General features: G+C 44.9%; 4 protein-coding genes and 1 long non-coding RNA gene across 8 annotated transcripts; 3 read left to right on the top strand and 2 right to left on the bottom strand.

The window, feature by feature from the left end:
* Window positions 1–4,156: 4,156 nt before the first annotated feature.
* On the bottom strand, window positions 4,157–14,512 carry ENGASE (endo-beta-N-acetylglucosaminidase). The gene is made up of 14 exons (XM_033960264.1): window positions 14,298–14,512; window positions 14,140–14,207; window positions 13,831–14,032; window positions 13,537–13,685; window positions 13,166–13,320; window positions 12,610–12,758; window positions 11,773–11,938; window positions 11,565–11,668; window positions 7,547–7,655; window positions 7,180–7,370; window positions 6,765–6,913; window positions 6,117–6,288; window positions 5,445–5,559; window positions 4,157–5,039 (listed from the first exon to the last, which is right to left on the bottom strand). The coding sequence occupies exons 1-14, from the start codon at window positions 14,495–14,497 to the stop codon at window positions 4,617–4,619; spliced, it is 2,352 nt and encodes a 783-aa protein (XP_033816155.1). The 5' UTR covers window positions 14,498–14,512; the 3' UTR covers window positions 4,157–4,616.
* LOC117367584 lies at window positions 14,443–17,944 on the top strand. Its single transcript, XR_004540801.1, has 2 exons — window positions 14,443–14,579; window positions 17,716–17,944. It is a non-coding gene; the product is annotated as an uncharacterized LOC117367584 (long non-coding RNA).
* Window positions 17,945–18,222: 278 nt separating this feature from the next.
* On the bottom strand, window positions 18,223–65,694 carry C1QTNF1 (C1q and TNF related 1). Of its 2 annotated transcripts, none has more exons than XM_033960265.1 (5): window positions 65,129–65,694; window positions 48,386–48,606; window positions 44,780–44,928; window positions 23,300–24,102; window positions 18,223–19,057 (listed from the first exon to the last, which is right to left on the bottom strand). In XM_033960265.1, exons 2-4 carry the CDS (start codon window positions 48,592–48,594, stop codon window positions 23,552–23,554), a joined length of 909 nt encoding a protein of 302 aa, XP_033816156.1. In that variant the 5' UTR covers window positions 48,595–48,606; window positions 65,129–65,694; the 3' UTR covers window positions 18,223–19,057; window positions 23,300–23,551. The 2 variants fall into 2 exon arrangements, with proteins under 2 accessions (XP_033816156.1, XP_033816157.1); XM_033960266.1 differs by lacking the exon at window positions 65,129–65,694 and adding an exon at window positions 55,514–55,622.
* Window positions 65,695–73,659: 7,965 nt separating this feature from the next.
* On the top strand, window positions 73,660–136,347 carry CANT1 (calcium activated nucleotidase 1). 3 transcript variants are annotated; one of them, XM_033962464.1, is made up of 5 exons: window positions 73,660–73,803; window positions 99,492–99,932; window positions 132,861–133,506; window positions 135,029–135,232; window positions 135,876–136,347. In XM_033962464.1, the coding sequence occupies exons 3-5, from the start codon at window positions 132,879–132,881 to the stop codon at window positions 136,244–136,246; spliced, it is 1,203 nt and encodes a 400-aa protein (XP_033818355.1). In that variant the 5' UTR covers window positions 73,660–73,803; window positions 99,492–99,932; window positions 132,861–132,878; the 3' UTR covers window positions 136,247–136,347. The 3 variants fall into 3 exon arrangements, with proteins under 3 accessions (XP_033818355.1, XP_033818354.1, XP_033818356.1); XM_033962463.1 differs by having other exon boundaries at window positions 73,719–73,999; XM_033962465.1 differs by lacking the exon at window positions 73,660–73,803 and adding an exon at window positions 77,713–77,853.
* Window positions 136,348–155,691: 19,344 nt separating this feature from the next.
* Window positions 155,692–221,589, top strand: TIMP2 (TIMP metallopeptidase inhibitor 2). The gene is made up of 5 exons (XM_033962466.1): window positions 155,692–156,093; window positions 191,222–191,322; window positions 210,696–210,801; window positions 210,893–211,017; window positions 219,298–221,589. The coding sequence occupies exons 1-5, from the start codon at window positions 155,970–155,972 to the stop codon at window positions 219,493–219,495; spliced, it is 654 nt and encodes a 217-aa protein (XP_033818357.1). The 5' UTR covers window positions 155,692–155,969; the 3' UTR covers window positions 219,496–221,589.
* Window positions 221,590–231,427: the final 9,838 nt, after the last annotated feature.

Below are 231,427 nucleotides of genomic sequence, written 5' to 3'. Positions count from 1 at the left end.
ATTCGACAGCGTACCTCATCGCAGGTTGTTGAGCAAGATGAGCTCTATAGGTTTGGGTGATACATTGACTACATGGGTGGGGGACTGGCTTGGAGGTAGACTTCAGAGGGTGGTGGTGAATGGCACCCCCTCCGAAACGACAGAGGTGATCAGTGGAGTGCTGCAGGGCTCGGTCTTGGGCCCGATCTTATTCAACATCTTCATAAGGGACTTGGCTGAGGGGCTTCAAGGTAAATTAACGTTATTTGCCGATAAGCCAAACTATGCAATAAAGTAGGCAAGAGCACAACAGGTCCTGACATTAAATCAATGCCCGACAGTATGACGCACGACCTTCTCCTACTGGAGCATTGGTCCAGGACCTGGCAACTAAGTTTCAATGCCAAAAAATGCAAGGTCATGCACCTTGGCAGCAAAAATCCATGCAAGACTTACACTCTTAATGGTGAGATCCTAGAGAGAACTGTAGCGGAACGAGACTTAGGGGTTATCATCAGTGAGGACATGAAGACTGCTAATCAAGTGGAGAAAGCTTCATCTAAGGCCAGACAAATCATAGTTGCATACGCAGGAGTTTCGTTAGCCGTAAGCCCGAAGTCATAATGCCATTATATAGGTCCATGGTGAGACCCCATCTGGAATACTGTGTACAATTCTGGAGGCCACATTACCGCAAAGATGTGCTGAGACTTGAGTCGGTCCAGCAAATAATAATAATAATAATAATTTTATTCTTATATACCGCCATACCCAACGAGTTCTAGGTTAGGATCCGCATTGACATACAGATTTACAACAATATATCAGGTTTACAACATAATTAGCCGAGTTTGGCAGATGAAGAAGGAGGAGGGTAGAAGAGAGGGGGGAAAGAAGTGATCAAGAAGGAGGAGCTGAGCCGGGCAAAGGTCAGGCGATTACCGGGAGGGGGCGGTTAGGGGTCTTGTTTGCTGAATAGGTGGATTTTGAGTAGTTTTCTAAAGCTGAGGTAAGTGGGGGCCTCCAGTATCATTTGGGCTAGCCATGGGTTCAGCTTGGCTGCTTGGAAGGTGAAGGTTTTGTCTAGGAATCTTTTGAGGTGACACAGATTTAGCGAAGGGAAGGCGAACAGCTGAATTCTGCGGGATTTCTTGTAGGAGCAGTAGAGGTTAAAGTGGGGATTGATGTATCTTGGTGAATAGCCATTTACCGATTTGTAACAGAAGCATGCGAACTTGAAGAGCACTCTGGATTCGAAAGGCAGCCAGTGGAGTTGGTGGTAGAACGGGGTGATATGTTCCCATTTCTTTAGGCCATAGATGAGGCGAACGGCGGTGTTCTGGATCATTTTTAGTCTCCTGGTAATTTTCTTCGTGGAGTTCAGGTAGATAATATTGCAGTAGTCTAGGATGCTTAGAATGGAGGCTTGCACTAGAAGGCGGAACGAGGTGTCATCGAAGTATTTTTTTATAGTGCGGAGTTTCCAGAGTGCCGAGAAGCATTTCTTGACTATGAGGTCGGTGTGATATTCTAGGGATAAATTTTTGTCAAACGTGACTCCCAGGATTTTTAAGGTATGTTCGAGGGGGAAAGTCATTCCTTTCAAATGGCCACCCGGATGGTCTCAGGACTCAGGGATCTCCCGTATGAGGAACGGCTGAATAAATTGCAGCTCTACACACTAGAGGAACGCAGGGAGAGGGGAGACATGATCGAGACGTTCAAATACCTCACGCGCCGTATCGAGGTGGAGGAGGATATCTTCTTTTTCAAGGAACCCACGACAATACGAGGGCATCCGTGGAAAATCAGGGGAGGGAAATTGCATAGCGACACCAGGAAATACTTCTTCACCGAGAGGGTGGTGGATTGATGGAATGGTCTTCCGATACAGGTAATTGAGGCCAGCAGTGTGCCTGATTTTAAGACTAAATGGGATCAACACGTGGGATCTCTTCACAGAGAGAGGTAAGGGAGGGTCATTGGTGTGGGCAGACTGGATGGGCCTTGGCCCTTATCTGCCGTCATTTTCTATGTTTCTATGTTACAGCAGCTGCCAGGCTCTCTCTCTCCTCTCAAGAGTCCTCTAAGCCCATTACATCCTCACTCCTGGGTTCCCCTCTGGGCCTCTCCCCTCTCTCAGCACCTCCAGTCCTTTGTCCCTCTATTCTCCATCCCCTGCCCCAGGGCACTCAAATCTTTCATGGCCTTCCTACTCTTTCTTCCCACGCACGTGGTCTTTGGCATATGCTAGCTGCCAACCTCATGCTCTTCCTGCCAGTGGTGGTGAGGTTCCCAGGTACAAAGTGGGTAAGTTTAGAAGTGGCTTCAGAAGTCCCCGAGGGTGCACACATGCAAACATAACTAGTCAGAAATCTCAGCACCTACTTTAATACCAGATAAATGCTGTTCAGATGTTTCTGGAGACTGGATCAGTTATGTTCAACAGCTAGTCCTACTGGCACATACCTTCCTCACAGCAGATGCAAGTGTGTGGCAGCTTCCAGCCTTATTTTCCAAAATGCATTAAAGAGAAAGAACGTAGCCAAAATCCAATTCTCCTGGATCCAAAGGCTCAGCTACACACAGTTTCTTAATAATGGCATCACAAACCAGTGTAAATGCCCTGAGCTGATGAAGGGTCCCACCTGGGACTTACTTCCTAGGTATTCAAGGGTGCTTTGCTCAGTCGTTTCTGAAACATGAATCCTCTTTTCTCGTTTTGTAAATACATCATAGACTTGCATCATTGAAGAAAAATTTGCAACATATTCAATTATTACAACATCCGGCAGGGTGTTTAATTTTTGGCCATTTTATCGGCAATTACATTGGTTGCCTTTTGAAGCACGTATTCTTTTTAAATTTGGTTGTCTTTGTTGTAAATCTATTTTTTGGTTTGGCTCCGGGATATCTAGCCTCTCAATTTAATTTTTATACTTCATTAAAAAACACTCATAATAAGTTAATGTTTATGTATCCTTCAGCTAAGAACTGTTGTTACAAGAAATTTTTGTATAGGACATTTGTCTTTCAACTAGGCAAACTGAACTCTTGGTTAAGCCTGCTTATTTGTCAGATTCTTACAACGTTTTAGAAAATTTTTAAAAACACACTTGTTTGAAAAGTTTGTTAAATAACTATGTCATTTTCTTCTTCTCACTCATTTTTATTAACCTGATGTATCTTTCACCGATTGTGATTCTTTGTTGTTAACCGCCTGGAATTTTGTGATTGGACGTTATACAAGAATAAAGTTATTATTATTATTATTATTCTCAGACTTTCCCATTAGCATCAGCCGATGATTGAATGGAACTGCAGAGCAGATCCCTGGGCACCAACTCGCATCTACCGCTGCATGTCAGTTCCATGCGCACCGGCAGACTTGAGAGAGCAGATTCCCTCATTTCATTGCTTGATCCGTCTCTGCTTTATGCATTTAGGATTATCAGGACCAAATGTCAAGAAAGCACAGCAGCGACACTTCTATGTTAGACCAACTGCATTTTATTTCTTGATAGATTTGTTGCAGATACAATATACACTGCTTACACCTAGAGTCACATTTGTCAACTCTCAGGAAAAAGCCCTCATCTAGGCTGTCCAGGGGTTCCAAATTCAAAGCCACAACCATCAGGACCAGCCAACCCTAATGCACAGGAGAGATGGCAAGTCAGAGCAAAAGGCTACGCTGGATCAAGTGCCTCAAGTAATGATTCTCATCGCGACCTGGCTAATGGGTGCTTTATGTACGCATTGTCCAGATCTCTTTTGAATCCTGCTATGGGAGTCACCTTGGCCGTTAAGAGATGCCACAGTAGGGGCAGTTTCCATGATTCATTTTCGGTCTAGGGAACATCATCAGCTTTTGTGTTTTGATAACTTAAACAACTTCCACCTCCCTCTTGACTTTATAAACCTCTCTCGTATCCCCTAACCTGTTTTGCTTCTCTCTAGTGCAGCTGGTTCTCCCTCCCTCCCCTTTCTCATTTCCGTTGCCCTCCTTGGAATCTTTTCTAGTCCCACGCTGTACTTTTGGAGATCAACTACTCTCAGTGCCCAAAGTTTTGTTTTAGCGGGGCCTTAGCGAGGCATCTCCATCCCTCAGACACAACTAACAGACTAAAGTGAGAAACAGGACAAAAGTTGGGTGTTTTTTTTTTTAAGTCAACTCCCCCCCCCCCATTATTGCTAAGAATTGGTGAGATTAATGGAGCAGTCCAGCGACTCAGCTACGACACTTTGCAGAAAGGCTGCTCCAGCCTGGGGAGACTTCTAGCCCCAGCTGGAGAGACAGAAGAATCCTGGCAAGGGTTGTATGGGAGCAGCTGATGGCAGGGTTTAAGAGCCCAAAATTCAGGGAAGCGGAGAGAGCACTGGTACACAGCTCCCGGCCTCAGGAAGACGATCACTGCAGGGAGAGGGTGGAACAAAATCCCCCAACAGTTACAAAGAAAAGGCTCTTGACCCCAGAATCCTAGTACTAGTTCTGAAGGAGGCAGGAGAAGAAGAGAAAAGAGTGTGCCATCAGTTTTTACCTCTTGGTTCCTGGATTCTATTAATCAGACAACCCAAGAACCAATATTCAAAGTATCCTCGAGGTGGCTCCAGTTCACACCAGAATGTCAGAGCTCTCAGACCTGTGTCTGAGTCTCATCTATATACTCCAGTACCAGCCTCCCCCAGTCCGACCGGTCTGTGACAAACCCTTCCTTTGTGACCGGCTGCACTAAGAACTCTAAGCGACCATGTTTGCTGGTGCAGATCGGTGGGACTGCGAGGTCCACCACGCGGTAAATAGTGGCATGTGCCAAGCCAATGAGATGTGGCTGTTCGGTGTGAGATGGCATAGTAGTACGATGGCACACAACCCCCTGGCCGTAGACACGGAACTGTCGAACACACTCCATCGGGTAGGACCACTGCAGTGTGACGCTCAGATAGAGCTGCGAGGCCTGTAAGCTAGGATCATAGGAGCCTCGCCGCCACAGGAAGTGATGAGCCCGGAGACTGCGCACACACTGCAAGGGAGCACTTAGGTTACCAGCATCCAGCACCTATAGAGGGGAGACATATGTTAGTCAAAGCACCGGAAGGGGGAAGTGTAAAAGATCTCTAGAGGAAGGCCAAAGCCTACCTTCCCCTGACAACAATCAACTCCATTTCATTTGGTTTCTCTGCTGCTACACAGAAAAGTTTCTTGTCTTAACTATTCCCAACTTTACAGAGCTCACAAGAACAACGTCTGCTGCAGCTGGAAAGTAACTCTATAAGTGACAGGCCCAAAGGTGCCCTTGCTCTGAGGCAAGACTTCCTTTCTGCAGAACCTGTCCATATAAAGGAAAGAATACGGTCCAAGTGCTCCAACATGTGCACAGTCAGCGGAGCCTACGTGCCCCCGTTAATTCCTATCTGAGACTTCCATGGAAATAGAGGTACTAAAGGACTTTGTGGTTCCTCACCCTGAGCTCTCCCAAGCGGCAGATAAAGTTCTCCTTCTGCAGGCTGGATGGCAGCCGTGAGACTTTAATAGAGAGATCCTGGAGGAGGCATTCCTGGAGCTGCAACTCATAACAACTAGGGAAAAGAAGAAACACCATCACTCTTCTAAGTTTGATCACGACACACCACATCCTGCCAGTGTCGTATCGCTTTCCTTTTAACTATAAGATTCTCAAGCGTGGTCTTCCCTCCACTCTTCACAATCACAGTTATTAGTCGCTCTCTCATTTCGACAACTCTTCCTCGATTTTCATGGCTCCCACTCTCTGCCTTTTTATCTCCGTTCAGAAAAATCATTCGTGACTCGTATTTCTCTTTGGCTTAATTCTCTCTCAACCTTTCCTTAAACTTTCCTTCTTGGCTTTATCTCAATTCGTGTGGGCAGAACAAATTTCAGTTTCCTCCTCTACCATATTGTTCATTCCTTCCCTTTTTATTGTAACCTACTGATTCCCTCCTTTCCTCGTGGTTTTGAAGGTATTAAATTTTTGTTCCCCACCCTCTTTTACATTTATTTATTTAAACTTTTTTATTGTAAACCTCTTGGTCTTATATTTGCGGTATATTAAATAAATTGAAGAGGAACAATGCTGCATCATGAAATCCTGAAACTGTTCCAAGGAGTGACTCACTGCTGGGTCCAGCCGCCGGCACTCTGCTGCCCACATCCAGCAAGCAGTCTGGCAGGGAACGCATGGGATCCTGGCACCGGATGGTGTCGCTGCATCTGGGGCCCTAGCCCAAGCTCTGGAGGGTCACACTGGGGGCCCAACCCAGGCTCCAGTTGATGGGTGGTACCCTGATCTGGAAAAAAGCAGCTTACAACAACAGAGCAGAGCAATAAAGAGAAAATCGAACATCAGTACAAAAAGGGAGAGAGAGCAGAGTGAAGACAATCGTCAACAAGAGAGGAAGCAGGAGAGACCCAGACGGAGAAAGCAAAGCGTGAAAAGGCGGCCCTGTGCAGACACAGGGGACAAATGCGCCAATCCACCGTTGGCATGGTCTGGGGCACAGCCGAGGATTCAGCCTGTGCAGACACAGGAGCCACACTGCAAGGGGCAGGCGTGATGACCTCCCAGAACACCCCCCCCCCTTCCAAAAACATGGACAGTACTGTACTAAGACAGCGCATGCAAGAAGATATAAGATGTAGAGGGATAAGGAGAGACAAGAATAAAGAAACCAAGGGAAAAACCCCCCACCCCCACAGAGAGATCAGAACAAAATAAGGCAGCTGTAGAAAGCACAAGGGACAGACAAACTTTGCCCACTCTCACCTGTGAGGTCAGAGATGTTACCAATTTGACAGGTCCGGCGGTCCCGGGTGGTCAGTTCTAGAGCAACGCTGACATTGCTGAGACCCTCCAACTTATACACCATGGAAAGGAGGATTTTGGGAGGAGAAGGCACCTGAAGTGAGAAAAGCCTAGACCCACCCACCATCACCCCAAAAAGGAGACAATTAGTTCAAATTTTGCACAGTCTGCAGTACCCCAAACCACCTTCCTGACAGCACTAGCCTCTCCCCCTCCCCCTCTTTCCACAGAAAGAAACCTCTCTGCAATCGGGCGCATCTCTGACAAATACCAACCTCGTCCCTTTCCCTCTCTCCCCTTTCATACATACATCACCAATCTAACCATCCTCCCACAAGAACCACCTCCACCGAAGCCCTTCAGAGGTAGTACTGACCTTATAGTAACAGCTTTTGCATCTGAGGGGATTGATCCCTCCACTAACAATGAGCTGCCTCCATGCCAAGCATCTTTAGGGCAGATTTGGGTTCTCACCCACCCACCGGCCCCCGCATCCTGTGTATGGTTCACAAAGAGAGGCTGCAACTCCTGTGCAATCAGATTACACCAGCTCTCCATGTCCTCTTCCTGCAGAGGGAGAGAGAGAGGCAAAGCATGCTCAACCCAAGAGACAGAGTGTGGAGAATCAGCTCTTCCAGAGTAAGGGAGGAGACTCCTTCTTAGACACGACATAAGAGCGAGCGCTGCTGTCACCTCTAAGGCTTCTCGTTCCAGGACGTGCAGGGAAAGTACCGAAGACCCACCTTTCCGTAGGAGAAGCGCTTGTTTCCACAGCCGATACAGAAAGATGTGACCAAGGGCAGCGTGCAGATGCTATGACTAGGTAAATATTTCTCTAGTAGGCTCCAGAATCTAAGGGGGGAGAAGATATATTAAAGGAGAAATAGTTTAACATGCATCGCTGGTTCCGTCTTCTCAGAGCTCTCTTTAGAAATAATGCAACAATTTCTCACAATTATCGTGAAGTACCTCCACTCTGTACAGGACAGCAAAGACTGCAGAGTCCTCAGACAGATACAACAAAGCCTCAAATCTGATGCAGTGGAAACTATGTCAGCACTAACACTGCAGATCCAGATCTAAAGAGCCTAAAGCAATCTGGCTTCACTTAGAATATATGTAACATCATAAGAGCGGTTCGTAGACAATTGCGCGGACAAAATCGCACGCTGTACGTGCGCGTGTCCTTGGATCGGCAAGCAGCCTCTAGTGGCGCGCTGAATGCGCTGAATTGTCATTGCGCTGAGTTATCTTGCGCTAAATTGTCTCACGCTGAGTTGTCGCTGCGCTCAATTGTCTTGCGCGGAGATATAGTGGCACGCAATTGTCTTTGAGCGCCGTTGTCTGCGCGATTGTCTTGCGCACTTTTGACCTGTCACCAATAAGAGCTGCCAAACTGGGACAGACTGAAGGTCAGTGGCCAACCCAAGTACCTGGTAAAAACCCAAAGAGTAGCAACATTGTGATGTCATAATGCCTCATTCCACCAATGCCTATGAGCCAACCTCAGCAGTGATGTCACAATGGCTTGATTGTCCTAGACTTGGCTCACATAAGAACTGAAGGTCCATCAAGCTCAGTAGCCTGTTTCCAACAGTGGCCAACCCAGGTCACAAGTACCTAGTTAGATCCCAAGTAGAACAGATTTTATGCTGCTTTTCCTAGGAATAAGCAGTGGATTTCCCCAGGCCATCTCAAGAATGGCCTATGGACTTCTCTTTTAAGAAATTATCCAAACTTTTTTTAAACCCTGCTAAGCTAACTGATTTCACCACATTCTCCGGCAACGAATTCCAGAGTTTAATTACACGTTGTGTGACGAAATATTTTCTACTACTGAGTAGCTTTATCGCCTGCCCCTAGTCCTAGTATTTTTGGAGAGAGAGAACAAGCGATTCACATCTACCCTTTCCACTCCACTCGGTATTTTATAGACCTCTATCATATCACCCTGATCCATCTTTTCTCCAAGCTGAAGAGCCCTAGAAGCCCCTTTAGCCTCTCCTTATAGGGAAGTTGACCCAACCCTTTTATCATTTTAGTTGCCCTTCTCTCTGTACCTTCTCTGCCTTTGCACTTGTGCCATGTGTAAATGCAGCCCTTTGATCACCACCACCAATTGTGTCGCATCAATCTATTTGCGGACGATATTCTGTTATATTTGGAAAACGCACCATCACACTTACCGGAGGCTCTTTCTCTTGTTCAAGATTTTGGGAAAGTCTCGGGACTTAGGGTTAATTGTGCCAAATCGGAACTCCTGCCTCTGGCTTCTCATAGACATGAGCAATGGCATGACGCTTTACCGATTCTGCTGGTTCGGAAACCCATGCGATACCTTGGGGTTTATTTGAGCACCCAATCTCATCTTCTTTACCAATACAATGTTCTCCATCATATTGAGGCTATCCGTGCTCTATGCAAGAAGTGGAAGGATTTACCCCTCTCCCTGTGGGGCCGCACGGCGTTATTCAAAATGGTACTCCTGCCGAAGCTTTTATATCCGCTTCAAATGATTCAGCTTTGGATCCTGAACAAGGATGTCCAAGTCTTTCGGTCTATTCTTCTTTCTTTCCTGTGGCGCAAAAGACGGGCTCGCATCAGTTTTGCTACTTTATCCCTAGACTCTGGGCAAGGAGGCCTAAATCTTCCTGATATTCGCAGGTACAACGTTGCTTCCCTAAAGCGCTTTGTCCATGAGGGTATCTCTGGCCACTATAGGTATTCACCATCGGGATGGATCCAGGCGTGGTGCGCTCCTCATTCCTTTGTATCTTTATTGCATTTGTCCCCCCGGTCTCTCCCGGGGGTGGATTCCTGATTCCCTCTCCTGAAACCGCTGCGCCGGGCGTGGTGGTGGTGGCGGAAGGAGCAGGGGCGGGCCCCACAGGCTTCTCCTTTCTTGCCCCTGGTGGGTAACGTAGACTTCCTCCCGGGGATGGGTACCACGGGGTTTCAATTGTGGGACTCCCGGGGCTGTGTCAGCTTGCGACATCTCTCTGATGAAACCTCGGGGACTTTCCCCGCGTTTTCACTCCTCCAGACCCGATGGGATCTCCCGGCTTCGCATTTCTGGGCATACTTGCAAGTCAGACATTACTATTTTTCCCTCAATCGACAGTGGGGAGAGACCTGGGCACTGGGAAAATTGGACTCTTACTTGGCACTCTTACCTTCTCAGACAAATACTTTATCCACTTGGTACAGGCTACTCAAAAATGCGCTTCCCCCCTCTTATCTGCCTAGGATTGTGGCCCAGTGGTCTTGAGATTTAGCTCTTGATTACACCGAGACTCAATTTCTGGAACTTTTTACTAACCTTATTCAATTCACGGGATCAATGGACCTTAGGGAAATGCAATTTAAGATATTACATCGGACTTACATCTCTAGGGCTCGGGGACATGCCATGGGTTTATGGGATGATGACATTTGCTCTCATTGTAAGAGAGTGAGGGGCACCCTACTGCACATGTTTTTGGAGTGCCCTCATGCAGCCCTATGGCTCCAGGTTCTCCCTTTTCTTGAGGGCCTCATCGGCCGGACCATTCCCCGGTCTTATGGCCTCTTATTGTTGGGTGACATGGAGGACGTATCCGCCGCAGGCTTTACCAAACCGTATCAGAAGTTTTTGTACACTGCACTCTTAATGGTGAAGAAGCTGTTGCTTTTACATTGGGTGGGGCCTGAGTCCACATCCTTCACCCAATGGCTCCACCGCATGCGGGAGCTCGCTGCTTTTGAAGTTCAATCCCATACGGCATCTATTGGACGTGATAGGGTAGTATATGTTTCCCTGTGGAGAGCATTTCAAGTTGCGGCTGACTCCGCAGCTCCCAGAGCCCTGCCTTAAATATGATCCCCTTTTTAGGTATGGGCGGCTCCTTGATTGGGGCCTGCTTTGGCCTACTTGCCCGCGACTCTCGAGATCGGTTGATTGTGGTATGTCTGTGGAGTGCTAGGAGGGTGGCTGTTGTGAAATGTGTGGGTTGTTTGTGCTGGATAGTTATATCTGTTGGATGGCTGGGTGAGTGAGGGGTTTCTAATAATGACAAAACTGTTTTTGCAGTCTTTATTATCTTGAGGAGGGTCCTTTCGGAGGCGCCTTTTGAGACTCATTTTGACGAGATTCTTCCTTTTCATTCCATCGATTGTATGTTCCTTCATGACGGACGTTATGAATACACCTCCTCTGCTATGAAGCTTCTGTATTTCCTACTGTTTTGCTTTGTTGTTATATCTGTTATGTGGTCGTCTGCCAGACCACGGTTGTGTATATTTGACTGCTTTTACAATAAAAATTATATTTAAAAAAAAAAAAAAAACCACCACCAATTGTGGAGATCTGGGACATGAACAGTTCCACTTATACATCGCTCAGTGAAAAAAAAATAAAACCTCAGAACATTTTAATACAAGTGTCAGTACTTAGTATTCTCTACTACATATGTAGAAAGATTCTCAAGAACCAAATTCAAGCAGAGACCAAGAAAAGGTGTACCGAGTGTCACTGGCATGATTAAAAACTTCCAAAATCATCCTGAGATATAATACACCCTCTGAAGTCCAGAAAGAGGCGCTCTTTGGCACAATGCAAATAATAAAATAAGCATTAGCAGGAAATCAGAGGCCCACAACATAGCCTTCAAAGCATTCATTCTCATCATGGTATGCGCAAAATGAACTCACTTGGAGACCCTAGTCTGAGCAATAACCATCACAGCGCTCCCCCTCCCCCCAAATCTGCAAAAAGCTTCTCACTTGTTCTGATTCTGTAGAAAGTTCTTCTTGTCCAAACATTCATAGACCCAACCAGGTGCGAAAATTGCAGCAGAGAAACCGTACTTGCGGATGAGCTGCAGAGACTGAGAGAGAGAAAAGGATGCAAATGAATCTCCTTGATCGTTTCCTGCATTTCACTCCATCTTTCTAGGGTTCTCAGGCTACAGAGTGCCCTTTTCTGACCCACCTTACTAGTGTCAAATTGGCCCCCAACAACACTGCCTCGCGCAAACACGTCCACACCAACATACACATCTGCTTGCCGCTCTGCGGCCTGTGCTGACATCCGGTCCAGATGTTGCTCCGTCCAGTTGTAGTTGGTGAAAATTCCATCACAAGAGTCGAAAAATGTTCTGGGGGAGAAGGAGCCAACAAAAGAGAAGAGCTGACAACCAGCAAAATGACGGTTTTCCCTGGAAGTTCTTGTTGCTGTTTGTGTGTCATTGGATTTTGCTAAACTAAACTAAAGCTTAACTTTGTCTACCGAGTCATCATTCTGAGAAGGCTCGACTCGGTTCACAGCAATTAAATAAACAGGGAATGATTTACAAATGATAAGTAGAAGATAATAGCAAAATTTCAAAAGAATTCATTTTCAAAATGTTTGGCAAATGGAGTCGTTTTTAAAGATTTACAGAAAAATTGAAACAAACTGGAACTCCTTAAAAAAAGGGGAGATCATTCCAGAGTTGAGAGAGTTTAAAGACTAAAGAGTGACTGAAGATCTTGACTCCTTTAATCCCTTTTTTAGAAGGAAGGGAGAGTTTAAATTGTTGGATACCTCTTGCAAAGGAGAATCGGTAAACGTTCCAAAATAAAGGAATAAGAGGATTAAAAGAAATACAAGCGCATTTCAATTGAATTCTAAAATAAACCGGGAGCCAAGGAAGACTCATTACGTACCAGGGATTTCAAAAAGCTCTTCCACAAATCATAGTGAAGTCAGCAGTTTATAATGGACATCCTCCCCTCCCCCCTCAATTGCACAGCTATCTTTCCATGAGCACACGCCTAGGCCTCTCACCTGTTCTTCTCATTCAGTTCATTCTGCCATTTCAGCTTGCCATTCTCGACAACGCTGTCATACCACAGTACCAGACCACCTGGCACATGCTTTTTCAGCTGCTCTGTTAGGTAGTGCAGGAAGCGTGGAGTATTTTTCACTGCCACAACCTGTAGTCAAGAAGAAAAGAGAAACATTCATCCACTTTACATATAAGAATGCAGACAGACAGCAAAGATCAACTCCAGCGCCTTTTTCATACAGACACACACATATACAATCCATATGACAGGGAAGTTCAATAGGAGAGAGATGTGACAATTCGGAAGGAGGCTCAGAGAGAAAACCTAAATCACAGCAACGGACTACTAACCTGGAGAAGTATACCAGTATGTTAGTTCGTTATATTGTTCGTGTTCTCCAGATTTTACTTTTTAATGTAAATTTACTTGTACTCCGCTTAGAAATTCGATAAGAAAACTTGAAACTTGAGAGTAAGGCAAGTGACCTGCTTCCTAATGGTGACCATAAACCTGACTGACCACATGAGCAACAGGCCTTGGAGAAATATACTCACGCTCAGCAGGTTCTCTATATTGATCAACCAACCATCAAAGCGATAAAACTGCGCCACTCGCACCATCTGATCTGCCACGGCACGAAATGACTCTTCGCCAGCAAGAAAGGCCTCGCACACTTTTGCGCCTGTGTCCCGTTCTGTGATGAATGTCCCTGGGACCCAACACAGACGAGACGATGAAGCAATGCAAGAAATACATATAAAGCTCAATTTAGAAACCTAAAGAGGTTATAAATAAAACTACATACAGTACACACACAAGAGACAAGAATGCTTTAGGAAGACTGTGAAGCTGTCATGGAAATAAGCCCATTGAGAGCACAAATGCTGCCTTCACAGGACTATTCTGAAAGACATGACATTCTTACCGAGGACAGAGACCCCATGTTTATGAGCAGTGTTGGTCCAACAGACGGGGGGCAGGGTGAACATATGATGCGTGAAGTAGACAAAGATGTCAATGTACTGCCAGTGATAAAAGGTGTAGAAGTCTTGCCCATCAGAGCCCTGGATAAATCTGAAGCATGGAAAGGGGTTGGGGGGAAAGAGGAGCAGGTTATCAGGCACCACATTTAAGCAGTGACTGGCATCTACCGATGAGATGCAAAGAGCGAATCAACTGTATGCATTGGGCTGGGTGGGGGTCCTGCCGCCGCCCTCACCTGTCCTGCAGGTAGCCCCCCATCATGTCGTGGCAGACGAGGCTCCTGGGCCTTGGGCTTTGCAGGGGGGGCCGACGCTCGGCCAGAGGCACTGCAGCCGTGTTGAAGGCGTCCTGGTCGCTGGGCTTCCAAGAGAGCAGCTCCTCCAGGCTGGACAGGTAGAAGCTGACGGGCTCGCTGCTGTCTCGGTCGTAATGCCTGGCTGGGGGAGAAGAGGGGGCACATGATGCATTGGGGGAGGGGATTCATCCGAGGACGGATTGAGACATCCGGGTTTTACATGGGAGTAAAACCCGGATGCCGACTTACCCGACAGCGGCACCTGATGCTCGAAGCGGATCCTTTGCACGACTGTGGCTTCGGCGTCGGCCTCGGAGCTGCAAGAGAGAAAGGCGGGTCAGGTGGGGTGGGGTGGGCTCCCCCTCCCCGTGAGGCGCCCCCTCCTCTCCTCTCCCCTCCCCCTTCACCTCCGTCCTCCTCGCTGCGCTCCCTCGACCGCCTCCATCGCTGCTCCCCTTCGCTGCTGCTTCCGGCTTCCGGCTTCCGGGCTTCGGCTCTGTCCAATGGGAGCGCCGGCCGAGCATGCTGGGAGTTGGAGTCCCGGCGCGCGCCCGGCCTTTTCTCCCCAGCTCGCAACCCAGGACCCCGGTGCATCACGGTTGGGCATCTTGGCAGCATCCCCGGGGCTCTGCCCTACATCCCACTGGTGGCAAATGCTAGGAGAGGGCAAAGCAGCTCTGAATCACTTGGTAAGAGCTGGGTTTGTTTTTTTTAAAAAAAGGTTTGGACAAGTTCCTGGAGGGAAAATGGGGGAAAGGCTCTCCTTGCCCTGGATCAGTAGCTTGGAATGTTGCTACTCTTTGGGATTCTAGAATCTTGTTACTCTCCGGTAGAGAATGACACGGGGAAAAAATCTGTCCCCGTCACCGCCCCGTCACCGGCCCACCATCCTCTGCACCGCCCCGTCACCGCCGATCCCTTCACCGCCCCGTCACCGTCACCGCCATCCCTTTCACCGCCCCGTCACCGCCACTGCCATCCCATTCACCGCTCCGTCACCGTTCCCGCTGCATCCATATAAGCCTTTTTCCTTTCACTCCCTCCTTCCAATTTGAGCCGGGAACACTAGCGATCGCACGGTCCCCGCGGCCACTACCTGCCTGCCCGGTCGATCCTGGTGTTTGGCCGGCTCTCTCCCTTCTCCTCACCTTGGTTTGTGGGTTTTCTTTTTCGGCAACCTGCGCGCTTTCCCAGGGAGCCGCACACGCGCGGCTGCTCAGTGTTCGATCTTCTGCTCTGCTGCAACTTCCTGTTTCCGGTTGCGTCAGAGCAGAAGATCGAGGCTGAGCAGCGGCGGGTGTGCGCGGCTCTCTGGTAGCGTGCGGGTCGCCGAGGAGGAGGATCTGCGGACTGGGGTGAGGAGAGGGGAGAGAGCTGGCTGGACACTGGAATCGATTGGGCGGGCGGGTGTGAGCTGCGGGGACCGCGCGATCCTTCATGCCTCACTGCGGGGGACAAGACCATTCACCGCCCCGCGGGCGGTGAATGGCCTTGTCCCCGTCGCCGCAGCGACTGCTAGTTTTCTTCCCCGTTTTCGGCGGGTGACCCGCGGCTAAAATGCGGTGGCCGCGGGTAAACCGCCACCATGTCATTCTCTACTCTCCGGGATTCTGGAATCTTGCTATTCTTTGAGATTCTGCATGGAATGTTGCTATTCTTTGGGATTCCGGAATCTTGTTACTCTTTGGCATTCCGGAATCTTGTTACTCTTTGGGATTCCGGAATCTTGCTAATCTTTGAAATTCTGTATGGAATGTTGCTACTCCTTGGGATTCTAGAATCTTGTTACTCTCTGAGATTCTGTATGGTATGTTGCTGCTCTCTGGGATTCCGGAATCTTGTTACTTCTGAGATTCTATATGGAATGTTGCTACTCTCTGGGATTCCGGAATCTTGCTATTCTTTGAGATTCTGCATGGAATGTTGCTACCCTCTGGGATTCTGGAATCTTGTTACTCTTTGGGATTCTGGAATCTTGCTATTCTTTGAGATTCTGTATGAAATGTTGCTACTCTTTGGGATTCTAGAATCTTGTTACTCTCTGAGATTCTGTATGGAATGTTGCTACTCTTTGGGATTCTAGAATCTTGTTACTCTCCGGGATTCTGGAATCTTGCTATTCTTTGAGATTCTGCATGGAATGTTGCTATTCTTTGGGATTCCGGAATCTTGTTACTCTTTGGCATTCCGGAATCTTGTTACTCTTTGGGATTCCGGAATCTTGCTATTCTTTGAGATTCTGCATGGAATGTTGCTATTCTTTGGGATTCCGGAATCTTGTTACTCTTTGGCATTCCGGAATCTTGTTACTCTTTGGCATTCCGGAATCTTGTTACTCTTTGGGATTCCGGAATCTTGCTATTCTTTGAAATTCTGTATGAAATGTTGCTACTCCTTGGGATTCTAGAATCTTGTTACTCTCTGAGATTCTGTATGGTATGTTGCTGCTCTCTGGGATTCCGGAATCTTGTTACTTCTGAGATTCTATATGGAATGTTGCTACTCTCTGGGATTCCGGAATCTTGCTATTCTTTGAGATTCTGCATGGAATGTTGCTACCCTCTGGGATTCTGGAATCTTGTTACTCTCTGGGATTCTGGAATCTTGCTATTCTTTGAGATTCTGTATGAAATGTTGCTACTCTTTGGGATTCTAGAATCTTGTTACTCTCTGAGATTCTATATGGAATGTTGCTACTCTTTGGGATTCTAGAATCTTGTTACTCTCCGGGATTCTGGAATCTTGCTATTCTTTGAGATTCTGCATGGAATGTTGCTATTCTTTGGGATTCCGGAATCTTGTTACTCTTTGGCATTCCGGAATCTTGTTACTCTTTGGGATTCCGGAATCTTGCTATTCTTTGAAATTCTGTATGGAATGTTGCTACTCCTTGGGATTCTAGAATCTTGTTACTCTCTGAGATTCTGTATGGTATGTTGCTACTCTCTGGGATTCCGGAATCTTGTTACTTCTGAGATTCTATATGGAATGTTGCTACTCTCTGGGATTCCGGAATCTTGCTATTCTTTGAGATTCTGCATGGAATGTTGCTACCCTCTGGGATTCTGGAATCTTGTTACTCTCTGGGATTCTGGAATCTTGCTATTCTTTGAGATTCTGTATGAAATGTTGCTACTCTCTGGGATTCCGGAATCTTGCTATTCTTTGAGATTCTGCATGGAATGTTGCTACCCTCTGGGATTCTGGAATCTTGTTACTCTCTGGGATTCTGGAATCTTGCTATTCTTTGAGATTCTGTATGAAATGTTGCTACTCTTTGGGATTCTAGAATCTTGTTACTCTGAGGATTCCGGAATCCTGCTATTCTTTGAGATTCTGTATGGAATGTTGCTACTCCTTGGGTTTTGGCCAGGTACTAGTGACCTGGATTGGCCACCGTGAGAACGTGCTACTGGGCTTGATGGATCGTTGGTCTGACCCAGTAAGGCTATTCTTATGTTCTTAAAGGTAGGCACTGGAAATGTAGGCCTTGAAAACCCTGGCCTACGTTTCCTTCGCTTGCCTTTCCTGAAGGCTTGATCCTCAACAACGGCATTGTCGCATGATTAACACACAATCAGTGGCTTCTTTTAAGGTGGCAGCCAATAACAGTGCCATTTAGAGAATCCAGGCCTAAATGCTAAGAAGCTTTTAGGTATAATATGGGCTTCTTAGCATGTAGGGTGTGTTAATTTAGTTAGCTCAAATTAGGCTTTAGTGAAAGGGCCCCTTAGAGAATTAAAACGTGTTCGGTGTCTGGTTGTCCACACAGTTGCTCATTCCAGCATTGCGTTTGCTTTGCTTTATCTGCTTCTCCCTCTGCAGCAAATTAAAGGCTAGAGACACCACTTCAGAGCGCAGACCGCTGTGTTGCAACTGTTTCCTTTGGCTCCTGGAGCTACAGATCCTGTTTCCTCAGCCCTGATGATCCTGATTTCGATTTCTGCCTTCACAAAGAAAAAGGGCCTCTTCCGATCCAGCTCTGCCAAATCCTCACATGGTTGGCCAAGAAAAATTTCTGTCATCTTCCCATAATAAAGACCTTGAGACTGTTCCTGTAACTCCAAATGGTTTTCTTTGTACTCAACACACCGCAGTCATCCCCACTGCACTCCACTTGGTCTGTCCACGCCTGCTTAGTGATAGGAGGGCCAGGGAAAAACATAAGAGCTGCCCTACAGGGACAGACCAAAGGTCCATCCTGTTTTCAATAGTGGCCAACACAGGTCACAAGAACCTGGCAAGATCCCAAGGAGAAAAACAGATTTTATACTGTTTATTCTAGGATGAAGGAATCAGTATCAAAGGCCTTAAGTGATGTAATAAATAGAGCAGACTTTTGAGATGGCTCAATATGCAACGAAGATGTTCACTTCAGAGCAGGAGGGAATATGAGGAGGAAGAACTAGGAAAGCAAGAGAAAAAGTCTCTCTCTCTCACACACACAGGTACAGATAGAAAAAGTGAAATTCACTCCAACATGAGATCAGTAATTGAATTTAGAAAAAGTTCCATGGTATTTTTTTTTATTTTAATAACTGGTGAGATAGAGACAGAACATACAATAAGTAGTATATTATACCCTACAATATTTTACTCCCATAAGTAAAAAAAAAAAGCAGGTCAATACATATCTAGATAAGAGCACCTGCTAGCTGGAGAAGCATCCTGACTAGGATATTGAGGGGTGCCATGGTATATCCTTAGCGACCCCCCTCTGTACTATCTGGATAGGGCCTCTGAATATCCTTACAGACCTCATCTGTATTATGTAGATAATAGCAGGGTAATCCTTGAACCTATCTAGATAGAGCAGATAGGATGTTCTCTTCATTTATCCGGAAAGTGAACTAAATATTGCCACTGGATAAGTCTCCTTGTCAGGTCGACCTCTATCCAGATAGTGGCGCTGAATATTTAGATATTTCTTGAGCACCACGGTTGGTGTTTAAAAGAAACAGTGACCTTGGCAGCTTTTAAGCCTCCTTCCAGCAAATGACACCAGACAGCCTAATGGCAAAGAGAAGGAGGTGGGGGTTCCCAGGCTAGTCCCATCTCTGTGCCTGGAAAGTAGCTGAATTTCCTGAAGCAGGATCATTCTGGAAGCTGCAGTGGCTTTTCCCTTGATTTGAAAAGAACGGGCGAGGCATCAGGCTATCCTTGCTACCTACAATATTGAAACGGGTAAAATTATCGAGGTTGGCATTTATTTTCAGTAGTGAAGCAGAAGCAAATCTATGGAAATTAAAGCAAGAGAGAATTTGCCACAACTTAATAGGAAGTGATTTTCTGGGATGGGCCTCTCTCCCTGTTGGCTTCACTCCTGCTGCAGCATAAGAGAATTAAAATAAACTGAGATTTATGAGTGGCAGAACATAGCTAAAGTCCTTTTGTTACATAGACAACATTTAAAATTAATTTTCAGAGCATTGTATTAAAATATAAAACTTCTGCAATCACAGGGACACGTGTAACTGAAGATCAGCAGGTTTTCTGTCCTTTCCACACAGGTTTAAGGGTGATGTATAGAGAATCGACATCAAAAACAGCAAAACAAACTCACCAGCATCTCAGTAAGGGAGAAAGCAGGGACTAAGCTGACTTGAAGGTCTGCTTCTCCCCTTCAGCCCTTCCTCTGCTCTCCTGCAGAATTCAGAGGGATGCTCTCGTCTCTTCTGCATTTTATTTAGATCAGGGTTCTGAACTCAGCCCTCGGGACACACCTAGCCAGTCAGGTTTTCAGATATGCTTGAGATAAATTTGCATACAACGGAGATAGAAGATGCACATTTCTCTCATGCATATTCATGAAAACCTGATTGGCTAGGTGTGTCCCAAGAGTTAGCTTGAGAACCACTGAAATAGATTCTCCATTATTCACTCAGCCAGGCCGCATCACCCACTGTCTGGTTCCTGGTAGCTTTTACTCTGCCTTATCTCCTGTGTGTGAGGACTAAATGCTTAGCAAGTGAGTCTGCGTGCACAGCAATAAGAGAAGAAGCCTTACCGATGGCATCACTGCTGAGTCAAATTATCCATCCTTTATGCAGCCTGACCACATAAAGCTCATCTGCATTCCTATAAGCTCAGTACTACCAGTGATGGACAATAAACTCTGGCCTGTAACCATCATAATACATTTTCCCAATTAAAAGGAACAACAAATGCTCCTGGTGTGTTCGTACCTTGAGTACTCTGTGCAGTTCTGGATATAGCAGAACCAGAAAAGGTTTGGAGAAGGGTGACAAACGGATCAATGAGATGGAGTACCCTCCCTCAAAAGAAAAGATAGAATCTGAAGCCAAATCCTATAAATGATGATTTCATGCAGAGCGTAATTAAGATATGGAATCTTTGGCCAGCCCATAGTGGGGTTCAAAAGAGATTTGAACAGGTTCTTGGAGGAAAAGTCAAAGAAAAGGTTTAGCCAGGTAGAGTTAGAAGAGCCATGCTCATCCCTAGAAATGAGCCCTTTTTTATTCTACCTGTGCTTTCACCAACTATATTCTCTCTTTGCTTCTCCAAGTTTCATGCCGTTTTCTGTGTTCCTCTCTACTTCTTGAATGCCGCCTTTCTGGGGAATCATTTCACCAAAAGAAATAAAGGCAAAAGAGGTGACATTCAAGGAATCCAGAACTCAAGAAGAGAAATGCAGAAATAAACACTGGATGGTGTGGATAACATGAGGATGAATGGAGCAAAGATGGAGGAATGGTCCAGTATTTGGCAGCACAGTTTAGGGGGGGCAGTGAAGAACCTTTGTGCACTATTTGACAATCCTAATGTGAAATAAGAATTATTGGGTTCAGAGGGAGAGAAATGGTCACCGGAAAGAAAGAGGTGAAAATCCCTCTCTTTCAAGTTTTAATAAAATTTGATGGATCACTTAATTGTAATACAAAGTGATGAACACTCTTTCAAAAAGATATAAACAGGATGGAGTCAGTGCAGTGGACAGTGGTCTTCATACAGTGTATGGGTACAGGCTTAAATATCTCAATATGTATGCTTTGGGAAAAAAGGAAGGAATAAAGGGATATAGAAAAATTATGGCAGATAAAGCATGGGACGTCTAGTGTGTGCCCATTCACAGCATCCACTATCTCTTCCTCTCCCTAAGAGATCCCACGTTCCTATCCCAGGCTTTCTTGAATTCAGACATAGTCTTTGTCTTCACTACCAGGAGACTATTCTACGCATCTATGATAGAGCATTTAAATACTGAAATGAGGGGGCATAAGATGAAGATGAAAGGGAAGAAGGAGTATCCTGAGGAAATACTTCATGGAAAGGGTGGTGAATGTGTGGGACAGCCTCCCGGTGGAGGTGGTGGAGACCAAAACTGTATCAATTCAAGAAAGCTTGGAACAAGGACATAGGATCTCTAAAGGAGAACAAGGAAGAATAGAAGGGTAGACTGGATAAGCCATATGGTCTTTATCCAACTTAATTTTCTCTGCTTCTAATTGAGGAAGGTAGAAATGTAATTGTGAGACTGAAAGATGCTGAGAAAAATGAGGAAAAATCAGATGAGTTAACCCAATAATTCAGTATTCATGGAAGAAATTCCTGAAGAAGGACCTCAGTTCACTGACAAAGATATAAATGAAAATGGAATAAATATTGCACTGTTCACGGGAAAAAAGTATTTCTGAATAACTTGAAAAACTAAAGTGAACAATTCCATAGAACCAGGCAAGAACCATCCCAAAATATTGTCCAAGGTTTGGCAGTTCAAATTTAATACAAAGAAGTGCAGAGTGATGCACTTGGGGAGCAGACCAGAGAGGGATCTTGGGATGATAGTATCTGAGGAGCTCAAGGTGGCAAAACAATGTGATGAGACAGTGGCTGAAGCCAGAAGGATGTTAGGTTGCACAGAGAGATGTAACTGAACCCAACAATCCAATGGATCCTCACCAGTGGCCTATACCAGTGAACCCCCTAAGTTGTTGTTAGGTGCCATCAACTCGTGTTTAAGTCCTAACAACTTGATGAACAACATCAAGGTGACCTGTGAAACAGAAGCAAATCTATATGCAGTATATCAATTCCATGTTGTTGCTGTTGCATGAAAAGCGATCCTCCGCACCCAACACTGCCCACCTGGTACATCATTAGTCTGACATCTCTGCTGAAACCTGTCTGCCTTGGGAGGCCCTGCTGGGCGTGAAATTTGGGGATTCTTCATTGATGAGGAACAATTGAACAGGGTAGGAAAAGAGAGCCCGGATATCTGCATAACGTCACGAGGGGGTGGAATGGTCAAAGTCAATTTGGGGATTCTTCATTGATGAGGAACGATTGAACAGGGTAGGAAAAGAGAGCCCAGATATCTGCATAACGTCACGAGAGGGTGGAATGGTCAAAGTCAATTTGGGGATTCTTCACTGATGAGGAACGATTGAACAGGGTAGGAAAAGAGAGCCCGGATATCTGCATAACGTCACGAGGGGGTGGAATGTCAAAGTCAATTTGGGGATTCTTCATTGATGAGGAATGATTGAACAGGGTAGGAAAAGAGAGCCTGGATATCTGCATAACGTCACGAGGGGGTGGAATGTCAAAGTCAATTTGGGGATTCTTCATTGATGAGGAATGATTGAACAGGGTAGGAAAAGAGAGCCCGGATATCTGCATAACATCACGAGGGGGTGGAATGTTCAAAGTCAATTTGGGGATTCTTCATTGATGAGGAACGATTGAACAGGGTAGGAAAAGAGAGCCCGGATATCTGCATAACGTCACGAGGGGGTGGAATGGTCAAAGTCAATTTGGGGATTCTTCATTGATGAGGAACGATTGAACAGGGTAGGAAAAGAGAGCCCGGATATCTGCATAACATCACGAGGGGGTGGAATGGTCAAAGTCAATTTGGGGTTTACCCTTCCTCATAGTGGAGAAAATATTTCTCATTCTCAAGCTGTGGAATTTGTATCGTACATGAATGACAAGTCCCTAGAGCAGTAATAATGATTTTCCTCAAGGATGGCAAATGGGCCACTCTTCATCACATCCCTAATAAATATGCATGGACTGGATTTACATGCAGTTCTATCTCATACATAATAATTAGGAGCATCCATCTGTGTCCTAGAGGAAAAGTTCATAAACAATTATTAGTTACATGTTTTGGGGGAATCATTTGCATATCCCTGGATCTACTCTTCAGGATCTTCCACTGTCTCAGCTGATGGACCTTTGGCATGGCAAATCCACTGTTCTTAAGCCACTCTGTAGCTCTATTGTGCAACCACACTTGTCATCGTTTCTCAAAACAAACAGAGAGCAAAACTAGAAAAGATAAGAGAAAGGGATTAGAATGGCTCCCTAGTGAGGAAAGACAAAGAGTTAAGGTATTTCAGCCTGGAGGAGATATGAAAGAGACATCACAAGCGGTGCTATTTACCCTTGCAGATAGTACGAGGATTACAAGACACTCCAGGAACAGATAGCACCTTTCAAATGCAATTGTTCAAGTAACACAAAAACACTGGATTTTTTTTTTTAACTAGAATATGTGTTCAAGGCTTGTAATATAAGCTGAGTTTATACATTTCGAGAGGGACCGGCCCATCAAGAACTATACTGTTGGAGGCAGGATGCTGAGCTCAGTAGACCACTGGTTTGATACAGCAGGAAGCAGTGGAAGCACCAGCAGCTACAGTTCTGTGCTTGCTTTGATCAGGTACCCGTTAAAGGTAACGTAGGTATCAAAGTCATCACTGAACACAGCATTTTCACGTTCACCCTTGAAGAGGCGAACCCAGACTTCATCCTGTTCTTTGAGCTGCAGCATCAAACTTTGGCTTTGCATGATGCTACGGTCACTGGGCTGGGCATACAGGATCACCACCTCTTCCTCGTTCTTCATCACATGCATGTAGGTCTCTTTCTGGTTCCAGGTGTGCACATTCAGGTTGAAAAAGTAGATGCCAGGCACATAGCAGATGAACTTCCCAGAGAACATGTTAAAATGTCCATAAAGGTTCACCAGCTCAGTGTCAAAGATCAGCGGCTGGTAATAGTCGTTGCTATGCAGAGACTTCTTCCGTCCCACTGAAAATGCAGAGTGCTGGTTCTTGCATGGATCTCCCGGGGCTCCAGTACTCCCTTTCTGTCCTTTGGCTCCGATATGGCCTCTAGCACCTGCTGTGCCCGCTTTTCCAGACTTTCCAGGGAGCCCTCGGTCTCCACTGTCCCCTTTCTCCCCTAGAAGGACAAATGGTTATTAATATTTATATTCTGCTCTTTGTTAAAACGTCAGTGCAGTTTACAACAGTTTAAAAAGGAAAAGAATGCCAATATTTAACGAACAGATAATCATAAGAGAAAACAAAAAATGAATAGTCTATTAGATGCAGCGTAGTCTGTTACCCCAAGATTAAGAAATGTAAGATTTTATTTAAATCACTGAAATGAAGAACAATCCAAAAAGGTAAGCCCGCTCTTCATTCTGCTCCTCTGTGCCAGCAGAAAGATCTCCAGTGCCCCCAGGACAATCATCAAATGTCAGGAGGCTGGCAAGCTTTGACCAGAGAACATTCTGTGAGAACAACCCACTGCCTGGTGCTAACAATGAAACTTACACATTAAGGGGGAAATTCAATGCAGGTTTCACTATTCTGGTCTGTAGCTACGCACAGGCTTTAAGCACAACCCCTTACGCCAGCAGAAACAGTGGCACCTGCCGACGTAAATGCGGCATTCTGTAAAGTGCGCACAAGAACAATCGGAATGCCCTGCCACACCCAGGTCCCTCCTGTGTCAATTGCCTGCGCTCCTTAAGGAACAAGGGAGTAAGTCTATTTCATGCACAACTTCAAGTTTCAACTTTATTTTGTCTTGAGATACTGCTTTAATTACCAAAGTGGTTCGCATTGGACAAAATTTAAAATATAAATAAAAAGGGAGAAATGAAAACACAAACTTCAAGATATTACTGAGAAGACATGTTATAAAAGGGAAACGGGTGGGATACATTATAGAAAAAGAAGAAGAAAGGGGAATGTTTGGGTTTAAAAACTCAGATTTTCCCAAATTTTTCACATGAGACTCAAAAGCAAAGACGACAATTCTTGAAATTAAAACCTGGAATTTTGCTTATAGGGGGGACCTTTTATTTAAGAATCCCTTGTAAATGTGTAGTTTGTTTATTTATTTAAAAAAATTTCTATACCATTTTTACCTAAACGGTTTACAAAACTGTTACATACAACTTTTAGATACACACAGAAGAATTCAATTCTTTCTAGAAATCAGCAGACAAGGAGAATCAGTTATTTAAATATTAATCCCTGAAATACCGCTATGTATTTTTTTGAATCCTCACACTTAACTGCATTTCTGTCCTTAAAGCACCTCAAAGGGGTCTGAAGTTTTTGCACTCTTAGAAATTAGATTCTTCTTTCTAGTAATCAAGGATTTCAACCGTGGATTAGCTGAAGTCATTTCTTTTGATATAGATTATGTATTACTCGCTCTTAGATAATATTTGCTTTTCTCTACAAGATTAATTCTTGATACTGTATGTTTAAAATTGATAAATAAATACATTTTTTAAGAAAGAAAGAAAGAAAGGGGATGTCTGATACGTGGCCTTTGTCTAAGTCTCATGCTCATTTAATCCTGGATATAGATCTCGTAAGCATCTTTAAAGAGAGAGGATTTGAAGTTATTGGAGTTAGTTTCCTGTCTCAGGGCTAAAGGGAGGACGTTCCATAATGTGGGAGCAACTATTGAATTGTCTTGCGTGTTGTGTCGTAAAATAATTGTCGGACAGAAGGGACTGTTAGAAGACGTTGCTGTGAGGGCGAAGATTCATATGGGTCAAAAGCCTGTGATTAAATTGAACTTTGAAGGCAAGGAAAATCATTTTGAATGTAATTCTATGCTGGCGAATGACAATTGGGATTCATTGGCAATTGAAAAGCAATTAGTGAATTCTAGAACTGCTCTAATTCAGCTCTTCCGTTCCTCAAGTTTCAAGGGATGTAAGTGTAACTGGGGCCCAACTCAGTGCGTTACCACGAAGAAGGTTCTCCATTTAATCCCTGAGCTGGATCTTCACTCCCTAGACTGACTGAGGCTGAGGACATTATTTTTAATTTATTTCAGTATTTATATACCACTTATCGCCTAAGAGGTTTACATTCCGGTACTTACCGGTAAGCATTTTTCCCTATCTGAATCGGTGGGCTCACACTATACCTAATGTACCTGGGGCAATGGGGGGGATGAAGTGACTTGCCCAGGGTCACAAGGAGCAGCGTGGGTTTGAACCCACAACCTCAGGGTGCTGAGGGAGAAAGGGTTGAGTCCTGCTGTATGGGACCCCCCTTCAAGCCAGGAGAGTTTCTGCAATGACCAGACAAGGATTCTTAGGTTTGTTGGGGTTGGTTTTTTTTTTTTTTTTTAGGGGGGGGACGATGTAAATAAGAGGAAACATTCCCAGGTAGTTATACATAAAGAGGGTCATGGAATCAGATGCTGGGACTGGTTCCTACTGTGAAGAAATAGTGGCAAAAGTCTGAGCCCAAAGAAAACTGCATCACACAAACATCCAAATAAATTGGACCAAACCTGATACTGCAAAAAAAACAGAAGTGACAAAAGGAAAGTAAACAAAGAAGCTGCAAATAGTCTGCAGAAACAAGAGAAGAGTAAAAAAAACAGAGCAAAAGAAATCCAATAGGCAGCAAAGGGTCTGCAGCCAGTCCAATGAGTCAGCATGGGATGGGGGGGGGGTGGATCTTCGTGCAAGATCCCAGCGCTGGCTCCCAAAGGGGCAAAAGCAATCATGATGGAAGAATCCTAAAGACAGAACCGTCATTTCTTGAAGGATCCATTTGTTCCCGTGGCTACAGGGCTTCCACACTTTGCTAGTAACGGGAGGAGAAGAGGTCCAGGACTTGGGATGGAGTCTGGACTGTGGTGGAGCTCGAGAGGTCGGGAACGTAGCACAGGGCATTTCAGCGGCACGGGGGATAATTCTGGAAGCCTTTTTTATGTGCCCTGATACAAAATGTCCACAAATCTCCCTGAATGGACTCATGTCTCTGAGGGGCTAAAACTCACCTAACACAACAGCGGCCCATGTTCGTTTTTTCAACTGTGCGCTAACCGCATGGCAATGGCTTTTTTCAATATTTTGGGAAGGTGTGTGTCAGGGTGGGAGAATGGGCATGGACGCACTAATCAATGCAAGAGCCCTTACTGCCTCCTACGTAAGGGCCCCTTTTACAAAGCCACGATAGGAAGTCCAGGCACAGCAAGTGAATGGGCTGCTTCGCATTTACCTGGCAGGAGTTGCTACTGCGGCTTTGAGAGATGGAAAGAGCTCCTATGTTCATTTGTTTTTTAATGGCCATGCACTAATGGTAACAAGAAGTGACATCACAAGGAGAGCAAGCAGGAGATGCTGCTCGCTGTCAGCAAAGATTTGAAGAGGTGGGTGGGTGATGAGGAGGAGAGGTCCAGCTGCTGGGTCAGACCAGTGGTCCATCGTGCCCAGCAGTCCACTCACGCTTCGGCCCTCTGGTCAAAGACCAGCACCCTAACTGAGACTAGCCCTACCTGCATACATTCTGGTTCAGCAGGAACTTGTCTAACTTTGTCTGGAGGGTGTTTTCCCCTATGACAGACTCCGGAAGAGCATTCCAGTTTTCTACCATTCTCTGGGTGAAGAAGAACTTCCTTACGTTTGCACGGAATCTATCCCCTTTCAACTTTAAAGTGTGTCCTCTCATTCTCTCTACCTTGGAGAGGGTGAACAACCTGTCTTTATCTACTTTGTCTTGAATCCCTGAGGGTGTTTTCCCCTACAACAGCCTCCGGAAGAGCGTTCCAGTTTTCTACCACTCTCTGGGTGAAGAAGAACTTCCTTACGTTCGCACGGAATCTATCCCCTTTCAACTTTAGAGCGTGCCCTCTCGTTCTCCCTACCTCAATTTTCTGTAATTGAAGAGTACTGTGTACATATCCTTGAAACCCATTTGGGCTCCTGGGGAGGATGGGATAAAAAAAAACATTAAATAAATAAAGGGAAGCTTTGTAGAGGCCCTGCCTAGGGTTACCAGATGTCTGGATTTCCCTGGTTATGTCCTCCTTTTCGAGGACACGTCCGGGGTCTGGATGGCTTTTCAAAACCCAGCACTTTGTCCGGGTTTTGAAAAGCTTCCTCGAAATCGTGTCGGGCAGGAGGGCATCCGTGCGTACGTGGATGCCCTCCTGCCCAATGAGAGCAGGCAGCAGGGGGTGGGGCTAAGGTGGAATTGGGGGGCAGGGATGGGTGGAACTGGGCAGGCCTGGGGCGGGCCTAGGGGGGTCTGGATTTTACTAAAGTAACCCTAGCCCTACCACACAAGGAATTAGGAGGGAGGAGGCCAATTCTTTTTTAGGTAGACAAACAAAATGATGGCATTCTGGAGTCTGCATGACCCTGGGTCCTGTGTGACATCCGTCCGGCTCTATCTTGTTTAGAGCTCTGCTTGGTGAGTGTTAGGTTGGGAGCATTGGCAGAGTTACTAAGCGAAATCAAACGTTGGCTTAGTAAGTTATTGGCTTAGAAGTTCAATAAGAAGGGAGTAGAAGTAGCATAATAATCATTTCATTTAGGACTTAGAACCTGTCTTTCCAGTTGATGCACAAGAGTCAGCTTACTGTATAGCGCTATCTGTACCTGAGGCGTGAGTTGCCCATGGTCAAAGGAAGGTCAGTGGGGAATGTGAGGTTTGAATGTTGACTTCCTTGCCACTTAGCCCATTGCTCCAAACCAGTTGGGTTTTCAGGATGTCCCCAGTGGATAGGCATGGGATCTATTTGCCTATAACAGAGGCAGTGCATGGAAATAGATCTCGTGCATATTCATTGAGGACATCCTGAAAACCCAAATGGATTGCGGCCCTCGAATATCAAAGCTAGATACCCCTCTACAGCTGAAGGAATAGACTAACCCAGTCCTTATTTTACTGTGTTGCAGACATGGGAATTTTTTTTAGTCCTGCTTTCTGTAGAAACTCAATGGATTTGATTAACTTGTTGTTCTTATAAGATGGTATCAAGTTGACAACGTGTCTGTCCTGTTCTTTCCCCGTTACCTTCCTGAAATTCTACTTCTGATTTTAGACAAGTAAAAGCAGGATTAGATCAGCCTGATAGTGAACTGGCAGACGGAGCTGGGCTGGGAGCAGGAGCAAAGGCCTTGAAAAGGTAGAGGGAGGGCCCTGAAGAGGGACTCTGAACCTAATCTTCAGAACCTCTGAAGTCCCCAGACTTGCTAATATTTATTGAGCCCATAGAGAGAGGTGCAAACAATGATTTTCTTTCTACCCTGGGCCCCCTTCAGTTTGGTGTGAAAGAAATCCTTTAATAATAATAATAACAACTGTTTATATACTGCAGGAATATGAAGTTCTATGCGGTTTACATTGATTAAAAATGTTACAGATTGAGTAGAACTAACAGAGTTAAAGTCTAGAGATCACTTATTTTGGGAAAGGTTGTGCAAATCAGCTACCTAAGTAAGAACATAAGAAGTTGCCTCCGCTGAGGCAGACCAGAGGTTCATCTCGCCCAGCGGTCCGCTCACGCGGCGGCCCATCAGGCCCACTGCCTGAGCAGTGGTCCCTGACTAGCTCTATAACCTATCTCTACTCCTATTCCTATACTTACCTCTACTCCTATCCCTACAACCCATATCTACACCTATCTATACCCCTCAATCCCTTTGTCCTCTAGGAACCTATCCAAACCTTCTTTGAAGCCCTGTTCAGTGCTCCTGTCTACCACAGCCTCTGGAAGCACATTCCATGTATCCACCACCCTCTGGGTGAAAAAGAACTTCCTAGCGTTTGTTCTAAACCTTCCCCCTTTCAATTTCTCCGAGTGCCCCCTTGTACTTGTGGTTCCCCTTAGTTTGAAAAATCTGTCCCTGTCTACTTTCTCTATGCCTTTCAGGATCTTGAAGGTTTCTATCATGTCTCCCCTAAGTCTCCGCTTCTCCAGGGAGAACAGCACCAACTTTCTCAGTCTGTCAGTTTATGAGAGGTTTTCCATACCCTTTATCAGCTTTGTTGCTCTTCTCTGGACTCTCTCCTTCTTGAGGTACGGCGACCAGTACTTGACACAGTATTCAAGATGCGGCCGCACCATTGCACGATACAGTGGCAGGATGACTTCCTTCGTCCTGGTCGTGATACCCTTTTTAATGATACCCAACATTTTGTTTGCTTTCCTTGAGGCTGTGGCGCACTGCGCCGACGCCTTCAGTGTTGTGTCTACCATCACTCCCAGGTCTCTTTCCAGGTTGCTCACCCCTAGTAGTGCTCCCCCCATTTTGTAGCTGAACATCGGGTTCTTTTTCCCCACATGCATGACCTTGCATTTCCCTATGTTGAAGCTCATTTGCCACTTTTTGGCCCACTCTTCCAGTGTCGTTAGATCCTTTTGGAGATCTTCGCAGTCTTCCATGGTTTTAACCCTGCTGTATAGTTTGGTGTCATCCGCAAATTTAATGACCTCACATTTTGTTCCCACCTCTAGGTCATTTATGTAGATATTGAACAGGAGCGGTCCCAGCACTGACCCCTGTGGTACTCCGCTTGTGACCCATTTCCAGTCTGAGTAATGTCCCTTTATTCCAACCCTCTGCTTCCTGTCCGCCAGCCAATTTTTCATCCATCGGTGGACCTCCCCTTGCACCCCATGGTTGCATATCTTCTTAAGCAGTCTTTTGTGTGGTACCTTGTCGAAGGCTTTCTGGAAGTCTAGGTAAATGATGTCTATAGATTCCCCTTTATCTACCTGGCTGTTTACCCCCTCAAAGAAGTACAATAAGTTTGTAAGGCATGACCTACCCTTACAGAAGCCATGCTGACTCGACTCTAGCTGCCCATTGTTTTCAATGTGTTCACAGATGCTGTCCTTAACCAGCGTTTCCATTATCTTTCCCGGGACCGAGGTCAAGCTCACCGGCCTGTAGTTTCCTGGGTCACCCCTTGAACCCTTCTTGAAGATGGGCGTGACATTCGCTATTTTCCAGTCCTCCGGGATCTCTCCAGTTTTTAAGGATAGGTTGCATATTTGTCGAAGTGGCTCTGCTATTTCGTTCCGTAGTTCCTTGAGTACCCTTGGGTGAATGCTGTCTGGACCCGGCGATTTGTCACTCTTTAGCCTGTCTATCTGCCTGAGGACATCCTCTTGGCTTACCTCTAAATTGACCAGCTTAACGTCTTGGTCTCCATTTACGATCTCCTCAGGTTCCGGAATGTTGGTTGTGTCTTCTCTCGTGAAGACTGACGTGAAGAACTCATTTAACTTGTCCGCTATCTCTTTTTCATCTTTTACCACTCCCTTTCTGTCTCCATCATCTAAGGGTCCCACTTCCTCCCTTGCCGGTTACTTTCCCTTAATGTACCTGAAGAATGATTTGAAGTTTTTTGCTTCCCTCGCCAGTCTCTCTTCGTATTCTCTTTTTGCTTTTCTAACCACTCGGTGACACTCTCTTTGGTGTTCTTTGTGCTCCTTTTGGTTTTCCTTTGTTCGGTCTCTTTTCCATTTGTTGAACGATGTTTTCTTGTCACTTATCGCCTTCTTCACTGCATATGTTATCCACACTGGGTTTTTAGTTCTATTTTTTTTTCACCCTTTCCTGAACTTGGGGACGCACAGGTTTTGTGCTTCGTGCACAGTGTCCTTGAGTAGGTTCCAGGCTTTTTCTACGGACTGCATTTTCCTTGCATTGCCGTTGAGTTTCTTTCCCACCATTTTCCTCATGGCATCGTAATTCCCTTTTTTGAAGTTGAGTGCTGTCGTTGTAGTTCTTTTCACCTTTGGTGATCCAATTTCTAGCCTGTACTGGATCGTGTTGTGATCGCTGTTTCCTAGGGGGGCTAATACCGCCACCTCCTTTGCGGGTCCCCCTAGTCCGTTGAAGATTAGGTCAAGAGTGGCATCTCCCCGTGTTGGCTCCGTGACCAGCTGTTCCATGAAACAGTCCCTCGTGACCTCCAGGAATTTGGTCTCCCTCGTGCAGTTTGAGTGCCCAATATTCCAGTCTATCCCGGGGTAGTTGAAGTCCCCCATCACCACCACACTTCCGCTTTTGTATACCTGCCTTAGTTCGGCCTCCAGGTCCTGGTCGATTTCCTCCGGTTATCCAGGTGGGCGGTAGTACAGACCCAATTTTATGTCAGCTCCAGTTCCTCCAGGCAGCTTAACCCATAGTGATTCCAAGCCATCCACCCTTACTTTTGTTTCCATCCTGGTTGAGGGTATGGAGTCTTTTATGTATAGCGCTAATCCTCCCCCCTTTTTATGCATCCTGTCTCTCCTGTATAGTTTATACCCTGGTATGGCCACATCCCATTTATTGTCATCAGTCCACCACGTACCAAGTACTTTAGGCAGTGGCGTACCTAGCATATGTGACAACCCCCCATCTGTACAAAAAACATGATTTTTAGTAATAATCCACAAGTCACACATGAGTACCTAGGAAAAGGCTTCAACCTATTATATATGCACTAGTGTTTAAGCCCGTTACATTAACGGGTGCTAGAATATATGGCTGGCTGTCTTTCTTTCTTTATGTCTCTCTCCCTGCTCCTGTTTCTTTCTTCCTTTCTTTCTGTCTTTCTCCCTCCTGCAATTTTTTTCTCTCTCTCCCTGGCACCCTTTGCCTGTCTGTCTTTATTTCTGTGTCTCTCTGGTCCCCTGTCTGTCTTTATTTCTGTCTGTCTCTCTCCCTAGCCTCCTTTGTCTGTCTGTATTTCTTTCTGTGTCTCCCCCCCCCCCCCCACTTTCCTTTGCAGAAGCAGCAGTGCTATTTCCCTTCCCCTCCAGATCCCTGTGAAGTAGTAGCAGCATTTCCCCCCACCCACCCCCCATTCCCTTCTCTCGCCCCCCCCACTTTCCTTTGCAGAAGCAGCAGTGCTATTTCCCTTCCCCTCCAGATCCCTGTGAAGTAGTAGCAGCATTTCCCCCCACCCCACCCCCATTCCCTTCTCTCCCCCCCCCCCCCCACTTTCCTTTGCAGAAGCAGCAGCGGTATTTCTCTTTCCCTCCAGGTCCTTGCTGAAGCAGTAGCAGCATTTTCCCCCACCCCCCATTCCCTTCTCTCCCCCCCCCCACTTTATTTTGCAGAAGCAGCTGTGATATTTCCCTTCCCCTCCAGATCTCTGAGAAGTAGTAGCAGCATTTTCCCCCACCCACCCCCCCTTCCCTTCTCTCCCCTACCACCACTTTCCTTTGCAGAAGCAGCAGCGGTTTTCCCTTCCCCTCCAGGTCCCTGCTGAGTAGTAGAAACATTTTCCCCCACCCCCCATTCCCTTCTTACCTTGAGCTGCCCTGCTCCGTTTGGCCTCTCCCCCTTCCCTTCCCGTGTGCTGGCCTGCTGCGGTTGAAGGTTTTTTTCGGCGACTCCTCCTGTTAAAACTCCCCCCCCCCCTCCCGCAACCGCTCCTGTTCAAAGCGGCCTGCTGAGGTTCGCGGCCGCTGTAACGAACCTCGCAGGCCGCTCTCCAACTCGGTAGCATGTTCCCTCTGACGCGATTGCGTCAGAGGGAACGTGCTACCATGTGGAGAGCGGCCTGCGAGGTTCGTTACAGCGGCCGCGAACCTCAGCAGGCCGCTTTGAACAGGAGCGGTAGCGGCTGTTGCAGGAGGATTGGGGGGGGGGAATTCGTGAGCGGCGGCAGGACCATGAGGCGGGATTGAGTTTTTCGGCTTCCCCTATCTGGGGAAACCGCCGTGCCGAACTGAGCTGCGCGTGGGGCCGTAGTAAGCGCGGGGCATGCTGCAGTCTTGGCGGCCACGGACATACGGATCATGGAAGCACGCCGATAAGACTGCGCATGCGCCGCCTACGGTTTTATTATATAGATAAACATACCACTTTTTAGGGACAGTGCATCCACTGAGAATATGTTTTAATGTTTTTAAATAATTTTTATAAATATTTTTAAATAATTTTTAATAAATATTTTTAAATACTCTAAATGACTAAATCTTCTACAAGTAGATGCAACTGTTCCTTAGTATTGAAAAACACCAGCAACTGAGCACTTATCTCAATCTCTTTTCATGTGCTTCAATATTGCCTTAGCTTCAGATGTTACATTGTTTGCTGTTACATTGTTGCCACTGCCGTTGTTCACAGCCGCCAGAAGTTTTCAATAAAGTTTTCAACTTCTGGCGGCTGTGAACAATGCTTAATGCTCTTGCCGTTGGCCCTGAAGCAGTGGAATAAAACATTGTATCCATGAAACGGCAGTGGCAACAATGTAACAGCAAACAATGTAACATCTGAAGCTGAGGCAATATTGAAGCACATGAAAAGAGATTGAGATAAGTGCTCAGTTGCTGGTGTTTTTCAATTCTAAGGAACAGTTGCATCTACTTGTAGAAGATTTAGTCATTTAGAGTATTTAAAAATATTTATTAAAAATTATTTAAAAACATTAAAACCTATTCTCAGGTTTTTCTGGCCAATGACTGGAGCTAAGGAGCTAAATCTCAGTCTGTGATCAGGACTGTGCGTAGGCTCCGATTCGGAGGCCTTTTCCTGAGTCCATTTCTTATAAGACATTATAGAAAGCGATGTCAGTGGATGCACTGTCCCTAAAAAGTGGTATGTTTATGCATATATAATAGGTTGAAGCCTTTGAGCCACTTTGGGTGATATCTCTTGAGTAATTTTTACCTAGGAAAAGGCAGCATCTTACATATTGCAGTGAGCAGTACATCAATACACCCATTGTAAAACTAAACAAGCCAGACCAGCACAGATCAATCCTACACCGTCAATCCTAACAGAAAACCATGTCTTTCGAACACACAGATCACAGAAAACACCTTCGCCTAGTATGGAATATGTCATCACAAACTAACCCCTCCCCCTTTTACAAAACTGTAGTGTGGATTTTAGCCACGGTGGTAACAGCCCTGACGCTCATAGAATTCTGAGCATCAGAGCTGCTACCACCACGGCTGGCGCTAAAAAACGCTCCACAGTTTTGTAAAAGAGGGGATAAAATAGAAATACATAGACAAAGGTTAAATTGAACCATCAAGAAGCTGGACTCTGCATACAATGCAACACCACAGAAACAGTGACACATGTCTCCTAAAGCAATAAATAAATTTAAAATTTTTGTTCTACCTTTGTCTTCTCTGGTTTCTGCTTTCCTCATCTTCTTGTTACTCTCTTCCTTACATCCACTCTCTGCTGTCTCTCTGCCCCTATATGGCATCTTCTCTCCTTCTAATGCCCCTTCCAGAAACTGTATACCTCCCCCTTCCATCTCTCCTTTCACCCCCATTGGTCTGGCATCTCTCTCCTCTCCTTCCCTCTCCCATATCTCTCTTCTGCAATCCCTTTCTTCCCTCATTTTCCTTTTCAATTAATTTTCTGCAGCCATCTAGATTAAGTTCTTACTACCCTCTCATCAATTTCCTTTTTTACTGTCTACCTACAGCTCGCCACCTCTTTCCCTCACCCCCTCCAGTATTTCACTAACTCAATCCTTTTCCCCCCATCATGTGCCCTCTTTTTAATTATCCCCTCCTTCCATCATGTGCACTCTTTCTCTACCCCTTCCATCTAGCTAAAGAAGCACTGCCTGGGCTTTGCAGTCCCCAGTTATGTCTCTAGCAGGATATATATTTCAAATCTGTTATATTCTAATGACAAAATAGAAATAAAATGATTTTTTTCTACCTTTTGTTGTCTCTGGTTTCTGCTTTTATCTTCTTTTCACTCTTTTCCTTTCAGCATCTGCCCTGTCTCTTCAATCCAGCATCTGCCCATTCCATCCATTGTCTGCCCCTTACAGAAACTGTCTGTCTCACCCTGCCATCTCTCCTCTAGACCTCCCCTTTGGTCTGGCATCCATCATCATCCCTCTGTTCCCTCATGGTATGGCATCTTTCTCCTTTCATCTCTCTTTCCCTCCCCCCTGTGGTATTTAGCATCTCTCTCTTCTCATTTCCTCTGCTCAGATTTGATATCTCTGTCTCCTTCCCCGTTCTCTGACATCTCTCTCTCCTCTCTCTCTTCCCTTTCCTTCTCTGGTCTTCCTTCTTCTGTCTCCGTCTAAATTAAATTCTTTCTTACTATGCAGTCCTCAGTTTCCCTCTTTTCACTGTGTCTACCCACAACATGCCACCCCTTTCCTTCACCCCTCCACTATCTCACTATCTTCTTCCCCCATCCAGCATATGTCCTTTTTCTTTATCCCTCCTTCCATCCAGTATGTGTTCTCTTTCTCCACTTCCATTCAGCATTTGCTCTCCCTTCTCCCCACTTCCATCATCAGCCCTCTTCTCTCTCCCCACTTCCATCATCTGCCCTCTTCTCTCTCCCCACTTCCATCATCTGCCCCTTCTCCCCACTTCCATCACCTGCTCTCTTCTCTTTCCCCCTTCTCTCCACTTCCATCATCTACCCTCTTCTCTCTCCCACTTCTCCCAACTTCCATCATCTGCCCTCTTCTCTCTCCCCCTTCTCTCCACTTCCATCATCTGCCCTCTTCTCTCTCCCACTTCTCCCAACTTCCATCATCTGCCCTCTTCTGTCTCCCCCTTCTCTCCACTTACATCATCTGCTCTCTTCTCTCTCCCCCTTCTCTCCACTTCCATCATCTGCCCTCTTCTCTCTCCCCCTTCTCCCCACTTCCATCATCTGCCCCCTTCTCTCAGTCTCTCCATCCACCACAGGCCCATCTCTCTCCCTTCCTCTCACCTTTCTGATTTTGGCAACAAGATTGGCAACGCCCCACGCCCCCGCAATGACACTTAAGATCGGCAACAGGCCTCCTTCTACCCCCGGCATCAACAAAACTTCAGATCGGCAATGCGGTGCTCAGTCCAAAGCTTCCCTCTGACTCAGCTTCCTATTTCTGCCCAGACAGTTCAGTCAGAGGGAAGCTTTTGACTGAGCACCGCGTTGCCGATCTGAAGTTTTGTTGACGCCGGGGGTAGAAGGAGGCCTGTTGCCTCTCCTCAAAATTGAATTATGTAACCAGCTCCACTAATTGTAACCTTCTTCCTGGAAATGTCCAGTTATCTTCTGATGTAATCCACTTAGAACTGCAAGATACAGGCAGAATAGAAGTCAGTAATGTAATGTAATGTAATGTTGATGCTGGGGGTAGAAGGAGGCCCGTTGCTGATCTTAAGTGTCATTGCGGGGGGGGGGGGGCACATTGCCGATCATGAATTGTGTCGTGGGGGGAGGGTGCCGATGCCGCTCATCGCCATTGCAGCCCAGACACTGCTGATGGCCCCAATGTGATCTTGCCTGCCCTGCGCAGACCGACATCGGACGACCCGGACCTGGCTGGCTGTGCACCCCTCTAAGGTGTGCACCTGGGGTGGACCGCTACCCCCCCCCCCCCCCTTGGTACGCCACTGACTTTCGGAACAGATGTTTTTAGGTGTCTCCTAAAATCCTCATAAGTATTAGCAAGCATAAGTAATTGTTCCAGATCTTTATCCCATAATACTGCTTGATATGAGAAAAGATGTTGATGATGACTTTTAAATTTATATCCTCTAACCGATGGAGAAACAAAATTCAAGTTTGAGCTTCTCTTATGTCTATTGGTTGAAAAAGAGAAAAGGTCAGTAAGAGTCCACCTGGTCTTTCATGGTTAGGCCCTGGTCTAGTATTACACCCAATACCTTCATAGTTGATTGGATAGGGTAACTAAGTTTATTGATGCACAGTGGTGTTTTAGTATCAAGTGGGTGTGATGAAGCTACGAAGAATTTTTTTTTTAATGAATTAAGCTTCAGTTTAAATTCAGTCATCCATTGTTCCATCAGATTTAGTACTTTTGTTGCCATAGGAGTGACTTCAGAGAGAGAGGTAGCGAATGGGATAATGATCATAGGGTCATCTGCATAACTAAATAATTGTATTCCCAGTTGGGACAGTTGCGCACCTAATGATGACATGTAAACATTGAAAAGCAATGGGGATAATGGTGACCCCTGCAGAACACCAGATGGATTACTCCAGGTATCAGAGAGATTGTAATGAAAACGTACTTGATAAGGAAACCTCGGAACCAGTCTAACACCTCTCCTCTGATACCAATTGCATCTAAGCATTGTAACAATTTCCCATGGTCTTCTAAGTCGAAGGCAAAGCTTATGTCGAATTGCATGATCAGGGCATTAAGGCCCCTACTAAACAAGGAACATAAATTATCCAAGATGGCCGCAATTACTGTCTCAGTGCTAAACAGAGGTTTGAAACCAGATTGAGTTTCATGTAAAAGAGAGAACTGATCAAGATATTCCATCAATTAGGTATGTACCAATCCTTCCATGATTTTTACAAAAAATGGAATGGATGCTACTTAATGATTCTTTACGATTTTTTGGAATTGGGGTTATTATAATGTGACCTTATTAGTAAGAAATTTTCCATTTTTTAAATTATCGGTCAAATAATTCAACAAAGTTAGTTTAAAGTCTATTGGGGCTGCTTTCATAATTTCTGGGGGATAGGGGTCCAAAACGCAGTATGATTTAGTGCAGTGTTTTTCAACCTTTTTACATCTATGGACCGGCAGAAATAAAATAATTATTCTGTGGACCGGCATCAGTCCGTGGACCGACAGTTGAAGAACACTGGGCTTAGTCGTGGGCCAGACTCCGCCCATCTCTACCCAATCTCCACCCCAGACCCTGCCCCCATAATAATACTAATTGTAACACTATTTTTTCCATTCATTTTTCACAGATACACAATATAATCTTATTAACAACACATAATGGTTAACCACAACATTAATTACACAAAGCACACTGACAGCAGATGTAAATTCTCAAAATTGGCATAATTCAATCACTAAATTCAAAAATAAAATCATTCCCCCCTACCTTTGTTGTCTCCCTCCCTCTATGTTATGCCTTACCTTCTGGCCTGCTCCCGCCTGGCCATTTTATGTCCCCCCTCCCCCCGGTATTATCTTCAGGCCGGCTCCCTCTTCCTCACTGATGCAGTGCACAAAGCTGCGGGCAGTGGCTCCTTGCACGTCCCATGCCTCATCTGGAAGCCTTCCCTCTGATGTTGCAACGTCAGAGAGAAGGCTTCCTGTTCAGGCGCAGAACACGTGTAGGAGCCACTGCCCGTGGCTTTGTGCACTGAATCAGTGAGGAAGAGGGAGCTGGCTCGAAGATAACGCCACATCGATCGCACCGTAGACCGGCAGTTAAAGAACACTGTTTAGGGCCTGATGCAAATGCTGGCCCTGTGGATTGGCAGGAAATTTCTGTGGACCAAAACCGGTCCATGGACCGGTGGTTGAAGAACTCTGATTTAGTGTACTTGTTATATAATTTGATATAATTATTCCATTCTAAATCTTGAAAGGAGTTCCAGATCATATCAGCTAGTATTTCATTTCTTTGTACGTTAACTATTTGCTGTTCATATATGTCGTTTGTCAAACAATTATTTCTTAAGTTTTTAATTTTTGAATCAAAATGCTGTGCTAGATCATTTGCATGAATCGAGTGTAGTAGTGTGTGGTGTCAAATAAATTCGTAACCAAGTTGAACAGTTCTTTTGTATTGATTCCTTTCCAGTTTGTATTGGATGAGACAATTTTGGATGAGTACAATGCTTTATGTTTTTCTTTTATCAATTGTTTGTAGATTTTTATGTTGGATCTTCAGTTGTTCCAGTCTGACAATTTTCTCATTTTTTTCCAGATTCTTTCCAATCGTCTTATTGCTTGTTTCATTTTTAAAAGTTAATTTTCATCCTCCTAGAAGCAATGTTAAAGAACCGGTTTTGTTTCAAAGGCAGAGCTAGCAATAATACACTGGTGCCAGTTAACTATCCTGTTTGCTAAGGAAGGATCTTCCAACCAGGCCACCTACCTCTCCGAATCCTGTTTAATTTCCTGAAGGCATCAGCTGCCCTAGAGAAAGATCTTATCAGGTTCTGCTTATCTCTTTTTGAAGGAGGATCATAAGTAGGGTTACCAGATGTCTGGTTTCTCTGCATATGTCCTCTTTTTGAGGTCTCTATCTGGCATTTGGGTAGCTTTTAATTTTACTACTTTTGTCTGGGAAAATCTGGACATCTGCCATCATTGGTTTAAACACAGTGTATTGCTGAGGGCCTGTTAATGAATAGTTGTAACAGTGGTTAGCAGACCTGGGTTTAAAGAAGGTTTTGTACAAGTTCCTGGAGGCAAAGTCCATAGTTTTCTATTGAGATAGGGGATCGGTAGCATGGAATGTTGCTACTCTTTGGGTTTCTGTCAGGTACTTGTGACCTGGATTGGCCACTGTTGGAAGCAGGAGACTGGGCTAGATTGACCATTGTCAGACCCAGTATGGCTACTCTTATTACATTACATTACAGATTTATATTCCGCCATTATCTTTCGGTTCAAAGCGGATTACAAAAAGAGTTATGGAAGAAGGGTTACAACGTTAGATCAGAGAAGGTTTCCAAGAGAGGGAAAAGTAGGATCTGGGGTTAGGGAGGGGATGGTAAGCTTTATCATGGTATTAAGCTTTATTAAGGGATTTCTTGAAGAGTATAGTTTTTATTTCCTTTCTGAACATCTTGTAGTCTGGGGTTGTTGTCAACAGGTTGGAGACTTGGTTGTCTATCTTCACTGCCTGAGTGGCCAGTAGTCCGTTGTATAGTTTTTTCCGTTTTACTTCTTTGATTGGGGGGTAAGTGAATGGGGTGTGTGTTTTTCTATGCCTGGTAGAGGTGGTTTGGATGAGGCAGTCATTTAAGTAGGTTGGGATATTTATAATAAAAAATCTCAATATTATCGGCAATCAATCATCAATACGAAGAAACAATATTATACGAAAAAAATTTCTAGTACCAAAAATTCATCAGCTCTGTTCAAAATTCTTAAACAACTAACTTCCTTTAAAAATAAAAAATTAGTCTTAACCGAGGACACTCCAACAGCTCAAGCTTTAGCAAACTATTTCCAAGAAAAAATTAACTTAATCAGAACAAAAATTTCCAATAATAAATCTACTGTCACTAATTTACCAAGCCTGACCAATAATGATAACATTTTAACTAATACACAATCATTTCATACTACTCTATCTAATTTTCGCCTTCCAACTCTGAAAGCTTTGGAAAACTTACTACACAGCATTAACATTAAAGGCTCCAAATTCGAACCTATCCCTCCATTTTTCCTTAAACGTCATTTTAATGTTTTTGGACCATATTTACTTCAAATTATTCACACTAGTTTGTCCACAGCTAAAATCCCTCCCGATTGGAAACATTCTACTATATTTCCAATTATCAAAGATCCAAAGAATAATCTGGACAACTGTTCTAATTACAGACCAATAGCAAACCTCCCTTTTTTATGCAAATTAACGGAAAAAATTGTATTTCAACAACTATCAGATTACGTAGATAAAACACGTGTTCTTCACCCAAATCAAACCGGTTTTCGCATAAACCATTCCACAGAGTACTCATTACTCGGCCTCATTACATCCATAAATTATTATCTTGACCATCATAAATCTGTTCTTCTAATTTCATTAGATCTCGCTGCAGCATTTGACACTATCGACCATCACCTTTTATTGAATCGTCTTTTTTCTATAGGTGTGGATGATCACGTCCTTGAATGGTTCCAATCATACTTTTCTGAGCGAGCCGCGACAGTTCAATTTAATAATTCAAAATCAAAATCTATTCATTCAAACTTTGGTATTCCTCAAGGCTCCATTTTATCGCCTCTATTGTTTAATATCTACCTGTCCCCTCTCCTGACTCTCTGCCAATCAATAGGGTTCACAGTATATGCTTACGCGGACGATTTCCAACTATTGCACCCCATAGAATCAACTGACCAATCTGAGATTCAGTCAATTAACCATAAACTCAGTATAGTTTATGACTGGTTAAATTCTAATAAGCTCTCTTTAAGCATTTCAAAATCTAATACTCTTTTATTCCCTGAAAAAGAGGGGGCGCAACTAATCTCCCCAGTTACTATCGATAACACCCCACTTGCACCGACTACAACTATAAAAATTTTAGGGGTCCTCATAGACAGCAGGCTTACTTTCCGTCCGCAAATAAGCGCCTTAGTCAAAAACTGCTTTTACAAACTAAGAATGATTCGAACACTGGCTCCTCTTCTCGACACCAGTTCCCTTAACGTACTGATTCATTCACTTGTAATCTCAAAAATAGACTATTGCAATTCACTTTTAAAAGGAATATATCATAAGGATTTGAAACGTTTACAGTTAATTCAAAATACGGCCATTAAGTTAATTTCAAAAGCATCAAAGTACGATCATGTTACCCCTCTGCTAAAAGACGCCCACTGGTTGCCAATTTCACATCGGATAACTTATAAAATAGCTCTTTTAACATTTAAAACCATGCAAACTAATTCTCCAGCTTTCATTGATAGATTATTGATCCCTTATGACCCACCAAGATCTTTGAGATCCATAACCCAATCTAACCTTAATATCCCTTCATTGAAGATGATTGGCACACGTCGTACTACCATTTTTTCGGTAACAGCCCCAACGATTTGGAATTCTCTTCCGTTGTATTTAAAAATGGAAAATAATCTAACATCATTCAAAAGCAAATTAAAATGCTTCCTATTTAAAGATGCTTTTAACTGAAGTTTTACTTTATCTTAAATTTAATTTTAACTGACGTCTTAATTTTAATCTCTTTTTTACTTTTTTTAATTAATCTCCCTGCCCTTTTGTTTTTTCCAATAATGTCTCTTCCATTTACTATAACTATTGTATTTCTCCCCTCTTTACCTTGTGTGTCTTTTGTTCGTTCGTCCACAACAACTTTGTATGTATTATAGTTCGTCTGTATGTATTAATTGTAATATTGTTTGTCTAAAGGAAAAATTTTTTTTACTCTGTACAACGCTTTGTAGAATCGATAAGGCGTTTAATCAAATAATTAAAATAAACAATAAACAATAAACAATTTATAGTTTTAAATAGGAATCAGTAGCATTTAAATTGTATTCTTTCCTGGATTGGAAGCCAACGTGAATCGATGTATGCCTCAGTAATGTGATCTTGTTTTTTTCAATGAATAGACGAGTCTCAGAGCTGTATTCTGAATTGTCTGTAGTTGTTTAATCATTATTGCAGGTGAGGTAGAGGATGTTGCAATAGTCTAGGATACTTAGGATTAGAGATTGTACTAGGAGCTGAAATTGTGTTTTTTTGAAGAATTTTCGGACTTGTCTAAGGTTTCTCATAACTGCGAAAGATTTCTGTATTGTTTTGTTAATTTGTGGTTGCATGGTGCAGCCTCTGTCAATAGTCATACCTAGAAGTTTTAGGGTGGTTTGCAAAGGGTAGTTGATAGAGTTGATTTCTAAGTTGGTTATGGTTGGGATTTTGTTATTTTCTAGGAGGATGAATTTAGTTTTGTCTGGGTTGAGTTTCAATTTGTGGTCTTCCATCCAAGTCGTAAATGTTGCTAGAGTTCTGTGTAGTGTGTCTGACATTAAGAGCATTGGTTGGTCGAAAGGAATGAGGATGGTGATGTCATCAGCATAGCTATAAGAGGATAGGCCTTGTTTGTTCAGGTAAACGCCAAGAGAGGCCGTATATAGGTTGAAGAGAGTGGGGGACAGTGGGGACCCTTGTGGAACGCCACAGGGGTTGGACCAAGGTTTGGATTTTTCTTTGTCTGATTTTACTTTGTATGTTCTGGATTTTAAGAAACCTTCAAACCATGAGTATACTTTATCTGAGATGCCTATTGAGTCCAAGATTTGCAGTAGGATGTTATGGTCTACCAGGTCAAATGCCGCCGTCAGGTCGAACTGTATGAGCAGCATTTTTTTTTCCAATGCTAAGGTGTTGTCTTGCTGTGTCGATAAGGGAGCCTAGTAGTGTCTCTGTGCTGAAGTTAGTTCTGAAGCTGGATTGCATGGGATGGAGTAAGTTATGGTCCTTGAGACAGTTGGTGAGGAATTTGGCCACTAATCCTTCTGTTAGTTTGATATATAGAGGTATTGAGGCTATTGGTCTGTAGTTGGATGAGAGGTCTGTTGGTCCTTTTGGGTCTTTTAAGATTGGGGTGATGATGATTTCGCTGACGTCATTCGGGAAAATGCTATCTGTGAGCATGGTTTGTATCCAGTGTAGGAGTAAGGTACGGAACTTAGTGCTCGCTGATGACAGGAGATATGGCGGGCAGTGGTTGAGTTCACATGATGCGTGGCTGTACTTATTGTAGAGTTTGTTGAATTCGGTCCAATGTATCTTAGGGAATTGGGACCAAGATCTGTCTGCAGCACAAGATTCATTTTCTGTGAGGAGTATTGTGACTTCGAGTAGGTGGGTTGGGTTACTAATGAGAGTAGCTCTGGTGTTTGTAATTTTATTCTTGAAGTGTTCAGCTAGGAGGGAGGCTGAAGGGGAGGAGTTATGTTAGTGGTCAAATAGGGTATGGTGTTAGTTAGATCTTTTAATATTTGGAATAGTTTTTTGGTGTCTTGGGATTCCGTGCCTATTAGGTTGGTGTAATGTTTTTTTCTCTTTTCTTTTATTAGAAGTTTGTATTGTTTGTTAATTTTTTTCCAGGTGGTTTTCGTGTGTTTTCGGTTTTCTTATGTTCTTATATAGATTTTAGCATAAACCCTCTGATGCTTATGGAAAAGACCAGCACATGAGATAACAAATGGAAATGTTACTGTCTGTCTTCTCTGAATATATCTACAAGGGGTTCTTGCTTTAGTTAACTGTTCCAGCTCAGTCCTGATCCTCTGAACTTCAACTCTATCTCTTTAGCCGTTCTCAGAACTAGATAGTTACAGAGCTCAGGAGAGGCACCGCCATGTCTTATCAAATAAGTCCATCTTACCTTTCAACAGAGTAATATTAATTTGGGGAACTGGTTGGTATACAGGATACACAGGTACGTGAGCAAGGGGATCACAGCAGCGCACACACTGGGAGGGGGGAGATGAAGAATGTGAATTTGCAGTTGTCCCAGCTTGCTCTTCTTCAACCCTGTAAGACAGAAATCAAGGAGAAATATTAATGGGAGAGTATTATTCTCTACCACTCCTAAAAAGAAAACGCTGTCATTTAACCCCTCAAACACCATGCTGGATCCCACTCCTTTGCTAGTATCCACTCTCCTATCCAGGGCCATGTTGTATCCACCTCTCTACTCCCACCCTGACAGCGCTACATATGCTGTATCTACTAGAGTGGTGCATGGAAATGGGGATTGAGGGAATGGAAGAAGGTATGGAAAAAGTTCCATGGGATTAAGAAGTTGCTGTAGGATTTCCACAAGAGTTTAGTCAAAATCTCTGGTGACTCCAGATTGAAGCTTGGAATGCACTGAGAAGCAATTGGAGCACCAGAATGAGGCTTGGAACATATGGAGAGAGGCAGCTGAAGCATCAGAATGAGGCTTGGATCACTCATTGGTTGAATAATGAAGTCCATCTTAAAAAAAAAAAAAAACCACCATGGGAGGCTGTTGGGGTTGGGAGGAAACAGAGGGCTGCATGCAAGTAAATTACATAGAAACATAGAAGATGACGGCAGAAAAGGGCTACAGTCCATCAAGTCTGCCCACTCTGCTTACCCACCCCCTAATGACCCAATTTTCTTATCTTGACCCTCGTAGGGATCCCACATGGGTATCCCATTTATTCTTAAAGTCTGGCACGCTGTCTGCCTCGATCACCTGCACTGGAAGCTTGTTCCAATGATCAACCACTCTCTCTGTGAAGAAATACTTTCTGGTGTCGCCATGAAATTTTCAGCCCCTGAGTTTGAGCGGGTGCCCTCTTGTGGCCAAGGGTCCCTTGAGAAAGAAAATATCATCTTCCACTTCAACATGTCCCGTGAGGTACTTAAATGTTTCGATCATGTCTCCCCTCTCCCTACGTTCCTCAAGAGTGTAGAGCTGCAATTTGTTCAGTCTCTCTTCATACGAGAGACCCTTGAGCTCCGAGATCATCCTGGTGGCTGTCCGCTGAACCAATTCAATTCTGCGCACATCTTTACTGTAATGTGGCCTCCAGAATTGCACACAGTACTCCAGATGAGGTCTCACCATGGCCCTGTACAACGGCATTATGACTTCAGGTTTTCGGCTGACGAAACTTCTATTGATACAACCCAATATCTGCCTTGCCTTAGATGAAGCCTTCTCCACTTGATTGGCAGTTTTCATGTCTGCACTGATGATTACTCCTAAATCTCGTTCTGCTGAAGTCCTAGTTAAAGTTTCTCCGTTCAAGAAGTACGTCCTGCATGGATTTCCGCTTCCGAGGTGCATGACCTTACATTTCTTAGCATTAAAGCCTAGCTGCCAGGTTGAGGACCAACTTTCCAATGTAAACAGGTCCTGCGCCATATAATTCTGTAAACTGCATTCACTTACTATATTACATAGTTTGGCGTCATCGGTGAATAGTGTTATTTTACCTTGAAGCCCTTGAGTCAGATCCCCTATGAATATGTTGACTCCTGCAAGTACGGGTGGGGGTGGAATGGATCTTAGGTAGTGGGTATGAGTCTCCCACCCTGTAGTCCTCTCCCCCACTACTGTGCTAGATCACCTCTCTACTTCCACCCTGCTAGTGCTACATATACTATATCCACTTCCTCACCCACCAGCATTGCCTAGCCCCCTTCCCCACTGGTATGCTGTATCACCTCTCTACTCCCATCCTACCAGTGCTACATACACTGTGAGTGGAGGAATAGCCTAGCGGTTTGTATAATAACATGAGAACCAGGGGAACTGGGTTACCAGATTTTCCATTTGGAAAATCCGGACACCTAGTCCCACCCCCAGGCCTGCCCAGTTCTACCCATCCCCGCCTCAGCCCTCATGTGTGGATGCCCTCCTGCCCAATGGCGATTTCATAGAAGCTTTTCAAAACCCGGACAAAGTATATAATTGTATGTAAACTGCTTTGATTATAATTACAGAAAGGCAGACTATCAAAATTCATACTCTATCCTGTATCCACTCTCTCACCCAGCACCACTATGCTGATCTATCACTAATCATTTCCATAGCACCAGTAGACACACGAGGGGGTGCTGGAAAGTTCTCAGCTCAACCAAGAAGAGAATGTTGTGGATAGGTTTCAATCCATGATCTGAAACAATGTCAAAACAGAGAATTTAATTTCTACAAACTGGCACTTAATAAAATAAGATACTCTCTTTTCAGCTAGAGAGACAAAATAACACTCAGAATTTAGGAAGCTGGTTGGTTGGCCTGAGAACTTTTCAGCAACCCCTCGTATATATTAATTAGAGATATCCTGAAAATCTGACTGGTCATCTCTAGTTCCCTTTTGATTCCTTGATCTTGTAGGGATATTTCCGTATTCACACCTGAAGGTTAGGCCTCCATGATGTCATCAAGCCTGAACCATTGTTTCAAGAATATCTCTCTGCAAGCAACTTTCCAGCATGAATTTTGCAAGAAGTAAGAAGAATGATGCATTATGGGGATGTACCCGAATGTTGCTATTCAAGGGCATTCATCTGTGCTTTAATAATGGGACAGTGTGAATCTTGAAGAAATTATTCTGTTCTTATCTGTCTAACGGCCCTGGGTCTTCCAGCATATATGATACTTTATACAGAAAGGCTATTCATCAAGTTCTGTTTCTGGATTGGTCCGAGGAAGTCATCTGATGAGATTCAAGAAAAGAAAGGTGCTAATTAATTAATAATTAGTTAGTCTGTGATAAGGTCCGGGGAAGCTCAGATCTGCTCACAGATGTTCTAATTGTAAACTTTTTCTTTCAATAATTAGACCTGTAAGTTACCTCGTGTGATTCTCTGCCTAAGAGATAGAAATTCGGACATTTAAAAACTGTTCTGAACTTAGCACAGATAAACGGAACTTATTGCTGATGATTTATAGCCTCATCAAGGATTTTCAACACGTGTAACTTTTACAACGGTATTCCTGACGTCTTCCAGCTGACAAAAAGTTTTCTCTTCCACCTAATCGTGCCGGAGAGGCTAATTAAGGGTGAGCATACGGAAATTACTTTTATTAGCTTGGGAATTAGATAGGAATCAATTATAAAGGTAAAGGGTTGAAAAGTTACCTGGGTGATAATATAATCATTTGCTAATCAGGGATTATTATTATAAGGAATAGTGTGTGTTTAACAAGAAGTTTTACTTAGTTGTCTAACCATTAGATTGTGATAATCATGTACTGAGTTTCATTTGTGTAATTAGATATTTTGAACAATATTTAGATTCTGCAGCTGGCTTGTGAATTATATTTTTCTATTTTCATAATAAAGATATTTCTCATTAGCCTGGGTTTGTGTCGTATAATTAGACCATGATATTTGAACTTGAATAAAAGGTTATGGTTTTCTCTAGACCACTTAACAGAAACGTAACGTGTTTATAATACTGCTAAGTGAACCATAAATCCTTCTACAATCTGCACACATGGTCTCACCTGGAAGTTGGGTGCTGCTGGAATGGAGTCGACGATGTCATAGTCTCATGTGGCTGGTTCTGAAGCTGCTCTTCTCCCTGGGGGTTTTCTGGCTCCCTCTCAGGTCGAGAGGTATAGTAAGCTTGCGTCAGAACAGTATCAGTTGGCACTTGCACCAGAATAAGGAGACAGGAGATGATCAGCGACCCAGGGACCAAAAGGTAGGTCATTGTGGAAGTTTCCTGTGAGGATCAAACAAAAGAAGGAGAGATCATTACTGTTAGGGGAGAAGAGAAAAGAAGGAGAAGCATCCCAAGGCTGCATATGAAGCTGCAAGGCCCAGCTGATCACTGTCTGTTTCTCTTTGCACTGTGGTATCACACATCCTGTTTGTGTGCCTTGTTTTACCTTCTTTTCTCTGGGATTGTCCCAGGTTTTCTTTAGTACTAATCTTAAATCTCTACGGGCCTTACTTGTATTGTGAGATTTAATTCAACCAGAACTGTTCCTGTATGGAAATACATCTTTACTCCAACTACTGACCTCCCAGCCTCATAAGTGGTCCCCTAGAGGAAAGAGCTCAGCATAATTTGGAATAAGGTTTATGTAGCATTAAATATTTCACATGATTACAACACTACATCAAAGAGCTTCCAGTCTGTGTTTGCATGAAACAGAAGTGGTTTGTACCATTAGATGCACTGCCACAGACACAAGAATGCCAAAGAGAAGCCTGGTTGTGGGTGAATGAAAGGACCGAGTAAGGCACTAAGCTGTCTACCCTGTTGCTATAGCCCAGACTTTTCAAGTAATGAGTTTGGGAAAGCCCCTAAGGCAGATGGTTTCCCCAATGGATAAAACTAGTTCTGAAAGCAAAGAGTGAAATATACAGTATACTGATATTTGTCAACATTTGCTTATTTCTGATCTGAAGAAGGATCACCTTTGAAAGCTCATTATAAAATGCGTTGAGTTAGTCCAATAAAAATATTTCCTTTATTTCTTTATATTACCTTGAAAGCAAAGAGAAAGATTCAGGCTGCCCTGGTAAGGTACTGAGGAAGATGGAAGCAAAAGGGCACTGCCCTGCACTGCCATAAAAATAGCAGGAGTTCATGTCCCATGGTGCCACGCGGGATACAGGCATTAATGCTCCGCGTCAGGCATGCCACGCAGAATTTCCAATTTCTTGTTCAATGCATCTACAGCCATTTTCATGCTCTGGGGCAACCATGATTACACTATTATTACCCCAATCACTTAGTATTATAAAGCTCTTTGAATATTGTGTGTATATATATGAAATAATTTATATTCAGCATATCCTACAATTCTACGCGATTATAAATTATTCAGGTACTCAAGCATTTTTCCCTAACTGTCTCAGTGGGCTCCCACTCTATCTAACGTACCTGGGGCAATGGGGATTAAGGGTCACAAGGAGCAGTGCGGGATTCGAACCCACAACCTCAGGGTGCTGAGGCTGTAGCTCTAACCACTGCACCTTTTATAATAAACTGAATTCATGGCTACCTGATGAGCACTCCGATTTTAAACATCCTCCTTGGTGGTGAAAGGGATGGGATTTGACATGCCACCTTTCTGTGGTTACAATCACAGTAGCTAAGGCAGTGAAGGGTTAAGCGACTTGCCCAATCACAAGTAGCTGCGGTGGGAATCAAACCCAGTTCCCCTGCACTATTAGGCTGAGGAGGTGTCACTGGTGGTTGTTATGATGTCATTTTCCTCAATTCCTCAGTTTTCTCTTCTGAGCAGGGACTGTCTATTGCATGTTAAAATGTACAGCGCTGCATACTCCTTTCAGTGCTATAGAAATAATAAATAGTAGTAGTCGTAATTTACTGGTCTCCAACTCTGAGTGTGTGTGTGTGTGTGGGGGGGGTGCATGTTGAAGATCCGGTCCCTTGAGACTCCTTAATTCCTCAGTTTAGATGTCTCTGACTCTGCAGGAGGTGAAGGAGGTTTTGCTCAGCTTCTGACATTCTAGGGGAGAGGGAAGATCTTATCCCTTGAGATACCTCAATTCTCTGATTCTGCAGGGAAGAAGATTCTATACCTTGAGATTCCTTGGTTTACTGATCTCTGACTCTGAGGGGAAGAAGATTCTATACCTTGAGATTCCTTGGTTTACTGATCTCTGACTCTGCAGGGAAGAAGATTCTATACCTTGAGATTCCTTGGTTTACTGATCTCTGACTCTGTGGGGAAGAAGATTCTATACCTTGAGATTCCTTGGTTTACTGATCTCTGACTCTGTGGGGAAGAAGATTCTATACCTTGAGATTCCTTGGTTTACTGATCTCTGACTCTGTGGGGATGAAGGTTCTATACCTTGAGATTCCTTGGTTTACTAATCTCTGACTCTGTGGGGATGAAGGTTCTATACCTTGAGATTCCTTGGTTTACTGATCTCTGACTCTGTGGGGATGAAGGTTCTATACCTTGAGATTCCTTGGTTTACTGATCTCTGACTCTGTGGGGATGAAGGTTCTATACCTTGAGATTCCTTGGTTTACTGATCTCTGACTCTGTGGGGATGAAGGTTCTATACCTTGAGATTCCTTGGTTTACTGATCTCTGACTCTGTGGGGATGAAGGTTCTATACCTTGAGATTCCTTGGTTTACTGATCTCTGACTTTGTGGGGATGAAGGTTCTATACCTTGAGATTCCTTGGTTTACTGATCTCTGACTCTGTGGGGAAGAAGATTCTATACCTTGAGATTCCTTGGTTTACTGATCTCTGACTCTGTGGGGAAGAAGATTCTATACCTTGAGATTCCTTGGTTTACTGATCTCTGACTCTGCAGGGAAGAAGATTCTATACCTTGAGATTCCTTGGTTTACTGATCTCTGACTCTGTGGGGAAGAAGATTCTATACCTTGAGATTCCTTGGTTTACTGATCTCTGACTCTGTGGGGAAGAAGATTCTATACCTTGAGATTCCTTGGTTTACTGATCTCTGACTCTGTGGGGAAGAAGATTCTATACCTTGAGATTCCTTGGTTTACTGATCTCTGACTCTGCAGGGAAGAAGATTCTATACCTTGAGATTCCTTGGTTTACTGATCTCTGACTCTGTGGGGAAGAAGATTCTATACCTTGAGATTCCTTGGTTTACTGATCTCTGACTCTGCAGGGAAGAAGATTCTATACCTTGAGATTCCTTGGTTTACTGATCTCTGACTCTGTGGGGAAGAAGATTCTATACCTTGAGATTCCTTGGTTTACTGATCTCTGACTCTGTGGGGAAGAAGATTCTATACCTTGAGATTCCTTGGTTTACTGATCTCTGACTCTGTGGGGAAGAAGATTCTATACCTTGAGATTCCTTGGTTTACTGATCTCTGACTCTGTGGGGAAGAAGATTCTATACCTTGAGATTCCTTGGTTTACTGATCTCTGACTCTGCAGGGAAGAAGATTCTATACCTTGAGATTCCTTGGTTTACTGATCTCTGACTCTGTGGGGAAGAAGATTCTATACCTTGAGATTCCTTGGTTTACTGATCTCTGACTCTGTGGGGAAGAAGATTCTATACCTTGAGATTCCTTGGTTTACTGATCTCTGACTCTGTGGGGATGAAGGTTCTATACCTTGAGATTCCTTGGTTTACTGATCTCTGACTCTGTGGGGATGAAGGTTCTATGTTTCGATTTTCATCAGTTTCAACTTATTGTGCCATAGTACATGAACATATGTCTTCTCTACTCAAGGACTCTAACTGTGGAACTCCCTCCCACTAACCCTTCAGTTACAAACTTCCTTGGATAAATTTAAGATGGCCAGTAAAACTTTTTTTATTTCAAGATGCTTTTATCAGCAGGTAATCAGATACACTGTACCACTCCCTTCCTCATATGTTTTATTCTCACCCTCTATTCTATCAGTCATTGTAATTCTACCCCTGAACCTACTCTCTACATGTCTATGTGTACAATAATATAACTCTATTTTCTTATTTTATGTATAAGGTTGGAAGCTGCCCAGAAGGTCATCCACTGGGTGGAAGAGTAAACTCTAACTCAACTTGGAAACTTGGAGTTTAGCAGTTTCTTACTCTGCGGTGGATGAAGATTCCTCAATTCTTCAGTTTACCAGTCTGACTCTGCGGGAGTGAAGATCCTGTCCCTCGAGATGCCTTGATCCATTGATTTATCAGTCTCTGACTCTGCTGAGGAATTTGTTGGGTTCTTTACAATGTCCTCCCAACTCACTGTCCTCTTGTTCTCTCTCTGCCATGTTTTAACCCCAACCCTGTTCTGTTGGTCCCCTTTTTGCCTCTTCTTCTTTCTCCCTTTCCTTGCCTCCAACTAGCTCTATGGTATTTAAAACATGCCCCTCATCCTCCCAGGCCACTCTAAAGAGCCCCACTGGCTCTATGACCACTGTAAGCATCAGAAAATATATGCAGAGGGGCAGACTATAGCAACCTAAAGACCCTTTTACAAAGCTGCCGCGGTAAATGCATCAAAGTCCATTCAGTTCCAATGGGCTTCGGTGTCCTTACATAGTAACATAGTAAATGACGGCAGATAAAGACCATAAGTTATACTCATTCAAAAATACATGATTAGATTAATTTGTCTCTTCTTTGATAATTCTGGGCCGTAGACTGTAAAGTCTGGTCTTGTCCTAGGTTCCAAAGGTTGAAGTTGGCGTCCAAGCTCACTCCAGCCTATCCAACCATCCTGTTGTTTGCAGGACATGTACCGTAAAGTCTGGCCAGTAACATCCTCCTGTTCCATATTAGTGGAGTTCACATTGATGCTCACCTCAGCCCATCCTACACCGAATCACCATATATGGGACACAGATCACACAGGTCTGTCCAATACCGGCCTTAGTTCTTTACGTTACATCCTTCATTTTCTAATTAGAGATCCTCTATTTTTATCCCACGCTTTTTTAATTCCATCAACTTCCTCCTCTCTGCCACTTCCCTCGAGAGGGCATTCTAGGCATCTACCACCCTCTCCGTGAAGAAGAATTTCCTAACATTACTCCTAAGCCTTCCTCCTTGTAACCTAGTTTTATAATTTTTTCTTCTCTGGCCACTCTAGCTTTGTGAAAGGGGTCCAAAGTTTGCATTTGGAGGCCTTCCCAAAAATTGACCCTACTACTAACAGGGCTTATAAAGGGATTAGGGAGTTAGTTATTGTGCAAATGATTAAAATAAGCATGGACACTGAACAAGTGACTAGTGGTTTAAGAGTTCAAAGCAGCCTCAAAAAGGTGGACTTTTAGCTTAGATTTTAAAAAGGCCAGCGACGGAGCTTGATGTACTAACTCAGGAAGTCTATTCCAGGCATATGGTACAACAAGATAAAAGGAACGGAGTCTGGATTTGGCAATGGAGGAGAAAGAGACAGCAAAAGATTTTGTTTCACTCTCTGCCATCCCTGCATTTCCACAGCAGAATTCCTTTATCCCAATGGGAATGAAATTACAAGTTAAAGGCGATGTGAGAGCCAATGAAAGAATAAGAGACGCTTCGCCAGCCCAATCTCACAGCCAAAGAGCAGGCCTGCAACCACTGGTTTTCCACCAAAGGTGCCAGCCCACAAGCCAGTTATCAGGGGCAGCAAAGAAGGGGGGAGGGTCCACTTGCAGTCCTACTCAGTTTTCTGCCATGACACCCCCAATTTTTGGGGGGCACTTTATGAAATGGTTGGAGGGGGGGATGAGGGTCACTGGAGTCTTCATTTGAATTGATGTCCTGGCGAGCAGCCTTATATTTCTTGGAATAGGAACCACAGAACTAACATTTTTCTTAAGTGAGTCTCTGACTTCCAGACTGTCTGACTCTCCTCCTTTACCCTCTATCTTTTTTCTCTCCTCCCGCTTTTATCTTTCTCTCTTCTGCTCCACTCTTCTCTCCCCCTCCATATTCATGAAAAGGGGAGGGGGGGGTCATAGAACTGAGGTGTGAGACAATTTTATTTATTAAATTTTCTATACCGTTCTCCCAGGGGAGCTCAGTTTACATTAATTTATTCAGTTATTCAAGCTTTTTTCCCTACTTGTCCTGATGGGCTCACAATCTAATGTACCTGGGGCAATGGGAGATCAGGTGACCCTCCTAGGGTCGCAAGGAGGAGAGTGGGTTCACACCCACAACCTCAGGGTGCCGAGGTTGCAGCTCTAACCACATTGCCATACTCTCAGACATAGGGCTAGATTCACAAAGCAAACCGATCGTGGTTTGCGACCCCTTAGCGACCAAATTTCCCTCCGGCCCGATTCACTTACCTCTCTGCCGACCATCCTCCAATTCGTGCATGCAGATGAGGTGAAACACATGCAAAGTAGGCAGGGACACGATTCACAACACAAAATTTCACATCCGACTGGGCTGGATGATCAAATGAAGAAGCAACTGCTGGGGACCAGTCGAAAACGTCTTTTCAAACCTGCACTCTGCCCTGCTCTGCTCTGCAATCTCTCCTGCCTGCTTGCCCCGAGTGCCACCCTGCTCTGGTCTGAGGGGTGGAGGGGGGGGAAGGTCTCTCGCCTCTGGCTGCAAAATTAAAGGGTGAAAATGCATTATTTTTCATTAAAAAGTGACCGAATGCCGCCCTGCTCTGCCCTGCACTGCGAGCCCGTGGTTTTAATCCGTGGGCTTTAAGCGGATTAAAACCATGGGCTCAATTAAAAAATAAAGATATGGCAAAGCGAGCCGAGGCTCGCGAGAGCATGGGGAGCGCAGAGCGGCAGGTGACCGACTTGTCCGGTGACCGACTTGTTGGTGGGGGGGGGGGAAGAGTCGCCAATGGGGAGTCCAAAAAAACAAAAAAATGGACACAAAACGCATGTGCAGACCATCTGCAGGGAAAACAGATGGTCTGCGCATGCACAGGGATCGCACACCAGCAATCCGGGCAGGCAGAAGGGGGCATTTCTCTGATCACCCCCATCTGTATATTTAACTTTGCAGAATTCGTCGGACCTGCCCAGATCGGGCCTGATCTGGCAGGTTAGTGAATCTGGACCATAGTATGGTAAAAGACAGTATGGTAAACATTGGCAAAACAGCAAATGACAAATCATGGTATGGTGAGACATAGTTCAATAAAACATAGCACGGTAAATGTAGTATTACAAAAAAGATATGAAGACAGGAGTTACCCAGTTAACCAGGTGGATTTGTGATGGGAGCGAGAAGGGTGCAGACTGGCTCTGCCCAGTCAACCCGCTACCTCTGCCTGGCTGGTTCTGGAGTCCAACAGGACGAGATCCCAACAAACACTGAACAACAGAGAAAGCAGTGGGAACGGACAGTGAGCAATCTGCAAGAGCCAGGACATCCAGTAACATGGACCCCACACAGTACTGTGTTTCAGCGAACATAAGCGCCTGTGTCAGGGGCCACTGTAAATTGGAATTCATAAAGCAAAACGGCTTCTTTGTTGATGCATAAATCCAACCCAACAGAGTACAAGGTTTGTGCGTCCAAGAAAAAAAGGCACCAAAAGCAAGGGACAACAGAATAAGGGATTAATCAGAGTGAAGTGAGACCAGTTCAGGCCAGAGCCAAGGGGGGAGGGACGGAAGGGCATAGGATGGTATCTGGATAAGGGGATGAGGCGAGAGCTCAGGTCTGCCCGAGTTATATAAGTCACCTAGGTAGGGCTGATGTAGAAAGCTATCATGTGCAAAGTGGTTCAATGCAGAAGTGAAGTCACAGAAGTTAACAGGAGATTTGAACACATGCTTAATGCCAGAAATATACTGCCGGGTCTAAGGCAGCAGAGAAGGGTTAGTTGAGAGGATTTAGGGCAGGATGCACCGGGTTGGGGGTGATTTGGATTTGCCAGGCTATGCTCAGCACAAATAGCATGCAAAGGATATGCACCCCAGGTGAAAGGGGAAGAACCTGTGCCTGGCGTCCGTGCACAAAAGCAGCTCCCGATTGCCGCAGCTCTCAAGCATAAGAACATAAGCAATGCCTCCGCTGGGTCAGACCTGAGGTCCATCGCGCCCAGCAGTCCGCTCACGTGGCAGCCCAACAGGTCCAGGACCTGTGCAGTAATCCTCTATCTATAGCCCTCTATCCCCTTTTCCAGCAGGAAATTGTCCAATCCTTTCTTGAACCCCTATTACTCTGCCCTATTACATCCTCTGGAAGAGCATTCCAGGTGTCCACCACACGTTGGGTAAAGAAGAACTTCCTGGCATTCGTTTTGAATCTGTCCCCTTTCAACTTTTCCAAATGCCCTCTTGTTCTTTTCTTTTTTGAAAGTTTGAAGAATCTGTCCCTCTCTACTCTCTCTATGCCCTTCATGATCTTGTAAGTCTCTATCATATCAAAGCAAGTTTCTTTCCATTTCACACACGATATTGACGCAGCTGTTGTTTCTGTTTTGTGTAACAGCTGCATTCTGACCACACAAAACGTGCTCCAGACCTGCTGGAAAACGCTGCCCCGTAAGAGGTGAGCATTCCATTCTGTGCATTACAAGGGCTGCTCTACTTTAAACATGCAAGAGGTGGTCCCTGCTCAATTATGACAGACACACTGGTGACTCAATATATGCTGTTTATGTAGGGAAATACAAGGGGATGAAGAGGTAGAGAGGGTTAAGAACATAGGAATTGCCGCTGCTGGGTCAGACCGCTCACACAGTGATTATAGAGGGAATGACAAACTAATATGGTGCTTTAAGCGCAGCTTTGAAAAAGTGAGCTTTCAGCTGGCATACTGGTGGGAGTGGGAAGGGGTCAGGGATCACTGGGAGAGTGAAGGGGGGGTCATGTTTACATCCTTCTGCTGGTCATCTGTCCAATTTGGGTACCTTTTTGGCACTTATTCGTTATTCAAACAGGTCTAGCCCCAAACGTCCAAACTGCGCCCTGGACATATTCTTAAATGTTTCATTTTGGCAGAAAATGTCCACGTCATAAGCCCACCCTTGACCCACCCACACCTCGCAGGTAACACGCCCCCTTGAGATTTCGATGAACTGCTGATCAACAGCATAAAATCCGTCTAGAAAATAGGTTTTGAAAAAAGGGAATTGGAAAGGTTTGGCAAGAAAAACGTCCATCTGCCCTTTCTGCCTCTGTTTGGACATTTTTCGTTTTTGAAAATGAGCCCCTTCTCTTTGTTAACGCAGCTTCTGCCAAATGATGGAAAGAAGCTAACAACGTTTCTAAGGGGAAAAGGTCATTTAGGGTAAGAGATACGTTCCAGGAACCTCAATTACCATGGCTGAGGCTTCTGGTAGAATAGTTTCTGAATGAGTCACATTAATTAGAAGTGAGAGAATGAAAACAATGCGTGTGAGGGAGTGGAAAGAGGACTTTGCTTTACTGTGGCATGCACAGTTCTCCGAAAAAAGGATGTAGCTGCTTAGTGGTCTCTGTGGACACTTTCCTAGGCTGAGGCAGGCATCCTATGACAGGACTGCTTTGAAGACCAGGACGAACGAGCAGAAATGGCTGGAGCTTGTGCATGCATTTACCTGCAGTGGAAGTGAAGTAATAAACTAAACCAGATTTGGCACACAGGCTAGCTTGGCTTCAGTTTTTCATTTTGTGCCCATTCTATGTAAAACTGGGTTTTGCACACAAATTAATTGTGTCCAAAAGCTTGTCTAGATCTTTAAATCTGGTAATGAAAGGGTTGTTCAGGGCTAATCAGTTCTATTCAGTGGCAAGAACCAGATTACGGAAAGGAAATCCAACAGGACTGCAGTAAGAAACATGATGGCAGATAAAGGGCAAATGGCCCATCCAGTCTGCCCATCTGGAGTAACCATTATCTCTTTCTCTCTCCGAGAGATCCCATGTGCCTATCCCAGGCTTTTTTGAATTCAGACACTCTCTGACTCCACCACCTCTTCCGGGAGACTGTTCCATGCATCTACTACCCTTTCTGTAAAAAAGTATTTCCTTAGATTACTCTAGAGCAAGGGGTCTCAAAGTCCCTCCTTGAGGGCCGCAATCCAGTCGGATTTTCAGGATTTCCCCAATGAATATGCATGAGATCTATGTGCATGCACTGCTTTCAATGCATATTCATTGGGGAAATCCTGAAAACCCGAATGGATTGCGGCCCTCAAGGAGGGACTTTGAGATCCCTGCTCTAGAGCCTATCAACCTCTTAACTTCATCCTATGCCCTCTCATTCCAGAGCTTCCTTTCAAATTAAAGAGACTCGACTCATGCACATTTACATTTCGTAGGTCTTTAAACGTCTCTATCATATCTCCCCTCACTCCTCCAAAGTACACAGATTGAGCTCTTTAAGTCTGTCCCCATAGGCCTTATCATGAAGACCACACACCATTTTAGCAGCCTTCCTCTGGACCAACTCCATCTTTTTGAAGGCGTGGCCTCCAGGATAGTACACAATATTCTAAATGAGGTCTCACCAGAGTCTTATACAGAGGCATCAATGCCTTCTTTTTCCTACTGGCCATACCTCTCCCTATGCAACCTAGCATCCTTCTAGCTTTTGTTGTCACCTTTTCAGCCTGTTTGCCCAACTTAAGATCATAAGAACTTAAGAATTGTCGCTGCTGGGTCAGACCAGTGATCCATCATGCCCAGCAGTCCGCACACGCAGTGGCCCTTAGTTGAAAGACCAGTGCCCTATTTGAGTCTAGCCTTACCTGTGTACGTTCTGGTTCAGCAGGAACTTATCTAACCTTTTCTTGAATCCCTGGAGGGTGCTTTCCCCTATAACAGCCTCTGGAAAAGCGTTCCAGATTTCTACTACTCTCTGGGTGAATAAGAACTTCCTTACGTTTGTGAGCTCTTCTTTCATGCATATAAGCTCTTCACTCCCTAATCTGTACAGATCCCCATGGTTTTTGCAGCCCAAATGATGACCTTGCATTTCTTAGCATTAAATTTTAGCTGCTAAATTTCAGACTATTCTTCAAGCTTCACCAGGTCTTTCTTCATGTTATTCACCCCATCCGGCGTGTCTACTCTTTTGCAGATTTTCATATCATCTGCAAAGAGGCAAATCTTACCCAACAACCCTTCAGCAATATCATTTACAAATATGTTAAAAAGAACAGGCCCAAGAACAGAACCTTGAGGCACACCACTGGTAACATCCCTTTCCTCAGAGCGATCTCCATTGATCACTGCCCTCTGTCTCCTTCCACTCAACTAGTTCTTGACCCAGCCCATCACTTTGGGACCCATCCTGAGGGTAATCAGTTTATTTATTAGACGTCTGTGTGGAACACTGTCAAAGCTTTGCTAAAATCTAAATACCCACATCTAGCACATATCCTCTGTCCAATTCTCTGGTCATCCAGTCAAAGAAATTGATCAGATTTGTCTGACAAGACCTACCTCTAGTGAATCCATGTTGCCTCTGATCCTGTAATCCACAAGATTCCCAAAACTTGACTATTCTCTGTTTTAAAAGTATTTCCATTAATTTGCTTACCACAGAAGTCAGACTTACCGGCCTGTAATTTCCTACTTCTTCCTTACTTCTACTTTTCTGGAGAGGGACCACATCCGCCCTTCTCCAGTCCTCCGGTACCACTCTTGACTCTAGAGCACAGGTGTCAAAGTCGGTCCTCGAGGGCCAGAATCCAGTCGGGTTTTCAGGATTTCCCCAATTAATCTGCATGAGATCTATTTGCATGCACTGCTTTCAATGCATATTCATTGGGGAAATCCAGAAAACCCGACTGGATTCCGGCCCTCGAGGAGGGACTTTGACACCCCTGCTCTAGAGACTCATTGAAAAGGTCAGTCAATGGAGCTACCAGAACTTCCCTAAGTTCCTTCAGCACCCTCGGATGTACACCATCCGGCCCCATCGCTACCTTTATTTTAGCTAGCTCCTCACGAACACAACCCTCTGAAAATCAATCAAGGTCTATTATTCCTCCATACCTATTCACGTTTGTCTTCTGCGGTCCCGCTCCCAGTGCTTCAGCCGTGAACACAGAACAGAAATATTTGTTAAGAAATTTGGTCTTTTCTTTATCTGCTTCTACATATTCCTCTCCTTCACCTTTGAGTCTCTCAATGCCACTTTTGCACTTCTTCCTATCACTAATATATCTAAAAAACGTCTTGTCTCCCCATTTTACCGTGTCAGCTATTTTTTCTTCCATTTGCATCTTTGCTTTCCTGACTACTCGACAAGCCTCTCTTAACTTTTCCAGATATTTTTGCCTGTTTTCCTCTTTCTGTGATCGTTTGTAGTTTATGAACGCTAACCTCTTATTCCTTACCTTCTCAGCTACTACTTTTGAGAACCAAAGTGGCCTTCTTTTCCTCTTGCTTTTACTTACTTGCCTCACAAAAAGGTTTGTCACCCTTACAATCACTCCTTTCAGTTTTGCCGGCTGCATTTCCACTCCTTCCAGATGTTCCCAACCAGACAACAATTCCTTGACGTAAACCCCCATCCGAACAAAGTTAGTTTTTTTTAAAGTCTAGAACCTTTGGTTTTGAATGAGCCTCTATATACCCATCTTAATATTAAACCATACCATGCAGTGATCACTGCTTGCCAGATGATCACCCACTATAACATCAGAAACACTTTCCCCGTTTGCAAACACTATGTCCAGTTTAACCCCATCTTGCGTGGATTCCATTTCCAACTGCCGGAACAGTTCTCCTTATAGAGAATCCAGGTTCTCCCTACTTCTAGAAGACCCTGCAATAAGGATACCCCAATCAATATACATGTTAAAATCACCTATTAGCAAGACTTCCCCTTTTTTAGATATACGGTATTCTGAATGTCTACAATTAAATCTCTGTCCACTTCTTCTGTCTTTGAAGGAGGCCTGTATATCACACCAATGTAAATATATTCACCTTTCCCTCTTTCCAAATTGGTCCATAGTGCCTCTTTCATGCCCTGCAGATCCTGCAATCGTGTGGCTTTAATATGTTCTTTAACATATAACGCTACTCGTCCTCTATTTCTTCCTACCCTATCTTTCTTGAACAGATTATTGGCTGGTATAACTACATCCCAGTCATGGTTCTCCATGAACCACATCTCCGTGATCGCCACTATATCCAACTCCACTTCTTCCACCAAAGCTTCTAGATCCAGAATCTTGTTTCCCATACTTCGAGCATTATACACTCTCTTTTCATGCAGTTTGCACACCATTGTAACTGAGGCACTCTCTTTTCATGCAGTGTATACACCACTGCAACTGAGGCACTCTCTTTTCATGCAATCTGCACATCATTGCAACTGAGGCACTCTTTTCATGCAGTGTATACACCATTTCAACTGAGGCACTCTCTTTTTATGCAGTGTATAGTTTCAAGTTTCAAGTTTATTTGTTCTTAATGAATCGCCTATTTAAATTGCTAGGCAATCTACAACATAATAAAATATACAAATAAAATATTGGTGTTAACAAAAATAACTTTTGTTATGGGTTAAAACTTAACATACAAAATACATACATATAAAATAACTTTTGTTATGGGTTAAAACTCACAAGAATTGTGTGGGGAAGTGGGGAAAAAGTTACAATGTTTGGATAGGAGAGAAGGAAAAATATAAAAGGAAAGGAAAAACATAAAAGGAAAGAACAAAAAAGGGGGGTAATTTTAGCTGCTTAAGTAAAAATTGATAATTAATATGCTAGGAATCATAAGCATCTTTAAAGAAAAATGTTTTTAGAGTTTTTTTAAATAGGGTTAAATCTTTTAATTCTCTAATATATTGGGGTACAAGATTCCATTGCAACTGAGATACTCTCTTTCCATGCAGTGTATACACTAGTGCTGCCCGATTCAGGGGAAAAAATTTCGATTCGATTCAGCCTATTGAATCGATTTTTCGATTCGATTCGAATTTCCTGCCCAATTGGGTGTTTTTTTCCAAACATCCTGATGGGTTTATTTTATAGCCTCTTCACTCCCTTTGCCCTCTCCTACCCACACTGGTCCTGTGGTGTAAACAAAATAAACAAACAAAAAATACTTTTCCTCTCTCAGTTAAATCCTAGCTCACGTTCGCGGTCCAACACCAGCTCTGGAAGAATACACATTTCAAATCTGACATATTGTAATCACAAAACAGAAAATAAAATTATTTTTCCTACCTTTTCTTGTCTGGTTATTTTTCAAATCATGTTGGTCCCATGTTGGTCTGGTTGTCTTCTGATCAGGCTCTCCTTTTTTCTTCTTTCTCCGTGCTAACCATCCATCTTTCATCTCTGTCCTCCCCTTCTGTTTCCCTTTCCTCCCCCAGAGGTCTGGCATCTTTCTTTTTTTTTTCATCTCCATCCCCCCGCAGCTGCAGCGATGGACCCCACCATCCCAAGATCCACCATCTCTCCTTTTCTCAACTACCCTTTCATCCAGCATCTCTCTTCTGTGTCCCTGTCCCTATTCTCCTCTCCAATACTGTCCCCGTTCCTATGTTCCCTCCATGTCCAGCATCTTATCTCTCCCCATATCCAGCTTCTTCTTTCTCTCTTCCTTACCTCTTGTATCCCCTTCCCCAGGTACAGGCTTTCTCCTACTATCTCTCCTGCCATCCTGCACCCTGCCCACCTACTTTGGAGCAGTATCTATCCCTCTTGTACCCTTCCCCTTGTGGTCTTGCATTTCTTCTCCCTCTCTCCTTTAGTCCAGCACTTCTCCTTTGCTTTTCTCCCCCTCTTTTTTGTTTGGTCTCTCTTCCCTTCACCCCAGATCTGGCATCTCTCCTCCCCTCTTTTACTCCTTCCTCCTCTTTCCTCTGAACAAGCCTGCCTCCCCGCCACGAAGACCTGCCCTCACCCCCTGCAAAGGCATGCCCCCCTGCCGTGAGGCACTCTTTTCTCCTGCCCCCCCCCCGCAAAGGCCTGCCTCCCTGCAGTGAGGCACTCTTTTTTCCTGCTCCCCGCTGCAAAGGCCTGCCCCCCTGCCGTGAGGCATTCTTTTCTCCTGCTCCCCGCCACGAAGACCTGCCCTCCCCCCGCAATGGCCTACCCTCCTGCCGTGAAGGCACTCTTCGGCCTGCTTCCTGCCGCGAACACCTGCTCCCCCCGCAAGCCTGTATCCATCCCCAGCTTCCCTGCTCTTACTTTTAAGTTAACATGGCAGCTTGCAGGCTCATTGGTGTTATAGCGATCCTTGCAGCTGCCCATCATCCTCAGCGGCACATACTCTCTGCTGCAATCCTGTCCCTGATGTCAGAGCAGGGGCAGGATGTAGCAGAGAGAACTTGCCGCTGAGGACGACAGGCAGCTGCAGGGATCGCTATAACAGCAACGAGCCTGCAAGCTGCCTTAAGGAGGTAAGAGCGGGGAAGCTGGGGAAGGCCTTTCTGACTGACTCTTCCTCCTCAAGCAGGAGCGGCAGCGGATGGCCAGCAAGAGGCAATGCTGCAACTCCTGTTTTTGGAAGGTACGGGGGAAGGGTCAATCATTGAATCAAAAGGCCAATTTTTTGGGAAATTGAATCGATTCGAATCAATTCACCTGATTCGAATCAGTGAATCGATTCGAATCGTGAATCGGGCAGCACTAGTATACATCATTGCAATCATTGCAACTGATGCTCTCTCTTTTCATGCAGTCTGCACACCATTGGAACTGAGGCACTCTCTTTTCATGCAGTATATACACCATTGCAATTGATGCACTCTCTTTTCATGCAGTCTGCACACTATTGCAACTGAGGCACTCTCTTTTCATGCAGTCTGCACACCATTGCAACTGAGATACTCTCTTTCCATGCAGTCTGCACACCATTGCAACTGAGATACTCTCTTTCCATGCAGTCTGCACACCATTGCAACTGAGATACTTTATTTCCATGCAGTGTATACACCATTGCAATCATTGCAACTGATGCTCTCTCTTTTCATGCAGTCTGCACACCATTGCAACTGAGGCACTCTCTTTTCATGCAGTGTATACACCATTGCAACTGATGCATTCTCTTTTCATGCAGTCTGCACACCATTGTAACTGAGACACTCTCTTTTTATGCAGTGTATACACCATTGCAACTGAGATACTCTTTTTCCATGCAGTGTATACACCATTGCAATTCATGCAGTCTGCACACTGTACTCTCTCATCATACTACTACTAGTATTAATTTCTACAGTACTACTAGACATACACAGCACTGTACATATCATATGTAGGTACTTTCTCTGTCCCTAGTGGGCAATGGAGGGTTAAGTGACTTGCCCAGGGTCACAAGGAGCTGCAGTGGAAATCAAACCCAGTTCTCCAGGATCAAAGCCCGCTACACTATCCACTAGGCCAGTGTTTCTCAATTCGGTCCTGGAATGCCCTCTTGCCAGTTAGGTTTTCAGGATGTTCACAATGAATAGGCATGAAAGAGATTTGCATATAATGGAGGCAGGGTAAGCACTTTTCATTGAGGATATCCTGAAAACGTGACCGGCAAGATGACTGAGTTGAGAAAACACTGCACTAGGCCACTCCTCAGCTGATCATGCAGTATGTCACTCTTCACTATTACAGTCACTGTGTTCTCTCCTGCATCAGATCCCGTTTCCAGTAGGAGCCCTGAGTAACCTGTGGCCCAGAAGGCAGAGGAGACCTATGGGGAAAAAGCTTAATTGAATGTTTAGTCTTCTTGTTCCTCTTCTTTTTTTTATCCAAACCCCTTATATCCTGCTCTCTTCTGCTGCTTTTCCCCAGGGGTGGGGGCCCTCCTATAGAAGTGCAGACCCACTTGTTTGACTGCATTCAGTGACCATGTGCTGTGCACAAGCCAAGGATAGCAGTTAGCCCCCCCTCCCCCCAAGTTCTTACTCACCGTTCTCCTGGGTTCTGGATCCCAGGCACTAATTGGTTGATTTCCGGCTCTTAGCTGAGTACAGACTCGGAGAAGTTGGCTTTCCCACTGGCATTCTGTGTCTGCCTAGAGCCCCACCCCAATTCCCTAAAAAGAGCAGTTGCAGAAAAATAATCCGAGCAAAGGAAGGAAAAAAAACCACAAAGCCAAGCCTTGGGATCTGTTTTGGGAAAGGCAAAGGAAGGAAAGCACCAGGGGACAAGACAGATGTGACAGGAGCCGGCTGAGAAGACTGGAGGGTGGGAGCTGCTGAGATAATTTAGGAAAGAGCTTCCAGCCACGCTTAGCAATGTTTTTTGTTCAGAAGTCAAACACTGCTGGCCAGAGAAGGGATGGATAGAGCTGTGTGGAAAGGAAGAGAGGGAGAAACAAACATCTGTGTTTCCTGTGACAGAAATATGTGGGTGTATATTTATCAGTTCGTATTTCCTGGATGTAAACTGGGCAGACTCAGAGGTGTAGTGAGGGAGGTGCGGGGGGGTTGCAGAGAGGAGGACGAGCACCTCCCCCCAGCCCCACTGCCATGTGTGTGCGCTGCTTCCTTTCTCTTGTACCTGTGTAATGATCCCAAGCTGGACCCTCACCTAGGAAGTGACATCAGAGGAAGAGCCGATGGGGGTTACTGCTCATGCCAGGAACATTGGGAGGGGGCGGGGGAGGGGCAGACCGACTCTCATGTTTCTTGCCCGTGTCAGCCCTCTTAATTGCTTGCGGCTTTTTCCACAAGAATTTGCCTTAGCTTTCCAGCTGGACTTCTGCCCACAGGACCCCCGAGGAAGGCAACCTTTGCCGAAACACAGCCCATGTAGGGTCAAGATTCCAGCGTGCGTTTTGTCCTGGCTCCGCTTTGTGCGTTTTTTTAACACTTATGTTTCTTCTCTGTGTGTAGATACGATATACACATATTACACACACACAATCACCTGCACAATACATAGCGACACATAGAGGGGCTTTGGACATTTCCTGCAAGACATACAGAGAAATGGCCATTTTAGAAACCAGCCAAACTGCTGGATGTTCAAACATATTTTTTTCAAAATTGCCTATTTAGGCACCTTAAGACGTTTAACTTTATTCATTATTTTTGACCACAAAAATGTCCAAGTTCAAAATGCCCAAATCCAGACCATTTGGACGTGGGAGGGGCCATCATTGTAATGGACTGGCCACAAGGACATGCCAACAGAGCATCTCCCATAACCCCTTTATAATTTATCTTCAGCTTTTCAAAACCCACCTGTGTAGCACCCCGATAGCCCTTTTGGCTACAGGTGGCGGGTTTTGGTGGCCTCACACTTTCCATTATAAATGTAGTGGTTAGAGTGGCTTATGGGCCTGGGTCCTCCTCTCTATGGCTTATTAGTCCACCCACCAGGCTACTTAAGACACCGGTGTGCAGCTCTAGTAAGCTTTCCCATACCAGGTGCTAATCTTTCATTCAGATCTTTCTAGGGTGAGAGGGGGGTCAGTGACCACTGAGGAAGTCTGTGTGTGTGTCATTACTTTATCCCTCCAGTGGTCAGTTTAGATTCCTCTGGATGTCTAAGTTTTGTCCAGGATGTCTTAGGAAAGATTTGATTGTCACCACAAGATATCAAAGTGTTAAGCAAGCCCAAAGCCTCCAACACGCACTTTGAACTTTGAATGCACAGCGGTCAAAAAATCTAGCAAGAGGTCTAGAATTATGGTTTTGAAAATTGGCACGTGGACATCCTGGCGATTAGGACGTCCAAGTGCTGGTTTATGCCGTCTTTTGGTCGTCTTTCTTTTTTGAAAATCATTATGTTAATTAACAAATACATTAAGCACCAGATTCTGTATAGCGCGATGAAAGTTGCGAGTGCAGATCTGTGTGAATTGCCAATTTGTGAACACTACTTAATTAACAAGCCAATCAGTGCTGATAATTGGGAATTAACGTATAATTGGCACAACTTTCTAAGCGTATTCTATAAAACAGTGTGCTTGAATTCTAGTGCGCAGAACGGAAAAGGAGGTGTGGTCAGGTGAGGCACACGGGCAAGTCGTGGGCATTCCTAAAAGTTAGGGGTATTTAGGCCTGGTTTTCATTGGCTAAATGGTTGTACTTAAATGTTAGGGAAATTCTAACTGAGTGGTATCAATAACCAATATACAAAAAATATCAAATAAACCACTTGAATGAATGCTCATAGTTAAATGCTCATTGGAAAGTCCAATAGTCACAAGTTAGAAATTTAAAAAAGGATAAAATGATAGGAATAAATATTAAATAGTAAAAATATAATAAGCAGGATTTTGGCCAGTGATTGAAGTATGGAGTAGCTATATGAATAGCGTCTACGCTGACAGCGAGAGTCGATGTGACAATAAAACGTAGGACTCCCTGATTCTGAGCCCTTTTCCTGCATAGATAATACGATTGGAAATATGATTAATAACGGTTAAAAGTCAACTGAATATAGACCCCTTCATTTGAGTGGTTTATTTGATATTTTTTGTACTTAAATGTTGGTCACAAGGATAGCATTAGCCACTATACATGATTCTATAAACTGTGCTTAACTTTAGAGGCATTTTATAGAATCGTGCTAAGCACCTTCCTTTTTGGTGCTGCTATTTTAGGCTTCATATATAGACTATGAAGGGCATTTTCGATAGGTTGTCTGAGGTTGGATGTTTTGGACAAGACGTCCACAAAACCAGTAGAAAAAACATCCATTTTCAAAGCTGCCAGATGTCTGTCTTTTATTTTCGAAAATGACCTATGCATGGTCCTTAGGACGTCTATCTTTTTTGGCCATTTTCAAAACAAAAATGTCCACATGAAAAACGCACAATGTAATTACCTTGTCTGATTGCAGCAGGGGAATCCCCATCAGCTGAGTCAGTTTCAGGGATTCCTGCTGGCTCAGCTGAAGGGGATTTCCCCTGCCAGGATCAGCTGAACTGGCAAGGAGATTCCTCTCTCCTCCCTCACAAGCACTGATTCTCTAGCCCCCTCCATAGAGAGCCCCCACACTACACCCCTCCCCAATATCCCGCAACACCCCCCACATCACCCGACAGCACTAGCAACACCCCCCAATATCACCCGACACTCCCGTACCTTGCGCTGCAAAATCGGCAGGAGGGTAGCCCACTTCCTCCTGCCTATAGGGCTGCGTGCAGCGAATGATGGGCCTTCCCTCTCCCAATGAATCTTGGGATGCAAAGGGAGGGGTCTAAGGCCCTTTGGCTCAATATTTCAATGTCATGTATCAGGTGATGTGGAGAGGGATTGTTGCCAGTGGTGTCAGGGGTGTCGAGAGATATTGGGGGGAGGGGTATAGTACAGGGGGCTCTCTGTGGAGGGGGCTGGGGGATCTGTGAGGGAGGGAGGGAGGGAGAGAGGAATCTATCTGCCAGTTCAGCTGATCCTGGTAGGGGGAATCCCAATCAGCTGAGCTGGCAGAAATCCCTGAAACTGGCTCAACTGATAGGAATTCCCCTGCCCCAATCAGCTGATGGTAAGCACTCAATATGTTGGTTCCCCCCCTCTGGGTGGTGGGAGGGGGTTAGTGACCACTGGGGGAGTAAAGAGGGGGGATTATGCCTTAATCTGGTCAGTTTGGGCAGCTTTGAAGCACTTAGATGCAACTAAAACAGATCTAACTGCCGGCGCCTAAGTTCCCACTAGGAAAGCCTTGATTATCGCTGCAGTATGTCCAAGTTTAAGCCCACTTGATTCCCGCCCATAACATACCTCCCAACATGCCCCTTTGATCTCTGGACACACAGCAGCTTAGAAGAGGTGCTGCATGTTCAGAAAATTGGTTTTGATTATTGGTACTTGGATGTCCCTGCTATTAGTACGTCCAAGTGCTGACTTAGGCAGGATTTTGGACATTTTAAAGGTTTGATTATGCCCCCTTCTGGTCCTAACAAGTATATACCCACACCCATGTTTATATATTGGGCTGCAAGTCTATAATGGTCCTCAGGTTTACTTTCAAATTATAGAAACAGAGATGGCAGATAAAGGCCAAATGACCCATCCAGTCTGCCCATTCACAGCATCCACTATCTCCTTCTCTCCCTAAGAGATCCCACGTGCCTGTCCCATGCTTTCTTTAATTCAGACACAGTCTTTGTTTCCACCACCTCTACTAGGAAACGCATCTAGCACCCTTTCTGTAAATAAGTATTTCCTTAGATTACTCCTGAGATAATCGCCAAAGCAACAAAAAGGTAGTATACAAGTCCCCATTCCCTTAACTTCATCCTATGCCTTCTCATTCCAGAGCTTCCTTTAAAATGAAAGACTTGCCTCATGCACATTTATGCCATGTAGGTTTAAACATTTCTATCATATCTCCCCTCTCCCGCCTTTCCTCCAAAGTATGTAGATTGAGATCTTATGACGAAGACCATCAACCATTTTAGCAGCCTTCCTCTGGACTGATTCCATCCTGTTTATACGATCTCCAGAATTGTACACAATATTCTAAATGAGGTCTCACCAAAGTCTTATACAGAGGCATCAATAAGGGTTTTGGTAGTGTGCTCAGAAAGGAGAGGTCGGATTTTGCTAATATTATAGGCTTTAGCGGATTTGAGTGGAAAAGGGGAGATAGGAGTCAAAGGTGACTCCAAGATTGCGAGCTGACAAGACAGGGAGGAGGAGAGTGTTGTCTACACAAACAAAGAATGGAGATGGGGAGGGGGTTTAAGTGGAAAGATAAGGAGCTAGGTCTTAGCCATAATCAGTTTTAGATGGTGGTGAGACATGCAAGCAGCAATGTTGGACAGGCAGGCTGAAACTTTGGCCTGGATTCCTATAGCGATAACTGGTGTGGAGAGGTAGATCTGGGTTGTCAGCACAAAGGTGATACTGAAAACCATAGGAAGAGATCAGTGCACCCAGGAAGTGGGTATATATAGAGAAAAGGGAGAGGTCCTAAGACAGAGCCTTGAGGTACACCGATTGACAGTGGAACAACTTAGAGGGGAATCCACCATAACATACACTGAAAGTACAATGGGAGAGATAAGAAGAAATCAATACCTCAAAATATAGAGTCCTAGGACCAATAAACCTCCTGATGAGATGAAAATAAGAAGAAATTTTTTTCAGATGATGGCAAAAGAACCTCAAGTGTTCACATCCAACTGAAAATGGAATATATCAAAACAGGAGGACTTAAAGTGAATTATCACTGGTTCAAAAAGTCATATTTCTTTTTCACTCTAATAATCTTTAGATTAGCAGTTTCTAATTTAATTGGATGATATTAGTAAAGCAACCTATCAAATGTTGCACCTGGAAAAATAGGTATCACCGGATAAGCAGTATATAACCTTATAAAGCATGGAATACTTGTAGCTGTATATGATGGTAAATACAATAAATGCTCAGGAGAGAAGAGGACCCTGGAATCCCAGCAAGGATAATGTATGATGAACAGTACCAAAGGTAGCAGAGGGACTGGGTAAGACACGGACCTCACAGATATTCACCTTGGAGTTGAGCAGGATCTGTGAGGTCTGTGGGAGTTCAAATGAGGATCTCTGCGGAGTCCACAAAATCCCCATTTGACCCCAACCAGAAAAATAAATCAGCAAATGGAGCCCATGGAACTAAAAATGGCCGTGGTGTGGGGTCCTCAGGGACCCTCAACTCCTGTGAACCTAATGGATCTCGCTTACTCTAGGGATCCTCGTAGTAATAGGGGGCAAAGGTGTCATGTTGATGGGGGTGCCGACTCCCCTCCATGTCCAGTTGAAGTTGTTGTTTGTGGCTCTTCGTGACCCTGTTGGCTCTCCCACTCATGTCACCTCTGGGTGCCGTGCATAGAAAATGATGTCAGAGGGAGAGCCAATGGGGTTGTTGGGAGTACGCTGTTGACCGTCACAAACAACAATGTCAACTAGAGGGGAGGGGGGATGCGTGGCAGGCAGGATCATGGATAGAGCGGAGGGGGGTGGATTCGAGGGCGGGGGAGGGGCATCTCTCATCCTTGTTACCCCACTGGTTTTAACTCCTGTGGACCTAACAGATCCCGCTGGAGGGGGTGAGCGGGATCCGGGATACCTGCAGACCCCCATGCCAGAGCTGCTTTCTTTTTAAGGTCAAGTAGTCCGTCAGAGCGCAGCTGTCAAAATCGAGGCTGTGGCCATGAAGAGAATGACACGGTGACAAAATTCATCACCGTTCCCGTGGATAACAGTGGAAAATCATCTTCATGTCATTCTTTAAGGAGAGAGGGAAGAATCAGAGTATGAATGGCCACAACCACTGACCCTCAAGCTTTGCTTTGAAGAATGCTGAGATTAAGCAGCAACATTCCAGAACAGATATTGTGATGTCATAATGCCTCATTCCACCAGTGCCTAAGAGCCAATCACATCAGTGACATCACAATGGCTTCATTATCCTTGGTTCAGAGGATGAATGGCCACAACCACTGACCCTCAAGCTTTGCTTTGAAGAATGCTGGTGTAGGACTGAGGTTGAAACAGACACTACAGAATGACAGTCTCTGGTATCCAGAGCAGATATTGTGATGTCATAATGCCTCATTCCACCAGTGCCTAAGAGCCAATCACATCAGTGATGTCACAATGGCTTCATTATCCTTGGCTCCCATAAGAATCAGAGTATGAATGGCCACAACCACTGACCCGCAAGCTTTGCTTTGAAGAATGCTGGTGTAGAAGGACCGAGGTTGAAACAGACACTACAGAATGACAGTCTCTGGTATCCAGAGCATATATTGTGATGTCATAATGCCTCATTCCACCAGTGCCTAAGAGCCAATCACATCAGTGATGTCACAATGGCTTCATTATCCTTGGCTCCCATAAGAATCAGAGTATGAATGGCCACAACCACTGACCCACAAGCTTTGCTTTGAAGAATGCTGGTGTAGAAGGACTGAGGTTGAAACAGACACTACAGAATGACAGTCTCTGGTATCCAGAGCAGATATTGTGATGTCATAATGCCTCATTCCACCAGTGCCTAAGAGCCAATCACATCAGTGATGTCACAATGGCTTCATTATCCTTGGCTCCCATAAGAATCAGAGTATGAATGGCCACAACCACTGACCCACAAGCTTTGCTTTAAATAATGCTGGTGTAGAAGGACTGAGGTTGAAATAGACACCACAGAATGACAGTCTCTGGTATCCAGAGCATATATTGTGATGTCATAATGCCTCATTCCACCAGTGCCTAAGAGCCAATCACATCAGTGATGTCACAATGGCTTCATTATCCTTGGCTCCCATAAGAATCAGAGTATGAATGGCCACAACCACTGACCCGCAAGCTTTGCTTTGAAGAATGCTGGTGTAGAAGGACTGAGGTTGAAACAGACACTACAGAATGACAGTCTCTGGTATCCAGAGCAGATATTGTGATGTCATAATGCCTCATTCCACCAGTGCCTAAGAGCCAATCACATCAGTGATGTCACAATGGCTTCATTATCCTTGGCTCACATAAGAATCAGAGTATGAATGGCCACAACCACTGACCCACAAGCTTTGGTTTGACGAATGCTGGAGTAGAAGGACTGAGGTTGAAACAGACACTACAGAATGACAGTCTCTGGTATCCAGAGCAGATATTGTGATGTCATAATGCCTCATTCCACCAGTGCCTAAGAGCCAATCACATCAGTGATGTCACAATGGCTTCATTATCCTTGGCTCCCATAAGAATCAGAGTATGAATGGCCACAACCACTGACCCGCAAGCTTTGCTTTGAAGAATGCTGGTGTAGAAGGACTGAGGTTGAAACAGACACTACAGAATGACAGTCTCTGGTATCCAGAGCAGATATTGTGATGTCATAATGCCTCATTCCACCAGTGCCTAAGAGCCAATCACATCAGTGATGTCACAATGGCTTCATTATCCTTGGCTCCCATAAGAATCAGAGTATGAATGGCCACAACCACTGACCCTCAAGCTTTGCTTTGAAGAATGCTGGTGTAGAAGGACTGAGGTTGAAATAGACACTACAGAATGACAGTCTCTGGTATCCAGAGCAGATATTGTGATGTCATAATGCCTCATTCCACCAGTGCCTAAGAGCCAATCACATCAGTGATGTCACAATGGCTTCATTATCCTTGGCTCCCATAAGAATCAGAGTATGAATGGCCACAACCACTGACCCGCAAGCTTTGCTTTGAAGAATGCTGGTGTAGAAGGACTGAGGTTGAAACAGACACTAGAAAATGACATGGGATTATTTTCCGCGGTTATCCGCGGGGACGGGGGACGGTGATGAATTTAGTCACCGTGTCATTCTCTAGCCGTGATCTGCTTTTTACCCAGTCCCAGGAGCGGGCTTGAGCGAGGGGCGTTTCCTGGAACGCAGCGGGTGAGAGTGAAAGCCTGACTGAAGTGGGTCAAGAGTGCCCACGTGGGGCGGATTCTGCGCGTCATTTGTATCCAATGGAAGAGCGCTTTTCTCCGCGCGAGATGGCCTGGTCTCCAACGGCCTCGTGGCCACGCCCCACTCCTCCTGCGCGCGCCACGCTCCGCTCCGCCTTGGCTCTGGGCCTGCCGGCACTGCACGCCCCCTCCGTCTGACGCAATTTCCTGTTTCCGGCCGCGCGGAAGGCGGCAAAGGAGCGAGAGCCGTCAGCGGCCCTCAGGTAGGAGTTGGATTGTGGGGTCACGGTGGCCTCTTCCGCATCGCTGAGCTCACCGAGCGCGAGCCACTTGGGGGCGGGGCTTGGCACGCGACCTGCTGCAGCTCGAAAAGCAGCAAAGCCCGCCCGCCTCTTCGCCCGTTAATGTTGTAGGTGGAGAGTCTGGGGGATAAGTGGATTCCCCCCCCCCATGCCCCAGGTACCTGAATAAATATATTGATTTATCTCATCCAGTACAGGTTCCCATTTGCTATAATTAGTTTTTATCCTAACTCAACACATACTAGGAATCTGACATCAATATATAATATACAGTTTGCAGGTTAGTTGCCATAGTTACAGTGCAAGATCCTTAACCCTTTCAGGACCAAGGGACATATTTGTCCCATAACTTTAAAATCCTATAAATTTTGATTGGGATAGTCTACAGTTCTAAATTTGATATGTATGGATTCCATATGATACTGCCTTTATGTAAACAAACTGGTTCCGACATTCATTCATTAGCGTCGTTGCCAGATTGACGAGAAGATTCACTTGCCACACTGTCCATAAGCCAGAAGTGTGATTTTTTTTTTAAAAAAATAATGATATTTCACAAAAAAAAATCAATTTTTTGGCATCTGCAAGCCCTTTTTACCATAAAAATGTCGTCAAAACCACAAAAATTGGCCTACGATCCTTATGGTCCTGAAAGGGTTAATACAAGTTTTTATCCTAATGTGACACATAAAACCTGACGGCAGATAAAGGCCAAATTGTCCATCTAGTCTGTCCAACCGCAGAAACCATTGTCTCTTTCTCTCTCCCAGAGATCCCAGGTGCCTGGTGTGCTGCTGAGTGAAGGACTCCTTGTCCCTTTTCTTAACAGGCTTCAATGACTAAATCATTCCATTCACTCACTGGCTGCAGGGCTGCTCAAAGTGCTGCCCAACTCACTGATTCGTGAAGTAAACACGCTGCTTTCCGTGGCTGGAAGCTTTCCCTCTGCTACAGCTTCCTGGTCCCGCTTAGGTGCAAAGCAGTAGCAGAGGGAATGCTTCACTCATGCTGCCAGTGGCCTGAAGAGCGCAAGTTTACTGCTTTATCGAATCCCATGGAGGAGCGGAACGTGGGGGGGGGGGAGTGGTCGTTAGAGAAACTGCAGGGATAGAGACAAAGAAAGGAAAGATGCCAGTCTGGGGAAGGGAAGGACAGAGATGGAAGATGGATGGTGAGAATGGAGAAAGAAGAAAACGTCAAATGGGAGGAGACCCTGGCAAGTGAGTTAACAGAAGACAAACAGAAACCAGAGCCTGGGACCAATATGATTTGACAGCAAAAGATAGAAAAAATAATTTTATTTTCTATTTTGCAATTACAATATGTTAGCCTCCACAGACTCCAACTAATCCAGAACACCGCGGCCAAACTTATCTTCTCAAAAAGTAAATTTGACCATGTCACACCGCTCCTATCCAAACTCCACTGGCTTCCCGTTATTTCCAGGGTCTACTTTAAATGTGCCTGCCTAACCTTCAAGATCCTCCACGGTATCCTTCCTCCTTTTATCCCTCTATCCTGGAATTCCTCAAATCCAACCTCCACTAGATCCACTCAAAAATTAAAACTATCCTACCCCTCCTTAAAAGGCATCTCCCTTGTTGGTAAACTTGGCTCTTCCCTCCCTTTCAGAATCACTCAGCTCTGGAACAGTCTCCCTTCCCCTCTCCGCAATTTGAGCCCCCTTCTACCATTCCATAAGCATCTGAAGACCTGGCTCTTCTCCAGAACGTAACCCCGTCCCGCTCCTGGCACTCTCACACCAACCTCTCTTCTCTCATACTTATATAATTCCACTGGAGTTCCGTTCCTTCCCTAACCATGTAAACCGTGTCGAGCTCCATCTGCGGAGATGATGCGGTATATAAACCCAAGATTTAGATTAGATTAGATTAGATTTGAAATGTGTGTCCTGCCAGAGAGATGTTAGCGAGCATGAGCTAGGACCTAACAGAGAGAGGAAAAGCCTTTTTTGTTTATACCACAGCAGTGCAAAGGGGGTGGGGTGGGTGAAGAGGCTACAACATAAACCTACCAGGACATTTGAAAAAAGCACCCAATTGGGCAGGAAAATCGATTCAGTAGACTGAATTGAATCGAAAACTTTTCCCTGAATCGGGCAGTACTAACTACTGGGGTGTGTGTATGTTGGTGGGGGATAGAATACAGCTGCTCGGAGGGAGGTATGTGTATGCAGGAGAAAATAGGACTGCTGGGAGGGGGGATATGTATGTGGGGGAGAATAGGGCTGCTGGGAAAGGAGGGGGGAGAGTATGGCCACTGTTTCACTTCCCACACTTGAACTTCCTCAGGAGCACTGTGCTGTGTGCTCTTTTCAGATAAGATTGTTTGTTTGTTTATTCATTTATATCCTGCCCTTACCTAGGGCGGGTTACAAATTTACATACAAAGCTAAAACATTACATCCAACATTACATTAAACATTACATACACCATTGACAATATATACCTCCATAATATTGTTGCTATCACAGAGACATGGCTCATCACTCTCCCATGGATGGGATGCAAGCATACCAGGATATAATATTTGTAAGAGGGACAGAGATGGTCAAAGGTCTTAACAGAGATTTCGGCAGTTGGAACCCAAGCATAGTACCGGGTAAAGCTTTGGATTCTTGCCCAGAAATAGCTAAGAAGAAAAAAAAAAAAAATTTAAATTGAATCAGGTTGGGCAGACTGGATGGGCCATTCGGGTCTTTATCTGCCGTCATCTACTATGTTACTATGTTATATAAGGTGGAGGATTAGCTCTCTATGTGTAGATCAATATCCAAGCGACTGAAATGTAGGGGACCTGGGGAGAGGAAGAAGCGATATGGATTGCTTTGAAAAGACAAGATGAAACTTCTTTTTATGGGGTGTTGTCTACAGACCTCTGACTCAATTGCAGCAAATTGATAAAGATCTGATTGCAGATATCCAAAAGTTTGGAAAGAAAGAGGAGGTGCTGCTGTTGGATGGCGGACTGGAATGTTCCGTCTGCAGAATTGGAAAAAATAGGGAGATTGTGGATGCCTTTCAAGAGGCTCTGCTTAGACAAATGGTGATTTAACCCACGAGGGATAAAGCAATACTAGATCTGGTCCTCGCAAATGGGGAGAATATCTCTAATGTTCGAGTGGGTGCCAACCTGGGAAATAGCGATCATCAAACGGATTGGTTTGATATAACAGCTAAAGTGGAGGGCGGCCACACAGAATTCAAAGTCCTAGATTTCAAAATGGGAGAGTACCTGAAGAAAGAGCTGATAGGCTAGGACAACATAAGGGAAGTGGAAAAACAGTGGTCTAAGCTGAAAGGAGCAATAAAAATGGCTACTGACTTTTATGTGAGGAAAATAAATAAAAACAAGAGAAACCGAAATGGTTCTCTAAACTTGTTGCGGAGAAAATAAAGGCAAAAGAACTGGCATTCGTGAAATATTAAAATACCCAAGAAGAGGAGTATAGAAAGGACTACCAGATGAAACTGATAGAAGCCAAGAGAGATGTGTCTAGCGGAAGAGCAAATGGCTAGGAATGTAAAAAAGGGAGACAAAAATTTTTTCAGATATATTAGTGAAAGGAAGAAAAAGAAAAATGGAATTGCGAGACTAAAAGATGATATGTATCGATATGTGGAGAGTGATGAAAAAGCAAATATGTTAAATAGTAATACTTCTGTTCTATGTTCACAGAAGATGATCCTAGAGAAGGACCAAGAATGTCTGGCAAAGTTACATACGAAAATGGAGTAGATACCGTGTCGTTTATGAGCAACTTGAAAAATTGAAGGTGGACAAAGTGATGGGACCTGATGGGATCCATCCCAGGATATTAATAATAATAATAATAATAAATTTATTTTTATATACCGCCAAAGCCATGATAGTTCGAGGCGGTTTACAAGAGGCGCTGGACAATCAGCAAAGGAGTTACAATTTAAAGTCATCAAAGTAGTTACAATACAAAGTTGAAGAAGTTACAGTGCAAAGTTGTCGGAAATAAGGTACAGGTTGGGAGGAGTGATACAATAGATTCATAGGTTACAATCGGTTAAACAAATTCATTTTTATTGATTTTCTAACATCGAGGTAAGATGAGAACTGGTTGATGATGTTAGCCATCCAGTCATTCCATTTTACATTTTAAGGGAGCTCAGAGAGGTTCTGGTGGGTCCTATTAAAGATTTGTTTTAGAGAATGACACGGTGGCGGTTACCCGCCGAAACAGTGTGTGTGTGTGGGAAAACAGTGTTCACTGTGGAGCGGTGAATGGTCTTGTCTCCGCAGTTAAGAGAGGGAATACGCGCGGTCACTGATCGTGCTCCCTCCCTCCTTACTGATAACCGCCGCCCGATCGCTGCAGTCGCCCAAGCATCTCCCTCCCTCCTTATGGATTGTTGCCGCCTGAGCATCTCCATCCCTGCCCCTTATCTTCACGGCAGGCAGTTTCTCTGAATGTGCTTCCTACGAGCAGCCGGAATGTTGAAATCGCGTGTGGCTGACATAAAGGTCATTTCTGAAGCAACCGGAAATTGCATCAGATATGACCTTACCTGCAGCCACACGCGATTTCAATGCTCCGGCTGCTGGTAGAAAGCACATTTAGAAATTGCCTGCTGCAAAGTAAGGGGCAGGGAGGGAGAAAGGTAAGAAAGGTGGGGTGGGGAAGAACAGACGCTGGAGGGAACTGAGAAAGTTGGGGTGGGGAGGAACAGACGGTAAAGGGAACTGGGGATGATGGGGTACAGAGGAATAGATGCTGAAGGGAACTGGGGAAGGTGGGGTGCAGAGGAACAGATGCTGAAGGGAACTGGGGAAGGTGGGGTGCAGAAGAATGAACACTGAAGGGAACTGGGAAAGGTGGGGTGTGGAGGAACAGTCGCTGAAAGGAACTGGGGAAAGGAGTGCAGAGGAACAGACGTTGAAGGGAACTGGGGAAGGTAGGTTGCAGAGGAATGGACACTGAAGGGAACTGGAGAAGGTGGGGTGTGGAGGAACAGACGCTGAAGGGAACTGGGGAAAGTGAAGTGCAGAGGAACGGACGCTGAAGGGAACTGGGGAAGGTGGAGTGCAGAGGAACGGATGCTGAAGGGAACTGGGGAAAGTGGGGTGCAGAAGAACAGACCCTGAAGGGAACTGGGGAAGGTGGGGTGTGGAGGAACAGACATTGAAAGAAACTGGAGAAGGTAGGTTGCAGAGGAATGGATACTGAAGGGAACTGGAGAAGGTGGGGTGGGGTGTGGAGGAACAGACGCTGAAGGGAACTGGGGATGGTGTGGTGCAGAGGAACAGATGCTGATGGGAACTGGGGAAGGTGGGGTGCAGAAGAACGAACACTGAAGGGAACTGGGGAAGGTGGGGTGTGAAGGAACAGACGCTGAAGGGAACTGGGGAAGCTGTGGTAGAGAGGAACAGACGCTGAAGGAAACTGGGGAAGTGGAGTGCAGAGGAACAGGCGCTGAAGGGAACTGGGGAAGGTGGGGTGTGGAGGAACAGACGCCGAAAGGAACTGGGGAAAGTGGAGTGCAGAGGAACAGACGCTGAAGGGAACTGGGGAAGGTGGGGTGTGGAGGAACAGACACTGAAAGGAACTGGAGAAGGTAGGGTGCAGAGGAATGGACACAAGGGAACTGGAGAAGGTGGGGTGTGGAGGAACAGACTCTGAAGGGAACTGGGGAAGGTGGGGTGCAGAAGAATGGACACTGAAGGGAACTGGGGAAGGTGGGGTGTGGAGGAACAGATGCTGAAAGGAACTGGGGAAAGTGGAGTGCAGAGGAACAGACACTGAAGGGAACTGGGGAAGGTGGGGTATGGAGGAACAGACACTGAAAGGAACTGGGGAAGGTAGGGTACAGAGGAATGGACACTGAAGGGAACTGGAGAAGGTGGGGTGTGGAGGAACAGACGCTGAAGGGAACTGGGGAAGGTGGGGTAGAGAGGAACAGACGCTGAAGGAAACTGGGGAAGGTGGGGTAGAGAGGAACAGACGCTGAAGGGAACTGGGGAAGGTGGGGTGCGGAGGAACGGACGCTGAAGGGAACTGGGGAAGGTGGGGTGTGGAGGAACAAACGCTGAAAGGAACTGGGGAAAGTGGAGTGCAGAGGAACAGATGCTGAAGGGAACTGGGGAAGGTGGGGTGTGGAGGAATAGATGCTGAAAGGAACTGGGGAAAGTGGAATGCAGAGGAACAGACGCTGAAGGGAACTGGGGAAGGTGGGGTGTGGAGGAACAGACACTGAAAGGAACTGGAGAAGGTAGGATGCAGAGGAATGGACACTGAAGGGAACTGGGGAAGGTGGGGTGTAGAGGAACAGACGCTGAAGGGAACTGGGGAAAGTGGGGTAGAGAGGAACAGATGCTGAAGGGAACTGGGGAAAGTGGGGTGCAGAGGAACGGACGCTGAAGGGAACTGGGGAAGGTGGGGTGTGGAGAAACAGACCCTGAAAAGAACTGGGGAAGGTGGGGTAGAGAGGAACAGACACTGAAGGGAACTGGGGAAGATGAGGTGCGGTGGAACAGATGCTGAAGGGAATGGGAAAGTGAGATGGAGAGAAACAGATGCTGAAGGGAACGGGAAGGTGGGGTGGAGAGGAACAGATGCTGAAGGGAACTGGGGAAGGTGGGGTGTGGAGAAACAGACCCTGAAGGGAACTGGGGAAAGTGGGGTATGGAGGAACAGACGCTGAAGGGAACGGGAAGGTGGGGTGCAGAGGAACAGACGCTGAAGGGAACTGGGGAAGGTGGGGTGCAGAGGAACAGATGCTGCAGGGAACGGGAAGGTGGAGTGCAGAGGAACATGCTGAAGGGAAATGGGGAAAAGAGTGATTCCAGACTAAGGGGGGAGCGATGGAAAGAAGATGGGTGCCAGACCAATTGGGTGTGGGGGGTGGAGGGAGAGATGGAAGGGAGAGGCACGTAACAGAGCATATAGAAGAGACAGAGAAGGCAGACAGTGGATGGAAGGAAATGAATGAGGAGAAGATGAGGAAAGAAGAAACCAGAGAACAAAGGTAGAAATATTTATATTTATATTTATATTTATTTTATTTTTTTTGCTTTAGGATAAAGTAGTATATTAGTTGTGTTGATAAAAATTTATAAACAGAGGCCGGCCAGCTGATAATCTCTTTCTCTATTTCAGCAGCCAGAACTTTGATTTATAAGGAAGGAATAAGCAATATTGCAGTACTGAGGCTTGTATGGATGCTGCAGGGACGGGAATATGGCGGAGTCAGTGGTCATGGGGACAGGGCGGGGACAGTGGTTGTGGGGACGAGGCAGGGATAGGATCGGTGGTCTCAGGGATGGGGCGGTGACAGGGACAATTTTTTTCCCTGTGTCGTTCTCTAATTTGTTCAACAAATCTTTGGAGACAGGAATGGTTCCTGGGGATTGGAGAAGAGCGGATGTGGTTCCTAATCACAACAGTGGTCGCAGAGATGAAGCGGGAAAGTGCAGGCCGGTAAGCCTCACTTCAGTTATTGGAAAAATAATGGAAGCGTTGAAAGAAAGGATAGTGAACTTCCTAGAATCAAATGGGTTACAGCAGGGGTGTCATAGTCCCTCCTCGAGGGCTGCAATCCAGACGAGTTTTCAGGATTTCCCCAATGAATATGCATGAGATCTATTTACATGCACTGCTTTCATTGTATGCTAATAGATCTCATGCATATTCATTGGGGAAATCCTGAAAACCTAACTGGATTGTGGCCCTCAAGGAGGGACTTTGAGATCCCTGGGTTACAGGATCCAAGGCAACATGGTTTTACAAAAGGTAAATCGTGTTAGATGAATCTGATTGAATTTTTTGATTGGGTGACTGGAGAATTGGATCAGGGGCATATGCTAGATGCAATTTACTTAGATTTCAGCGAAGCCTTTGACACAGTTCCTCATAGAAGGCTCTTAAACAAACTTGACGGGCTGAAGTTAGGACCCAAAGTGATGAACTGGATTAGAAACTGGTTGACGGACAGACGCCAGAGGGTGGTGGTTAATGGAATTCACTCGGAGGAGGGAAAGGTGAGTACTGGAGTCCCTCAGAGATTGGTGCTGGGGCCGATCCTGTTCAATATGTTTGTGAGCAACATTTCCTAAGGGATGGAAGGAAATGTTTGCCTTTTTGCAGATGATACCAAGAATTGTAACAGAGTAGACACCGAGGAGGGAGTGAAAAACGTGAAAAAAGATATGCAAAAGTTAGAAGAATGGTCTAATATCTGGCAACTAAAATTCAATGCAAAGAAGTGCAAAGTAATGCATTTGAGGGATTAGAAATTGGGTTTGATAAATTATCACACATTTACATGGGTGACGAAGAAAAAAGGTTGCCCCAAGAGCAATAACTCCTGGCTTTAACAACAGAAATTCACGTCGACGTTTCTGTGTATCTCGTGACAGATCTGGAAACATTTGTATCTTATACCCAAGAAAAGCTTTCTGTTTATTTTTTAAAAAAAGTTTCAATAACCAATTTTTATCAGGTGATAAGGCAACTGTAAAAATATGTATTCTTTGATCCTAGCCAACTTATAACCTTCTTGTCAATGGCTTCTCGAAAAAAGGAGAGGGAATTTGAGTACTCATTGATTGTTGATTACCTTCTCAGCCTATACAACCTTTAGTCTTCATTTTATTTTCTAATGTATATTATACTCACTGATTCTACATCTTGCTTTCCTTATTTAGAGGACTTGAGTTAAAGTTAAGCTTTATATATATATATTTCTTTTTTTTTTTATTTCTTTATTCTTTTTCAAACTTACATCAAGTGCACAAAAAGAACAAATGAAATACTATCGTACAACACTTGAACATCATACATTATATTCTTAATATGTAAATTAATTAAAAACCCTCCCCCCTCCCATCTTTCTATACAATCATTAAAACTATCATATTCCTTCAAAATTTCAATTTTGCTACATCTTATCTTCCAATCTCCCCACCCCCCTATGTATATTATCAAAGAAAAATGATGCCTATTCACTACAAAAATCAACCATCGGTCTCCATATCTTTAAAAAATTTTTATAACTTCCTTTCTGTATTGCAATTGCTCTTTCCATCTTGTAAATATGACACAGGGAATTCCACCAAAACGTATAATTGAGATTACTATAATTTTTCCAGTTGTTAGTAATATGTTGCATAGCAACACCCGTCATTATCATCAAAAGCTTATTGTTATGTGCTGATAATTGACTTTTTTTCCTCATAGACATACCGAACAGAACAGTATCATATGATATTTCCACATGATTTTCCAATAAGCAATTTATTTGAGACCAAATTGAATTCCAAAAATTCCTAATGCAGGGGCAATAAAAAATTAGATGATCCAATGTCCCCACTTCTAGATTACAGTGCCAGCATCTATTAGATTTAGAGCTATCCAACTTTTGTAAACGAACTGGGGTCCAAAAAGCTCTATGTAATAAAAAGAACCAAGTTTGTCTCATAGATGCTGACACTGTACATCTCATTCTCCAAGACCAAATTCGTGGCCATTGAGAAGCAGAAATATTATGCTTAATCTCAATGCTCCAAATGTCTCTCAGACCAGTTTTTGGCTTTTTATTTAAAAATCCAGATAATAATTTATACCACTGTGCGGCTAGGTGTCCCATGAAATCAGCCTGGAAACATAGGAACTCCAAACTATATTGAGTATTAAGAGTTTTCCATTCAGGGAACCCCACCTGAATAGCCTGCTTCAGCTGCAACCATTTAAAACTTTGTGATTTATCAAGACCAAATCTAATTTGCAACTGTGAAAAGTCAAGCAGTTTACCATTTAAAATAACATCATTTAAAGTTCTTATGCCTGCTATAATCCAGTGTTTCCATAAGATTTGAGCTCTGCCAATTCGAATCTTGGAGTTTATCCATAAAGACTGATTTGTTGATTTGCTTATTGGAATAGATGTTAGATTACTAATGTATCTCAAAGTTTTCCATGTATCAATCAAAATTCTGTTCTGTTTATATCTTCTAGGCATTTTTATACTAACAACATGAACTAAATGTAAAGGAAACATAAGACACCACTCCAAATATAACCAATCTGGAGCATTATCATAGAGTTCTGGGAGGATCCAATACATACCCTGGCTTAAAATATAGGCTTGATGGTACCTATAAAAGTTTGGAAATTTAACCCTTCCCTCCTCAATTGGCTTTTGTAGAGATACTAGAACAATCCTAGGTCTTTTACCCAGCCAAATAAATTTCGTAAGAATACCATTAAGTTTTTTATAAAATGACCCCTGAAAAAATATTGGTATCATACTCATTTGGTAACAAACTATCAGAAAAGAGAATACCCTGTATCCCCCTTGCTTGTTGAATGGCCAATAACAAGGGTTCTAATACAATATCAAAAAGCAAAGGAGATAACGGACAACCCTGTCTAACCCCCCTCCGCAAAGTAAACTGATCAGAGAAACTATTATTAATGTACAATCTTGCAGAAGGGGAGCTATACAAAGCTTGAATCATTTGAATATATCCCGGACCAATACCAAACCAACCAAGTGCTTGATACATAAAAGACCATTCAACTCTGTCAAACGCTTTTTCCGCATCTAAAGAAATGGAAAAAACCAGATCTGCAATTTCTTTAGATAAATTTAACATATGAAAAGCCAATCTAGTATTATCAGAGGAGTGTCTTTTTGCCACGAAACCAGTTTGATGCATATCAATGATAAAAGGGAGAGCCTTAGCTAATCGTAAAGCCAAAATCTTGGCCAAAAGTTTACCATCCACATTTATTAATGAAATGGGCCTGTAATTTGCAACCAAAGTAGGATCTCTATTTGGCTTTGGCAAAACAATTGTTACTGATTCCGCCATAGTACCTGTAATACATCCCTTAGACAATTGGGATTTAAATAAATTTAATAATTGAGGTAATAGAGAAACTTGAAATGATTTGTAAAATTCCACTGTAAATCCATCCCCACCTGGAGCGGATCCAACTCTAAGAGATTTCAGTGCCGTTTCTAATTCTTTTAATGATATCGGCTCATCTAAACTCCTTTTTATATGATCTGGAACTTTCGGACCAATAATTAAATTTAAAAAATCTATACCATCCTTCTCTTTACCCTCATAAGATTCAGAAGAGTAGTTCTTTATAAAACTTTAAAAATTTACTTAAAATGCTCTCAATTTGAGAATGCATCTCACCTTTCTCATCTTTAATTGCAATAACTTTTGTTCTTCTTTTCTTTGCTTTAAGGTAATTAGCCAATAACCTACCCGCCTTATTTGAATTTCCATAATACAAAGTTTGTTGATAAAAAAGGTCCTTCCTTATCAATTTTGACGCTAATTCATTATAATTACCTTTTGCTTTTAATAAATCTTGTAAAGTGTCATGTTCCCATTTATTTATCAATTTAGCTTCCAAAACTTTAATTTATCTTTCTAACTTAGAATATTGATTCTTAATTTGTTTCCTAATATAAGCAGAGTAAGAAATAATATTACCTCTTAAAGTAGCCTTAAAAGCATCCCAAATATTTTCCATTGAAATTTCGTCTGATAAATTATCTTGAAAATATTCATTAATTTTTAATTTTAATTCATCTAAAAATTTTGTATCAACAAGCAATGTGTTATCAAATCTCCAAATAGGTCTACTATACTCTTGCTGATCTATTTGAAGCTCAATCCATACACCCCCATGATCAGATATAATAATTGGGTCTATAGAAGCTTTTAACACTTGTTGAACTAAATGAGTTGAAACAAAAATATAATCAATTCTAGAAAAAGACTTATGAACTTGTGAACAAAAGGAAAATTCCCGATCATTAAAATGAAGAATACGCCATATATCTTTTAAATCACATGAATGTACCAAATTGTCTAACCCTAATGATTTTATATCTCTACAAGGTTTTTTATCTAATAATGGATCCATAACAGCATTAAAATCTCCAGCCACAACCAATGTGGAAGCAGCCAGTGGGAGTAACAATCTCTGTACTATCTTAAAGAATTCATTTTGATTCGAATTAGGGGCGTACAAATTAAACAAAGCCAGGGTATTATTTCCCATTCTCATCTCTACATGGACCCATCTTCCCTTTGGATCTGAACCTACCATTTTAAAATTAGCAGTACATTTCTTATTAATAAGAATAGCTACCCCTGCCTTTTTCCCATCAGCAGGAGCAAAAAAACAATGTTTCACCCAATTTTTTTCCAATTTTTTTGATTCTAATATAGACAAGTGAGTCTCTTGGATGTAATAAATATCCGCATTCTGCTTTTTTAAGAATGCTAATATTTTATTCCTTTTAACCTGATGGTTGAGTCCATTCACATTTAAAGAAAAAATTTTAAAGTTACTCATAACCTTTTTTATAAGAATAATCTAACAAAAATAAGTAAATCAAATTGTTCCACAGTTCCTGAATATGCATCATTTTCCAAAATTCTAATTTTTTATACAAAACCTTATACCTGTAACCCCAACCCTCCCTATCCTACCCCCCACCCTTATTCATCATTGAGAACTTGAAAACGCACATTTGATGGTAAGTTCTGAGATGTACCCCACAAGCTTAAACATTGCAAATAATTATATCAATATAATAAGCCAAAAAAGAATTGAGTGCATATATCATTCATTAATCAGCGATTATTACATATCCTTAAACAAGACATAAAAATCATTATACTACATCTCATACATTTTAATTTCATTCAAATGAAATGACATATATATATTAGATTATTAAAGACTCATCTCTCAAATTAACTCTTCTTAAAACTACAAAGATAAGTTAAATTAATTAATTTCATTTGAAATAAGGAAACCTATTTCTCTCAATTCATTTCCTCCCTAATATAATACCATCTTTTGCATCTTATTTTAATTAACTAATATGTGTTATCTTCTTTTAAACTCTTACCACAAAATGATATCATCTTCCCATCCATAACATAGATTCCTCAATATAATGAACAGAATAATTATATAATACACATCTCTCAAAAAACAAAAAAACAAATATGTTATCAGAATTCTCATCTAACTCTTCATAAAATGCTGTCCAAAGAACAAACACGCAGTGTTCTTAATATATTTCAAATTCTAATGCACTTGTAATACTTCCTTGTTTTCGGTGACCCGGAAGTAAAGCAGCAATCCTTGGACTAAACCATTATCTTATATAAACCCTAATGAGACTATAAACTAAAAATAAAACAAAAGAAAGCAAAGCAGCAAATGATACTAAAACAACTAAACACTTTCCATATCATTGTATTTTCCCCCACTTTTTCATCTCAAAAACTGAGAGATACTCAGAACATTCCCTGTTTGTTGCTGTAGTTCCATCTTATTTTTCACCGATCATTTGGGCTCTTCCAGCACTGCTGCAACATAGCATTATGAATTGCCAGGAACCATTCTCCAAGTAAGAAGCACAATGTAAAGTTTTTCTTTGTAGATTCCTAAGAATGTCCCTAAATAAATCCTCAGCGTTTTTATTAAAAACATGGCACACTCATACCATGTGGCACATTTAGAACAAGATGATATAATAGAATCTGCACAGAAAGAAATTCTCTAATTTACATATCTTCCTCCATCTTCTTTCCAAGTATTCCAAATAGAATGTTAACTAATATTACTGCGTGTTTGAGGACAGTTAATTCAGTTGAATTCAAAAAGGATTCCATTTCTCCAAACATAAAATAAACATATCTTAACTTTATCTTTTTACTTCCTTTTTTCTTCTTTTCTTTTCAGTCCTTCAAATAAAAAAGTACAAGTCCATCGGAACTTTTTATCTTCATCTTATGATATCAAATGCTCACAATCATCTAAAAAGTCTTTCAATTTGTCAGGACAATCAAAATTAATGGTTTTATTGGCACAGGTTACCCTCATTATAGCAGGGTATAATAAGCCAAACTTAGCTCCTAATTGCCTCATTTGTGGCCGTAAATCCAACATTTTTTTCCTCTTATCAGCAGTGGCCTTAGCAAAATCTGGAACTATGTGAATTTTTGCGTCCTGACATTTTAAGTTCTTATTTTCCTTTGCAAGCTTTATGATTTCCTTCACCTGTTGGTGCCTTAACAGCTTAAAAATCAAAGGACGTGGTCTTAAATCCTTGCCAACTCTTCTAACAGGAATCCTGTGAGCTCTTTCAAACTCTAAAGGAAATTTTAATTTGAGTGGTAAAATCTTAGGAAGAAACTGTTCAAGAAAGGTGATGGCATCATTATTTTCAACACCTTCAGGGAGACCAATAATTCTCAAATTATTCCGTTTTTCCCTGTTAATAATATCTTCCATTTCTTTAGAGAGAAATTCCACTTTTTCTTTATACATTTTACATTTCTTTAACTCAGCTTCATTTGCTGACATTCTTTTTTCCATCTGGTCTGTTTTTAGTTCAAATCTTTCCATTCTTGCTGTGAGACTTTTCATTTCTTCTTTCACCTCCTTCAGATTTTTAGCATTGTCAGAAACAATCTCAGTTATTAGTTTCAGTTGAGCAGAAATGTCACCATTATCCTCTTTTGGCAATGGCACTTTCGCAGGATCCAGCTTTGATCTTTTAGCACCTCCACCACTTGTGCTAGCTCCTTCATTCTTCATCTGTTTATTTGTAGCCATAGCCAGACTTGAAATCACTCAAAATCACTAAAATAAAACTAAATTAGTGACTTATTATTTCCTTCAGAAATATCAGATATCAGAGCTCACTCAGCACTCAACCATCCAGCTGTGCTTCCAAGCCACGCCCCTCCCATATATATATATTTCTTATAGCAGATTATCTGTTTAGTATCATATTGTATTATATTTATTTTTGGCTTGACTTTACCTTTCTGTACAAGTGGATACTTGATATGTTATTGAAAAATGAAATTAAAAAAAAAAAAAAAAAGAAATTGGAAGGCGCCATATGTGCTGGGAGGTGAGAGACTGATATGCACAGATGGGGAGAGGGACCTTGGGGTGATAGTATCTGAAGATCTAAAGGTGAAGAAACAGTGTGACAAGGCGGTGGCTGTTGCCAGAAGAATGCTAGGCTGTATAAAGAGAGGTGTGACCAGTAGAAGAAAGAAGGTGTTGATGCCCCTGTACAAGTCGATGGTGAGGCCCCACTTGGAGTATTGTGTTCAATTTTGGAGACCGTATCTGGCAAAGGACATAAAAAGACTTGAAGTTCTCGAGACTATGACGGGAGCTCACGGCAGCCATTTCCTATGAGTGATCTGCACGGGACAGGAGTGTAGGAAGATTGCTCCTGCCCTGAAAGGGCAGGAAAGGTCCGGGATGCCAGGGGGAGGTGGGGAAGGTCTGGAATGCAGCTTTATAAAAAAAATAAATCACGAATAACCGAATCCGTGGATAATGAAACCACGGATTCGGAGAAAGAAGTTTATAGTATTTCGCAGGGGGATAAATGGAAAAGCTTCAAAGTAGTCGTGTAAATGTTGAGAAGAATAGGTGATAGAGGTGATCCCTACTGCACTCCGCATGATGGCTTCCAAGAGGATGACATAATGCCATTCATATTGACAGTATATGAACGAGATCATAAGAATTTTGAAAACAAGTCTAAGGCTGTGGAATCAATACTTATCTCGAAAAGTTGGTAAATCAAAATATTGTGAAACCAGAGGGCATAATTTGAGGTTGAGGGGTGGTAGATTCAAGAATAATGTTAGGAAATTCTTCTTTAAGGAGAGGGTGGTTGATGCGTGAAATGCGCTCCCGAGGGAGGTGGTGGAGAAGTAAATGGTGGCAGAGTTCAAACAAGAGTGGGATGAACACAGAGGATCTCTAATCAGAAAATAATGGGTATACATTGAAGGAACTAAGGCCAGTACTGGGCAGGCTTGCACGACCTGTTCTCGTATATGGATATTCAGTTGAGGATAGGCTGGGGAGGATTTAGATGGGCTGGAGTGAGCTTTGATGGAACCTAAGCACACTACTGGACAGGGTCTGGGTTTCTGGCCCAGAAATATCTAAGAAAAAGGACCATTTAAACTAAATTAATTTATGGAGCATGTTTGGTTGGGCAGACTGGATGGACCACTCAGGTCTTTATCTGCCGTCATTTACTAATGTTACTATTCTGCTGCTGTTGAATATACTCGGGAAGCTTATTCTATTCCTTAGGTCCTATACAATGGAATATACTGTCTCTAGACACTGTCAGTTTCAGCTGCCTGACTGATGTAATTTGTAACTCCAATTGTTCTACCGATTGAAGGGGACATGTTTGGGTGCCAGATTGTGCAAGCAAATATAGACGTTTAGCATTAGCTTAAAGCCAAGCCTATCCATCAACCTCAACTACTACAAGCTCACATAGCACTCTGTCACGTGCTCATGTCTTCCCAGCCTAAACAACATTCTGACCACTGAATTTTGGGCTACCTGGAGGGCATATAATGCTGACATTGGCACCCCCAGGAGTAGCAAATTACAGTAGGCAAGAACTGTCGCTTGCAGAACTAATTTAAACAGATGGACTGACAGATAAGGCCCTAAGTCCATTCACCAGACAAAATTGAAAGAACACTTTCCGTACTACTGTCTGTTCCTGCCCCTTGATTGTAAGCCCCGAATCAACAAGAACACCCAAGTATTTCACCTCCTGCACTACTGGCACAGACTCACCCATCAAATCAAGAGAAACTGGCACATCTGGGCCAAACGACCTCCCGATACACATTACCCTCTTTTTCTGGATGCTTAACTTAAGCTTGCTGCAGTCCATCCACATCTTAATTGCAGCTACAACCTAATGCATTCGCAAGACTGCCTCACTGAAATCTCTCTACCAGGAAAAAAACCTGACTATCATTGTTGATTGTATTTAAAAACAAAAACTTCTCCAGGTTGACTCACAGACTGCATACTTGAGCAACTCTGATCCTTTCGTACAAAATGGCGCTGTTTGTGTCAGATGTCAGGGTTCTATTTAAAATGAACAGATAATGTCATCAGATAACCAACCAATGAAAAATTTTTCTTCTGTGTTTATGGAAATGTAATAGAATGGCTTCCAGTCAAGGTGTGAATTTAAACCTAAGGGATCTAAAGATTTCAACCTAAAAATCCACTGAAATTCTCCTCTTTGTAGAGTACTGAAACGGTCACCTCCTCTTCTACCCTGGGAATAGTGTCAATAATAAAACATTGTAAATCTAAATTTATGACAAAATGTTTCAGTGTTCCACCAATGGTTCTTTTACAGTCTTTCTTTTCAAATGTGATTTGTTCACCCATGCATATTCTAAATTCTCTTGTAGTCATTCCTACATAGAGCTTATTGCAAATCACAAAACTAGATTTGCTTGTACTAAAGGACTTTAATTGAAAAACTTTACTGTCAACAGGATTAATGCACTCTTTGATCTCCAATGTGATTTCGCATATGTCTCATCTGTAGTACCTTTTATAGCTTGTGTTCATGCATTGTGGCAAATATGTGGGACTCAGTGTTTCTTTTAATTTTTCCCACGAAAAAATACAAGTCTAACTGAACAATCCTTAAAGGCAGGAACCATCTGCAGTACATCTCACCTGTTCCTGATAATTCACCAATTTGGAACTGCCTGTTGAATATTTCAAAACACAACTCTGGATATCGCCAAAGTCATTTTGCATCCTATGTGATGATAAGAGCTACTCTATATATTTTGCTCTTAAATACCTTGGTCAAAATACTTTTGGGCGGGATATCCTCTCCTTGACGGTCTCTTTTTTTAGATTACCTGCTTGTGTTACAAAATCTTGTACAGTAGAACAGTTCCTTCTCAATCTAAGCATTTGTGAAAAAGGTAGACTATTTTTTCAAATAATAAAGATGACAACTCGAGAAAGATAAAAAGTGTTTTTGTCTGTTGGTTATTTAGATGTGCTGGTAACAAAATCCTTATTCTTAATTTTGATCTGAATATCAAGAAAATAGATTACAGAAGACAAATGTGTTAAGGTAATTTGTATGCAGTCATCACAGCTTGTTGATCCAGTTGATGAATTAATTCAGTTCTCCTGTAGTACTTACCCATAACATAAATACATCATCTAGGAAGCTCCACCAACTATAGATCTTTTTTTTTTTTTTTTTTTAAAAGAAGTTATATACCCATATTTCTTCAAATGCTATCATATATGGATTAACAATTGACAAAGTGAATGTAGCTCCTATTGCTACTCCATTTTTCTTAAATAAAGATCATTGTTAAATGCAACAAAGTTTTCTCTCATGGCCAATGATGTTAATTCAACCAAAAGTTGTGTGAGAATCTGGTGTGGTCTCTTGTCATCGATCTAGAACTTCTCTCATAATCCTTAAAGCTGCATCTTGTGCAATTGAAGAATATAGTGAGGAGACATCCATAGTCCTGGAAGTGGAGGAGATGAGAGCATCCCAAGGAGAGGAAGATCCAAAGCTTGAAATCCCCAAAATTACTGGATCTATGACCACTAAGAGGCTTAAGGTAGTGGTAGTTGGCAATTCCTTTATGAGGGGTACAGAAGTATTCATCTGCAGACTAGACATGATGTCACAAGAAGTATGCTGTCTGCTTGGTGCCGAGACTCATCAAACCTGATGACTATTATCCGATACTGCTCATTCACGTTGTCACTAACGATACTGTGAATATATCAAAAGTGACTTTGTGGCTTTAGGAAGAGAAGGTGAAGCAGACAGGTGCGCAGGTGGTATTCTCATCCATCCTCCCTTTCAGGGATAAAGGGCAGGGCAGAGAAACTCGTATCCTGGAGATGAATGCACGGCTATGTGGATGGTGTCATCGAGAGCGTTTTGGCTACCTGGACCATGGGATGATTTTCCAAGGGCTGCTGAGTAGGGATGGTGTGCATCTATCAAAGAAGTGAAGATATGTCTTTGGCAGCAGGCTGGCTAATCTACTGAAGAGGGCTTTAAATTAGAAGTGATGAGGCAGGGTGATCAAAGCCCCCAGGTGAGTATAAGCCCTCAGATAAGTAAATCACTGAATACCTCTACACAGATGGGAAAAGGGGGCAATATCTAGAAAGCAGTATATACTAATGCATCGATCACTTATAAACATTGAATAGGGATGGAGGAGTGGTAGACCATGATCAATTGTCAGAGGGTTATGTTCGTGAGGAGCTAGCTAAAATAAAAGTAGACAAAGTGATGGGGCTAGATGGTGTACATCCAAGTGTGCTGAAGGAACTTAGGGAAGTTCTGGTGGCTCCGCTGACTGACCTTTTCAATGATTCTCTAGAGTTGGGAGTGGTACTGGAGAAGGGCAGATGTGGTCCCTCTCCACAAAAGTAGAAGTAAGGAAGAAGTAGGGAATTACAGGCCGGTAAGTCTGACTTCTGTGGTAAGCAAATTAATGGAAACGCTTTTAAAACAGAGAATGGTCAAGTTTCTGGAATCTTATGGATTACAGGACCGGAGGCAACATGGATTCACTAGACGTAGATCTTTTCAGATGAATCTGATCAATTTCTTTGACTGGGTGACCAGACAATTGGATAGAGGGAGTGTGCTAGATGCAGTGTATTTAGATTTTAGCAAAGCCTTTGACAGTGTTCCACACAGACGTCTAATAAATAAATTGATTGCCCTCGGGATGGGTCCCAAATAGAGAGCTGCATGGGAATGACGGGAATCCTGCGGGATCCCCGCTTCCCCTTCAAGTCACGGGAATCCTGTGGGGACGCCCCTTCGGGTCACGGGGATCCTGTGGGGATGCCACCTCGGGTCGCGGGGATCCTGTGGAGACGCCACCTCGAGTCATGGGGATCCCACAGAGTTGGAGGCAGCTCCAACGAGAGAGGCTCGTCTTCTTTTCCTGCCTGCAACACACCACACATAGCTGACCCGGAAGTCTTTCCCCGGAGGGAAGGCTTTGTATCAGTTACGAGCAGCGTGGAGGGATCTTCTCAGAACAGTGCTTCTTAATCTTCCTACCAAAGGCTCCATAGAAGCTGACTTTTGATTGCACACCGGCACGAAGTAGAAATCAGCCAATGAGTTTTAAATTAGCAGCAAAAGAGAACAGCCATGCTGTTCAAATTACTTCTGCAGAGTCTTTGGTAAGGAGATTTATTTTTGTGCGCTTGTGTGATGTTAATTTATAGTGACAAGTAAATGTTTGAGGCTATTGTGAACAATGCTATTTTACCATGCTACCATTACAACTCCTGCTGTTATCTGGACTTGTTTTTAAACTAGTGGTAGCTTTCACCCCCTCTAGGTTTTGTTGTGTTTTTTTTTGGTGCTGGTTTAGCATATGCCATTGCATGTCTTCCTTTTTCATTGCTGCTGGGAGGGGAGGAGGTAAAGGAGTCTGGGAAGCTGCTGGGCAAGGGGAAAAAGGGACAGCTGCTACTGGACCTGGAGAGGGAGAAGGAGAGATGCTGCTGGGCGGGGAGGAGGGAAAGGAGTCTGGGAAGCTGCTGAGCAAGGGGAAAAAGGGACAGCTGCTACTGGACCTGGAGAGGGAGAAGGAGAGATGCTGCTGGGAGGGGAGGAGGGAAAGGAGTCTGGGAAGCTGCTGGGCAAGGGGAAAAAAGGGACAGCTGCTACTGGACCTGGAGGGAGGGAGAAGGAGAAATGCTGCTGAGAGGGGAGGAGGGAAAGGAAAGGGAAGAGAGATACTGCTGGACAGGGGGAGGAGGGAAGGGAAGAAAAAAGGAAGGAAACAGCTTGCAGGGAGATTAGAGAAGGGGAAGGGGAGAGACAGGAATGAGATGGGAAGGGGGTCAGCAGAGAAATTGAGAGGGATAAAGATGCTAGATCTGGTGTAGGAGAGATAAAAATGAAGAGAGCAGTGAAGCTGGAATGAATTGTGTAAAAAGGAGAGAGGGGCATAGGCTGGATGGAAAGGGGAGGGGGGCATAGAAAGAAGACAAATACCATATGGAAGGGGGAGAGGTCAGACAGTAGATGGAAGGGGCAGATGCTAGATTGAAGAGACAGAGAGGGCAGACGCTGGAAGGAAGAGAGTGAAAAGAAGATGAAAGCAGAAACCAGAGACAACAAAAGGTAGAAACAAATAATTTTATTTCTATTTTTGATTAGAATATATCAGATTTGAAATATATATCCTGCTAGAGCTGGTGTTAGACATAACTAGGGACTGCAAAGTCCAGGCAGTGGTTTAGGGCTCTCTCTGACCAGGGGGGCAGTTGCCCTAGTTGCACTCCCCTAACCCTATTCCTGCTATGTGTGACTGCGGTATTCTGTTAGCATGATATTTCTGTGTAGCATTCTGTAATAATTTGGCTTATTCAGTTTTCTTGATAGTAGAGGGGATATATGTGAAGGGGAGGGGAGACAGGGGTTTTGTTGATCCTTGCTCTGTATTATTTGTATTTATAAAATGACAATTGTACAGAATATTGTTTCTTTTTATACTTTAATAAAATACATTCAGTATACAATCATAACAGGCTTGTGCGGATGGGATCAGATGGTTTGCGAGGACCGAGCTCGCGGAGACGGGGCTGAAACGGGGTTTTTAAATTTCAGTCCTAGTAGTTTGCCGGTCCACAAAATAATTTTTTTTTCCCCGCCGGTCCATAGGTGTAAAAAGGTTGAAGAACACTGGCTTAGTCCATTTAGCCCTCAACTTGATGTTCACACATTTTTATGCCTAGTGTACAAGGTACAAGGTTTTCTGTTATGTCTGTCCATTTCTTATCAGTATTTAAACTGGCATGCCATGAGTTTTAAATCACAAATAGAAAAGTCACTACATCACAATAACAATAATGTTAATCTGTTGCTCATATATCTTTCAGTAGAACTCTGCTCAGAGACATGAAGGCAATTTGTTACGCCTCACCACCCAATCATCGCAGTGTTCAAACAATATATGTATATAAGGAATTACTTTAGTTATTATGTTGCTAACTCTTACAGCTATGCTGAGTCTTTCATCCAAGTAACAATTGTTTGAAAAAATGACTTGAAAAACTTATCTTTAAAGTGTGGCTGGTTCCGACATGCCACGTTTCGACCCTGCGTCAGGGAACCGGCAGCAAGAATAGTTACATTTGGAGATGAAAGCTAATGAAAAGAACCCGCGAGTCGGTCCCCACAAATCATCTGATCCCATCCACACAAGCCTCAGTTATGATTTTATACTGAATGTATTTTATTAAAGTATAAAAAGAAACAATATTCTGTACAATTGTCATTTTATAAATACAAATAATTCAGAGCAGGATCAACAAAACCCCTGTCTCCCCTCCCCTTCACATATATCCCCTCTACTATCAAGATAGTAGATGTCAGAGGAGGGGCGGAACCGCGACGGAGGAACCAGCTCCAAAGCGGTACTAAGATCGCTAACACCGCGATCCTGTTTGCAGGCTGTTCCGGCTGGAAGGTAAACAGTGCGGGGAGGCCGGGGGAGGGGGAGCAGAAGGCTGAGGGGGTGGAAGCCGGATGCCGGGGGGGGAAGCCAACAGTAGCACTTCCCGACTGACCCTCCCCACTCACCTTCTAAAGCAGGTGCGGCAGCTGCCACTCCTGCTTTAGGGAGTGAGAGGGGAGGGTTAGGTGAATCGGGAAGCCGTTTTTTTGTTGTTGTTGTTTGTTTTGTTTTGAACCGATTCGAATCGATTCACCTGAAGTGAATCTGTGAACCGATTCGAATCGTGAATCGGGCAGCACTACTTGTCTTACTTTCCGTCGATGGGGGGGGGGGGGGCGCCCGCGTTGCTGATCAATGCTGGAAGGGCCTATCGCCGTTTGGAAAAAACAATGTTGATGCCCTTCTTCATCGGGCCCCCCTGACCATTTCAGGCCCTAGGCACGTGCCTACTTGGCCTATTGGTTAATCCTGCCCTGAAGGGGAGCAAGGGAGGGGTTGTCCGTTAGGACTGTTCAGTTAAACAGATGGGTCTTCAGCCTTTTCTGGAAGATCATCAGCGAGTCTTGCGATCTTATCTGGGCAGGCAATTGGGGGATGAAGTGGGTGTAGGAGTGTTTTTGAGCTGTTTTCATTTGGAGGGATCCTCCTGCAGGGATGTATAGTCGTTTCTCGGCCTCAGAGCGGAGCGGACGGGAGTGTATTGAGGGAGTTTGGATGTGATGAGGTGGAATCCCAGTAAGGCTATAATAAGGGCCTTGAACACATAGCATTTGTTAACTGGTAGCCAATGTTCTGCATGGAGAGCTAGGGAGGTGGGGTTGTGGTAATCCAGGTCATGTAGGAGACGGATCGCTGAATTCTGGACTCGCTGGAGGCGCTTGAGCTCCTTAGCGGTGATTCCATTGAAGATGAGGGTGAGAGCAAGGCTGCTGGGAAGGTGTGAGGGGGGGAGAGCAGTGCTGCTTGGAAGGTTGTGTGTTGGTGTGTAGGGAGAGCAGGGCTCCTGGGAAGGGGGGGATGTGTGTGTTGGGGGGGAACGGGCTGCTGGAAAGGGGAGGATTTTGTATGTGTGTGTGTGGGAGAGCAGGGGTGCTGGATATGTGTGGGGGCAGTGTAACAGAATCATTAAGGTGTGGCAGACCTCACAGGCGAGAGATTGGTTGTTTAGGCCTATGAGAGTCCTTTGCGATGTTGTCATGTGACAGATTAACTTTCTATGGTTAACAAGGTTGGGGGGTTTGTTCAGTATCTCTTAGAACTGTTGAACATGGGGGGAGGTCTCCCTTTAACTTTGGTGAGTGCCTGGCTTCCCAGTAAAGATGTACCTGGGATCCCTTGGATCTTCTGCAGCTCTCTACCATCTTTTTCAATATAATATTATATTATTTATATGTGATCTTATATCCCTCCAGATCCCCTGGAGCAAAGTTTGAGGTTGGTTATAACTGCATTTCGTTAGATAAAAATAAACATACAATCATAGAAACATAGAAACATAGAAATAGACGGCAGATAAGGGCCCACGGCCCATCTAGTCTGCCCACCTTAATGTCCCTCCCCTACCTTTGCCCTGTGAATAGATCCCATGTGCCGATCCCATTTGGCCTTAAAATCAGGCACGCTGCTGGCCTCAATCACCTGTAGTGGAAGACTATTCCAGCGATCAACCACTCTTTCAGTGAAAAAGAATTTCCTGGTGTCACCTCGTAGTTTCCCGCCCCTGATTTTCAACGGATGCCCTCTTGTTGTCGTGGGACCCTTGAAAAAGAAGATATCTTCCTCCGCCTCGATGCGGCCCGTAAGATACTTGAACGTCTCGATCATGTCCCCCCTCTCTCTGCGCTCCTCGAGCGAGTATAGCTGTAATTTGTCAAGCCGTTTTTCGTATGGTAGATCCTTGAGTCCCGAGACCATCCGGGTGGCCATTCTTTGCACCGACTCCAGTCTCAGCACATCCTTGCGATAATGCGGCCTCCAGAATTGCACACAGTATTCCAGGTGGGGCCTCACCATGGATCTATACAATGGCATAATGACTTCCGCCTTACGACTGATGAAACCCCTTCGTATGCAGCCCATGATTTGTCTTGCCTTGGACGAAGCCTGCTCCACTTGATTGGCAGACTTCATGTCCTCACTGACGATTACCCCCAAGTCTCGTTCTGCTACCGTTTTTGCTAGGATCTCGCCATTAAGGGTATAAGACTTGCATGGATTCTGGCTGCCCAGGTGCATAACTTTGCATTTTTTGGCATTGAAGTTGAGTTGCCATGTCCTAGACCATCGCTCCAGTAGGAGTAGGTCATGCATCATGTTGTCGGGCACTGAATCTTCGTCTGTTGTGCATTTGCCCACTACATTACTCAGTTTGGCGTCATCGGCGAATAATGTTATTTTACCTCGAAGCCCTTCTGCCAAGTCTCTTATAAAGATGTTGAATAGGATTGGGCCCAAGACTGAGCCCTGTGGTACTCCACTAATCACCTCCGTCATTTCGGAGGGGGTGCCGTTCACCACCACCCTTTGGAGCCTACCTCCAAGCCAGCTCCCAACCCATTTCGTCAATGTGTTACCTAATCCTATAGAACTCATCTTGCTCAGTAACCTGCGGTGTGGTACGCTATCGAATGCTTTGCTAAAGTCCAGGTACACGATGTCCAGGGACTCCCCAATATCCAGCTTCCCCGTTACCCAGTCAAAGAAGCTGATCAGGTTGGATTGGCAGGATCTCCCCTTAGTAAATCCATGTTGTCGGGGATCCCGTAGATTCTCCTCATCCAGGATCTTATCTAATTGGTGTTTGATTAGAGTTTCCATTAGTTTGCTCACTATCGATGTTATCAGGTTAAACTCCCAACATAGATTTCTGACATGGTGAGTTAGAAATAGCATTTTCACTCCACAGAGGAAGTCATGCACTGCAAAATCATGGTTGCCAAAGTTTTTGTCAGTTTATTTGTTGTAGTTTATATGTATTTTACTTTGTATCTTAATTGCTATTTTTACCTGAGCATTCTTTGATAATGATGCTGATTGAACCCAGTTTTTGGATTAATATATTATGGAACGCTGTAAACTAATTGTTCTCTCTGAATGATTTGTAATCTTTGATGTCTGTATAAATTTTGTTTGTCTTATTTTATGTATGTGATTACCTGTAAAGCTGCCTAGGAATAGGGGTTGAGAAATCTTTTAAATAAATGAAATGAACAGATTTCTTTCTCCTGAAACTCCTTACCTTCTTTTTTTTTTTCAGAAGGCACCACAACCAGTCTCCTTTGGACTTGAATTGGGCTCTCTGCACATCAAAACTCCCTTGTTATTGGGCTAATTTCTCTTTAAGAGAAGCAAGTTCAGCCAGAAAAAAATGAGTGTCACCTTTGCAGCTGACGTGTCCTCGCTGGCATCCCAGTTTCCTGGTTAAGGTGGAGCATTGTTCTTCAGTTGCTATTTAAACAGTTTCTCCCATTACCTCTGATCTGTAAGGAGCTTGACCCTGGCTGCCTCTCCACCCCAAAGACTAAACTGATAAGAATCCAGCAGGAGGAAGTGGAGCTTTTCAACTTTGTATTTCACAGAAGAACTGAGACTCTTCAGCAACAGCATACAAGATGAATGGAGAGACACTCCTAGTCATGGGAAGGTAGGAGTCCACAGGAGCAGGAGCTTCGGAAGCACAACTGGAAAGGTTTTCTTGGTATGTAGACTTTTTAAGCAAAATATATTTTCCAGTTCCTGGGATTTGGTATCTGCCCTGTCCTTTTCACATATATGATCATGTTATTCCATTACTTAAATCAGCCCACTGGTTGCCTGTATCACATCGATTCTATTCGTTTTCAAAATCTGTTCAACAGATACCCCACCATTTCTCAGTAAGTACTTGACATCTTACACTCCCACTAGAACACTGAGATCTCTCAATCAAAACTGTTTAGTAGTCCCAACATTTAGAGAGAGATTCTTAGATTCCAGACAAAACTCTACCTGAGCTATGGAAGCTGCTCCCAACCATCTTAGACAGCAAGCTTCACTTAATAATTTTAAGAAAGACCTTAAGACATTTTTGATTCAGGGATGTGTTTTCCTAGGTATTTGTATTAATAAAATAGTAATGTAGGATACTTTACCAAGAGCAACTAGACTATACCCTTGACCTTATGTGTTTTCCCTTTCCCCTTGCTTTCCTGTTATAAATTGTAGTTCTTCTCCTCTACCCTCCTTTATTCTATATTACTTTATCTATGTTTTTTATTATTTTCTAATTTTAAATTTACTGATGCCAGTTTTATTGTAAGCCGCTTAGTTACTGTGTGATTTGCGGGATATCAAGAAACAATAAAACTTGATCTTATACCCCTAGATCAAACTAATGCAAAATCTTCAAAATATATAGTTTTTATATAGCCTTAGCTTATAACCCCACTAGCAATGCACCTACCCTGTTCCTCACACGCTGGAGGTCATGTCTCCTAAGAATATGAATAGGTTAGAGATGGTCCTGAGAAGCACCCCAAGTATGATGGGAAGTCTGCATTGGAACTCATTTGATATGAAACTCAAGGCCCTAACTGTGTATCCTAAAGGAGAGGAGGGACAGGAAAAGTTGAGAGAGACTTGAGAGTGCATGAAAGGAAGATGTAGAAAAGAGATATGATGTGAAGGTCCAGCCATCAGGAAATCTTTTTTTAGGAAAAAGAGGTGGTGGATGCCTGGCTTTCCCTTCTAGAGAAGGTGGTGGAGTGACATGACTGCGTTACACTTCCAAAAAGGCTGCTCAGAACAACAGTTAAATCCTGACAGTGTAATCTAATCTGATCTAATACACAATTTATGAATTGCACTATACCAAAAAGGTTGAAAGCAATTTATATCCAATTAAGCCTTAAAATCTACTGGAAAATACAGTCAATACTTAAAATATCATCATACAGTAAATATTAAACTATATCATATAAAAATTTTCAATTTTTTACAGAACCGTAAATAATTAATTTCATTCCTTATTGAACAGGTAAATTGTTCCAAATTGTAATGAGAACATAAACAAAAGAGGAGTTACTTTATTTATCCCCTGCCCTTATCTCTTACACACCGTACTCCTTTAATCTGTGGATAGTGTAATAATAAAGTATTACTTATTCTAATGGAAGAATAATGCAAACGAGGAAAAAAGAAAACCAGATTATCTGAATAATCAGTTTGTAGTATATGGTAAACTATGTGAGTTGATTTAAACTTAATTTGCCTCTCAACCGATAATCATTGAAGATTATTACACGCTAAAGTTCTTGTAGGTTGGATGATTGGAATAGCAGGAGGTGAAGTAGGGGTTTGGGTTATATCTTTCCTGTTGCGATATAGAAAAATAAAGTTATTATTATTATATGGTCCAGACATGTTGCGCTTTCTGCTCATTCTTGACATTCAGCCCCAAGTTCTCTGCCAGTCTGATTCTGTCTTGTAGTGGGAGTTGAGAACCTGGGGTGAGTTGCTTTTCTATTCCCTGGGAACATGTAAGGTCTTCTGCATATAATGAGTTTATGCCGCCTGATGTCAGAGGTCGGCCTCTCTTAATAGACTGCTTCTGATTTGTGTCCAGAGCTTTTACTGCGAGTATTTGACAGATGATTGGCACTTGGCAGCTCACCTGAATGTTGGAAAGCCAGTTTGTCATGATTTAGAGTGGGAAATCAGCTTCTCCACTATTTAGTATGTATCTGACTTCAGTCAAGGCCCTTGAAAATCCATCATAGTATTCATATATTTATTAGGATTTATGTACCAACTTTTTGAAGAAATTCACTTAAATCGGTGTACAGTAAGAATAAGCCAAATGTAGGCAGTGGACAGTTACAGTGAGTGGTAAATGAGAAATGAAGACAGATAAAGACCATATGGCCTATCTAGTCTGCCTAACTATGCCAAATAACACATTTATTCCATTTTCTATACCATTCTCCCAAGGGAGCTCAGAACGGTTTACATGAATTTATTTAGGTACTCAAGCATTTTTCCGTCTGTCCCGGTGGGCTCACAATCTATCTAATGTACCTAGGGCAATGGGATTAAGTGACTTGCCCAGGATCACAAGGAACAGCATGAGTTTGAACCCACAACCCCAGGGTGTTGAGGCTGTAGCTTTAACCACTGTGCCACACACTCCCCTCATGTAATGCTACTTACAACGGCAACACAAAACAGACAAAATCATCTTAACAGACAGCAGAGGGAGTGGGTGGAGGTGAGATAAGATAGAGTAACAGGAGGTCTATAGAAATAAGGGAGACTCACTTAAGGAAAAGGTGCATGAATATGATTCTCAGCTAGATTAGGAGTGGATAAGCAAGTTCTGCTACAGTGTGTGCAGCTGACGTCACACCTTGTTTGTGTCTTGTAACTAGCTAGTTAATTGCTTCCTTCATTAAAGGCGTGCCAAGCTTTTGCCTGCTTCCTTAAATAGAGATAGATAGTCTTGTGTTAAGCGCATTCCAGAGTGGAGAAGGCTTGCTGGTAGGTGTCATGTTGTGTGATGTCCTTTGGAGAGGGTATGGTTAGGGATACTGCTTGGAAGTTGTGTAGAGGCAGATCTATTCAAGTACTCTGGGCCATTTCCTTTGAGGGCCTAGAAGATATAGTTTTAAATTTATCCCTGTGTTGTATTGGTAGCCAGTAGTGCTGCCTGATTCAGGAAAAAAAAATTTTGATTCGATTCAGCCTATTGAATTGGTTTTTCAATTCGATTTGAATTGGGTGTTTTTTTTCAAACATCCTGATGGGTTTATTTTATAGCCTCTTCAACCCCTTTGCCCTCTCCTAACCACACTGGTGCTGTGGTGTAAACAAAATAAACAAAAAAGACTTTTCCTCTCTCTGTTAAATCCTCACGTTTGCGGTCTAACACCAGCTCTGGCAGGATACACATTTCAAATCTGACATATTGTAATCACAAAAAAGAAAATAAAATTAGTTTTTCTACCTTTTGTTGTCTGGTAATTATTCAAATCTTGTTGGTCCCAGGCTCTGGTTGTCTTCTGATAACTTGCTTGCCAGAGTCTCCTTGTTTCTTCTTTCTTCGTGCTAACCATCCATCTGCCATCTCTGTCCTCCCCTTCTGTTTCCCTTCCCTTCCCAGGAGGTCTGGCATCTTTCCTTTTTTTCGTCTCCCTCCACAGATCCACCTTTTCCTTAGCAACAGAAGCAGATGAATCCAGAGACCAATGGGATAGCACACATCTACCAGCAGGCGGAGATAGAGAAACTGATTAACAGATAGTCTATTGGCTGGCACTCCTCCTGTATCTTCAGTATGCTCTATCTCCCAGCAGGTGATGGTCGCTATTCAACTAGCTCCTGAATTCTGGCTGTGACTGGAAAATTATTTTCTCCTGTTGAGGTTTCTCTTCAGTGAGACAGGGGTGTCATTCAGCCAGCTTTAGGGGTTACATCTAGGCCCCCCCCCAGGTCCTTGCCTCACCCTTCCTCTAATGATAAAGGGTCTGACTGGGTCTCCATTTTTTCTTCTTTCCCTTCTCTGTTTAAAAATAAACAAAACACAAAACAGGGAGACCACAGTTGCTACATTCTGCCCTGTTAGTGCTGCACAACCAGCTCTTACTGACTTCAACCGGCCCTAACAACAAGCTTGTGAGTATGTATGTGTTTTTTACTATTGTTTGAACTTCAGGTTCTGTTTGGGAGTCTTAGTACTGTGGGTTCGGTCAACATTCGTTTAAGGAATGAATATTTTATTGAGGCTAAGTTTTATGAGTAGAAATCCATTGAGGGAGCCGGGACTTTCCCGCCCTTTGCATGCACGCGCTTGGTTTCCTTGTTGGTTACAGCACGGCAGTAGCGGTGCGATTTCATGCTCGCACTTGTTCTCCTCGTTGGGTTTCAGTGCAGCAGTAGTAGTCCTGTTTATTCTGAGGCTCTCTTTCGTCGGTGTTTATCACGGCCATGTGCAGCTGATTGTGCAGGTGCCGGTTTATAGCAGCGCACATGAGATGGGACATGTTTTTTCCGGCGCTGTGGGAAGCACCGCACCGTTCTTCTAGTTATTCCCCGAGTCTGATTTTCTTTCTATGCAGGTCGCGGCAGGGTAAATTTTGCGGGGCTTGAATCCGACTATGTTTCTAGGAGTGTTGATGCAGTGGCTACGTTTCGGTGAGAATCAGGCGTGTGCTTGGGTCTTCGGTGATGGCGGGAGAGCTGCAGCGTTCCGGTAGTTTATTTCCAGCTGACTTTGGTCAGGGTATGCCGTAGCTTCTCTCCTTTCTGGTTCAGACAAGTTGTACGTGTTTCACCAGCTTTGGGACAAGCTTGGGTAGATTTATATGTCTATGTCTGTTCCTGCTGTATTCACTTGAAGGAAGCTGCTAGTTTAATTGGACTCTGGGGTTAGCACTCAAGGGGATTACCAGAGAGACTCTGACCTGTGCCGGTTTGTCTCCGGACTGGGTCGACATACGGCAAATCACAGCACAGTGAGATCAGCAGTAAGATAGTGCCCTGTATTTCACACGGGTATCTCATTGTCTCTCTTGGGGTCCCTGCAGATTGAGCCTTTGTCTGTTGGTAACTGTCCTTCTTATTTGGGCCTATGTGCTGCGCTGCATGTCTCTAGTAGTGGCATAGGATATATATGCCTAAAGGTAGTACAAACAGTTTCCAAGTTCGGGCTGTCTCTATGGGCATAATGACACTGCGCATCATCCTGCGGCCAGGACTCTCTTTCTCTATTTCTGAGGGGGCCTGGGCTTCAGATTTCCATGCTTATCATGCTGGTTTCTCCTGTCGCCATTTTCTCATGGCACATGCTAGACGGACCCCTCGACCAGACAGGGAGGGCTGTACAGCTCCTTCTAACCAGGAGCCAGTTACCTATTCTGTCAAACCCGCGGAAGAGCACGCGCTATGTGGCTGTTAGCCTCATCCCTGAAGCTCTCAGCAATGTGAGCTTTGTCTGATACTTGTTAGGATGCTGTTGTTTTCCACGGGGAGGTAGATGCAGCATCTTGATTGCGTCTAATACGTATTCACTTTAAAGGACATACATATTTCACTCACGTTGCATGGAGTTAGTACTGTTGTCATGGTTTCAGTATACTCCTCTTTACATTGTGAACCTTGATTTTTCCTAGGAGAGTTTCTTTCTTCTTACAGATCCTATAGTTCTCATCCTGCCGTTCCCTGACCTTCATTCTGAGGGGATCTTGACTTCTTCCAATGACTCTTCAGGCTTTCTCATAAGGGGGAAGATGCTATAATGTCAGGTCAGGGGCTGTGAACATTTCTCAGGATGCTTGCAACTTTGCATCCTCAGCTTTCCGGTTCGTTCTTGGAGTCTCTGTGTTTTGTGTTTCCCTTTTAAGTGTTACTGGTCCTCAGGGCAGTTCTTGTAGTTCTTCAGGAACTAAGGGACTTTGTTCCACTTACTGCATGGTGCCCAAGACGGGGGCATTGGGCAGGCTGGATCCCATTCTGCTGAATTAGTTTGTCAGGGTTACACATTTCTGCAGAAAAACTGAGAGAATATTTACATTTTCACTATGGACTCCGAATCGGCACTAGGTTTGCTTGCCTCTCTTGGAGCAGCGCTTTCGGTTTTGGCACATGCCATTTCGCCTACCCAAGGCTTCACGAACATTTTAGAAAATGTGGGCAGTGGTACCATTTTGGCACTACCAGGCAATTCACCTACTGAGCAGGGGGAGGGGAAAGTCCTGTAAGCTCAGGTGAAGGCCCCCGAGAATTTCCCTGTCACAGCAGTAGCAAGCCAAAGCAAGGCCAGTACAGCTAAGACCTAAAATGGTTGCTGAAAAGCAAATAGGCTCTCTGACTAGAAATTGTCAACTCTGAGAGCAGCCGTGAACTCTGAAAGACACTTCTGCTTTTTCCTAGAAACAAAAGATGTGGTTATAGAGAATAATAATTCTGATGAAAAACATAAGCAACCAAGATAACTTTCACTAGAGGAAAGATAAGCAACATGATAACTTTCACTAGAGGAAAGACAAGCAATATGATAACTTTCACCAGAGGAAAGACGAACCACGGGCATAAGTATACAAGAAGGCTAACCACAGAGCTGAAAAGCCGTTAGGCCCAGGTGCTCAAAAGAGGAACTTGGTATATTAACGGGACATTTACGGGGAAATGAGGGAGAAGCTTATGAGAAAAGGCGTGACACAGAATCACTCAATTTATGTTAACCAATCCATAGCTTAATATGTGAGATAATGAATATGATTAACCAATGAAAGTGTGAAATGTAACATGCACCAACGTGGGCCAGAGCTGTCAGAATCATATAAAAGAAAGCTCCCTGGACCATAGTTTCAGAACTCATTGGAAGTTCTCCATCAGTCTGGCCAGCCTGATGTATGCTCTATCACTCTGTATGCTTTGTGATTTGTTCCTGTAAGCTATTACTATTTGATTATTAAAGCTCATATTATTTGATCAGCATAAAGAGAGTTGAGTGGTCTATCTGTGAAGGGTCTTCACTACTTTCTTCTTGACTGACTGCTTGATTCAGACGTCTTCCAGTCGGGCCATTTGACTGACACGAAAAGGGTGGTTTCTTTTCCTCAGTTCTTTGGATGTGAATCTTCAAATTTGCACAGCGCTCTTTTCTCCTGTACTATTTATAGGTATATCGTGGAAATGTTTTTATTCATATAGGAGAGAAATGTGTTTCTTCCCAGAGACTAGGGTGATGGGTCACAGTCTCAGGTTTGCATTCTTCTTCGGTCACCATGACCGGGAGTATGGGATTCTGTACAGGTTCTAGGATCCATATTGCTGACTCCACTGGGAACTTCGGCTTGCTTTCCCATTATAACGCTACAGCATTCGCTTTTGTTCCGGTGGTTCCCGGTATTTCAGGGCTCCAATTATTTGGTAGGCTCCTCAAGCATTGCTCTGCATGATTTGGTGGCTCAGCGAGATTTCTCTTTTCAAAGGCATGCCTCGATCTTTGCTGGACTAGCTCATGGTCACCAAACATCTCGGGCTGTCGGGTTGGGGGCTCGCTGCCTTCCATCCTCAGCTCCAGGAGTCTGGTCTTAAGAGGCGACTCAGTACTTGTTCATTCTACTCTGGAGCATGGTCAGGCTACTGTTTCTGGAGCTTCAGACCATTCTTCCGGAATGACGCTGAAGGTCTTTTCAGTCAGTATTATGATGGGGGTATTTCTCTACAGCCTGGGCAGTAGGTGATGTACTCAGTTGGCAGGTAAAGTTGTGGTTCTACTTCAGTGGGTGGACCCTCATCTTCCTCTTCTGTTGGCAGATCATTTTATGGGTCAGGAAAAGAGTTTGGATAGAATTTCTCTCCGCAAAATCTGTGCATGGCCCATTTATTGTATGTTACAATGTACAGCGCTGTGTACGCTCTAGAAAGTGTAAATGTTAGTAATAGTGAAATCTTCTACATCCTGGATATTAAGAATTTTGGCTCAGGCATTCCAGCTCTTTGTATGGAAGTGAGATCTCCTGGAACTAGACCTCATGTCCTCGTCTGGAAATTCTAAGCTTCCTAGCTTCTTCGGCGGGCACAGGGAGTGGGAGTCAGAGGGGGGTAGCAGCAGCGTGGCTTCTTTCTCGCCTCTGGTTTCTCTTTTTTCAGTGTTTTCCCCTGGCTCATGATGGCTTGGATTTGCCATCTCAAGCTCGCTTTCAGGGCATAGTATTTGTAGAATCTCTGGATTGGCTGCGCCATCCTTGCTATGCGGATCTGATGAGTCTTTTGACAGTCAGACTGTTGAGTTTCCTGGTATCTCCGGATTTGCTCACCTAGGGTCCGATCAACTTGGATATTTGTACTACTTTGGTATTACGACCTAGCTTTTGAAAAGTCATGGCTGACATGTAAGGGTTTTGTGAAGCAGGTTGTTTCTTCTCTTATCCAGGCAATACAGACGTCTTTACCTGCTTCTGCTTCCTTTTGGAGGTTTTTCCTTTCTTGGATACTTCTCAACATTTGCACCCTTCCAGAATTCTTTTTTGGCAGAAGTGTATTGCCAAGGGCATAGCGTTCAATTCCCTTCAGCTTCAAGTGCCATTCTTAGCTTGTTACAAGGGCTAGGTATCTTGCTCTTCGCTTACTTCTCAGCTTCATGTAGTCTAGTTCCTAAACGGAGTACGGTATATTCGTCCACTTCTTAGAAAGCCCTATCCGGAGTACAGTCTTAAGGTAGTTCTTCGCAGTTTACCGAAGGCTTCAATTCATCCTTGTCTTTTGAGACTCTAAAAGGCTGTGCTGTTGAACACGGGATTTCTTGTGGCCATGGTTTCATCTCGGCGGTTTTCTGAGTTGCAGGTCTTGTTTGGCGGGGATTCCTATTTCTGATTTACAAAATCTGGGGTGTCAGTTCGAACGGTACCACAATTTCTTTCTAAGGAGGTGTCATCCTTTCTTTTATGACACTCTCACTTTTCCTTCCTTCTTCCTGGGAGGAGAAATGGGGAGACATGCTTTTATTCAATGCAGTGTTTTTTGTTTTTTTTAATTCTTTATTCATTTTTTAATCTTACAACAAGTGTACAAATAATAAAACATTTAAAATTAAATACATCACTTGAATTTCTTTCTAGTATAATATCAAATAAATAAATTTATTCCCTTCCCACCCACCCTTTCCTTTAGCATTCAATCAAAAATATACAAATATAAATATTCTTTACTATTGATTAAACCTATAGTAAAACTTTAATTCACCCTCCTCCCCCTATTTGCAAATATACTTTCAATAGAAAATGGTGTCTACTCATTACAGTAAGTCGTCAATGGCCCCCAGATCTTTTTAAATTTATTATAATACCCTTATTGAATAGCAATTATGCTTTCCATTTTATAAATGTGACATAACGAATTCCACCAGAAGGTATAATTTAATCTACTGCAGTTTTTCAAAATTACTTTTGATATTTTGAATGGCAACCCCTGTCATAATCAATAAAAGTTTATTGTTGTTTGATGAAATCTGACTTTTTGTTCTCATTGATGTACCGAATAGAATTGTATCATATGATAATGCTACATGATTCTCTAATAAACAATTAATTTGGGACCAAATTGATTTCCAAAAGGCCATGATAAAAGGACAATGCAGTTTTTGAAAGTGCGTAGCATTCTCCGCGAGCTAGATTTCTAACGACTTTTAGTTGTTTAGATCACCTTTTTGTATTCTTCAAGGGACGCCTCAAACATATGGCAGCGTCCAAAGCCTCCATCACTCGATGGGTCCAGGAGGACATTCTTTATGCTTGATGGCAGGGAAGCAGTTGGCGATAGAACTTCATGACCATTCCGCCAGAGCGATGGCTACTTCTTGGACTCGGTCCAGAGGTTTTTGTCCTTGGAGGAGTTTTGTTTCATGGCTACTTGGTCTTCCGAGAGTGCATTATGTCGGCAATACCGGTTGGATGTGGGGGCGCATGCGGTGGATGCGTTTAGTGCTTCAGTTGTTGCGGAGGCGGCGTTTGCTTCCCACCTAGATTGAGGATTGCTTTGCTACATCCCATTGGTCTCTGGATTCATCTGCTGCTGTTGCTAAGGAAGGAAAAATTATTTTCTTGCCTGTTAATTTTCTTTCCTTTAGATGCAGCAGGTGAATCCAGAGCCCCACCCTTTCTGGATATTGTCTGTCGGTTTTTTCTTTTGCAACTTTCAAAGTTTGTTATTATTGATGGTTGTATTCTGTATTATTGCCTTTTGAGATTTGTTATGGGAAAGAAGTTTTTTACATGCTATGCCTATTGATGGTTACGGATGCTTGGGCAAGGAGCTATACTGAAGATACAGGAGGAGTGCCAGCCAATAGGACCACCTGTTAATCAGTTTCTCTATCTCCGCCTGCTGGTAGATGTGTGCTATCCCATTGGTCTCTGGATTCATCTGCTGTGTCTAAAGGAAAGAAAATTAACAGGTAAAAACATAATTTTTCCTTCTTAACTACCCTTTCATCCAGCATCTCTCCCTCCTTCCCCACCACCCCAGGGTCCACCATCTCTCCCTTTCTTTTCCCAACTACCCTCCTATCCAGAATCTCTATCCCCACTCCACACCATCCCTTGTGTCCAACTTCTCTCCCTTTCTGTTCCTTCCCTCCTTAAATCCCATTGTCCATCATCTCTCTCCCTGTCCTCTATTTTCAGACCCATTATTTCCTCCCCCCCAAAGACCGGCATATGCATGTCTCTTTGAACCCCCTTCTCCCCTCCCTCCGTGTACTTCTACACCAGGGCCCTCCTACCCTGAATATCTGTCTGTCTCTTGAAGGCCTGCACCTCACCCCTAAAGGCCTGCCTGTCCCCACTGAAGGCCTATGCCACCATCCCTGAAGGCCTGTTTCCCCCTTGAAGGCCTATTCCCCCCTTAAAGGTCTGCATCCCACCCCTGAAGGCCTGCCTGTCCCCCCCCCTTGAAGGCCTGCATCCCCCCAAAAGGCAGGCCTGTCCCCCCCTTGAAGGCCTGTCTCCCCCCTTGAAGGCTTGTCCCCCCCTTGAAGGCCTGCATCCCACCCCTGAAGGACTGCTCAGCCCCCCCCCCCCCCGCGGTGCTAGCGATCTTTGCAAACTGCTTCAGAGCTGTTTCCTCTGCCGCGGTCCGGCCCCTCCTCTGACATCAGAGGCAGGATTGCGGCAGAGCAAACAGCTTTGAAGCAGTTTTCAAACATCACTAGCACCGCGATCTTGTCTGTAGGCTGCTCCTCAAAGGTAAACGGTGCAGGGAGGCCGGGGGGGAAACTGGACACCAGGGGGGGGAGCTGGACAGCAGCACTTCATGACTGACCCTCCCCCCTTGCCCTCTAAAGCAGGTGCAGCAGCAGCTGGCATACAAGAGCAGCGCTGCTTTAGGGGGCGAGAGGGGAGGGTCAGCCGAATCGGGATGCCGTTTTTATTTTTTTTTTTTAATCGATTCGAATCGATTTACCCGAAGTGAATCGGTGAACCGATTCGAATCGTGAATTGGGCAGCACTAGTAGCCAGTGAAGTTTTTGTAAAAATGGTGTGATGTGGTCACGTCTCTTACATCTCTCTACAAACTTCTGAATCAATTGGAGCTTATGCAGACCCTTTGCAGTCAGACCAGTGTGGAAAGTGCACTACAGTAATCCAGTCTTGATGTTATCATGGCGAAAACCAGGTTTATCCCAGGACAAGCAGGCATGATATTCTCACATGTGGGTGACGTCATCTACGGAGCCCCAGCGCGGACAGCTTTTCAAGCAAACTTGCTAGAAGTTTCAAGTTTGCACACTGCACCACGCATGTGTCTGCTTCCTCGCCCACTAGAGGGCGCGTTCCACCTCGTGGTCCTCAGTTCATTTTTTTCCGCGGAACCAGTAAGCCCTGTGGATTGTGAGCTCCTAATCTTTTCCTTTATAAAATAAAAAAAAAAAAAATTTTTGTCTTCTCGTTGGGCTCCGGGGGCTCCCGGCAGCCGTGGCCGCGGGACGTCGATCGTTCCCGGCCAGTTTCGTCGTTGATGTCCCGTCCTGTAACGGGTTTCAAAAAGTGCAGCCGGTGCGAGAGGCTGCTCTCTATTACAGACCCCCACCGGTGGTGCATCGTTTGTCTGGGCCCGGAACACCCTACCACCTCGTGCGATCGCTGTTCCACGTTTCAACCCAGGGCTCTCCGTCGCAGGAGGGCCAGAATGGCGGAGTTGTTTAAGGCGGACCCCGTGGTAAAGGCCTCGACGTCGGCCTCGGCTTCGGCCCCGGCCTCGACCTCGGCCTCGGCGTCCTCGGGGCCCTCGGCCTCTCCTCGCCCTTCGACTTCCAAGTCGACCTCGGGAACGAAGGCTACCTCGGGTAAGTCCTCCTTTCCATCCCCTACAGGGTCTGCAAAGAAGCCGTCCTCTGCTTCGACCAAGGCGGGTGGGTCGTCCTCGGCCCCGCCTCGGGCCCCGCCCGTGCAAGCCCCGAGGGAACACTCGAGACCGAGGTCGCCCTCCAGGGAGCATGCCCCGGATTCGGATCTCCCGACTTTCGTCGGGATCCCGGCTTTCCAGGAGCTCCTCAGAGCGCTCATATCAACTGAGCTGTCGGGGGCCCTGGAACAGCTGCAACGGGCTTCGACCCCGGCGGCTGTTGCCTCGGCGGCCTCGGCGACCTCGGCCTCGGGTGCCGGGGCTCCCTCGACCTCGGAGACCGGGGCTCCTCCGACCTCGGTCTCGGCTGTCGAGGCTCCGCCCGCCTCGACCTCGGTCTCGGCCTCGGTTTCGGTCTTACCATCGACCGCGGGGGATCAGCCGGAGCGTAGCGTGCGGCCCCGGGACAAGGTGCGTCGGGTCCGCCGCATTTCCTCCTCCTCGTCCTCGAGGTCCTCCCGGGGGTCTTCGCCCTCGCCTCGGACTCGGTCGAGGCGCCGGCCGAGGAAGCCGAAGCGCTCACGGGGTTCGCCTCGAGGGCGCGGTCGGTCTTCCCCGATCGGGGGCGAGGCGTTGCGGGTGTCGGAGTTGCGCATTGACAATCCGAAGCTTCTCCGCTCCCCGGCGCGTCGGGTGTCCCGTTCTTCCTCGCCGAGGAAACGGGAGGGGGCCCTCGTCCCCCGGACCCCGGGGTCTTCGCCCCGGGCCTCGTCGAGGCGGACTCGTTCTCCTACCCCCTCGAGGCCTGTGGAGAGGACATCGTGGGGCTCGGGGTCAGGGAGAGATCCCTTGTATTATTCGCACGAGGCCTCTCCGGTTTCCTCGGCGAAAAAGTCGAGATCTCCTTCCCCACCTGCTAAACCGTCCTCATTCTCGGTTTTTGTGCAGGACATGGCCAAGGCCCTCGGGCTGGACCTTTCGGTCGGATCCCAGTATTCTAAGGAGTTCCTTGAGGAGCAGGACCTTCCAACTCCACCTCGGGAGGCTCCTCGGCTCCCATACAATAAGGTCCTCCTGCAGACTTGGTTAAAAAATTTGTCAAACCCTCTTACGGTCACGTCAGTCCCGTCCAAGATGGAGGGCAAGTACAGGACGCTGCCGGCTAAGGGGTTCGACAAGGCGCAGCTCTCCCACCAGTCTTTGCTGGTGGAATCTGCCCTTAAAAAGTCTCAGCCTTCCCGGGTTTCTGCGGCGGTTCCACCTGGTAGGGAGGGCCGAACCCTGGACAAGTTTGGCCGTCGCCTTTATTCCAATTCCCTGATGGCCACCAGGGTGCTAAATTATGCATTCACTTTTTCCTCCTATCTTCGAGGTATGGTGAAGGACCTCCCTCAGTTTCGTGACTCCATACCGGACTCCCAGAAGGCAGGTTTTGATACATTCATGTCCAACCTGTCTCAACTGCGGTTGTACCTGTTTCACGCCTTGTACGACGCTTTTGAGCTGGTTTCGAGGGTGTCGGCCCTCGCGGTGGCCATGCGCCGTCTGGCCTGGCTTCGCACCCTCGACATGGACCCAAACATGCAGGATCGCCTGGCAGATTTGCCTTGTGTGGGGTCCGAACTTTTTGACGAGTCATTAGAGGCGGCGACCAAGAGGTTGTCTGAGCAGGAGCGCTCGTTGGCCTCTTTGGTCCGGCCCAAGCCTAGACCCCCGCCGCAGAAACCCTTCCGCCCTCCCCCGAGGCGGTACCCCCAAAAATCTACTCCCGCCTTTTCTAGACCGCCACCTAGACGCCAGGCTCAGAGGGGCAGAGGGGGACAAACGCAAGCTCCGGCGCAGGGCCCTTCCAAGCCCGCGCCTTCTTTTTGACGGGCTGAGCGGATGGGGCGGGTTCCCCTCCGCGACCGCTCAGAATTCCCTGCCTATAGGGGGGCGTCTTCGGTCCTTTTACCCAGCCTGGACCGAAATTACATCAGACGCCTGGGTGCTCCGGACCGTCTCCGAGGGCTACTCTCTCAATTTCTTGTCTGTGCCACAGGATATGCCCCCGGGACCTTTCTCTTTCAATCGGAGCCAGCTTCCCATCTTGCTGGCCGAGGCCCGGGCCCTGTTGAAGCTTCGGGCGGTCGAACCAGTTCCCGCAGATCAGCGGGGGACCGGGTTTTACTCCCGCTACTTTCTGGTCCCGAAAAAGACCGGGGACCTGCGCCCTATACTGGACCTCAGGAAGCTCAACAAATTCCTGGTCCGGGAGAAGTTTCGAATGCTGTCTCTCCCGGTTCTATACCCTCTCTTGGAGGAAGGGGACTGGATGTGCTCCCTCGATCTGAAGGAGGCATATACTCATGTTCCCGTGCATCCTGCCTTCCGGAGGTTCTTGAGGTTCCAGGTGGGGGACTTGCACCTTCAGTACAGGGTCCTGCCTTTTGGCCTAGCTTCGTCCCCTCGAGTCTTTACGAAGTGCATGGTCGTGGTCGCGGCGGCCCTGAGAAATCGGGGCCTTCAGGTTTTCCCCTACCTGGACGATTGGCTGATCAAAAGCACGACCAGGGAGGGGGTTATCTCAGCGACCCGACAGTCTATCGCCTTCCTTCAACGACTGGGGTTCGAGGTGAATTTCCCCAAGTCGCAGTTGCAGCCGGCCCAGTCCCTTCAATTTATAGGCGCAGTGCTGGACACTGTGAGCCGACGTGCATACCTCCCGCAGCCTCGCTTGGCGGCCTTGGTTCGGCTGGGGCGGTGGGTCTCGCAGCTGCGGGTGGTCTCGGCCCAGCGCATGATGATGCTTCTGGGCCACATGGCATCGACGGTCCAAGTCACCCCGTTTGCCAGACTGCACCTGAGAATCTCTCAGTGGACCCTGGCCTCCCAGTGGCGTCAGGATTGCGATCCGGTGTCCCGCCTCATTACGGTCACTCCTTCTTTGAAACGGTCGCTCCGTTGGTGGACCGATTGTTCCAATTTTTCCGGGGGGTTGCTGTTTCTGGCCCCTCCCTTTCGCAGGGTCCTGACCACGGACTCTTCGGAGTATGCGTGGGGGGCCCATCTAGACGGGCTGCGGACCCAGGGTCTGTGGTCGTCGGAGGACCGTCGATGTCACATCAATGTGCTGGAACTTCGAGCCATTTACATGGCGGTTCGTGCGTTCGACCACCTTCTTCGCGATCAGGTAGTCCTAGTTCGCACGGACAACCAGGTAGCGATGTACTATGTCAACAAGCAAGGTGGGACGGGCTCTTGGCCCCTCTGCAGGGAGGCGCTTCGCCTTTGGGAGTGGGCGATCTCCCGAAACATCTTCCTGCAGGCGGTATATATTCAGGGAGACCAAAACTGCTTGGCAGACAAGCTCAGTCGGCTTCTTCAACCGCACGAATGGTCTCTCCACTCCAGAGTCCTGCGCGAGGTCTTCGACCGCTGGGGGACTCCGCAGGTGGACCTGTTTGCCTCCTCGGAGACTCACAAACTGCCCCTATATTGTTCGAGGATGTTTTCCCCGGACCGTCTGGAGGCGGATGCCTTCCTTCTGGACTGGGAGGGGAGGTTCCTGTATGCGTTTCCTCCTTTTCCCTTGATCATGAGAACGTTGGTACGTCTCAAGTCATCCACCGCCACGATGATTCTCATTGCGCCTCGGTGGCCTCGTCAGCATTGGTTCTCCCTGCTTCTTCAACTGAGTGTCAGGGAACCTCTGCTTCTGCCTGTGTTTCCCTCTCTGCTATCTCAGAGTCGGGGTTCGCTGTTGCATCCCAATCTGCAGTCCTTGCACCTGACTGCTTGGTTCCTTTCCCCTTCACTTCAATCCAGGTCTCTCAGTCAGTGAGGGAGGTTTTGGAAGCCTCACGCAAGGTCTCGACCAGGCTTTGTTATTCACAGAAGTGGACCAGATTTTCATCTTGGTGTTCCTCGCGACATCTGAATCCTGATTCTGTCCCGGTGGCTCCGGTTTTAGACTACTTGTTACATTTGTCTAAATCAGGCCTGAAGACGACTTCTGTCCGGGTACATCTCAGTGCCATTTCAGCTTTTCACCGGCACTTAGATGGTCGTGCTCTTTCGCTTCACCCTATGGTGCAACGGTTCATGAAGGGGCTAATCAATGTTTGTCCCCCTCTGAAGCCTCCTCCTGTTGTTTGGGATTTGAATGTTGTCCTGGCTCAACTGATGAAACCTCCCTTTGAGCCTATGGACGTATCCCTTCTCAAATTCCTTACTTGGAAGGTGGTTTTTCTGATTGCTCTCACATCGGCTCGAAGGGTTAGTGAGTTGCAAGCTTTGGTTGCGGATCCACCTTTCACGGTGTTCCACCATGACAAGGTGGTTTTGCGCACGCATCCGAAATTTTTGCCAAAGATTGTATCGGATTTCCACTTGAATCAGTCCGTTGTCCTTCCTGTGTTTTTTCCTAAGCCCCACTCCCATCCTGGCGAGACGGCGCTCCATTCTCTTGACTGTAAGAGGGCGTTGGCATTTTATCTCCAACGTACCAAGTCTCATCGGAAGGTTCCTCAATTGTTTTTGTCCTTTGATCCTAATCGTCTGGGACATCCGGTTTCCAAACGCACCTTGTCCAACTGGTTGGCTGCTTGCATTTCTTTTTGCTACGCTCAGGCTGGTCTCCCGCTCTCGGGGCGTGTCACGGGGCATAAGGTCCGAGCGATGGCAGCTTCGGTTGCTTTCCTCCGATCTACTCCCATGGAGGACATTTGTAAAGCTGCCACTTGGTCTTCGGTTCATACGTTCACCTCCCACTATTGCCTGGACACTTTGTCCAGAAGCGATGGCCGGTTTGGCCAGTCGGTGTTACGTAATCTGTTTTCATAAATTGCCATCCTCCCACCTGCCCTTTTTTTTTGGTTGGCTTGGAGGTCACCCACATGTGAGAATATCATGCCTGCTTGTCCTGGGATAAAGCACAGTTACTTACCGTAACAGGTGTTATCCAGGGACAGCAGGCATATATTCTCACAACCCACCCGCCTCCCCGGGGATGGCTTCTTTGCTAGTGATGGAACTGAGGACCACGAGGTGGAACGCGCCCTCTAGTGGGCGAGGAAGCAGACACATGCGTGGTGCAGTGTGCAAACTTGAAACTTCTAGCAAGTTTGCTTGAAAAGCTGTCCGCGCTGGGGCTCCGTAGATGACGTCACCCACATGTGAGAATATATGCCTGCTGTCCCTGGATAACACCTGTTACGGTAAGTAACTGTGCTTTTTCAACCGCAGGTCCGCGGACCGTTACAGGTCTGTAGAAATTTTTCTGCTGATCCACAGGGCTGGCATTTGCATCGGGCCTGAGACAGTGTTCTTCAGCCGCCGGTCCGCAGTGCGATCGATGTGGCATTATCTTTGGGCTAGCTCCCTCTTCCTCAGTGCTGCAGTGTACAAAGCTGTGGGCAGCGATTCCTACGTGCGTCCTGCGCCTGAACCAGAAGCCTTCTCTCTGACATCACAACTTGCTTCCAGATGAAGTGCGGGACGCTGCCTGCGGCTTTGTGCACTGCGTTAGTGAGGAAGAGGGAGCCGGCCTGAAAATAACACCGGGGGGGCATAAAACAGCCAGGTGGGAGCAGGCCATAAGTTAAGGCACAGCACGGAGGGAGCCAACAAAGGTAGGGGGAATGATTTTATTTTTAAATTTAGTGATTGAATTGTGCCAGTTTTGAGAATTTACATCTGCTGTGTCTATATTTTGCACTGTTCAGGAAGAAATGCATTTGTTTCTTTTTCTCTGGAATTGTACTGCATGCAGATTCTTGCATCTTAGGGTTTGTTTGTATATATTAGTACATTTAGTTTTTGGTCCCATAGTTGCATGGGGTTATCTGTTTTCTGGTAGGAATGAATGTTGAGAAGCATACAGTGTGCTTTGTGTAGTTTAATTTTGTGGTTAACCATTATGTGTTGTTAATAAGATTATATTGTATATATGTGTGTGTGTGTGTGTGTGTAGATATATATATATATATATATACACATACAAATGAATGGAAAAAATGGTGTCACAATTTAGACTATTTGGGGGGCGAGGTCTGGGCCACGACTTAGCCCAGTGTTCTTCAATCGCTGGTCCGCAAAATAATTATTTTATTTCTGCCAATCCATAGGTGTCAAAAGGTTGAAGAACACTGGCGTAAACCACTATGACAAGACTTGCCTTCTCAGTGTAAGGAGAGAGGCAGTGCAGTTGTCACAGATGATAGAAGCAGGTTGCTTGGATTTAGGGGATCACTTTGAGTATTTAATCTACAGTGTCTCTCAAACTATGTGCCATGAGAAATTCAAGAATTTTACTTTATCTTGAAAAATTGCTTTTGTAAGTGTACAATAGGAATAGATGACAAGTACATCACACACGCAAGAATCTGTCAATGTTATGAGCATCTGTGTGTGCAAGGATACAGCTACCCAGACAAGCATCATTCTTTGATGTGATTGGTCCTTGAAAACTAGCGGCAAGAGGGGGCAGGGGAGGTATTCAGTTTACTTCATCATGCCCAAAAAGGGAGGTTCGGTCAGACCGGTATTGGATCTCAAGAGGGTCAATCGCTTTCTTCGGGTCCGTCATTTCCGGATGGAAACAGTGAGGTCAGTCATAGCGGCGGTCCAGTCGGGGGAATTCCTGACGGCGCTCGACCTCAAGGAGGCTTATCTGCACATCCCCATTTGGCCGCCACATCAGAAGTATCTTCGCTTTGCTATCCTGGGTCAACACTATCAGTTTAGAGCGATACCGTTTGGACTAGCCACGGCTCCGCAGATGTTCTCGACGGTTGTTGTGGCGGCTTTCCTTTGCCAGGAAGGGATTCGAGTGCATCCTTACTTGGATGACTGGTTGATCCAGGTGTTGTCCAGACAAGAGAGTTTGTCGGTGACTTGAGGGATGATTTCTCTTTTTCAATCCCTAGGGTGGGTGATCAATTTTCCGAAGAGCTCTCTTACTCCATCCCAGTCCTTGGAACATCTGGGAGTGCTGTTCGACATGAAGGTGGGGAAAGTATTTCTTCTCTGCGATCAGGGGGAGAGAAGTTACGCTCTCAGGTGCGCCTTCTGCAGTCGCCCAGACCAAGAGTGTGGGATTATGTACAAGTTCTCGGATCAATGGTGGCGACGCTGGAAGAGGTGCCTTGGGCACGCTTTCACATGAGACCGCTGTAACAGTCACTTCTCTCTCGGTGGTCCCCGGTGTCTCAGGATTACGATCGTCGTCTGCAATGGACACCTCAAGCTTCGCTCAGCATGTCTTGGTGGCTCGGCGATCTCAATCTGTTCAAGGGCATGCCTCTGGCGACTCCGAATTGGATGATCGTGACGACAGATGCCAGTCTGTTAGGCTGGGGAGCTCACTGTCTGCAGTCCTCGGCGCAGGGACACTGGTCGCCGGAGGAGGCTCAATGGCCCATCAATCTTCTGGAATTGAGAGTGGCAAGGCTCGCCCTGCAAGCGTTCCTGCCTATGATTCAGGGCCATCCAATGAGGGTGTTTTCGGACAGTGTCGTGGTGGTGGCGAATATCAACAGGCAGGGCGGTACTCACAGTCCTCCATTAGCGAAAGAAGCCATGCTTCTCCTTCAATGGACGGAACTTCATCTTCCTCTACTATCGGTGGCTCATATTGCGGGTCAAGCGAACATTCAGGCGGACTTCCTCAGCAGAAATCTTCTGGATCCCGAGGAGTGGGGTCTCTCCGCTCAAGCGTTTGACCTCATTGTGCAACGATGGGGTCTCCAGGACATAGATCTCATGGCCTCGTCCGGAAATGGCAAAGCTGCCTCGGTTCTTCAGCAGATGCAAGGAGCAGGCGTCGGATGGGATAGACGCATTGGCTCTGGATTGGCCTCCGGAGTGTCTCCTTTACGGGTTTCCTCCTTGGCCGATGATAGGTCAGGTATTGCATTGCGTGACTCGCTTTTTTGGAACGGTGATCCTGGTAGCTCCGGATTGGCCGCGTCATCCTTGGTATGCGGACCTGATTTGACTGTCGACGGGCGATCAGTTGCTCTTTACGGTGACTCTGGACTTGCTGACTCAGGGTTCAATCAACATGGAAAATCCATCCCGCTTTGGTCTTACGGCCTGGCTCTTGAACGGGTGCGGCTGAGACGTAGAGGTTATTCCGAACAGGTTATTTCCACTCTTCTTCAAGCGAAAAAGAGATCTACTTCGGCCTCGTTTGCTAGAATCTGGCGGGTTTTCGATTCGTGGTGTGCTGCTCAAGGTCTGTCGCCCTTCCAGGCTTCGCTCTCTAACATTCTTTCCTTTCTTCAAGAGGGCGTGGCCAAGGGTTTGGCTTTGAATTCTCTTAAAGTTCAAGTGGCTGCTCTTGCTTGTTACAGGGGCCGCGTGGCTCGTTGTTCTCTGGCATCTCAACCTGATGTGGTTCGATTTCTGAAGGGAGGTTCAACATATTCGCTATCTTCTTAAAAGAATCTGTCCGGAGTGGAGTCTTAAAGTGGTCCTTGGGAGGTTGCAAAAGCCTCCCTTTGAGCCTTTGGCAAATGCAACCTTGAAGGATGTGATGTTGAAGGCCGTTTTTCTTGTCGCAATGGCTTCGGCCCGGCGAGTGTCGGAGTTGCAGGCGTTGTCTTGTTGAGACCCTTTCTTGCGCATTTCCGATTCCAGTGTGTCTGTGAGACCTGTTCCTTTGTTTCTTCCCAAAGTGGTATTGTCCTTTCATGTTAACCAGTCTATCTTCCTTCCGGCCTTCAGGAAAGAGGATTGGGGGGAGAAGTTCTCTTCGCTGCAGTTCCTGGATGTACGTAGGATACTTCTGCATTATCTCCACCTTACTAATGACTTTCGCCGTTCAGATCACCTCTTTGTGTTGTTCGCTGGCCAAAACAGGAGTATGGCTGCGTCTAGGGCTTCCATTGCTAGATGAGTCAAGGAGACCATCGATTCCACTTACTTGACTTCGGGTAAGCGATGGCTACTTCTTGTTATACCGCCTGTTCATATGACAGGCCCAAGCTAGAGAGTGACACGGGGAAAAAATTTATCTCTGCCCTGTCCCCATGAGCTCAGGCCCCGTCCCATGAGTTTAGTCCCTGTCTCTGCCCCGTCACCGCGAGCTCAGTCCCCATCCCCGCAAACCGTTTGATCCCATCCGCACAAGCCTCAAATAGTTATGATTTTATATTGAACTTATTTTATTAAAGTATAAAAAGAAAAAATATTCTGTACAATTATCATTTTATAAACACAAATAATACAGAGCAAGGATCAACAAAACCCCTATCTCCCCTCCACTATTGAGAAAACTGAATAAGCCAAATTATTACAGAATGTTACACAGAAAAATCATGCTAACAGAATACCACAGTCACACATTGCAGGAACAGTGTTAGGGGAGTGCACCTATCAGCCCTAAGCCAACTGGAAGCTAAAGCAGCACAGCCTGGGCTTTGGAGTCCCCAGTTATGTCCAACACCAGCTCTAGCAGGATGCATATTTCAAATCTGATATATTCTAATCACAAAATAGAAAAAAAAAATTATTTTTGTTGTCTGGTCATTTTATTCTTACATCACATTGGTCTCAGGCTCTGGTTTCTGTTTCTGTCTACTCTTAATTCATTTGCCAGGGTCTCCTGACTATTTGACATGACTTTTTTCTCCATGCTCATCATTCATCTTCCATCTCTGTGTATGCTTTTTCCTCCATGTTCAGCAAGCATCTCCCTTCTCTATCTCCTAAACTTCCTTTTCTAGTATTTCCCCTGTGCCCATCTCCCTGCCTCCATCATCTCACCATTCTATGATCCCCTCCTCCTGGGTACAGTGTTACTCCTCTATATCCCTATGCCCCCCTGTCCAGCATCTTCCTTCTGCGTTCTTATTCTCCCCCATGTCTAGCCATCTTCTCTGCATCCATACACCCTCCAATGTCTAGCATTATCCCTCTGTGTCCATATACCATCCCCATGCAGATGCAACCTTCCCCTTTTTGTTCCTGTTCCTATGCTCCCATCCATGTCAACCATCTTCCCTCTTTTTGTATATCTCCCTGTGTCCAGCTTCTCTCTTCTCTTACTCCCTTACACCAATGTGTCTCTCACACTCTTTCCTCCGATATGTTCAATATTTCACTCACTCTTCCTTTATCCCCTTGGTTCAGCTTTTCTCTTTCCTTTTCCTTCTCTCTCTTCTTCCCTGCAAGTCTACTACTAAATTCTAACACACAATAGACAGTCCCTGCTCAGAAGAGCTTACAATCTAATTTAGACAGGACAAAAAGAGAGGGCAAAAAACTGGGTCTTAAACTGCCTATACACAAATGCTAGGAGCCTGAGGGCCAAAATGGGAGAACTAGAAATCACTGCCAGCAAAAAGGACCTAGACATAATTGGAGTCACAGAAACGTGGTGGACTGAGGACAATCAATGGGATGTGGCCATACCAGGGTACAAACTATACAGGAGAGACAGGACACATAAAAAGGGTGGAGGAATGGCGCTGTACATAAAAGACTCCATACCCTCAGCCAGGATGGAAATAACAGTACGGGCGGATGGCTTGGAATCACTATGGGTTAAGCTACAGGGAGGAACTGGGGCAGACATTAAATTGGGTCTGTACTACCGCCCACCTGGACAACCGGAAGAAATCGACCAGGACCTGGAGGCTGAACTGAGGCAGGTATGCAGAAGCGGAAATGTGGTGGTGATGGGGGATTTCAACTATCCTGGGAAAGACTGGAGTATTGGACACTCAAACTGCGCAAGGGAGACCAAATTCCTAGAGGTCACAAGGGACTGTTTCATGGAGCAACTGGTCACGGAAACAACACGGGGCGATGCCACTCTTGACCTAATCTTCAACGGACTAGGGGGGCCAGCAAAGGAGGTGGCGGTATTAGCCCCGCTAGGTAACAGCGATCACAACACGATCCAGTGCAGGCTTGAAATTGGATCATCAAAGGGGAAAAGAACCACAACGACGGCACTCAACTTCAGAAAAGGAAATTATGATGCCATGAGGGAAATGGTGGGAAAGAAACTCAAAGGCAACATAGGGAAGATGGAATCCGTAGAAAAGGCCTGGACCTTACTCAAGGGGACTGTGCACGAAGCGCAAAACCTGTGCATCCCCAAGTTCAGGAAAGGGTGCAAAAAAAATAGAACAAAAAACCCAGTGTGGATAACAAATGCAGTGAAGAAGGCGATAAGCGACAAGAAAGCATCGTTCAGAAAATGGAAAAAAGACCAAACAGAGGACAAAAAAGAGGTGGAATAGCCCTATACATAAAAGAAAGCATACAATCCGCAAGAATGGACACAGCAGAGACGACCAACAAGCTGGAATCGCTATGGGTTAAAATACCGGGAAGGAAAGGGCCTGAAATAAAGATGGGCCTATATTATCGTCCACCCGGGCAAACCAGAGATATCGATGAGGAAATGGAAGCCGAAATGAAACGAGAATGCAAAAGCGGCAACACTGTTATTATGGGAGACTTCAACTACCCCGGGATAGACTGGGGTCTTGGAAGCTCGAAATGCGCTAGGGAGACCGAATTCCTGGAAACTACACAAGATTGCTTCATGGAGCAGCTTGTTAGAGAACCGACGAGAGGAAATACCACTCTGGATCTAATCCTAAATGGGTTAAGGGGACCTGCAAAGGAAGTAGAGGTAGTGGGATCGTTGGGAAACAGTGATCATAACATGATCAAGTTCAAGGTTGAGGTAGGAATACCGAAAGGAAAGAGAACCATAGCGATAACTTTTAACTTTAGGAAAGGAAACTACGAAGCAATGAGGGAAATGGTAAGGAAGAAACTTAAGAACTCTTCCAAAAAATGGCAAACGGTAAATCATGCCTGGTCCTTCTTCAAAGACCTGGTGAACGAGGCACAAAATCTGTATATCCCCAAATTCAGGAAGGGGTGCAAAAAAAAATCGAACAAAAGACCCGGCGTGGATAACCAAAATAGTTAAGGAAGCGATAGGCAATAAGAAAAATTCAGGAGACCAGGATCCAAGATGGCCGCGAGTGGTTGAATTTTGGAGCGTCTCCTGAGCGTTCGGTAGATTTATAATTTACCTTTTCTGGATATTCAGCTTGCTCTGAAGGTTTCCTCATGCCTAAGAGGAGAGGGAGAAGTGCCGCCGGAGCCTCGCGGCGTTCTGTAATTCCTCCTCCACTCACTATTGAGCGCCTCTTGACGCGGCTTCAGAGGGAGCCGGCAACTTCGGGGAATCGCCCGCAGGACTTGGCGGTACGGGGTGACGCCGCCAGAATCCAGGGGCTAGAGGTCACGCTGAGCCCGGAAGAAAGAGATACTCCCCCCCAACCGCAGCATACTAGCTCACCGCAGGCACAAGTCACGTCCACAGAGGCAGTGCCGGTAGCCCAGGAGGCTGGTTCATCTTCGAGCGATGTATTGAATCTATCAAAAGACTTTTTAAGTCTGGAGAGAGATACTGCGGCTGGAACATCAAAGGAAAGGGAGATACAACAAGACTCGATTCCTACAAGCATGGCAGGTGAGACTTCCTTCTTTTTGGTTGAAAAACCCACTGAAATTACAATGGAGTCTCTCTGGGACTTAGTAGTCAAACTGGGAAATTCATTGAATCCACAACTTAAAGCACTAGAAATGAAAGTTGATAAGCAGGAACAAGAATTGACTCAAATGCAATCAGAATTGACTATAGTCAAAGCTACCTCAGATAAAAATAAAAATGAGATAGTAGGGGTCAAACAAGTACAAGAAACTATGATTAGAGATAGTACAAATATCAGGATGAAACTGGAAATGATTGAAAATGGCCAACGAGCCAATAATTTGTGGTTCCTAAACTTTCCCAGGATATCGTCTATGTCTCCTAGGGAAATGTTAAAAAAATACTTCTTGGAGATTTTCTCAGTTTCAGAAGAATTAATTCCACCATTTACACAAGTATTTTACCTGCCTGATAGAAAATTGGATCAGCAATTGATCAACGAGGGACAACAGGAATCAAAATTGGACATTACTACATTATTGGAAAGTTCAATGAAAGAATTAGTTAAACCTGCGACATTACTGGTAACAGTTGTATTGATGCCAGACAAGAACTGGATTATGAAAATGTTCTTTAAAAATAGAACTAAAGAGTTCCTGGGTCAGAAAGTACAAATTTTTTCTGATGTTACCAAAGAGACTCAAAAACGAAGAAAGCAGTTTTTGTTATTAAAATCTGGTGTAATTTCAGTGGGAGGGAAATTTTTCCTTAGATTTCCTTGTAAATGTATTGTTCATTATGGTTCTGATAAATATGTTTTCTTCGATCCGACACACCTAACCAAATTTGTGGCATTGAAACGTCTTGAGAAAGGTGAAAAAATAGAAGTAACAACAGAAATACATGATTAGCTCCCCGTGATTTCATCCATTTAGATTTTCTTAAGTATAAGATTAATCTTATGATCTTTTTGTTTTAATCCACCCTATTGAAGTCTAGGATCCAATTATTGTGGACTAGAGATTGTCTTTATAAGAAGAAGATGTTATGATATTTAATATCTTCTATATTGTATTGTAATTTGTTTTCTTTTTCTTTATTTGTATTCAAAACAATCTTACTGTACAAGATGTTTATGCTTGGGAATAATGTATAAAATTATAAATAAATAATAACAAAAAAAAAAAAAAAAATTCAAGAAATGGAAAAAAGACAAAACTGAGGGGAACTGGAAAGAGCACAGGAAGTATCAAAAAGAATGTCACCGTGCGGTTCGGAAAGCCAAAAGAGAGTATGAGGAGAGGCTAGCCAGGGAAGCTAGAAATTTCAAACCATTCTTTAGATATGTTAAAGGTAAGCAGCCGGCTAGAGAGGAGGTGGGACCGCTGGACGACGGAGACAGGAAGGGAGTGGTGAAGGAGGAGAAGGTAGTGGCAGAAAGGCTTAACATGTTCTTCTCGTCTGTATTTACCGTATTTTCACGCAAATAACACGCACCCGTATAAAACGCGCACACGAATATAGCGCGCAGAAATCACGATGATTTGCACAAAAACTTTGATATACCGCGCTCACGGGAATACCGCGCATGCTGCCCGACGCTCCTTTCGCCCGCCCTGACTTTCCGTGCGCTGTCCCGACTCTCCGTTCACCCCCCCTGACTTCCGTGCACTGTCCCCCCTTGAAGGTCTGTCCCCATCCTGAAAGCCTGATGCCCCCCCCCGACGTCCGATACATCCCCCCCCCCCCCCCCCGAAGGACCGCCGACTCCCCAACAATATCGGGCCAGGAGGGAGCCCAAATCCTCCTGGCCACGGCGACCCCCTAACCCCACCCCGCACTACATTACGGGCAGGAGGGATCCCAGGCCCTCCTGCCCTCGACGCAAACCCCCCTCCCCCCCAAGAACCTCCGACCGCCCCCCAGCCGACCCGCGATCCCCCTGGCGACCCCCACGACCCCCCCACCCCCCTTCCCCGTACCTTTGGTAGTTGGGCCAGAAGGGAGCCCAAACCCTCCTGGCCACGGCGACCCCCTAACCCCACCCCGCACTACATTACGGGCAGGAGGGATCCCAGGCCCTCCTGCCCTCGACGCAAACCCCCCTCCCCCCCAAGAACCTCCGACCGCCCCCCAGCCGACCCGCGATCCCTCTGGCGACCCCCACGACCCCCCCACCCCCCTTCCCCGTACCTTTAGTAGTTGGCCGGACAGACGGGAGCCAAACCCGCCTGTCCGGCAGGCAGCCAACGAAGGAATGAGGCCGGATTGGCCCATCCATCCTAAAGCTCCGCCTACTGGTGGGGCCTAAGGCGCGTGGGCCAATCAGAATAGGCCCTGGAGCCTTAGGTCCCACCTGGGGGCGCGGCCTGAGGCACATGGGCCCAACCCGACCATGTGCCTCAGGCCGCGCCCCCAGGTGGGACCTAAGGCTCCAGGGCCTATTCTGATTGGCCCACGCGCCTTAGGCCCCACCAGTAGGCGGAGCTTTAGGATGGATGGGCCAATCCGGCCTCATTCCTTCGTTGGCTGCCTGCCGGACAGGCGGGTTTGGCTCCCGTCTGTCCGGCCAACTACTAAAGGTACGGGGAAGGGGGGTGGGGGGGTCGTGGGGGTCGCCAGGGGGATCGCGGGTCGGCTGGGGGGCGGTCGGAGGTTCTTGGGGGGGAGGGGGGTTTGCGTCGAGGGCAGGAGGGCCTGGGATCCCTCCTGCCCGTAATGTAGTGCGGGGTGGGGTTAGGGGGTCGCCGTGGCCAGGAGGGTTTGGGCTCCCTTCTGGCCCAACTACCAAAGGTACGGGGAAGGGGGGTGGGGGGGTCGTGGGGGTCGCCAGGGGGATCGCGGGTCGGCTGGGGGGCGGTCGGAGGTTCTTGGGGGGGAGGGGGGTTTGCGTCGAGGGCAGGAGGGCCTGGGATCCCTCCTGCCCGTAATGTAGTGCGGGGTGGGGTTAGGGGGTCGCCGTGGCCAGGAGGGTTTGGGCTCCCTTCTGGCCCGATATTGTCGGGAAGTCGGCGGTCGTTCGGGGTGGGGGTGCGAGTGGTCCTGCCGGGGGGGGGGGGATGTATCGAACGTCGGGGAGTCGGCCGGGCAAGAGGGCTTGGGCTCCCTCTTGCTCCGATCGTGGATGCGGGTGTGGGTGGGAGCGCGTGCGAGCGGTCGTTCGGGGTGGGGGTGCGAGTGGTCCTGCCGGGGGGGGGGATGTGTCGGACGTCGGGGAGTCGGCCGGGCAAGAGGGCTTGGGCTCCCTCTTGCTCCGATCGTGGATGCGGGTGTGGGTGGGAGCGCGTGCGAGCGGTCGTTCGGGGTGGGGGTGCGAGTGGTCCTGCCGGGGGGGGGGGGGATGTATCGGACGTCGGGGAGTCGGCCGGTCAAGAGGGCTTGGGCTCCCTCTTGCTCCGATCGTGGATGCGGGTGCGGGTGGGAGCGCGTGCGAGCGGTCGTTCGGGGTGGGGGTGCGAGCGGTCCTGCTGGGGGGGTGAATCGGGCGTCGGGCGGGGTGGGAACTATGTTTTAAAACTTTGGTATACCGCGCTCACGCATATAACGCGCGAGGGGTATGCGCGGTAGGTAAAAACGCGTATAACACGCGCGTTATATGCGTGAAAATACGGTACAAACGAAAACATGTCCAACATACCAGAACCTGAGCAATTCTTCACGGAAGTCAAACAGAAAAATTAACATCCATGGAAGTGAGCCTTGAGGACGTCCGCAGGCAGATAGAAAGACTAAAAACTGACGAATCCCCGGGTCTGGACGGGATACATCCAAGGGTTCTGAAGGAATTAAAGGAGGAGATAGCAGAACTACTGCAGCAAATTTGCGACTTATCTCTGAAAACAGGCGTGATCCCAGAGGATTGGAAGATAGCCAACGTTACGCCCATCTTTAAAAAGGGATCAAGAGGGGACCCGGGAAATTACAGGCCGGTGAGCCTGACTTCGATTACGGGGAAAATGGTGGAAGCACTGATAAAAGAAAACATTGATGAACATTTTGAAAAAAATGAGCTTCTGTTAACCAGCCAACATGGTTTCTGCAAGGGAAGATCGTGCCTAACAAACTTATTGCACTTCTTCGAAGGGATTAACAGACGGATGGACAAAGGAGACCCCATAGACATCATATATCTAGATTTCCAAAAAGCCTTTGACAAGGTGCCCCATGAACGTCTACTCCGGAAACTGAAGAACCATGGGGTGGAAGGAGACGTACATAGATGGATCAGAAACTGGTTGGAGGGTAGAAAACAAAGGGTAGGAGTGAAGGGTCACTACTCCGACTGGAGGAGGGTCACGAATGGTGTCCCGCAGGGCTCGGTGTTCGGGCCAATGCTATTTAATATCTTTATAAATGATCTAGAAACAGGGACGAAGTGTGAGATAATAAAATTTGCGGACGACACCAAACTATTTAATGGAGCTCGGACTAAAGAGGACTGCAAAGAATTGCAGAGAGACTTGAATAAATGTTCATCGATGTTTTCTTTTTTCAGTGCTTCCGCCATTTTCCCCGGAACCGAGGTCAGACTCACCGGTCTGTAGTTTCCTGGGTCACCTCTTGATCCCTTTTTAAAGATGGGCATAACATTGGCTATCTTCCAGTCCTCCGGGATCATGCCTGTTTTCAGGGATAGATTGCAAATTTGCTGCAGTAGTTCCGCTATCTCCTCCTTTAAATCCTTCAGAACCCTTGGATGGATTCCGTCTGGACCCGGGGATTTGTCAGTTTTTTCTATCTGCCTGCGTACATCTTCAAGGCTCACTTCCATGGATGTTAATTTTTCTGCTTGATTTCCATTGAAGAATTGCTCAGGTTCCGGTATGTTGGATATGTCTTCGTTTGTAAATACAGACGAAAAGAACATGTTCTGTCTTTCTGCCACTTCTTTCTCCTCCTTCACCACTCCCTTCCTATCTCTGTCGTCCAGCGGTCCCACCTCCTCCCTAGCCAGTTGCTTCCCTTTAACATATCTAAAGAACGGTTTGAAATTTCGTGCTTCCCTTGCTTGCCTCTCTTCATACTCTCTTTTGGCTTTTCGAACCACTCGGTGACATTCTTTTTGATACTTCCTGTGCTCTTTCCAGTTCCCCTCAGTTTTGTCCTTTTTCCATTTTCTGAATGAATTTTTCTTATTGCCTATCGCTTCCTTCATTATTTTAGTTATCCACACCGGGTCTTTTGTTTGACTCTTTTTGCACCCCTTTCTGAATCTGGGGATATACAGATTTTGTGCCTCGCTCACCGTGTTCTTGAGAAAAGACCAGGCATGTTCTACCGTTTTCCTTTTTTTTTGGAAGTGTTCCTAAAGTTTCTTCCTTACCATTTCCCTCAGTGCTTCGTAGTTTCCTTTCCTGAAGTTGAAAGTTGTCGCTATGGTTCTCTTTCCTTTCAGTATTCCTACCTCAACCTTGAACTTGATCATGTTATGATCACTGTTTCCCAACGGTCCCACTACCTCTATTTCCTTTACAGGTCCCCTTAACCCATTTAGGATTAGATCCAGAGTGGCATTTCCTCTCGTTGGTTCTCTAACAAGCTGCTCCATGAAGCAATCTTATATAGCCTCCAGGAATTCTGTCTCCCTAGCGCATTTTGAGCTTCCAAAACTCCAGTCTATTCCGGGGTAGTTGAAGTCTCCCATAATAACCATGTTTTGCATTCTCGCTTTATCTCGGCTTCCATTTCTTCATCAATATCTCCAGTTTGCCCAGGTGGACGATAGTATAGGCCCATCTTTATTTCAGGCCCTTTCCTTCCCGGTATTTTAACCCATAGCGATTCCATTCTAATAAATAGATCAAAATAAAATAAACGTGAATAAAATTGGAAGATATGTTAAAAAAGCAAAGAATGTTAAGATACCAGGCTGTTGAATAGTTGTGTCTTTAGCAATTTTCTAAAGTCTAAATAAGAAGAAGCTTCTAACATCATTTTGCCGAGCCATGTATTCAATAAGGCACCGCAAGAAAGAAGGGACGGAGTCTGGAATTGGCATTGGAAGAGAAGGGTACAGATAAGAGGGGCTGCCCGATGAGCGGAGATCACGGGGGGGGGAGCATAGGGGGAGATAAGCGAGGAGAAATAATGGGGGGGGGGGGCGTCAGAACTAATGCACTTGTAAGTCAGCAAGAGAAGTTTAAATTGTATTCGGAAATGGATGGGGAGCCAATGAAGCTACTTGAGGAGAGGGGTAATGTGAGAATAGCACAGAATATGAATCACATAGCAGCTTTTTGAACGGATTGAAGAGGCGAGAGACAGGTGCGCGGGAGACCTGAGAGAAATATGTTGCAGTAGTCTAAGCACAAGGTGACGAGAGCATGGACAAGGGTTTTGGTGTGTGTTCATAGAGAAGAGGATGGATTTTTATAATATAGAGGAGGAAGCGACAAGATTTGGTGGTCTGTTGGATCTGAGCAGAGAGAGAGAGGAGTCAAAAAGTGTGGCGCAGTGATTAAAGCTACAGCCTCAGCACCTTGGGTTCGTGGGTTCAAACCCATGCTACACCTTGTGACCCTGGGCAAGTCACTTAATCCCCCCATTGCCCCAGGTACACTAGATAGATTGTGAGCCCACTGGGACAGACAGGGAAAAATGCTTGAGTACCTGAATAAATTAATGTAAACCGTTCTGAGCTGCCCTGGGAGAACAGTATAGAAAATTGAATAAATAAATAAATAGAATAAATAAATCACTCCAAGGTTACGAGCCGACAAGACAGGGAAGAAAGGGGGAAGGCGGGTTTAGGCAAAAAGATAAGGAGTTCAGTTTTAGCCGTATTCAGTTTGAGATGGCGGCAAAACATCCAGGCGGCAATGTCAGACAGGCAGGATAAAACTCTCGCAGAGATATCTGGCATGGAGAGATAGATCTGGTAGTCGTCAGCATAGAGGTGATTTTGAAAACCATGAGAGGAGATCAGCGTACCAAGAGAACCGGTATATAGGGAAAAGAGAAGAGGGCCCAGGACAGAGCCTTGGGGTATGCCAATAGACAGCGGGATGGTGGCGGAGGGGGATCCACTGTAACATAAGCTGAAGGTACGACGAGAGAGATAGGAAGAAAACCAGAAGAGAGCAGAACCCCGGAATCCCAGCAAGGACAACATGTCGAAAAGGAGGCGGTGATCAACAGTGTTGAAGGCAGCAGACAGATCGAGATAGAGTAGAGTCCATTGGATTTGGCCAGGAACAAGTCGTTAGAGACTTTAGCAAGGGCAGTTTCCGTAGGCTGGAGAGGGCGAAAACCCGATTGAAGTGTGTCAAGAATATTATGAGAAGAAAGGCAGTCCAGGCAACTGCGGTGAACAGCACTTTCGAGTAGTTTGGATAGGAAGGGGAGGAGGGAGATAGGGCAGTAGTTGGAGGGGGACATAGGGTCTAGCAAGGGCTTTTTAAGGAGGGGCATAACTACAGCATGTTTGAAAGACATCAGGAACCATAGCAGTGGGAGCGATGGATCCGAGTAGGCAGGTAGGAATCGGATGAAAGGAACAGGTGGTGGGTTTGGAGGAGGAGGAAAGGTGAGCAGTTTCCTCTTCCATAACCTTCTAGTGTTAAGACAACTATATATGCTCAAAATAATCCCTTTGGGCACCCGCCGCATCCCCTGACTCTCAAAAGAGATTTTGATGTTAAGTATAGATCCACCTGTGTGACAAATCCACAGGAGGTCAGTTTTACCTGGGTTCTGGCAAAGTTTGTGGAATTGCTGTTAAAATGGGTAAAGTAAGTGCTGTCTGAATAAGCATTTATAAACTGTCAAGTTTTTCTGCCTCCTGAGTATCAATGGTAACTTATTCCATTCAGCTGGACCAGCAACGGGGTAGATTCTCTTCCTTGTACACTCCAGTTGAAGTTGCCAAAAAGAAGGTACCACTGGTGTGCATGCATCCTCTGAACTCAGCTTATAGCTTGAAATAGATAGTAACAAAAAAGTGAGAGTATTGATCACCCCACAAATCAGCACCCAACGTGGTGATGAGCCATTGCCAATCTGATAGATAGGATCTGATCCAGGCAAGTACTTTGTCACTGTGTATGCATTCAATGCCAGGTTGATTCCAATTTGCATATGAATGAATCTGCCTGGGTATAAAAAAGCCCTTCCCTGTGCTTGAGCTGTGAGAATCGCTGTCATGTCAAATGTGTGCTCACTTCCGTGCTCTCTTGCTCTCTCTTTCTACTGTTTACTGCAATGACAGATCCTCTCTCTGTAACTAATTTGTTTCTGCTCCATTGTCTTCTGCTGACCGAGATCTTTCTCGGTCTGTTGTGTGCTGCTGCTTTGTTTCTCTGTCTCCTTTGCAGCCTGGTTACAGTGTAGTTGAATCTCAATTGTTCTCCCTGCCAGGTTCTTCTCTGTTGCCCTATGAAATCTTCTGAGCTGCTGGAATGTACTGATTCTATGCATTCACTTCGCATCAGTGTTGGTGGTCTTCCTGTTCTAGCATCCATGACTAAGTCTGCTGATCCCCGTTTTCACCCCCGCTGGAAGGCGATTCTTATGTCCCTCATGTGCATTGCTCTGGTGCTCTTCCTTTACTGTTTCCACCGATCTTCTGTAGCAAGAGTCACACAACCAAATGGTCAGACCTTGAAGCTCAGTAGACACTCGGGGGAGCGATACAATGACACGTATCCGCTCTCCCCTGTGCAGAAAACCACTGAAGGAGTGCGGTTTCGAATTGGGATCATTGCAGACCTAGATACAGACTCCAGGAGCACCAAGAAGAGTACTTGGTTCAGTTACTTGAAGATGGGCTATATGATGTTGTCAAATAGTTGGGACCGAGTGACTGTGGAGTGGGACAAAGATGACATTGTACTGGAGTCTCACTTGGCTGAGAAGGACAGAGGAATGGAGCTTTCAGAGCTGGCAGTCTTCAATGGCAAGCTCTACTCTGTGGATGACAGGACGGGAGTGGTATATCAGATACAGGAGAACAGAGTCATCCCCTGGGTAATTCTGACCGATGGAGACGGCACAGTGAGTAAAGGTGAGTGTTCCGTCCGGATCCAAATGGAAACCATTAGCTAGAAAGGGAATGGACTATAGTTGTATGGATCAGCCTGCAACTCCAAGCCAAAGGAGGAGCAAGGGAGGGATAAGTCTGGTAGGATTTTAATTCTTGATTTAATTCATAAGCTTTTTGACTTTTGGGGTTAATTTTGAGCACTAAAGAACAAGTTCTGAAGATAGAAAAGTGAGGAAACTGGAAACTCCAAACAAAGCAAATCCTCACTCAGCAGGAAAAGATGCAAAAAAGAAGAGTAAACCAACTTGTACTTTCTTCTTATGTCTTTATTGAAATTTCTTCATATATTCAATTATTCTTGCTCCAAGCTATACTGCCCGACGGGACCCGTTTCGCCAACAATGGCTTTTCAAGGGTTCCAGCAGGGAGCACTATACAATATAAAATAAACATATTATAGTATAAAATATATACAGAATAAATTGTTATAACATGATTTCCTGAAAAGTACTGTATTTTAACTTATATAATTATTAAAAGACCATAATTAATCTCTAAATCTATGTGTAATTACATACTAAATTTATCAATTATTGAATTGTTATTTATCAAATTCATCCTGACTCAAAAAATACCTCAGATATTAATACCTTTGAGAGTAATTGTATACTATAGAAAATATAATAAATGATATAAAATAATCACTTCATAATTACATATTGAATGATATATAAATATCCAATAGATACCAATCCAGTAAAAATAGATAATCAACCAGATAATAATTGTAAAAATTATTATGAAGAATTTTAAAAGAGTATTTATAATATATTTTCAATATATATAAATTTATTATACAGTATAAGTGGGTTTATGATTATTATTTGTTCAATGCTGAAGTTTATAGCCAATTCCTCAATTTTTATTACTTTTTAGACTGGTTGATTATCTATTTTTACTGGATTGGTATCTATTGGATATTTATATATCATTCAATATGTAATTATGAAGTGATTATTTTATATCATTTATTATATTTTCTATAGTATACAATTACTCTCAAAGGTATTAATATCTGAGGTATTTTTTGAGTCAGGATGAATTTGATAAATAACAATTCAATAATTTAATAATTGATAAATTTAGTATGTAATTACACATAGATTTAGAGATTAATTATGGTCTTTTAATAATTATATAAGTTAAAATACAGTACTTTTCAGGAAATCATGTTATAACAATTTATTCTGTATATATTTTATACTATAATATGTTTATTTTATATTGTATAGTGCTCCCTGCTGGAACCCTTGAAAAAGCCATTGTTGGCGAAACGGGTCCCGTCGGGTGTTAATTTTGAGCACCCAGTATTATGTATAACAAGAAAGGAGAGATTTAGGTTCATGGATCTAAGTAATGAAGGAAGACTGTTATTGTCCTTGAATGGGGAAGGGGGCATTGTAATTTTCTCAGTGACTACATGTAAATGGGAGAGGCAGTAATTTCTATTCAAGAAGGCGTGAATGTCCTTTTCTTCCTGCAGGTTTTAAAGCTGAGTGGCTGGCTGTGAAAGATGAGCAGCTGTACGTGGGGGGATTGGGCAAGGAGTGGACCAGCACAACTGGAGAAGTGCTGAATGACAACCCCCAGTGGGTAAAAGTGATCGGTCCGAAAGGCGACGTGTACCACGAGAACTGGGTATCCAATTATAATGCGTTAAGATCTGCCGCATCAATTAACCCCCCAGGTAAACTGCACATGGGTAGGGGGCTTTTAATTGCACTACTTTGTCATGAAACACTTTGAAGGAGAGAGACTGTGCGTTGGGCATTTGCCCAAATGTAAACAGTTTGGGGATTTAGTGCTGTGAGCAGGTAGAAGATTTAATGAGAGGATCAAATCTGATAAAGCCAAAAATGATTGAAATGGTTTCATCTCTGTTTCAGTCAGGGTCATGTTTACAAATGAGTTTGGAAGTTGAGCTGTGTGCTAGGATGGGTTGGAGATGTTAGTCTTGCATTGTGCCAAAGAGAGGGTGCTTCTGGGTTCATAAGGTGGGGGGAAGGGGGCTTCTTGAAAAAGATCACCTTTTTGGGGAGTGAACTAGGCAGCTCACCCCTTCTCATTTGCCCCCCTCAGACTCTCTTGTGTGGGATTTCACTCTCACTTCATGTCATTAATCACAGCAACATGGAATCAAACACTTAGGGCGGTGAATTAGAAGGGAATGAGTGCAGCTGTCTTTCTAATCTCCTCAAAAACAGATTTTCTCTTGTCCTGCTGCTCCTCTCTCTTGTGAGGAGTGGGGGGAGTGCATTCTTGAATAGCAGTATATACATGGCAGGAAGATAGTGAACTCTGTTAAGACTGGCGTCTACGCTCTTTTCCAGGTTACCTGATCCATGAGTCTGCAGCCTGGAATGATAACCTCCAAGGATGGTTCTTCATGCCTCGCCGTGCCAGCCGCCAGCGCTACAATGAGAAGGATGATGAGCAGAGAGGGACAAACCTCCTCCTTCAAAGCACTCACGATTTCACAGACATATCTGTCAGCTACATTGGTGATGTGAACCCCACCCATGGCTTCTCTTCCTTCAAGTTCATCCCCTACACGGACGATCAGATTATTGTGGCACTGAAATCAGAGGAGGACAATGGGAAAGTGGCCACATACATCATGGCCTTTACACTGGATGGACGTTTTCTGCTACCAGAAACTAAGATTGGCAGTAGAAAGTATGAAGGAATAGAATTTATTTAAAATGGACAAAACAAAATCTTATTTCAAGCAGAATGAATGTAAAAGCAGAAAGGTGCCACGTTGGCAGGATTTCTGAAATAAACAGGTTTTATTTTCTTTCACTTTGTGTTTTGGCCACTGACTAGGCTTTAATGTGTGCTTGGTATAGGCTGCTGGGGTTGGGATGCAGAGGGTGTGATTGCTGCTAATTCTAGCCCAGGCCACTACCATTAATTACCTCATCCAGCACCTCCTGACCTTCTGCCATCATTCAGACTGTCACTGCTTCTCTCTGTCATTCCTCTTCTGTCCTCATGGCCAAAAGCGGCATCGCTCCTCCCCCTCTGGGAACTGTGGCTATTGTTTTTCCTTCCTCATTCAAGTTCCCTACTGAGATGCACAGGGCCAGTGATAGGGTAAGCTGCCTCAGGCATCAAGTGGAGAGGCAAGCTAAAAAACTAAAGTTTCTAAGTTTATTGAAAGATTTATGTGTGTTTAAGCGGCTTAATGGTTTAAAAAGGATAAAAGGAGAGAAAAGTAGATAAACTAGACTCATAACAAAGAGGAAGGGGGGGAGGGAGTGGGGAAGCTACAATATCAATAAGAGAAAAAAGAGGGAAGGAAACACAGGTAATTATGTAGCCCAGTTGCACTGCCCATGGATGCACAAGTTGGTCATAAGCGTCAGTAAAAAGATAGGTCTTGAGGCCAGATTTAAATTATGTTAAGGAAGGAAGATGCAGCAGTTTCCAAAGCTCAGGCCCTTGGGTAGAAAAGATGGAGCACTGGGTGATTGCATGGAAAGAGGAAATGAAGTTGATTTTGATGTGAACACCATAGAGCTCTGGAGGGGCACTAATGGATTAGAAATTAGGAGAGGAAAGAGAGCTCTCCCAAGGACAAGAAGCAGTGACTCGCGGTCGATTGGCAGCCAGTGGACGTCTTTCAGTACAGTTGAGACACGATCATATTTCCTGTGCCCAGTAGATTATTTGTAAGCATCTGAGATCTCTCGTTCTGAGTCCCTTATGAAGTACATTGCAGTAATCAAGCTGACTAATGGCCAGAGAGTGAATTGGTATGTTCAGTGCAGGAGGATGACAATGTGAGTATATAGAGCGGATCATTCTTAGGTTGTCAGTGGGATAATGGGTGTTGCTAGCATCTTATCAGCACAGTCTGTAAATAGGACTACCCATGATTTGTCAGGATTAAAAATAAGCTTGCTCTCTTCAATCCCAGATCATTATTGTAGCCCCTGTTTTGGATTCTTATCATATACCACTAGGGCTTTCACTTACTTCCAGGTCTTTTTCCCTTGTATCCTTAGCCAAACATGATGTGAATTGATTCTCCATGGCTTAAGGCCTTGGTCTTCACTTGCAATCCTAAAAAAGCTGCCAATGGGTCAGCTTTTCAGAATATTCCTAATGACTATGCATGAGATTCACTTGCCTAGCGCTTCCCAAATTATGCAAATCTTTCATGCATACTCATTAGGGATATTCTGAAACAGTTGGCTCTCCCAGAACTGGAAATGAAAACCAAGGGCTAAGGTATACTCTCAAAGTTGAAGGACGTGCTCTGGACAAGGTAGGATAAGGGGTTCCAACTTCCAAATTAAGTTTTCCTCCAAAGTAAACAGTCAGTGGAAATGGATTCCAATGCTGATTTGCAGAATTGGGTGCTGATCCTTTCCCAAATTCTTCTGGAACATCTCCCTTCACTATCTGTGCACTTTGGATTCCCTGAGGTCTTCATGAGGTTCCTTGATTCCTCAAACACCCCTAGTACTGGATTTCTTGCTTGAATTTTGTGCACTTTTGTTCCTCTCCCTCATGGACTTAGGAAGACTCCTGGATTGACACTGCTTTGGTATCTTTCTCCTTTCTTTTCTTCTACTTTCCAGGTTGGTTACATCTAGAAATAGCTTCAGTAAATGAAAAGTCAGAGATGTTCTTCTGTAAGAGGACACCAGATACAGGCCAGCTTCTTCTCCTACCCCACTGAGGACAGAGAAAGTACCTGCATATAACAGATGTCAACTGCTTTGGTTGTACCACAGAAATCCAGGACCCTTTGAACTCTTTACCTGTCCAAGCCCTAAGGGACTAAACTGTCCCTCCTCCAACCTGGATTGTTTGGAAAGCATTTCCCTCCTTTTCTTCACATACACTGGGGTGTATGTTGTGGTCAGGAGAATACCATAGCATAATGGTACTGTCCAGATAAAGTCTGTAATCCTTCCAGCAGACAGTGAGAATGGAAAGGCCTCTTTGTAAGGGATGGAAATTATTTCAGCAGGTCAACCCCACCCAATGTGTCCTGTTCTCCTGTCTTCTAGTGATATCCTGTTCGTATATCGCTTCTCTTTTCTTTCTTTCCTCATTCAGTTCTTGACTTCAGCTTATCTTGTTCTTGACTCGTTCCCTTCCATACTTATCTTTCGCTAATTTCATCTTCTTCCCCAGGTGTAAACCATGTACTCTCTTTCCTCTGATGCCAGGAGAGTGGAGGAAAGTGCTTGCAGGGGCACAAATGACAGGGAACAGTAGTTAGAACATGTGAGGAGCACGTGGAGTGTGTTTGCATGTAACCTGCTCACTTTCTGGGGGTGGTTGGAGAGACAGGGCGAAACTTGGCTTAAAATCTATATAGAAATACTATTCACCAATCATTGATCCTGTGCTTTTTAAAAATATATAAAAATACTTATTTTTTTAACTGATAACTTTTATTGACAAAAGCAAAGTAAAACATACAATAATAGAGGAGTGCAGGGACTCTTCAGCACTCCCCATGTCAAGTGCCAATACAAAGAAAGCAATTGATACAGCAAACAAACAGCATTCCCCCAGTCCCCAACAAGCAAATCAGTTCCCACTTTTCCAAGTTTCATTGCAATGCCATAATCGGGCAAACCGCCCCAAACAGTGGTATTTACGAGCAATGAGCTGATACAAAACATATCAATCATCCATCTTGGCTATCACTCTATCACAAGCGTCTGGGGAAGAGGCCAGCTCCAATCGAGCCTTAGTAAACCAGAGTTTACAAAATGCAACTTCTTCCTCTTCAAAAGTTAAAGGAAAATGATGACGCAAGGCCAAAGCAGGCTGAGAGACCACCTCTGTTCCCAAAATTAAGGTCATAGAAACATAGAACATGACGGCAGAAAAGGGCCACGGCCCATCTAGTCTGCCCACACTAATGGCCCACCCCCTAACTACCTCCATGAAGAGATCCCACATGCCAATCCCATCTTTTCTTAAAATCTGGCACGCTGCCGGCCTCAATTACCTGTTGTGGAAGATTATTCCAGCGATCAACCATCCTTTCGGTGAAGAAATATTTTCTGGTATCGCCATGAAATTTCCCACCCCTGATTTTCAACGGATGCCCTCTTGTTGCTGTGGGTCCTTTAAGGAAAAAGAGATTCTCTTCCACCTCGATACGGCCTGTGACATATTTGAATGTCTCGATCATGTCTCCCCTCTCTCTGCGTTCCTCGAGTGAGTATAGCTGCAACTTACCCAGTCATTCCTCATACGGGAGATCCTTGAGACCTGAGACCATACTGGTGGCCATTCGCTGAACCGACTCAACTCTCCGCACATCTTTTTGATAATGTGGCCTCCAGAATTGTACACAGTATTCCAGATGGGGTCTCATCATGGATTTGTACAACGGCATTATGACCTCGGGCTTACAGCTGACAAAACTTCTACGGATATAGCCCATGATTTGTCTAGCCCTGGATGAAGATTTCTCCACTTGATTGGCGGTCTTCATGTCTTCGCTAATGATCGCCCCCAAGTCACGTTCTGCTACAGTCCTTGCTAGGATCTCACCATTTAGGGTGTAAGTCCTGCATGGATTTTTGCCAGATAGTCTTCCTTGGATTCTCACTTCCCTGATTGTTTGTAGAGGATGAACGCTCTTTTCTTCTTTTTTATGAGGTCAATAAAGTCCAATAGCACGACCACCACATATGAAAATAGGTCCCCCACTCCCCATATCCCCTCCAACACAAGCCATCTCCACTGCTCAAACTGAACTGGGATATAATACCAGCGCAACAGAACTTAAAAGCCATTTTCCACAGTAGTAGTGTCCATACCCAAAGACTTCACATGCCCCCAAGTAACAACCCAATCAGCCTCAGATATTACTTTCCCCAAATCACCCTCCCAGGCCACCATATATGGCAAAGCTGCCCCCATCCTAGCCACCAAACATTGACAAATCTGCGAGATAGTCCCCTTGCTCACTATAGGACCCAACAAGCAATCAAAGCGCCTCTTCCCCAATAGTAAGTCACCCAACATTCCAGAGCGTAAAATATAATGCTTCACCTGAAGAAAGGGGAAAATATCCCTCAAACCAAGCTCATATTTATCCTGAAGCTCCCCAAACTCACGGATCCGCTGCCTAGCAGGATCTACAAATTGCCCTGCACACACAAGCCCCTTCCGCGCCCATAGCACAAACAGTTCCCCCCTACCCGGGGTGAATATTCCCTATTTAAAAGCAATGGAGTAAACAAAAAATGCACCCTACCTTCCAATAAAGACCCCTAGCAGCCCTCCACACCTGAAGAGTTGTAGCTATCGAATAAAGATCCCCCCATGTGGGGCTGTCAGAATGAGTCCAGGGAAGATGAAGGAGTGAATCCTGCTGCAAACCAGCCTGTTCAATCTCAGCCCATTGCTTAGGCACCTGAGTTTGCCACTCTAGCAGAGTCTGCAATTGGGCTGCCTGGTAATACTTGTGCAAATGTGGAACACCCAAGCCCCCCTCTGAGGTACTAAGATACAAAACCTGCCACCTAATGCGAGGCTGCCGAGCCCCCCCAAATAAATCCTCACCAGTCCCTCTGCACCCTATCCAACACCTTTGTATCCACCCAGAGTGGCAAAGTCTGAAAAAGAAACAAAAAGTGAGGTGATGGTCAGTATATCAAAATATTAATAAACTTGAAACTTGATCTTCAAAATCGCTTTTCTACGTAGCCAAGAAAAAAAAAAAAGACCCTTCCAATCAGTCAGAACCTGATGCATCTCGTGAATAACCAGCACATAATTCAGCTCAAACAGGGAGGTCTCCGGAGGCCCCAAATACATCCCCAGGTAACGCAGAGAGGAGCGAACCCAGCCCGCAGAGGTACCACCGGCACATCTCATACATTAACATTAAGAACCTCAGATTTGGACATGTTAATCTGAAACCCACAAAACCTCCCATAGTCCAATAAATCCTCCACCGCCTGCGGCAAGGAAGTCTCCAGGTCGGTCAGGGGAAAGAGCAGATCGTCTGCAAAAAGGCTAATCTTGTAAGATCCACTCCCTTTATAGTCACATGCTGCCTGATCTTTTGGGCCAAGGGTTCAATAACTAGTGCAAACAAGAGAGGGGAGAGCAGACAGCCCTGCCTCATGCCCCCCAAAAGCGGAAAAGAGGTGGAATAGCTGCCATTAACCTTCACACAACCGAGAGGGCCCGTATAAAGCACCCTGATCCAACTTAATAACCTGGGGCCTAAACCATAGTGAGCCAAGACCTGGAATAAAAACGCCCAGGACACCCGGTCAAAGGCCTTCTCGGCATCCACAGACAGCATCGGTTTATGCAAGGCCCTCTCCCGTAAATCTAAAACCCTACGAATATTATCCCCCACCTGACGACACAAAATAAACCCCAACTGATCCGGGTTAACAAGCTGAGGTACCCTGTACATAAAGTGTATAAAAATACTTTTTCACTCATAATTGAATCCCAGAATACAGAATACAGAAGCTTTGTCACATTAATTGAAACTAATTTATTAGAGTTAAATGTGAGGGAACCCCAGTGAGAAGAAATGCAGTCAGTCTCTGCAGTACTAGAATTAACATACCTCGTAACATAACATAAGTCTTTATATATCACAAAATGCCTTTCGGTTCGATGCAGTTACAGAAAGTGGATACAATAAAAAAAGAAGAAAATTTTTTTTTTTAACATTAGAACTTAATAGAGCCATTTGGATACAATAATAATAATAATAATAATTTTATTTCTTATATACCGCTGTACCGTGGCACAAGGAGCAGCAACCATTCAGGGAGCAGCTCAGGGCTGGGCAGGAGCGCAAAAAGCTCACTCCTGCCCAGTACACTGCTGGGCTATGAGAACTCAGGCAGCCATTCAGGAGGGAGCGAGGGGCTCAGTGCAGGACAGGAGCGTGGAAAGCTCACTCCTGCCCGATACTCCGCTGGAACACCAGGGATTCAAAAAGCTGAAAAAGGTGCGTAGGGGGGGAAGCAAAAAAAAAAAAATGGTTTGAGTCGGCCGGGACAGGGATCCCTCCTGTCCCGGCCTACCACTGGACCACCAGGTCATACGGCAGGCTCGGTGGAATTCTCCCACTCTTGATGTATTTTCTGTGGTTGGAACTGCCTGAATGAATTCATTTAGCTATAATGTTATGTGAAAACAATTTTTATTGAACAAAAAGATAAAAGAACAATAAAGACAACAAGAGGTACAATGGTTGTTCAAAATACAATTGGAAATCCCCCAATACAACTTCCCTTCCCCCCCAACAATATTGGTAACAAGGTAACTGACAACAAGCAACAGGAAAAGCAAAGAGAGATCAAAGATCTCACAGCGGCCAATCAGGAAGGCCCTAAACAGTATCCTAAAGAAAAGGAAAAGCATGAAAATCAGGGCCCTTGTCTCTGATGAGCCCCGAAAGACACAAGAAAAGGACCTTCTCCCCCAAAATCCCCCTTCCCTTCCCCAGAGGCGTACCTAGGGTATGTAGCACCCGGGGTCCATCATTTTTTGACCCCCCCCATGTAAAAAAATATTTTTTGTAATAACCATGGAACGGAATAAATGGTCAGAATAGAAACAGGCAGTAAAAATTTTCTTTTATTGAAAATATATGTAACCATTATTCCAAACATAACATAACATAAATTATGTCTGAATTGTCATGACATCAGAAGTACATATGGAGTAGTTGCAGGTGATACTTGGGACAGTTCTGATTGTGTTAGTTCGGTTTTATGTGTTTTTTGAATAGAAGGGTTTTTATTTCTTTTTTGAAGGTTTTGTAGTCTGTGATCAAAGTCAATAGGGGGTCGAGTGTTGCAGCTCGAATGGCTAGGAGATTGTCAAACAGTTTTTTTCTTTTGACGTTTTTGGTTGGAGGGTGTGTGAATGGTGCGTGAGTTCTCCTATGTCTGTTTGAAGTGGATTGAATTATTTAGCTGAAGAAATTAGTTACCCCCTCATCCCACACACATTAATTCTCTTCCATTTTTGTTCCCATTATAAAAAACACTGATAAGTTCCCAGAAAAAAATTACATTAAAATAAGAAGTGAAAACAAAGGCCCCTACAGATGAGAACATAACATAAGAATAGCCTAACTGGGTCAGACCAATGGTCCATCATACCCAGTAGCCCATTCTCATGGTAGCCAATCCAGGACACTAGTACCTGGTCAAACCCCAAAGAGTAGCAACATTCCATGCTACCGATCCAGGGCAAGCAGACACTTCACCCATGTCTTAATAACAGACTATGGACTTTTCCTTCAGGAATTTGTCCAAATCTTTCTTAAAACCAGCTATGCTATCTGCTTTTACCATAACTTCTGGCCACTTCATTTTTAAGCTTAGATCTTTCCTTCCAAACAGAGACCTTGCTAGATGTCAAATACAGCACAAGGTAACTTCACACAGACTTAGCTGTGCAGGAAATGTGAATCTCCTTATACACCCACCATATAGTGCAAAAATGTGCAAAGGTCTGTTTTTTTCTTTCGATCACTACATAGCCTAATGCCACACAAGCAGCGCTGTTACAAACATATTCTGTAGGTCAATGCTAAGGTTAACAAAGTTTCCTTCCTTGGACCAGAAGGAGATACTGACAAACCACTGGAAGAGATCCCAAAACAACACCCAAAGACTCACTCAGTGTGTGAACCAGTTGAGTGGAGTGGACTGACAGGGGGGTGGAAATGGGCCCGGAGTTTGCTCAGAAGAATTTCGTTGCTCTCCTTTGGACTCTCTCAAGTACCGCCAGATTCATAGAAGCAAATAGTATGTGAGGCGTGAAGTCGGCATTGTGGTACTGTCTTGCATTTCTTTGGTACCCTCCTTGGGATATTATGTAAGCATCAGTGCAAACCTGAAAAGGAAGCAAAAGCAAAATGACACTTTCCTTTGTGGTAACATCTGTTGTCTCATCCACAATTACACTCTAATCCTCTTGCCAACATACATAGAACATTGTGAGCTGATTTTAAGCATCTCTTTCACAACAAAAGGACAAATCCATTTGTAATTTGCATAACTGAACCATGATCTCAGCTAGAGAACATAAATAACAAGAAACGCAAGAGCTGACTATATAGTCTGACCCTTAACTGCAACATGAACCTCCCTCCACCTCCCCAGAAGCCGAACCAGTGCTTCTTTGTCTACCCATGTCCCTTGAGAGTTTTGGAAGGGACCTTTCACATCATTAGTTACATGATAGAGGACTTGGTTTGCTTAACCTATTTCAGAGGTTGTCTTCTAAGCATCCATATACTGGCAGCCTTGTGCCTTTCTTTTCATACCAGAAACTTGTTTTCTTTGACCTGAAACTTGTTTTCTGTAATTAAGTGGTGTGGTGGTAACGACATCAAATTAGGTGAAATGAGTAAAGCTCCTGAGTGAAATACTGCACAGGTGTCGCATGAGAGGGGAAAAATACTTCTGCTCTGGTGCTGGTGTGGTAAAGTTTATGGCAAATCTTACAGTTTCTGAGATAGTTTTGTTACATTTTATTATAATCTCAAGCCAGCCCCTGAAAGTTTGAAAGAGGGTTGAGAAAGATGAGATAGCAGAGGACTGACTAAGGAAATACTGTACCTTAATGATGAATCTGTGGAATGACCTCCCAGTGGATCGGGTGGAGACAGACTATTTGAATTCAAAAAAGCTTTGGACAAGCACAGAATCTTTGAGGGCATATAGCAGGGGTAGGGAACTCCGGTCCTCGAGAGCCGTATTCCAGTTGGGTTTTCAGGATTTCACCAATGAATATGCATGAGATCTATTTGCATGCACTGCTTTCAATGCATATTCATTGGGGAAATCCTGAAAACCCAACTGGAATACGGCTCTCGAGGACCGGAGTTCCCTACCCCTGGCATATAGTCTGAAAAGATGGTTGGTTGTTTCAGCAGTTCCTGAGCTCATCTGTCTTAATGACTGAGAAAAAAACCCCCTGAAACTGGAGCTTGGAGAAGAGACAGCTCAGGGAAGATATGATGGACGTCTACAAGCTACTGAGTGGAGTGGAAAGGATAGATGTGAATCGCTTGTTTACTCTTTCCAAAAATACTAGGACTAGAGGGCATGTGATGAAGCTACTAAGTAGTAGATTTAAAACAAACCAGAGAAAATATTTCCTCACACATATAATTAAACTCAGGAATTCATTGCCAGAGAATGTGATGAAATCAGTTAGCTTAGCGGGGTTTAAAAAAGATTTGGCTAATTTCCTAAAGAGAAGTCCATAGGCCATTATTGAGATGCTTTGGGGAAATCCATTGCTTATTTCTAGGATAAGCAGCATAAAATCTGGTTTACTACTCGGGATCTACTTGGGACCTGGGTTGGCCACTGTTGGAAACAGGATACTGGGCTTGATGAACCTTTGGTCTGCCCCAGTATGGCAATTCTTATGTTATATTGTCCAACTATATTTTAATTTTGGAGCATTTTTACTCATTGGTACAACCCCATGGATGTAGTGGGTGCTTGAGCACACTCCTTTCTGGACTTTCTTTGTGCTTTTCAGGAGTAGTAGAACAGTTTTTTGGTTGAATGAGCCAAACAAACCAATCTCTAGCCATATCCTCAAGCTTTCTTGTTGCTAATGCTCTGGCTTGTATGTCCCTGGAAGTGAGTTGACATCCTGCTTCACATTGATGATGTATGCTGTATGTATCTCTTCTGCCACTGGAGGGCAGCACTGCTCCACATATTGCCTTCCAGCTAGTACTGTATATACTGTAGTAAAGTGGTGCTATTTTGGAAGCAGGCTGCATCACTCATATGACATTGCATGTGTACATCACTCACAAGATAACATGATCTGGATCACATGCAAAGATCACGGCCCTGGCATGATGGCGTGTTATTAGAGCAAGGTCCTGGGGTTCCCATGGTTGGAGTGTGTGAATTACACATGTGTATGTGAGGTTTGTGGACACAGGCAGTGGAATGGGGCTGCGGCCCTACCAAACTTTTGCTCAACATAGCTTCAGGAAGCAGAGAAATGGGAGACAGGCCCTCCCAAGAAAAAGCTGTTCCATTGCCCACGTCTGGGCTCTATGTATAATTAGTGGTATATTTATGGAACTTTGATGCATTCTAAGTAGTGCTGCCCGATTTGAATCGATTTGTGTTTTTTTAAAAAAATCGGCCTTGCCAATTCAGTTACCAACCCTCACCCCCTAAAGCAGGATCAGCAGCACTGAATCTTGCTGGCTTGCTGCTGCTGCTTTAGGAGGTGAGGGGGAGGGTCAGTCGGGAAGTGCTGCCTTGGCCTTTTGCAGCGTCCTCCGGCTCCTCCTGGCCTCCCTGCTCTTACCTAAAGATAATCAGCAGCCTGCAGAGAGGATCGCGGTGCTGTAGTGATCTTTGCAAGCTGCCGTTGTCCTTGGCACCACGTTGGCTCTGCTGCGATCCTGCCCCTGACGTCAGAGGAGGGGCGGGACCGCGGTAGAGCGAACATGGTGCTGAGGACGACGGCAGCTTGCAAAGATCACTACATCACTGCAATCCTCTCTGCAGGCTGCTGATTATCTTTAGGTAAGATCAGGGAGGCCAGGGGGGAACATGCAGGACTTTGGAGGGGGGGGTGTGTGCAGGTCTTCAGGGGTTGCAGGCCTTCAGGGGGGGTGGAGGCTTTCAGAGTGAGTGCAGCCTTTGGAGGGGGCAGGCTTTCAGGGGAGGGGGCCCTGGTGTAGAAGTAGAGGGAGGGAGGGAAGGGGGGGTTCAAAGAGATGTGCATATACCAGACTGGGGGGGAAGAAATAATGGGTCTGAAAACAGAAGCGAGGGGGAGAGAGAGATTGGATAATGAGATTTAGGGAGGGAAGGAGCAAAAAGGGAGAGAAGGACACAAGGGATGGTGTGGAGGGGGAGATAGCGATACTGAATAGGAGGGTAGTTGGGAAGAGAATGGGAGAACTGGTGGACTCTGGGGTGGTGGGGAAGGAGGGAGAGATGCTGGATGAAGGGAGTTGAGAAAAGGAGAGATGGTGGATCTGGGGATGGAGCTGCAGCTGTGGGGATGGAAATGAAAAAAAGGAAAGATGCCAGACTGGGGGAGGGAAGAGAAACTGAAGGGGAGGACAGAGATGGAAGATGGAAGGAGACCCTGATCAGAAGATAACCAGAGCCTGGGACCAACATGATTTGAATAATGACCAGACAACAAAAGGTAGAAAAAAATTTTTTATTTTCTGTTTTGTGATTACAATATGTAAGATTTGAAACATGTATCTTGCCAGAGCTTGTGTTAGACCATGAACGTGAGCTAGGATTTAAGAGAGAGGAAAAGTCTTTTTTGTTTGTTTATTTTGTTTACACCACAGCACCAATGTGGGTAGGAGAGGGCAAAGGGGGTGAAGAGGCTATAAAATAAACCCACCAGGATGTTTGAAAAAACAGTCAATTGGGCAGGAAAATCGAATCGAAAAATCACAATTTTTTTCCCCTGAATCGGGCAACACTAATCCCCGTGGGTGTCCTGTAGACCTGGGGGGATCCCCACGAGAGTCCCGCAAAGTGTAGTTACTTACCTGTAACGTAGGTTCTCCGTGGACAGCAGGATAGTCAGCCACATATGGGTGTTGTCCCAACACCTCCCAATTTGCGGATAAGCTCTCCAATAGCTCAGAGCGATTTTTTTTTTTCTCTGAGCACGTGCAGTGCCCGGACCCCACTGGGCATGCCCGAGCCCTACCCATTTCCCCCTGCTTCCCCCTAATCCCCAGGATGTTCCTAGCTGTGGCCGGGTCGGCCGTATGGGGAGGCGGGTGGGTTGTGTGGCTGACTATCCTGCTGTCCACGGAGAACCTACGTTACAGGTAAGTAACTACACTTTCTCCTAGGACAAGCAGGATGAGTCAGCCACATATGGGTGACTCCCTAGCCGAGGGATGTACCGACTGGACCTGCGCCTTAGCGCTTTGTGCATCCCTCGCCTGGCTGTGGAGGCCGAGCCGGGCAGGGTAATCAGGCAAAGCAGGTAAAGTTGTGGAAACAAGGTTTTAGATAAAGTGCTGTGTTAACTGAGCAATAATATCACAGAACAGTGAACTGGTCAATGACAATCAATGAACAGTGAGAAACCAACTGGTCAACAGTGACCATTCGTACTTGCATGTGAGAATTCATACTTGCCTATTCCACATTCAGTCTAGACAGGAGTGCTGGAAGACCTACTTAACTCACAGAACAGCGAAACTGGTCAATGACAATCAATGAACAGTGAGAAAACCAACTAGTCAACAGTGACAATTCGTAACTGGTCAACAGTGACAATTCGTACTTGCAAAATCGAATCGAAAAATCACAATTTTTTTCCCCTGAATCGGGCAACACTAATCCCCGTGGGTGTCCTGTAGATCGGGGGGGGGGGGGGGGGCGAACCCCACGGGAGTCCTGTAGACCTGGGGGATCCCCACGAGAGTCCCGCAATCCCTATTCCCATGCAGACCTCTAGTGTGGATAACCTAAGGAAGGACCTAGTGAAGCTTGAGGAATGGTCCAGAGTTTTACAGCTAAGATTCAATGCTAAATAATGCAGGATCATGCATTTAGATTGCAAAAACCCAAGGGAGTGAAGAATGGAATTCGGGTGATCTTCAGAATACGCTGACAGTAATGTATGATTTAAAGCTTGTTTGCATTCCTGAATTGTTGAAATATGATTTGTTTCGCCTGTATATGTAGATCGGTTTTGTCACCTACTTTGAAATGGATCGTTTGATCTGCCTTTTTGCTTCCTTAATTGTTGGAATCTGATCTGATTTGGTATATTGACATTTTATATTGTCAAGTTATGTCTATGTTATACGTGGAAATCGCAGGGAAATAAGATTTTATGCATGTGATATGTAAACCGCATAGTTGTATGTGATATATACATTTTTAAATAAATAAATAAATCTTAAGGTGGCCAGACAGGTGGCAAAAAAGCAACAGTAAAAGCCAGCAGGAAAAAGGAGGTGATGATGCCTTTGTATAAGTCTCTGGTGAGACCTCATTTAGAGTGCTGTGATCAATTTTGGAGACCATACCTTCAAAAAGATATAAACAGGATGGAGTTAGTCCAGAGGGTGGAAGAAAGGAGGGAGAGGGAAGCTATGGTAGAGATATTTAAATATCTCAATGAGATAAATACACAAGAAGTGAGCCCCTTTCAGGTAAAAGGAAACTCTGGAATGAGGAACAATCGAAGGAAAGGGTGGTAAATTCAGGGAAGAGTCTCCTAGTGAATGTGGTGAAGATGAAGATTGTATCTGAATTCAAGCATGGGACAAGGGAGAGAAAGGATAAGGAGATAGTGTGGGTGGGCCGCATTGTCTTCATCTGCCCTCATTTTCTCTCTACTAACCTTAATTCAGAGCAGCCTATTTATTGATTCATTTTTCTATACCATTCTGCCAGGGGAGCTCAGAACGGGTTACATGTATTTATTCAGGTACTCAAGCATTTTTCTCTGTCTGTCCCGGCGGGCTCGTTGCTCAGGGTGACAAGGAGCGGTGTGGGTTTGAGGTTCTAGCTTTAACCACTGCGCCACTGGCTCCTTTGAACCCTCCTAATGTGGAATGATGCATTCATTTTAGGCTCTGCTTTTAAGTCTCCTAACTTCCATCACATTTTCTGCTCCTTTTTCCTGGACTGCTATCTCATTTGCCATGTGTGTTCTCTGCTTCATCCATGATTCGTGGACATTAAAAGCGAAGATGAACCTGTCCCCTGCAAACTCACACTGTGGAGTGAGAGTGTTACCTTATGGTGTTTATCTGCCTTCATTTTTCTGTTTCTATACTAAACATCTTTGACAGCAAATGAGTGTCTTCCAGAAGGAGGGGGTTGATCCACACAAGATAGCCTGGATCTCAGTAGTGATCTGTGCCAGTGCACATGACTGCAGGAATGTACAATATGTTTCCAGGATTTCTATACTGTTTTTAAGAAAGCAAAACCAGATGCTGAGTAGAAAGTTCAGTCCTGCTATAGGATTGTTTACAAATGCAGAATTCGAACGCAGAAACATATAGGCAAGACCTGAACTGGAAACTAGAGAATGACATGGGGACAAATTTTTCCCTGTCCCCGCAAGAACTCAATTTCCTCGTCTACACGAGTTTTGTCAGTGTCTCTGTCTCTGCCCCATTCCAGAAAGCTTCAAACATTTATGATTTTAAAGTGTTTGAGGCTTGTGCAGATGAGGACGGAGCTTGCAGGAATGGGGCAGGGACAGGGAAAAATTAGGTCCCGTATCATTCTCTAGTGGAAACCTCAAGAAGCCACACTTTGTGCCATACAAGGGACAAAGAAATGTTTCCTTTTGCAGGGAAAAATCAGACTTCCCACAAAAAAATGAGCAGTAAAATCACTGCATAATCCTGGGCAAAGAAGAGAAATAGCAAAATCTATTGTACCCTGCCAAGCTGAGCTGGAAAAGGGTCCCTGTCACTGTCCTCAGTCATTTTCCTTCAGCTTTAGTATTTTGGTTTTCTTTTTTTGTTTAGCAACTTAATATGAGTACTTTGGCAATCCGTGTGAAAACTGTCTGTGGCCATTGTCCTGAATATTTATCCGCCATTGGTTCAGTTTATATACTTTAATATTCTCATCTGAAAATACATCTGAGGAATATTTTTGCTACGTTTTTCTGAAAAGCTCCAGCCCTGAAAGCTTGATCAGGAGATGTCCATTAACCTACCATGGACTGGGAATAGAACAGAACCTTTGCATCTTCTTGGGTCCCTTTAAGAGCTGAGCCTGGACACACAACCAGCTGTACACATGAGTTATAGCTCCCAGCTGAGTGGATCAGGATTGGGCTCAGCAGGCTGTTTCAGCACAGCCTAAACGAGGATCAACAAGTGCTTGAGGGCTGGGCCTGTATTCACTGACTGTACCACAAAAGGATCTCTGGAGTTTGGGAAGAGCCGAGGCTAGTCTAAAGTCAGCTCAGCCCTGCTAAAGAGAGAATTAGCTTGGACAGAAGGAAACTGAACCTAGTTGTCAGAAAGGCAGTCCATGACCAAAAGACATTCCGCTCTTGTGATACTCTGTGATCAGCATAAGATTTTGGGAAATGTTCTCTTCTGACATTTCTCTGCCCCTGCCTTGACTTCAGAAGGCCCTTTGCCACTTGTGCCAACTCTGTGCAGAGGCATTTTGGGGAGGAGAGGGGGGTGTTGTGATGTTATCTGCAGGGCTTTTCAACCCAATCCATGGGTCTTCAGGATATCCATGATGAAGAGACATGTGATAGATTTGCCGATGAAGGTGTCGGTGCATGAAATATTTCATATGCTAATTCATTGTGGAAATCCTGAAAACCAAGGACTAGAAACCGAAAACGACCGCAGATAAAGATCCTATGTTCCTGTCCCAGATACAGTATTCGTTTCTTCCACCTTCATCAGGAGGCTGTTCCACAAATTGATCGGTATTTGCTGAGTCTATCTCCTTTCACCCTATTACCCCCTCATTCCAGAGGTTTTTTTTCAATTGAGACTCATCTCAGCATTTATACTACGAAGGTATTTAAACTTCTCCATCACAAATCTTCCCTAGTCCACCTCCTGTGCATTTCTATCGTATCTCCTTCCCCCTCCTGTGCATTTATACCTCAGATTTATTTAAATGTCTCTACCGCCAACTCTAGACTAAGTTCCTTCTCTCTTGCCTGAGACGGGACATCAAGCTCCGTCCCTGGCAGTGTTCAAACCCAGAGTAAAAGCCCACTTTTTCGAGGTTGCTTTTAACTCCTAACCCCCACTTGCTTGCAAAACTCCCTAACCCCCTTGTCCTATTTGTCTGTTTGATTAGATTGTAAGCTCTACTAAGCAGGGATTATCTCTTGAATGTTAGCAGTGCTATAGAAATGATAAATAGTAGTCCATCATAATCTCCCCTCCCCCTCCTCCTGGGCATTTATACCATAGAGGTATTTAATGTCTCTACCTTATCTCCCCTCTCTCTGATCATGCGCATTTATATTGAGGAGCTATTTAAATGTCTCCTCTCCTGCCTTTCTTCCAGAGCAGTTTGAGAAGTGGTGGCCTAGGATACAAACACATTTTCAGCTCCTGCACAGTGCTAGTTTTGTGTATGAGGGACTTGTGTACTCTCAGGGCTGGTTCTGAGAACTTCAATGGCCTGTGTTGCCTTTAGAAACATGTTGTAATCAATTTAAAAAAAAAAAATAAAACTTTTCACAGGGTGTCCTCTCATAAAATTATCCCCTCAGTGCCCCTCTCAAGACATTTGACAAAATCCTTCACAAGCTCAGGATCCTTTTCCCAACAGTGGCCAAACCATCAGACCACCATGTGGTGACTGTCAAAAGAGCAAAGACAATATAATACAATTTCTTATTCCCTGCAGAATTCCAAAGAATTTGGTTCAATGTGACTTCCATAAGACCAGAACAATAAATGAAAATATTTCAAAATAGTTGGCGAATAAAACAAAGAATTCTTATAATGCCCTTGTTTTGCTGCATATTCTAGCCATAAACCCTTCTGGTCAGTTCATTTAAAAAAAGATAGAGCGGAATTAGCAAAGCTACAGTGATGGGTGGGAAAACGATAAATGGGTATGAGCCACCTTTCTTATAAAGAAGGGCAGAAGAGGTTAGGGTTCTCTATAACAGTGTTTCTTAACCTGCAGTATGCGGGTGACCGCCGCTGCTGCTGCCACCCACCTCCTCCATTTAATTATCCCCTGCTGCTGCTGCAACTAGGGCAAGGAAGAGCAAGGCGCGTGCAGCGATTGCATGCCGCCGGCCCACAAGCCTTTCCCCCAGCCCCGACATCAATTCTGACTTCGGAGAGAAGGTTCCGGGCAAGCCAATTGCTGCTTGCCTGATCTTCTCTCCATCAGAATTGATGGGGGTAAGGCTTTTGGGCTGGCGGCTTGCAATCGCATGCGCCTGGCCCTTCCCAGAGTTGCGGCGGACCGGGGCCGAGGAAGAATCGGCGGTGGGTTGGCTTAGAGGCAGACAGGCTTTGGCATGGGTTGACCGAGGGAGGGAGGAGGGACAGGCTGGAAGGCAGAGAGGGAGCATGAACTTGGGACACAGAAGGAAGGGAGGGCATTAATAGGAACTACAGTAAATAGGGGCACAAACTTGGAATGGGGAGGAAGGGGGCACTAACTTGGGACATAGGAAGGAGGGAAGGAATAGAAAGAAACAATTGGGCCTGAGTGTGTGAGTGAGAGGGAAAGAGATGGGGCACATGGGGGAAGGAAGAGGAATATTGGGCATAGAGAGGAGTGAGGTAGAGATGCATGGGGAATAGAAAGATGACAGGGAGAAATGTTGGATATGGTGGTGGAGAGGGAACAGAGGGATAGATTGAAGGGGATGCAAGGGGGAGGAATGTTGGGCATAGTGTTGGAGGGAGAGATGTGGCATGGTGTTGGAGAGGATTGATAGAAGGAGAAATGGGCATGAGGCTGGTGGGCAGTGGTGAAAAATGCACATGATCTGGGGGGGATGAGAGAGGAAGAAAAGTTGGACTCCTGGAGGGACAGAGAGAGATCTTGGTTGGGGAATGGAATGAGGTCTGGAGAAGAGGATGCGTGTAGGAGGCAGAAAGACAGAAAGAAGGGAAGAAATATTGGATGCACAGTCAAAAGGAAGTGCAACCAGAGACTCATGAAATCACCAGACAACAAAGGTAGGAAAAATGATTTTATTTTCAATTTAGTGATCAAAATGTGTCTGTTTTGAGAATTTATATCTGCTGTCTATATTTTGCGCTATATTTGTCTATTTTTCTATAGTTGTTACTGAGGTGACATTACATATTTTAAAGTCATCTGCCTTGACATCTTTGAAAACCCCCTGAATATAAATAATTAACATTTTCTCTGTGTACAGCGTGCCTTGTGTTTTTTTAATTTTGTGGTTACCATTATGTATTAATAAGATTATATTGTGTGTGTATATGACAAAGGGATGGAAGAAATTGCATTACAATTATTATTATTATTATGGGGGTGGAGTCAGGGGTGGAGTTTGGGCAGGGTACTTGGCTTGAAAAGGACAAGTGTGGAGGGTGCATATAATAAAGGTGGATGAAATCCCTAAAAAAGGAAAATGATTAAACCTTTCATATAGCAGTAGGAATCGATCAACAAAACAAAGACGGAGCACATTTATATCGACGTTTCCCCCTATGAGGCTGTGGGTCTAAAAAGGGTTTGAACATAGAGAGGCAGTGTGGCCTTACCTTCAGAAGAGAATCACTGATGATCTTATTTCCTCTGACTCAGATAAGGAGTGGATTCTGAAATTGTTTTTCAGAAATTTTACGAAGGACTTTATAGGTTGTAAAGTCAGACTCTTTACTTGTGTGTCAGAATGATGCGAGTTGTAGTGCTGCCAGATTCATGATTCGAATCGATTCACTGATTCACTTCGGGTGAATCGATTTGAATCGATTCAAAACAAAAAAAAAATTAGCTTCCCGATTTGGACCCTCACCCCCTAAAGCAGGAGCAGCAGCGCTGCTCTTGCTGGCCGGCCGCTGCCGCACCTGCTTTAGAGGGCGAGGAGGGAGGGTCAGTCGGGAAGTGCTGCTGTCGGTTTCCCCCCTGGCCTCCCCGAAGGACTGCGCATCCCCCCTCCCCCCGGTAAGGCCTCCGTGTTCCCCTTGGCCTTCCCGCACCGTTTACCTTATAGCTTCAGCCTGCAGCGAACATCGTTTGCAAAGTGCTGACGTCAGAGGCAGGATCAGGATTCGTAATCCCCCCAAATCTGATCTTGTAAACTGTCAACCCCTAATCACTAACTATGAATGCTCCAATCAATTTATGGAATTTTTCAAATTCATTGCAAACCGTACTATTCCTAATGCTGTTACTATCAGATGCACACTGCTATACTCTGTAAGTCGCTGCCTGCGCCTAGAAGTCGCAAGATTGTTGGCGGTATATAAGAATAAAGTTATTATTATGTGGTTGGGTGGGGGGTGTTTTGGGGATTCCAGCAGGAAGAATTGGGCACTCCTCCTGCTGGGGGATGCCTTGGGAGGGGCTGAGTTCCCTGTCCCTGCAGTGAGATTTCTTTGAACTGTAGACCAGCTTTTTGGGCGAAACCACATGATGGACTTAGCAGTTCTTCCTGAGCTGCCCAAGAAGGTGCTGGATGGACCACTGGTCTGCGCAGGCGCTTAAGTGTCCCTGAAGCTGCCAGTGGGAACTAGTTGGTCCTCCGGGCTTGGGCTTTGCTTCGCCCCCTCCGTCGTGAGCGCGAGCGCTGCCCCTCCCGCCTGCAGCTCGCGCCACGGGAGGAGGGGCAGCAGAGCGGTGGAGGCGGTTCGCCGCGAGGCGGAGCAGCAGAAGCGAGTCGAGCCGCCGAGAGACAAAGAGGCGCCTCCGCCCGCGCAGCCCCGCCGTCCCGTCGCCGCCTCTCCGCACCACACGCCCATGGGGGCGACGCGCAGTGCCCTGGCCTGGCTGGCCCTGCTGCTCGTGCTGGCCCCTGGGGCCTCCCGCGCCTGCAGCTGCTCCCCGGTGCACCCCCAGCAGGCCTTCTGCAACGCCGACGTAGGTGAGTGGGGCGAGGCAAATGGCCAGCGCCGAGGAGCGCCCGAATTGCGACAGCAGAGCCATTGGGAACGGGGAACCGGGCTGCTCTTTGGGGGGGAACCGGGATCATGCCGCTCTTTGGGGGTTCTGGAGCCTTGCTACTCTTTGGGGGTCCCGGGATCATGCTGCTCTTTGGGGGTTCACGGGATCATGCTGCTCTTTGGGGGTTCACGGGATCATGCTGCTCTTTGGGGGTTCTGGAGTCTTGCTACTCTTTGGGGGGTTCCCGGGATCATGCTACTCTTTGGGGGTTCACGGGATCATACTGCTCTTTGGGGGTTCTGGAGTCTTGCTACTCTTTGGGGGGTTCCCGGGATCATGCTGCTCTTTGGGGGTTCCTGGGATCATGCTACTCTTTGGGGGTTCACGGGATCATGCTACTCTTTGGGGGTTCATGGGATCATGCTACTCTTTGGGGGTTCTGGAGTCTTGCTACTCTTTGGGGGTCCCGGGATCATGCTACTCTTTTCTGGAGTCTTGCTACTCTTTGGGGGGTTCCCGGGATCATGCTACTCTTTGGGGGTTCTGGAGTCTTGCTACTCTTTGGGGGGGAACCGGGATCATGCCGCTCTTTGGGGGTTCACGGGATCATGCCGCTCTTTGGGGGTTCTGGAGTCTTGCTACTCTTTGGGGGGGAACCGGGATCATGCTGCTCTTTGGGGGTTCTGGAGTCTTGCTACTCTTTGGGGGGTTCCCGGGATCATGCTGCTCTTTGGGGGTTCTGGAGTCTTGCTACTCTTTGGGGGGTTCACGGGATCATGCTGCTCTTTGGGGGTTCTGGAGTCTTGCTACTCTTTGGGGGGTTCCCGGGATCATGCCGCTCTTTGGGGGTTCACGGGATCATGCTGCTCTTTGGGGGTTCACGGGATCATGCTGCTCTTTGGGGGTTCTGGAGTCTTGCTACTCTTTGGGGGGTTCCCGGGATCATGCTGCTCTTTGGGGGTTCTGGAGCCTTGCTACTCTTTGGGGGGTTCCCGGATCATGCTGCTCTTTGGGGGTTCTGGAGTCTTGCTACTCTTTGGGGGGTTCCCGGGATCATGCTGCTCTTTGGGGGTCCCTGGAGTCTTGCTACTCTTTGGGGGTCCCTGGAGTCTTGCTACTCTTTGGGGAGCCCCGGAGAATTGCTACTCTTTGGGGATCCCTGGAGAATTGCTACTCTTTGGGGGTTCCGGGGGTCTTGCTATTCTTTGGGGGTTCCCGATGTCTTGCTACTCTTTGGGGATCCTGGGATCTTGCTATTCATGGTCTGGATTGGCCACTGTTGGAAGCAGGAGACTGGACTAGATGGACCTTAGGTCTGATCCAGTTTTATGTTCTTAATTGCTTCTCCTTGGATATCCAGTTTGGTAAAATCCATGTTAATGCATGTAAGCGGCAGCTCATACATAGGCTGTCTCTTAGAAAACCTGCTGTCTGAAAGCCCTTACATGTGTATTTCCTGTATCCATATTAGAAGGTCTACAAAAGACTCTGCTAGCTGGGAGCATTTTCCCTTTCCTTACCTAGACAACCTAGACAAAAAGTGTTTGCTGCTAAATTGGAACCAGTGGGCATTAACTCTCTCACTAGAGTTCTTACAAAGTTGCTAAGGTCTGTTAGGATGAGAATTGGAGCCAGGTTTATGGTGCAGGAATTGGGACAGATAAAATAGAGAATCTGCTTAGACTGGTTTTGTATGGAAAGAGGAGACGTGTATTTAGAAGCATAAACATCTTGATGTCAAGTTTTGGAGAGATGGAATCTCATTTCTAATAGTGAGCAATGTACATCTGATCTGCCAAATATGCCAGTGGTGCTCAAGCATGTGGAATTTAATCGGACTCTGTTTGATCTCTGCTGGCTGCTATATTATCTTTAAGAATATCGGGAAAAAAAGGTCTAACTTGATGGTATGATAGTTTCCTGCGTTGTCTGTGTTTCTGTCTCTCTGATTAGCAGCTTCCATCCTCTTTAATTGTTAATACACTTTTTTTCTCAGCCTATGCCCTTCTTTTTCCAAGAGTCTTTACTTTCCCCTCCCCACCCCACAGGGATTATGGGGAAAGGATTACTGACAACCCCACTGCTAGGTGCTTTTCCCCAGGACTTTTCTTTCCCTCATTGTGGCTGACCCATCACTCACTGGAGGGCATGTTAAGCACTTGGAATGTGGGTTATTTATTTATTTAATTTATTAGTGTTTAAGCCCGTTACATTAACAGGTGCTAGAATATATGTCTGTCTGTATTTCTTTCTTTCTGTGTCTCTCTCTGCCCCTGTCTCTCTCTTTCTTTCTGTCTTTCTTCTCCCGCTGTCTGTACTTCTTTCTTTCTGGTTCTCTTTCTGGCACCCTGTCTGTCTGTCTTTCTTTCTGTCTCTCTCCCTGTCCGCTGTCTTTCTGTGTGTCTATATTTCGTTCTAATGCGCTGCCTGCCTGCCTGTCTTTCTGTCTCTCCATGGCCCCCTTCTGTCTCCCCTTCCCCAAAGCAAACCAAGATTTCTCCCAGGCCCCCTTTCCCTTTCCCTCTCCGTCCCCTCCACTTCCCTGTGCAGCAGCATTTCCCTCCCACCCTTCCCTGTGCAGCATCAGCGTTTCCCGGCCTTCCCTGTGCAGAAGCAGCATTTCCCCCCCCCACACACACTTCCCTGTGCAGCAGTAGCATTTCCCGGCCTTCCCTGTACAGAAGCAGCATTTCCTCTCCCCCACACACACTTCCCTGTGCAGCAGCAGCATTTCCTGGCCTTCCCTATGCAGCAGCAGCATTTCCCGGCCTTCCCTGTGCAGCAGCAGCATTTCCCGCCGCTACCTTCCCAGCCGCCGCGTTTAAATTCAGAGAAAAGCGCTGCACGCGCTACTGCTGGCTTTGGCGTCTTCTATCCACTGCGGCCAACCCTAGCGGAAACAGGAAGTAGTCGGAGAGGGTGGGCCGTAGTGGACAGAAGACGGCGAGGCCAGCGTTAGTGCGGTGCAGCGCTTTTCTCTGAATTTAAACGCGGGTGAGCCGGCGAGAAGGAGGAGGCTTTGGCGGTGGTGGTTTTGGCAGTGAGTGAGGGTGGGAGGGCGGAGTCTCTGGCTGTGCTGTGTCTGTTCCCTGCCGCCGGGTTCTAAAATGGAACACGGCCACGGATCACACACTACAGTGGCAGTGATCACGCTGTTTTAACAGCACATGCGCCGGTAAGCTTTTATTATATAGGATCTCCCCAACGTGCTCGTAACAATTTACAGGTGAACATCCTATATAATAAAAAGCTATCCGCGCATGCGCACTCATACTGCGTGCTTCCATGATCTCTGATCTGTGAGATGTAGTTCCGTGGCCGCAGGAGTGCGCAAGCGCGGGTCCCCAGCACTTACCTAGAAAGGAATGGCCGCCAGTGTTGGACTCCCTCATGAGCTTCACCAGCGGTGTCGGCTCCTCTCATGAGCCGCACCAGCGTCGGAGAAGGCTTCCGACACTGGTGGGGATCGTGAGGAGCTGCACCGATACTTGCCTGGATTAGGCCAGACCGCGGGCCGGGCAGGGACGCACCAAAGAGACTCCAGCCGCGAGCCATGCGAGGGAGGGAAACAGACTGAAAAAAAAAAAAGGTAAGAAGCTTGGCTTGCCTGCGGGAAACTCGATAAGGGAAGGGGGGGCCCTTTCAGCAGGCTAGACCGCGGGAGGGAAGGGGGAGGGGCCAAAAGGAGCAGGCCACATCTGGTAAGAGTAGGGAAGGGGGGGGGGGGGTGAAAATGCTGCTACTGCTGCACAGGGACCTGGAGGGGAAAGGAGAGGGTCAGAAAGACAGAGAAAGGGGCCCAGGGAGAGAGACACAAAGACAGACAGACATATATTCTAGCACCCGTTAATGTAACGGGCTTAATGACTAGTACATAATATACAGTTAACTGGTGACCATTTGCCACAGCTACAATTCAAGTTTTTATCCTTCCACTGCCACTCCCTTCATCAGAAATGTCTAGAACATTTTCTGTCAGCGCCTTGACTGCTTTGTCACTTTGAAATGACAACCCCCCTCTTTCCACCCACTAGCTCCTGACATTTGAAATGAGCAAATAAATGATTTGACCCTTGGATTTCTCTACCCTGATTCACTTTACTGCAGTCCGGGTTTGTGATGCTGTTAGTATTTTATGAATCTCCTGACACAGGCCCAGGTGAAACATGGCCATCTGCTTTTAGAGCCTGGAGCAAGAGAAGTGAATAAAATGTACTTTTATTTTTTCATTGCCTTTCTGTTTTTACTGTATTGCTACTGGGCCAGGAGTCAAATTAATAAGTGAGACTGGTTCGTGGCCTGTCGCTCCTGCATTATAGGGTGTGTCAATTTTAGGGGTAGATTTTTAGGTTTTCAACTTACCAACTACTGGTGGCCAAATGATGCAGTTATGCATGCTGAATTGAAAGCTGTTTTCAGAAACTGTTGAAATAAGTAGAAATGAAGAAATGAACTACATCTGTAGCCACATAATTGTCTTTAAAATGTCCTTTATGCAGTTAATGTTGTTTAACAAATCCAGCAAAGATGCTTCTGTTTTGGCTATGGGCTCCCTGCTGACCATTGACCCCCTAATATAATGTTCCCTCCCGTCCCGATTGTACTCTTGACCAGCAGCCTCAGTTGTCAATTTTACACACCTTTCTATGGATGGGGTGTGTGAGGGTCAGTCTGGAACAGGGCTGGGCAACTCTGGTCCTCGAGGGCCAGAATCCTGTCGGGTTTTCAGGATTTCCCCAATGAATATGCATTAGATCTGTTTGCATGCACTGCTTTCAATGCATATTCATTGGGGAAATCCTGAAAACCCAACTGGATTCCGGCCCTCAAGGACTGGAGTTGCCCACCCCTGGTCTGGAAGCACCATGGACTTGCTCAGAAATACCTTGATCTCTGCTGTTGTCATGGTATAGATAAGAGGAGGCTCAGAGACTCTGGAGCTCCAGTCAAGTAATTGGGTGAGTGCAGTTGCCTCAGTGCTGATGTTTGGTGTTTTTCTGGGTCTCACCCTGCTGTCTCATCTCCTTCACCTTTGATCTTCAATGTCTTCTCCACTGCATCGATTCTCTCCTGTTTGCATATCAGACTTGCTGTAACCATACAAAAATGACCTTCTCACTGTAGGCATGACCTTACTTCTTTACACTGTTCTTTCAGTAGTTGAAGAGGAGATGCCTGGGACATTGCTTTTTATTTTTATATTGAACCAATTTACCATGTAAACCTCAATACAGAGCTCTACAATCATTCTTAAATTTTTCAGATTATGCTTGGAAATCCATATTCCCTTAGAGCAGGTGTGCCCACACTTTTTGGGTTTATGAGCTACTTTTAAAATGACCAAGTCAAAATAATCTACCAACAATAAAATTTAAAAAAACCACAAAGCACACTGCAGAGAAAATGTGAATTATCATTTATATTTATTTTCAAAGAGGTCAAGGCAGATGACTATGCAATGTCACCTCAGTAATAACTATATAAAAATAGACAAATATACCCCCTCCCTTTTTACTAAACTGCAATAGCAATTTTTAGCGCAGGGAGCTGCGCTGAATGCCCCATGTTGCTCTCAACGCTCATAGGCTCCCTGCGCTAAAACCCGCTATTGCGGTTTAGTAAAAGGGGACCATAGTGCAAAATATAGACAGCAGATATAATTTCTCAAAATGGACACACTTTGATCACTAAATTGAAAAGAAAATAATTTTTCCTACCTTTGTTGTCTGGTGATTTCACGAGTCTCTGGTTGTACTTTCCTCTTCTGACTGTGCATCCAATCTTTCAGCATGCTGTATGCTTCCAGACCTCATTCCCTCTGCCAACTTTTTCTTTCTGCCTCCCTGCCCCCCTTTCTTTCTGTCTCCCTGTGTGCCCCGTTTCTTTCTTTCTCCCTGCCTTCCCCCAAGCCACTGCAGCCGCCATTGGTGAACAGGCTTCCAAACCACTGCCGCCCCAAGCTCTCCCTACTTCCCGATGCAGAAGTGTCAGGCCGACCAGCATTCCTCTCCCCGACCAGTATGGCAATGTCAATTCTGACATCGAAGAGGAAGTTCTGGGCCAGCCAGGCAGCGATTGGCTGGCCCAGAACTTCCTCTCCGACGTCAGAATTGACGTTGGGTGAGGAAGGTTGGTTGGCTCGGCGCTTTTGCGTCGGGAAGCAGGTAGAATCGACTCATGTTGCCTTCGTGATCTACTGGTCGATTGCGATCGACTTTTTGGGCACCCCTGCCTTAGAGCCATCTGCTACATGACACAGGTCCTATTTCCAGCAGAGCTAGATCCTTTGGCAAGACACATGTTACAATTCTATAGCCATAGCTTTGATCTGTGCTTAAGTCTTTGACCATTATTTCATTGTTGAACCGGGGAAGGTCAGGACCAACAGAGATTTTAATAAAATCAGGATTTAAGAACATAAGAATTGCCATACTGGGGACAGACCAAAGGATCATCAAGCCCAGTGTCTTGTTTCCAGCAGCAACCCAGGACCCATGAACCTAGCTAGATCCCGAGTAGTAAAACAGATCTTATGCTGCTCATCCAAGCCATCTCAAGAATGGCCTATTGACTTCTCTTTTAGGAAAGTATCCAAACTTTTAAAAAACCCTGCTAAGCTAACTGATTGCACCACATTCTCCAGTAGCAGAATCCAGCATTTTCCCAATAGGATCTGCTCCTTTGTTGCTTCTTAATGTCTTGCTCTATAAAGCAGTCACCCAAATAATGCATCTCCCCTTCCTCCCATTCAGTGTTTGCATTACAGGAATCGCCTCCAATAGCTTGAAAAGTTTTGTCTGCTCCTCTTTCTCTCAGCCATGCAACCAAATTATCAGCAATGATTTCTGCACAAGTCTTCTTTTTAGTTGCTTTAGCAGGAACAAAATGCCACAGTAATCTGCCTCCCTGGCTCCGTACGAAGCCTCTTTCACGATTCTTGGATACATTTTGCCATTCTCTTCTGCCTTTAACATGACCCTTGTATCATCACAATAACCATTAAAAAAAATGCAACGGATGCCATTCTGCTGCACTTCCTCCTCAAACTGTACATCCAATGTTTTCATGATTCTCGCCTGAGCCCTCCCCCACCAAAGCAGTGTTCAAGTGAGTTATGAGTCTTTTTTTCAATTCAGACAACAGTAGCAGTCTGCTGTCTCTCTCAGTCCAATGGTGTCTTAAAACTGGCAAGGGCTAAGTTGATTATATCCTCAGCATTATATTTTGGTCTTTCCTAGCTTTCTCTAAAGCAACAAGAGCTTCTTCAGTTGGTTCTTCTATCATGTCATCTGAATTTCCATGTTCCACTTCAAGCAAAGATCTCTCCATCATCCTTTGCTTTTCTGCACTTCTTTTTTCATGCTTCATTCTCCACTTTTCTTCATCCTCCTTTCTATTTGCCTTATCTTTCCTTCTGGTCTCAGGGAGGTTGACTAGTCCAATCTGATGAGCACCAAACACATAAAGGCTAACTCAATCACAGGCATCGTCTTCTCTCTGCTGCAGTCACACAAAGTATGTGTATGCCACTGGCACAGGCAGAATTGCATCCCACATCAGTACAACTATTTATTTCACACTTGCAGGTAAGTATGTCGAGCTTCTCCATAAATCTGTCTTTCTCCTCCAGTTTTGCTCTGCCCATAGAAACATTGCTGGCTTGTTCCCACATTAATTTCAACTTTGCATTAATCCTAACATGGATCTTTATAACAGGACCACAGAATTTTGGATTTGCTTAGTCGTTAGGTTATTGACCAGTTCATAAGAGCTGTCATTTTGTCTGTCTTCATCACTGATGTCTCAAATGCAACCCATATCTAATGAGTTCAGCTACTGGTAGTTCTCTGCCTGACCCATCAAATGAGTCCAAATTTGCAGTCTTGTTTTTCTGTCAGATATTTTCAATATTAGATTGTCGCTATGATGACGCTATATTGGAAACTTGTGATTGAGAAAGCAAAACTAATGTGTTAGTGTCAATATGGGTAAATAAGTAAGATAAATTGATAACTGATGCAAACATATAATTTCCTTAGATTACTCTGGAGCCTATTAACCTCTTAACATCATCCTATGCCCTCTCATTCCAGAGCTTCCTTTCAAATGAAAGAGACTCGACTCATGTGCATTACACCACAAAGGTATTTAAATGTCTCTATCATATCTCCCATCTCCTGCCTTTCTTCCAAAGTATAATAATCATAATAGCTTTATTTATATTCCGTCATACCTTTTCAGTTCAAGACGGTATTCAATAATAGAAGTATACAGATACAGGTGTATATTGAGTACAGGTGTACAGTGAGATTACAACATTAGAGTTGAAACAGCAGTTGCGTAGCGAGATTCCAAGGTAATAGGATGATGGAGTTAGTCGAAGTTTGGACGTTTAAACAAGTATACATATTGAGATCTTTAAGTCTGTTCCCATACGCCTTATGTAAAGCGTGGGATAGTCCCAAAGAATCCCTAGTGCCAAGATAGGTCTGAGCTCCCTTCTCCTTCCAGAAGTTGAGTTCTGTTAGCAGGGCAGGAAGTGGGGTCACTACTTCCATCTTGGAGTTTACATTGAAACTCTTCTGTGAATATACAGAGACGCACGATGCAGTAGAAGAGCATGCCAATTTTGTAGATGTCACAAGTTTAAAAAGTACTAGGGAAAAAATGGTAAATTTCATGTGGAAAATTAAGAACTAGCTTTAAATTTTATGCAATATGCTATTTACCTATCTGAAATTTCATAAAGCTCTATGACCTCACAATGCAGGTGTAAAGAGCCTTAGCCAATAGTGAGAAGAGATACAAATGTTAAGAGCCTTAGCCAATATTGAGAAGATGCGTTTATCTGCCATCATGTTTCTATAATCATAAAGCTCTATGACCTCACAATGCAGGTGGAAAGAGCCTTAGCCAATAGTGAGAAGAGATGCAAATGTTAAGAGCCTTAGCCAATAGGGAGAAGAGGAGATAATGGATGGGCCATTTGGCCTTTATCTGCCATCATGTTTCTATAATCATAAAGCTCTATGACCTCACAATGCAGGTGTAAAGAGCCTTAGCCAATATTGAGAAGATGCGTTTATCTGCCATCATGTTTCTATAATCATAAAGCTCTATGACCTCACAATGCAGGTGTAAAGAGCCTTAGCCAATATTGAGAAGATGCGTTTATCTGCCATCATGTTTCTATAACCATAAAGCTCTATGACCTCACAATGCAGGTGGAAAGAGCCTTAGCCAATAGTGAGAAGAGATGCAAATGTTAAGAGCCTTAGCCAATAGGGAGAAGAGGAGATAATGGATGGGCCATTTGGCCTTTATCTGCCATCATGTTTCTATAATCATAAAGCTCTATGACCTCACAATGCAGGTGTAAAGAGCCTTAGCCAATATTGAGAAGATGCGTTTATCTGCCATCATGTTTCTATAATCATAAAGCTCTATGACCTCACAATGCAGGTGTAAAGAGCCTTAGCCAATATTGAGAAGATGCGTTTATCTGCCATCATGTTTCTATAATAAAGCTCTATGACCTCGCAATGCAGGTGTAAAGAGCCTTAGCCAATAGTGAGAAGAGATGCAAATGTTAAGAGCCTTAGCCAATAGGGAGAAGAGGAGATAATGGATGGGCCATTTGGCCTTTATCTGCCATCATGTTTCTATAATCATAAAGCTCTATGACCTCACAATGCAGGTGTAAAGAGCCTTAGCCAATATTGAGAAGATGCGTTTATCTGCCATCATGTTTCTATAATCATAAAGCTCTATGACCTCATAATGCAGGTGTAAAGAGCCTTAGCCAATAGTGAGAAGAAATGCAAATGTTAAGAGCCTTAGCCAATAGGGAGAAGAGGAGATAATGGATGGGCCATTTGGCCTTTATCTGCCATCATGTTTCTATAATCAAAAGCTCTATGACCTCACAATGCAGGTGTAAAGAGCCTTAGCCAATAGTGAGAAGAGATGCAAATGTTAAGAGCCTTAGCCAATAGGGAGAAGAGGAGATAATGGATGGGCCATTTGGCGTTTATCTGCCATCATGTTTCTATAATCATAAAGCTCTATGACCTCATAATGCAGGTGTAAAGAGCCTTAGCCAATAGTGAGAAGAAATGCAAATGTTAAGAGCCTTAGCCAATAGGGAGAAGAGGAGATAATGGATGGGCCATTTGGCCTTTATCTGCCATCATGTTTCTATAATCAAAAGCTCTATGACCTCACAATGCAGGTGTAAAGAGCCTTAGCCAATAGTGAGAAGAGATGCAAATGTTAAGAGCCTTAGCCAATAGGGAGAAGAGGAGATAATGGATGGGCCATTTGGCCTTTATCTGCCATCATGTTTCTATAATCAAAAGCTCTATGACCTCACAATGCAGGTGTAAAGAGCCTTAGCCAATAGTGAGAAGAGATGCAAATGTTAAGAGCCTTAGCCAATAGGGAGAAGAGGAGATAATGGATGGGCCATTTGGCGTTTATCTGCCATCATGTTTCTATAATCATAAAGCTCTATGACCTCATAATGCAGGTGTAAAGAGCCTTAGCCAATAGTGAGAAGAAATGCAAATGTTAAGAGCCTTAGCCAATAGGGAGAAGAGGAGATAATGGATGGGCCATTTGGCCTTTATCTGCCATCATGTTTCTATAATCAAAAGCTCTATGACCTCACAATGCAGGTGTAAAGAGCCTTAGCCAATAGTGAGAAGAGATGCAAATGTTAAGAGCCTTAGCCAATAGGGAGAAGAGGAGATAATGGATGGGCCATTTGGCCTTTATCTGCCATCATGTTTCTATAATCAAAAGCTCTATGACCTCACAATGCAGGTGTAAAGAGCCTTAGCCAATAGTGAGAAGAGATGCAAATGTTAAGAGCCTTAGCCAATAGGGAGAAGAGGAGATAATGGATGGGCCATTTGGCCTTTATCTGCCATCATGTTTCTATAATCAAAAGCTCTATGACCTCACAATGCAGGTGTAAAGAGCCTTAGCCAATAGTGAGAAGAGATGCAAATGTTAAGAGCCTTAGCCAATAGGGAGAAGAGGAGATAATGGATGCGCCATTTGGCCTTTATCTGCCATCATGTTTCTATAATCAAAAGCTCTATGACCTCATAATGCAGGTTTAAAGAGCCTTAGCCAGTAGGGAGAGGAGATGCAAATGTTAAGAGCCTTAGCCAGTAGGGAGAGGAGGGGATAGTGGATGGGCCATTTGGCCTTTATCTGCCCTCATGTTTCTATAATCAAAAGCTCTATGAGCTCACAATGCAGGTGGAAAGAGCCTTAGCCAATAGGAAGAGGAGATGCAAATGTTAAGAGCCTTAGCCAATAGGGAGAGGAGGGGATAGTGGATGCTCTGGATGGGCCATTTGGCCTTTATCTGCCCTCAGGTTTCTATAATCAAAAGCTCTATGAGCTCATAATGCAGGTGGAAAGAGCCTTAGCCAATAGGAAGAGGAGATGCAAATGTTAAGAGTCTTAGCCAATAGGGAGAGGAGGAGATAGTGGATGCTCTGGATGGGCCATTTGGCCTTTATCTGCCCTCATGTTTCTATAAGAGTTACCATGTTGGCACAGACTGAAGGTCCGTCAGTCCAAGTATCCTGTTTCCAGTAGATCTCAAATGAGTAAAATCAGATTTTATGCTGCTTATCCCAGAACTAAGCAGTAGATTTTCCTACCAGTAAATCCATCTTAATTGTTTATTAGCTTTTCATGTAGCAACTTGTCCAAACCTTTTTAAAATCCCAGTAAGCTTAACTACTTCAACCACATTCTTTGGCTACGAATTCAAGAGTTTAATTAGATGCTGAATGAGAAATATTTTCTCCGTTTTGTTTTAAATGTACTATTTATTGTGTTGTCCTTTAGTCCTAGTATTTTTGGAAAGAGAAAGCAGGTGGTTCATGTCTACCCCGTTCCACTCCGCTCAGTATTTTATAGACTTCTCTCTCATACCTCTCCTGAGCCATCTCTTCTCCAAGCTGAAGAGCCTTAACCTCTTTAGCCTAGGATGGAGCTTCCAAATGAGGTCACAAAATCTGGTTTTTGGGGTCACAACCTAGGTGGGCTCTCTGTAGGTGCATTCTGGGGGCCATTCAGTTTTATTTGGCTGCAATCATGAGCTCAGAGGCACAAAAAGGTTGTGAAGTGCTGGTTTAAATAAATGTTCCTAAATGGATTTTCAGCCTCCTAAAAATGTGTGTGCCACTGTGCATGTGGGGAAGAGAGATTTTTCCGGATGTAATTTATAAACAGGTTGCCTAGCCTAAGAGGTAGGAGTTGGGCTTCCACATGCTCTGACCTTGGCCACACAGATATCCCAGCAAAGTTTAGCAACTCTTGTGTACACATTTATAAAACATGGATGTAAATTATAATCCTCCCCCCCATCTCTGCCCCTTTCATTAATTCCAGGTAAACATGACCTGGACTCTTCTAGAAGCACTTGCTTTCTGCATAGAAAAAGCTGTATAACCCACTTTTAAAAAGCTTCCCTAAGAGGCTACAACAGCATTATTTCCATTTCTTTTCTTAGATTTATGGATCACTTTGAAGAAACACAACTTCACGTTGAACAAGACAAACTATGGACAGTTTAATGACGAAATGCTAAAGGCCTGATTCTATAAACGACTCCGAGCCAGGCCTAACTTGTAGGCGCTGCTTATGGAATCATGCTTAATGGCACTTAGGTGTCAGGTTTTCCTGGGTTAGTGTGGGTCGGTGAGGTAAATGCTCCAATGCTTATATGACTGTCAGAGCATTTACCTTGCTGGCCCGTGCTAAAAACCATAGGTGCCTAAGTCAGTCACACTTACGCGCCACCCCTAATTGCACCTACTTTTCAATTGGTGTCATTAGGTGCCACCTGGTGTTCCATGCTCAACCCTATTTAACGATTTAATTTTTAAATTGTTTTTTAATGGCGTTGTCAATTACCACACAGCAAAGGGAAAAGTATCTTGCCTAAGAAGCAAGCAAAGCAACAAAAAGGCAAGCGTGATGTCCAATCCAACTAATGTGCATTTCATTTTACGATTGTTTTTCTATTGACCATAATCAGATCCCTTTGGTTATTTGTTTCAGGTCATTATATTAACACGTTCTGTATTTCATCATCAGTTGGTTTGTCCCTGAAGAAGGCATTTGAATGCAGCCCCTCCAAATGGGCTTGTTTTGCATTTGGACATTTTGTTTTTTGAAAATGGCTGAAAAAGATACACGTCCTAAGGGCCAGGATGTCTAGAGGGATCATTTTCAAAAACCAAAGTTGGATGTCCTGCGGTTTCAAAAATGGTCGTTTTGTTGCCCCAATATTTGGATATCTCACAGATGACGTCCTATCAAAAATGGCCTTCCATGTAAATAATAAGCAAAAACTCATTAACAAAAAGTAAGCTGAGCAACATCTCGGTACCAACAAACCTATAAGAACATAAGAATAGCCTTACAGGGTCAGACCAATGGTCCATCAAGCCCAGTAGCCCGTTCTCACAGTGGCCAATCCAGGTCACTAGCACCTACCGATCCAAGGCAAGCAGTGGCTTCCCCCATGTCTTTCTCAATAGCAGACTATGGACTTTTCCTCCAGGAACTTGTCCAAACCTTTCTTAAAACCAGCTACGCTATCTGCTCTTACCACAACCTCTGACAATGCGTTCCAGAGCTTAACTATTCTCTGAGTGAAAAAATATTTCCTCCTAATGGTTTTAAAAGTATTTCCCTGTAACTTCATCGAGTGTCCCCTAGTGCAAAATCGATCCACTCAGGATTTTGTAGACTTCAATCCTATCTCCCCTCAGCCATCTCTTTTTTAAACTGAAGAGCCCTAACTAACCTTTTTAGTCTTTCCTCATCCATCCCCTTTACCATCTTGGTCCCTCTTCTTGGAATCTTTTCTAGCGCCACTATGGGCTCCTTTTACAAAGGTGGGCTAGCGTTTTTAACGCATGCACTGGATTAGTGTGTGCCAGCCGAAAATCTACCGCCTGCTCAAAAGGAGGCGGTAGCGGCTAGCACGCGCGGCAATTTAGCCGTAGCGCGCCTTTGTAAAAGGAGCGCTATATCTTTCTTGAGATGAGACCAGAATTGAATGCAATACTCCAGATGAAGTCACACCATGGAGCGATACAGAAACATAACAATCTTAGTCTTGCCAACCATCCCTTTTTAAATAATTCCTAGCATCCTGTTTGCTTTTTTGGCTTCATCGTATTGTCTATGATGACACCCAGATCCTTTTCTTGGGGGCTAACCCCCAAGGTGGACCCTAGCACCCGGTAACTGTGATTCAGAAATTGATGCAAATGTGGTGCATAATACGAAAATGAAATTATGCATAAATGGCAAAACTAGTATAAATAACCCCTGCAAAAGCCTGCACCAGGGTTCAAAATCCAAACAAGGTTGTCCAAATACATCCTCCATAGTATCTTCTGGTACAGGCTTATCTCCAGTACTAAAACACATATACCAGGGATCAGCATTTTTGATCTCCTGGGACATGCTAAAAATTCCACTAGACCTGTAATTTGACTACAGAAAGGTTCTAGCATGCTGTATTTTCAAAAAGGTAAATGTGTGTGCAAATGAAAATGAATCCACATATTTTAAACAAAAAAAATTGAGATCTCATAGGAGTAAACAAGTGATTCACATCTATCCGTTCTACTCCACTCAGGGCTCCTTTTACGAAGGTGTGCTTGCATTTTTAGTGCATGTACTGGATTAGCGTGCACTCTCCGAAAAACTACCGCCTGCTCAAGATGAGGTGGTAGCAGCTAGCTCACGCTATTCCGCGTGTTAAGGCCCTAATCCACCTTCGTAAAAGGAGCCCTCAGTATTTTATATTTAAATCTGTTTATTAAAGTTTCAAATAGGAAACAGCAATAACAAAAACAACACAGTAAAGCATATAGACTACAATACAAACCTCCCACCCACCCCAACCCCATGGGAACAGCAGCTCACAAGTACAAAACCAAAAGGAGTGCATCAGTTCAAAAGTCTGCTTCTGGCAGTTGGAGTAACAGTAGAACAAAAGGGTAGCCAGCACCGAAGAAACAAAGTGCCCAGTTTAGAGTCCATTGTAGAAATAGCAAGGCATTCATACCCTGCTAGGTGAATCAGTTGAGTACGCCAGTGCATGATCGTGAGAGGATGATGAGACAGCCAGCACTGAAGGATAGTTTTCAGTCCCATGAAAATAGCTTTTGAAACAAATGCCGCACATCCTGGCCGAACTGGGAAAAGTGTCCGTTGGAACCCAGGTGCAATGCCACAAAAGCTGTTCCAATAAGTCTGGATACTAGGACAGGTCCAAAACATATGACCTAAAGTGGCGTGGGAGGCCACGCACTTCAGACAACAGTCCGTAGGGCAGAGATGGGCTCGATAAGCTCTATATGGAACAAAGTAAGCCCGGACCAAAAATTTATAATAACGTTCTCTTTCAACTGCAGAAATAAACAAGCGAGCACCCAACTGAACACTTTGCTTGATCAAATCCCCTGAAATCAAAATGTGAAGATCATGGGATCAGTTGGTAGCCAGCCTCTCATAGTCCAAATCTCCACCGTAGCGGTATCGACACCTGCACTGTTAAACAAAGAGATTCAGACAGTTCCTCTTGAATGTCCTCCACCAAAGCAGTTTGGGGTAGGGAACAAATATAATGTTGTAATTGTCTGTAAGAAAACCAATCTTTATTTTCCAGTTTAAAGGAGTCTTTCAACAATTGAAAAGAGTGCATAGTACCATCAGCCTGTAACACCTGAGATAAGTAAATCAAACCCTTCGTAGACCACCTATGAAAAGACCCCATTACCCCCTATAGGCAAACAAGGGGTCACAGCAGGTGAAAATGACAGCTGAGCACATAAATGTTTCCAGGTTTTACGCGCCGGAAACAAGAACAAATCTCCATAAGGGCAGGCAATCTCTGAGCATGGAGCAAAGAGCTAAAATGATGAGGTAAAAAGGTTAAACACTTCGCCTCAGTTGCCGAAAAATAGGCTGTCCTACAGAACCAGTCATTCACATGTCTAAGTCGACAAGCCATATTGAATCTACCCAAATGTATCCCTCAGTATTTTATAAACCTCTATCATATCACTCCTGAGCCATCTCTTCTCCAAGCTGAAGAGCCTAGCCGCTTTAGCCTTGCCTCATAGGGAAATCGAATCAAAACTTTAATTATTTTGTCACTCATTTTTATACCTTTTCTAATTCAACTATATCTTTTTTGAGATGCGGTGGCCAGAACTGCACACAGTACTCGAGGTATGGCTGCACTACAGAGCGATAATAATCTTAGTTTTGTTCTTTATTCCTGTCCTAAAAATTCCTAACATTATTTCTCCCATTTGCTCTTTTTTGAACACAGTGGCTTCCACCTTCTCTTTTGGGCTTCCAGCTCAGTTGGAACCACGGTTAGGATCTAACCACATAAGGTTTCCTTTGTAATCACCCAGGAATTGCTCCCTTATTTTATTTCTCTTCCAGGCTTATGAGAGTCCAGCCATTGCAGCAACAGTCCTCGGCCAATTTTGTAGCGCAGTCATGGGCCTTAAATGCAGCCTCTAGATAGGGCCTCTGTGACACCTTGTACTCCTTCTGCCTCTTGGCACTATTCCTACTTCGTTTTCAGTTGCTCACATTATCCAAAGCTGATCTTCTCTCCTTATTATCCAGATGTTTGATGCATTTTAGCCTAACTTATAGCTGTGCCAAAAAGCCTTCAAACCACTAAGCCTTTCTTCTTGCAGTCAGTTCATATAGCAATAAGTGAGCATTCATTTTTATCTTTCGCCCACCACAGTAGGCAAACTTGTAGTTTTGTGATGTTTGGCAAACAGGGGAGAGAGAGTCCAAAGCACAAACAGACAAGCCAAGCCAAAACAGTGCAGTGGGCCTCCAAGAATGGGTTGGCATCCAAAGTTTTTGCTTAATTCACCCCATTGCGTTGTTTCTTCTTCATGACCTGTGGTCTCTTTCTATTGACCAAGAATATTTTTCTGTTGACTGCGAACCTTTTTGCACTGAGATCACTTAGGGCTTCTTTATGCTGTACTGAAGCCTTTTTTCATTGATGTAGAGCTTCTTGCCCGAAGAGCTCTTTAACCTCTTTTATTCAGTGCCTCCTGTTTATGTGGGGTCTCAAAAGGCCGTGGCATCTGTCTGCATTGGCTGGTGGCCTTTGAACTGTTCTGGGGTTTATTACCATTGACCTAGAACCTTATTGGATTGACCTGTGACCTCTTTGCATTGTCCTTTTATGTTGACCCATCCTCTTTGAGTTGACCATCAATGTCATCATTGTATTTTCTCATGGTAATCCTGCTCTTCTTTGATTGGCTGCAGATCCACTTTACACTGGTTTCAGGCTTCTCATTGGTCTTTGTCTGGTGTGTATTTCATCGCCCAATCTTATTGGCTAGGAAGAAATGGGTGTAAAACTTATTTACATAGCGCTAATAGAGATGAGTTGCTGTTATATCTTATTTCAGCTATGATGTATTCTCTGGGCACATGAAGTTCTGAGATATTACAATAAGCCCAGTACAATTATCATCATGTCAAAAACAAAGGAGCCTCCTTTACCACCTGGACCTTGCTGACCCCCTTCCATTATATCAACATTGCACATGAAGGTCTGTTTCTCCTCGTTTCTTTGTCCTTCATCTATCTGGTTTTCTGAGGGAAACATTTTTCCAGTTAACCGACAAACATTCCAGAAGGGATTTTGTTGGGAGTTTTGGAATCTGTTCACTGGTGTTCAGATATTTTTGTACAGGCCTCATGTTCATCACACCTTTCTTCCCCGACTCCATGAATGAGTCTGGAAACCGCCCGAGCTGCCCACATACACTGGATGCAATGGTAGGCACTTTGGGTTTCCTTGGAGACCTCTAGTGCATGCATATTCCTGGCGTCAGAAGGTGTTTCTTTTGGATTCATGAAGAGAATGTGAACAAGAATAAAGCGGCCACCAGTCTACAGGGCTTTCTTTCTTACTTGCTCCATTTTCCCTTCATGTTGTGTCATTCTACATATGAATCCATTTGTACACATTTATTCATGTACACTCACATTCTGAACACGCAGCCTTGTCTGGTGCCCGAAGAGCTCTTTAACCTCTTTTATTCAGTGCCTCCTGTTTATGTGGGGTTTCAAAAGGCCCTGGCGTCTGTCTGATGGGGGTTAAATCATGCAACTGTGGCCTCTTTCAGACCTTAATTGCCTGAACTAATAACGCTGGTTAACAGAACAGTGCATGAGAACTGAAATAGGTCATATGTGGGGGCAGCTGCACACTCTCTCTTTCTTTCTGAGTGGCCTGAGTGGAGTTACCCTCCAGACTGGGAAACAGCAGGCTCCAGTTCCTCCCAGTGCTGCTGCTCAGGGACTGAGACGGCCTTGTGTTCACATTTTCCCCATACACCAATCCACGGCTTCTCGGTTTGTCTTTATTTCTGTGAATTGAAGTGGGCCGACCCAGACAAGCACACGACCCCAGTCACTCAGGCCCAGTTCCTCCTCTCCTTTTCTGGAAGGTGAAGTTGAACCAATTGTATTGTTTGTTTTTTTAAGACAGATTAAACTGGGCAAGTCAGAGATGAAAGCCATGGTCTTAGTGCAGCGCATGGATTTAGGTTGTCCCAAAAGTCCCTCGCCAGGTTCTGGTTCACTTTATAAGGGCACTCCCTTTTTCATCTTCCTTCACCAACTATCAAATCCAGAATTTTATTTTGTTTTTAAGTCTCTTAAAGGAATGGTTCTAGTTTACCTTGTAAATTTGTCCAAATAGCTGATCTTGTTTTATCCACGTAAATGGCTTTGAAAATGATCCTGTGATCCAAGGAGAACAAAGTAGAGAAGAGGAAAAAGAAATGTCATTCGGTGATTTTGTGACAGGAGAAAGATGCAGGACAGAGGATGGCCAGGAAGTACATACAGAGGCCTCTAGCCCACCCTCACCTGCTTCCTTTCACTAGTTCACACTGCACTACTTAATAAGTGCCTAATTACGGTAATTCAGCTGTAAAATTCCACTCGATGGATTCTTGTTTGCATAAGGGGGGAAGGAAGGAGGAGGCGGTGGGTGCCCTGCTGTCAGCCTCAGTATGAGCGGTTCAGCACTGATTTGATTATCCAATGTCCTTGGACGGCATCCCACATTCCTTGGAAGGAAACATCAACAGCTACTGAGGACCTCAGAAACTCCCCTCCCCCAGTGTAAGCTCTAAGGAAAGGAAGAGAGAGGATCCCCCCCCTCTAAGCTCTGAGGAAAGAGAGTGAAGTACTTGGGACCCTTAAGTTCTGAGGTTAGAGAGGAGAATCTGCCCCCAGTCTAAGCTCCAAGGAGAGGGAGAAAGGGGTGTTCAGGCTCGGTCAGGAACCCCCCCCCCCTCTTCCTAATATAACTTCTTAGGAAAGGGAGAGAGGGGTACTCGGGAGCTCTGAGGGAAGAAAGAGATACTCAGGAGCCCCCACCCCAAGTCTGAGCTCTGAGGAAAGGGAGAGAAAGTCTCGGGAGACCTCCATCACCACCACAGGACTCAGAGAAGCCTCTTTCCCTTGTTAGCCTGTTCTCTCTCTGCTTCCACCTCTTCCTCTCACTGGGACTGTCACTCTGTTACTCTTGCTGTTGCAGTCTGCCTCCTCCTTTCTCCTGCTCTTCATGTGCCCTTTCCTTTCTCTTTCCCAGCGTACAGAGCAGTGTTTGGCTTCCTTACCAGTATTTTGGCGAAGAAACTGCAGTGTTGCAGTTCCTTCCACAAAGCTGCACTGTTCAGAACAAATCCGCACACAATTTGGGTACATTTTTGTCAAGTGATTCAACAGCACGTGAGTGGAAACGACTGGAGCCTGCTGAGTTAGTCACTCTTACTAATAGAAAAAGCCTCTGAGCTGTTGGTTCACCCCAGAGGACAGTCGAGGTAGAAGTCTCCATCCTACCCGGGGCTCAATCTTTAGTTCTTTGAGCTGGACCCACATGTACATCTCCCACAGAAAGCTTCATAAGTGATAAGACAAACCGAAGGTCCATCAGGCCAAACCAGGTCCCAAGTCCCTAGCTAGATCCCAAATAGTAAAACAGATTCTATGCTGCATATCCTAGGAATAAGTAATGGATTTCTCCACATCCATCTCAAGAATGGCTTATGGACTTCTCTTTTAGAAAATTATCCAAACCTTTTTTAAACTCTGCTAAGCTAACTGATTTCATCACATTCTCTGGCAACAAATTCCAGAGTTAATTACACGGGTGAAGAAATATTTTCTGTGGTTTGTTTTAAATCTGCTACTTGTATTCCACCTTTTTTGTAGTTTTATAACCACATTCAAAGCAGTTTACATACAAGTGCTTCAGATATTTTCCCTAGTTTTATTGCATGCCCCCTAGTCCTAGTATTTTTGGAAAGAGTGAACAAGCAATTCACATCTACCCTTTGCACTTCACTCATTAATTCACAGACCTCTTATCATATCACCTCTGAGCCATCTCTTCTTCAAACTGAAGAGCCCTAGCCACTTTTGCCTCTCCTCATAGGGAAGACATCCCATCCCTTTTAGCATTTTTGTCGCCCTTCTCTGTACCTTTTCTGAGATACAGCGACCAGAACTGCACACAGTATTCGAGGTGCGGCCGTACAATAGAGCGATACAAGGGCATTATAGCATCTTCATCTTTGTTTTCCATTCCTTTCCTGATAATTCCAAGCCGCCGCACATTGAGCTGAGGGTTTCAATGAAAAATTTCTATCTTATTGGCTGTGTTGCATCTTTTGAAATGCTGGCCCTTATTAGAGGCAAGCCTGTGAGTATTTTGCACATTTTGAAAGAGACACTTCCCATGGAGTTTTCATTTGAATATTCAGGGCCTGTCTGGACCCAAGAGTTTTGCACCTGCTCTATGTCAAGTACAAAGTGGAAACTCAGATTTCAAAATCTTCAGCCCCATCCTGTTGCCCACAGAATACGAGAGCGATCCTATGTCGATTGTCCCCAATATGGTATTATCTGGTTCAAACTGAGCTGCAACCCCATATGGGATCAGGAAATCCTCATGTGGGTATCTGGCGACATCTACACCAAAACCAAGCAGGCCAGGGTTGTTATCAGCCTATGGAGGCTGCATTGATGCAACAGTCTGGTCAGCATGACTTAAGGGGGCGAGAGAGGCCTGGCCTGGAGCAGAGAGAAGGCTGGGGCCAAGGGCAGTTGTTGAGTGCTAAAACAGAGTCTCAATGGCAAAGTTTGGGAAGTACGGATCCAGTCAGTGTGTTTGATTATTTTGTTCTAAGGGCTGCAAACATTCTGGGGTGGATTTGGTTAACGTTGACTGCTTGCTTTTCTTTGAATTTCCCACAGTCCACTTGAGGTAATGCAGAACCTGCTGTTTTGTGCATGTCATGAGGAGGAAGGGCTGGGGCAGAGCCGGAAGTTAATGTGGGCAAGCTACTGTATAACTTATCCATGCCAGTCAAACCTCAGGAACAGCCGCCTCAGCTTTACACACAGACCCCACTAATTGTAGAAAAGCCATGCACCCACCTATCAGACCATCCTACCGAGTTCATAGATGGGGGTCAGTTACACTTGCAACACAACTGCGAGGGGCTTGTGCGCCTCACTGCCTTCTGCCATTTGTTGGTGTATAAATGCGGACTTACACTGGGATTCTGTCCCACCATGACACGTCTCTAAGCTCTGCAGACGAAGCAGAGGGGATGCCTAACCTTGTAAGTTCTATGCGGTGTACAAAATTTAAAAAACATACTGTAATCATTATTTAGGAAACAAATATGTCTTCAATTGTTTTCAAAAATGGTGGTAGGATTCAGAACTCAACAATAAAGACTTCAAGTCCTTCTCCCAAAGTGCTGCCTGAAAAGAAAGAAGGTATAAAGAAAACCCAAATCGCTCGCCGCATATAAATGAAGCTCAAAGAATCGGCAAAAATATGAGGAAGGGGAAAGAATACCTTTCAATGTGCAGGCTGTAGAGATAATAAAACCTCTTACGTTTCACTTTGGAGTGTAAAACGTTTTCTGAAAGATTTTGATCGGAGGAAGTTCGGCTTCTGAAGAAGACAGCAAAACAGAGCTCTGTCGGGTACATTACGGACTTACCTTTGCCAGCTTTCAATTCAGATAAGTTGGATTTTTCATGATATTTATGGTCACCTATTGTTGGTACTCTTTTTTTCATTACACCTTTTTGAACTTTGAGGATTTTTTGTAAGTGTTTAAGTTTTTTTGAAGCACATTTCGATCACTCAGGACACAATATGATCTATCGGGCGAATTCACTTGAGCTCTAATAGCCATCATGAATTGCTCTGCCCAGGAGATACTGTTATAAAGCATTTTATTCTATTATCCCAGGACAAGCAGGCAGGTATTCTCACTAATGGGTGACGTGATCCATCGGAGCCCCGATGCGGATGCCTCACAAGCAGTCTTGCTTGAAGAAACTCGAAGTTTCAAGTCGCCCGCACCGCGCATGCGCGAGTGCCTTCCCGCCCAGCGTAGGGCGCGTCTTCTCAGTTCTTACTTTTCTGCGGAGCCGAGAAGTCCGTCTTCAACTCTCTGCGTGAAGTTCGTTCACTTGTGCCTTCTAAAGTCCGCGGTTTTGGGTTATTTTTCTCTTAATCGCTGATTTTTGTCGTCTTTTCTTGTTTTTCAAAAAAAATATATATATATATTTTCTTCCATCCGTTCGATCAGGCAGGCCACATGGCCACAGCCCCGCAGCTTCAATCTTGCGGCGGAGCTTTTCCGGCCTATGTCCCGGCCTATTACCGGTTTTAAAAAGTGTGCAAAGTGCCAGCGCGCGATTTCACTGACGGACCCTCATCGATGCTGTCTTCGGTGTCTCGGGCCTCAACACCTTCCGAAATCGTGCCGGCCTTGCTCCACACTTACAGCACGTGCTTTCAAGCATCGTTGCTTCTTGTGGGAGTTGCTGTTCATCATGGAGTCTTCGATGGAGCTATCTTCATCGAAGGGTGCTTCGCCTTAGACATTCTCCACAGCTCTCCAGCCTTCCACCCCTACGGCTCCGAGCATCCTCAAGCCTATCTCGTTTGTGCCTGCTCAGCCTTAGGTGCCTGCTGCAATGCCTTCCTCAGTCTCCTCAGATCAGGTAGCACAGCAGCCCATTCCCCCGGTGCCCAAGGCTTCTAAGCCCAAGCACTCTCACACAGCCTCAAGGGAGCATGAAGCCCGTGCAGGTGGTCCCATTGCTGATGTGGATCCATCCTTGCCAGCTTCGTTCCAGACCTTACTTGAGAAGCAATTCATCGAGCTCTTTACCACCATGGGGCCGAAGCTTCTCTCTCAAATCCAGCCTGTGCAAGCGGAGGTCTCCCGCGGGGTCGAGCCGCCTCCGGTGCCTCAGCGGTACACACACTCTCTACAGGGAGCAAAATCTCTGCGAGTGTCTGGTCTGGCATCGATGCATGCATTGCAAGGAGCAGAGTCTTTGCCCATCCCTCCCTTGGAAATGATTCACTCGATGCAAGGAGTAGAGTCTTTGCGGGTGCCTCCATTGGAACCGATCCACTCAATGCAAGGAGTAGAGTCTTTGCGAGTGCCTCCGTTGGAACCGATTCACTCGATGCAACAGCTCGAGTCTTTGCGAGTGCCTCGATGTGAACCCAGTCAACCACCTCTGCTTCGATCAACCGCTTCCAGTCCCATCCACTCACTGGGGGCCTCAGCGAAGACTCACTCGCCTCGTTTGTCGAGGCCTGCTTCTAGATACAGCTCGCATCATCGCTCGAGACATTCCTCGAGGCACTCGTCCAGGCATGCCTCACCTCATTGGAAGCAGCCTTTTCTTCAGTATTCCCCACTGGCTACTTCACCTCCTCCACTGCCGGAGCTCGAAGACATGATGGGGTCTTTTTTCGCCATCTAGATCCCCGTCCTCATTGGATCAGGAGGCCTCGACGTCCGCGAGTCCTTCTCGAGGCCCTGCTTTGGCTGACCAGCTGTCTTTCTCCTCTTTTCTTCGGCAGATGGCAGCTGATTTGGACATTCACCTGGACACAGGTTCAAAATTTTCCAAGGAGTATCTGGAGACTATGCATCTCCCTCAACCACCTGCTGAATCCCTCAAGCTTCCTCTCTATAAGCTGCTGGATCAGACCTATTCCATCCCCGCTGTGCCGGGCAAGTTGGATGCCAGGTATCGCACGGTCCACCATAAGGGGTTTGACGGTGCCCAACTCTCCCATCAATCCCTCTTGGTGGAGTCTTCATTGAAGCGGTCTCACCCCTCACAGGTGTATGCCACCATTCTGCCTGGCAGAGAGGGCAAGACCATGGACAGGTTTGGCAGGAGAATTTACCAGAACTCCATGATGACATCCAGAGTTCTTAATTACAACTTTCACTTCATCACCTATTTTGAATTTTTCCTGTCTGTCCTCCAAAGGTTCATGCCCTATTTGGACTCTCGAGCACAGTTCGAGTACCAGGAAGTACTGGCTTCATTATCCCAGCTCCGGTTGCAGATGATGCAGTCCTCCTACGATGCCTTCGAGTTACCAAGGAAGACACCACATCAATATCCGAAACAGTGAAAGTTTTCAAGGGGGAAATAGAGGAGAGTCTCACCACAGTGAAGGTGGATCTGGACCAGATATACTATCAGATTGACAAATAAAAAGTGACAAATCCCCTGGCCCAGATGGAATTCACCCGAGAGTATTAAAGGAACTAAAGGTGGAAATCGGAAAACTACTGCAATCCCTCGCTAACATGTCAATTAGAACCGGACGGATACTAGAAGACTGGAAGATAGCGAACGTCATCCCAGTCTTCAAAAAAGGATCAAGGAGAGAACTTGGAAACTATAGACCTGTGAGTCTCACATCGGTCCCTGGGAAAATGGTTGAGGCTTTGATTAAAGACAGCATAGTACAGCATCTGGATAACCATGACCTGCTGAGAGGTAGTCGGCATGGCTTCAGGAAAGGGAAGTCGTGCTTGACAAACTTACTTCAGTTTTTCGAGGGGGTGAACAAACATGTCGATAGCGGAGAACCGGTGGACATAATATACTTGGACTTCCAGAAAGCGTTCGACAAAGTATCTCATGAGAGACTTCTCAAAAAACTACAAAGTCATGGAATAGAAGGGGATATACTAAGATGGATAGGAAAATGGCTGGAAAACAGAAGACAGAGAATGGGCATAAATGGGAAGTACTCAGACTGGAAGAAAGTAACTAGCGGTGTACCTCGGGGCTCGGTTCTTGGGCCTATCTTATTCAATATCTTCGTAAATGATCTGGAAGAAGAAACGACCAGTGTTATCATCAAGTTTGCAGATGACATAAAGCTATGCCGGGCAATCAGGTCACAAAAAGACAGTGAGGAACTCCAGAGAGATTTGAAACAACTTGAGAGATGGGCAGAAAATTGGCAGATGAGTTTTAATGTAGAAAAATGCAAAGTGATGCACTTGGGCAGCAAAAACAAGGAGCATGAGTATAAACTGTTAGGTATAACATTGGGGAAGAGCGAACAAGAAAAAGACCTGGGGGTACTGATAGACAGGACCCTGAAGCCGTCAGCTCAATGCGCAGCGGCGGCAAAGAAAGATAACAGGATGTTAGGCATGATAAAGAAGGGGATCACGAGTAGATCAAGGGAGGTCATAATGCCGCTTTATAGAGCAATGGTCAGACCACACTTGGAATACTGTGTCCAACACTGGTCTCCATACCTGAAGAAGGATATAACACTGCTGGAGAGGGTGTAGAGGCGAGCGACGAAGCTGGTAAAAGGTATGGAGAACTTGAGCTACAAAGATCGCCTCAGAAAACTGGGATTATTCACCCTGGAGAAGAGAAGACTGAGAGGGGATCTGATAGAGACTTTTAAAATACTGAAAGGAATCGATAAAATGGAGCAAGCTCACTCACCGGCAGGGGGAAAGGATGGTGAGCAAGTAACAACGTTATTAACATTGTCAAATGTGACTCGGACAAGAGGTCATGGCCTGAAGCTGAGAGGGGACACTGCCAGGACAAATGTCAGAAAGTTCTGCTTCACACAGCGAGTGGTGAACGCCTGGAACTCTCTCCCGGAAGAGATGGTGGAGGAAACCACCATTCTAGGATTTAAGGGAAAATTGGACGCACATCTTCTTACAGTAAAGATGTGCGCAGAATTGAATCGGTTCAGCGGACGGCCACCAGGATGATCTCGGGGCTCAAGGGTCTCTCGTACGAAGAGAGACTGAACAAATTGCAGCTCTACACTCTCGAGGAACGTAGGGAGATGGGAGACATGATCGAAACATTTAAGTACCTCACAGGACGTGTCGAAGTGGAAGATGATATTTTCTTTCTCAAGGGACCCTTGGCCACAAGAGGGCACCCGCTCAAACTCAGGGGTGGAAAATTTCATGGCGACACCAGAAAGTATTTCTTCACAGAGAGAGTGGTTGATCATTGGAACAAGCTTCCAGTGCAGGTGATCGAGGCAGACAGCGTGCCAGACTTTAAGAATAAATGGGATACCCAGTGGGATCCCCACGAGCATCAAGACATTAGGGCATAGACAGGGGGTGGGTAAGCAGAGTGGGCAGACTCGATGGGCTGTAGCCCTTTTCTGCCGTCATCTTCTATGTTTCTATGACATATTGAGGGATACGAGTGAATAAGGTATTCAACAGGGTACACCTGGCTGAGCCTCCGCGTGTGCGGATCACCTGACTGGATGGACCCCAGGTCTGATCCGGTGCAGGCATTTCTTATGTTCTTATCTGCTCGGGCTACTACTTGCTCGGTGGCCATGCGCCGGCTGGTGTGACTCTGGACCATCAACATGGACCCCAATCTTCAGGACAGACTGGCCAATGTCCCGTGTGCTGGTACTGACCTCTTCGATGAGTCCATTGAGGCGGCGACCAAAAAGCTTTCGGACCACGAGAAGTCTTTCCAATCCATTCTTCGAAGCCCAAGCCTGCTCCTCCTCATCCATCATGCCCACCGCTGATCTACCAGCGGCGTTTCCCGCCTACACAGGCTCCTGCCACCAATCAGCCTGTTAAGAGGCAGCATCCCCAAAAGCAACAACAGAAGCCTCAGCCATCTGCTGTCCCTAAGGCTCCTCAGCCTTTTTGACTGTCTCATGGAGAGTATAACGTCCGTCGTTCTGCCGTTTTCAGTTTTTCCACCGATAGGAGGTCGTCTCCATCATTTTTACCATCGATGGACAACTATTACCACCGATCTCTGGGTCCTTTCCATCGTAAGAGAGGGATACTCTCTTCAGTTCCATCAAGTTCCTCCGGAACATCCTCCAAGAGAGTATCCTTCCAACTTGACCCAGACCGCCCTTTTTCTTCAGGAAGCTCAGGCTTTGTTGCAGCTCCGGGCTGTCGAGCCGGTTCCTTTGGCTCAACAGAACAAGGGTTTTTACTCCTGGTACTTCCTTGTTCCGAAGAAGATGGGCGATCTGCGTCCTATTTTGGATTTCAGGGTGCTCAACAAATTTCTAGTCAAAGAAAAATTTTGCATGTTGACCCTGGCATCCCTGTATCCCCTCCTCGAGCAGAACGACTGGTTATGCTCTCTGGATCTCAAGGAGGCCTACACTCACATTCCCATTCATCCGGCCTCCCGTCAAAACCTCAGATTCCGGTTGGGACATCTTCATCTTCAATACCGGGTGCTCCCTTTCGGCCTGGCCTCGTCATCCAGAGTCTTCACCAAGTGTCTGGTGGTGGTGGCTGCAGCACTCCGGAACCATGGTCTTCAGGTGTTTCCCTACCTGGACGACTGGCTCATCAAGGATTCCACGTCTCAGGGAGTCGTCCTGGCGACCCAGAGGACTATCTGGTTCCTGCAGAGTCTGGGGTTCGAGGTCAACTTTCCAAAATCCTATTTGCAACCTTCCCAGACTCTTCCCTTCATCGGAGCTGTTCTGGATACTACCCAACTCAGGGCATTCCTCCCTCAACGTCTGGAAGCTCTTCTCCGTCTTTGTCATTTAGTGTCCTCTCACCCGTCCATCTCGGTGAGACACATGATGGTGCTTCTGGGCCACATGGCCTCTACAGTACACGTGACTCCTTTTGCCAGACTTCACCTCAGAATTCCTCAGTGGACCCTGGCATCTCAATAGTCGCAGGTGTCCGACCCTCTGTCTCGACACATCCAGGTCACTCCTGCACTGTCTCAATCTCTTCGCTGGTGGATGATCTCTTCAAATCTATCCAGAGGTTTGCTGTTTCACACCCCCATCAGAAAGTTCTCACGACCGACTCTTCAACTTATGCTTGGGGGGCTCATCTGGATGGTCTCCGCACTCAAGGTTATTGGACCAGCACGGACCGCCAGTACCACATCACTCTCCTGGAACTCAGGGCGATTTTCAATGCTCTCACTGCCTTTCAACATCTGCTTCACGACCGTGTTGTCCTCATTCGCACAGACAACCAGGTCGCAATGTACTATGTCAACAAACAGGGAGGCACGGGATCGGCCTCCCTCTGCCAGGAAGCTCTGAAGGTTTGGGATTGGGCGATTCAAGACAAAGTTAGACAAGTTTCTGCTGAACAAGAAGGTGCGCTGGTAGGGCTAGTCTCAGTTAGGATGCTGGTCTTAGACCAGAGGGCCGCCGCGTGAGCGGACTGCTGGGCATGATGGACCACTGGTCTGACTCAGCAGTGGCAATTCTTATGTTCTTATGTTCTTAACACCTTCCTCAAAGCTGTCTACATTCAGGGGGCGGACAATGCCTTAGCAGACAACTTGAGTCGTCTTCTGCAACCTCAAGAATGGACTCTCCACTCCACGCCCCTTCATCACATCTTCTCTCAGTGGGGAACGCCTCAGATAGACCTCTTTGCAGCCCCCCACAACTTCATACTGCCTCAATTTTGCTCCAGGATCTACACTCCTCATCACCTCGAGGCAGATGCTTTTCTTCTGTACAGGACAAATCTCTTTCTATATGCGTTTCCTCCATTTCCTCTCATTCAAAAGACTCTAGTCAAGCTGAAGTCGGACCATGCCACCATGATTCTGATTGCTCCTCGGTGGCCCAGACAACCTTGGTACTCCCTTCTACTTCAACTCAGCAGCAGGGAGCCTTACCTTCTATCAGTTTTTCCCTCGCTACTTACACAGCATCAGGGATCTCTGCTTCATCCCAACCTGCAGTCTCTACACCTGATAGCTTGGTTCCTCTCAACATAACTCCTCTCCAGTTTTCTCAACCTGTGAGGGATGTTTTGGAAGCTTCAAGGAAGCCTGCTACCCGTCAATGCTACTCCCAAAAATGGACTAGATTTTCCTCGTGGTGTGTTTCCAATTCTAAGGAGCCTCAACGAGCCTCCCTATCTTCTTTATTGGACTATCTTCTACACCTGTCTCAGTCTGGTCTCAAGTCTACCTCTATACGAGTTCACCTGAGTGCTATTGCGGCTTTCCATCAGCCTCTATAAGGGAAACCTCTCTCTGCTCATCCTGTGGTTTCCAGGTTTATGAAAGGACTTTTCCATGTCAATCCTCCTCTCAAACCTCCTCCAGTGGTTTGGGATCTCAATGTTGTCCTTTCTCAGCTTATGAAACCTCCTTTTGAGCCTCTTAACAGGGCTCCACTAAAGTTTCTCACTTGGAAAGTGGTTTTTCTGGTGGCCCTCACGTCTGCTCGCAGGGTCAGTGAGCTTCAGGCCTTAGTGGCGGACCCACCTTTCACAGTATTCCATCATGACAAGGTTGTCCTCCGCACTCATCCGAAATTCCTGCCTAAAGTGGTCTCTGAATTTCATCTCAACCAATCTATTGTGCTTCCAGTGTTTTTTCCAAAGCCTCATTCTCATCCTGGAGAATCAGCTCTTCACACTCTGGACTGTAAACGTTCTTTGGCTTTCTACTTGGATCGCACCAAACCACACAGAACTGCTCCTCAACTTTTCGTCTCCTTTGATCCAAACAAGTTGGGGCGACCTGTATCAAAGCGCATCATCTCCAACTGGATGGCAGCTTGTATCTCTTTCTGCTATGCCCAGGCTGGTTTGCCCCTTCCCTGTAAGGTCACAGCCCATAAGGTCAGAGCAATGGCAGCCTCTGTAGCCTTTCTCAGATAGACACCGATTGAGGAGATTTGTAGGGCTGCCACTTGGTCCTCGGTTCATACGTTCACCTCTCATTATTGTCTGGATACTTTCTCCAAAAGGGATGGACAGTTTGGCCAAACTGTGTTACAAAATTTGTTCTCCTAAGTTGCCAACTCTCCCTCCATCCCATTGAGGTTAGCTTGGAGGTCACCCACTAGTGAGAATACCTGCCTGCTTGTCCTGGGATAAAGCAATGTTACTTACCGTAACAGTTGTTTTCCAGGGACAGCAGGCAGCTATTCTCACGTCCCACCCACCTCCCCTGGGTTGGCTTCTCTGCTAGCTACCTGAACTGAGGAGACACGCCCTACGCTGGGCGGGAAGGCACTCGCGAATGCGCGGTGCGGGCGACTCGAAACTTTGAGTTTTTTCAAGCAAGACTGCTTGTGATGCGTCCACATCGGGGCTCCGTTGGATGACGTCACCCATTAGTGAGAATACCTGCCTGCTGTCCCTGGATAACAACTGTTATGGTAAGTAACATTGCTTTACAGTTCTCCGATACAGAAGTTTCTCAAGTTTCCTCTTTTTTTACAGTTTCTTTAGTGTTTTTTTAATTTTTCATTCTTATATTTATTATTTTTACTTTTTCATCATTATTCTTTCCCCTTTCTTCAATATATGAGCAGAGGTGACCTCCTCTCCTCATATTTTTGCTGATTCTTTGAAAAGAAAGAAGACACTGATGGAACTTTTTATAATGACAACCCTTCATCGAAGGGAAGTTAAAGAGAGCGTGAGATTTTCACATACGAGTTGAATGAATCCACTAAGTAGCTAGGAGAGAGACCAAACAGAGAGAGCCAAACTAAAGTTTAGGTTCCTGTCTCAGCTTGCACAGTATGAGGACGCTACCCCCCTCCCTTACACACTTCAATGCTGCCCAAGCAGCATCTATCCGTAACACCATTTGGGCACCAGGATTCTGTTATAGAACAAGCAAATTCCCTCATTGGTGTGCCCATTTATGCCAGATCAGTGGATGCATTTAAGTGCAGTGCGCATAACGTACAGTATTTTGTAATTTCTAGCTGTAAGTTGCAGAACTGTCTGTGCCGCAACGTCTGCATTTCCTTGTAGCCATGCTATAGCACTGCTGCGTGTGTGCATGATATTTTCCTGTGCCCTTTCTTGCACACAGCACAAATAACTGCACAGATTCGGTTATGGATTGTCCTTTCATGTGAATATCAGAGGCAGTGGCTGAGAGAGGACTGAAAGCCTGCTCTCAGCCCCACTTCACCTGAAATTCTGCTTTAAAATAAGGATAACATCCTTATGCAGTCACTTTGCCCTTCAATCCTGCCCCCTGTATCAACAGGCAACTCATTTTCCAGCCTTCTTTATCAGTCTTTTGGACTACAAAACCGCAAATGATCTTCCCTCCTGCAAGCTGCCTCTCAGTAAACAAAACAGTAAAGTGACTTAACCCGTCTTGTCCCATAATAGAAAGTCTTCAGGTTATTCTGAGCATTTGCTGAACCTTCTTTCAGCTTTTCTGCATTCATGGACAGAGGTATAGCTCAGCCCATGAAATAAGCACGGGTAGTCCTTCTTCTTTTTCCCAAGGAAGGCTCTAAGAAGCATCTGCACTACACTTGAGACAGACGTCTGGAAGCTCCTTCTAGCAGGGCCGTAGCAAGGTATGTGTGTACAGTGTGGTTGCTTAGGACACAAGAGAGGCAGGGTATAGGCTGCAGCACAGAACGCCTCACTCCTGCCCCTTCCCCCTAGCACATAGTGCAGAGTCTCCACCTGTCTCTTTCCTGCTCCCTTCCTCCTGGGGGTCCCCCTCTCTTTGAGCCTTCTATTTGTGGGTGGGGGACCATATTCAGTGGAGGGGGGGTGCTCCACTCCTCCTGCTCGGGTGCATTCCAGGCATTGATGAGTCCCGCCCCCTTTGACATGCACTTCCTCTTCCTGTTGCTGTGTAATCATGACCCAGCAGTGCCTGGCTGTACTTGAGGGAAAGGCTCCACGGAGCATTGCTATGTTTGCTGGAAACGGATGGGAGAGGGACAGATGGAGATGCTTAGGATTTGTTCACGCGAAAAAGAGGACACGTGGTCCCACTCCCCTCAGCCCAAACCTCTTCTCATCTGCTTCAGTGAGCTCGGGGCTGTGTCTGGAGGGCCTCCGAGCATGCACAGATGCGATGATGTTGCATCCGTGCACGTCAGCTCCTAAACCCAGACAAACTACCAGGTTTTCAAAAAACGCCCACCCGGACAGTCCTTCAAAATAGGGGTAAATCCAGCCCTATGGTAACCCTAGAGATGCTGCATTGCGTATTTGGGTGAGGCAGTGTATGTAGGGGGGAGACATCAAAGTGTACAGTTGCTTAAGGCGCAGCTATGTCTTGCTACAGCCCTGCCTGCTAGGATCATACCTTGTTGTAAAACCAACATAACTTGCTTTCAGTCTTTGCCCCTCTTGCATAGCCACTGTTTTCCAAAGCTGCACTAAAAATAGTCCTTCCAAGTAAAAATAGTTCTGAGGCCATCTTAGAAATGATAAATGTGAATTTGTAGCTGTGTGATCGGTAAATCTTTTTTGAAAATTGTAACAAAAATGGCATGCTTCTTATAGATGTTGAGGTGGCTGATCTCTGACTTGTGACCTTCTATCTCTGTCTTCAATGCTTGGAAGATGAGCCACAAAAGGCAGAAAAATCTTTCTAGTTCTTGCAGCTGGGCTTGACCTGGCATCGCGGACTGAGTCAGGGAGCATGTTTTGTTCACAATCTCCTGGAAAATGCTTTGTGAGTGGATGGACAGCATGAGAATATTTGACCGAGGATCTGATGAGCAGTATATGTGCCTTAACGCTCTACCTCCTAGGACTAGCACTGAAACCCAGAAAAAGTAATAATAATAATAATAATTTTATTTTTTATATACCGCCATACCCAGCGAGTTCTAGGCGGTTTACATCAATTCAAAAGGATCTACGTTATCTAGCAGATTTACAAACAAATAAAATAAAACAGTTCGGTAACAAGTAAAAACTGAAATTGACCGAGGATGGGGGAGGATTGTTGAAGACTTGGAAGAGAGGAGCAGAAAAAAAGGGGGGGTGAATGTTGGGGGGGGAGAGGAAAAAGTGAGCGGGTAGGGCCATTAGAGGTCTTGTTTGCTGAAAAGGTAAGTTTTGAGAGATTTTCTGAAGTCGAAGTAGGAGGGGGCTTCGAGGATCATTTGGGCCAGCCATGTGTTGAGCTTGGCTGCTTGGTAGGCGAAGGTTTTGTCTATGAATCTTTTATAGTGGCAGAGTTTTAGTGAGGGGAAGGCGAAAAGTTGAGTTCTACGGGATTTCTTGTTTATGTGATAGAGGTTAAAGTGGGGGTTGATGTAGCTTGGAGTAGCACCATTAACCGATTTGTAGCAGAAGCATGCAAACTTGAAAAGGACTCTGGAATCGAATGGCAGCCAGTGTAGTTGGTGGTAGAAAGGACTGACTGATGAGCTAAGCTGAGAAAAAATGCACTGCTTTTTGTGCAATTTAGCTACAGATACAATTACAGTCCTGATTCCTCGGCATTCATGCACATGGCCATCATGGGCAACTTAGTGCCTCCATGGCTATGGCAATGCCCAAGCAACTTTCATAGAAGTGCCTCCCTGCCATAGGAATCTGGGAGCAATGTCTCCCCCCTCTCTATCTGTGAACCTCCAGGCAGCTCTGTGATCTCTTTTCAAATAACCCCACCATAGCTTTTCCCTTTTGATATCCCCACAGTGGTCAGTGCCAGTGAGTCTTCATCCCGTGTATTCTGAATGTACAGTTTTCTGGCATTCGTCCATTTTATTCCAGTTCAGAGGATGCCGCAGTGGAAGGGTCTTGGCAGGCCTGTCCTGACATCTCCGTCTCTTTTTGGATTAGGTGGGTGAAGCATCTTGCTTAGGCTGGATTTTCAAATTGCCATGTTTCTCAGCAGGTGAAAAGTGTGTGTGTGTGTTGGGGGGGGTGGGGGTTATTTATTTTACAAGTATTTTATTCAGTGCACACTTGGTACCTGCTACATAATGTACAAGAAAAGAAAATTACAAATGATCATTCCAAACAATACAACAGGGAGGAAGGCAAAATGTACCTGGAAATGTGCTCATCACTGCTTCATAGTTGACAACAGATTAGTAGACCTGTGTTTACCATCCAGACTGCCCAGCTGCTCCTTGCATGGGGAGATGAGGAAGGAGCCCTCTTAAGTGCTAACGCCAGCCTTGACAGGGCCCTTGCTTACTAAGTACTCGTGGACTTCAAAGCCTCTTGGGCTGGTTGAGCATTCTGCCAGGAGGTTCTTGTGGATTGAGGAAAACAATGGAATACAGATGTGCTGTTTTGTGTCCTGTGCAACCCTGTTCCTGCTCTGCTAATCTGGCTCTTTGGCCCTGGGCAGTGAGGAAGCTCTTTACTGCAATGACCATTGCGGATTTTCTGGTTCCGGTGTTGAGTGGGGATGAAGTATGCTCTGTGAAGGACCTGGCCAAGACGCTGTGAAAGTATCTGGATGAAACATGTGATACTTTGGTGGGGGGTGCAGTGATGGTATTTGAATAGCCATCCCCCCTCCCCCGGTGTATCATGTGACTCATCCATGGCAGCCACAGTGACGGTATTTATTTTTAAAAATGTATATAATCAAAGTGGTTTTCAAAAACAAACATACATATTATAAAGCCATAACAACACATAATATATAGACATTGTCTGATCGTTCTCTGCCTAACCATTGTTTAAGACATACTACACGATTACCAGATACAGCATTGAATTGTCTACCTGCCATATATTACATATAGGCATCAACAAATAGCTGTGTTTTTAGCAGTCTCTTAAGTGTCTTAGTCCTTACATAGTCTTAGATGCCCAGGAAAGGCATTCCACAAGTTCACCTCTTTGCTGTGACCCAAGAGCATCCTTATTCTTAACGGGATCTTTCTGATTTCTCCATTTCAGTGATCAGAGCAAAGGCTGTTGTTGGAAAAGACGTGGATGCTGGGAATGATATTTATGGAAACCCAATTAAAAGGATCCAATATGAGATCAAACAGATAAAGGTGAGGACTTGGACTGTTACATCAGTGGAAGAAGCTGCTTCTTGCCCTCCTGGGCTCCCTTCTCTTCTCCTTTTTCTTTTCACTCCCTCCTCCCCTTCGTGTTATCTGAAACTCCCTTAAACTTCCCTTTTCAGTCCAATTTTTATTAATTTCTTCTTCTCTTTTCTCTGTTCTTTGCCCCTCCTAGAATGGCTGACCCTGTATAATTTTTTGGGGTGGGGGAGGTGGAGTTTTTCCTCAGACAGTGCAACTTTGGAATGGGAAATTCATGGAGACCCCTGAAGTTTGGGGGCAGGCGGGTGGAGAAGAAAGCAGTGCAAATAATCTCCTCCCTCCTAAATAAATGCCAGAGAGCAATTCCTAAAGATTACAGAATGCGGAACTGCTCTATCACTGCCAAGTAATTATAAATATAATATCAAACCTATGTTAAATACTTAAGTAGAATAATGTAAAGCTTGGGCTGAGACCTTGGTTTGGTTCTCAGCTCAGATCTGCTGCTAAAGTCAGCTGAGATTGGAGATACCAAAGACGCATCATAGCATAACAGTGAGTTCTTGCCTATAGAAGTTAATTGTGGATTACAAGCCAATAAAAAAAAATAGAATAATGAACAAAGAATGATCAAAAACATAGGTTAATTGTTTGTAACTATAAGATAATGATAAACGAAAGAACAATATCCAAACGAACTGCAGCTAAAAGTCAAAAGACCAAAACAAAGGACAAACTGCAGATACGATGTACAAGGTGTGAAACTGATCTTTATTTCAAAAATAAATAAATAGTAAATAAAAATATAAAAAATGGTTCTCAGGTGTGAGTCCACAGGACCCGACACGGTCTGTGTTTCAGAAAACACTCCTTCCTCAGGGGTCCGAAATACTCGTATGATGGAAATACAAAGAGAGCCTGACAAACCAAATAAAGCCTGCGAGGCGCGCTAATCCAGCAGCAGCTCAAGGTGCTTACAGACAGTGGAAAAAAAGGAGTGTATTTGGATTTTCAAAACACATTTGACAAAGTACTTCATGAAAGACAGTAGGTTTAAATGGTCAATATTTTCAATGGAGAAGGGTAAATAGTGGGCTTCCACAGGGGTCTGTGCTACTTTTTATCATATTTATCAATGATCTACAGATGGGAATAACTAGTGAGATAATTCAATTTCTTGATGACATAAAGTTGTTCAAAGTTGTTAAATTGCAAGAGGACCTTCTGAGACTGGGTGTCAAAATGACAGATGATGTTTAATGTGATGCATGTGGGAAAGAGGAACCCAAACTATATTGTTGAGGATATGTTTGAAACCCTCAGCTCAATGTATGGTATCTGCTAAGAAAGCAAATAGAATGTTAAGTATCAGGAAAGGAATGGGGAGCAAAGATGAAAAAGTTATAATGTCCTTGTATCACTATGGTATGGCAGCAACTTGAATATTGTGTGCAATTCTGGTTACCGAATCTCAAAAGAGATATAGCGGAATTAGAAAAGGTACAGAGATGGGTGACAAAAATGATAAAAGGTTTGGGATGACTTCCCTATGAGAAAAGGCTAAAATGGCTAGGGCTCTTAAGCTTGGAGAAGATACGGCTCAGGATTGATATGATAGGTCTATAAAATAATGAGTAGAGTGGAAAGGGTAGATGTGAATCGCTTGTTCACTCTTTCCAAAAATACAGGGACTAGTGGGCATGCAATGAAGATACTATGTAGTAGATTTAAAACAAACTGGAGAAAATATTTCTCCATACGATGTGTAATTAAACTCAGGAATTCATTGCCAGAGAATGTGGTGAAATCAGTTAGCTTAGTGGGGTTTAAAAAAAAAAAAAAGTTTGGATAATTTCCTAAAAGAGAAGTCCTTAGGCCATTCTTGAGATGGCTTGGGGAAATCTACTGCTTATTCCTAGGATAAGCAGCATAAAATCTGTTTTACTACTTGGGATCTAGCTACGTACTTGGGTCATTCCATGTCAAGTGATCAGATTCTTGGAAAGTGCCCTGCTTGACCATCACGGATTTTGATGAAACTTCATATGCAGAGTCCACCATGTCTCAAATGAACTTTGGTAAAGTTTTAGTTTCGCCTGTGGAATATTTGTGGAGATATAGCCATTTGTTTGACCCCATACCACAATGAAATACAGTACGACAATGACATTCTGACAACTTTGAAACACAATATCTCCCGAGCTGTGTTTCCAAAAAAACTGAAACTTAGCTACCCTGCACAACTTTTTGAACTTTTTGCTACCAATAACAATTTTTGCCGAGCACTGATTGAATGCCTGAATTACAGTAAACTTGGCCGAAAAAATTAGTGCTCCAAAAAAAGTCAAAGTTTGACATTACTTAGCTCCCACAATAATTGAGTAATAAATGCGAAATTTGGCGCATAATGTCTCAGTACAACGTTGTTTTCAAAAGTACAATTTCAACCTCCAAGCTCTTTCCATTAGTTTACAAATTAAGTGTAAAGTTGCTAATTTGTGTAAAAAGGCCAAAAATAGGGTATTTTCAGCCTGCTTTTACAGAAAAATACCTTTTAGAAACTCTTTCAAATCAGTCTCATTAGAAAGAGCATATTTCAAACCCTCTAGAAAAGTGGACTTCATTTTTCAACGCAGGTTAACAATGGCTGAAAAAGGGGGACAAAGTTGGGAGACGTTGCCACGGCAACAACCTCTATTTCAACATAGTTCTGTCATTTTTAAAGTTACAGTTTTGTATTGACGTAGTATTACTACTACTCTATTGCGTTGGTCCATGGTGACATTGTCACTACCAGTTCAAGAGTTTGAACTGGCAACCCCATCGCCATAGGAGGTCACGCCCGATAGCTGTGCAATACCAGCCACGGGTGGGCCACTTCGTCCAGGTTCCCAAGCCTCGCATTTGGTTTCTTTGTCAAGGTTCCAAAGCCTTTTGTTGGTATCTTTCTGGTTCCAAAGCCAATGATTAGGGTGTCTTATCCTAGGTTCCCAAGCCTAAATTGGGTATCTTATATGGTTCCCAAGCCGAAGTGAAGTCCACTTTGTTGGCATTGATTAGTTGGCATCCATTTTAAACTGAATTAATAATAATGTGGATCTGAAAAAGAAAACAAGTTGTAATTTGTGATCTGCATGCAACAAAATTATCACCTCAATTTCTAGTTAGGAATAATCATTAATTAAGAACACTATAATTGTACCCAAAGCTTGAGTAAAAATAAACAGGGAAAAACAGTGTGAAAAGTGACATAATTGTAAGTTGAAACGTAGGCCGTTGCTATGGTGACATCTCCCAACTTTGTCCCCCTTTTTCGGGCATTGTTAACCTGCGTTGAAAAATGAAGCCCACTTTTCTAGGGGGTTTGAAATATGCTCTTTCTAATGAGACTGATTTGAAAGAGTTTCTGAAAGGTATTTTTCTGTAAAAGCAGGCTGAAAATACCCTATTTTTGGCCTTTTTACACAAATTAGCAACTTTACACTTAATTTGTAAACTAATGGAAAGAGCTTGGAGGTTGAAATTGTACTTTTGAAAACAACATTGTACTGAGACATTATGCGCCAAATTTCGCATTTATTACTCAATTATTGTGGGAGCTAAGTAATGTCAAACTTTGACTTTTTTTGGAGCACTAATTTTTTCGGCCAAGTTTACTGTAATTCAGCCATTCACTCAGTGCTCGACAAAAATTATTATTGGTAGCACTGAATAGAGCTCCAAAAGTTGTGCAGGGTAGCTAAGTTTCAGTTTTTTTGGAAACACAGCTCGGGAGATATTGTGTCTCAAAGTTGTCAGAATGTCACTGTCGTACTGTATGTCATTGCAGTATGGGGTCAAACAAATGGCTATATCTCCACGAATATTCCACAGGCGAAACTAAAACTTTACGAGGCGGACTGCGGCGGCGTCTTAGTTGTTGATTTTTCTTCAGCTCCGGAGGAGAGGAGAGGGGAGGAAAACCAGAAAAGAAAGAGAAGCAGCAGGCAGGCAGTTCGGGGTCGCGGCGAGAGTTAGCTCCGCCCACCCCCGCGCGTCACAGGTCGCATCGGCCCGGGCTCCCCTTTGAGAGAAAGGGAGCCAGGACACGAGGCGGACTGCGGCGGCGTCTTAGTTGTTGATTTTTCTTCAGCTCCGGAGGAGAGGAGAGGGGAGGAAAACCAGAAAAGAAAGAGAAGCAGCAGGCAGGCAGTTCGGGGTCGCGGCGAGAGTTAGCTCCGCCCACCCCCGCGCGTCACAGGTCGCATCGGCCCGGGCTCCCCTTTGAGAGAAAGGGAGCCAGGACACGAGGCGGACTGCGGCGGCGTCTTAGTTGTTGATTTTTCTTCAGCTCCGGAGGAGAGGAGAGGGGAGGAAAACCAGAAAAGAAAGAGAAGCAGCAGGCAGGCAGTTCGGGGTCGCGGCGAGAGTTAGCTCCGCCCACCCCCGCACGTCACAGGTCGCATCGGCCCGGGCTCCCCTTTGAGAGAAAGGGAGCCAACGGCGCCCAGCCGTTCGGCGCGCGGCGAAGGCGCGCGGTAAAGGCGCTCGCCTTAGCGAGAGCGCCTTCGCGAAGGGCCTTGCAAGGGACGAGCGCTACACACTCAAGAACACCAGAGGAGAACAGACCGGTAAGAAATCGACAAGCACAAAAGATAAGGAAGAGACAGACACAAAAAGAAACCAACCTGCACATACAATCAAGGTGAGGTAGAGCAGAGACAGCACACACGAGAGAGACAACAAGGCAAGCAACACAAGGAAGCAGCAGGCAAGGGACACAAGCACACAAAGGCACAGGCACTGTAACACAAACAGACTCACTCAAACAGGAAGCAAGAAATGGAAGCTCAAGGAAGTCAGAAGATGAGCTTTCCTGTCTTCTGTATCGACTGCAATATGTATGACTACCTCCCTTCGGGGATCCAGGCATACATTTGCGATCGATGCATGGAGAGGGATAGCTTGAAATGTCAGGTAAGACTATTGGAGGGAACAGTGATGGAACTCGAAGACAGAATCCGAGCACAGGAGAAGATTCTAGTGGAGTACAGCCCAAACGACGAGGTCAAGGATCTAGAAATGTTCATAGAGGAAGCCCATCAGCACCACGTAGAGATCCCAGGGCTGGAAAACTGTACTCAGGAAACCCATGTGAGTAGAGAAGACACCCATGCAAACACAGAAGAAAGCGAAGACGAGGTAGGAGACAACCGCACACCAGGAGGAATAGTGAGAGCACAGGAAGATGTCCCCTCGCTCAAAGAACAGGGAACAATTTCAAGAGTATCATTGGAGGAAGAGGACTGGCACTACTCCAAGGACGTAGACCTACGCACCCCAAGGAACTCCCGAATAAAGAAGATGGGGATCATCGTAGGAGACTCCATTATACGACACGTGGACAGCCACACCGCAGGAGGAAGAGAGGACAGAGTCGTCACCTGTCTGCCTGGAGCAAGAGTAAAGGATGTGACCAACAGGATCTCCAGGATCATAGATGGCGCAGGGGGAGTGGACACCGCTGTGCTTATCCACGTAGGAACAAATGATGTGAGCGGGCGGAAGTATGACAGGGAAGAGATGAAGGGTCAGTTCCGCTCACTCGGAAGAAAACTGAAGATCAGGGAGGTGAAGGTGGCCTTCTCTGAAATCCTCCCTGTACCAAGAGCAGATGGAAAGAGACAAGGGGAATTGCAAGCAATCAACGCCTGGATGAGACGATGGTGCGAAGACGAAGGCTTCGACTTCGTGCGAAACTGGACGGCGTTCTGGGGAAAAAGCAAGTACTACAGAAGGGATGGACTACACCTCAACAAGGAAGGAGCAAGAGTTTTGGCAGGCAACATGAAGAAAGCAATAGAGAAGGCTTTAAACTGAAGGACAGGGGAAAGCCGACAGTCGACCACCGGTCGATGGTATGGACAACAGGATGCCCCGACGTAGGAACAAAGGACTACTACTCATACATAAGAGAGGTCGACCTCACAGCCAACAAAGGAGAACAAGCAGGAAGGGACAACTCAGACACAGGAGGGGATGACCACACAGCAAACATGGAAGATAACACAGGAGCAGTAAAGGATACCGTAAATAAAACTGTAAGGACAGCCAAGAGTAGAAGGTCCAAAAAGGTAACACGAAGGGAACTTAGATGCATATATACAAATGCTAGAAGTATAGGAAACAAAATGGGAGAACTAGAGATGATAGCAAGACAGGAGAACATGGATATCATTGGCATAACAGAAACATGGTGGAATGAAGAAAACAAATGGGACACAGTACTACAGGGATACAAACTATATAGAAGGGATCGAGAAGGGCAGAAAGGTGGAGGTATTGCCCTATATGTTAAGGAAGAAATAGATTCTGTTGGAATGATTACAACAGACAGGAAAGAGAAGCTGGAGTCCCTCTGGATCAAAATTCCTGGTCAAAATGGCGCAGATACAAAAATTGGCCTTTACTATCGTCCCCCAGGACAGGCGGTAGACACTGACTCAGAAATGATGGAAGAAATTAAACAAGTATGCAGGACAGGCAATGTAGTTATATTGGGAGACTTCAATCTCCCAGGAATAGACTGGAAACTAGGAGCCTCCAACTGCGGCAAGGAGGCCAAGTTCCTGGAGGTGCTAGGGGATTGCTTCCTGGAGCAAATGGTAAAAGAGCCGACAAGAGGCGACGCCATCTTGGACTTAGTCCTAAATGGTCTCAAGGGACCGATAACAGAAGTAGAAGTCAGGGCTCCATTGGGAACGAGTGATCACAATGTAATCAACTTTAAACTGGACATCGGGAAAAGGAAACATGCCAAAACCTTAACCACCACCTTAAACTTTAAAAAGGGTAAATACGATTGCATGAGAGCCATGGTAACAAAACGACTCGAGAAGATGGTGGACAAACTTGAAACAGTAGATCAGGCATGGTGCCTATTGAAAAATACTATTGCAGAAGCACAAGATCTCTACATTCCGAGGATTTCTAAAAATCGGAGAACTAAAGGCAAAGGAGAACCGGCATGGCTTACCATACAGGTGAAGGAAGCCATAAAAGAAAAGAAGGACTCTTTCAAAATATGGAAATGCACGAAGACAACCGAAGCCTGGAACAAACATAAAGATGAACAGAAGAAATGTCACAAAGCGGTGAGGGATGCAAAACAGGACTATGAGGAAAAAATAGCCCGGGAGGCCAAAAACTTCAAGCCCTTTTTTAGATACGTGAAGGGGAAAAAACCTGCAAAAGAGGCAGTGGGACCCCTGGACGACAAGGGAGTAAAAGGGTACATCAAGGAAGATAAACAAATCGCAGACAAACTAAATTCCTTCTTTGCCTCCGTCTTTACGAAGGAGGACACCTCAACAATACCTGAAGCGGAGAAACTGTTTACAGGAGAAATAGAGGACAGCCTCACCACAGTTGAAGTGAACTTGGATCAGATATACTACCAGATCGACAAACTTAAAAGTGACAAATCCCCTGGACCGGATGAAATTCACCCGAGAGTCTTGAAGGAATTGAAGGTTGAAATCGGAGAGTTATTGCAAAAACTTGCAAACCTGTCAATCAGAACAGGTCAGATACCAGACGACTGGAAGAAAGCAAACGTCACACCAATTTTCAAAAAAGGATCGAGAGGAGAACCGGGCAACTATAGACCTGTGAGTCTTACGTCTGTCCCCGGCAAGATGATTGAATCACTGATCAAGGATAGCATTGTTCAGCACTTGGACACACACGACTTGATGAAACCCAGTCAACATGGATTCAGGAAAGGGAAATCGTGTTTGACGAATTTACTCCAATTCTTTGAGACCGTGAACGAGCAAATTGATAGTGGAAAGCCGGTGGACATAATATACTTGGATTTCCAGAAAGCGTTCGACAAAGTTCCACACGAAAGACTTCTCAGGAAACTACAAAGCCATGGCATAGAGGGAGATATACAAAGATGGATAGGCAAATGGCTGGAAAACCGAAAGCAGAGAGTGGGCATAAATGGGAAGTTCTCTGACTGGGAGAAAGTGACTAGTGGTGTACCCCAGGGCTCGGTACTTGGGCCGATCCTTTTTAATATTTATATCAATGACTTGGAAAACGGAACATCCAGTGAGATCATCAAGTTTGCAGACGACACAAAACTCTGCCGGGCAATCAGATCGCAGGAGGATAGTGAGGAACTCCAGAGCGATTTGTGTCGGTTAGAAAAATGGGCGGAGAAATGGCAAATGAGGTTCAACGTGGAGAAATGCAAGGTAATGCATTTAGGCAGTAAGAATAAGGAATACGAGTACAAAATGACAGGTGCAACTCTGGGAAAAAGTGAACAAGAAAGAGACCTGGGTGTACTGATAGATAGGACCCTGAAGCCGTCGGCACAATGCGCGGCAGCGGCAAAGAAGGCAAATAGAATGTTGGGCATGATAAAGAAAGGAATCTCGAGTAGATCGGAGAAAGTAATAATGCCGCTTTATAGGACAATGGTCAGACCTCACTTGGAATACTGCGTCCAACATTGGTCTCCCTACCTAAAGAAGGATATAAAACTGCTGGAGAGGGTGCAGAGACGAGCAACTAAACTAGTGAAGGGTATGGAGAAACTGGAATATGAGGATCGACTTAAAACACTGGGATTGTTCTCCCTTGAGAAAAGGAGACTGCGTGGGGATATGATCGAGACCTTCAAAATACTGAAAGGAATCGACAAAATAGAGCAGAGAAGATTATTTACATTGTCCAATTTGACACGGACAAGAGGACATGAAATGAAGCTAAGGGGGGACAAGTTCAGGACTAATGTCAGGAAGTTCTGCTTCACACAGAGAGTGGTGGACATCTGGAATACTCTCCCAGGGGAGATTATTGCGGAATCGACAGTCCTAGGCTTCAAAAGCAAACTAGATGCATATCTCCTTGAGAAAGGCATATAAAGATAGGGTGGCTATAAAATAAACCAGGTGTATACCTGGCGGGGCCTCCGCGTGTGCGGATCGCCGGACTTGATGGACCGAAGGTCTGATCCGGAGATGGCGCTTCTTATGTTCTTATGTTCTTATGTTCGTTTGATACATGTGGGACTTTGTGCATAAAGTTTTATCAAAATCCGTGATGGTCATGCAGGGAGCCCTTGATCACTTGACATGGAATAACCCACTTGGAACCTGGGTTGGCCACTGTTGGAAACAGGATATTGGGCTTGATGGACCTTTGGACTGACCTAGTATGGCAATTCTTATATTCAGCACTCAGCCTTTGGGTGCAGGGAGTCCTGGTCAGCTGAGATAGCACAGTTACTTACCGTAACAGATGTTATCCATGGACAGCAGGCAGATATTCTCAACATATGGGTGACGTCAACCTTGGAGCCCCGATGCGGACAGCTTCACAAGCAGACTTGCTTGAAGAACTTTTGGAAAGTTTTCGAGTGCCTTCCTGCTTGACGTGGGACACGCGTATCCTCAGTTCAGATATCTAGCTAAGAAGCCAACCAGGGGAGGTGGGTGGGTTGTGAAAATATCTGCATGCTGTCCCTGGATAACACCTGTTTTGGTAAGTAACTGTGCTTTATCCCAGGACAAGCAGGCAGCATATTCTCAACATATGGGTGACCTCCAAGCTAACCAGAATGGGATGGTGGGAGTGTTGGGAATTCAGGAGAATAAATTTTGTGATACTGCTTGGCCAAAGTGACCATCCCGGCTGGAAAAAGAATCCATACAATAATGAGAGGTGAATGTATGAACCGAAGACCAAGTGGCAGCTTTGCAGATTTCCTCAATAGGAGTAGATCTAAGGAAAGCTACAGATGCCGCCATGGCTCTAACTTTATGAGCTGTGACTCGACCCTCTACATGCAGTCCAGCCTGAGCAAAGTAGAATAAGATGCAAGCAGCCAACCAGTTGGAGATGATTCTCTTGAAAACTGGATGTCCCAACTTATTTGGATCGAAGTAGACAAAAAGTTGAGGAGAAGATCTTTGTGACTTAGTCCTTTGTAAGTAGAAGGCCAAAGCATGCTTGCAGTCCAGAGTATGAAGAGCTGTTTCTCCAGGATAAGAATGAGGCTTTGGAAAAAATACTGGAAGAATAATGGATTGATTGAGATGAAATTCTGAGACAACTTTTGGTAAGAATTTAGGATGAGTACAGAGGACCATCTTGTCATGTTGGAAAACTGTGAAAGCTTGTAGCTCACTGACTATGCTAGCAGACATGAGAGCAATAAGAAAGACCACTTTCCAAGTGAGATATTTCAGTTGAGCTGTAGACATTGGTTCAAATGGAGGCTTCATCAACTGAGCAAGAACCACAGGAGGTGGGAGGTGGCTTGACATTGAAAAGTCCTTTCATAAATCTGGAAACCACAGGACGAGTAGAAAGAGGTTTCCCTTCTAGTGGCTGATGAAAAGCAGCAATTGCACTGAGATGGACCCTAATGGATGTGGATTTGAGGCCTGAGTGAGATAAATGCAACAGGTAATCCAAAACTGAAGACAAGGAGATAGATTGAGGCTTATTGTGATGAAGTGTGCACCAAGCAGAAAACCTAGTCCATTTCTGATGGTAACATTGCCTACTAGTAGGCATTCTGGAAGCCTCTAAAATGTCTCCTACAGATTGAGAGAACAGGAAATTAGTAGTTACGTTGAAAGGTACCAAGCTGTCAGGTGCAGAGACTGTAGGTTGGGATGAAGCAGAGACCCTTGACTCTGTCAACAGAAACAGAAAAACTGGTAGAAGTAGTGGCTCCCTGCTGCTGAGTTGAAGTAGAAGGGAGAACCAAGGTTATCTGGGACACCGAGGAGTGATGAGAATCATGGTGGCATGTTTGAGTTTGACGAATGTCTTGAGAATTGGAGGAAATGCATACAGAAACTGGTGTGTCCATTCCAGAAGAAAAGCATCTGCCTCGAGGCGATGAGGAGAGTATATCCTGGAGCATAACTGAGGCAATTTGTGGTTGTGGAGAGATGCAAAGAGATCTATTTGAGGAGTCCCCCCATTGAGAAAAAATGTGATGGAGAGGCAAGGAATTGAGTGTCCATTCGTGAAGTTGCAAAAGACAACTCAATTTGTCCACTAAAAAGTTTTTCTCTCCTTGAATGTAGATGGCTTTCAGAAAGATGTTGTGAAGAATTGCTCAATTCCAAACCTGAGCCTCCTGGCAAAGGGGATGAGATCTTATTCTTCCCTGCTTGTTGACATAGTACTTGGCTATTTGATTGTCTGTACAAATGAGGACTACTTGATCATGAAGAAGATTCTGAAAAGCTTTGAGAGCATTGAATATCGCTCCGAGTTCCAACAGATTTATGTGACACCGACGGTCTGTGCTGGACCAATGCCTTTGAGTACGGAGACTATCGAGATGAGGAATCTGTTGTGAGGACCTTCTGATGAGGGGACATTTGAAACAGTAAATCTCTGGAGAGATTAGAAGAGAGCATCCACCAGTGGAGAGACTGTCTCAATGAAGGAGTCACTGTAATGTGCTGAGTGGGTCGAAATCCTGTGCCCACTGAGATGCCAGGGTCCATTGAGGGATTCTGAGGTGAAGTCTGGCAAAAGGAGTCACGTGAACTGTAGAGGCCATGTGACCCAGCAGAACCATCATGTGTCTCGCTAAGAGTGAAGTGAGGGATGACACTTTTTGACAAAGTTGAATGAGAGCATCCTGACGTTGTTGAGGAAGGAATGCTCTGAGTTGCACAGTGTCCAGTACAGCTCCAATGAACTTTAGAGTCTGAGAGGGCTGTAGCTAGGATTTTGGAAAATTTATTTCGAACCCCGAACTTTGGAGGAACCAAATAGTCTGTTGGGTCACTACAATAACCCCCTGAGATATTGAATCTTTGATGAGCCAGTCGTCCAGGTACGGGAAAACTGGAAGACCATGGCTGCGCAGAGCTGCTGCTACTACCACCAGGCACTTGGTAAAAACTCTGGGAGATGATGCCAGGCCGAAGGGTAGAACTCTGATTGAAAATGATGATTCCCCACCCGAAATCTGAGAAATTTGCGAGAGGCTGGATGAATGGGAATGTGAGTGTAAACTTCTTTGAGATCCAGAGAGCATAACCAATCGTGATCTAGAAGGGGATACAAGGCTGCTAGAGACAGCATCCAAAATTTTTCTCTGACAAGAAATTTGTTGAGAGCTTTGAGATCTAAGATAGATCGTAGATCCCCCGTCTTCTTTGGGACAAGGAAATAATGGGAGTAAAATCCCGTGCTCTGCTGTTCCAGAGGAACTTTCCTGATGGCGCGGAGATGAAGCAGAGTTTGAACTTCCTGAAGAAGAAGGGTGGTCTGTGACGGATGGAAGGATACTCTTTTGGGGTAAGATCTGGTGGAACTTGGATGAAGTGAAGAGAGTAACTTTCCCTGATGATTGTGAGGACCCAGAGGTCAGATGTAATGAGCTCCCATCGTTGGTAAAAATGATGGCGATGTTAAAATTAATAACTTATTATTATTAGATGAGATTTGTTTCTTTGCCCTCATTTCCATACCAAATAATACTGTGTCATAGGATAATGCCACTTGATTCTCTAAAAGGGAATTAATTTGAGGGCAAAGAAACAAATCTCATCTAATAATAATAATAAGTTATTATTAATTTTAACAGGAGTTGCCATTCAACAAATCACTTATAATTGGAAGAATTGGAATAGGTTGGCAGGTAGGTAGCAGAGGGTAGGAGTGAAGGGCCACTACTCAGACTGGAGGAGGGTCACAAGTGGTGTTCCACAGGGGTCGGTGCTCGGACCGCTGCTTTTCAATATATTTTATAAATGATCTAGAAATTGGGACGAAGTGCGAAATAATAAAATTCACAGACGACACCAAACTATTTTGTGGTGCTCTGACTAAAGAGGACTGCAAAGAATTACAAAGGGACCTGAACAAACTAGGGGAGTGGGCGACGAGATGGCAGATGAAGTTCAATGTAGAGAAATGCAAAGTATTGCATGTAGGAAGCAAAAACCCGAAGTACAGCTATACGATGGGAGGGATGTTATTGAGTGAGAGTACCCAAGAAAGGGACTTGGGCGTAATGGTGGACAAGACAATGAAGCCGACGGCACAGTGCGCAGCGGCCGCTAAGAGAGTGAATAGAATGCTAGGTATAATCAAGAGGGGTATTACAACCAGAACGAAAGAAGTTATCCTGCCGTTGTATCGGGCAATGGTGCGCTCGCATCTATAGTACTGCGTCCATTATTGGTCGCCGTACCTTAAGAAGGATATGGCGATACTCGAGAGGGTTCAGAGGAGAGCGACACATTTGATAAAAGGTATGGAAAACCTTTCATACACTGAGAGATTGGAGAAACTGGGTCACTTTTCCCTGGAGAAGAGGAGATTTAGAGGGGATATGATAGAGACTTAAAAGATCATGAAGGGCATGGAGAAAGTGGAGAGGGACAGATTCTTCAAACTTTTGAAAACTACAAGAACGAGAGGGCATTCAGAAAAGTTGAAAGGGGACAGATTCAAAATCAATGCAAGGAAGTTTTTCTTCACCCAACGGGTGGTGGACACCTGGAATGAGCTTCCAGAGGGCGTGATAGGACAGAGTACGGTATTGGGGTTCAAAAAGGGATTGGACAATTTTCTGAAGGAAAAGGGGATAGAGGGGTATGGATAGAGGATTACTACACAGGTCCTGGACCTGTTGGGCTGCCGCATGAGCGGACTGCTGGGCACGATGGACCTCTGGTCTGAAGCAGCAGAGGCACTTCTTATGTTCTAAGATAAGAAGTAAAGACAAAGTTGTAGTTCAAAATTTGGTTTGTCATCATCGAATTTTGATACAGCTGGCGGCCAAACTTTGTTCATAGTTCTTCCCTCTCGACCAGGAGGGACTGTGGCATAAACCTTGGCAGGATTAAATCTTTTCAAAGAGGATTCAACTAGAAGAGATTGATGTGATAGTTGAGACTTCTCAAATCCTTTACAATGAATCATCTGATATCGAGATTCCATCTTTGCTGGCACAGCAGGAACGGAGGAGTATGGTGTATCAAGATTTCTTTTGAAAGTCTGAGAAAAATGCCATTCATGGGTAATTTGAAAGAATACCTAGGAGGATGAGACATACCCAGTTCTTCCAAATACTCCTTAGAGTCAGATTCCAAAATGATGTTAAGATCTTTACTCATTTGGCATAGAAATTTTGTAAAGGACACCAGATCTGAAGAGGTATGATCTCATTAAGGAGAAGGTGTATGAGAACCCCTCAAGGTACCTCTCACAGGAGAGAACGAAGGTAAAGCCTCTCTGGAGTATTGATACCTGAGATCTGAATCCATAGGCAAAGATGCAGATGAATGCCCACTTCTGGAATGAGTCGAGGAAGCATAATGTTTTCGTTTTGAAAAACCAGCTGGTAAAGAAAACCTCGCAGGAGAAGAACTCGACTGACGAGAATGGTGAGGCTCCACAACAGATCTCTAAGAGTCGTGATATTTTGATAAACGAGGCCTGACTTGAGAAGAAGTCCTGGGCCTCGATGAATGCCTTGACAAATGATGTAGGGAAGAACTATGCCTCGAATCACGGTCCCGTGATTGAGTCGAACCTAGCCTCGAAAATGAATGTTGAGGAGTCCTCGCCCTGTGTTTTGAAGAAGGCAATGCCCTATGTGTAGAGGTACGACTGGAAGTCGGAGAATGACGCCAAGACACTGAGAAGGATTCAGCTCCTTGTGTAGAGGTATATTGAAGCAATCTTAAGGACTCAACTCCTTGTTTAGAGTGTGTAGAATGATCTTGAGGCACTCTCAAGGACTCAGCTCCTTGCACAGAGTGTATAGATTGAGCTCAAGGCACTCTTAAGGACTCGACTCCTTGTATTACTGCTGAGTGCTCAGGCTGGACTGCAGGAAGCAGGGTTGAGGCAGGAGTCATTTTGACAAGCATATTACCAAACTCCTGATGCAGAATAGTTTCTAACATATTCTGCAAAGCTGGCACCGAGACCACGGGATCCAGTACAATTGGTGTGGCTAAGGACTCCGAGGAAGACGACCTCGAGGAAGAGTGTTGCCTCGATTTTGAGACACATTTCCTGGATAGCCTTGGACCCACTGGTTCTAAGGGTGGCATGTCCATAGGGGTTGGCTTAGCTATCTTACCTGAGGATAACGGCTGCTCAGGAGAAGATTTAGCTGATTTCCCTGAAGACGATGACTTCACCATTGAGGAAGGTTTGAGTGAGGTCGAGGTTGAAGGTTTTGGCCCTGTAGAAGATTTCAATGGAGTTGAGGTCGGGGCCAAAATTGGGGTTGAGGTTTTAGTTGAAGGCAGATCCATTCCCCTGAAGATTTTCTGAATCTGAACTCGATGATGTTTAAGGGCTCGATTTTTGAAGTGTAGCACAGCAGGCGCATGACTCCGTATGATGATCAAGTCCTAAACACTGTACACACCACTTGTGTGGGTCTGTGATAGAGCTCGCGCGTTGACACCGGCTATACTTCTTGAACCCTGTGACTGGCCGGGACATGGAATGAAACGCGGCCGCAGCTAAATTGAAGCCCGCAGGCTGAGGCCATGGAGTAGGCCCTGCCGTGACACGATCAAAACAACAAACAAAATGTTTTGTTTTTAACAAGTGCAGATAAACACAGCGACCCTGAAAGAAAATACACAAGCCGTGGTGAGAGAAGGCACGAGTAGAACTAAATCTCATGCAGAGCCTTGAAACGAGTGCTTCTCAGCTCTGCGGAAAACTTAGAACTGAGGAGACACTCGCCATACGGCGGGCAGGAAGGCACTCGCGCATGTGCGGTGCGGCAGTTGCAAACTTTCCAAAAGTTCTTCAAGCAAGTCTGCTTGTGAAGCTGTCCGCCTTAGGGCTCTGTGGTTGACGTTACCTATATGTTTAGAATATGCTGCCTGCTTGTCCTGGGATAATGGGGATACTGGGGATGTGACACTCGGCCTCTGGGTGCAAGGAGTCTTTCCATATGGTTCTAGAAAAAAGAGACATCTGGGTTATATTTCCATTGCTTTTAATGAAAGTAAAATCTGGATGTTTCCATCTGCCCTCCTTTTTCTGGAGCTGTATGGTAATCCTACCTGGTCTTTATGCAGTGGTAACACTCAGTAGCTAGATTGAGGGCCCATAATGATAAGGTTGGGATAGGAGGTGAAATGCTATCATGCTGCCTGCTCAACCAATCAAATTCCATCAAGCAAAAGCGGCCCGCCCTCAGGGCATTCAAAGGGAAGCTCTGAATCCTCTGAAGGCTTTTACCACACTACTTTGATTGGAGCAGAGAGGGCGGAGCTCAGTGCCACCCTCAACTGATCCCAGTCCAGCCCTGCTGCTGACTAGGGCAGGACTGGATGCTCCCTCTCCTTACAGACCGGGAAAAATAAAACTGCCAGCAAGAGCTTGTTTAGCTTTGTGTCTTTTCTGGAAGGCTCACATTTATCCTGTTTGTTCTTGAAGCCACTTTTGGCTTCTGCTGCTTTCCTTCAATGTACAAGGTAAGAATTAATATTTTATTGGTACAAGTCATTACATAAAGATCTATAGCTTGTACAAAAATGTTTAATCCTTTTCCTGGGGCAAGAAACTGCAATTGTTTTCCTGGCATTTGCCGCACAGTGTTAATTGCGTCCATTCTGGACTGCATTCTTATATAGCATGAGTATTACTTTGTATGCTAAAACCAGAGATATTTTATATGAAAGTGTGGAGATCAGTCCACTAGTTCACCGCCTCTGATTTTGTTTTTTTCTTGCAAAATGACGGTCCCCTGGTCAAACTGATCAGAAGTGCATTGCAATGTGGCTGTATGCACATTTATGGGAGACTTTCCTGGTACTGAAATACGCATGCTGTTGAAAATAATTGGGACAGAACCAATTTATTTAACAACACCCTATTCTCCTACTTTATGCACAGGAAAAACAACTGCTCTCCCTCCTCCCCCCCCCCCCCCCCGCCAACTTCTTTGTTGACTGGAAAACTCATTTCTCTTGGTTGGCATATGATATATCTATTCAACAAACAAAAACAGTATTTGAGGTAATTACTTCTTGCCAGTTATAAATCCATATGAATTAACAAGGCCTTAAGCCACTTGTAGAAAAACATGCAGTCGTGATGCCTAGAGCAGTGGTCCTCATTAATTTTTAAGCTGGAGCCACTTTGGATCCAAATGAGCTGAAGGAGGGTCACCAATTACCTTCCATGTGAGACTGTGACACTGCTGACCAATGTGTATTAATAACATTACCCCCCCAGCCTGTCTTCAAACTTGTTATTGTGAGTATGCTGAAGAAGGTAGACATTTCCAAATGCACTTTCTTCATCTACTGATAAATGCTTTCTCCTTCAAGCATGTGGCTTTTCCTCTCTTCCACTTTGTCGTAAGCTTGGGTAGAGAATTGCGTGGGGACAAAAATCAAGCCTGTCCATCCTCGCTGGAATGAAACCCAACCCCGCCTGTCCCTGCTGGAAATCGAATCCATCTCCACCCGTCCCCGCGAGGAAACCCCTTCGTCCCCGCCCATCCCTATAAACTTCAGAAATAGTTATTTCATTTAATTATGCTACTGAATTAAAGGCTCTGGTAGAGACCCATTTAAAAATAAGCAAAGACACTTTATTCATTTGGAAATATTAATTGGAAAGAATACATACCGTATTTGCCGGCGTATAAGACGACTTTTCAGTACCTTAAAATCCTCCCCAAAGTCGGGGGTCGTCTTATACGCCGGGTACAGTTTACATGCCCTTACTTGCGGGGCTGGATGTACTCAGTCGCGCGGCTCTTCTTCTCCCTACCTTTTCTGCTTGCAGCACAGAGCCGAACGGAAGTCTTCCCGACGTCAGCGCTGACGTCGGAGGGGAGGGAGGGCTTAAACAAAGCTTAAACAAAGCCCTCCCTCCCTCCGACGTCAGCGCTGACGTCGGGAAGACTTCCGTTCGGCTCTGTGCTGCAGGCATGTCAGGTAAGGAGAAGGAGAGTAGCCTCGTGGTTCGAGTGGCTACCAAGAGAGAGGGGCGGCCGCCCCTCCCCGGTTGCAGCACAGCCGGCCAGGTTCCCTTACTTTTGTGGCACTTCGCCGACCGACCGATAACAGCCCGGGTCCGACAATCCTCCCTGCCCTGTAGCCGCGAATCTAAATACCTTCTTACAGCAGCTGTAAGAAGGTAATTTAGATTCGCGGTTAAGGGCAGGGAGGTTTGTCGGACCGGGGCTGTTGTCGGTCGGTCGGGGAAGTGCCACAAAAGTAAGGGAACCTGGCCGGCTGTGCTGCACCCGGGGCGGTAGAGAAGGTGTGCGGAAGAAGGGGTCGTCTTATACGGCAAATATAACACAAAACTCTATTTTTTAACTAAAAGTTGGGGGGTCGTCTTATACGCCCAGTCGTCCTATACGCCGGCAAATACGGTACTTTGTAAACGGGTCTTGCCAGAGCCTCTAATGTAAATATAAATACTCCAGCTGATGAAGACCTCCAAGCCATGTCAGTTGAGGACTTCCTCTGAAGGTGGCCAGGGGTCCCTGATATCACTCTTGTTTGTAAAAATTTTTTGAGAATTGAATTGATTAATGTTTGCTCTGTCCAGTTTTCTTTTTTTTTATGAACATCAATCCATGAGGTTTGTGGTCTAGAAATGTAGTGTAATGTAACTTTACTTTTTACTCAAAAAGTATTATATTAGACAATAACCTTTTCCCTTTTTTCTTCACTGTACTTTTACTTAAGTACCTTGACCAAGTATTTTGAACACCGCTAGCAGACAGGTTTGGGGGCAGATTCTTCAAATGGTGCTGTAAGAGAGTCCGTACTGCCACTTAACTTAATTGGTTTAATTGCACAGATTAAAAACCAATTAAAATCTCATTTAAAAAATGTCAGCACCTATGGTATCGCATCTACAGATGTGCCAAGGTCAAGGTAGACATGTTTTGGGCTGGAAATGACCTTCTCCGTCAAAGGTAGGCACTGGTAATGTACAAGACTGAAGTGTGATCGCTGGCCCTTTGTGTGTAGTCTTTTGTTCAGTGTCACTAGACGGGTTTTTCTGTGATTTCTTTTTGTTCAGTGTCACCAACTTTTCAATGTCACTAGCATGTGGAGCCTGTAGTTATTTGTTTTGTGGCTCTAGCAGGTAGGGTCTGATTGTGGTTGAAGAATCTGGAAGGCTTTCTATGAGTTGCCACTGCCTCGTCTAAGCAGTCTTTTTTTTTTTGTTTTTGAAGGAGGAGGGCAAGTCATGGATCTGCACAGAAGCCCAGAACATACCCTCCGTTTCACACAGCATTGTTAAAGTGACTCTGGGTTCTCTGTACTTGGGGAGCTTCCACACCTCGATGCCTTGTCAGATCTTTCTCAGATTTAATATTTTTTCTCACTCCGTAGATGTTCAGAGGACCTGACAAAGACATGGAATTCATCCTCACAGCCCCATCCTCAGCTGTGTGTGGAGTGACACTAGAAACGGGAGGAAAGGAGTATCTTATTGCAGGTAATTAAGATTCTGAGCTGTGCCCACGCTGTAAATCTGTCATCTCCTGCAGACTGACACTACTCTCTGTCCATGTCATCTTTCCAAACAGGAAAATCAGAGGGAAATGGCAAAATGCATGTGACGTTGTGTGACTTAATCATGCCCTGGGAATCACTGAGTGTTACCCAGAAAAAGAGCCTCACTCAGCGCTACCAAATGGGCTGCGAGTGCAAGGTGGGTCTTGGTCTTGCTCTTGATTGTCTGCATTTTTTCATATCTAGATTGCTCCCTGGTGTGATTTTGGGTTATTTTTACCCCATGGACTTTCTCCCTAGTTTGAAAGTGAAAGTATATTTGTTTGTCTTCCAAAGAGGATCTTTATCACTTCAGTGTGTGCTCTGTCACATTGCTTGAGAGCTGAATCATGTTTCAAGTCGCTCTCTTTACGCTTTTATTTAAACCAGTGTCGTATTTCTTGGTATTTACATCAGTTTTCTGTAGACTGTAAAAGCAAGGATAGGATTTTGAAAGGGTAGAGATAGAAGAATAAAGGGGATTAAAGGGTTCTAGACAAGTCATGGACCTGATGGGCCGCCGCAGGAGCGGACTGCTGGGCGAGATGGACCTCTGGTCTGACACAGCGGAGGCAACTTCTTATGTTCTTAATGCTGAATTTAATGCAGTAATCTGCTGGTATCGTTCCTTTTAAATACTGCTGAAACAGTTTTTCCCATTGTAAATTGCCTGGAAATGGCATTCAGAGCATCAACTGTCGCATTACAATAAACTGACAATTTCTACTCTTGCCTTTATGCCTGATGTTCAGTGGCCCTGAATGGATAGCTTAATTGGTTTAAAGTTAAAACTGCTATCGTGCATTCCACTTAAATGAATTTTAGACTAGAGAATGACACGGGAACAGGTTCCCACGGTAAATCTGCAGGAATAGGAAAAATTGCAGCCAGTTTACCAAGGTAAAAAGCCTTTCTCCTATGGTAAAGAAAAATTCCATCTGGGTTGGACTCGGCATCTCCTTCCCAGCTCTCCTCACAAGTCAGCCACACCACCATGAAGAATCTTCAGAAGCCCACACCGAGGCCTTTCTTCTGCTGAGTCCTGCCTTGATGTAACTTCCAGTTTCACAAAACTGAAAGTTACTTCAAGGAGGGACTTGGCAGAAGGAAGGCTCCGGAGCAGGCCTCTGAAGATTCTTCATGGTGGTACCGGGGGGGAGGAGGGGGGGGAAGCTCTGCTGCTATTGTAACCATTTAAAACAAAAAAATTTTAACTTGGGGGGGAGGGAAGCCCTGTTTCTGGAATTTGACTATATAAACATAGAAACATGATGGCAGTTAAAGGCCAAATGGCCCATCCAATCTGCCCATCTCCAGTAACCATTATCTCTTCCTCTCTCTAAGAGATTCCAGGTGCCTATTCCAGGCTTTCTTGAATTCAGACACAGTCTCTGTCTCCACCATCTCTTTCAGGAGACTGTTCCACACTGTCAGGACCTGAGCTGGAGAGTGGAGTTCCAATGCTGGAGGCACCTGAGAGCGGCTGTGAGGGCTTTTGCCGTCTGGTCCTTGTGTCTCTGGGACTGGGAAGAGGCAGGGTGGGCCAGTGAAATAGGTGGTGGGACCCAATTCAGGTCCAATGATGCAAGTGGCTTTAGTTCCTCAATGACACAGCAGAACAGTTGATTGCCGGCCTCTGAGGAGAGCAGTCAGCAGTGCATACACGGTCTTCCGTGCATGCGAGATTGAGCAGCCAGACTGGTAGCAAGGCCAAAGAGTGTGCGGGAGCGTACCAAAGAAACAAGGTGGGCCAGGAAGAACAGAGAGGGCTACTGGAGCATCACCAACATCAGCAGAAATGTGCATGGACCCCACCTGGGTGATAGCTGGGGTTCAGAAGGCTGTCGGGCTACAGCTGGGGGTCTAGCTAGGGGGGACTCCTGGGGGGCTTGCAAGGGAGTGCACTAGAGCACTGGGGATCAGCTAGCTCAAGGGTTATACTATGACCCACAGGAAGGGTGGTGCTGGCTGATTGTCTCCAGAGCTGTAGCTGAAGGAAAGGGCAGTGCTGAACCTGGGCTGGGGGAAAGAGAGAGAGAGATTCTGGACCCATATGGGGGGGGGGGCTGGGGCTGAAGGAAAGGGAAAGATACCAGACCTGCAGTTGGGATCTGGAGGAAAAGGAGAGGTACCGGACCTACGGCTCAGAGCTGGAGCTAAAGGGAAGGAAGAGACCCATGGACCCATGGGAGGGGAGCTATAGGGAAGGTGGGGGGGGGGGGTTTGGAGCGTAGGGAGAGAGAAGTTGGATCCTTGGAGAGTGTTGAGGAAAGAGAGAGAGATAGTGGACCACAAGGGGGACCTGGAGGGAAGGGAGAGAGGTATTCAATTCATGGGAGGAATGCTGAGGGAAGAGAGAGAAGTGAAAGGAATGAGAGATGCTGAATCAAAGGGATGAAGGAAGAGGAAAATAGAACACAGCGGAGGGAGGGAAGAAAGAGAGGACAAGAGTAGGAGAGGGGAGAAGCTGGACACATGGAGATATACGAAAAGAGGGTAGATGGTAGGCATGGATGGGAGTATAGGGACAAAGGGGAACACTGCATGGGGGTGGTAAAAGGACACAGTGGGGCAATGCCAGACATGGGAGGATAATATGGACCATTTTATTTATTATTTTTCTTTGGGATGGACTAAGAAATTGAACATCATACCTAAGTCTCAAAAATCAGAAATTTCTTTCAGAAAACCACCTAATTCAACTGAATTTTGGCAGATTCATAATTTTCCATTGGATTGGACAAAATTTTGTAATAACATCCTAGATGAAACTGCCCCTAAACATACTATAAAAAAACCAAGCTGATGACACAAAAAAATGGTATGACACAGAATTACTAGAGATGAAGCGTACTGTGCGTCGTTTTGAAAGAAAATGGATAAAATCCAAAGCAGCTATAGACAAAGAACATTGGAGAAAGGAAGTTAGAAATTATAAGAAACTATTAAGGGAGAAACGAAAAGCCTACTATTCAGCAAAAGTCGGTACTACAAGCATTGATGTAAAGAAATTAGTTCAACTAGTTAATACAGTGTTTAATGTGACTCAAAATACGCAATCCTTAGGATGACTTTTACCTACTTCAAATGATTTAGCAAATTTCTTCAGTTCCAAAGTCTTAAACCTGAGATCTTCTTGTTTACCTTTTCTGGGAAATTTTGAGTCTCATTTAAATATGAATGAAATCAAGGTCTATTCAGATTTGTATTGGTCTTCATTTGAAGACCCGGATTGGCAGGATTTTACTAAACTATTCTGTAGATACGCTAAATATTTTGTATATTAGATCCTTGCCCTTATGACAGCGGCATCTTTAAGCTTTAAATTAAAATTATTGGATTGGCTGTTTGATTCTTTGAAGGCAGGAAAATTTCCACAAGAGGAGGGTAATATAATTATTACTCCAATAATTAAGAATAAGAATGAATCTATTTCATTACTAGCCAACTATAGACCTGTGGCATTGATCCCCCTTTTTTTTGTAAAGATTATGAAGGGATTGGTCCAAATTCAGTTGATGAAATATCTTGAGCAACATTCCTTGCTCCATGATTCTCAATCTGGCTTCAGAACTTATTATAGTACAGAAACGGTGATAGCTACAATGTTAGATCATCTAAATGGTCTGTTGAGCAAGGGTAGGAGTGCATTGGTTCTTCAGTTTGATCTGAGTAGCGCCTTTGACTTGGTGGATCACACCAAGTTACTGGCCTGCCTAGATGCCCTAGGGTTGCAAGGTAATGTTATCTCGTGGTTCAAAGGGTTCCTTGGATCGAGACTCTTATCAGGTTAAGCCTAACAATCAGCTTTCCATAGCTTGAAAAAACCCTTGCAGGGTCCCTCAGGGTTCCCCATTCTCCCCCACATTATTTAATGTATATCAATTTTCTCTGGGGTTTCATTTGAACAACTGGGCTCTAGACTGTTTAGTTATGCCGATGACATTACGATCATCATTCCTTGTAATACAACTATATCTCATATTACCCAAATAATTGAGTCTATACTGAAACTGATGGAATCATGGATGTAAGAATTTAAATTCAAATTAAATCATAAGACCAAATTCTTTGTTGCGTCTCCACCTAGAATTTTATATGAACCATCAATTACTATAGACTCAACACTCTATAAGATCAATCCAACGATTAAAATATTGGGAGTTGTTATAGATCATCACTTGACCATGAAAAAGCAAGTATGCTGTGGTGCAAAAGGGTTATTACACATTGTGGAAGCTGTGTACCATAAAATCATATTTTGAGTTTCTGGCCTTTAAACTATTAGTTCAGTCATTACTTCTAAGTCTTCTCGACTATTGTAACGTTGTCTATTTGACATGTACCAAGAAAGAGATGGCTAGGCTTAGACTGATTCAAAATACGGGGGGTCAAATTAATTTATGGTCTAAAGAAATATGATCATGTGACTCCTTTCTATTGTGAGTTGCATTGGCTTCCAGTGGAGGCGCGTGTTTTGTTTAAGCTGGGTTGTCTTTGTTACAAAGTTGCTTATGGTATTGTTCCAAACTATATGACCGATAGATTTCTCATAGCATTCCATAAACATAGGAGAGAATCGCATGCATTGTTTAATTTTCCATCTGCTCAAGTTTGTAAGAGCAAGAAATCCACTAGCATTTCAGGCTGCTTTCTATGACAGGGAATTTAGGCCACTGTTGCATAGTGCTTGCTTCTACAAGCACTTTAGAACTCAATTGAAAACTCATCTTTCTTCAAAATAGTTAGCAAACTAATTTAAATCATCCTTAGGTTATGTTATTTTTAATCTTTTGTTCACCATATTGAACTTACGGATATGCAGTTTATAAGTACAATGTTATGTTATGTTGTCCCTGTCCCCATGGGAACTCATTTTCCCACCCCATCCCATCCCCGTGAGTTATTTTTCTGTCACTGCCCCATTTCTGCAAGCTCTGCCTTAATCATAAGTTAAGGTCAGAGCTTACAGGAATAGGGCAGGGACAGAGAAAGCGACAAAACTCGTGGGGATGGGGACAAATTTGTTCCCGTGTCATTCTTTAATATGGACACAGAGGGAAGATGGCTAGACATGGGGGAGAGTAGGAATGCAGAAGGGAGATGGTGGACTTAGGGGGGAATAGGGACATAGAATGCTGATTATAAAGAAATGTATATTGGTACTAGACATAGAAACATAGAAAGATGACGGCAGAAAAGGGCCAAGGCCCATCAAGTCTGCCCACTCTATAGACCCTCCCCTTAATATTAGCCAATGTTCTACCCTGATCCACTTAGGGATCCCACATGGGCGTCCCATTTATTCTTAAAATCTGGCACGCTGCTGGCCTCGATTACCTGTACTGGAAGCTTGTTCCATTGATCAATCACTCGCTCCGTGAAGAAATACTTCCTGGTGTCGCCGTGAAATTTTCCGCCCTTGAGTTTGAGCGGGTGCCCCCTTGTGGTTGAGGGGCCTCTGAGAAGGAAAATGTTATCTTCCACTTCTATACGTCCGGTGATGTATTTAAACGTCTCAATCATGTCTCCCCTCTCCCTGCGTTCCTCGAGAGTGTAGAGCTGCAAACTGTTTAGTCTTGCTTCGTACGAGAGACCTTTAAGCCCTGAGACCATTCTGGTGGCCATCCTTTGGACCGACTCGACCCTCTGCATGTCCTTGCGATAATGTGGATTCCAGAATTGCACGCAGTATTCCAGATGAGGTCTCACCATGGTCCTGTATAATGGCATTATGACTGCAGGCTTTCTGCTGACGAAACTTCTACGGATGCAACCCAGCATCTGTCTTGCCCTTGATGAAGCCTTCTCCACCTGATTGGCAGATTTCATGTCTGCGCTGATGATTACTCCTAAATCTCGTTCTGCTGAAGTCCTTGTCAAGGTCTCACCGTTCAAGGTATAAGTTCTGCACGGGTTTCTGCTACCCAGGTGCATGACCTTACACTTTCCAGCATTGAAGCCCAGCTGCCAGGTTGAGGACCAGCTTTCCAATGTACGTAGGTCCTGCGCCATACTATCTTGTAGTTTGCCCTCGCTTACCATATTACATAGTTTGGCGTCGTCGGCGAATAATGTTACTTTACCATGAAGCCCTTGAGTCAGATCTCCTATGAATATGTTGAAGAGGAGTGGACCCAAGACCGAGCCCTGCGGCACCCCGCTGGTCACTTTCGATGTCTCAGAGAAAGTACCGTTAACCATCACCCTCTGAAGTCTGCCACTCAGCCAATCATTGACCCATGCCGTCAGAGTCTCTCCTAACCCCATCGATTTCATCTTATTTAACAGTCTGCGGTGTGGGACGCTGTCAAAAGCTTTACTGAAGTCCAGGTACACTATGTCCAGTGATTCTCCTTCGTCCAGTCTTTTTGTTACCCAATCAAAGAAGCTGATGAGGTTTGATTGGCAGGACCTACCCTTGGTGAATCCATGTTGATTGGGGTCCCGTAGATTCCCTTCGTCCAAGACCGTGTCCAATTGGCGTTTGATCAGTGTTTCCATGAGTTTGCATACTATCGATGTCAGACTCACCGGTCTGTAATTTGCAGCCTCTGTCCTGCATCCCTTTTTATGTAGACCATCGGAATATATCGCATTAGGATAAAAACTTGTGTTGAAAAATCTTGCACTAGAACTATGACAGATTTAACCTTTAATATATAATATATATATTAGTATTAGATCCCTAGTATGAGTTGAGTTAGGATAAAAATTTGTATGGAAAAACTTTACTGTAACTATGGCAAATTGTAACCTGTAAATTGTGTACTAAGTATGTTTAAGCTGTAACCCGTTCTGAGTTCTTTGGGGAGAATGGGATAGAAAATGAATGAAATAATAAATGATACCTATAGCAATCGTATCATTCTTTCTGCTAGAAACTCCCCAACCGTGAGATGTCCTGTCTGTCTAAATTAGATTGTAAGTTCTTCTGAGCAGGGACCGTCTATTGAATGTTAAATGTACAGCACAGTGTAAGCCTTTCAGCGCTATAGAAATGATAAATAGTAGTAGTAAGATGAAGGGAGAGAAATACTAGAAAGAAAAGTATAGGAGAGAGAGAAGGGAGATGCTGAACATGGGGGAAAGCAGCAATGGCAAATGGTCAGGAGACCCTGGTGAGTGAGTTAAGAGAAGACAGAAGAAAACCAAAGCTAGAGACCAATGTGATTTGAAGAATAAAATGACCAGACAACAAATCATTTTAGTTTCTATCCGATTTGAAATGTTATCCTGCTAGAGCTGGTGTTTAGAAGTAACTGGGGACCACAATGCCCACTATCAGGCTATGCTCCTTTAGCTCTCTGTCGTCCTCCCCTAACACTATTCCTACTGTGTGCGACTGATTTTTCTATGTAGCATTCTGTAGTAATTTGGCTTGTTCAGTTTTCTTCATAGTGGAGGGGATACTTGTGAGGGGAAGGGGAGACAGGGGTTTTGTTGATCCTTGTTCTGTATTATTTGTGATTTATAAAATAATTGTACAGAATATAGTTTCTTTTTATACTTTAATAAAATGATTTCAATATAAAATCATAACTATTTGAGGCTTGTGCAGATGGGATCAGACAGTTTGCAGGGACGGGGATGTCATTCTCTGGTTTAGCCCCATCTCTGGAATGTCTCTCATCCATCCTAAATCCAAAAGATGACAGATTGCCTGGATAATGAGCTGTCTGGCAAAGATGCATCAATTCGCCAGCGCTAAATGCAGGAAAGAAAGGTGTAAGACTTTGGTACACGTAAACTTGCCTCACTTATGTTAAGGCCATGCATAGGGTTACCATATGGCTCCATAAAAAGCAGTACGGATTGAGACATCTGGGTTGAAAGCAATGGAAGTAAAACCTGAATGTCTCAATCTGTCCTCCTTTTTCTGGAGCCATATGGTAACCCTATCCGTGCATGCATGTTCTTGCAATAATTGCCCTAATTTTCAAAAGATGAGCCTGCAAGAACTTTTGCTTTGAAAATTGCCCTGGGTAAGTGGTACAGCTCTTGTATTTGTATAGGTAGTATTTTACTAAAATGGTAAATACACAGATTGAAAATGCAAGTTCTGTTCATAGTTCCCCCTGACCAAAACCTTCTCCCGTGTCCACTGTACAGTCATGACTTTTAGCGCACTGAGCTATGGAAAAATCTAATCAAAAACTTGGTTTGTATACCGCATCATCTCCAGATAGGAGCTTGATTCGATTAACATATGAGAGCAGACAAATTCATAATCTTTGTACATTAAACCAAAATTTAATACTACCTGATTGGTAAGATTGCTATCGGTGAGATATGAAGATTATTTGTCTATTTTATGGCAATGATCATAATATTGTTGAAATAAGAAAGTTTTCAGGGCCTTTGAAATGCTCTTCCCATGTCTGTCTCTCTCTTTTTTTTTTTTTTGGCTCAGTAACGTCCCCTCTCTTTCTGTCTACAGATTTCTCGCTGCCCTTTGATTCCCTGTTCCCTCTCCTCTCCGGATGAATGCCTGTGGACAGATTGGGTGACAGAGAAGAGTATTAATGGGCGACAGGCTAAGCACTACGCTTGCATTAAGAGAAGCGATGGGTCCTGTGCCTGGTATCGTGGGTCCTCTATACCCAAACAAGAGTTCCTTGACATTGGGGATCCTTAAGTCCAACTCTTGCCTTCCTGACTCCCATAGACAAAGCCACCAGAAGCAAGACCGCTCCAGCTCTGACATCACTTCCTGGAAACAGCATGACCCTGCAGTGACCCATGTGGAAATAGTTAGTATCTCTGCACTCAAGGAAGAGGGTTGGGATTGGTGTGGAATCATCATTTTGATCGGAGCTATGGAATTTCAGCCTACCCCACAGAGAATCAGAAGCCATGCTTGCAGAATTTCGAGGGAGTGAGGAGTGCTCTAGTCTTTTGTCCTGTGTAGCTGGCTACCAGGTTACTCTTGCCTGAGGAAGTGCCTCTCATGGTGGAATCCTCTTCAGCCTCCTTTCCAGTCATCCTTCCATTTTCTTTCACTATAATTTCCTAAAGCTTCTCCTATCAGCTTTCTCAGCCTAGGTGTCAAATGCCGATCTCTCAATTTACTGTTGCCACAAGTAACCAGGCTTCCGGGAGCATCTGATCCAAAATGGATTATTAGGAACAGGGTAACCTCTGTAGACCTCAGATTCATGACCACCTTCAGAAGGGCGACCAGGATCCCCATGTCCTTTTTTTGATGAAATGTGATGACGTACAGAGATGGATCCACTGTGTAGGACCTGAACTTTGCTAATAGTTTCTCTCTTCAGATGTAATTTTGTCATACTGGGCCCATGTTATTGCAGGATGTGACGGTTCTACCATTTGCGCAGTCTCTTTTTGCTAGTTGTGTTGGCTTCTTCACTCTACTAATAGCATCTGGTCAGTGCACCCCATCCTCTGTTCTGATGACGTTCACACGTGATATTATATACACATTTTTAGCCTTCCCAGGTACAGCATCACTTCCCCCTGCTCTTTTGGGCATTTGGTTTAGTCAGACCAGGCCTCTCTGTTGGGCTCTGGTGTCGCAAAACTCTTTCATGACTACTCAGCTTTTTTCCCCTTCCAAGTTCCTGCATCACCATTTCAACAAGAAGCCTCATTTAAAGGCCACGCGACAGGACTTCTGATGGAACCCTGCAGTCATGGACCTTAAGTCTGGCCCAGAGGTGTTGCCTTCACTCATCAAGTAGAATTTCCTCCCAAGGCCTCAGCGGCATTCATAGCCCCATCTTGCCCAGAAGCAGGTCCCTGCACACAGCACTGCCCCTGAGCTCCCACAGGTCCCCCTATTCGGAATAGCACAGATGCTTCAAGGAAAGTCTTTTCTTCTGCTTTCTCAGAATAAGCTTACAACCAGCCTTGGATTCTAGGCGAGATTTGGCCCCCCAGACTGCCACGCTCCCACTTTTGGGTCATTGCCCTTGCGCTGGTCTCTGCTCAGTCCTTATGATGTCATACTGGACCAGTCTCTGGCTTCAGTATATACAAGGAACCCCTCCTCTTAATGGAACTTAGCACTCCCATTTGCTTCCTGTATGGTTTCTGTCCCAGGTGTCCTCTGCCTAGTTTCCTGTGTGATTGATTGTCTTGCTTAAGTTGCACTTTTTCCTTGGAAGTGGTCCCTCTGTGGAAAGCATTCAGCAGAGCACAGAAGCGGGCTGGAAGGGCTGTTGGGAAAAATGACTCTTCTAACCCAAGCCGTATCTCTGTGCCGGCTCCTTGCTTGCTGCAAGGCTGCTTAAATTTGTTTACTGGGACTGAAGCTTGGAGGTTTAATCCCCGCTAGTGCCTGCTGTTCTTTGGGTAACACAAGGCAGCACGTGGGCTGGCAGGATCTGAGGCCATTCGCCTTTTGCCAACAAGAAACTGCAGCAACTCTCTGTATAGTGCGTTGGAAGGATTCTGGACCAGCAGCAGCTTTAATTTATATGCTGGGTACGTTTCTCTCACCCTGGGTTGGTGCATCCACTTTTAATTTCCTTTCCAGGCAAATCTAAATAAAAAGAAATGTACCCCAAAGCCTTAGTTGATATAACAGTTCTTGGTATAAGTAACTTTCTTATAATTTAAAGCTTTTCTTGATGTTTTGTGCTGGGATTTTAAGTCGGTGACTTCTTGTGCTGGAAACCCATGAGAGTCCCTGAGTAAGTAAAGTGCTAAGTATTATGTAGGACTCATCTGTGACGCTTGTCATAGGATAATAAACAGTATTATCACATGAAAGAGTTCTGACTGGTTCTTTCACTAGTTATTTGAAAGGTGAGGGTTGAGTGAATGCTACTGTTGGATGTTTGCAAATGGTAGAAGGCAGAAAGGATACAACAGTCAAATACCTCCAGACAAAACCCACATCCCGAATGACAGCTGCCTCCAAGGGTTTTAGCACCAGTTTGGTCAGTGGTGGGGCCAGAAGGATCAATGCTTTAAAAGAAATCTGGGATGTATCATCGTTTATCATTTACTCAAATTTTATATTCACAGAAGCAGAAAAGAACTCCAAAGTATGCACCCGCTCAAACAAGTAGAAGCACGTGTGCTCAGAGCACCCTCCCTGCATTCGTCCATCATACACCAGCAGGGACAGATTAATTTCTTAGATGGTCTCCAAACACTGCTGTGAAACTATGTGAATGAAAGTTCAGACCATAAGTGAACAGGCAGATTATTCCATAAAGCAGGAACAAGGAAAAAGAAAGCCGAGTCCCTTCCCATTGGGTGTATTTTGAGGCTGAGACGCCCAGTCTATGTTCATTTAAAGAGCAAATCCAAAAAACTGTGAAATGGGAGAAAATGACCTTGCAGAAGGATAGATAAACCTTCCAACCACATGGGCCAAATCTCTATCACTGGCCCCAAAACTCCCAAGTCTTTATGCCAAATCATTTACTTGTGCAATTCTAAATTCTATTCAGAGTCACGCCAGGATAAATTAAAAGCAAAAAGCAACACTTAACTTATGCCCAAGGAGGGCAGCCATTTCACTCCTGCCCTTGAGCTTCCTCAGGGGCACGATTGTATTTAAAAACAAAAACTTCTCCAGGTTGACTCACAGACTGCATACTTGAGCAACTCTGATCCTTTCGTACAAAATGGCGCTGTTTGTGTCAGATGTCAGGGTTCTATTTAAAATGAACAGATAATGTCATCAGATAACCAACCAATGAAAAATTTTTCTTCTGTGTTTATGGAAATGTAATAGAATGGCTTCCAGTCAAGGTGTGAATTTAAACCTAAGGGATCTAAAGATTTCAACCTAAAAATCCACTGAAATTCTCCTCTTTGTAGAGTACTGAAACGGTCACCTCCTCTTCTACCCTGGGAATAGTGTCAATAATAAAACATTGTAAATCTAAATTTATGACAAAATGTTTCAGTGTTCCACCAATGGTTCTTTTACAGTCTTTCTTTTCAAATGTGATTTGTTCACCCATGCATATTCTAAATTCTCTTGTAGTCATTCCTACATAGAGCTTATTGCAAATCACAAAACTAGATTTGCTTGTACTAAAGGACTTTAATTGAAAAACTTTACTGTCAACAGGATTAATGCACTCTTTGATCTCCAATGTGATTTCGCATATGTCTCATCTGTAGTACCTTTTATAGCTTGTGTTCATGCATTGTGGCAAATCTGTGGGACTCAGTGTTTCTTTTAATTTTTTCCCACGAAAAAATACAAGTCTAATTGAACAATCCTTAAAGGCAGGAACCATCTGCAGTACATCTCACCTGTTCCTGATAACATTCACCAATTTGGAACTGCCTGTTGAATATTTCAAAACACAACTCTGGATATCGCCAAAGTCATTTTGCATCCTATGAGATGATAAGAGCTACTCTATATATTTTGCTCTTAAATACCTTGGTCAAAATACTTTGGGGCGGGATATCCTCTCCTTGACGGTCTCTTTCTTAGATTACCTTGTGTTACAAAATCTTGTACAGTAGAACAGTTCCTTCTCAATCTAAGCATTTGTGAAAAAGGTAGACTTTTTTTCCAAATAATAACTCGAGAACTCGAGAAAGATAAAGTGTTATCCCAGGACAAGCAGGCAGCCTATTCTCGCATACGGGTGATGTCATCGACGGAGCCCCGATGCGGAAGCCTCGCAAGCAGACTTGCTTGTAGAAACTAGAAGTTTCGAGTCAGCCGCACCGCGCATCCACGAGTGCCTTCCTGCCCAGCAAAGGGCATGTCTTCTCAGTTTTCTGCGGAGCCGAGAAGTCCATGTTTGATTCTCTGTGTTCAACTTACTTACTTCGTGTTCTTTTTCTTCACAAATTGCTGTATTTATTTATTTTTTTTTAATTTCTAGTTAAAAAAATAAAAATAAATTTATTTCTTCTGTTCGGCTGCCGGGGCAGGCCGCTCGGCCGCAGCCCAGGGGCTTTGACTTTGCGGCGGCTGTTTTTCCTCCTATGTCCCAGCCAGCAACAGGCTTCAAGAAGTGTAGCCAGTGTCAACATGCGATTTCTCTCACAGACCCACACAGTAGGTGCGTCAAGTGCCTTGGGCCAGACCATCACCCGAAGTCATGTGAGCACTGTGCTATTCTTCAACCTCGAGCACTTAAACGTCGTCTACTTTCAGTGGAGAAGCTCTTTGGGATGGATTCGACCACTTCCTCGACTCTGAAGCCGACCTCGGTCTCACCTTCGACCGAGGGTCCTCCTACCTCCACTGCTTCGAGCCTCATCAGACCTTCTTCGTTTGCAGCGGCTCTTTCCTCGATGACGTCTGCTGTATCTTCCCCTGTATCCTCAGGTCAGATAGCTCAGCAGAAAGTTTCAGTGGTGGTGCTTAAGGTGCCTAAGACTTCCAAGTCGAAGCACATTTCCACTGCCTCTGTGGAATCTCCAGCCAAAGCAGGTGGTCTGGTTTCAGACGTGGATCCATCCTTGCCGGCTTCTTTCCAGACCATGTTAGAGAAGCAATTCATTCTATTCCTCACTAATATGGGACCGAAGCTTGTTACTCTAATCCAGCCTGGAAATTCTGCAGACTCCCGCGAGGTCGAGCCTCTTTCTATGCCGCAGTCTGAGCCTACACACTCTATGCAGGGAGCAGAGTCTCTGCGAGTGTCTGGTCTGGCATCTATGCACGTGAAGCAAGGAGCAGATTCTTTGCAAGTGCCTCGACAGGAATCCTCACACTCCATAGAAGGAGCAGAGTCTTTGGGAGTGCATCAAGATTCCTTCATCAAGCCTCTGGAGCTTCAATCCACAGCTTCCAGCCCTATCCATTCCTTGGTGGCATCGACTGCTTCCATCTCCGGGGTGAAGTCTCCTCGATCTTCGAGATCTGCTTCCAAGCACCATTCTCACCGACGACAGGATTTCTGTTGTGATGAGAAATTGATTGTGGAAAACCTTGAGTTTATCTACTGGTCAAGGATAGACCCTGCACGGTTCAGGATCCAACAGCAACTGTGGAATTTGTCAGGGGAGAGAAATATGGATTTGGTAGATGGACATGAGACCAATGCAATGGGAACAAGCCTTTCGTCAGTGGCAATTCTAGAACAAGCCACCCAGTGAAGGTAGAGTTTGTTGTAGAAAAGTGTTTGATACCTGACTATCTCCCAGGGTTGGTGGTGATTTATACAATTAACTTAGGATGTAACTAAGACTGGTTGAGTTAGTCCAGGGAAAGAGTTAATTAACTAGCCAGTGCCCATATCCAAAGCTTGAGGTTAACATTAGCTGCTTATGTAGGACTTAATAAGATCTAACTTAGGAATTGAAGTTTAAGATTGCTTAGTCCGTGATCCAACTTAAATGACAACTGAATATCCACTTAAAAGCCCTGATACCACTCTGCAGTGTCATCACTGGGAGGAGAGCATGAGATCTGTCAGACTTGCTAACTGAAAACACGGACCACTAATGTCTGGAATGCTTTCTAGGCCTCAGTTGGTGGTAAGTAAGAAATCTGCTTCTGCTTTTCAGCTCTTCTCTTTCCAAAATGGATGCAGAATTACAAACTGTTGAAGTCCCAGGCTGCCCTCTGCTGGTCAACCTGTAGCATTACAAAGGTACTCCATTTCCTTGATGTTTTTATTTCTATACATTAGCTTGAAAAGTGGACTAACATGGCTACGGCACCATTTCAATCAATGACATGCTACAACTCAGTGGAAGGGATAGACGAGTGAAGCTGAAGCTAAAATTGCTGAGCAAAAGACAGCATTACAGAGGATTATGGAAATAAAGCTTAACAAATAAAAACCAAAACAGTGAAGGTGAAACTTTTCATTCCCATGAGGAAAAGGCTAAAACGATTAGGGGCTCTTCAGTTTGGAAAAGAGATGGTTGAAGTCTACAAAATCCTGAGTGGTGTACAATAGATACAAGTAGATCAACTTTTTACTCCATCAAAAATTACAATTCACTCACTGAAATTACAGGCTTTAACCCTTTCAGGACCATAAGGATCGTAGGCCAATTTTTGTGGTTTTGACGACATTTTTATGGTAAAAAGGGCTTGCAGATGCCAAAAAATTGATTTTTTTTTGTGAAATATCATTATTTTTATTTAAAAAATCACACTTCTGGCTTATGGACAGTGTGGCAAGTGAATCTTCTCGTCAATCTGGCAACGACGCTAATGAATGAATGTCGGAACCAGTTTGTTTACATAAAGGCAGTATCATATGGAATCCGTACATATCAAATTTAGAACTGTAGACTATCCCAATCAAAATTTATAGGATTTTAAAGTTATGGGACAAATATGTCCCTTGGTCCTGAAAGGGCTATGCGGTGAAGAAATTTATAAAATAATAAATAAAATATAAACCACCAGGAGGAAATCTTTTTTTCACTCAGAGAATAGTTAACCTCTGGAACGCATTGCCAGAGGATGTGTTAAGAGCGGTTAATGTAGATGGGTTTAAAAAAAGGTTTGGACAAGTTCCTGGAGGAAAAGTCCATAGTCTGAGAAAGACATGGGGGAAACCACTGCTTGCCCTGGATCGGTAGCAAGGAATCTTGCTACTCTTTGGGATTCTAGAATCTTGCTATTATTTGAGATTCTGCATGGAATGTTGCTACTCTGGGTTTTGGCCAGGTACTTGTGACCTGGATTGACCACTATGGAGACTGGGCTAGATGGACCTTTGGTCTGACCCAGTATGGCTATTCTTATGATCAACTAATTTAATACATTTCTTGACTAGTGTTTGAGAGCTAAAACTTCATTCTTCAGATCAGAACTGAATGAACAGCAAAGTGAATGATAATTATCTTTCCCACTTGAAGGAGAAATGCTGAATGGGGAGAGTTCCAGCACTGTACTATAACAATTTACATAATGCAAAACAAAAATAGTAGAAAATCAAGAGCACAGCAGCAATCCAGCAGTTACCACACTGCAAAGCAGCCCCTGTTACCAGCCTACGAATGATTGAAAGGGTCCTACCTACTGCTCAGTGCAATGCAAAGAACTAGGCTACATTAGAGCAACAGACCAAATAGTTCAGACTAAAATCAACTCACTGCTGTGGGGAAGCACTTCATCAGAGACCCTCCTGAAAGGAAAGGGATCTGATGAGAAAGGACTGGACAAAGGGCCAGGCTTTCTAATGTATGACGAAGCATCAAGTTCTAGTGCTGGTCACCTGATCGCCTTTCTCCATGATAAGACTGCATTTTGAGTAATGTGTGTAATTTTGATCACTGCATCTCAAAAAAAGATGTTAGTCGAACTGGAAAAGGTATAAAGAAGGATGACCAAAATGTCTAAGGGGCTGAATCTCCTCTCTTATGAGGAAAGGGAAATTGGGACTACAGCTTGGCCAAAATTGGGCTTGAGGAGAGTGGAATGGGTAAATGTGAATCAATTGTTTACACTTGGGGACATGCCAAGAAGATGCTAAGTCATATATTTAAAACAAACCAGTGACACATAAGCTCTGGAATCGATTGCTGGATGATGTGTTAAAAAGGAGATAGCATGGCTTGTTTTAAAACACATTTGGACAAGTTCCTGGAGGAAGAGTCCATAAAATGTTGTGAAGAAAGTAGAAGCATTGCTGGAGCTAAGTAGTGTGGAATCTTGCTTTGGTGGGGGTTCCTGCTCGGTACTTCTGATCGCGAGTGCTCACAGAAATAGGATACTGGGCTTGATGGACCTTTGGTTTAAATCAGTAGGGCAGTTCTTGTGTTCCTCAAGGATGGGTTTGGTAGAGGGGGGTTTATGAAATATCTGCCTGAGCCTGTAATTCCATATTTCTCACTGGCTTCTGACTGAGCTTCAAGACCAGTGAAGGATTCTTCTGCCTTGAAAATAACACAATCAAGACCACAGCCTTGCATTAAAGACCTTATGATCAAGTTTCTCAATGAATCTTTAAAACAATCCAGAAAGGTAACAAGCCTGTTTTAAATTAGGTTTAATCTTCAGTGTTTAACATGGGCAGGCTCTAGGTGCCTGCAGGAACTTATGAAAATATATTACCCAACAGAGAATGACTTTCTACACATAAGCAATCCTTTGGAGTTGAAGGAGCCAGGCTGTGGGAAGATTTCCTCTGGATCTGAAGCATATACAGTGCTGTATATCATTTAAAAGCTTGGTTTTATGAGTGTAGGGAAATGCAGGCAGAGCTGATGCAACTGGTGAGACAGGAGTGAAGTAAACGAAGGCTTTTCCTGTCTGTTTCAAAGTTTGTGACCCAGTAACAACCATTGCCATCTCCTCTTCAGATGTGTGTGGGGTTAGGATTCACTTTCTTAAGTGAAGGGTAGTGGCAGCTGAACGTTAAAATTCTGATGTGAGAATTCCTTTTGTCTAAGAGCCCTTCTCGTCATTCCTGCAAATGGACTAGCATGGCAATGACACACCTAAGTATGAACATTGGTAGGACATTTTTTGTTTATAACCCTCTTTTCTGGCCAGGGATGTGGGGCAGACAGCTGTAAAGTACAAGTCCTAGAACAGGGGTGTCAAAGTCCCTCCTTGAGGGCTGCAATCCAGTTGGGTTTTCAGGATTTCCGAATATGCATGAGATCTATTTGCATGCACTACTTTCATTGTATGCTAATAGATCTCATGCATATTCATTGGGGAAATCCTGAAAACCTGACTTGATTGAAGCCCTAGAAGGATTGTTTTATTACCTGGGATGACATAAGGATGCACTTCCAATTCCCACTTCTGCCTGCTCTGTGGATCAAGGTTGGTGTTAAGAGTGGGTAAACAGGGCAACCTGCCTGAAGTTGAAAAAGGGACAGACTTCAAGTAAGCTTTGGGTCCCCCTCTGTAGTGTCTGCCCTGCGCTTCATCATGCCTCATATCGGCCCTGTAAGGGAGCAAGGGCTGGAGTGTGACAGACCTTTCCTAACACAGATAAGCATAGTAAGGTGTGTGTGTGTAGAGGGGGGGGGGGCAGTCTGCCCTGGGTACCATCATGGTGGAAGCGATGGCACCCACTCTCTTCTCTGCACCCCACCCCCCATGCCCCTCTTAACATTCCTGGAGCAAGCAGGAACCCCACTCTGCTGCACGTCACAGTTGGCTCTTCCTCTGTCACTTCCTGGATCTAGAAAGTGACATCAAAGGAAGAGCCAATGCTAGTGTCAGCAGCAGGTTGGAGTTGCTGCTCGTGCTGGGAACATTAGAGGTATGGTAGAAGGGACATGGGCGCTTGTGGCACCAGGAGTGACTCTCACTCTCACTACACAACTGAGAGAACTGCTCTAATTTGTAGATGAGGAGGTCGCTGTGGGTGCAGGTTGAGATCGGACTCTTCTTCTTCCTCCCTTTTCATTTTATCGGTTGCTCTGGGCACTCCTCAGAGTGGCCCTATATTAGAATTTGTGATACAAGTATAAGTGTGTTTGGTCATTACAGTATTTTTCTGCTGTCTTTTGTATTGATTTCTATAACCTGAGGACAAGTGAATCTGAGGGGATGAGACAGGCCAGACATTCCCCTTCCTCCCAAGAGGAGACTGTTTCTCTTAACCTGGTCCAGGGCTATCTAAGAACCTCACCTTTGATGCTGGAGAGACCAGGCCTCCTGCGCTCAGATATGGAAGGCACAGAACTCTCCCCCTCCCCCTTCCATAAGAGAGAAGTTGGTGAAAGATTAGAGCTGCTCATTTAGCATGTTTTCAACATAATTAGCTTGCATTAATAATTTTAACATGCTAATTGCATTCCTCCTCCCCTTCCTCATGAATTCAGCACCTTTTCCTTCATCTTCCCTCAGCCCCCCTCCTCTTATCTGCAGCTTTTCCAATCATCTTTGCCAGCATCAACAGCAGCAGTGCTAACTTGCTGCCCAGAAATTGCATCAGAGGGGCAGGAGCTAGCTGCGGAAAGGCTCCTGTACCTGAATGCAACTCAACCTGAGTTACTCCTGAGCCCAAATCCTCTCCCCAATCCCCTTCTGTTCTCCTCTCGCCAAACCCTGCAATGCCAGTTCTTCTGAGAAGCACATGCAGACCCTGAAATACCATTAACCTACAATGGGGGAAGCCACTGCTTGCGCTGGATCAGTGGCTTGGAATGCTGCTACTATTTGGGTTTGGGCCACATCTGGATTGGCCTCCATGAAGACGGGATACTGGGCTAGATGGACCATTGGTCTGATCCAGGAAGGCTATTCTTATGTTCCCCCGACCCCATGTTATACTGGTTCTTAGTCTGAGCCAAATGTCAGGAAGAGACTTCTCTCAGCCCAGATTGAACATCTGGAATGATGGAGACTAGACAGGCCAATCAGATGCCGGGCTAAGGCGCGTTAAGCGTGAATGTTATAACAGCAGTTGAACAAATTTAGGCTAAGTGTAAATGCACATAGTCGCCTGTGCCCTCCCCCACCAATGGAATTTGACTGCAATTAAACATCTAATTAATCTATTAAAGTTTAGACACTGCCCCCACAACCTTTGCAACTAGTTGGAAATTTGGCCATACAACTTTCTCCAATTGGGAGCTGGGGACAGTGGATAGAGAGATAGAACTTCCCACTGGTATCAAATTATTGCCCCCTTAAATACAGTTTTTTATTTAATTTATTTATATACCACTTATATTCTAAGTGGTTTATTTCCCTATCTGTCCCGGTGGGCTGAAACTCTATCTGATGTACCTTGGGCAATGAGGGGATGAAGTGACTTGCGCAGGGTCACAAGGAGCAGCAAGGGATTTGAACCCCCAGCCTCAGGGTGCTAAGGCTGTGGCTCTAACCCCTGCACCACACACATACATAAGGTCATTCGTAAACTGCCCTCAACGGTGCAAAGTCCATGGCTACCTCAGCCACAGGCTTCACACTAATACTGGAAGCAGAAATATGCCCCTCTTTCTCCGAGTACAGCACAGATCTGGAATTGCTCCTTCAGCTGGTCATTTTTCCCTTGGAAAGCAGCTGCGTAGATTTGAAACAGAAAGCCCTGCCCCAAAGAGACTCTAGAGAATACAGCCAGAAGTACACTGAAGGTAAGCAATTTCCAGACAGCCCATATCTGAACTAAAACACTTTCAAGTAGGCCTGGCAAATCCAGGTTCCTAGAGCGGAACAGAGGGAGGGGGCAGGATGTTATAACTAAGATATTTTCTTTGTGACGTGTAGAGAGAGACCGCTGTGTTGTGTACACACCTCCAAAAAAAATCCTGAGAAGGGAAAGAGGGCAGGAGGAAAGACGGATTCTGACGTAGGGGAGTCACAAACATTCAGAATACTGGACTGGGATCTAAGTGGGACACAGAATTGGAAGCTTGGTCTTGCTTTCTTGACTCATGGCTTCCTACTATTAGATTCCACATCTAGAATGGAGAGAGTGCAGGCTGTAACTCTTAAATAAATGGCAGTGAGGACAGGGAATACCTTTTCTGCCTTTACGTACAATTCGGAGAGCTGCGTTAGATGGGATTGCCAACAGAAAACCCCCCGGATACATTGCCCCGCCTCCAAAAAGCGTAATTCTTTTTTCCCGATCCCCAGCACGCACGGATGTGTATGATGTCATCCTCGCATGCTTAGTGGCCATAGCTCAGGGCTTTCCAAAACCTAAATTGCTGGGTTTTGGAAAGTCCATCCCTCTAAA

Source organism: Geotrypetes seraphini, chromosome 10, assembly GCF_902459505.1.
Source record: "Geotrypetes seraphini chromosome 10, aGeoSer1.1, whole genome shotgun sequence".
NCBI classification, from domain to species: Eukaryota; Metazoa; Chordata; class Amphibia; order Gymnophiona; family Dermophiidae; genus Geotrypetes; species Geotrypetes seraphini.
The sequence above is the reverse complement of the archived record's forward strand: the minus strand, read 5'-3'. Positions and strand labels throughout refer to the sequence as shown.

Coding starts and splice junctions, on each gene's coding strand:
- ENGASE (XM_033960264.1), bottom strand. CDS start 14,497: ATGCCCAACCGTGATGCACCGGGGTCCTGGGTTGCGAGCTGGGGAGAA. Junction 11,939..12,609: donor GAACTGAATGAGAAGAACAG/GTGAGAGGCCTA, acceptor CTTCTCCCCCAG/AACATTTTTCGACTCTTGTG. Junction 5,040..5,444: donor GCCGCTTGGGAGAGCTCAGG/GTGAGGAACCAC, acceptor TCCCCTCTATAG/GTGCTGGATGCTGGTAACCT.
- TIMP2 (XM_033962466.1), top strand. CDS start 155,970: ATGGGGGCGACGCGCAGTGCCCTGGCCTGGCTGGCCCTGCTGCTCGTG. Junction 156,094..191,221: donor CTTCTGCAACGCCGACGTAG/GTGAGTGGGGCG, acceptor TCTCCATTTCAG/TGATCAGAGCAAAGGCTGTT. Junction 211,018..219,297: donor AAATGGGCTGCGAGTGCAAG/GTGGGTCTTGGT, acceptor TTCTGTCTACAG/ATTTCTCGCTGCCCTTTGAT.
- CANT1 (XM_033962464.1), top strand. CDS start 132,879: ATGAAATCTTCTGAGCTGCTGGAATGTACTGATTCTATGCATTCACTT. Junction 133,507..135,028: donor AGACGGCACAGTGAGTAAAG/GTGAGTGTTCCG, acceptor TTCTTCCTGCAG/GTTTTAAAGCTGAGTGGCTG. Junction 135,233..135,875: donor CGCATCAATTAACCCCCCAG/GTAAACTGCACA, acceptor GCTCTTTTCCAG/GTTACCTGATCCATGAGTCT.
- C1QTNF1 (XM_033960265.1), bottom strand. CDS start 48,594: ATGACCTACCTTTTGGTCCCTGGGTCGCTGATCATCTCCTGTCTCCTT. Junction 44,929..48,385: donor CAGCAGCACCCAACTTCCAG/GTGAGACCATGT, acceptor TCTGTCTTACAG/GGTTGAAGAAGAGCAAGCTG. Junction 24,103..44,779: donor TAATATTACTCTGTTGAAAG/GTAAGATGGACT, acceptor TTGTCCTTCTAG/GGGAGAAAGGGGACAGTGGA.